We start from the raw sequence: 285,105 nt of genomic DNA, 5'->3' as shown, positions 1-285,105 counted from the left end.
GGAAGTAGCTTAAGTAGCTGGATTTCTCGCTGATATTTGAATGGATGTCGGCTATTTGTGGTTCACTGCGTCCTTAACAAGATCAGGGACATTGAGGCGCGACACCCCCTAAGGATGAGATGCGCACAGGCCGCGTGTCTGCGCGTACGTCGATGCTGCGTGGGTGTGCGTGTGCGTGTACGTGTGCTCGCTCGCTCGCTCGCTCGCACATCTGTCGGCGCTCCCAAACCCCCGGAAGAGAAGGACTCGTCCTCGCCAAACCTCAGCAGCATCCTCGGTGTTTCCGTCGCATTGTCTAATCGCCTCCCGGTTCGCTCGCGTCCTCTCTCTCCCTCCCTCCCTCCCTCCCTCCTTCCCTCACTCTCTCTCTCTCTCTCTCTCTCTCTCTCTCTTCTCCCCTCCCGCGCCCCTTTACCCACCTCTTCTCCCCTCTATTATTTATCGCGGTTTACCCATTTTGCGATATTCGCAATTCTCCCACGCTGCGTCACGCTCGCGCGTGGAACGAAAATAATTTCGCGGCTAAAACGAAGGCAGATCCGGCTGCTGAAAATGTCGCTCTCGTTAAAAGCGTCCGAGATTGTTGGCGGTAGAAAAAAGTCGCTGGATCGCAAATTATCGGACCCCTTTGAAATAGATGTTACCTATTCGGCGGAATCGGATAAATCTCCATCTGCGCTCTCCGTTCTCTCTTTACGGGTTCGCCCCCCCCCCCCCTAACCCCCTTCGACGCGTCGATGTCTTCCTTCACGCATATTGCCTCTTTCAGAGGAGCGTTTCCTCGTCTTCAGACACGATAAATCCGCATTCGAATTCACTGCCGAGTCTGCCGATAGGTATGCGGATTGTGATTCGCTCGCCTGTTACGTAGGGTTGTTCCCAGCCGACGATTAAAGGTCGCGAGTAAGGAAGCGTGTTGAGGGTGAGAGAGAGAGAGAGAGAGAGAGAGAGAGAGAGGAAATTCGTACTCGCTCGGCTCGCACGGGGAACTGTAACTCACACGGTTAACTACATGTTTTTAGCAGGCTTAGATTTTTGTACTTAATGAAGATGATTTACGTGTCACGATACAATTATTTATCTTCAAGAACTGTTTCGAAGAATATTTTACTAACGAGTCGACTGTGTGGTATCGACATCACTTTAGTCTGACGTTTTGATTGACAAACATCATGTATCAACACGTTGAATATCGTAGCGATCACCAGTAGTTGATATTGCGATATGCTATCGAGTCTTATTAAATTACAAAAGTCTAATCGGAAAGTAATTTAATTAGAGAAGGCTGTAGTGATACTCAATTATTATATATGGCCAATTATTCTTATCAGATATTAGATAAGAATAATTCTTACTAGATAATTCTTATTAGATAAGAATAAAGTAAATTTTCGGACTTTACAAGAGAAATCAAAATATCGACGTATCTTTTGGAAATGAAAATTCGTGAAGATTAATCAGATGAAACTGAGAAGAAAAGTCAAGCATCATTTTGGAAAAATCGCAATAGTTATTAATGATTGAAAATGACTACTACATTTAGGAGTTCTTTTAATCGATAACTTGAAAATCTGCGTATTTATTTGCAGAATGGTACAGGACCTTTTTGTTGAGAATGGCCTAACAAAGTTTAATATACTCATATCTATTGCCATTTTGCAAATAAGTACGCAAATTTTCAAGTTATCGATTAAAAGACTCTCTAGATATGGTCATTTTCAATCATTAATGACTTGATAATTCCTGCGATTTTTGCAAAATGGTACATAACTCTTCTTCTCAATTTGATCTGATTGATCTTCACTTAATTTTTCGTTTCCAAAAGTCCCCCGGACAACGTCTGTATATTCTTCGGAAGAGTTATTGAAGATAATTAATTGTATACTGTACCATCACACTTTAGCGATGCTGTATTTTTCCTAATTCAATTATCGATTAGACTTCTGCACGATCAGTGAAAATCAGCTCGGCGGTTAATAACGGAGCGTGAGATATCACGCGCTCTCGGAAGAGGTGAATCGCGTATCCTCGGTGCGAATCCGTTCTCCTGATGACTGTCTCACCGTGGCACGACACGACACCGAAGGTTGCTCGCGGATGAGCGTACTTCACGTTCACGAGCATGCTCGTGCTATCTAGAAAGCTGGGCGACATCCGCGTCGCGCGCTAAAGAGAGCGGAGAAATGGCGGGCAACATGCCAATCTTGCGCGATGCTTTTTATTGCCGCGATAAGCGGCCGTGCTGCTGTCCCTCCCCTCCCCCTATCTCCCGCTGGCAAACGCCGGCGAAATGTTACGAATGTAATCTTTACTTCTGCGCCTTAATGGACATTTTCTCGCCGGCGCCCGCCGGGCGCGCAACACGCGATCCTCGCGCTCGCAACGTTTGACAGAAGGTGCTTTCTTTATGGTCGCGGAGGAAAAGAAACGCGATAAGCTTGTCGACAGGCCCAGGCCTATGCGCGATTGCTGATTACGATGCCGCGCCCGAAATAAATGCGACCTCTCTGTACTCTCTCGCTCGACTATCACGGTAAATCCGCGGATAACTTTGTCGTCCGGTCGTTTAATAATTATCATCAGGACAATGCTTAATAAAGATTAACAAGTTAGGGTCGTCGAAGAAGGGTCGTTGATGAACGTTTGTTTAGTGGCGTGTCTTATTACGTTCGATTCTTCTGATTCGTCGCGTCTTCGTCACACTTTGCGCGTACCACGCTTTTCGCACGTTTGAAGGAAATATGAAAACATATTGAATATGTTTGTTTTTATAATACGATTGTAAATCCGAAGATATATTAATCTGTCAAAGGAGGATTTTCGAGGGAAATGTTCGCCGGGGAGGGTTGTAAGAATTATTGTCCAGTAAAGAGATACGGATTTGGCAGTTTGGAGATGTTGATGCGCCACCAAACGCGGGGGAGTTCGTCATTTCCGAGCGATGTTGCGGTTGATTTTTCGACGTAACGGGCTGTAACGCGATGTTCGAGTAATAAGACGCGGTGAGGCTTGAATTACAAGCGAGGTCTCGCCAGTGTTTCAAGAGACTTAAAAACTTTGATCCATCTCTACCTATAAACCCCGTTCCGGGCGGGACTACAAGTTCCACCGCGAAGATAAAGCGCGGCTTGGCCCGTCAGCCAGCAAAGAATTTAACGAAATTTCAGTCAATCTTACTCAAAGTGTATCTGGCTTTCGTGTTGAGCGAAATTACTTACGAAATAATAGAGATAACGCGAATGTACTGTATGGAAAAAATTGCATTGTTGCATTACGACAAAAGGAGGATTATGCATTCGTCTATACGATTCATTTTATTTTCCTCCCGATTTTCTTCAAACAAATCGAATCGTGCTTCTAATCATGGATTTGTGTTAAAAAAAACACCGATGGATTTCGAGCGAAAGATCACATCGGAACGTTTAGACTGGAGAATTTAGTTGCAGGGATTAGGGAAGTTGGAGCAGGAATTTAATTTTGCGCTACATTGTTACACCTCCAAATTGCCCGATGATTTGAAAAAAACATTTGGCTCTTCGCCGAAAGCGGGACATTCTTAGCTTCCCAACGCAATTTACCCCGCGTCTCTAGGACTTTTCTACGCGAAGTTATTGACGAGCTAAGAATCCTTTGAGGGGGACTTTGAGGGGGACCGAGGCCCGCCGACAATGTTGCGCGTCGCTCTTTGGAGTCGAACGTGCCGCCGAGAGGTGCGAAGTCCGAGGCGCGAACGTACGACAATGCAGTGCGACGTGTCTCAGCGGCACGCTACGCGCATTGTGAAGTTTAAATGCCCGATCCTCCGCGAAAAAGTCGACGTACGAACGTGAAACAAACGCCATTCTTCTCGGCGCGGCGTCTCGCGCTGCGCGCGCTCGTGCTCGTCGCGTATGCGCTCTTGTCACGAATTGTGTTTGGTGTGTGTGTGTATGTGTGTGATTACGACGTGTGACATAGCGCGACATATCGCCGGACGGGCAGACTGGAATATATTTACACGCGGAAATGGAGAGGGTGTCAGGGTAGGGTTGCCAACTGCCCGGTTTTGACCCGGACTGTCAGGTTTTCAGATCAGGTCTTGTTCAATGTCCGGTTAATAAGTCAAACCGGACGTCATATGTCCGGCTTTTAATGTTATATCCAATCAATGGAATGAGAGTTGAGATTTTAGCAACGTTTCTTCGCTTCAAGCGCCTACAAACGATCGAGCGCCACGAAAAGCCATCTAGTAGATGATCTGCCGACTCACCATTCCATATATATTAAAATGGTAATAGTTTATTATTTTATTCAGTCGAATCTTGTCTGTAAAATTGTTTGGAAATTAATATTGTGAATACATTCTTGTCATATTTTGTATTTAACGTAACGTTATGATTATTATTTCTGTCCGGTTTAGTCCGGTTTGGGTTTGTTAGCAAAGAAGAAATGTTCGGTAATTTTAACTGTTGGATTTGGCAACCCCCTATGTCGGGGGGAAGTTTCTATCGTGCAAAATGCAAAACGTGGTGTATTTTGCTTGAAAAGTCCCCCCGTCGGACTTTCGCCGCATCTCTTTTTCAAACGACCCCATCGAATTCTCTTTGATAATTTTGGACCGATATTGCACGGTCAGGATCGAGCGTTACGGAAGAAGCGCAGCGCGTGAGATTAATTGAAGCAAATGCTAATTGCGCGATCGCGTCGGGTCAGATATGCGATCGAACGCGAATTCCCGGCCCCTTTATTTATCGTCGTCGGGCGGCTCGAGTTATAGATGCAAATTAAACCGCTCATTCATCTTATGGTAATTACACGACTGGGATTTGCAAATCCCTTGAACTTTCTTCCAACTTTCTCCTGCCGTCTCGGGCTGCTTGCGGCAAGCTTACACGTCGTCGTAACGTATCGTTGTAAATGAAGGAGCTTGCTTGCGAAATTATTCCGGTAATTTCGTCCGTGTCGCAAAAATGAGGGAAATTTCAATTCCCGAGAGTGTCTGCGCTCTCTCATAGCAGCCGAAATCGTGCTGATAATGGCAATAGTAACGAAATCAATTAGCACCGTTGTCTCGATGATACACATACAGAGACAACGGAGAGAAGGAACGAGGACGAACCGGTAAACGAGATGCAACGAATTCTCGGTCGCGACATCCTCGGTCGCGTCACTTCAGAAATCGCGTTCGCGCGGATCGCGGCGTCGGGGGATGATCTCGCAGGTTTATCTTGCTTAGAATAGAAGGGATTAGATACACCGGCTTCTCTGTCTCAGGCAACAGTTATTTTCAATTATCCTTCCGCCCCCTTCAGAGAGTTGCAGCTCTCCCCGCCCCCTGCCGCCGTCCTCCCCCGGTCCGCTCTCGGGGGGTGTGTAATGTATGCGAGATAAAGGCCGAAGAGGCGCCGTCGTAGACTAAGATATTACAGGGAAATGGTATAAGGTGTGGAACGCGGCGGTCGGAGGTGGTGGCTGGCAGGTTCCCCGCGCGGTGGAGAGGGCAAAGGGGTGCCCATAACTTATCGCAGATTTAAGGCTCTTAGACTTAAGGGACTCTAATAATAATATAGCGCCATTCCGACACCGTTATAAGGAATACGCGCGTATAGCCGGAATTGTGTACTTCGACGGAGTCCCGCCGATCGTGTGTACGTATGCGCGCGTGGGCGTGTGTGTGCCGTTTGTGTCTAACGCACACACACACACACACACGCACACATGCCCAATTATTACGGGCAGAAGCAATTTCGACGACGTTGCTCGTTAAAATCGAGAGTTCATCCGATAATCATCAAGTTAGGAGCGTCATTTCGATGGGGATGTAAAATATGCAAATGACGAAACGCGCGTCAGGATGACCAGGTCCAGGCTGTTTTTAGAGCAACGTCATAGAGCAAATTTCTCGAGTATGTGATATATTATGTTATAATATATACCGCGTATATGCAAATAGTGATGTGTATAAAGCGCACTCGGGCGGTTGAAGGACACACAGAATTCGCTGTCTTTGTTACGGACGGACGTTCCGACTCACAAGTCGCCCGTTTTTTTTCGACAGATCTATTAGATTTCGCGGGCGAAACTGTCGAGTTGCGCTGGATGTGTCTCAGACCTGCTTGCCGGGCGTCTTCTGATAGCCGGCACTTCCGGCGACAGTTGCAGCGGAGAGAGCTACGGCAGCTATACGGCAGATAATGCAAAGAAGGCAGAAGAAGGGCCGCTGGGCAACGAAGGAGATGGCAGAGATTTAAGACGGCGCGGCGGCGTCGCGGTAAACAAAAGCCGCGATAAATTTCGTAAGTCGCCGAATTAATAAAAGATTACACCGCGGTTACTGCGGGCACCCGCGAGATAAGAAGACTCTCGGCGGAGCCTCGAGACCGCAGCTAAATCATCGGATATCTCGCCGCGCGATACATAAACCACCCTTCAGGCTTACTACGTATACGTTGTACACAACCCCCGCGCGTTATCTCCGCCAGGACGGCGGTGCCCCGGCTCTCGGCGCAGTCGATCTCCGGCGAAAAGAAATCCGGACGTCGGGTCGTCTCGCGCGGCGCGTTCTCGCTTCTCGCGCGGGAAATCGCGCCGCACGGCGGCCATCGACGAGAGAGGCCAGTGTCTCTCGTCGGCGGGAAATCTCTCTCGCGCGAAATAACGAGGCGAATCTCTCCGGACGCGTGGTGGACGACGTCGCTGGCGCGAAAGTTTCCGCTCGCAACGTGTAAGATGAGCTGAGTTGGACAATGTAAAGAAGATATGACGGAATTCGCCGCGCGGTGGCGCGACCCAAACTCGCGATATCAACTTTTACGTACTAGGAACGTACTGATTGTTGCGATAATTAACCCTTTGAGGCGTAGCGGTAAGTGTATACTTACCACCTATTTATTCTCACATTTTCATGAAACATTTCATGTTTGAGGGTCTTTCGCGTTTTTTAGCTTCTTGTGTGATATGGGAACATACATGAAAGGTTGAAGTGTTTTGCACAAGTTGTCCATTTATTATAAATAAAGTGTGAAAAATACACATTTTTATAGAGAAAACGAACTATGAGTGAATTTTTGCTCAAAATGAAGATTTGGGGATTTTTTGGGTCGCTGATTACGAATCTGAGGTCCACATTTTAAAATTCATTTTCCAAGATGGCGGATTCTAGATAGCGGATCATGGAATGTACATAAAATTAGCTAAAATTGTTTGCTAAAGTTTTTTTTTTCTTGGCCACCATCTTGAATTTGCTATCTTTAATTTTGAAAATCTGATTACAGATTTGTAATCAACGATCCCAAAAACCCTACGATACCCATTGTCACCGAAATTATCGCGATTTTTCATTTCTGCCATCGTGGATCCTCCATCTTGAATTTCGAAAATCTGAAAACGGATTCGTCATCAGCGACTCCTCGTATATAAATTTTCATGTGACCCGGATTTTCTGAAAAATACGTGCCTCAAAGGGTTAAACGCACGCGACAATCTTTTGTTGTAAAAAGGCTTTTTTAAAATAAATACGAAATATCTGTCTCTTGCCGTCTTTTGTTAATCGACTCGCGGAGTCGTGGTTTCCCGCGACTTTTGCATTAATTTTCGCCGGAGTTCGAGTCAGATAAGACGACTCCCCTGTGCCGTCTCATGCACCGTCGCGACACCGATTGATTCACTCGTGTGTGTGTGTGTGTGTGTGTGTGTGTGTGTATGTGACGAGAGTCGTGGGATCTCTATATTTACTTACTATTACGGGATAAGACGTACGAACTGATGGACAAATATATAGGTCCTTTATTAATTGGCAAGCAGGACACTTTGACAGACAGCTCGGGATGGGCGGAAGACCCGCAGCTTCGCTTTGATGTCGAGGACCGCGGTCCATTTCATACTGCAAAGCTCAATTAATTAATTGGCGAGAGAGAGAGAGAGAGAGAGAGAGAGAGAAAGAGAGAGAGAGAGAGAGAGAGAAAGAGAGAGAGAGAGAGCGTTCGATAGTTCCAAGGAAACGTCCAGTCTTTCACTGGCGAGCGAATTTTTCGACGCCGCGTTTGCATAATTCGCCCAAAGCGGCGCAATGGCGTGGCGGTGTAATAATCGTCGAATAAAGTCTCGAGCATTCTTCCTCGTACGGCGGATCGCTCGATCTTCTAACGTGCCTAAGATCCTAATCTTCCGCTCCGAGCTGGAGACGTTAGATTGCAAAACGGGGATCCGCTGTACCTGTTTGCGCGACTAACTTACGATGATAAATTATTAAGGAAGTCAGCGCGAGAGAAACTCCGGACTTAGCGTGGCAAAAGATATATGCGAAGTTTACACTTCGGCGATAATCTCTTCTCTCTCAAACTGACTGCGCACCGGCAATCTCTCTGTAATTAGATACGTCAAAACGGATGTTTATCAACAATTGGACGTATATTACTGTGAGAGTCAAAAGGACGAGAAGATGGATAAGTAATGTGTGGATTTCTCTCTCCTGACACTCGATGTTAACAAATGTTAAGGGCGCGGTGTTAAGATATCTCATCTTCAAGTGCTTCATAGCCAATGAAAGGAACCGTACAAAGTCTGATAACCTTCTCCTGTAGTCTTATCAGTGAAACTTGGGGAAATTTGTAACTACAAATACACAAACTCTCTCTCTCTCTCTCTCTCTCTCTCTCTCTCTCTCTTCACTTTCGACCCTTTCATTGCATTACCTTTACGCTTCACCCGCCTCCATCTTAGATTCTGTTTCACGCAGACAACTAAATTTACTTGACACACGCGCTTGAAATTTATCATCCGCCCTCTTTCTCGTTCTCTCATTGTTTCTCCACGCTCGATCCCTTTATCGATCGTGCGTCGCCGCACGCGGCCCAGCTCGCGCGACGCTCCATTTTTGACGGGGCTAGGAAGGGGGCCGATCTTCCGCGTGACATCGACCGCGAATGTTCGTTAAGCGTGTTAAGTCCGCGGTATTAAGACGCGGCGGCCGAAAGGCAACGAGAAGGTGGAAGTCGCGCGACCGGCGGCGGCGGCGGCGCCGGTGGCGCAGGAGCCACCGAGGGGCGGGAGTACAACGGTGGAGGAGCGAGAAGACGAAGAAACGAGCTGAAGGCACACAGTGGCGGCCACCAGAGGCGGTGATCTATGATGGGATTACCGGTGGCGGTATTTCTTCATAACCGTTTCTCCGGGTCGCCACTCTCTTTTCTCTTCTTCTTTCCACGGATGGCGCGGCCGCGCGTCCTCGCCGTTCCTTCGGCAACGCTCTCTCTTGGCTGGCCTCTGCGATCCTTCCTCCCTCTCCCTCTCTCTCTCTCTCTGTCTCTCTTCTTTGGAAGAAGCTCCTCGCCTTCTTCGGCACCGCCGCCTATATCTCCCTACGTCGGTAACGTGCACACACCCCGCGCGGGCGCGCGCGTTCAGCTCGCGGGGGGTTGTATCTTAATAACATTCATGAGCTCAGATATACCCGCCAGATTTATTGCTCCGGCACCCGCGGATTCTGCGAACACCCGCCGCCGCCCCTCCTCCCCTCGTCTTTCCGCGTGCCTCCTTTCTTGCGGTCTCCCCCGCCGTCGGTCCTCCTCCGCCTCTTCGTTTTTCCCGTTCTTCACCGGATCACCCCTGGCCTTTCAGCCCGCGCAATCAACCCCCGCGCGACATTCTCTTGCTCCTCTTGCGGATGAACACACTTCGACCTGGGAGGGGGGAGGGGTGAGGTCTCAGGCGCTTTTCAAAGAACCGAGCGGAGGAAGGGTTACAATCGCGAGAGAAAGAGATACAACCCGACATGCGTGTTGCTTCTTTAGCCGCGATGTAAGTCCGTGATAGTGAACGTTGGATTTCAGTTGGCACGTGTGCGATTTTTTTACTTCACTTCCATGCAATTATAATTTTAATCTTGGAGGATGATCTCTGTACGATTGTACGTACGAGCCATCCTGTGTAATATAATGTAACATGTATGATAATCGCGTTTGTTAAATCTTTATTAATTATTAGCTATTATCGATTTATTTATTTCGAACTGCCATACACTTTAATATTTGATCAAGCCCGCGCAAGAGCGCTGAAAACTGTGGCGGCGGCAAAGGGCGCCGGCCACTGCGCGTTCCGCCCTGCGTCGTGTCGATTAAGCGATAAATTTCTAACCGAGTCCTCGATGTCGCTTTTAAATGCCGCCACGCGAGCTTTAATTGGGTCAAACGCGCGCGGATGGAAAGGTACATCGTCTCTCTCTCTCTCTCTCCGCGTGATACGAAACCACTGTGGCTTCGCTTTTATCCGTTTATCAATTGAGTCTCCCTCGTGAGACACCCTTACAACCTACCTACGCCGCCCACCCTCCGCGCCGTGGCCGACGCCGTCGACGGCTCTGTGTTTCGATATTTATGGCTCGCTGTATATTACACATGAAACTCCGCGCTCCCACTGCCGTTGTGTATTCAGCATTAAATGCATAGCATTAACTATTATCGATTCACGATCGACCGGCGCGCGCGAGGAACGAGGACCGTCCCGACGACGATGCGTTTGCTTATTTCCTCCTGCAATTTGCACAACAATCGTCGCGGGAGGAGCCGAAAGCCAAAGCGTTCGTTAACGTATCGCCGTTGCATCTCTCTCTCTCTCTCTCTCTCTCTCTCTCTCTCGTTAATCGCGCGATTGTTATTGCCTCCTCTTCGGCAGCTCTCACGACGATCACAAATCGAGATATTTTTTCTTCTCGAAGAGTAGTCTTAGTCGGCAGTGGCTCCTTTTCCTGAAAATTGAGCGCCGTCATATTATTTCATCGCTTTCAAAATGTCGCGCCGCTGCCTGCTCGCTCGAGGGGAGGGGTGCAGCCCTTTTTCCCGATGAGCTCTCCGTAAGTAAGCCGCTTTATTTGAAGTTTGAAATGACCGATATCTGGGAGAGCAGGGAACTATTTCCGAATTGGGCCGAATCGCGGCATCGACATTTCCTTTTCAGGGGACAAATCTCGACGCGGTTTACATCGTTTCCCTGCGGACGTCGCGCGAGGAAGGAAGCGCGCTCGCGCTCGCGTCCGCTCGCCGCGCGCGTGTGTGTGTGTGTGTGTGTGTGTGTGTGTGTGTGTGTGTGCGTGCGTGCCTCTCCGTGTGTACGTGGGTGTAGTATAAGCTCCTCTCGTGCTGCGCAAGGCAATACAGATTTATGTAAGTATTTAGCACGGGCTCTTTGCTTTATCGCGAGTCGCCCAGCCAAGACGTCCTCGGCGGCGTGTAGTCGTCCCACCGCGGCCTGACCGTCCGAAAATTTTCAATTATTTTTTCTCTCCCGCTTTCTTCGGCTTCCCGCTATCCTCTTCTCGTGGTCCCGCGGGACGACGGGATGCTTGACCGGTGATCATCCGGCCGTCTGGATCGTGAAAAAGAGACCTAAACCGCGCTGATACCGCTGTCCCTCAGATCGTACGATAATCGGCTGCAAAAGGCGCGCTTCGAGGAAAAATTTTGCAGCGATTATTTATTGATTGACGAGACCGGCTGCTGCCTGTAAAAAGGATATATAACGAAGGAGTGGGGAGATTTTGATTTTTTATTTAATTATTTATTCACGGCAACTTCGACGGCTTTCTTAATATTTCCAACTTTAATGTGTAATTAATATCGCCGAGAGGGGAGTTTGCTATCTAATATAATATTGATACATCAAGATAATATACATCAGATGACACATCAGATGATAAGGATACTCTCGACACGTGATGTTGAAGGCCCGGATTTTATCGTATGACGAAATTGGTGAAAAAAAAAAGGAAAGAATCGAGACAGTTTCGTCCGACGATTCGTCCAAGCAAGAATGTATGGTAAATACATAGAAAAGAGTACAGCTTACCGATTATTTCATTTCGAAATATGTTATAAAGGATGAAATTCTGAGTGACTTTTCCTCATACAATTACATGGGGGTCGCTTATAGTTTCCGAGATATTTGATTTTAAAGTTTTGGAATTTTGATTATCCTGGAATTAAATTCCAGATATCATAAGCTGACGTTATTTACAATACAATCCAAACAGTTAATCCAAACATAGTGTATACATAGAAATATAGGAAACAATATGTATAAGCGGGAGAGGAGCTCTGCCCCTCCCCCGCACCCCCTTTCCAAAAAATTCCTAACCTAACCTAACTTATTGCATCTTTATATATTGTTGGGCGATGTTGAAAAGATCTCCTTAAAAGCCACAACACCTAACCTAATTATATTGCAGATATTATAATAAGTTAAGTTGAGCCAGGTGATAGATCTTAAGAGAACTTTTTTCAACAATGTCCAGAAATATATAAAGATGCAATAAGTTAGGTTAGGTTAGGATTTGTTTTGGGAGGGAGCCCCTCTCCCGCTTATATGTACTGTTTCCTATATTCAAAGTGAATGAAAACTGCTTGTCTACTTCAAATATACTTCAACGTACAGTTATAAAACTTTAAAGTCAAATATCTCAGAAACTATGAGCGACCCCCATATAACTGTATTAGGAAAAGTCACTCAGAATTTCATCCTTTATAACATATTTTAAAATGAAAAAAATCGGCGAGGCGTACCCTTTTCTATATATTTACCGAATGTATAAATAAATTTGCTCGCAGTTTGTGTAAAAGTATCGATCCGGGGCAATTGGAAATGTTTTGCGCAAACTGTGGACGTCGGTATTCAGTCGGAGTCCTTGTCGGCGCGCGGCATTGTAGCGCGTCGTGGAGTCGAGCTCGGAAATGATAGCGCGTCGCCTCAACGCGCGTCCTAACTCACGAAAATATAGTCAGATATTACACGTGTAACGTTAAACCCGGCAATAAATAAACACGGGGGTAAGAAAGATAGCTTCGAGTCAGCCGGCGAGGAAATATGTGCGCAATATCCTGATCCTTCCACAGTTAGCTCCAGCCGCGGAGAATACGAGGCTTCCGCGCGAAGGATACGAACGCCGGATCAAAAGGACGCGCGCGCGCGCGCGCGCACGAGCTCTGCTACGAAGGATTCTGTTTGGCCAACCATGAAAAGGCTAAAAGCCATCGGTATCGTATCAACAAGCCCGCCCGTCGAATCCTGATCTCCTTCAGAAGCGGGACTTAAGCCGTATGGCATTTCCCCTGATCCCCGTAAGAGAAGAACTAATCAGTGTCCGCGAATTTATATCGAAAGCCTCGGCGCACGCACACACGCGCGCGCGCTCGTGACGTTGATCTTCGTCCTCTTTCGTGTCCAGTCTGGATCACACGGCGTTCACTGTCGTTCACATCCGAGTTGAGCAGGCATCCCGGCAGGACATCGCGGCCTACGGTCGATGGCGGTGAGATTTTTCACGCGCTTCTCGCAGTCTGTCGCGCGAGGAAAAATTACCCCCCTCGGTAATTCGACCGTTCGATCGACATTAGCCCTCGCAGTTGAGAAACCTGATACTCCAAGAGATACCCCCGTCGCGCGCGTTGCTGGTAACGCACAAATTCCCTCCCCCCCCCCCATTTTCAAAAGAGACTTTCGAGTAACGAGGCAACCACGCGTGCACGCAGCATCCGGAAACGGAATTAAACCGCATCTAAGCTCGCGGGGATCTTCTCAGGCACCTCGTCGGTCCGAGATCGGCCCGAGACAGTTCCCGGTTGGTCCGTACACAAACGTGGTGTCGCGCCCTCCCAAGGAGCGGGGGTAGTGCGCGCGTACTCAAGCCCAGTGCAACACGTTCGCGCGTTGAAGGAGCAACCCGTCCGTGGTGATTCATCCGCCTGCGAAGCGAGCTAATCGCCGGGGCCTCCGCGTAAGCGCTTTCTTACCACGTGCAAATAACGGTCATGCGGATGCAGGGCACCGGTGAGATCCCGCGCGAAGCCGGAGGGCGGCGACGGGGGGTGGGGGAGGGGGCGGCGGATGTGGCGGAGATGTTGGTGCTCGGTCGATCTTAATGCTGTCTTAAGCCCACCGGAGCGCGACATAAATTATGTATCGTCCGGGCGTAAGATGCCGCCAAGATCCCAGGAGCACCTGGTATTCCTGCTTCGGCTCACGGTTTCTCTCCAAGACTACCCACCACCGCCAGCGCTCGCCTCCCTCCCCCTCCTGCAGCCCTTCCACCCTCCGGCGCCCCGCGCGCTGCGCCGGTTTATATACGCGCGCGGCCTTCCCGCGCCTTCGCCCCGTTCGCACGCCACCCCAGCGGGGTCCCTAAATTTTCTCCAAGTCTATAAGGGTTAAGGAATTAACTGCGGCTGGCTGGCTGGCTGGCTGGCTGGCTGGACCGTTCTCGGGCCTACGAGCCTCTGATACCCGGAGCCGGGGTGGGTCGTCTGCCTGGCGGGCTTAATAACCGGGGTGAGGATCGCATCTTGGGGGGGGGGGAGGGGGCGGCGGCGGGGCGAGCGAGGGGTGGCTCCGCTGGAAGGATCTTCGGCGAAGGCCATTACAAGGATTTCTTTTATTTACGGTCGCGAAAGGAGCTCCTGCGTCGAGCGGGCTAAGTGGTATGATCTCCTCTCCTCGGGCTCTACTCCCGCGATAGATCTTGGCCAATGACCGACTAAGCGTCCACTCTCCGAGGCTTAATACCCCGTCCGATCGTGTAACATTCGGCTGTAGATCAATTAAGACGTCGTCGTCGCCGCAGTCCGGAATCACGCTGTTGTACCTCGACCGCGATTTCTCCACGGCCTTCTGAGGCCGCGGCCGGAGGCTTACGTCGAATTAAGACGGTCGCCTCGCTATCGGATCTATTGTTATGCGATCTTTGACGAGCGGCTTTACCGATACGAGCAAGCGAGCGAGCTCGCGATGAAAGAAACCCCGTTTCCTTCAGCAGTTTCTTTCCCGGGGAGGAAGTCGCGCGAGCGTCCGGGGTGCTCCTCGAGGACGCGCCGAGCCCGAATTTCGAGCGCGAGCGTAAAGTTGACGGAGACAATGCCACCACGTGAACTTGTTCCAACTTGTTAGTCGTTAATACGTTAATTGCGAATTGCTCTGGTTTATTTCCCGCAGCCGCAGGCATCCCCCTGTTAGAGCAATGATCGATAATTGACAGCCGGTTGACACACGCAATGTACGCCGATCTGTTTCATTTCCCGCAAAGGAAGACAAACGTTCGCGTCTCGTGTTATTCTTTCCTCACACGCGTGGTCGCGTCGCCCCGGTGGGCGGGAGGGTGGCGCCGATAAATTAACGGGATTAATTATCTCCGGCCATCGGATTACTCGCAGCGGAGAATACGGCCTGCCCCTTGGTGATTTTCCCTCCACGGCTCATTACTTTCAATCGTTGGCCTTCAGCCGCTCGTCCTCCTCGCTACTCGTAATTTTTAGTATAGCCGCGAATGGGGGAGGGTGGGGATTAAAGAATAAGAAGGGGAAACTGGAGTTCGTTTATATGATCTCATCAGCTACCCTCGTGCGGGAAGAGAGAGAGAGAGAGAGAGAGAGAGAGAGAGGGGAAGAAACGGAGGAAGAGAGAAGTAAAAGAGAGGAAAAGAGAGGGAGAAAGAGCGGGGGAGGGGCGGGGAAGGAGAGCAGGACAAGAAGATGGAAGCCGCGTCGCCAAACGTAGCATCCCTCAAGGATTATGAGGCCAATCCTGCGGCTAATTTGCGAGCTCTCGAATTCTCAAACCCCTGCGCTATCTCGTGACTTCATCCGTACCGTTCTCCGGCTTCCCTCTCAACTATTTGATCGTTGTTCCTTTCTCCTGATTTTCGGGGAAGAGGGATCTTTTTTCCTCGTCACGTGCACCCCGGATGCCTCGGGCAAATGTTTTTTTTTTTCTTTCTCCGACGGCGTTCCTCGCAGCATAAATTGCATCGACACATCATCGATTCATACTCGTCATTCATACTTGTCCGCGCCATGCGTGCTGCAAAAATTACGAAGGAAGTTCCGCCGCGGGACAACAAACCTGACTTCGCGATCGCGAAGCAATCAGCAACGGCAGGGACGTTCTTGCGCAGTCAACTCTCGCTACGTCGCTCGTTGCGATCCGATTCAGCGGCAGTGAGGGCATTTTCGGTTCTTATCAATAGCATCCAACAATCTCACCATCCTGGCCAACATTATCTACGGCGAAACGTCCGGCAGCCGCATGGAAACAGAATAGTTAGGCATATCCTAGCTGTGGCTGATAGGAGAACCGCGCAGCTCCCACTCGCTCTCTGTGTCCTCTCCCTCTCACTCTCTATCTTTCTCCTCTTCCTATAATTCTCTCTCTCTCTCTCCCTCTCTCTCTCTCTCTCTCTCTCTCTCTCTCTCTCTCTTCCGCAAGCTCTCCATTATTATTCAGGAACTTTGCTGACAGCTCTCCGGATAGGCAGATAAGAACGTCCTCTGAATGCCAAAGCACACACAATGCTCCTTTAAAGCAACGTGTACCCACGTCTCGCGGCTACTTTTCACGCACACGATCGCGCGCGCGGGAACGCAGGAGCCAATGTCTAGCGCGCGTCGCAGCGCGGTCGCGTCCGGTGATCCTGGATCCTCCTCGAACGCTGGCAATTTGTCGATCATCGGCAAGCAGCTCACCGTTGTCGAATTTACTGGCGCGAATTACCGAGCTGCGTCGACCATTAGCCGTTCCTATCGATGAGCGGCTCCACCAGTTTGGCGGAATGAAATATTTGTCTCGTTGCTTCTCGAATGAAGTGGTCGCGCCGCGCCGGCGAGATAAGCGCGGCTCGATCGGAAAATTCGATCGGCGATCGAAGCGCGCGTCGTCACGTCTGCTTCCTTCGTCGAGCTACGTGATTTTGTGTGCGCGCAGCGCGTCTTCCAGCGTCTTGTGCTGGAGATTCGGTTATCGCAAGTGCCGATGACTAGAGCGGGAAGCCGATCTTAATCAAACCGGCCGTTTCTCACAGCGATTTAGTGGATGGCGCGGTTTAAATTGTCTGCGCGCGCTCTGACAAATTAAGATCAGATAGAGGGATGATCCTCCGGGCTGCTGACTTTCAGATTTTCATAAGACGTTGCCGCCGCCCTTCTCAGCTGCTATCTCACTGTTCCCTTCTTGATTCTTCGCGCTCTTCGGCGCAGCGGCAATTTTCTTATCCGATCGAGCAACCTTGCTCTCTCCTCACGTCCTTCGAATTGGAGGGCTCTCACGGAGAAACGGCATTCCAAAGAATGACAATACTGGAAAATCGATATAGAGACTCGTTTTTCCTAATTCACCCGCCCGGCTCGCAAATTCGGGAAATTATTCGAAGAAATGTTTAAAATGGTTTAAAACGTTGGAAGAAAATATCTCGCTGAATGTGCATCGCACATATATAGGGTGATCCGTTTTAAACGCCTGCCATTTCCAAGAGAAATGTATTGTTCGAAAAAATATTTCCAACAAAAAGTTTGAAGATGAGTCATCTTACATAAAACAAAGTTGACGTTTCAAATCTTTTTTTTAAATAAACTCCTCAAGTCTCGCAATTGGAAGCATGCATGCGTGAAGATTTATATTTACGAATTTAAATGATCGAGTAGCAATGAATCTCACTCGGCACATTTCCAGAGTGCAACTTAGATTTTTCCTCAGGACTTATTAAATCATTCTGCGTAACGCATCGAGAATGACGCGTTTTGTATTTTGATATTGTTGAACAGCGTATTCGTTGCTGTCAGACGAATCGTCAGAGAATCGTCGCTCACAGGTTTTGCGTTTTCTTCGTCGACGCGATGGAGTTTTGGAACGACATCCGCGAATTCCGGCAATTCGCGAAACAAGTTTCATAAATCCCCGTCTGCTTCGCCGTCGCTCTCCAAGTCTCGGCTCAGTTTGGAAGGCGGAGCCCGATAACGATAACGAGAGGGATAACGGTAGGCAGGTACCTGTAGAGCAGCGCGGGGATAAGAAGCGGCTGTTGCGGCAAAGTCTAGATTCGATGTTTTGTGAATGAGCGCCGACCCAGATGGATCCTTGTAAGACGTTTTAATTGGACAAATCCGCCTATCCTCATTAAATCCGGGACGGCCTCGGCGGGCCCGCCAGGACGACACACAGGTCCTGTGTGCGCGTCGTGGATGACAGCGATATCCCCTCGGTATCATCTTTGCACATCTCGCTACGTACTTAAACGCGAAAGTCTTCCATTTCGCGACGCAGCCGAGCTCGTCGCTCTCGAAAATCCGTGCCGCCATGAGGATCCGATCTTACCTTAATCGGTTTGCTCTTCTTGCGCACCACCCACCAGGTGAACGTTCACGTCCTACGCGGCGATGGCGCTCGTTGAGATGTTCGATCAACGAGACGAGGATCCGGTGACGAAGTGCGCGTGTCTTCTTTTTATAACACGTACAAAAAGATTGCGAACGTGTGCAGTAAAAAGAGGGGGAGGGCGGGTTGGGTACTTCCGGGGACACGCTTAATAAATCTCGAGTTAAGTGCGGAGTTACATGAAAGCTTTATCATATAAACGCAGCTTCTCTTTTTGTAACTACTGGACTACTTACTTCTTTAACTATCCCGTTTTCTGGACAACCCTTTTTTAAAACTCGGTTCAGTTCGCTCACGATTTTAAAGTTCTGGACGGTCAACGCATCGCAAATGACAATTTTTTTGCGCCCAATTTTTGGATTTGACTTTAACAATCAACGCTGAGTAAAATCTAATTTCAGATCGAGACTTGTGCGCCACATTTATATCAGCGTCCCTTTCACCACGAATTCGACAGACGCGAATCGGAAATTATTATAAATTGCTTGTCGCGTTGACTCTCATCAGCTCGGTTTTTTTAACGATTGTACGTCAGACTGATTTTTCCGTCAGGAGTAATGGGGCCTTTTTTTTTGAATTTACATAATAACGAACGCACTTTTTGCTTCGTTTTCGTTGGATTTCGTCGCACACGGCGGTCTTACTGTTCCGAAACTCCTGCGAGTGATACGAACGCCCGAGCGGCGTCGAGTAGACAGATAGTGCGCCGCGCTTTTAGAGACAGACTCATTGACTATTGTGACGTTTGAGTTAGGGTTGACTCGATGACAACGTCGCTGTCTTATCTTAGCTGCGAGATTTTGGTCGGGGCGGTTGCTTTGTGCGCCGCTACACTTGGAGACAGTATCGTTGCGCGCGCGCCTGTGTGCACGCACCGACATCCGTTTATGCACAGCTCCTGCGAAACTCGCGAGACACACCGTATACCCCCCCCTACACTCCCCTCCCCCGACCCCGACAATCTATCTCGCACTCACCCTTCGCGAGACGAACGGGCAAACGAGAGCGAGCGCAGTATCGCGTCGCCCTCTTAAGACTCTTACCTCTTCCGCTCTTTTTCTCTCTCTCTCTCTCTCCCTCTCTCTCTCTCTCTCTCGCTTTCAGCTTCGGCCAACAACTGTCACGGACGCATCTACGATGCGAAGAGACTTGTGAGAGAAAAAAAAAATTCGTCTGGCGTCTCCCCGAGGAAGGACATGGCACTTGACACACGACTCTGCTGTGACGTGTGTATAGCTTTTATTCGACATCATCTCGTATTTACACTCATGAAAGTCCATAATAATTATATTAATTATTACGTGATAATTACAATGAATGTGCGGCCCGTTAAAACGTTAAAGCCGCGTATCAACGTAAGGAGTAACAGATTGGTTAACGATTTTCCCTTTATTTCGTCCGACGCGCGCTTGTCCGCTCGCCGCGCTTCGCTCTTCTCGTCTCTAGCGGACGTTACTTAACGAAATCAACTAGTCCGCGTGATATGGATGCTGCTGCGGTGACTCGCCCTCAAACAAAGCCATCTTCAGCCGTTTGTTCTTGGCCCTGCGGTTCTTGAACCAGAATTGCACGTTCTTCGGCTCCAGACGCGGGAACTTCTGACGATAGGGCATCTTGTTCAGCTCCTCCGTGTACGACAGAATGAGCTACGGACCGATCGTAAAATATCTTTCAGACCAACGGACCTTCCCCGTTGTGGGCGCAGATGGGGCATCATACGGTCGGACCTGTCGTCCGACGTCGCGACGAGACGAGACGGTGGCGGGATTTCACGAATTGGGTTCGCGCGTGCGGGGAAACCGCGTCTAGAGCAATCGTGTCTGTGCGTCTAGCCTCTCGAGTAGAAAAATTTATAAAGCTCTGGTAAGGGCCTGATTATTTTTCCTTTAATTAATTAATAAGATTAATCGGGCCCTAGTAGGGATAGAAAGATAAGGCCCTACAAAATAACAAATGTAACAAATGGTTTGACGGTCCTTGTAAGGCAATATTATGAGGGCCTCATAAGGCAATATCAATAGGGCCTTATAAGGAAATATTTTATTATTGTTTGAGTAAAAATACTCGTTCTTTTTATTTCAAGAAATTTAGATTGTAATTTCTCTATTTCTTTATAACCTCGTTAGTATACGAGAATTTTTTATTTTAAAAACATAGCATACTTTACAAATAAAATAGAGCATTCTTTACACATAAAAATCTTGTTACTGTTTTCATTAAAGTTTGCTGCGTTTCAAAACGAAAGCAATATTAGAAAGATCCTTGGAACAGACTAATGAATATGGTGACTAATAAAACTAATAAAATTTGTTTTTAATTACGGTACATTAAGAAATTATTAAGAAATTAAGAAATTTTGGAGAGCACCGGATAGAGAGCGTACCTACTAAAACAATACTAAACTATGACAATTTTATTACATCATTTCAGATCTTATTAATTTTCTACAACAAAACTTGATTTGGTATATCTAAAGCATCTCCTTAAAAGATCCTTTTAAAACTCACATTAATTTTCCATATCAAAGCTTTATTTCGTAAAATCGTAAAATCTAAGGCATCCCTAAAAAGTCCTTCTAAAGCCTTTCTCAGCTTTCCCCGATGGAAGCCTATTATTTCGTAAAATTTAAGGCAACTCTAATAAATCCTTCTAAAGCTCTCATCAATTTTCCTTATCAAAGTCTTATTTCGTAAAATCCAAGGTATCCCTAAAAGATCCATCCCAGGGCCTGATGCGGTAATAATAATGACATCCATTTTCAGGACATCCCTTCAGCCTTATCGGGGCCTTATGCTTCATGTCAGGATGGCCCTGACAATTTTTTGCTCGGGCTCTTGAACGTAGCGTATCTTTAGCGACTAGATGCGCGGCCGTTATTAATCCACCACTGGAATTTGCCGCGTTGCAACGTGCTTAATATAATACCGTCGCCGAAGGAGGGACAAATTAGCGCGATAACGATGCTTAGGCGTCCATCCATACATACCGCGTGGCTCGGGTGAGTGCTGCGCTTGAACCAATACTCCAGTCTCGGCACTTCCGTCACGGGATCGATGAACGTCCGGTTCCTCTTCCTCCTCTCGTCGGCCAGCATGCTGGTGGGACAGCCGGCTGGCCCGCGCGGCGGCAGGTAATGCGACATGTACATTATGCCGTGGCCGAACATGGGGCTGGGCACCAGCGAGAATCCCGGCGGAATGGGGCCCGTGTGTCTCGCCTCGTCATCCTCCGAGCCGGAGGACACCCTCGCGTCCTCCTGCTTCACCGACGAGGGCGTCGAAGACGGCGGCTGTTGGTCCTCCGGTCTCGTGGTCAAGGACAGCGGGCCGACGGGCGGACTGCTCGGAGGGCAGGGTGACCCCGACGTCGACTGAAAGCAGCGGGGTCGACATCTTTACTTCTCTTTAGGGCCCTTTTTTGCGCCGGACACGCGCTTTTCAGAGTTCAAGTGTCAATTTGTGATATTGGCTCGGGCTATGAAAAAGTGTACGTGTGCTGAAGGATCGACGGTACAACGACGGCGAATGAATGAATGAACGAATGATTGCTCGAGTGCGATGAAGTTGAATTTAATTGAGAAATTCGACGGAATTTTTCGACTGACCGAACATCTCTCCTTCATATACGCAAATTCCAAACGCTCCAATCATTCGTCGACATGCAAGCGATTCTTCCTTTGAGCGAACTTCTGAAGATTCTCTGAGAGATATTTCGAGGGGAAAATCATTCGTTCGAGTTTCCAATATTTAAATCCCATTAAAGGCCATGATTATTTTGCAGACACTGCCAGTCGAAGGACCAATCTCTTTAACCCTTTAACGCCCGACTTTTTAATAAGTGTTTTAAGAATAAAATTTGAATTTTTTTGAACTGAGACTATAAGTGGTGATAACCAAAACAAATGTCAGAATTTTATATCTACGAGAAACTATCTTTCCAAGCAGAAACTACTCCCAGAAGCGAAAAATACGCCTGATCGGTTAAATTTTTTTTTATTAATTTCAATAATATCTTATAGATCACCATTTAGATGGTCAATCGTCCCTTCATTTTTCGCCGCATAAAAGGTGCTGTAGGTCATCAGGTTTCACGAAAATAGGTTAATTTCTTGATTTTCGTGCTCACCATATCGGATCCGCCATTTTGAATTTCTGTATTCTTTTAATTTCACATTTTGCATCTGAGAAAGCTTCCAAATGTATAAAATTATAACAGATACCGATCTATTCATTTATAGCGCACTTCTAGATGTCAGTAACAATGCTAACTATGCCTACTTGGAATCTGACGAAACATGTTATCATTAAAACTGAGCTAAAAACAGACTAAATCGAATCTACATACAATCTATACACTGAGAAAAATATCCGAAATATCCGATTGTTAATTTCGTTATCCGATCAAATGTCCGGTGTATTTAATCGGATATTTCATCGGATAACAGAATTAACAATCGGATATTTCTGATATTTTTCTCTGTGTATAGCATTTTTTAGAACAAGAATTCACCTTTACGGTGCAAGTGCAAAGAAAACGAAAGTATCTCCTTTTTTGAATCCAAGTTGTGTGGATTCTCAAATGCGTTTCTGGTAACTATAGTTACCAGTAGGCGTTAAAGGGTTAAAGCCTAGAAGAACTAGGACCACTTTTACAGCACAGGCGCGGATACGACTGGAGTGTTAAGGACATCAAAATCAAACACGTACACGTATTTGTAATTTTATTTGATCGAGAAAAAGCGTCCCCCTCGAATGGAAGGCTGGCCGTTAGTGGGTTGACGTATTTCGAGGCGAAATCCGCAGGGAAATTTCGTGTTCGATCGCTGCAGCGCGTACCTGCTGCCTGATGTCGTCCTCCTCGTCAGTGCAATCCTCGCTGACGATGCTGGCACCTCTCGGGCTGAGTCCAGGCGGGCTGCAGCCGTTCATGCTGGCTCTCTTCTGCGCCGCCCTCGCGTTCTTAAACCAGTACACGACGTTGTTCGCGTCCAACGGCTTTCTGCCCCGGCGCGAGTCCAGTGAGTTCAATTCCGCGACATAGTGCTGGATCTGCTCGCGCGACGGGTGCTGATTCTCGGCGAACCAGCGCTGCAGACGCGGCAGCTCGAGTTCCGAGTCGAAGCTGGTCCTCATCCGGGTCTTGTGCGAATACTGGAGGAGCGCCGGGTGCGGCGGCCCGATCGGGCCGCTACCGGGCGTGATCGAGCCGCCGCTGTCGGGCTGCGGGCTTTGCGTATGGTGATGGTGGTGATTGGTAGTCGGTGCTATCGGGTTTATACCGAGACCTATCTGTTGCTGCTGCAACCACGTCTCAAAGTTCCTCTTCGTCTCCTCCGAGAGGTCATTGCCGCCCCGGCAGAGGGACAGCAGGGTCATCTGCAAGAGAAAAGCGACAGACGTTCTCTTTCAGAGATCCTGTTCCTGCGAGCTAATGTCCCGGTGCTAGTAGCAGTGGTCCTATTTAGAGTGGCTCGCGCTAAATTTTATGTATTATCGGTCGCGACAAGTTTCGCGACAAGAGCCGAATGAAATGAAAAGCCGTGTAATAAACGCTGAGAGAAACGTTACGTTGCTCGCCGCCACCTTAAAAATTGATAATCAACATCGAGTGTTTGTTATTCAGGTCTGCGGAGTTACTCTTTGAATTCTTGAAGACTGAGCTGTCGTGTCACTGAATGGTAATTCAATTTCTGAGACGAAACATTGTGTTACAAATAAATGTACACTCGACACGCTTCTCTACTCTACACGACTGTGGACGTTGGCGGCGCACAATTCACAGTCCCATTGCCAAGACGCGAATAGTTACGTCCGATTGTATTATTGACACGCTTGTGCATCAATCTAGGCTGCTAGAGCGGCCATTTGTCGAGAGAGATTAGCGAGAGCCGTGGTAGTAGCGAGAAGCGCAATCCGGTTCCTCCGGTGTTATCTTCCACGCTATCTGTAAAGTCGAGGCGAGAGAAGAGCGCGAGGGAGTGCCGAGTGCGGAGTCGCGCGAGAAAAATCGCCGAGAGCGATTGATCGCGCGTGAAAATTGAAATTCCCTGCCCGGGCGGATCGGTTCTTCGAGGCTTCGAGGGGCGAGGAGACGCTGCAACGAGGAGAGACGACGAGAACGTTGTTGGTGTCGTTCTCGTCGCCGTCGCCGTCGTCGCCGTCGACGGCGACGGAGGCATTAAGATGACAGATTATGGAAAAGTTTCGCGCCTCAGGAAATGGTGCGTGCACCGCCTTATCTGCGCGGCCGATGATTTATACGAACAAATATCTCCGGGCTAGGAGGATCAGGCGCTCGACGCCACTTTAATAACGCGTTAATCCGTAACGCGCGTATCCGTGGCACCTCGGTAGCGTCAGACGCTGCAAGGCGACAACTATCCGGGAACGCGCAACGCGCAACACGCGCGCGCGCGCGCGCGCGCGACAGCACCTCGAATCCTCATCCGCCTCAGTTTTACGACACCGCACTTAATCACTCCAGGTAGGCAGGCGAGAGACGCGAGTCTGACAGGCGCTCTCGAGATTTCAGAAATCGGTCGGCAAACAGCGGAATGCCGTCGAAAGCGGGACGGCCGGCTTATCTGAGAAGATGTTGCGCCGCGATTCGAGCCTGATTTACACGTATTTATTATTCAAGAGTGACGCGCACGGCAATCGGCTGATCCGTGGCGTGGTGGTAAATCAATCGCGCGATCACAAGACCCTGATCAAACAATCCGCGGGTAACGAGTCCGCGACGATTGCCGACGCACGCTCGTCGCGAGGATCGTCGTTTCGGTGACTTCCTCTCCCCCTCTCTCCTCTCTCTTCTTTTCTCTCTCTCTCTCTCTCTCTCTCTCTCTCTCTCTCTCTCTCTCTCTCTGTCTCTTTCGTACATTTTTCTCTTATTTCAATTCGTGCGTCTTCTTGGAATCGTTTGTCTTTTTTTTCAACTGTTGATTGCTTCCTCCTGTCTTTTCAGGAGGTGTCTTCAAAGGTGTCAGATGAAACAGGTCCGTTCGCGCATCTTAATTTACCTCAACTCTTTATCTCGACGCTTTATCTCGCTTTATCGCAACTTATTTTCTAAATGCGCCTTTCAAACTGCAGAGAAGTGACACAGAATTAAAATTTCGCTCTCGTCTTGCCTAGTCTATGCTGGAGAAATCTTAGTCGCGGCGCGAATTTCATTGCGTCACAGGATGCACACGGATTTAGGCGAATTTAGGCGACTGCGGGAGCAAATCTTTGCAGCTTTTGTTTCGGAAATACATATCCCTGCGGAGCACGTAAATCGGCCGTCGCATCGGCTGCAGCAGAAATGTGCGAAAATATGTAATAGATAGGTCAACGACGCGCGGCGCGGCGCGGCGGCGCCGTTGCGGCGCTGCAAAATACGATTAAACGTTAATCCTGATGCACCGGGTGACGTTTGTTACGTGACTCTTCTATATTTCAAAGCGAACAGGACTCAGAATAGATTCCGCCGCTCTTTATTGTCTGCTGCCGTGTCAACGCGGCTGATTTACGCTGCCGATCCCAATAAACGCGCGCCTCGTTTCAGCCTCGCGAAAGGTATTTATTGCCGTTCCGAAATTTTTCGTCACACACCGTGACGCAAATATGAGCTATCCGTACTTGAGAAATCACGCGTCCTCCGGATGCCTCTCTCTCTCTCTCTCTCTCTCTCTCTTTGTACGAACATCCTCCGTGCGAACGTGTGGCATTCCTTTACCAGACGCGTTAAAATATTCTCCGCAGCTTTGCGCGATAAATTCTCGCTCTGGGAAAAAAGCGCGAGTTCCCGTGCTGTTTCCTCCGCCTTTCCATTTTAAGCAGAGAGCTCGCGTGTAAAATAAAAATGGAATTCCCAGCTGGTCCCCGCACGGGGGATAAACAATTTTGAACGAGAGAAAAGAAATAAAAACCCGGCAATATTCTCTGATCGGAATCTTTGGAATGTTGTGTCTGGGAAAATCTCGGGGAGTTTCTGCTTCTGCGCCGGTTAGCCGGATAAGAAGCAGAAACTCTCTCGTTGAACCTCGTTGAGAGCAACGAATCGCAAAGCGTAGCGAAGAATTCGCGATCATCGGGAATCGTCGCTCTCGTGCCAGAGAGCCTCGTGCGAGCGAGAGGAGCAGGAGAGAGAGAGAGAGAGAGAGAGAGAGAGAGAAGCCCGAGAGAGCGCGGCACGTCTTCGTGCATCATTGTCAGATTAGTCCAAATCTACGCGAGAGACGCCGGTTCTCCATCACAGCGGTTCGCCATTAGCCGACGGGCTACGAAACTCAAGCAGGAAACGTTTGCCGGGGAAAATTGGTAATCATAGACCACCGTGAGCGGCATTAAAGTTCGGGGATGGGCGGGTAGCGGGATCTTCAAAGAGAGTGCACTTAGATAATGCCGGGTCGGAGGAGGCAGGGCACCTCTCCTTCCCCCTCTTGCCCTCTCCCTCTAGCCCCGGTACCGATATCGAGGGGGCTTTTGATGAAGGCTGCGAATTTGGTTGAGTAAAGGGTAATCCTATCATACGCTATGAGATCTTCCGCTGTCGGAAGGGCACGTCTACGCGCGAGCGGGCCGACCCGAAAAATCGGCGGAGCTATTTCAATCTCTTCGGGGGACGAAATCGAGAGAGGATCGCGGGGTCGCTGATAAGTCTCCCTCTCTCTCTCTCTCTCTCTCTCTCTCTCTCTCTCTCTCTCTCTCTCTCTCCCTGTTCCGGAAAGTCATCGCAATAGAAAATTTCGCGTTAGCCCAGACAGTCGGGGGATTACGTTTTGTGATTCCGACAGAGCTCGGGAGAGCAAGCTACTAATTCGCGCGGCGTTAGTGACTTTCCGTCGACGTCAGCTGTAAGTATTCCAAGTGTCGGCGGAATTTGGACATTGCCACGAAAGTTCGCCTTTCTACGGTCACGTGGCGGTCGATATTCATCGCGGCGATTCATCGCGGTCCCGGGACGACCGATGATGTTTATCGTTGCCTCGCGACAGGATTCAATCGTCGGGACGAACTGAAATATCGAGAACGAAAATCTAAGATTTTGCTAATCTGGGAATGACTCTCTCTCTCTCTCTCTCTCTCCTCGGTATTGATCATTATCGCGGTAATTATATATACATGAGCTGAACAAGCGAAGATGTGTTGCGAATGTTGCGCATAAAATTTTGCTCGGGCAAATTGGCAGGAAGTGCACAGCCGGGGGAGAGGGAAATTATCGGTTGAGAAACATTCGGGAGGGAAAACGGCCAGCGCGTTGGCTTCTCGATTGACGACTCGAAACCAAGAAAGCATTTATTCAAGGCGAGGATCAACGAGCCGCGAGCAAGAACCTACCGAAGATTACCAGCGCCGTTCTTGCGAGAGGTACAAGGGTACCGAGGCCGGAGGACTTCTTAATGAGATTAAGTGCCCCGACGACAAACACTCTCTGGCTAGATTTACATTTTATACATTTTTAAGCGGTCGTCTTACCACGAATATTCCCTACTCCGATCTCGCCTTGAATGGTCCTTAAATTCTCTCGGTGCGCCGTTACTTAGTCCTCTAACCTAAATAAACCGCGCCTTTACTGGCAATACTTCCACGCGAGAGAGAGAGAGAGAGAGAGAGAGAGAGAGAGAGAGAGAGAGAGAGAGAGAAACACTTTTCGCTTGAGAGCAGCCTCGAAATCCATCCGGTGAAATGTACGCTGACGTTCCAGACGATTTGAGCACCCTTTTGTTTAGATCTTCTCTCTTTCGAATTTCCTTCGTCGGAGCCGAAAGTTTCGTTCGAGCAAAACGCGTTCGGCTCGCGTTCATCGTCGCGATAATTCAACCAATCTTTTTTCTCCGTACAATTCAACTCGCAGCCGATGATCCGGTGAGAGAACTTGCTCCCGACAAATCCCCGACAAATTAAGTTCTCTCACTCGACTGATCCGCTATCGTTCGGAATTGCATCGCAAAACCGCTGCTCAAACCGTTTTGAAAGTACGTTTTGGTGCATGTTTTAGAGATCACTCGTCTATCCTGTTTCCTCGGACAGGCATTTATTGTGCCGAGAAACGCGGAACTCGAAAGTTAGAGATTAAGAAGGCCGCATACCTCGTCCAAGGGGCATCCTGCGGAGACGAGCAGCGTGTGGCTGTGCAACAGCAGCAGCCTCAGCAATTTATTTCTAACTTCAGCGGCTGGACTCGGGGGTGGTGGCCTGGATCTGTACACCTGAATTTTCAGGGTCGCCACCGACGTCAGCTCGGCCAGGATGTCTCCCACCGTCAGTAGCGGCCCATCGGCGACCTTTTCCATCGGCAAGGGTTTCCAGTTCCGTATGACGATGCTCCCCCTGGCGCTCGGTATCAGGTCGCTGGAATAGCCTAAACGAACCAGCGCTTCGCCCACCAGGTCCTGTCGGCAGAGAGAATCGACTCCTTCAGCAGTTTTGCCAGGAAGGGTTGCATCGAGATGAAGCACGGCAGCTTCGGTGAAAAACAACGTCCAACACGTTGGAGTACTCGAGGTACTCGAGTTCTCTCGCCAAGTCGTGAAATTTGCTCTATTCGCACTAATGTCCAGACCTTTCGGTCCTATCGAGGACTCTTCGCCAGTGTTTTCGCGATATATCTGACGAGGAAGAAAGTATAAGACTTACCTGGAAGGGCATAGCCACCGGAATGATAACGTAAGAGTCCGTCTCCACCTGAGGACTTCGCCATTTTTCGCGACTGTTGCTCACTTGGCTTTCCACAATATTGTGAATCGTCTCCACCACACAATGCACCGGCAGATTTTTCGCTGCAACAGACAAAGGAGTTTGCGTGAAGTAACGCGCCCGGCAATCCTCTTATCGCGGAATTAACAATGGAACATGACGAATTTACGGCGGGTAAATTAGCTAACGATCGCATCCTTTTATTTGCGAATGCACCTCAATTACCCCTTGTTCCTTTTCTTTCCGAGAATTCTACAGTCGCTTTCTGGAACACTGAAAAGCTGGTGCTTTCAAGATGCTGCTGCACCCCTCGCTTTGACCTTGACTGCATATCGTCGTGTATTCGTCGATTTTTCGTTCTTTTTGCTTCGGCATAGTTGCTCAATCTCGAGGCTCGAAGAGTGCTGGAATATTTTACGACCTCTATGGAGTGCGAGCCGTGTTAGCGGCTTTAATTAATTCGGCTCGTAAACCGAGCATACGGAAGACGTCTTCATGCGAGGGGCTCAGTTCATGAGAACCTTAAATCGTCTGGTAGCTTCGACTGAAGCACTATTTCCGTACATCCGGCTGACAATAGGTATAGTCTTTGGCGTTTCGGGATCCAAATTCGAGGGGGCTAGGATGATTCGCGAAGCGCGCATTGAAGATCGCCGAGAGTAGAGAGAAGAAGAGAGAGAGAGAGAGAGGGGAAAGGGTGGGCGGAGAGGGAGAGAGAGAGAGAGAAGTTTAACTCCAGCGCTAAGCATATGCAGATCCACTCGTCTATCCCGAGACAATGGGACCTGTGCGATGGCACAATAGCTGCGATCCTTGTGTAACCCTGACTTAAGTCCGGGAGTCTATCCCACTCCAGGTCATAATCCCAGACTTCTGCGAAACCGAGGAAATGGAGTGCGAGAAGGAAGAGAGGGATGAGAGAGAGAGAGAGAGAGAGAGGGGAGGCGGGTGAGATAGAGATAGAGAAGGAGAGGAAGCTGAAAGAAAGAGCGAGGGGAAGAAAAAGGGAAAATTCCGCCCGTTCAATTTCATTGATTATACAGCGTCATACTTATCCATTTAATAAGATCGTTTAATAACAATCCTTTCATGATTATTGTTCCGTTTCTTTCCGGCGAGATGCCTTGTCTTTCATAACGCTCGGGAGCAGCTATGCCGAAGAGGAGTTGTAATAAATAAATCGCTGAAGAATAAAGTGTTGCGGATACGGAAGAATGTTAACGGAGATTTAATTTGTCTGTAATTATACATACGGCACATGCGCAGTATAAAGAACTAAAAAATATTCCGACGGGGAAGTACAGTAAAGTCCCAGTAATCGGACGTTTAAACGTAGGTCGTCACAAAAAATACAATAATTTAATATCAAGAATAGTTCTGATAGGAATATCTGCATTTATTCGTAAACTTAAAATTCCCTTAAGTAGAGAAAAGTGATTTAAACCAATGTATATATCTATTATTAATTAAATATTTACGCAAGTAATGAAGCGCATTGATGTACCAGTGACCGGGCAATTGAAATTAACATTCGGATATAATTTGTCCCAATATCTGACCGCAATTAGACAATTAGTATACGCTAACGGGAAATAATATAAATATAAAGATGTTACCTCTTAATAAATTTATTAACGATTGACCATTACTTTGCCAAACCACCAGGTGCATACTTATTTAATTAATTTTTACTTTAATATCAAATTGAGTATATTTTTTTTGCAACTAATCGTCAAATATTGGAGTTTTTTTTTAATACAATAATTATTACCTTTATTCATTATTGTTAAAACAAATAGTAAATATTTTTTTTCAAAGTGGCCGGATACTGGGACACGTTCGGCCATTGGGACGTTTGTCTTAGCAAGATTCGTGGTTAAAAGACAAAAGAATGAGACGACGAATTTCTGATTGAATATCTCGTGTAAATTCAGTCCCGAGCTTGAGCGCAATATCGACACTGCAGCTCGCCAGGCATAATAATAAGCTAATCAAAGTGCAATATTAGATTGTAGCGGGATTGATAGATAGGTCTCTTGATGCACGGCGCTAAGACCCCGTCAAAGATGACCAACAAAGGATTTACTGCCGGCGGCATGATATTAGGTATTAATGGCCGAAACTTCCATCTAATACGCCGGACATCATAGAACCCACCCCCGCGTTGCATAAGACAGGTCGTATCTACCGGGCCCGAAGGCTGACCAGCGTCCACCTTAATCTAGGGACGTATAGTTTTCATTAAGGCGTCCCGTCCTTGCGTCGTCTTTGTACCGGGATCAGCTGGTTTAAGGTGGGCTTTTACGCCGCAGGATTTAATCGCGGGGACATCGTATTACGCGCTCTGTTTATTACCGACGCGTCTCCACGCGAATCTGCGCCGCTACACTCGTATCTCGTCGCCGGATCGCGGCAGTGTCCGTCCGCGATATTCGTTGTTGATTATTGGGATCGTCTTCGTAGGTCAAAGTGCTGAATAGCGCCGAATAAGTCGACCTTCTACTGCTATTCGGAGAATAACGAAAGAAAGAACTAACGCCCGGTTTCTTCACACCTCTCCCAATATAGTTATCTTCCAGATAAAGATATCCGTCTGATAATTAGAAATTCGTTTTCTTCGCTGAAACCTTTGGTTACGTCTAACAGGATAGCTATTCTTCATACTACTAATTTTCGACACAAAATATACTAGAAATTTACTACACAATATAATTATCCGACTCAATGGAGAAGGAAGAAAAAGAGGAGCAAATTTTACGAAAAACTGAAATTGATTTGTTCATCGACATTACATTAAGATATAAACATATCGTCGAAAATAAAAGAACCGATGGAACAACGTAGAGAGATGAAAATGAAGCTTGGGAAAAAATTTGCGATGAATTTGATGCTGTTTCGGGAAATTTTCCTCGTCTTCTTTTTACAAACTCTTCACCAACATCATCATCAGATTCATAAATATTAATATCCACACGCAACAAATCCATTATTATGTTTGTGTTTTCATGAAAACAGCAACGATTACGTATTCTTATGATTTTTAGGCTATGAAATCAATATCTGTCAGATATCCGCTACTTCAGGTAGAGAATAAATTTATCTGCCGGATACAAATTTTACAAAGGTGAAGAAAACAGATTCTGAGAGAAATCTCATGGATGGAAGTTATCGACAATTTATCTAGAAGTGAAGAAATTGGGCATAAGGCTATAAATCGCAGAGGAAATAGCGATGGTAAGTTAAATCAGCGATGATAAATTCTTCGGAAGATACAACTTCAAGGTGAGCTTTAATCGAACACATCGTTCGTCGCCGCCGACTTTCGAGCTGCTGATAAACACTTGTCGGGCCAAAAGTAAGTTTGTCGGGAATGTAAAAGAAGAAATGGAAGAGAGAGAAGGAGGGAGAGGGAGAGAGAGAGAGAGAGAGAGAGAGAGAGAGAGAGAGAGAGAAAGAGAGAGAGGTGGCAGCCACTCATCCGCGAAATCTTTAATCTCTGCAACCGCAAAGACATTTCTCATTTCTGGTGCAGGCCCTATCAGGCTTCCGGTTATCTCCCCGCACGACGGAAGCGTCATGCCGCTTCGTCTTTGACAGCTCTCGTCGGAAGATAAGATTCATCCGTGGGGCAACCCTTGAAGAAGCGAAACCAGTTTCTCTCGATGGCTCTTTTTCATTTGCGACGGCTTCATCTCGCGTTTCGCGTTAGCCATTTCTCGTATTGTTAGGCTTTGCCGCGGCAACATCCATTTAATCTTAAATTGACTCACGTCACTCTCCCGTGTTAACATTGCCCGTGATAACATTGCCGGCTAAAGTCCGACGATCGGAGCGTACTTTAATGAGAAAATCGTAAATTTTATTGCAAATTTGAAAATATATAACATTGCGCTTTTGATATTTATCCGGCACAGAACAAGCTGTTTTTTAGCTCGCTTCTGTGCCCGTAAACACTAAAATTTAGCGTCGTTTCACACGTCAGAATCAACCCAATGAGCATGCCAAAAAAGTGTATTCAAGGTGTATTACCCGAGAGAAGTGTGCCGATTGCAGGTTTAATTGTTAAAAATTACCATTTCCTTCTTCCACAAGGGAGTCTTTTTCTCAGCCGAATGCATCAGGCTCGCAAGCGCGGAGTTTTCGACATCGCAAATTAACGGAGCGCCCAGTTCCGCGAGCACTGAGGCGCGTGCTCGTTCAGATACGAGATAAAAAGTTGGAACATATTTTTCGACACCCCGCTATCGCCCGTTCCGCACCGCCGCGATAATAGCTGCGCTCGCCGCGCGAAGTACGATTCGAAGGGGATGCGGCCAGAGAAATCTTCGCCGCGAATATTTCTCTCCGCGTCCTCGACCCTCGTTTCTCCCCGCGCGCGAGATGATTACCGACGCGCCCCGAGATTACCGAGGATCTTTCTAAATCACCAGCGGGAGAGACCCGCGCCATTTAGATCCATCGACAGTGACGTTTCCGCTGTTACGTCGGATGCGCTCGAGCGCGATTCAACACGGCGCGGCGGGGAGAGAAGTGAAATTCATTTCTCTCGGTGTGAGCTAAGATGGACTCGAAGATAATTCCGGCATCGAAAAGAGCCGTACTTGTTCGCTGAAAGTATCGCCGACCGTCGTTAACGCCGTATTACCGAGAAATCAGCCAATTCGAGGAACAGAAAACTTTCGATAATTCGTGCTAACTTTTAATTAACCCTTTGCTGCATAGTGCTACCTATCATCCAAGCTTGGATGATAGGTAGCACTATGCTCCAAGTCGAAAACGCTCCGCGCTTGCGAGCCTGATGCATTCGGCTGAGAAAAAGACTCCTTGGAAGAAGAAATGTAATTAACAATTAAACCTGCATCGCACATTTCTCTCGGGTAATACACCTTGAATACACTTTTTTGGCATGCTCATTGGGTTCTCCAATAATTTAAATGTTTCACATATTTCTTTAGCATATTTGGTATTGTTGGACTAGTAAAATGTTCCTCTAACTAACATAACAGCTTTTAGAGTCATTTCAAATAAGTAATTTGTAGAGATGTGCGAACTATTCGAATTCGAATCGAATCTAATGTAATTCGATTCGGTTCGAATCCGAATCCCTATGATACGAATCCGAATAATTCGAAAGTCTCGAATCGCGAGGATTCAAATACGAATCACATATATTAGCGTTTGTGCGTATCAGCGTATAAAACGGGCCATCTGGGCCTGTATATTTGAACCCTTAACTTATTTTTAATTAATTATTAATTAATAATGTTTAATTGCCGTAATTAACCAAACTTATAATTAATAACTTAATTACAAATTACTATAAATATTTAAATATTTTATTTTAAGATATTTTATTTTAAGATAATATTACAATATTAATATTCCTTTTCATATTAAAATCTTCCATCATTATTTGCACGTTTGATATTCATGTTAAATTTTTTAATGGTTCGATTCGATTTGATTCGAATTCGAGTGAAATTTCATAGATTCGATTCGATTCGAATCCGAATTTAAAAAATGAGATTCGATTCGATTCGATTCGACATAAAAATTCTTGACTCGCACATCTCTAGTAATTTGTTATTAATGAGCACATACTGAACAAAACTGTCGTTTTTAGAGAGTAAATTCATTTATATGAGATTTTTAGTAATAACGTATACTTCCAAATCATTATCTGGAGGTTTCTGGGGTTGCTGAATACAAATCCGGTGTGAAAAATACAAAATTCAAAATGGCGAAGCCAATATGGCGGAGGGAATTTTCAAAATCCGTCGAACTCGCTTGAAACTTGTTACTCGGGGGTTTTTCAAGTCGCTGAATACGAATCCGGTGTGAAAAATACAAAATTCAAAATGACGGACCTCATATGGCGAACATAATTATAGAAATGAAACAATTTACTTTGAACATTGATTGGGCTATCGATCGATTGGGTTTAGCTGACTGCGCTTGAGAACCGGGCAACCTGACCGGTATCGAACCTTGTCGTAAATATCCGTCATAGCTCCGGCACTTCGAATTTTCGATAATTTGAATAATTCGATAACTCGAATTTGTAATTAACAATCTCGAAAACCCTTAAATAACAAATTTCAAGAGAATTCGGCTGATTTTGAAAATTTCGTTTACCACATTGGATCCGCCATTTTGAATTTCGTATTTTTCACACCGGATTTGTATTCAGAGAGGTCCAGAAAACTCCCGAGTAACAAGTTTCACAAAATTATATTCATCATTAGAAAAAAATGTACCAGCAAAGGGTTAAGCGAATTAACAGAATAACACACGAGAATGCAAGCTTAATTAATTTCGGCGAACTTTGAATACGTCATGGAGATCGAAAAATGAGAGAGAGAGAGAGAGAGAGAGAGAGAGAGAGAGAGAGAGAGAGAGAGAGAGAGAGAGAGAGACATTCTCTTCTTTCGACATTTTTGGGAATTGAAGTAATTCTCTTCAACGAAAGAGCTTTCGATGAGATCCATTTTGAGCGAATATCTTCGTCGTGCAGGAGGAAATGTTTCGGACGAGAACTTTTAAGTGCAACACTTTTGGCAGCCAAAGCCCACGGGGAAAGCCGCTGACAGTGACACTTCCACATACTTCCTCGTTAGATCTCGTCGACGTCGTAAGACGCGGCATGTGAAATTGCGCCGCGTGCATCGGCAGCTCGGCTTAATCGAATCGCGCGTTTCATCGGCCGCGTTGCCGGCGAAGATCGAATCGTCGCGTGTCTGACACCTCCATCTAAAATGGACTACGCGGATGAACGCGGCACAACTCCGGACGCGCGCGCGCGCGCGCCGTGCAAGCCCCGTGGTCGTAAAGTTTCCTCTTCGTCTTGGTGGCTCGGTAATCCAAGACGCCACGGTTTAATCTCTCGAAATCAAATCAGGCCACGAGAAAGTCACGTTTCAATCGTCCGAATCGTACTATTTCTCGCGGCCGAGCTCCCGCGAGGGCCGCGTCCCGTGCTCGAGCTCGAACCGGCTCGTCCAATTTGCAATTTGCATGCCTAAAGAGCGACGAAATTGGGACGCACGCGCGCGGGTTATCTAAGTCCAGCTGCGCGCCGGCTGCGGCTGCGGAATTCGCGATCCCCTGGAAGTCGGCCGCTTCCGTCCTCGGAACTTAGCCTAAGCGCGTGTACCAGAAGGAAAGTGTGGGTGGTTTCAGTATCTGAGGCTGATCCGGCGGATGTCGGTCTTTACAGATAAGCTCTTTCGAAGTCTTTATCTGCGACACCACCACCCGTCCTCTCTCCTTCCTTCTCTCTCTCTCTCTCTCTCTCTCTCTCTCTCTCTCCCCCTGCCCCTCCTACCTTCCATGTCACTCTTTTTCCTCGTGTTAACAAGCCGCGTTCTGTCCATCTCGGTTATCTCAATGTTATTGCGTTAGATTAATGACCGTTGAGCTTCGTAAAAAAGCACTCGCTCCGTGCACAATGCACATGTCGCGCTTCGTCTCGTACGGAGAGGAGAACATTGACGCGAGGCATCTGCTGAAGGCAGATCTTCGCACGTCGCAGGTTCTAACGACCGTCTGGTATATTTTGGTACGCGTTGGAAGAGCTATCGAGACATCCGCGGCTCGTGATGTATTCATGACTGATTAAGAAAATAGGATATCGATGGCTTTCAGCATCCCCAGTCTCGCCGGGCGCTCCATATTGCCTGGCGCATGCAAAGGCCGCCAAGTCCGCAAGCTCGCGTGCAATTTAAGCTCTCTCGATGCCGCTAAGCTCACGTCCGCTGAAAACATCGGATAAGACGTAATGAGATAACCTTCCAGCTAGCGCAGCTTATAAGATCACCGGCCACGCGACGAAACCTTCTAAATCTGAGTGTTAGCCGATTCACAGTGACTGGATCACGCACCGTAGCTAACGACGTATCTTAATAGCATCTGAAGTTTCTCTCGCTTGCCATTTGAACGAGAGCCATTTGAGCCGAGCCGAGCGCTTAACAATAACGTTGGCGTGAGCGCGAGCAACGTAATTTCAACGAGAATTATCCGGGCATCGCGCAGCGCTCTTGCGATTTCAATCGCGCCTCGCTGTGGAACTCTTCATCCGTGTCGCTGCCGAAATATCAAGAGAGTCCGCGCGCTCGAGGCGATCGAGGCCGTCGTGGATTCCCGACCAGAAATTTTGATCAGGTACGCCTGTTATTGACGAGGACCTCAGAGGATAGGATGAAGGATAATACTAATTAAGTCAGTCCTTATAAGGTCCTTATAATGACAATTGAGCAAGGAACACCTTTATAAAGTTATAATGATTGAGTCTATATTAAGACCTTAATGTATCAACCCAGTGTGTGGTAATAAGGTTCAGTTGATCGGGTCTGTGTCGAGAATCTTGTTTATTGTACCTAATATGATTTGCATTATCAAGTTTTAACAAAAACCATTTGCAGTTAATTTTATATGTATATAATGTGAATTACAATATGAATATGGAAAAAAATATTATATATTAACTCTCTAACGCCCGACTTTTTTATAAGTGTTTTAAGAATAAAATTTGAGTTTTTTTTTTACCTGAGACTAGTGAAGTAGTAGTGATAACCAAAAAGATATCAGAATTTTATATCTACGAAAAATCTATCTTTCCAAGCAGAAACTACTCCCAGAAACAAAAATTACGCCTGACCGGTTAAATTTTTTCTTAGTTTTAATAATTTTATATCATACCTAACGGTTGGAAAAATTCCTCGAAACATAAAACTCATATTCAGAACTTGATCTTTATTTACCCGGAATGGGATATAATAAATGAGTACATGAAGTTTTCGCTTTTCGTTTTTCGGTTTCGTTAGTTTGGTTTTTTTATCGTTCGTTTCTTGTTTATTGATAAATATGACTTGGATCCTAAAAGCATATACGAAATGAGCAACTTATACAGAGAAAAATGAAGAGTAATCTATACGACATAATTCTGACAGCTTGACATTTTTCAGCTGAAACTTTACTATATTTGTGAATGCAGTTTATCATTCGGAGCGTCAAGCTTACTATTTCAGAAGAATATCTTATAGATCACCATTTAGATGGTCAATCGTCCCTTCATTTTTCGCCGCATAAAAAGTGCTGTAGGTCACCAGGTTTCACGAAAATAGGTTGATTTTTTTATTTTCGTGTCCACCACATTGGTTTCGCCATTTTGAATTTCTGTATTCTTTTAATTTCACATTTTGCATCTGAGCAAGCTCCCAAATGTATAAAATTATAACAGACACCAATCTATTCATTTATAGTGCATTTTTTAGATGTCAGTAACAATGCTAACTGTGCCTACTTGGAATTTGACAAAACATGTTATCATTAAAACTGAGCTAAAAACAGACTAAACCGAATCCACATACAATCTATATAGCATTTTTTAGAAGAAGAATTCACCTTTACAGCGCAGGTGCAAAGAAAACGAAAATATCTCCTTTTTTGACTAAGTTTTGACTAACTGGTTTCTTAAATGCGTTTCCGGTGACTATAGTTACCAGTAAGTGTTAAAGGGTTAAGTATAAAAGTATAAGTATACAAATACTAAGTAATAAGGATTCAGTAAGGTAACTTATTAAGGACCTGACTATGAATCCTTAATGAGGTCCTAATATCCATGCTGCGTTACGTGACTTATTAGGACCCGAGTAGTATTACCTTATTGGGACCTGATGTCCAAATAAGGTCAACCTAATCAAGGTCATGGGATAAATTTTTAGTCGTTTAGGGTTGGAGTGAGATTTTGTCGTCCGTGGGTCCGTGGAACAATCTCTCGGTTCGTGTGACAAAACGAAGGGGTCGGGCGTGGATCCGCGCATTCGTCCGCGTCGTTTCAACTCGGTTCATCGGCGGAACGATGGACCGAGCCGAAACTTCCGGCAGGAATCTTCCTCTCGCCGGAACCCGGCTTACTGTTCTTTCCAGACAATGGAAAATTCCGGCGCGCTCGTTCTCTCCGCGCGGTGTTTGCCGCGAAAATCCGGTCTCGATGCTGACGCACTCCGTATCTCCTTTTCCGTTTTCGCACGGCCGGCGCTCGAATAATCGACAAAAAGTGCGCAACGGCCGGGGTGCGCCTTGTGTGTAGCCCGTGTATATATCCTGTCTGCGCATCCTGCGCGTGGAGAATAGAGAACGGTTATAGAGAGGGAAACAGACACGCTCGACGTCTTCATTCTTCGAGGACGGATTCGGTCGATCCCTTCGCCGACGAGCGCGAGATCGCCGAGATCGCCGCTTCGGCGGCGGGCGAACCGTTGCTCTCGCTGGAAGCAAGGGTGAAAACTTGCCCTAAGATGCTTAGAGGGTAAGCTCTTATACAACGTGGAGAATAAGAGAAGGGTGTAGTTCTCCGATACTTCACAGTGCCGCGTTCTGTCCGCGTTCGCGCGCATACGTACGCACACACACACACACACACACATGCGAGCACGTGTGATCGTTTGATGCGTGTATCGCGTGTACGCACCGTGTGCGAGGCGCGTGTGCGCGGAAGATTAAAATTACTTTGGTAAACTGCCTGGCAAGGCCGAAAGGGGTGGCGCGGGCGCGGGCGGTCGAACGAAGAGGGGGCGAACGTCTCGTAAATTTCTCGGCTAAGGAGCTTAATTTGGATTTTCGGTAACGAGTTATTGTGAGCGCCAACTCATTGGGGGATGATTTAGGTGGCACCAAGGACAGGTTCCGCTCGTCTATTACCGTCGCGCGATAGACGGATTATTCTTCGGATTCTGCGGAGCAATATCTCGAAACTTCTTATCGCCGCGCCGTCGGGAGCGTGAGCGCGCCTGTCACTCTCCGCGGCAAGTTTTCCCGGCTGGGAGTCGCGGCCGCCGCCGCCGCCCGCGCCGGTGAAGGCTCTCGAATATTCACGCCCCGCGTACAGTCGGCCGGTCTATCGGCCGTGTATTCATCGTGAACGAGACTATGAATTATTATTCGGACGCTCGACTCGAGTTTGAGCAGCCGAGGATGCGATAAATCAGCGCGGTTCGCGCGCGCGCGCGATCGACACGTTTCGTCGCCGGCAAATTGAAACGCTGTAACAGTCGGACAGCGCGTGTGAGAGATTGACGTGGAGAAAATCGCGCGGGTGATGCGCGACGATTGTTCCGATCGCGATATTACTCGGCTCTCATTGATTATACGCGGATTTCTAATTAATCTCGTCGATCGATCGAACGGCGCATCATTGCGCACGCTCGCGAGACGGTCGATCAATGCTCGGCTATTGATCAGCCGATTTTCATTAAGGGGACTGGAGGGTTAGATTATTGAAAAATCGTGCTTGTTTTTTGATAATATTTTGTGACGAACTGAATAAATGAATGTGCAATAATGAAAATTTTAGATATATTTATATAACACGTGAAGAGAAAAATTTTGTTTATTAACAAATACTCATGGAGTATAAATATACGTCCCCTTAAATTATAAACGTGTTTTTCTCGAAATTTTATTGCACTGTTATCAACTGTTTGCAGTGATTTCTCCGAAACCGAGTTTCGTATCGATTTGAAATTTTAAAGCAATAATATTTGTTCGTCCGGCTCTCAGAGCTGAACCATGAACAATTACGTCAAAATATTTCACTTCGAGATATTAATTTTTTTATCGTAAAAGAACTGAAAAATTTGAATTTTTTCCTAACAATAGCTGCCATTTTGTTAATTTTGTTCGATTTTTTTTTCTAGTGGTTCACCGGATAATGATAAGCCTCCTCACCGAGAGCCGAGATATTACTGCAAAGACGACAACTTGAAAGTAAAAAGGAGAGTATATTTCAGCTATATATATCGTATATTTATACGAGTACTTGTTAATAAACAAAATTTTTCTACTCTTCATATGTTATTATATAACTATACCTAAAATTTTCATTCTTGCATATTTATTCAGTTCGTCACAAAATATTATCAAAAGAAGCACGATTTTTCAGCAATCTGACTCTCCGATTCCCTTAAGCCGAGCGAGTTAGCCGTCGATTAACGCCGGCCAGTCAACGTGTCGACGCCGCGCGTCGGAGTCGCCATAGTCCGCGTCCGCAGCGACGGACGAGTTGAATAACATCACGCTGCAATTCGCGCTGAGCGATCTACGCGCGGCCCGCGGATAATCCGGAGGAAATCGAGAATCGCGAGAGCGCGACGCAAAATTGAACCTGGATTAAGGCGAGCGCGCTCGTTTCTCGCGATCGTCCCGTCATGCGAGCGCAACAATGTTCGCGCGTGTACGCAATAAGAACAGCGCGGCGCGAGCAATGACTCAGCCTGACAAGCTGATTTAGGAACAGGATGGAGGATGGACTCCTGCGCGAAATCCTCAGAAGGAAGAGAGCTGATCCTTCCGGCGACCGGAGGAGTCCTGCAGAATGACGTAGTAATCCCGGGGGAGAGCCTCGGCCTTAGCCTTAGCTTAAGCCGTGAGGGTTTGCATACACGTGGAATGGGACCGACACTAAGACACCGGCCACGGCACATCCACGATCCCGCGTGCACGCGTCCTTAAAACACGGATATGCGCGCAACGAGCCTGGCGCCGCCTAATCCACGAGGGCTTCAGCAAAACCCGAATTCCCATTGGCCGAGGAATACTACGGATTTGGCTATTCCAGTCGCTCGGACCGATCTGAAATATTTAGCCGGATCGACTGGCCGGGATGGCGCACGGGATGGCCGGGAAGTGAGATCAAACAAGTTCGTGAGCGGAATGCCCGGGACGCGCCGGAGGATTACGGCCGGCGAATTGTATCCCGGGCTGAGTCGCTCGCGCGTTACTCGCGTATTTTTGTCGCGAGGTTAACGAGACGCGTCTCACTACGCCTTTCAATAAGTTGGCTTATCATCGCGCTTTAGATCGCGTTACGGTCAACCGTTCGCCTGCTGATGGCCGAGCCTATCGCGCGCAACGTCGATTTACTGTAATTTGACTCATTGTCTTTCTGTCTCTCTCTCTCTCTCTCTCTCTCTCTCTCTCTCTCTCTCTCTCTCTCTCTCCCATTGAGACTGAAATGAGATTATAGTCAAGTGATATGTGAAAGCAGCCATAAGAGAGTCGGTAAAAGCGACAACCGATTTGCACACGCGGTTAACTTCGCGCCTTCGGGGCGATGGGTTCCGGGGGGGGAGGTTGGAGGGGGGAGTCGGTTCTCGCGAGTTAATTGAAACGCGACACGCCGCGGACGGTTCTTTTAAACAATGACGCTGTTTTAGCGACATTGTGCTAAGGCACGTAATCTTCCGGGGGGGTTTCTCTCGGGGAGTGACTAAGACCGAGGTGAGGAGGCGAGAGTAGGAGAAGAGCGGAGGAAACGGCAGCCGCACGAGCAGAGGATTCGTGATAGAAGGGTGAAGTCTTGGGGAAGGGTAAAAGGGGAGGGTTAAAGGGCTCCTTAGCGGAGATCTTAGGCAAATCCAGCGTGAAATCGCATCAGAACATCCCCTTGCCAAAACCACCACTTACTCCTACCATCTTCGCCCGGTATCTGCGGTAGCCGCCTAAGGAAATTCTTACTTCTTCGGCTCCTGGCCAGATCGGCGCAGGAAGGTCGCGGCGCCGCAGTCCTTTCGGTGCTCGGCTATCGCTCGGACTCGCATCTTCATCGTTCGCGACGGCGGCCATTCGTAACGAAAGCAGGTCTAAGCGCAATCGGGAGATACCCGAGCCAACATTTTCACGACACGGTGATCAAGAAAGCCCGAGTCGATTTGGGATTTTCTTCGTACGTCGACTGTATTTCTCTCTCAGGACGTAACACACCTTCGACGTTTTGAGAATCATCTCAATCGTCTCGATTCAATCCCGACATAAAATCTCGTTGTCGAAGCTGCGATTTTAATCACGAGACTCTCAACAACGGACGGCTTTCGTACAGGCTTCCGTGCCGAGGAAGTTTGCAGGTGATTCTTACAAATGCGTTAATACTGTGGAATTGTAACGATAAGATCGTAACGATAAAATAACGTCAAAGGCGCAAGCAAGTCGCTTCGCGCTTACTCAATTATTTGTCAAGAGTCACGGATTAAAGCAAACTCGCCGTTGTACATCGAGGTCATCGGCCAAGGATGACCCCTGGAAATAATAAACAATTGTTTCGATATTGAACCAAATTTAATGCCACTGATTTTTTAATCTATTCTCTCAGATCTGCGGTTCTTTACAAGGGAGCCGGAGAACGAGGTGGTTTACCTCGAACCGTGTTCACCGCTCTCTCTCTCTCTCTCTCTCTCTCTCTCTCTCTCTCTCTCTCTCTCTCTCTCTCTCTCTGCTTGTCTCTCCCGTTCTCTCAAAGGTATCCAGCTTCTGACGATCTGACAGTTACAAGCCGACAATTACTCAAAGCGCGTTCTCTTCTTCTCGCCTCCCCTCCCGCCTAGCGTATCTCTCATCCTCGCTCCGCTCCCTCTTTTTCCTTCCCGTCGCGCGATCGCGGAACGTTTCCCGGTCTCCGCTCTCTTAATCAAAACACGGAGAGAGAAAAGACATTAAAAGCCGCGGAGAGAGACTCTCTCTCTCTCGCGTATCTCGCCTCGAAATAGAGTTCTAGCCGACCAGGGAAGATAAGGCTCCCCCTCGGCGCGGTTCTCTTTCCGGCGCTCTTATAGGATCGCTCTATATGCGCGCGCGCTCTATTATTACAATACATTCAGACGCGCCCGCGAGAGCGAGAGAGAGAGAGAGAGAGAGAGAGAGAGAGAGAGAGAGTCGCGTGCGATTTCCACGCCCGGTGAGGAGATTATGTCAGACCCCGGTGAAACGGAAAAATGTTTCGGCCCGCGTGATAAACCGTGACAGATCAGGCCGGGGAGAGCGCGGGACGAGAGGAGCCGGCTCCGTCTTTTTACGTAATTTTATCGGAGCGAGCGAACGAACGAACGCTGCACTGTCTTGCGCGTCGATACACACGAGTTCGATTACTCTGTAAATAACATTGTCGTGTATACGCTGACAATCTCGAATAATTCCGCTCGTCGTCGTCGCCCGACGTGTCGTCAAGCCGAATGCATGCATAAATTGCACGTGCAAATGTACATTTGCACGTTTCATGATTTTTCCGTCGACACACGCGCTGGTTCCTCTTTAATTCGCCCGCGATGCGCTCTTTTCGGCTTGCGCCGACATCAAACGTTCATGCGGGATCGACCTCGCAATTAGACCTAACGACAGTTGTAACATATGTTGTTTTCCGCGGTTTTCCGCGGATTAGAAGTGCGCAGAAATACAGAAAGCGCATCGAAATCGTCCCCCCTCTCCACCCCTCCCCCCCCCTCCCTCCGTGAAAAGCCCGTGCCGTGTACGATTTTTATTCGGGAATAAAATGAGGCACATCTCTCTCCCTCTCTCTTTCTGCCACTCTCTCTCTCTCTCTCTCTCTCTCTCTCTCTCCCTCTCTCTCTCTCTCTCTCTCCCACTCAGGAGGCACGCACAGTGTCTTTTACATGCCGAACCAGCTGATGCAAGATTCAGGTGGAAAGTTCAGGCCGGTCGCGACGACCTCGTTTAACGAGCCGAAAATCCCCGCAAATCCCTGCCGCGCGTCCATGCCCGCCCTTGATGATCCAAAATCGGCACGCTCGCAACGCAACGGATCGCTCAGCTGCTGTGACGCGATTGTTAAGCTCCCGACTACGCTCACACGAGAGAGAGAGAGAGAGAGAGAGAGAGAGAGAGAGAAAGAGAGAGAGAGAGAGAGAGAGAGAGACGCGCGTAAGTAACCCTCCCCTCGAGCCGCACTTCTTACACACACGGCGAGGAACTCGAACTAGATATCCATTCGAATACATCCAGGTGAATACATAATGTGTAATCCTCGGGGTATGCGGACTCGGCGTCTTAGGCTAATCTTGTTAGGCCTTGTAAGCCTCCGGCTGACCCTATAGAGCAGACTTTTAATCCCTTAACACGCTACGCGTACGGAGATTTTGCATAAGAAAGAAATAGGATTGTCCTGCCCTCGTCGAAGGCGACGAGGTGCGTCTTCCACTCTCTCTCTCTCTCTCTCACTCTCTCTCTCTCTCTCTCTCTCTCTCTCTCTCTCTCTCCCTCTCTCTCTCTCTCTCTCTCTCTCCGCCTCCCTTTCTCTCTCTCTCTCTCTTCGTCTAACGTCTCACGCGAAGGGTGCGAAAGCAACGCTCTTCGTCGGATTCGCTATCAATCGCTGCGATCTGGACCTTTCTGAACTTTAATCAACATTTTTCCTTTCCACTTCGAAGAGGTCTCGATAGATCTCTTGGTCTCCTCCAGCGATTCTCCATCATTAGATCGCTCGACTTGGTACCGACGATCTGAATTAATAATATCGGCTGCAGAGACTGAGTGAGGGAACTGGCCAAATTCTTTATCGGTCGAATATTATCCTAACAAAAACTTATTGCTGGCTCTAATAAATTGGCCAGTGATAATAAATAATTTTATTATTCGTACGAATAATTTCATTACTCATACGAGTAATAAAATTACTTATTATCGCTGGCCAATTTATTACAGGCATTAATAAATTTCCGCTAGGATAATATTCACTTCTTCGCAATGTCGGCTCGTCGGAGCCGCGCCTTTCCTTCTTTCATCCATCCGTCTGTTGTTTACTACGACTGCAAGAGTTTCAGTTGTTATCCGCTCGACAGCCTGCCTAAATCTTCCTTCCGCGCACATGAGCGATAATCTTTTCTCAGCCGAGCGACGCGGACGTCTTGTTGAAAGTTATGAGACATTCGAACTTGGACTGCCGCATGATAACGCTTTTTGCCGATCGGCATCGGCCTCGTAGGCGGCACGAAGGCGATGCGCGCCTCGCGATCGAGCGCGAAAATGCGCGCGCGATGTTTCTGCGAGTGATTAATGCGCGCCCCGCTACTCTCCATATCGCCATACTTGGAATCCGAAAAAGAAAGCAACAAAAACGACAGCCACGCAGCTGTTGCGAGCGGAAGACAAATGGATTCCCGGACTACCAATCGTCGCCGAGGAAACTTTAAATAATAATTAATGATGATTACGGCGTAATGCGCACGCGGCCGCGCACCCACGGACAATACGACCGATAAATAGCGGTCATTGTCAATATCATTTTAATAGTCGTGCTGCGCTCTCTCTCTCTCTCTCTCTCTTTCTCTCTTCACGGGACGAAAATCACGCGACGTGTCTTAGAAAGGGTCGCGTCGAAGCTGCCACGACTCGTCGGAATTCAATTTATTACACACTCATCTCTTCTAACATTTTGCTTCTTTTTCCGCCTCTTAATGAGACTGAAGTTGACTCCTCTTGAGTCAAGCGCGCCGACGACACAAACTTCATCGTTTATACTTTATATTTTATGATTAATTAATTACGGGTACATTAAGCGCTGACGTGCGCGTGTTTCGACGAATTTCATCGGAGTCTTGAACGCGCGCGGGTGAAAAGCTTTGGTCGAAAACGGTCTGAAAATCACCGCGTGTTCATTGTTGCTCGCTATTGTTAATCACACGACGACGCAATTAATGCTATCGGGAATTGAATTCCCGAGAGCGGCCGCAGGGAACGTCCTTTCAAAGTGGAATCCTGGAGAAGCGACGTGATGACTCCGAGTTTGAGTCTTTCCTTCACGAGTAGCGCGTATATAACGTTGCATTGTCATCTATGTAAAATTTAACGTGTATACATAAACGCTTAATAAATCCTATTAAAAATACATACAGCAATGAGACGCTGCGTCTCCGATAAGATTGTGTGGTGTCGTCGTCGTCGTCGTCGTCGTCGTCGTCGTCGTCGTCGTCGTCGTCGTCATCGTCGTCATCCTCGTCGTCGTCACCGTCGTTGTAGTCGTCGTCACCATTGTCGCTGTGCAACACGAAGGCGCGCCGTGACGCCACCTTATATTTATATTTATAAGAGCCTTAGAACATTAAGGCTCTGCCGGCCATTATGAATGCACAATAAAGTTCGCCGAGTCGCGGCTTCATCCCCGTGATCCTCGCCGGGATAATTAAAAAGGGGGGGGGGATTCGACAATTCGGCTTACGAGGAGCCTCCCTCTTTGCCGGCCGACTTTTCTTCTTGTCTGCAGGATGTATCCTCGAGGTTGCGGAAGTAAGTCGAGCTCGACGGCCAATATATTCCCCTCTTTTTCACTCGTTTGGTCCGCGAGAATCGTCGCGCGAACTTTGCTTATTGTACAGAGATGTGCGAATATTTTCTTTCGCACATCGGAAAGAAGACCTCTCAGTTCGCACAGCTGAACTGCAGAAATGAGATGAAACCTCGGTGAGACGACGAGAAACGATAATGTTCAGAAACGTTATAATTATATTATAACGTTGTAATTATAATTATACGTTATAATTATAATTAACGTTATAATTATAGTTACGATACATCGTCCAGCTGTTTTCGGTCGGTTTATCATGATTCAATAGACTCAAGATTGAGACTAAAGGCACACTTTAGCTTCGAGAGCGGAGGAGAATTCTAGGATTAAAGTTCGTTTGAAATAAAATTCGGTCGCGCCGACAAGGTCGCGAAGCCGATTTCCGCGAAGGGGCTCGAAACGCGCGAATATTCCAAGATATTTTCAGCGCGCCAAAGTCGGCGCGAGACGATCGCGCGTGCGGCGGTCGCATTATTGTTCAAATAACGTCCGTGTTAATAATCATCCGCATTAATTATGGTAATAACGGACATAGTTGAGTGATTATTGCTACGCGCATATAATAAAGAAGCCATTTCTACTACAGCGGGGACATGTAATTGCAATTTCCCGCACCACGTTGAACCGTAATCGGTACAGCGGCATGAATCATATTTAACGGATTTGCCGAGGTGTTTAACACGCGAAATCCGGGTGATCTATCGTATCATTTTTACGATCTGTCGTGCGCGCGTAAGGAGAGAGAGAGAGTAATCCGTGCGCGCCGTGCACGAAATAATTTCGCCGACGTGCACCGCTGTCTATTTATCCGAGCAATTCGCTCGTCGTCGCGTTCACATCAATTACTATCGATATTAAACCGCGAATAAATTCGCCAATTATTTGTCTCGCGCCGTCGCGTCGTCCTCCCTCTCCTTTTTGCGACGAGATACAGACGTTTTAACGATTATTATCGGCCGGCCGAGGAGCCCTCCTCACCTGAACCGACATCACCTGCCCCGGGCTTGAAAGAGGAGAAAGATAAATCGAAAGCAGGATGCAGAGGCGTGGATTTTCGCGGAGGCCGACGTGGCGGCGACGGCGGCGACGGCGGCGGCGGCGGCAGTGAGCGAACGCACACACGTACACACACACACACACGCAGATCTCTCTCGTGCGCGGTAACGCACGAGAGAGAAAGGGAGAAAGAGCGAGGGCAGAAACAGGCGGAAAGAGAGAGAGAGAGAGAGAGAGAGAGAGAGAGAGAGAGAGAGAGAGAGAGAGAGGCTAGGGTGACGAGGGCGGCGGAGCGGGAGGAAAGGTGAGGTCGGTGGGATCGCCGTATACCTACACGCATCGCGATATAACACGGCGGAGTTAATGCCACCAACACATCGCTGCTACCTTCGGGGATTATCCTACGGGGATATTTTTGATCGTGCAATAATCCCTAATACGATTTACACAGCTCGTGCTCGCAGGGACGCACGCATCGCCCCGGCTAGCCGGTAACGATTTGCGGCCCGTTGCACCTGATCGTTATTTCAAGCGCGGCGTTTCGTTTTAATCATTAGAAGCATTAGCGCAAAAAAAAAAAAAAAATACGTAACGCGGACAAATAGACTGCGTCGATTAATTTTCGCGCAGCGAGTCAGCTCTCTCTCTCTCTCTCTCTCTCTCTCTCTCTCTCTCTCTCTCTCTCGCTCAGCGGTGGCAGCGCTCTGCACCGCCGCTCCAAAAAGGAAAGAGAAAGAAAGGCAAGGAGAGGAGAAAAAGAAGGAGGCCTTGTTCGCGCAAACACGAATTTTGCTTTAACTAACTCCGGATCGATCTTTAAAGCGGAGCTCTTTCATGATTCTTTTTCCCACGACGAGATGCAACGTCTCTCCGAGCGGCGCGTCGTCATCGCGTCGTATGGTCGATGATTCAAGGAACGCACGCACGCGAGGGATGCGTTTGAAGAATCGAGTCGTCTAGGAAAAAGCACACGCTCTCGTCGATCATAATTTCCGATTGTTGGCGTGACTGTCTCTCCCCCTGACGCGGAATATTAAATCACACGGACACGGTGCGGTCGTCCGTTCAACTTTAAAGAAGGCGATCTTAAATCACTGCAAATATTACACGCGTCCACTTGCCCTTTCAATTGCAAAGTTGCACACGTCTCTCTCGGCCGCTGCATTCCTGATTTACAAGACTGTTTGCGCGACGAAGCGAGGCGCGTCGGGAAGTATCGCCGCGGTTGCAACGTCTTATTAGCGACACTCCGCGTTGTTTCGCGAATCGTTCATTCGGTGAACTGCGACGAATTGCGCTGGCGGACGTTCACGATTATCGCGAGGCGTGAGACGATCGTCGATGAGAGCTCCGCGGTTTCTTTCATTGCGTTTGCGTGCAGCGGGCAAGCGTGCTGCACTGAATTAATCGTAAAGCTTATCATCGCGCGATGATGCAAATTTGTCGTCGACCGATAAATTTGTCGAAAAATTTCACTCGGATTTCCATCTTACACTTCACACGCGACATGCTGTTTCGAACAAAATCTTCTCCGCGTTTCTTCCCGCACTTCCATACGGAGAGAACACTGCGGTAAAAGTCACATTTTTGTAATCTCGGATATCACACGGAAGTACGACCGAAATTACAATATATTTCTTGAGAAATTTTGTGCACGCTTGGCCTCGCAACAGTTTGTGTATTTATGCTGTTATTTTTACTACACCACGCTACACCAAGAAAAATGTATTGCTGCGTGAACCAAAACTTTGTTGTAACAACAAAATAATTTGGTTAAAATATGCCCGACAAAACTGTTTGGTTCCTGTAAACAAATATCTTGTTTGATTACGGTTTGTTCGTATAACGTAATACTTTGGTTATAGCAACCAAAAAGCTTTAACTGTATGAATTTTGTTAAAAATACTATAATTTTTTCTTAATATATAAAATCTAAATTTTAGTGCAGAGAAAGACAAAATAGTATCCGCTGGACATTATTTTAGTTTGTGTAAAATAATATTTCGTTATTATGTAATTTTTATGGATAAAATAACCAAAATGCTTAGTTTTTATATATGAAGTCTAAGAAAAGAAAATCATTTGGTCCAGAGGACAAGGCAGAAAAATACATTTAGTTGAGACAACTAAATATTTTGTTATATAAAACAAGGTATTTGGTTGCTATTAAAAAATGCCTCGACTAAACTAAAGTTTTGTTAGAGATACTAAATTTTTTTCCCTAGTGTACAACATCGGCATGTCCAGCTTTACAGAAATTTTGCGAGAAGGAATGTCACGTCAACGTAATTTTTACCACAACACTCCTCCGTCTGCCTCGTCAGCCCGCGCGATAAATACAAGCGCCGTATGAACTACAGCGCGAGGCACGCGCGATTCTCTCGCAAATCGACCGATAGAGTCGTCGACAAAGTTACGCGTATCTGTCCTACCTGTGGCTAGCTGACACATCACCAGCGCATCCCGCTCGGCTCTCTCCCGCCGACACAACGCGCCTAATTCGCGAACGGCCGGCTTTCCGGCGGAGGAGCGAGGGACGAAGAGGCGCGAAAAGGCAGAGAGGGTCGTCGCGTGAGAAGATCGAGACGCGGATTCCGTATCGGTTATCATCGGCGATTAAGGCGCGCGCTAATCGCCTACACGTCGTTCGAAACGAAGAAGAGAGAGAGAGAGAGAGAGAGAGAGAGAGAGAGAAAGAACCGGCGCGATAGCAAGCGACACTCGTACGGTCGTTAGAGCGGCGGATAAAGATAAGTGTCGACCCTTCTTCTGCGCGGCGTCTCTCCTTCTTCGTCTTCCTCCTTGGTTGCGGCTGCGGAGATTAAGCCGGCAGCCGTGGGCGCTGACCCGTGAAGATAACCGACGTGTATTCCTCTAAAGCCGTCGATCGGCTGCGCGTGTACATACGTGCCTCTCTCGCGTAAGCCGCGACTTTTTTATCAACCCCCGCGCGTACAGTTCGTTGCATCGTCGCCGTCGTCGTCTTCGTCGTGCTGGACTTTCGGATTTCCAGGCGCCGCGCCGCGCCACGCCGAGCCGCGTTGCGCTGCAGCCGCACGTCGTTCGTTGCACTTTGATCCCTGCAACGCGCGTCCGTTACGACGCGCGAGGAATCACGCCGGAGATAACGCTCGTGCGTACGCGGGACGGATGATCGAGAAGGATGACGGGTAACGATCGCTTCTTGCAGCCGGCAGCACAACAGATTTTCCCTTATCGAGGGAGCGCGCTCATCCGCCGGAGGAGAGCACATGATTCTGTTGTGTGCCTCGCCGCTGATAATTTCGTTGCGCCCGCGATGACCGTGGAGGGGGGCGACGTGAAGGTTCGGTTCATCAGGTTCTTCAGGTCCGCCGAGGTTCAGTCGAGTTCAGTTTTGGAGGGACAGTTTCCCTGCTTTGAATTTTCGACTCGTGTATGTATTATAACGTACATGTTTGATGTGGGAAGTTTTATATTAAGTAAAGCCTGATGCCAAACAGGAACGTCCGAAGTCCATCGGTGCTTTTGCTTTACGCAATCTTCCGTGACTTCGATGCGTCGCGTCGTTGCGGTCGAAATTCGCGGACGCGTTCCGAATCTCGCGAATTTCTCGACGTCGCTCGCGTTCGCCGCGCGCGTCTTTCCGCGCGAAACTCGACGTCGGTTTATGCGCGCGCAGCCAACCGACGGCAATTTTTTACAGCTCGCGCTGGCGCAGAATCATTAAGACAAGCACTAAGAAGACCGCTCGACCGCTCGCTTCGGAAACGCGATAACGCTGCTGCCGCGGCAAACAAGCGCGCGCCGATGATTTGGGGGAGAGAGAAACGAAGAGCCTCCGGCTCTCTCTCTCTCTCTCTCTCGTCTGCGAGACCTCGCTTCGGGAATTATGATAAGCCGCGGATCGTTATCGCGGCGCGCCGGGCGCGCGATAAAAATCCCTCTCTTCCTGCCGATTCCGCTTCGCGATCGCGATCTCTCGCTCCGTAACCGGAGCTGTCCCGACGATCTCGCGGAAAAGAGCGCGAAATTAATTCAACTCGCGCCGCTTTCCCCCCGCGCGCCGATGACAACGGCCACGTCGCGCTCGTATACACACTTTCACGCGCGCACGCACACACACACACACACACACACACGCGCGCGCGCGTAGAACAACCACCACGTAGAGCGCGCCCGTGTGCGCGCGCGATGGTATAGTGTTACGAAAGTGCGCTTTTAATCCCCCCGAGCTAAAAATCAATAGCGTGCCCCCTTGATGGTTAAAACCTCCCCTGGGATAAGCCCGGGCTGGGACCGTAGTTAAATAAATCCTGGATCAAAGGATAAGTCCTACCTCCGTTCTCTTTTTTCATTCGCATATACTTTTTCCCCTTCCCGCGCGCGCGATGTCTCCCCCACCCCTCTGCCTCCCATCCAACACCTATAACACCCCGCGTTGCTCTCATCCTCTTGCCCCATGTATATGTGTGTGTGTGTGTGTGTGTGTATGCATACCCCTCCTTTCCCCCTTCCTCCTCGCCGGTTTCCCGCTCTTTTCCATCCGCCGCGGATTATTGCCAAGATCGTAAATTATGCATCTTAACCAGTTCGACCGAGTGAAATTATTTTCCTAACCCCCTCCCTTCTCCTGTCCCTCTTCTTTCTTCCCCTCGCGCGTCCCGTTCTCTCTCTCTCTCTCTCTCTCTCTGTCTGTCTGTCTGTCTGTCTGTCTGTCTGTCTCCCTTTCTCTCTCGGCGCGGCCCGGTCCCTTTATATTCGGTCGGCTACAACGGCTAAGCAGGAAGATCGAGATTTGTGACGGTCCCCATTCGACGGAATTAAGATCATGTTCCGTCCTTCTTTTTTGCGCCGGGGTGCGCCTTTCTCCCGTCGCTCTTACTCGCCGGAGTTTGCTCGCGCGCGCTTCCCTTTCATCGCCGCCATCGCTCGCGGACCGTGCGAGCTTTAATCTCGGATTATTTCGAGCCACCTCCAGGATCGGGGATTAATTCGAGGAAGAGTTGACTTATTTGCAAACGACGGCGAGACGCGGCGGCGAGCGGGGAACGGCGCTTTTACGAAGAACGCGCGTTTCAGTTCCTCGTGTCTCTCGTCTCTCTCCCCCTCTCCTCTCTCTCTCTCTCTCTCTCTCTCTCTCACTCGGCGACAAAAATTAATTTTTCAGTCTCACGAAAATCGCGCTTACAATCTTCTCAAACATTTTATCCTTACCGGCTCGTGTGTGCTCGTGATCGTTATGTCGGAAAGAGATGAGCGAATTAATAATAATAATAATATTAATAATAATAATAATTTATCGCTCATGTTTTGGCCCGATTGATCGTTGCCCGAGGTAAAAATCAATAAAATCCACCGAAGCAAATTTGGACATAACAAGGCGAGAATCGTCGCCTTGCTGTTTGAACAAATTTTCCTGCGCCTCGTGTGGCCGCAGCGCGCTGCGAATTTCCGAGAAGGGCCACCCCATGCGGAGCGAGCGAGCGAGCGAGAGACAGAGAGGCCGAAAGAGAGCAGACAGATTTTCCAGAGCGAGAGCGAGCTTCGTAAGGATACTCGAGTCCTTAAGTCAGCAGGGGAGCATAAAAGGAATCGAAAGTTTGTACTACGGGGCCGCAGGATTACCGGTCGCTCCGGCGATTTCCGTTGAACTCGAAGGGCTTTCTGTACCAGGGCCGTATAGGGCGGATCAGCGTCGTCTCGGACGGAAGAAACGCGGCGCGAGGATAAGCGCCGAGCGAGCGGCGAGACGTCGCTGATCCTGGGTTTAGACGGAGTTTAGGGGTTTTCATATCAGGAGTTCATGATTACGCACCCGGCGACGGCTGTTGGCGCGTTCGCGCCTAATGGCAGGATAACCCGAAGGATCATTCCGCCGCGCCGGTGCCGCCTGTCTGTCTGCCTGCCTGCCTGCCGGCCTACCCGATGAGAGAAGCACGCGCAACCTTCACCACGTAACGACAACGCGGCTTTCTTAATGGAGGGATTACGGGTCGTTGGAAGCGCGCGTCAGGCTTGACGCTCTAAAATCGCTCGGAGGACGCGAAATCGCCTTGCGATGCAAGGAAACGGCGGACGTCTTTGCTCTGCTCGCCGCCCCTTCCCCTCGCGACTCCCACGGGACGGCAGGACTTGTCCCTCGTCTGGAGCTCGACGGCGGAGTACTCGGCCGGTTTTCAAATCGGTGGCAAATCAAGCCTCGAGATCCTGCGCAAGCACATGCTTTGCTTTGCGCCGCTGCGCAATAATCTTCTCGGAATGATCGATGCAGAACGCGGATTAATATCGGCCGCGGCCGCGCGTAATTGTTTTTGCCGAAAACGCCCCGGGAATTTATGGGCTCGCGTATGATGTAGCGCCCTTTTGCAAACAATGACGTGAAATATTATGGCGTAATCATAAAAAAGGTCCTCGCACATATTTTAATATCGTCCCTCCCTCTCCGTCTCCCCCCCCCTCCCTCTCTCTCTCTCTCTCTCTGCCTGTCGCGCCGCGCGCGCTCGCGAGGCATCGCACGAGGACGCGTCGCGTGCGCCTGCAGCGTCTTCCGGATCGATCCGCGAGGCTCCGGATTAGCGCGAGTTCCTCCATTTCCGGTCGGCGGAGATTTGTCTAGATTTACCGGAGGTTTCGCCACCAGGACCTCATGAGAGATCCTCCGAACTTTTCCGCCTTGGCCGTTCGTTCGCTCGCTCGCTCGCTCGCTCGCTCGCTGGCGCGCCGCGACCGTTCTCAAGGATTCCTGCCGAAGGACTCCTGCCGCCCTGGTATCGGCTCCTACGTATATCCCCTCTAAATCGTCCACGGCTCCGCGCTAGCCTGCGCGAGCCCGGATTTCGCCTCGTCGTCTCCCATATCCTCGCGCCTGTTGCTAGATGACGGCGGGTCATCATCCCCGTCGAAGCTCCCCCACGATATCCCATGAGAATGTGGGTAAGGCCACCGTGTGACCTCTCCGTGCCAGGAGAGCATAACACGGGGGTAGGACGGGGAAGGAGACGACGTGTTGAATGTGGGGGTGTCAAGGATCTTGGAAAAGTCCGGGGGTGACTTCTCGCCGGGGAGCTGCTTCTTCCGCGGCTATTCTTCAGATCGACAGAGGGGTCGCTCCCGTGAGGACGTTGCGCGAGGAACGGAGGCGCCATGAAGAGTGTCCCACTCTGCTGCTCTGCTGGAGACGTTGAAATGAATATTCACAAGACGGGGAGGAGGAGGAGGGGGGTGGGGGAGAGGTGAGAGAAAAGTCGCGCGTATCGGCGCGCTCGCCGGTGGATTACAGTTAATTTAGAATGTTTGCACGAACGCGACGAAACGCGCGCGCCTGATGATCGTTCGTGATGAAAGTACATCAATGGCGTATATATATATATATATATATATATCAGTCTTATTTATGTTAATCCTCAAGGCGTGATGACGCGTCGTGCGGTTTCAGCCGTTCGACGCGAGTAACGCCCGGCCGGAAAGAATTCCGATCGAGTCTGGCCGTGAATTGCGCCTCATTCACACCTCCGGCATTTCAACAACACGTACACGCTAAATTTCCCCGCGTGTAGAAGGATCGCGCCAAGAAGGATCCCCGGGTGAATTGAGAAATAGCCGCGGCGAGGATTAGAGTCTCGTCGCGCGACGTTTAACTCGCGCTCGACGACGACGCGCGAGGCTCGCGTCTCCCGCGGGCGTTCGAGGGGACGACTGAAGGAAGCGGACGGAAATAAAGGGCGGTGCTTTAAAGAGATCAACGTCAGGTGGAGATTCGTCGGCAGACGAAGGGTTGTTTACCGAGGGACTAGGAGAGCATCGCCGAGACAATGTTATTGTTTGTCTGAGCGTCGAGTGCGCGCGGATACAGATGTGCAGCCTCTCTCTTCCCCCTCCCCCACCCCCCTCTCTCTCTCTCTCTCTCTCTCTCTCTCTCTCTCGCGGCGATGTGTCACCACGTCGCGATGATCAGGATTTCATTTTTGGTGCAAGAGGTACAAGCTCGTCCGAGGTTTTCAGAAAGCGCGAGGAGCCGACGCGAGCCGACTCGATCCTTATCGCGTTCTCGTTTCGTCACTTTGTTCTCGACGAGAGTGTCAAGGTGGATGCCGCGCGATACAGAGAAGTGGCAATGTTGCCTCGAATGAGAAGAGCCCGTGTGTGCGACTTTCCCCCCCCTCGTCATTGTTACCTCGTTAGAACTTATACTTGGTTGGAGTTGATCGGAGCGGAGAAAATCCGCCGATCGAGATGCCCGCCAGGATCACATACGCGTTTCGCGTCTAACGAGAGCGAGAGATCTTATCCTTATCACTTATATCGCCGGGTTTTTCCACGCGGATCGGTTTTATTAGCGGCGCGTATCAGCCCGCATGTATCTGTGGCCGTGGATACAACTTGCGTCCACCATCGCTCACGTGTCCGCTGGCTCGAAATATTTAAATATTATCAGGATATCACGCGGACGCGTCGATCCCGACGTCGGGCGCGATTCGCGTCTGCGCAACGTTCCGATCAAATTGCAATTGACATTTGCACGCGGAGCGCCGACAAACGCGCGGCGGATTAATGCGCGATTGCGCGAAGAAATTATTGGGAGAAATATTTCCCTCCGTCCTGCGTCGTCGCGCAAAGTGTCTCCGCCGTAATCCGTAATGAATTAAGCAATCCCCGAGATTACATAACCCCGGCGTTTTGTTTGGCGAGGACGCTTTGAGGATTAGTAAGTTTAAGTCCTAAATGACGGGATTATATAATCCGGCGGGCTGCGCTCACGTTGGGCTTACTCGAAAGATATAAACGCGCGCAATTAATTCGACATCGACGCGAATGTCGCGCGCACTGACTGAGATGCGGTTGGTATTCATGTCTTGCAAGTATTTGTTCTTTCAAAGGCAATCGTCGCATGTTATCCTTATCCTTCAAGCGTCCTTGGATTTCCCGGTGACCGCGTCGTTGGCGCGTCATGCAGGAGAGTCACCCGTGATATTTCCTCGTCGCAAAACACGATCGTACGTCGAATGATATCCAAGGATACGTAAGGATACGTAAGGATACGTATCACTTTTGCGCACGTAATAACCCATTGAGACGCGACAACAGGCAGCGAATGGGGATATTTTTGGGCTTATTTTTACTTGCGCGCCGCGATACATCGTCCTCTCGCGTTAACCGCATTGCCCTCCATTTTTGCCTTCACCGAACTTCAGTCGAACATCACTTATTCGATTTGCCTCGTCAAACAATTCCCCGCCGCCGAGATGACAACGCTGCGCGAACAACAAACGAGAATATAGATATTAAGACGCAAAATTGACACAAGCGTTCAATTTTACATCGTTGGATAACGCTTACGCTGTAAGAAACGATGTGTTAAATTTCACATATTTCATGTGTCTCAAGTCATCCACTCTCATTTATGTGTTAATTTAACATACAGCAAATATGTTAAAATGTGACACATATAATATGTAAAAAATTAACACCAAGATTTAACATTTGGATACCGTCAAGAATCACAGTTTATGTTAAATTGACACACAATGAATGTTACTTCAACATTTGGGAAAAGTAATGATCTATGATTTGATGAAGTGAAAATGTTAGATTGACATAATCCATGTGTTAAAAATTCGATCTTCACATACCAAAAATGACAAAAAACATTATACATTTAACACGTGATAACTGTTATACGAGGAAAATAACACATTTTAGGTACGTTGACATATAAAATATATCATAGCGAGAATTCATGCATTTACATATAAATCGTGTTATTTTAATACTTGGAAATGTCATTTTAACACTCGAAAATAGTTAATCTTAATTTAACACAAGAAAGTCTAGGTCACACAACAACGATATGTTAAATTAAATTAACACACGACTGTATAAAAAATTTAACACTAAACTTTCTACACACAAATAATTTTAACAAAAGTACGAAATGTTTTTAACTATGTATGACTTCCTGTCTTCGCAACGACGCAGGTCTACCTGTTTCCGATTACGAAGGCTGCTGAGGAACCGAGATGAAAGTCGCGAGACAATATAGAGCGATCGTAGTGTCATCAAATATCGTTCACTTATCGCGGCTAATATCAACGCAGAGTGAAAGCTGCGGAGGAATTTAGAACGCAGGACGCGGGCGCAATGCGAGGGCGAAGCGAACTCGCGTTGCGTTGAGACGCCAAATGCATGCTCGCTTGCGACGGAAAGGAAAAACAGCCGCGACCGCTGCGGAATGTCAAAGTTACGATTACTTGTTCGGCCGGAAGACACCGTCGAATGTTGCGCAGGCTCATCCACACGCACATAATTCCCCTCCCCCGAGCGCGGCCGCCGGTTGCTAGGATTTTTTTCACGACTCTCGTGCGTAAACAACTAGCAGGATAGCATACGCCCCCTGCAGGACTCTGCGGTCCTTCGGGAGCGGTGATGCAGTTGGGATGAGGCAGAGGGAGTGAGAAGGAAAGAGAGAGAGAGAGAGAGAGAGAGAGAGAGTGAGAGAGGGGAGATGGAGAGAGGCAACGAGGAAAGTGAGCGCGAGAAGAGGGAAGGGGAGGGGAGGGGAGGGGAGACGCAGCAGACGCGGCGACGGATGCAAAGCCAGGGAGGAGAGCGCGAAGAGGCGCATCGGCACGAGAGGGAGAGCGGAAGCGAGGGGGGGACGCAAGGGTGCGTGTGCGGCACATGCGTAAGAATGCCACGTCCTGGTGTCCTGCTCTCCTGATCGCCGGGGTCCTACAAAAGCCCTTATTTGGGTCACGGGGCATTTCGAGGGTCCGGGACAGGATTCGGGAGACCTTCCTGCCGCTCCTGCTGGCCGGTCAGCGAAAATAAGGCGACAGGTATCGGACAAAGGACCTCATTTGCATATTTTTCGGCAAGACAGAGCCGAGCCTGGGCGCACTAGGCGCACGGCGACGAGCCTAAGAACGAAGAGGATGCGGCTACTCGGCGGCAGGATATGCGCTCCTGGTACGAGAGACGTCTATTAGGCATATAAATTATCAGGCATCGATCGTGCAGTAGCCCGGCCGAAGGTGAGCGAGGCTGATGAGGCGAAGAGGCGTTGGGGCAGGTATAGCCGGCAGCGATTGTCGCACGGAGAGTTGCTGGGATAAGAAGGAAATTAAAAAGAGAAAAGGATAGCGCGAGCTATCCTCCGTGTACATCGCGGGCGGGGAAGGAAGTTTCCTGAGGAACCGCGGATGATAAATAATAATTCGGCCTCCGGAGGGGCGTGATGAGCTCTCTCTCTCTCTCTCTCTCTCTCTCTCTCCCCCTCTCTCTCTCTCCCTCTCTCTCTCTCTCTCTCTCTCTCTCTCGCTCGGCAACTCGGCGCGCATCCTCAATGACCGAAAAACTTTAAGCCGTTGACCTGAATCGATGTTTTTATAAAAAGCGACAAAAAATGCGTACGCTTGACACATGCGCGTGTGGCATTTGAAATGCGTGTGTACGTGTAATATTTAAAGTAGAAAATATCGTTTGAAAGATTGTACCGTCGAAGCGCAATTTATGCTGGAACGTTACGAATTTACGAGATCTCACTCGGCGGGGAGAAGTACGGCGCTCGCGCATACATTGTAATTACGAGACGGCCTCATAAGTCAATGGGTCAAGCCGCGAATGTTCGGATCGTGAAATGGGACACGTAGTTTTAAATTAAAATAGAGAACGGGCCGCGCGCATGTATAGTTGCAAAACTCGTTAAATCCATTATACGCAATTTTGAGGAGAACGGGAAAAGCTGGTTATTTATTTACAAATCGGCAGATTGAAATATTTATGTTATATCAGCGCAAATGTTGCGGCTACATCAGGATTAAAGCTCCTGCGAGATAGAATTTTTAAATACCCCCCAAACATTTTTTCGCTTTTTCGCTCGAATCCTTCGCTCTGGCTCCGCGACTCGTGGTGGCCAGGAAGAAGAAAAGGCAAAAGTAATCCGAGCGTGAAGGTAAACGAAATTGCTGCGATTCTCGAGCGATACAACTTTTCGTTTTCGCCGTCGTTGTAAATTTTTGGTGCGCAAGTTCGCGCGCAGGAGCGCGGCGATGAGTGTCGTAAAACGCCGTCCAACCGAACGTCCTCCCGAGCGTCATCCTGAGAACAACGCGCGTCTAACGGTACAATGTAACGCGATCGATGAGAGAGAACGGACGGGCATTTAGGAAGGTAAAAAAGGGTAGCGGATGACCCTTGAGCATCAGGAACGCAGGACTCCGTCAAAGGACTCGGGCGCGGCTCGGGCGCGCTTTAGGATTCCGGAAGACCGGGAAGCCTAAAAATCCGTGAGGATCAGGCCTTCATATCCTGCGCCGCGAACGTCGCGATGAACGGGGGCGGAAGGTACTTCCGCGGCTCCTGCGAGCCGGATTGCCGCCTCAGCTCCTTATCCCAATTCCCTTGCGCTGGATAACGCCGGTCCAATCCGGGCGTGATCCTTTGCCTAACAGAATCCTCAAGCGGCGACTCATGTGCGCGTCCTTGAACGAGCAGGCGAGTCACGTGTGTATGTATGTAAGTATGTGTGTGTGTGTGTGTGTGTGTCTCTCTCTCTCTCTCTGTGTGTGTGTGTGTGTGTGGCTCCTTCTTTCTTGAGCTCGGATCGGAAAGCAACAGGCTAACGCCGTCTTCTTCGGTGGCACGCATAAAGGATCTTACACGTGGTCCTTCTCGATACTTCCTGCTATCCTGGCCCACGAAACTCGCCGCAATAATCTCCTGGGAAGTTTCTATTCCGACCGGGGGGATGAACGCGTTGACGGGATCGCCCCGCTCCTTGCTTCGAAGGACGAGCAGAGACGAGAGACCGATTTCCGCCACGTATACGCACGTCTGTGCGACTGTCCGAAGAGTTCCTTGCAAACTTGCGTACGCTGCTTCGTCGCGAGGGATACCTCGCGCCTGCAAGACGATATTAATCCTCGCGAGGAGAGCGACATTATTTTAGCACGCGATTAGATTATTAGATTGAGGGAAAATATGTAATTCCGAAGACTACGAAGATTTCGATCGGACGGATAACTCGAGCGCGGTGAGATTCAGAGAGCATCCTCCTCTCAGAGGCGGGATAAGCGTGTGGGGTGCAGGCTTTTTCGCCGTTGCGTAAGAACGGATTTCAATGAATAATTCAATCGAAATATCTTCGGGACACACGCGAGCGCGCACGATGATTAACCGAGCGCGGCGGGTCGCAGAGAAAATTCGGCGTGTACGATATTTTAATAAACGGACTTTCGCGCTCTCGGCGCATAAAACATTTAAATTCTCTCTTCTTCCGTCGGATTATTAATCATTATCATTTCATAACGGTCTCATTGATATGTGTGCGGGCCCTGAATCCCGCGAATCCTGGGCGTAACCCGTTATTTCTCTGTCGGACGCGAGTTTTCGGCTTGTCGTTGCGTCGCGTCGCGTCGCGTCGCGTCGCAGTACGTATAATTTATTTGCCGCTATAGCGTTGCGCGCATAATCCCGGATTAAGCGACAACGGCACGGTGATAATCAGAGTTTTGTTAATAGAACTGCAAAAGGCTCAAAGCCGACGGACCTTGATATTACTCGGCGGCGATAAGGCGCCGAAATCCCGCTGTATCTTTATTACGAGGACCCGCGACGCGCGTGCGGCAGGGAAATGCTGGAGAATCAGGTGACACGCATTACATTTTTCCACGTGTCATTTATTACGGCGCGGCCGCGGATTCGGCATTGCGTAATCCAAGGTCAAAATCCGCAGATTTATCGCCGGAGACGAGCCGCGAGGTTTCAGACTCTTTAATCCCAAGGTGCGCCCCGGAGACAAAATGGCAGGATTATACAAATCCCGTATCGCTTAATCCCGGATTAAGATTATGGTCATAGACCGACGACCTCTTTCTCTCCCCTCTCCGCCCCCCCGCTCGCCCCTCTCTCACTCTCGTTCATATCTCCTGGAATTTTTCTCCCGCGAGGGGAGGAGGAGTCGCGGACTCCTCCGCGGAGGACGCGGCGGAGTTGGCGTGGAGCGCCATACGTGTTGAAATTTTTAAAGACACGTCCCCGACGAAATGTTCCGTAGGCATACATGGGCGAGAGAGAGAGAGAGAGCAGACGCTGAATAAACTATAACGCAAATGTATCGTCGCTGAACGTTTATAGAGGAAGATTTCTGCACAGCGCGACGTCGTGTATTCGGCGAATGCCGAAGTTAAATCGCGCGACCGGTCGCGCCAAGCCTCCGGCGTTTCTGAAAAGCCGCGGAATCTACTTGTACGAGGGCAGTCTGAAAAGTTCTCGGCCTAACGATGAAAGAAAATTTCTTTTGCCATGAAATATATCTTATTTTTCAATATAATCTCCTGAAACTTCAATATATTTGTTCCAACGTTTCTCCAATAATTCCAATACCATCATTAAAGTGTGATTCCGAAAGGTTCTTTTCGCTCTGGTGGCATATAATGGTGGATCCAAGTTTCATCAGCGGTTACGAAACGACGCTTGAAATCTATTTTATTTTGCTTAAAACGATCCAAACACGCTTGAAAGAAATACGCATTCGAATGCGGTTTTGGCCAATTGTTAGCAAATGCGGCACCCATCTTGCACAGAGCTTTTTCAACCGGTGGCTACTACTCGAATGATTTGACAGATCGAACAACAATTTCACATGGGTTTACATCAGGGATGCCACTTTCCCATACAATTATAGCTTGGCAGTTTCTAATGCCATGTATGAGAACTTTTCAGACTGCCTACTCGCGAGCGGTCGATATCTCGCTGCCGATGACAGCCGGTTCCGAAGAAAACCAAGGAGCGAGAGAGAGAGAGAGAGAGAGAGAGAGTGAGAGAGGGGGGAGGAAGAGAAAGAGAGAGAGAGATCATAATTGCGGCCGATCGATCCGCACAAACGGACTCGCCGACCGGCGCGCGAAGAATACCTCGTGACCGTTCCCGCGAAACGGCATATAAACGCGCTGGCGTCGGCCAAAAAATGGCGCATTAGTCACGAGCGCGGGTACTCTCGGCAGGGGCCCCGGGCCCCCGGAGTTCGGCGGGCGAGGCTCTCTGTAAAATCGGCAATTTTTCCGGCGACTTCGCTCCGCTCTCTCGCGATTCGTTCCGCGGTGCTTCACAGACCGGTTCCACCAACGAGTCGAGAGCGGAGCTCTCGCGGCGGTCGCGCGCGCGCGCCGCGTTTTCCCGTCATTCTTCCATCATACGCGCGCGACAAAGCGCTCCTTGTTCCAGATCTCCTTCGCGCCGACCAATATCTCGCCGATACAGCCCGCGCGCGTGCATGCACGCACGCACGCACGCACGCACGCACGCACGCACGCACGCACGCACACACACATATACACACACACACACACACGCGCGCTCGCACTCGTATGCGCACGTACGCACACACACCGCGGCACAATATCTTTCGAATCGTTCGTAGAATTCCCGTCGTATCAGGACGGGATGTAAAGCTTCCTGGGGGATGAGCCGCTTAGCCTCTAAACCTTGTGTGCTCTGCCATAGTCCTCCCGCCGCCGCCCCCGGCAGCCTCTCGACCGCCCTTTTGTACGAACCATCATCCACGCTCGGCGTATGAGTGCGCGCGTACGTGTGCACGCATACGGGACAGAAGCGGGCCGTATACGCGGCCCTGCACGGGGATTATCCGGGCTCTGTATTCGTGGGGATTATCTTTGGGCGCCGCGCGTACGTGTGCCGGCCGCGCGTGTGTCTGCGTGGCCAAATCCTTTAGTGGCTCCGGTCTGGTTCTCTCCCTCTCCTGCCGCCTGATTCTCTCTCTTTCCACATGCGTGTGTGTGTGTGTGTGTGTGCGCGCGTGCGTGTATCCGCTCACACACGTGTGCATGCGTGTGTGTGTGTGTGTGTGTGTGTCAAGCGCAAGGGTGCACCCACTTACACACGCACGCACACACACACGCACGCACGCACGCACACACACGCACACACACACACACACGCGCGCGCACTTGCGTCACCGGGTTTGACCGGACTGCACGTATGCGCTCGCGCTCTTGCCGCGCAAGCCGCGCCGGTGTGCGCGCGCGCTCTCGCGAGTACGTGAGTCCGGGATTAATCCGGGATTATTGGTCGTGTGTGCGCCGCCCGCCGTCCAAATCCAAAATCCAACGCACACAACTCAGCTAATCCCAACCCCCTGCCGCCCTCTTGCCACCACCTCGTCGGCCTCACCCGCTTCCCGCCTCGCTCGGCGTATCCTGTGTGTGCTCCAGCGCCGCTGCGGAGCGTTGTCTACAGGGTGTATCCGAAAGTACGCGTCCGACAGGCCGGCGCTTTTTGCAGTCCGACGGAATCGTCAAACGCTGCTCGGCAGTTGCTATTATCGATTCGCGACCGGCCGCGAGGAGGCCGGCCGCACTCGTCCGATCGCGTCCCGCTCGGATCGTCTCGCCGAGCAGACGGGATCATTCGCTAATTAATCGAAGAGCCGCGCATTTTCGGACTAGAGACGTCGGAGGAGGGAGAAAGGAGAGGCGGGATCGACGCGACGACAACGCGACAGAACGAGACGATAGAATTTCCGCTGGTCAGAGCCGAATTGCAATTCCTTGCTTTCGCAAGGACGGACCGCTTCGTCCTTCCGCTCGCCTCTCCGCGAGAACGCGCTCACGTGCTGCTGCTTTACGCAAATTGCCGCGCTAATTCGCGACAATGTTTCTCCCCTCTCCCCCCCCCCCGCCCTCCCTTCGTTTTCCGCCCGCTCGGAATTGCGGCGAGTTCGTCGCGTCGCGATTGCCGAATCGCGTCGAAATTCAGGACGAATAGCAGCCGGACAGAGGCGCGGCGCGGGCGGCGCCGAGCTTGGTACATTAGCTTTAAAAATCGAAGCTGCGCGAGACTGAAGATCACGAGGATTAGGCAGGGATGAACCGGACGCGATCAGGACATCACGGGACGTCCATTGTTCAGGACGCTGACGACACGACGCGCGAGGCACTCGGCGGCCGTAAGTGACTTTTAAGTGGGTCTTGCAGCTCCGCTGCGTCCGCGCGATTAAAGGCGAGAGACGGTCCGGCGATTCGAGCTGTACCGTGACAAATAGTTTGGCAAATCTCGGCTGAAACGCTCTGGACGCTCGGCGCCGGCCGAGCCTGTTTAAACGGCCCCGAGATTAAGTATGGCGGGCGTCTTCCTCCGGGGAAAGGAGTCAGCGTTGAATCGCGGATCGTTTCAACGGGCGCCGCCGCGCCGTTCGAACTCTCGACTCGAGGCCTGCGACGTTCCGCAGGAGGCTTCGCTTCTCGGGAACGAAAGCGAGGCGAAGGTAAAAATACAACGTGTATAGATACACGCGAGTGTGTACACGCGTGAGGGAGATACTTATATATATATATATATATACACACACACACGTGAGAAATATCCATCCGCAATATGGCCCACGATTGCTCCCCGCGAGTTATGATATCGATTTTGCCTTTGGCTTAACGTGTGGTCAGGTTGAAAGCTAGAACATATACAGGGCGTCCTGTGACTGAGAGGATCGCTACGGAATTGCGAGGAGTGAGAGGGGATAATAGATTCCCCAGCCGATCCGCGCGGGTTATATTGTTTTAGCGTATCGATTAATCGTCTCGCGCTGTGCTCCCACGTGATTAGTAAATCCGTAACGCGCGAACGCCTTGCACGAGCACGACGCTTCTCGCCTCGTATTTTTCCTTTCGTGCCGCGAGCGCGCGCTCGCTCGCTCGCTTTGTCGCTCATCAACCGGCTGAATATCCGATCTCGTTAAGTTTATGCGGATGCGATCCGCTCGTAACAAAAATAACAATGTCGCAGCAAATTCGGCAGCGCGGCAAGCGGTGACAGGTCGCGGTTTGCGCGCGACTTCATTTCTCTCGCTTCTCTCCTCCTCCTCCTCCTCCTCCTCCTCCTCCTCCTTCTCGCGCAACGTCGAGTTTGATGCAAATCGCGAGCGCATTTTCCGGCGTCACATCATATTCGCGGACGCTACATCGAGACTACTTTCGCGCCGCCGCGCGGCAACCTGGACCTTCTGTCCCGACGGCGACGACGGCGGCGAGAACGGGGGGGGAGAATTCAAAGGCAGCTCTCGCCACAAAAGACGTTGTCGCGAGGGGGGGGGAGCGTCGCGTAGGGTTAAATGGCGTAACGAGTCCGATCGTATGGCGCAAGACGCCATGGTAGATGTTCGCAGGTCGCCTAGCCGCATAGCCAGGGATTCGAATTTAATCCGGATTAGTTCGTAAGGGTCACAATACTCTCCCCTCTGACTGCGCCCCGTCCCTGTCGGCCCCGCGCCGTGCACACGGATGCGCGCATATAGACGTCCAGGTAAATCCGGACGGAACACACGCGGACGATTATCCTAATTCCGAGCTGACGCTTACGGCTCGCGGGCTAAAAGGGGACAAACGCTCTCATCTTTCCAGCTCATCTTTCATACACGCCGACGTGAAATCATTTTTTCACATAAGGCAATCCGAAATCGCTCTCGGCGGCGTATCTCCGCGCGTATTCTCTTTCCTTTTCCCGATGATATATTTTTCTGCCCGTTTTTCTTTCTCTCATCAATGAAGAGCCCAAATTAGCGACGAGGCGCGTAGCTGTGATTAATACGTAAATATTACGCAGCGAGAGAGGAAGGCATCGTGATAATTTTTTACTGTCTCTTGTATGTGCGCGCGTGCTGATGTCTTCATCGTTCCTCCCCCCCCCCCCTCCCCCCTCCAGGAATCTTGTCGCGCGCGTTAGCATGTGTGAGTTGGAAATAAATAGATTGCGCTTTTGGAAAATTCGACGGATTAAAAAGAAAAACTTCTATACTCGCCGAGGAAGGTGGAGATAAGAGCCAGGAGCGGCAGAAAAAGAATCCGCGAGCTCCGGGAGGAAGGATTAACTGTGACGCATGGAGATTTAAGGAGGATCCTCGAAATCCGTAGATTTAGGAAGTGCGTGCTTCTGTCCACCCGCATCCCCCATCGCGCCTTCCGCCCGCCCTTGTTTCCCCTCACCTCATAGGTTGGGGAAGAGCCGGAAGAGCAAATATGTGCTCTTGCCGCCTGCACATTCCTGCGTTCTCCCGGATTGTCGCCCGGATCGTCGATCTCTGCAGGAGAACCCACCATTCTTAAGAGAATTCTCAACTCGATTTCTCGTCAAGCCCCGGCCAAGTCAATCGATCCGAGGAGCGGGGACGGGGGCGGGGAAGTGCATTGCGCCTCGACGATTCAACGTGATATATACGGCACAGCCTCTCTCTCTCTCTCTCTCTCTCTCTCTCTCTCTCTCTCTCTCTCTCTCTCTCTCTCTCTCCCTTTCCCGGTTCCATAACAACGACGCGGGAAAAACAAGCGGCGGCAGACTGAAGGGAGAGAAACGCACGCGGATTTAATGGCAAATTTTGCGACAACGTAAATGACAGATTAGGCGCGCGCGTAACCGCGAATTCAATTTTAGTCGTCCCTTCGGCTTTATATACACGTACGGGGCCAGCTTCCCTCTCCGCTTTGTAGCAACTTCGTCCATTTTGCGGGGAAAGCGGGATATGTGGGGAGGGGTGAAAGTATTACCCGCTGTCCGCGGTACAATATAATTATAACTGGTCTGTGCTTAAAAGAAACGTAACCAAACGAAACTATAACAGTATTCTCGCGACGTCTGATCGACTATGAATTTACGATAAAACCTATAATAGAAAAAAAAGTATTTTCTCGAGAGAGAATGAAACACTGCCATATATTATATTATAAGGTGTATATAAGAAAAAGAAAAGTATTTTCGAGAAAATAAAAAATTTCCTTATGTTTTGCTATCGACAATAATCAAGTTGCGCAAATGCTTCTTTCAGCACCTAATGTAGAAAAATATATATCTGGCGCGTTAGATGCTTAATTTTTGACGATAAATTTCGGCTCTTTGACACCTGCTGTCCTAGAGGCTTCACCTCTGTCGCTGGAAGAAAATAAATTGAAAATTTATAATTTTGCCGAATGCGAAAGAGGGAGCTTGCGTACGCGCGTCACGCCTGCGTGTTTATACAGCGTTTAATTCTCGCTGCAAACGGACGCGTGCAAATTGTTTCCACCGCATTATCGAGGATCAAGGAAATACCGCCGATAGTCTATCTCGTTTACGAGCTTTAACGACCCCTCTCGCGCAACTTCCATCGGGTATGTACGTCTTCGTCATTCTTAGCGGAAGCGGACTTCGTGGCGCGACATAACGACTGAGTTTTTGAATTGTCTCGAATGAGAGAGACGACAGCGTTTCCAAGGCAGGGCTCTCTGCAATCCTGTGTTCATCCCTGAACAACGATCTTCTTACAACGGTCATTTTTTTTACTACGGTCGATTTGTCATTACGTTGTAATTATGTTGCAAAAATAATAAACTTCGAGTTCACATTTCCTTTCTGCTTTCGCCATTTCATCCACTGCCGTTTATTTATTTGTCGTTCAATTAGATATCTAACAATGACATTAATGAAATACATTTCTTTTTCTTTTTTTTCTTTCTTCTTTTTCCTTTCTCTCCGCTTTTTTTCCGGTGCTAAGGAAAGAAGCATTTGCGCGATCTTACCTTTCCGAAATTATCAGTTATATTTGATTTGTTGACAAAAGCTATAAAAATGTTATCAGTACTACGGTGATTTGTCATTACGTTGTAATTATGTTGCAAAAATAATAAACTTCGTCGAGTTCACATTTCCTTTCTGCTTTCGCCATTTCATCCACTGCCGTTTATTTATTTGTCGTTCAATTAGATATCTAACAATTGCATTAATGAAATACATTTCTTTTTCTTTTTTTCTATCTTCTTTTTCCTTTCTCTCCGCTTTTTTTCCGGTGCTAAGGAAAGAAACATTTGCGCGACCTTACCTTTCCGAAATTATCAGTTATATTTGATTTGTTGACAAAAGCTATAAAAATGTTATCAGTACTACGGTGATTTGTCATTACGTTGTAATTATGTTGCAAAAATAATAAACTTCGTCGAGTTCACATTTCCTTTCTGCTTTTGCCATTTCATCCACTGCCGTTTATTTATTTGTCGTTCAATTAGATATCTAACAATGACATCAATGAAATACATTTCTTTTTCTTTTTTTTCTTTCTTCTTTTTCCTTTCTCTCCGCTTTTTTTCCGGTGCTAAGGAAAGAAGCATTTGCGCGATCTTACCTTTCCGAAATTATCAGTTATATTTGATTTGTTGACAAAAGCTATAAAAATGTTATCAGTACTACGGTGATTTGTCATTACGTTGTAATTATGTTGCAAAAATAATAAACTTCGTCGAGTTCACATTTCCTTTCTGCTTTCGCCATTTCATCCACTGCCGTTTATTTATTTATCGTTAAATTAGATATCTAATTTCTTTTCTCTTCTTCCTTTTTTTCCGCTTTTCTTCCGGTGCTAAGGAGAAGAGCGTTTGCGCAATCTCACCTTTCTGAAATTATCAGTTATATTTGATTTGTTGACAAAAACAAAAAGAATGTTGTCATCACGCTGCAGTATGCGACAAACACGCAGTGTTGCTCGAGACCGAGAGAAGCGAGGCGTGCGTAGTGTGCATTTTAAATATCCTCTACTCTCTCACTTGCCCTTTTATTCGTATTATACACAAAAGCCACGCCGCCGGCCTTCGTCGGTTGCGAGACGCGACGGCGATTAACGCCGCTTCCGTTCGGCGGAGTGCATTAATGGACGTGACATCGGCGCATCGTTACCGCATTTTCCTTGCCAGCGTCACCGGTAATCCCGACCGAGTTCGCGCTGTAAAGACGCCAAAGCTGTTTTCACACGGCCCTGTCTCTCTCGTAAAAGGTAACTTAATTCGCCCGGCGAATCGAAGATTTACGGCCACGGGGACCCTGCCCAAGCCGTCAAACCCGGGATGCAACCCGAGGTAATGGGGTGTGCATACGTGCGCACTCGTAGGAACGGGCAAGACGGCGAGGAAATGAAAAGAGAGAAAAAAAGAAAAAGAAAACATGGGGTGAACGTTTGATTGTGTACGCGACGAGATCCGTACAAGATCCGTTAAGCTCGGCGATTGAGCGTCGTTTTTGTGTATCACTTACGCGGCATCTTTTTCTCTCTTACATTACGGCGCGCAAAAATTTCACACATTCGTCGAACGACGCGCTAATGAGATAATCATTGAAATTTATACGATCGCTGGAGTTAGCCTGTCTTTCTCCCCCCCCCCCGCCCCCTTTCGCCACCGCTTCCGTGTCGAAGCAGCACATTCATAAATCTCCCATTGCAAATTGAATGTGACGCGACGCTGCGTTTCTTATTTCGCACGCAGCGCCGCCGCGGAGAAATATTAATAATTCAAGAGAGAAGAATAGCAATAGATATATCGCAATGTTATACAACCGCGCGACACATAGCGATTGTGCGCACGCCGATCAGTTTATCAATTCGTTGGATTTACGGTATCGATGCGAGTTCGATAAAAGCGAAGGCGCACGAGAGAGGAAGAATGGAGAAGAACTTACCGGTGCTGGAGGCGGTTTTGCTGAGATCAAAGCCCTCCTGCTTGGGGCTGGCGTTGATTTCTTGCTTCGGGTGCTGATTGTGCGCAGAGAACGGTGTCTGAGGCGCGCTCAGAGGTGTCTGCGACTGCAACGGGTGCACCAGCGTGGGCTGAGGTGTGCTCTGCGGCTGAGACTGCTGGGACTGATGAGACTGAGGACTCCTCGGTAACGAGGACACGCTGCTGGGTCTGGATGGTGGCGAGGCCTTGTGTGTCAACGCCAAAGCTTGGCTCTGCAATCCCGGGAACATATTATTGGCCAATAAGCACGTCTCACGTGTACGCTTCATCTTCGACGATAGGCGCGATTGCGACGAAACATTTAACTTCGGGACCATAAGCGAGAGAGAGAGAGAGAGAGAGAGAGAGAGAGAAAGAGAGAGCGTATCGATGAAGCAACGTGTGAAAAAGTCGCAAGAATTCGGTAGACTTTGCATTCCGCGAGACGGGACATTTGCCGTGGTGCACAAAGAAGAGATTAACCCTTTAACACCTACTGGTAACTATAGTTACCAGAGACGTATTTAAGAATCCATAACTTAGTGAAAAACGGAGATATTTTCGTTTTCTTTGCACCTGCGCTGTAAATGTGAATTCTTCTTCTAAAAAATGCTGTATAGATTGTATGTAGATTCGGTTTAGTCTGTCTTTAGCTCAGTTTTAATGGTAACATGTTTTGTCAAATTCCAAGTAGGCATAGTTAGCATTGTTACTGACTCTCTAGAAGTGCACTATAAATGAATAGATTGGTGTCTGTTATAATTTTATACATTTGGAAGCTTTCTCAGATGCAAAATGTGAAATTAAAAGAATACAGAAATTCAAAATGGCGGATCCGATATGGTGAACACGGAAATCGAGAAATCAAGCTATTTTCGTGAAACCTGGTGACCTACAGCACTTTTTATGCGGCGGTAAAATGAAGGGACGAATATCTTATAGATCACCATCTAAATGGTGATCTATAAGATATTCTTCTGAAATAGTAAGCTCGACGTTCTGGATGATGACGCTCGTCATTCACAAATATAGTAAAGTTTCAGCTGAAAAATGTCAAGCTGACTATCAGAATTATGTCGTATAGATTACCTTTCATTCTTCTCTGTATAGGTTGCTCATTTCGTATATGCTTCTAGGATCCAAGTCATATTTACCGATAAACACATAAAACGAACGATAAAAAAACCAACATAAAATTCTGTTCTATTTTTGTTTTGGTTATCGCTACTTGTAGCCTTAGTTCCAAAAAACTCAAATTTTATTCTGAAAACACTTATAAAAAAATCGGGCGTTAAAGGGTCAATAAGGGGGGACGCGGTTTTAGAGTAGCGTGATTAGTACATTTTTACGTCTGCTGTTTAAATTCACCGGCGGCTTCTGTTTCGTCCCCGGCAAGTTGCCGCGGGCGGAAATATTTTCCTTGCGCGAGAGCGCGTTATGCAAATTATTTTGATGCTTATTTCATCGCTCGTTTGTGAATAATCCCTCGGGAGAGTGCGGTAATCGCCGCGGAGTAATATAAATCCTTCGCTGTCCTTAATCTCTTAATCATTGAAGACAAAATTCCCCGGCGCGTGTAGCGCGCGCTCCTGACATGCGCGCGGGATTTTTTCATTTCACACCGCGGCGCCCGCCGCCGTGAAATTTCCGCAAAGAGGCCGCTCTCGAAACTCTCGCGAGCCTCGCGAGTTTCTCGCACACTCGCGGATATTGCGATCATTAATATCTAAAATTATTGCGTCTGACATATCGTCGTGAGCCAGTGTTATTAGGTGCCCTACTTGTCTCTCTGTTGTCTCAACTGTCGCACGTTTAAAGTGTCGAAGATCAGCCGCGCTAACGCGATTGACAATCGTCATCGAGAATGCCTCGCACCGCCGAGCCTTAACATTAACCCGTGCCCTCGCGGCTTTCCCGCGATTTTCTTTACGCGCTTTACGCGCGCGCGCGCGCGCGAACCGTAAAATCGAGCTTCGCTCGAGCGTTGCAGCGCCGAGGCGACGCGACGTGTCGTGAGAACAACGACGGGCGCGATTCTGACATCATGATATTTCCGATCGAAATGTGACTCTATTAAAAAATTCAATTGGCGAATCGGCTATGCGCGATCCGAGGCGGCGGCTGTCCGTGCGATTAAAAAAGCCTTCGGCGGCAATTCAGCCGTGTGGGAGCGTCGCCTAAACGCGGTCGAATCTGCGACGTTTCGGTCGCAGCCCGAACGAGCCGGATGATCTAAGCGTCGTCGCCGATGAAATCTGAGCACGTGCTCAATTCCGAGCGGCGAGCCAGCTAAGGCATAAGCGCGGACTTAGATTTATGTATGAGTGAACTGAACTTAACACTAACGGCTAAGCCGTCCACGGTGTTAACTGGGGTCAACTGGGCCCAGAATGCGACAATCCTACACCACCGCCGCCGCCGCCGCCGCCGTTGAGATGTGCGAAATGCACCGCGTCTCTCGCGCGCGGTTTTCGTCGTCTGGAAACTGGATCGTCGATGACGCCTTTGTGGAATACGACCGACGACGTGGAGCGCGCAAGCGGCAGAACAACGAGTCGAGATGCGAGCAGACGTTTAACCCTCCGTGATCCTCCGCGACTTCCTGCCGCGCTCGTGCTCTCGCTCTCGCAATCAGCGATTTTTTCGCGGCTACTTAACCTCGTTATTTAATTACAGGATTATAGAATTTAATCGGGCACTAACACAAACGCACACACACACACACACACACACATCGACCAACCGTGACGCGACCTTGAATAATTGACGACCGTTTGCGTTACATTAATTTTCGAGGACTAGCTGACAGTTCCGCGACGCTCGTTCTCGCTCGCTCGTGTTCGCATCGCGAGTTTTGCGCTCGCGTTAATTAACCCCTTTAAGACGATTGAATTTTAGTCCCTCGGTCTCTCTCTCTCTCTCTCTCTCTCACTTTTGCAACATCCGCAACACTTTATTTTCGATATCCCCGGCAGGGGATATTGAAACAAGTGCACGATCGCGTGGAGCTTGAACTGAACTTGGGCGGCTCGACGCGCTTTCTCTCTCTCTCTCTCTCTCTCTCTCTCTCTCTCTCTCTCTTTTTCTCAACCTGCGACCTTCGAAAAGCCATTTCTACGCGTCACCTTGCGCCGATCTAACTGCCGATCGACTGCGAAGAATCGACCGATGATTTTTTCACTTGCCCGGACTGTACCGGGGTACCAGCTACTGTTTCGGGAGCTGCTTCGAGGTATGCACTCGCAAAAAACACGTCAGACCGCTGAAGACCCGGGCCTGGAGCGGGAGTGAGTGAGAGGAAGAGGAAGAGGAAGAAGAAGAAGAAGAAGAAGAAGAAGAAGAAGAAGAAGAAGAAGAAGATGAAGAAGAAGAAGAAGAGGAAGGCGGAGGGCTGAGAGGGGAGCGGGATGCCTGAAGGTGCCGAAGAGAGCGGCAGGGAGGAGGGAGGGAGGGAGGGAGGGAGGGAGGGAGAGGGAGGGAGAGAAAGGCCGGACCAGCCGGCCGGCCGGCCGGAGTCGTTGACGGAAGAGAGATGAGCGGAGCGAAGGGCCCCGGAGGGCCCACGTGGGCCGGAGGAGGACCGACGACGAGTCCGCGGCTCGTTTCCACGCGAGCAAGGAAGACGAACGCGAGGAGCCGAAAGCTGCAGCGTATAAGAAGGGGCAACAGGTGGATGGGGTTAGCGGCTTATCCGGCTAACGCCCCAAGTGATATCGCGGTAACTCCGTCGTGACGCGCGAGGGGTTACGACGGTGTTGTCGTAAAATCAGGAATTTCGATTCGCCCATCGATCCGACCGCCGCCGCCGCGGCCTCGAAAATTCGCCGCGATTTACGTACGAAAGTGCGTACGCCGCCCTCCGAGAGCCACGTTGACGCTCGGGAGCGCCGTGTCTCCCGACAGACCTCGCTTCGCCGAACGATAAGAACGAGGTCTTATCGTCCGAGAGCGGCTCGCGCTCTCTCAGATCTCTCAGGAAAACGCGGTCGTAATTAATTTACGACCGCGTGTCCCAGCGCCCCTCGTGTGTAAGGGCGCATAAGAAGGCGCGAGAATATATCGGAGGGCGTGGACAAAGTTAAGATAAAAAGCTTATCCGGGCTTTAGTCGGCAATCGGAAATGCTCTCGTCGAGCGACCTGGCTTATCCGACCTGCTCTAAAGGAGATCGTTATTTCGTACAGATGCGTTATTATCGCAAACTGATGAAGTCTTTCGAGATTTGGAATATTCCCCGACGAGAGAATAGTTCAACGAGAACCGAGTGAAACGGATCACCTCTGCTAACGACCGAACGCGAGATAAGCTCGCGCTCGTCGTCGAAGGGTAGCGACGTAGCGGAGCGTTCAACGACGGGAGGATCATCAGGCGAGAGTCATCAGCGAAACGCGATACTCGCTCGGCTGATTTTTGCAAATGCGACAAAGGCTCTCACTACATCCGTCAGGCGCGCTGCCCACGCGGGCGGCGCGGCGGCGGTCTCGATGTCGCGGCTGCTTCCGATAGATTTCGAGCGAGAACCGGGCCCGGCCCGGTTTGAGCAAAATAGTCCGCGAATCCGCGCGGTTGCCCCCGGAATGCCGAATGCGGACAGTGTGACAAGGGTAAAAATGGAACGGCGGTAAATAATTAACGGCGCAACGGCCCGCCTGCGATATCGCCGCGCGACCGAGCGGCGACAGTTCGGCAGCGTTTATCGACGGATCAGCTTATCTACCGGGTGTAACGGAGATACGCAGCTACGGTACGGTGTTTCCTGCTAGTGTGTTTCCCGTTAAGGCGATAACCTTAATCGCTGACCGAGCGCGAGATCCTCGGCGCGCGGCGGCGGCGGAGCCGGAGCCCCGCCGGGCTTTCAGAAATTCAGCGCGCGCGATCGGGATCGCCGCGGCAACGAGCTTACGTAAGGCCGAATCGCGATGACAGCCTTTAACGTTCGGCCAATTGAACGGGCGCTTCTTTTCGGCGTATATATCTTACGTCAGCGGCCGCCGCTGTCGCGCAGCTAATTCGAAGAGAAAAAGAATGAATTAACAAGAAAGAATCCGCGACACACTCTGCTCGATCCCTTCGCGTCGTCCCATCCTCCCTCCCTCCCTCCCTCCTTTCCTTTCCTCTCCCTCTTCGCGGCCTCTTCGTCGCGCCCTGACGCGTTCGGTGCGCGTAAATTACCGTGCGCGCGTTCGCCTCGCTCGTCTTTATTAATTCCTCGAACCTCAGCCGCGTTTTAACCCACGAGCTCTTTCTCTCTTCCTCGCGCGCGTCACGAAAATTCGCGCGCCGCCTCGCGCGACTCGCCGCCGGGTCTCTTCGCTTTCGGCAGCACGTTATTCGGACCGGGAAACAATTCGACGGTAACGCTGAGACAGCCGGTCGGGCCGAAATTCCACCAGATCCTGCGGATAGGCCCAGCGGCCTGACTGACAGCTCAGTTCCATTTTGTTTTGCTTGGCGCGAGCGAAATTTCGGGTGCGTGAGTCGTTGACTTCTCCGTGGCATTTTTCCTACGCTTCGCGAGCATCTCGTGGACTCGAGCGAGCATTTCCACTCTCCAGCGAATCGTCGCTCAACGACGCGAAAGATCCTCGCGTCTTTAAAATCATCGCTACATCGTTGCTATCTTTTCCTCTTTGTTCCTGAGAGGTATTAGATAAAAAATGTCAAGTTGCAAATTTTCAAAGTTCACATTATTTGAGCGGTATTGAGCGGTACAAATTACACCAGCAATTTTCGAATACTCCGACAACAGTGACAAGAGAGATGTGTTCTTGCGCGAGCGCCACGCCGTCGTAAATCAGTCGAAAGTATTCTGCGGCCACCTAATTTGCAATTTAACATAATAGCGCGCGTTAGTGTGCGCCGCGCACTACTAATCACAGTTCGTAAATCTGCTTAACAAAATTTAATGCGATCCACTATCTATTTCGCCGCGTGCCGATAATTCGCTATCTTCTGGTGATGATCGCGTCGCGGGACGGAATTAAATGTGGCGCGACCCACATTAATCTGCGACATTCTAATCATGCTTATCGAAATATCAGCTCGCGGCGATATCCGCGAGCGATAATTGGTCCTCTCTTTGTGACAGATAATCCGCGGATTGATGCGTCGACGATCACGTTACGTAAATTGTTGCCGAGCGTAGTGCCAGGTGCCCAGTTCCTAAGTGCAAAATATGGTCGAGCCAAAGATTAGAAAGCAGCAGATACGATCTTGCGTCGGGAATGATCGCCGATTTCGAGGGGTTTACCGGAGAGCGCAGCGAGGTTACGAGTATAATTCGAAAATTACAGCTCGCGGCCGGCGGCACGCGCAAATCCTTTATCCTTTCATGTTAACGCGAGGAAAGCGTTTGCGAATGCGTTCGACGTCGCGTACATGCACACACAATCCGGTACGATCCTTTATACATCGCTCTCCGTAACGAGCAGAATAAACAACGCACCGCGAGCGACTTTTGTCCGCGCGAATTTTCGGCATTTAATCGCTTGTAACTTGAGCCAACGAGAAGTATGCCGCATGAAAAGTCCTGGGGTTGGGAAATAGAAAAGGAAGAATGAAAAAAAAAGAAGCAACACGAATAAGGTAAATGTAACCCAGTAACCGCCGGACCTTTAAGCGTAGGTCGTCACAAAAGATACAGAATATAATATTAAGAATAGTTTTGATATAAATATTTGCGTTCATTCGAAAACTTAAGACTCCCTCAAGTAGAGAAAAATGATTTAAACCAATGTATATATCTATTATTAATGAAATATTTACGCAAGTGATAAAGTGCATTAATGTACCAGTGATTAGACCAGTTGAAATAGATTGTGTTCGGATATAATTGTCTCAGTGTCTGACCGCGATTAGAAAACTAGTACGTGCCGACGGGAAATAATATAAGTATAGATAAGTATAGCTATCTGTTAATGAATTTACTAACTATTGACCATTACTTTGCCGAGCCACAGGTGCACACTTATTTAATTAATTTTTATTTCAATACAAAAAGTATCAAATTGGGTATGTTTTTTCAACTAATCCTCAAATATCGCAGCTCTCTTTTACAATAATTATTACAATAATTATTACCTTCATTCGTCATTATTGTTAAAATAAATAGTAAATAATTTTTTTCAAAGTAGTCAGATATACTGGCACGTTTACCTAACCCGGTAAAAAACCCGGTAAAGTGTTACCGCGGCGATAGGAAGAAAGTCCTTAAGAAGAAAGTTATTCAAAATCAATTAAATTATTAACATTCCACACGCGTCGCCGCCAACGACGCGATCCCTCGGATAGCGTTCTTCGCTCGAAAAGCAAAACTGCACTTGACCGCTGACGGTTTTATTTTCACACGCGCGTAGCGGCGAGGCGGAGGCGACGGCGCTGGCGAATTGCGCGAGACGAGACGAAATTTCCTTCGCGAGAATAATATTCAGCGAGGAAACAAAAGACGCGGTATAAAAGGGACGATGTAAAAGGCCTGGCGGAGAGGACCGCGAGAGCTCTACCTGCGCGTTTGATATATCGGCTTCGGCGGCCGGATAGATGGATTACAATCATTCCGGGAGCTGGGGTGGTCAAATACCGTGACCATGCGTGCTTCAAACGTATCCTCGCGCACGCACACCTATACGTATGGCGCACTTTCGAGTACACACGTGGCGCCCGTGCGTGCAACGCGCGCTGCAAGGACGTATTTTCAAGCGCCAGAACGCAGAAGGTACACGCCGCGGCGGCACGGAACATTTTCAAAATCACGAGCTGCTTCTCCCTCGCCGTGTACGCGCGTACTTTCGGATTTCTCGCGGTCTGCCGGGTGCCGCTCGCGAACTCATCATCGCTTGCGTTTAACTGTGCCCGCGCCGCGGATTGTTATCGCGCTGTTGCAACGTCGATAACAATACGGGAATTTGATTAGCCGCCCGAAACGGCACGTTTATTTTTATCTGTATGTATAATTGTCGTACACTTTCTCACTCTGTTGCTTTGTATCCTCGACGACTTGATTTTAATGATCGCGGTTGATATCGCGGAAAGACTGAGAGAAAAGGGGAGGGGAAGGATACGAAGAATTTTCAATGTCCTCTCTCTCTCTCTCTCTCTCTCTCTCTCTCTCTCTCTCTCGCACGTCGCGTAATTCAGCCGGGAGAGAATACTTTTCATGTTTTGTATATCTCTCTATGGAAACGAACGAACTGCGGGGATGAGTCTTATAATACCGTGGACCAGGGGAAGAGTTAATCTCTCGTATTTCGGAATAACAGTGTTACGGGATTACATTTGGCCTGTGACTTCTTTTCTGGGATACAACTGCGCGCGCGCGCGCGCGGATATGGACAATGCACAGCTCTCGAGGTGTTCCCGTACAAATTGAGCAAACGCCGTTCGATGCTCTTTCACAAGAAAGAGATCGGGATATTTAGCGGCGAGGATATTTAGCGGTGTGGATATTTAGCGAATCGGCCGCAGCGTCCAGCGTTCTTGGAGAAAACATTGGTTAATCTCATTAAAATTGCAGTCATCCTCGACGAGCGACCACAGCCTGTCGTTGGCTCGAACACGAGAGCGACGAGATAGCGATATATGCGCGAGCGAGATGCGTCGTCATTAACAGCGAGGCTCACTGCAAAAACGTGCCGCGTGCTCCTAATAATTCCCGCACTGTGCGATCATCGACACACACGTCATAAGCGTTATTGTTTCAGAGCAGAGCGCACGGCGAGGCGAGGCGAGGCGAGTCGCTCAGCCGAGGTGCAGCAACCTCGCGTCATTTTCGCGCCGGTGAAACTCGCCATCTATCAAACCGCTTATCCCTTCGGCCGACTTAATAATTCCTTTTTATAATGACGAAGGCGCGCGCGGAGTTAGAATGATTGATGGCGAACCGGAGCGTGTCGTATTAACGATGACCTCGCCTCGGCTGCGCTTCGCCGTGGCGAAGCCCCGCGCGCGCGTCAGATGGCCCCTCGCGAATCCTCGTCTCTCATCTTGGCGATATTTTTTTACCGCCGGTAATTTTTCGACTCGGCCGAAGGCGGCCGACGATCGACGAGAGATCGAACGAACGAACGAACGAACGAACGAACGAACGAACGAACGAACGAACGAACGAACGAACGAACGAACGAACGAACGAACGAACGAACGAACGAACGAACGGTCAATGGAGACACGCGGTCTTATTCCGCTGAATGCCAGAACATGAACACGGTCGTGCCACAGGAAGAAGGCAGGGGCACATCCGTATCGTGGTCAGAACCCGTGACCCCCCGATATATACGTGGCCGCGTGTAAACGTACGCGCGTCCGTCCACACAGCACACACGCGAGCCGCGGCTTTGCCAAGGATTATCCCCCACCCCTCGTTGCCCTCGCTTTTCATTGTAAAATCGCGAAGTATCGGATATATACGCAGGTGCTGAATTCGACCCCGAATTTTTCATGCGGCCCGTCGAAGAAAAGTGAACCAGCGAGAGGAGAGGAGAGGCGAGGCGAGGAGAGGAGAGGAGAGGAGAGGAGAGGAGAGGAGAGGCGAGGCGAGTCGCCCGACATCGCGCGGCTGCGCTGCGGCGAGCGTTATTACGCTCGCGCGCGAATAATTATTTCCTTCTCGCATTCAGCCGATCATATCTACGTCAGGCGATCGTGCGTCTTACAAATAACATCGCCTTTTACCTTTCTGTTTTCCTCGTTGTAGACTGCGAGTGCGCGCTCGAATTCATAAAGGAGTCGCTCTCGCCGGCGTATCTCTGTTGTTTTAATTTATAACGACGCGCGTTTTCGCGAGGGAAGAGCGCGCGACGCGACTCCGCGCCGCGTTGAGAGATCTTCGCGGAGATGAAAATGCCGGAGGTGAAAGTGCGAATCTCCGTGATTTTCTTTTGCCCCGTCGCTTCTGCATTCGTTGCGACGCAGAAGCGGAGGGCAGCGCGGCCCGTTTGCTTATTTTGGGTGTCGGGATAATCGCACGCATCACACGTGAAGTGGTCGGCTGCTTTGAGACGCGAAAGAATGTGCCAAATTGATGACGAGGAATTAAGCGGACTGAAAGCGCCCAGGGGTGCAAGAAGCGGTAGGGTAGCCAATTAGCTGTGTAATGCCAGAAAGGGGTTGCTTCTCGCCCCTCGTGCTGCTCTCGCCGGCAACGAATATAAACGCTGCGTTATTTTTATGTGCAAGTTTGGCGGCGGAGGAGGAGGAGGAGGAGGAGGAGGAGGAGGAGGAGAGAGAGAGAGAGAGAGAGAGGGAGAGAGAGAGAGAGAGAGAGAGAGAGAGAGTCCCCGCGAGAACGATGCCACGTTAATCCACCGCGTAAACGTCTTTGTCGGGGAATTTGATATTCCACGTCAAATTAGGCTTTCCGTAAACTCGATTTATGGGGCGAAAGGGTGGAAAGAAAGAGAAGGAGGGGAAGTGCATGGAAATAATATAAAATATGATGCATCGATCGCGCAGTCTCATTTTCCACCTTCCACCGCTCGTATTTATCTGCAAAAATTATTTCTCAAGCGTGGAGAGACGCAAGTCCCCCCCGTGCATTCGGATGTTCGAAACGTCACTCTCTCAGTCCTCTTTGAACTCTTGCTGTTTTTGCGAGCAATTTTTATCAACGGAGTAGCCGCACATTGTGGCCGGCAGCGACCGGCGCTAAAATATCGCCGCGTCTCATTAATTTACGTATGAAACGTAAGCAAGTGCGCGCGACAAATTAAATTTACAGCCGCCACGGAGGCGATGAAACGGGCTCGCGAATATTACATGTACATCGCGAGGCGCGCGTTCATTTAGCGCACTTTTGCCGATTCAAGCTCGAGTCGAGCGTTATATATAAATAATAACGAGCGGAAAATCAGCGCTGCGGTCGACGCGACCTGAATTTCCTCGGAAGAAACGAACGCGATCCCGTCGACAAATTGCCCCGATGTGCGACAACTCCGTCCGGCCTGAAACGAAGGATTACCTGCACTTGGTCCGTCTTAGCAGCCACCCATGCCTCTACGAAAGTGTCCATCGCGCTCTGAAAATCCATTCCCTTGCGGGGCCCCTCAATAGTTTTCCTGAGCCTCGGAAGTCGCAGCCATTCGTGACATGTCACGTAGCTCTTGAATCCTCACAAATTCGCGCTGTCGATACCGTCGATGTGTATGCGCCGTGTGTGTGTGTGTGTGTGTGTGTGTGTGTGTTGTGTGTGTGTATATATGTATGTATCTGTGTGCCCGCGCCCGCGAGCTGACACTTATTAGCCGAGAGTCAGATACAGCAATAAGAAAGACGCCGACAGTGTCTCTTCAAGTGTCAATACATATCTTGTCCCTCGGAACAGTTTTACGTCACACTGCGAGACCACCCGCGCGTGTCGCGACGAATATCGGCGCGATAGCAAGCTTGACATGAAACTTTCTATATTCACGATTGAGATCACAGATGTGTGTGTGTGTGTGTGTGTGTGTGCGCTGGGACGCGCCGCGCCGCGGTCGCGAGAGTGTCCACCTCCGCTTGTCTCTCTCTCTCTCTCTCTCTCTCTCTCTCTCTCTCTCTCTCTCTCTCTCTCTCTCTCTCTCTCTCTTTCTCTCTCTCTCTCTCTCTCTGTATATTCTAACGACTTTTCTACTGTTCTACGTCTTAATTCCTCGCTAACGAATGCGCTCGACGATTAGCGCGTGCTGCCTCTCGGCCAATTTCCTCCCCCCTTTTTTCTCTCCTCTTCTTCCTTTTTCCTGCCCGTTCCTCCGAACCGTGCGAGACCACTCGGACACGCCTACGATCGTATATACTACACGATCTCGCTCCTATATAAGCTCTATTTGGTATAGCGTGAAATATTAAATACGACAGAACGGGCCGCGTACTAGTGACTAGACTGCGGAAAATCACACACGTGCTCGCAACTCATTACGATAAGTATCGTGTCCGGAGCGAAGCTCCTCCCGTTCGAGCGATCTGTGCAGTCCTCCTCCACCGCTCGCTCTCTCGATCGCACCAGTCGTCGCGGCGGCGCGGCGCTCGTGCGTCCAGGACGTCACGTACACGATTTGCTCAACACCGGCGAGTCCGAGTCCCCCGATTATCGATCACCAAGGTCGATCACCTGTCGTCGCTCATCTCCTCCGGGAGAACCACTATTTTTCGGCGCTCACGCGCACCTCGTCACTGCTTATCGGAACCGAACATGTGCGTGCTCCGAAACTCGGCTCTGATCGATCTCTTCAGGGTTCTTCTCCTCCGGGACAGAAAGAGAAAGAGAGACAGTGAGGGAGAAAGAGAGGAACAGGGAGGAAGAAGGAGAGAGGGAGAGAGGGAGAGAGAGAGAGAGAGAGAGAGAGAGAGGGAGAGAAAGAAAGAGAAAAAAAAGAGAGAGAGGGAGAGAAAGAGAGAGAGAGAGAGAGAGAGAGAGAGAGAGAGAGAGAGAAAGAGAGAAAGAGGAAGCCTCCGCGCCGCCGAGGATCCAATCGCGACCGCGTTCACATCGTTCCCGCTCCTCCGTCCAGGATGACTCTCTGGATTTCAGCAACCACGACTGGCGATCGGGCCGGGCACCGGCCAAATGTCATCCGCGACTCGCCGAGGACGAGCACGGGCCACGAGGACAACACGTTCGCAAGCAACGGCGTTCGAGCCGCGACTGTGCGCGTCGAGGCGTCGCGGCGCTCGTTCTGCCCCTACGACGCCCTACCCGCGAGCGCGCGTATCAACCCCACCACCATGTCGCCGCCGCCGCCGCCGCCACTACCACTACCATCACCAGCAGCAGCAGCAGCAGCATCACCACCACCACCACCACCACCACCACCACCACCACCACCATCGCCACGGCACACGGTAGTCGCCGTCTACCGTCTACCGAGAGATCGTGAGAGAGTGTCTCCTCTGGTCCCGCTCCGCTCGGCTCCGGTGCGCTTCACCCTCGCGCTCTCATCGGCTCTCTCTCCTCCGGAACCACCTTCGTCGTCCTCCCGCGATCCCGCCGTCACCGCTCCCTCTTGATCTTCCCCTGATTCCAAGCTCCCGAGAGCGAGGAAGCTCCGGATAAGGCGTCGTCCCTCCCGCGCTTCGCCGCCGCCTCCTTCTTCTCTTCTCTGGCGTCTTCTCGCGGAGGCGAGCCTCTCTCTCTCTCTGTGCCGCTCCGGCTGCGTGTTTACCTGCTTTTGCGCGTATTGTTCCGATGCAGCGTCGCCTCCTCGTGCACACGCACGCTTCTTTCCTCTTGCCGCGAGATCGCGAGGAATCACGCTGATGGATCGTGATAGCGACCGCGAATTTCATCGCGCGCGGAATCGCGTAATCGACGCGCGAGGACGAGGTAACGCTCGCACCGCGAGAACTTTTTTGACTGATTTCCGGAAGGAGGAGGAAGGCACTCCTCGCCTTATCGATCTCTTCGGCGTGCATGAACATTCTCTCACTACCGCTGTCCTTCGTCCGTCGCGCTTCTTTTTTATTCGCCTGTTAATTCTCGTCGCTCTCGCGGCTTTTGAGCGTTTTCGCCCTTTCGCGAAATTGTCTCGTCTTTCTCTTCTTCAGTTTTGCGATACGTCGCACACTGTTTCCCCCTCCCCTCATGAGGTCTCTTGTTTTCTCTTTTTTCAAGCAGTCACGATCATCTCATCGCGCGTGCTTCTGTTTCTTTCTTTTTTTTACGAATGTTGATTTTGGCGTCGTTTCCGCCGCAAGTCGGTCTTGTTTCCATTTTTCTCGACGAATTTGCATCTTCCCTCCTGTCCCGCGCGCGACATTTCTCCGCTTGCCACTCTTCGTCAATTTTCCTCCGCAGGAATTTCCTACTTATTTCCATCTGTATGCTTCTTCTCCTTTGTGCGCTGGCGAATTCGTTCTCTCATCCCGCAGCAATCTCGTTCTCCCGTCTTTTTCCTTTCGGGATCCTTCTTCCATCGCACTCCTATCCTCCCCACTCTCGTGTGCACTTCGGCATCCCCGCCACGGGAGCGTTTCGGGGGTGTGTCTAGAGATAAGGTGCACATACACCGTCGCACCTGTCCGCCTGCAACACGTTCCGTGAGAGCCTCGCGACTGCCGATGACCCGGCTTAAGCGCGGAAGGAGCATCAAGCGCTATCCATATTATCGCATCGATCTTTCTTTTCTTCCTCCTGCGGTCTCGATTGCGAAGCATCCCCGTGCGCACTTGAAATAAGTCCTCGGATGATACATCTGTAAAGGAATTTATGTCATGCGTCTCCGTGCGAGCTGCGACATGTGGAAGCTCTTTGTCGGCGGAGCGTTTAGATTAGCGGATTATATGGTGAAACAAAGACATCGCAGTGTGAGAGCAATTTTTTAATCTTGAGGAATATTTATATCGTTCGGCACATAGTGTAATATATTCCCCGGAGAGAGGGAGAGAGAGAGAGAGAGAGAGAGAGAGAGAGAGAGAGAGAGAGAGAGAGAGAGGGAAGAGTGCTTTTGTATAAAAAATGTTCTTGAATAAGCCGAGTTTGAAATTTTTGATTTTTATGACAAATGTTTATGCCTGATGACTGATCTCAACATGAAAGATTAAATAACGCGAATTTGTATTCGCTTTCGTTTTGCGGCCAGCGTCGCAGTGTAAGTAAAAAAGACAACGGTGCTAAACGTGAGTCTGCGGATACATTGCAATAATAATTAAATGCGCGTGTGGCGTACGATCGTTTAATACCGCGCGATAAGCGGCAGCAGATGCGTATCCGGATTAGAAATTGATTCGATAGAGCCCCATTCCTTGACCTTCGTAATAAAAACAATCAAGATCCGAGAGATCGAGCATTCATCCGCTGATAAGCGGGCAGATTAACAGCGAGCTAATTTCGAAAAATTGTTTTTGTGACCGCTGTGTTTGTAGCGCACACACAATTTGATTTGAACGATTCCAAATGTAGTTCCAAAAATGTAAGTCAAAGGAATGTAGCGCTTATAAACGCAACATCAAATGTCGCAAATTCAATGCAAGTGAAGTCGAGAGGCAACCTTTGAGCAACGAGGCAAAAAAAAGAGATATGAAAAAGACGACAGATCTCACAGATATACATATATACAGGGTGTCCGGGATCTTTTGGAAACGAAAAATTGTGAAGATTAATCAGATGAAAGTGAGAAGAAAAGTCATGCACCATTTTGCAAAAATTGCAATAATTATCAAGTTATTAATGATTGAAAGTGACCACATCTAGAGACTCTTTTAATTGATAACTTGAAAATTTCCATACTTATTTGCAAAATGATCAAGAACTTTCCTTCTCAGTTTGATTCGATTAATCTTCGCAATTTTTCGTTTCCAAAAGATCTCGGACACTCTGTATGTTGTAAATGGAAATTGATAAATTTTTTATATTTTTTATTTATTTCATCAATGAAGCAACGGAAGAGTATTTCCAGGTTAAAATAGCAGTATTTAATGCAGAAATCGCTTCTCCCTCCGATACGGAAACTGCAGTTCTCTCTCTCTCTCTCTCTCTCTCTGTCTCTTTCTCTCTCTCTCTCTCTCTCTCTGTCTCCCTACTCTCTTTCTCTCTTCGACCGTAGCGCTATTAAAATGAATCGCTCAAGCCGGAGAACGTCAAAGGGAATGTGTATACGCGCACGTACGTATTCGCGGTAATGTCTGTAAATGTCACCGTTGGATTAGACGATCTCTGGGAATTAATTTCCACAGACGACGAATAAGTATAGCATCGTCGTTACCGATCCTTACAGTATCCACGAATTTCCGGTGCTTCGCGAGCAGCATCCTTCCTGATTACGTTTCCTTTTGCGTTTGCGTTTGCGTGCATGCGCATACATGTGTATGTGTGTGTGTGTGTTCACACACGCGAGGCTATGTGTGTGCTTCGCGTCGTCGAATGCGACGCGAAATAACCGATGCTTCGGCGCGATCGAATAAAATAAGTGCGTTATTATCGGCTGATAATCCGCTGGGGAATTGGGTGAATTCGCGATTCAGATTCCGTATCGGATATCTGGCCGTTTTCGTATCGGCGGATTAACGGCGAAATGAAGTATTTGCGACGTAACGCGCGAGGGTCTTCAGAAGTTGGGCAGATAACGCGGCGGTTACGTAACGCGGTGACAAAATTTGCCCGATAACTTTTTATCGGCGCCATTATCTGCCTATTGTTGCGCCCGGCGAAAATGCTCGCTCGCTCTCTCTCTCTCTCTCTCTCTCTCTCTCTTGTTTTTTGATTGCGGAGAAGAAAAAAATACGAGTTGGAAGGTGGCAATGTCGTACCGATTGCACGCGTCGATTGCGATATTGCGAACTATCGTTTCCTGTTTCCGGTGGATGATACGCGATAATTATGGCGACCGCGAGAGCGTTCAACGGCAGAATTTTCCTCGTACGAATCCGCCCCCCGTTGCCGCTTGCGAAGAAGATTTTCACGAGCTTGTCGTCGCGCTTGATGTCGTTAGCGCGGCGCAAAAGTCTAAACGAATAAAATCAACTGCCTCGCGCCATCGGTATGGGGATTTATTGAAATGAAGGTAGAAAAATAAAAGGCAGAAAAATACAAACTGCCGCAGCGCTTGCACGGCTTAATTCCGGCCCCGATAGCGCCCGGTTGGCAGACTGGATAATCCCGGGGATTAAACCGAGTGCTCAAAAGTTAATGCCTTATTCACGTGGCGCGTGTTTGTGCCTGTGACGTTTTTACGTAATAAAAGGCCGTTGCGTAAACTTTTATTTGCAGAAATTATTTCATCGTTGACCTCGTGTAGCTGCGCGAGAGACAATTTATGCGAGCCGTCGCCGCCAAGTCGTGCCAAGTAGACGAAACTTACGATTAGCATCTGTCAGTGTGACGGATAATGGCGATTTATAGTTAATACCCCGATCTCTCGTCTTAATCAGTCGAAACTTAACTTTAATTAGCTGCGGCTGTTTTTTATACGAAACGGTCCCTCGTCGATGATGTGTAATAAAAGGAGTTACACGCTCATGTACAAGATGTCTGACGGTAAGTGGGAAAGCGCTCGTGTAGGTTAGGTTAAACTGAGCGAGAAAGTCTCTCCTCGGGCATTTTGCCGAAATGTTACCGCGTTCGAAATTTCGAGTTATCAACCGAAGCAGATTGCTGCTGGATCGATCGCGTGCGCGAGGCGACGCGACGCCTCAATCCTCTAATCTCGCCGATCGGCAACGAGCGAATGGCCGCGATTAATGCTCTTGTCGAGTTTAATCTAATCTACAAGCACACGACGCCAGATGTCGCTCATCTATCGCCCCGCACGTGATCACATTTATCGACCTTCTCTGTGACTAGTGACTCAAAACTGTACGTCTGCAAAATACCAGTAGGCTCTTGTGCTCAGCTCGATTCAATCCACACGAGCGTTGCCCGTCGCTTATCATCGGACACCCTGTATATATCCGTACTATGCACAACACACGTGCCTTCGATGCGTGTCGCATGAGCGTCGGCGCGAAGCCGCGTGCGTGCAAATCTTCCGACAAATTTGCCTCGACAGAGTCTAGCGAGATTTCGTTCGCCGCTACAACGTTTTACACTCGCCAAATCCGATCGCATTATTTCGCGCGGAGAGAGAGAGAGAGAGAGAGAGAGAGAGAGAGAGAGACAGAGAGAGAGACAGAGAGAGAGAGAGAGAGAGAGAGAGAGAGAGAGAGACGGCAAGCAGACACGTCATAAACGCGTCTTATCCCGCGGTGATGTTTCGATCCTCGCCTTGATCCTGAGGGACTGTCGAGCGTTAGAAGAATCGTGAGACATCGGGGAGCCGTTAGTATCCTGCACACTCGACGCGCGGCTTGTTTCATCGACATTATCATCCGGCCTTATCGTCTATAAATTTCATTTCCGACGCTTGCTCGCTTGCGTTCTACACGCAAATTGATGAGACGTGGCAATACTACGGATCACTGCCGACCGCCGCAACAGTGTCAACACGTGTTAACACGAGAACCAGCGGCTAGATCGAGGCGACCTATTTCCACCGGTCGAAACAGGTTTTCGAAGAAAGCACGAAAGAAAATATTCATTTATTCTTTCGATCTTCTTGCCTGACTTCCTGTGGTTTCTTTAGTTTCATTCAGTTTCATACAACGTCTACTAAAAGTGCAAAATGCACACAAATACATACACAATATGTACAAATTCGCACACACACACACACACACACACACACACACACACACACAAGTATCAGTTGTGTGAATTCGAGCGATTTTTAAGCTTAAGAAAAATTGCGAATCGGTCATTTCGATCGTACTGATGCTCTTAATATTAACGCAACAGCGATATGTGCGTCCTCTTTCTTTCTCAAAGATAATTCACTCTAAAGGCTCAATATCTAAAGGCTCTATAGTCAATCCTGCGTCAAAACATTCCTCGGCGCTTTCGCATCGGAAGACCCGCAGTCTCGCCATCCACCGCCTCGCGTCTCGAGCATTTCAATGGAGAAAAAGGCAGAAAAATTCAACGGAGAAGAGATCGACCGACCGATCAGCCTCAACTCGGCATTCTCTCGCCTAATCCGGCGAATACACGGCGTAAACGTGTCGAACAACGGGAATCGGTCTCGCTCGCTAATCCCAAACGAGCTCTGGTCTAATCCCGCGTCTATTCTTAGAGCCGCGCGAGCGCCCGGGGCATGATTCATCGTTATCTACATGTGCATATTAAGCGGCCGGAGAATTCCTCATTCGTCCGGCTCCCATTGAACGTTACTCGCCGATGCACCCGTCGTATATGTAATCCCGCGCCGCTGATTACGGCGTGCCGAAGCCAATAAAGCGTCGTGTCCAAGAGCGAGAGCGCGTCTCAAACTTCCCCGTCGCTGTCCGGCGATACACTCATCGCCTCGCCGTCTCAACTGTAACCTCCCTCACACACACACACACACACACACACATGCAAACGGAGCGCTCGCTCGCTCGCTCGCTCGCCCGCGCGCTGCCGAGGGCGTAAGGCGCGGGGGGGGGGGGGGAAACACGACGACAGTGGGGTAACGATTGCATCCGCGGATGCCTCCGATGCAATCTGTGTGCAAAGCGGTCTGAAGTTGCAACTCCTACGGCGGAGGACCGCGCGCGCGGGGCTGGCTACGCCGTCGGGAAGGCGGGGGTGGAGGCAGAGGTGGAGAAAGGGACGAAAGGAACGCGGGGGGGAGGGGGAGGACGAGAGAGGTCAGAGGGACTCGCGGGGTGGAAGAAGGACCGGTGCGTCCTAGGTCGCGCGTCTGGGGGCGCGAGGGGGTGCACGCGGAGTTACGTTATCGGGCGCGGTGGTGGCCCTTGGCAGGGTGGTTTGCCAGGGTCGACAAAGCGCGGCTGGTTAAAGCTCTGTTCCCTGGGCGTTCCGCGTAGCTTGCAGGCGGAGCTTCCACGGCACGCCTACCTCGGAATGTGTAGCTTTCGCATCGAACCACCGAGTCGACGCGCGCTTGTCCTGCGTCCAGGACGATGTGCCCTGGCTCCCCCCTCCTCGCGCACCCCCTTCCCAATCTGCACGGCACCCGTTCCCTCTCTCTCTCTCTCTCTCTCTCTCTCTCTCTCTCTCTCTCTCTCTCTCTCTCTCTCTCTCTCTCTCTCTCGCTCGGGGGAGGAGGGAGTGCTCTCTCTTTCCTTCCGGAGCTTCTTCGAAGTAAGGACGAGCCACCTTACGACGAGCACACGGACGCCTTACAACCCCCCGCGGACCTGTACGCGTTTATCCGAGGTGTGGGGGCGGCTGGGCGCGAGGGTTGGCAGCGACGAGGATAGGAGACGGAGGGTGGTGGTCGGTCGAGGTGGGCTGGCTGGCTGGCTGGCTGGCTCGCTCGCTCGCTCGCGCTCCTACGAGAAAAGCTGGGTTTTCTCCGAGAGGGGCGATAAAGGAGAGCACAGCGAGAGGGAGGAGAGGACTAAGAAGCGCAGGAGAGGGACAACTAAGGCGAGAGAGTAACGTATGCCCGGAGCTAATTTGCCGGAGCTTACCCGGGAAATTACGAGCATCCCACGCGATGCATCCGAATATCCTCGTCGTCCAATGGACGAGCCGGATGCCCGCGGCGGAAGTGGGCCCACTTAAGGAGCGCGCGCGCCGGGCTTGAAAAATGCACCGACGTGATCTGCCGCGAAGAGGAGCGTTCGCCTTTAAGAGAGACGGGAGAGCCGCGATGTTAAATACATCTGTGTGCAACATGCTCTTGGATCGTCGTCGAGGTGTCAGGGGAGTCTCTGTCGCGACAGCTCTCTCGTTGGAAAACAAACGGGACGTGCTCGCGGAATCGATTGTTCCGCCGATGGCCGGATGGGAGGAACTTCGGTCGGAAGAATTTTTTATCACTCGGACACACTTCATCGTGAACTCGTCGGGATACTGCGCGCTTGTGGACGCACGTGCGTGCCGAGGGATTAGGATCCCGACAGGGTCCAGGACCTCGACCAGGTGTAATCAAATTATATTGGCGTTTGGACTCTCCGCGTGTGTTTCCGCGTGATAATTGATTATATCGCCTGGAATTATAGCTTTTATTGACTCTGCTGGGCGTACGCAGACAGGCTCGGTGAAGCGAGCCGTCTGGCGGGGTACAAATTTCAATTCAGAGTCCCATCGCGCACCCTCCGTGTGTCGGCGCAGCGGCGCCACTGTAAAATACATTCACATCTCGAAATAATTCAGCGAAATAACGCGCGTCACTGCGCAGGGAACATCTCATGATATTTTCCATGCTGGCATTAAGAACGCGTCGCGCTCATACGCACGTTATTGGAAATGGAGGCTCCGAGTGATCGCCTGGAGAATCGGAACGAGGGCTGAAGAAGGAAGAAGAGGAAGAAATATTCTGTGCACCGATTATCACACTAGGCATCGCGTTAGCACAATTAATTAAGCTCGGTGAGCTCGATTGAGATACTTATCGGCAGTATGATTCGCCGTACGAAACTTGTTGCATAATTGTCGGCACTGTTGATTATGAAGGATCGCCGCTCTCAAGAGGATTATCTCGCTCGTATTGTTTATGCGGGCTGCGACTTCGATAAAGCACGAATCTGTGTACGGATGAATAAAGTATGATTTCCTTTAGGAATACGTGACCACCTCTCGACGGGGTAATCTTCTTTCCAAGATAGAGATTATTTCTTTTATCATGACTTGGAATAATTCTATCGTATTTACGCTCTTTTGTAATTGTTGATGTGCACGCATTGTGAAATCAAGCTGGCACCTTAAGTGACCGCAACTGTCACGTGAAGCAGTCGTAAATAATGAAAAAGTCGTTACATGAGACAACAAATAATTTCTATTTCGAGAGTCTTGTAGTCTATATAAGAGGAATCTTATATTTCAACTAAGTAGACTCTCAAGTATTATAAAAAAAAGTGAAATAACATTATATAAGCAAAAGTAAAAGAAATGGAAAGGCACTTTTGTCACAGAAAAGTTTTTGACAAAATTTAGTTTTGTAATTTTTGTTTGGTCTATATATATATATATATATATATATATAAATTGTTTTGTTTCGCAGTCAGTACATATAACAAACCGAATATAATCGTAAGCGGGAAGATACAATTCACGATTGCTCTCTTTAAGGAATTCTTCATCTGTCATTTTTCTGAGGTTTCCAAGAAACCGGAAACAAACTACGGAAAAAAGAAGGGCGAGTAGGAAATTATCGTTCCGCTCGCGTAGAACAGCCGACTTCTTCGACTCGGATAATTTACATCGACAGCGTCTCTTCGCCGCTGCCGATTGATTAGCGCGGCGAAATAAAGTCCGTGCGTCTTGAGACTTCGAATTTCGCCGGGCGGCGCTGCCGTTCGCGAGCAGACGCGTAATAACAGACGCGATCATAAAGAGGATATTTCGCGCGCGCGGGTAAGATATGTACTCTCTTATGCTGGAGAACCGGCGGCGGCAGGGGGTTGAAGGGGGGGGGGAGGGGGCGCGATATCTGTCGCGCGGAATCTGCGCCGAGCATGTGGTCTGGCGGCGTTAAGATACAAATTGAAAACCATTTAGCAAATCTCCCCCGTCGTTCGAAGTGTTAATAAATTCAGGTTTACGAGGGTCGGAGGGTTACGTTATGGATCCGCGCGAGCACGGCGCTTTAACTTGCATAAAAGCGGCCGCGCGCGTACCGCGCTCGCTGTACGCGCTCGCGTGATCCCCGCGGAATATTTCGAGGCATCGGGACGGATCTTTTTATCGCTCGATCGAGCGGAAGCTCGCTCGCTCGCTCGCGGAATATACGGCCGTGCAATTTGCTGAACCGGAGGTAACGTGTGCGCGAACGTTAATAAAGACGCGCGCGAGAGAGACGAAATTCCCTCCTCCGCGCCCTCGCCCTCCCGCCGCCCCCTCGAGAGAGGTAAGGATAGGCGTGCTTTATACGCACACGTCGCGCCGTTCGCCTCGCGCTTCTCGCGCCCTTCTCGCGAGCGAGTGGAGGGAGAGAATCGGGGGTATACTTGTTCGCGGTTGGAAAACTCACGAGAGAGAGAGAGAGAGAGAGAGAGAGAGAGGCAAGACCGGCTAAAAATATCGCTGATACGTGCAGGTTCGGCGTTGCAGGTTGCTCGCTGATGAAAAGGTAGCGAGCCGAGCTGAGTGCGGCTCGGTACCGGGAACTCAGTTTGGGAATTCATGCCTCGGGTTCACCCACGAAGTGGGCGATAAAATAAAAATCCCACAGTCGTGCCGATGTCGAAGTCGCTCGTCGACGTGTTCTCTTCGTCGTTCGCTTTCGCGACGATCGGTTGCTAACTTCGGACGAATCTGCGACAACGCAATTCCCTGGACGGTCTCTCGCTCGAACAATTTCTTCACACAGGCAGAGCGGAGTCAACGTTCGCCGCCGCCTGCCAACGTTGATGCCGATTCGGCACTCGAGAGACAACCGATGCAAGAGAGACGCGCTCGCTTCGCGACGGAGGACAGGCGGGATTTCACGCGAATAGCGGCGCGCGGTCGCACGGAAAAGTCGATCGGCCCGCAATCAGCTTTCCAGCGGCCGGCCGCTGCGCTTGATCCCCCTCGGCTCCGGGAGCCGCGGGCGATATGGAATTTAATACAGCTTCAACGTTCAATAAACTCCGTGCGCGGCGCACACGTCGCGCCGTGTCGCGCTAAATTCTAACTCGTCGTAGGAGAGAGAGTTGCGCGCCCCGTAATCCCCCGCCGACTACTGCCTCGATGTCGAGTCCTTTGAGGGTGAAAACGTTACCGGGTAGAGCGACGGGGGAGGGGGCGGGGGTCGGCCGCGGCGGGCGAGACGGAGAAGAAGGCTATCGGGGACACCGCGCTTGTAGTTTGCGGGAAATCTGTACATATAATACGACGTAATAGGAAAGAGGAGATTTCAGTCGCAGCGGGGAGGGGCAGGGGAGGGCCAGGCAAGAGCGGGCGGGGGCGGGCGAGGGAGGTATTATCTGCGCGATACGTCGCGAGAACGTATGTGCGAGCGGACGTACGAGGGGCGAGGGGGAGGGGGAGGACGACGAGAGGATAGACGAGCGACTCAAAGGCAAATATGAGCTTCGGAAATTTGGATTAGGACCTCCGTAGCAAACGAAGGGACACGCGGAGGCCCGCCGATGTCCCTTTCAGGAGAGAGCACTCGCGGGGCGATCGTCGTCGTGCATGTGAGAGCTGCGTGTGTGGGCGCTGCGCGAGCGAGGCTTTTCCACGTGGCCACTGACATCAAGCTGCTTACACGACGATCGGAAAGCTCGGGCTAATTCGCGAGGATTGCCCGGATCGTTTGGCGGGCTAGTCAAAGTCAACTATCGGCGAGACGAGAGAGAGAGAGAGAGAGAGAGAGAGAGAGAGATTACGCTATATTGCTCGATTTTTCAGCGAGACTCGGGGGGCGCCGTGTCATCGATTCTTTAATTACACAGCGATCGGATGTGCCGCGAGACGCTTCGGATTATTGACAGAAAGCGTGTAGAAATGAAAGCTGAGTGCGTCTCAGGTGGGGATCAGCGATGGAGAAAGCAAACGGGGTCCGCGATCCAAGTCCCTCGCGGAAATTTGGCAGTTTCGGTAGATCGGTATCTCTCAACTGCAACTGCTTCTTGAGGCGTTGAACGCCTCAGATTGCTGTGCTTATTTGTGCATGATAATTGTTTCGGGTGATGTTTTACATCAAGTTAGTCCCTTTTTGCATTTACCCGTTTTTTTTTTTACACACATATTTCGATCCCAAGTACGAACTCAAAATCGGTTCTGTGAGTCGAGATCTCTCATCTTCTATTTTCTAACAACACGTACGTGTAACAGTCCCGAGTCCAGAGTAATAATTTCTCTCGGTAAGTCGCTCGCGTGATCGAAGTCGACGGAGCGAGATAGAAATCTCGAGACGCTCTTTGGGCTCGATGCGTTAACGAGCGTTGGCGTTTCAAATTTATCGGGAAGCGACAAAGAGCGCGAAGAGACAAATAAATCGGCCCGGAGACGATTCCGCGAGACGTGACGATCGCTTATCGCCGCCGCCGAGTAATTCAAATTCGAAAAGATAATGTGCGTCGTGCGGCGCTACGTCGCGAGACGAGATCTATGTACGCGTACATATACCTATATACCTTTCCGCCGCGCAGTTACGTAAGTTGAAGCAGCCACCCCTGTTTCTTCTCTCCCCTCTCCCCTCCCCCCGCCGGCCCCCCCACACCCCCGGGTTTCAGCCGGCGTGGACGTAAGGGCGGTGTAGACGTGGCTTCGCGCGAGCGCCCTGTACACCACTCGACAGTAGGATGCGTTATATATCACGGGAGAAAACTTCCAGCATAGATAACCTACTTGAGGAGTTAGCCCGCGTACATGCAAATTTCTGAATTATTATGCCGCGCCGAGTACATTATGCGAGCTACGTACCCTCCCCCGCATCCCACCACTTTCCAACCCTCTCTTTCCGCGTCGGCTCTCGCGGCGAGATGCTGCAGTTATCTGCCCCACCTGCCCTCTCCTCCCTCCCCCTCCCTCGTCGTCCCCTATCCTAGCCAATTGCACTTTGCAATTAATCTCCGATACCGCACGTGCGCTGGAATAGGGAGGAGCAGGAGGGCGGGAGGGAGAAACGGGCGAACTTCGAGTCGGGAGACGCGGCTTGGCCGCGAAGTCAATTTCCAGAGAAAATAACATCGGCGCTCGCGCGCGAAGAACGGGCCTCCGTTGAATTTGGAGCGAACGGCGAGGCTTCGATTTGTTGCTATTCGAGCGCGATAAGCGGCGATCATGCGATCACCGAGACTCTTGCTCTCTCTCGATTTCGTCGGGATCGGGTCGATTTTTCGGAATCTACGCAGATTCGGATAGGAAGTAGGGACGGGCGATGTTCGAAGATATATCGATGTTTCAAATATCGATTAATAAAAAAAAGTTGAAATGACATCGATTATCTTGTAAAGAAAAGATCGATTTACCGATTGATCGATTAAGGGGACTGGAGGAGAGTCGGATTGCTGAAAAATCGTGCTTGTTTTTGATAACATTTTGTGACGAACTGAATAAATGTGCAAGAATGAAAATTTTAGGTATAGTTATACAACATATGAAGAGTAGAAAAATTTTGTTTATTAATAAATACTCGTAGAAATATACGATATATACCATATATATATATATATATATATATATATGGCTAAAATATACTCTCCTTTTTTTTCTTCAAGTTATCGTTTTTGCAATAATATCTCGGCTCTCGGTGGTCCGATCAGAGTGAATTTTAACTAAAAATCTTGAGGAGGCTTATCATTATCCGGTGAACCACTAGAAAAAAAATCGAACAAAATTAACAAAATGGCAGCTGTTATTAGGGAAAAATTCAAATTTTTCAATTCTTTTACAATAAAAAAATTAATATCTCGAAATGAAATATTTTGATGGAGTTGTCCATCTGGTTGTTCACCTGAGAGCTACATGAACAAATGTTATTGTTTTAAAATTTCAAATCGATACGAAGCTTAGCTTCGGAGAAATCACTGCAAAAAGTTGAACAATAAAATTTCGAGAAAAACATGTTTAAAATTTAAGTGGACGTATATTTATATGAGTGTTTGTTCAAAAACAAAATTTTTTTACTCTTCATATGTTATATAAATATAAAATATATGTTGTATAAATGTAAAATTTTCATTCTTGCACATTTATTCAGTTCGTCACAAAATCATTATCAAAGATAAGCACGATTTTTCAATAATCTGACCCTCCAGTCCTCTTCAGTTTGCAAAGTAAACATTTAAATTGGTTACCATCAGATTGAACACTGTTAGGGCTGCGTTCGGAAACATCACTCGGATGCTCTCCTTCCTTACATGTTGGATGCGTTCTTAAATTCGCAACAGATGTAGGCGGCGTTATTCAATCCTTTATTTTCACTGAGTGTTAAACAAGGATGGAATGACGCCAGCAGCATTCTCAGTATTACTAGAAATCCTCCTAAAGAATCTTGCACACTGGACGCGACTAGCGACGTGCTATGATATCTAATGAGAGTTTTGTTTTAAGAAGAAAGAGCTTTCGTGTTTCTTCTTTAAAACAGAACTCTCTCATTGGATATCGTTTATTGATCGTCGCTAATCGCGTCAGTGTGCGAAGCCTTTAACTCGCATCTCATTTGATGTATTTTCCATGTGATAAAAGAACTAATTTTGGAAAGATAAATGCTGGTATTGGGCCATTCGCGGCAACGTTCCGAAACTTATCAATAAAAACCGGACAACGCTATTGTCCATGACTGTACAACAGAACTGTGGTAAACATTAAACCTTAAGAAATTAACCTATTCCAACCTACTTTTACAAGAATAATTAATTGTGATTGGCCAATTTCTTAAAACTTACTATCCCTATTGTAGATCCGGACTTAAACATTCTTGAATTTCGCTTACCATATCTGAAAGACGATATTACAAAAATCCTCTATTCAAAAAAATAGGAATCGGTTGTCGATGTTGAGAAGAAATCATCAAACATCGATTAATTGAGTAAAAATAAAATCATCTGAAAACATCGATTAATTGAAAACAAACTATCGGTTCTCTTGATTATCGATGAAAATCGCCCATCCTTAGGTAGGCGGAAAGTGCGTGTGATGTTTCGAATATTTGCGCAAGAGCCAAAGTTCCCGTCATATTTTTTCTGGTCTTTATGTTGCAATAGAATGTTACGTTCTTTTATATTTCATTTTAACGTCTAGCACGATTTAACGTCTAACATTTTAACGTCTAACACCATAGTTGGTGTGAAAATGAGATTTCCTGTTTGGTGTCACAAAAATACATAGATATACACTAAGAAAAAATTCTATTAAAATTAAACAAATATTTGTTCGAATATGACTGTGAATACATTTATGTGAATTTAAGTTCAAATTAAGCGACTAATTTCTAAAATGAAATACAGAGGTTCTCTCTCTGAATGTAAACTTCTTTCTTGAATTTTAGAAAATAATTGCTTAATTTAAATAAATATATTCCCAGTCGTATTCGAACAAATATTTGTTTAATTTTAATACAACTTTTTCACGGTGTAGCTGATTGAAGAAAAAAAGCGCGAGTTCCTACACACACTTCTGTTTCGATTTTAGATGGAGAAGTCACGCTTGAGACAAGAATGCGATTCCCGCTTGGTATCGCAATCGAGTAGCCAGTCTTGCGAGAAATTTGGACACTCTCCAGTCTCGAAACCTGCGTTCGGGAAAATCCTGAGAATTTTCTACGCAAGACCTCCGGCTGTGCGCGATTGCTCGCAGGTGAAAGAGAAAAAAACACTGCCACGTCTAATGACGCGTATTGTCGATACCGTCGTTGAAGCGCATCGGGAATAAATGGGGAACAGTGGAAGAGTACATTATTAACGCAATATATCAGCAGTCGCTTATCAAACCACTAACGAGGCTCGCTACGTCGGGCCGGCGCGCGCTTCTCAAGAGAAGACACGTAACTTCATTATAATATTGTACGCCGCCAGGACGGCGCGCGGCTCTCTTCTCTCTCTCTCTCTCTCTCTCTCTCGCGCGCGTGCGAGAAGAGAAGGGAAAAATCCATCCGAGCGCAGTTAATCAAATTCGCCCGGCGCGCACGATCGCCGACGTCGAGCGGAGCTCGAACGGAGGCACGCGGAAATACGCGCTCGCGTCGCCGCGATCGGTGTCTGGGAATAAAAAGAGAGCCGAAGAGAGGACGGCCGGGCGCTGAGCAGCTCGACTTCGGAGGAAAGACTCTCCTGGCGTAACACTTTCTCCGATTAATTGCGTTAATTGTCCCGGGGCAATATCAGGCGGCAATTAAGGCTGCGACGGCTAATTAAGTTCGGAGCGGAGACACACCGGTCCGAGTACTAACTCCCATCCCCTCTCTGTATAACCCTTCCACCCTTTGTGCCTATCCTATCTGCCTGCGTGTCGTTCTCTCGCTCGCCGTCGCGCGCCGTCGCGACAGCGAGATAGCGATAGAGCGTACAAAGCTACTGCGGACTAACTGAATTTTCTTGAGCAGTCAGGCGTCCATCAAAGATCCCGCTGGCGATGGAAGGGCCGTCGTAAGGGAGAGCCGGCGCGCGGCACGGGAAGACCGTAACCCGCTCGCATCCTTTCTGCGACAATCGCACAGACAGCAGGGCCGTAAACGATTCTACGTAGACCACCTCGACTCGTCGATCGATTCCCGAATGCGCTCGGCGAGAGGCGCCGGGAAGAAACCAAGCTAGCACCAAGCGTTTTCCACTTTCCGCTTTCGTGAGAGAGGAAGAGGGAGAGAGAGAGAGAGAGAGCGGGGGCGCATCGAACGTCGACCATCGCGCGACGTTTAGACAACATTCGTTACGCGCGACATCAAAAGACTGTAATGCAATTGTTGGCGAATCGGGCCTCGCCAGCAGCAGGAGGAGGAGGAGGAGGAGGAGGAGGAGGATGTCGCCCGGGCGAAAAAGGGCGGAAAAAGGGCGCGCGCGCCACGCTCATCGGCAGGACATAGGATCGGCCCTGAGTATCCCCACGTACTATAGCTAAACGCATCTAGTCTGTATACTGGGTGTACGCGATAAGTAATTCACTTAGACCTCTATTGAGTTAACCCTTGCTTCTGCCGTGTCTCCATTTAGCCTCTGAAACCCGCTGTTCCGGCGATACCTCCGCTGCTTCTCGCCCTCCCCCCCCCTCCGCCTTCATGCTCCATCGGCCCCCGCGGCCGCCGCGCGCGTCTTGCTGCCGTAGGCTGTCGTTGGGCGTTATTAAAATCATCGGGGGACACACGCGCGGGTGTACTCTTCGCACACCCCTTACACGCGGCTGCGGGCGCGGCACGGAGAAGCGGCGCGCTGCGTCGCGACGGGAAGAGTCCTCGCCATCCGCGTCTTGTGATTGTCTTCCTCGGAAGAAGCTAATTGCGAGGAGTAATAATTTAGCAAATGCAGAGAGAAGCGAGAGCAACCGCGGTGTGGCAAACATCGCGCGGGGGGTAGCGGTCTTCGGGGCTCTTCGGCGCCTCCCCCCCGGCGTCAATAACGAGTGCGGTGTATCTTCGTTTCGCCACGGGCGATTGATAGCGCATGAGATTTGCATTCAGGTTCGGCCGTCGATGATATATATATATATGTATATATACGCGCTGAAATGCTTCCGCGATGTTCCTCGCGAAATTTCACGTGGCTGTTTTCCTCTCCGCCAACGAAGCCACCCCTTTTCTCACCTCAGCCGCGGAGAATTCCATCTCCGTCGCTTGAAGCGAAGGATATTTATTATTGCGGCGTCTAAATTCCCGCGCCATCTGCAGTCCCGTGGAATGCGCAATTTTCAGCTCGTGATATCGTGCGCATTGATAGCCTCGCTCTGGATGAGGGAATAATTGATATCCGCTCGATTATTTGCGGCGGGAGAACACACACACACACAGACCCGGCCGGCTCGGAGACCGATGCGCGGGCAGTCGAGGGTGAGGGAGAGGGGGCAAAAGGTCAGGTCATATTGCGGATAGGCAAAGTAAGTATCTACCTCGTCGAAACGTCGGCATAAGACCACTTAGAGCAAGGGTTCGTCTCTTTGGGCAAGCTTATGGCGGGCCCTCAAAGTGGCCATTACCAGCCGATGGTTGGTTCGTAGATGGTCAGTAAAATCGACGGCTAGCTCTTCTCCACGAGGCGAGCCGCGCCCGCGCCCCTTCGCCTCGCATCGTTCTTCGCTCTTACTCGCTTCCGGTTGGCGTTGGCTCGACGAACTTGTCCAATTAGGTGTGTCAAGGGGTATCGAATAATTACGGCGGTTTACAGCGGCGGTCGCGTCCTCTAGCGCTAGTGGTTGATATTCCGGAAATTGTCCATCTCTGACGGATCCGTTTTCTCGACTTTCGAGCCGATCGCGAGTCCGCCGAGCTGAGCCGCGGCGCGCGGGAGAGATTAAATGGACGCGAGTGAGCGACGCGGCTGGCCTGGAAGTCCGCCGGAAGGCGCCTCGAATTTCACCCTGCCGAGGCCTCGGGACCGGGCGATCGCGCGATTGTAACACGGAGAAATCGGCGCCGGCCGATTTCCCGAGTGTCTGTTCCTCCGCGCGTGCAGGTTCGCAGATAGTTTCGCGATGCGCGAGGTGTTCAATGGCTGACGCGTGTCACTTCTGTCATAGGGTCTAGGTCACAACTCCGTTAACATACGCGAAGGGTTTGATAATTGACCTGTTACCCACGTATGCGAGCATTTGACAGTTACTCGATAGTTCTCGCCCGCTGCTAACGTCCTTCCGGTAAGCCTCGGGGGGTGTTACAGTTGCCTTCGTAGTCGTCGCAATAATAATGTTGTAGTCGCCTGGCTCTGTCATTGTTGTCAGAGTTTCGGTGTAACTGCAAAATTGATGTCGCGGAATTACACTGCCGCGTTGCTTTGGAGAACTCGATGTAACTTCACGCGCGTGGAGCTATCGCTGTCGGGCGCGGCGCGACGCGGCGCGGCGCGGCGGGAAAAATGTTGTCACGTCGATTATTTGTAATTTTGCGCGACGAGTGTCTGTGGTAGCAGATTGATGACTTAATTGTCCGAAATGGCAGAGAGACGCCGAGTATCGAGGAACGCTTTGGAAAGTGTTCGCGCGCGTCACTGAGATCGAGCAATTTCAAATCGCTCGTCAATTCACCCGTTAATTTTGGAGAAAAATATTCCTCGGAGACGAAGGATGTGAAACATCTCGTGTTTATATGTTTGGTCGTTCGAGAGTGCACGAGCGCATCCCTCCTTCATCCTTCCGTCTCCTCAATTATAAAACCGCAGAAGAAAGTCGCAGAATGAAATTAATGCCGCGGGCTCATCGGAGCGGAGTTTTGAAAAGACGCCTGTAACGAGGAAGGGTATCGTTCGCCTGGCGGCGCACAGGACACGTTTAAAGAATTAAAGTATCTAATGCGAAAGAAAGGTCTTCGAAGCCGCCGTTTGAAAGCGAAGCATTGTCTGCTTAAGCCAGGCATTCAGTGACCTTTCTCTCTCTCTCTCTCTCTCTCTCTCTCTCTCTCTCTCTCTCTCTCTCTCTCTCCCTGTCTCTCTTTCTCTCTCTATTTTTCCCTTTCTCAGTATCGCGAGACCCGTCTCTCTCTTCCTCTTCGGATATAAATTACGAAAGGTAGGATAGAACGAGCAGGGATCGGTGGGGAGAGAAATAAGAAATTAAGACAGAGAGTCTTAGGAGAGAATAAAGCTAAGAATTAAGGCGACGGAGAGGCTCGGAGGAGAGAGGAGGGCAACAACGGCGGAGAAAGGTGGACGGAGACGGGCGGGGAGGGGGCGGGCCCGGAAGAAGAAGAGAGAACGAAATGAACTGAAACCACTGCTGGCGCTCGCTTTGGGGCTTAAGTCCTCGGAGGGATTCTTACTCGCGCGTCATTTAACAAAACAATTAGAAGTTAACCCCTTCCTGCGTCCGTCCATTCTTTTCTTGCGAATCTACGTCCACAAAATTAAGGAGATTTTTAACCCCTTGCCGATAGCGCTTTCATTGGTATCAGCTTTACGTCCCTTCGGGGCTCGGCCGTTAATGATTCGTATACGCTGTATCTTTTCGGAATTACTAATCTCTCCCGGCTACGTGCTGCGACAACATTACAACGAGGACTGCTCTCTGGAGCAGCGCGAAGATGAAGTTTTACGTGAACGCCTGCAACGCGCGAACGCTTCGGAGCGGAGTAACATGCTAAGTCGCGCGGCGCGAACTTTACATGAACACACCCCGCGAGAGGCGCATATCATTAACGAGATTTAGCGCCTATTTTCTCAGCTTTAGAGCGTAATCTTCGGCGCGCGATGGCAAAATGTGAAGCGCGAGCGCTTCGTACCGAGGTTACGTAGTCGCCTCTGAGATTTCTTCATGAATCCTACGACATACCCTTCGTCATGTCCACAGCTGCGGATTAGAAAACGCAATTGACCGCAAAAGCGATGATCTGATTTTTCGAGATCAACGAAGGCTATCAACTAGGCGAATTCGATCGGGAAAATGATGGGATATCGATTAGCAGTGTTGGAAAGAGAGAGAAGAGGAGCCACTCCTCCCCCACCGACAAACGTCTGTGTCATTCCGCGAGTTCCGCGTCTCTCTCGCAGGTAGATAAATAAAAATGTAGCGCAAAGCAAAGAGACATCCGCCCCCACCACCTCGGCGCTGCGTGAGACCGCACGGGTGGGAACCACCCTCAATCTCATCGCCGACGGTCTCGTCTCTCTCTCTCCCTCTCTCTCTCTCTCTCTCTCTCTCTCGCGTCTCCCTCGTCACCGTTCTCATCCCTCCGGCTCCTCGTCGAGAACGGCGCTCAGCGTCGAAGAGACAAAATAAATATACCATACCATGTTTTTCCGTCGCGGCCACCGTGAAATGTGCATAATCCTCAAACGAAGACGCAGGAGGGAGAAAGAGGGGGATGAAACGGAGGACAGGGGGCCAGAGGGGTGGAAGAGGGTTTCAGGCTGGTTGGAGGACCGGAGGAATCTTCGGGGATGGAGGTGGGCGAAAAGATTTCTACCAATTATCGACGGCGCGCCTTTTGATCTGCGTACGCCATCGCGACGCGCGTATGTTGATTCTTAAAACTCTTATTTCTATTTGAAAAACCCGCAGAGAGAGGCAAACTCGACTGCCTACCCTCCCCACCACGCACCCCCTGCCCGCCGTCGCACTGCCGATTCGCGGTGGATATTTTGCCGAAGAGTGCTTATTTTCAGCGAGCAGAAGAGAGAGAGAGAGCGAGCGAGAGAGAGAGGGAGAGGGAGAGGGAGAGGGAGAGAGAGGGAGGGAGGGAGGGAGACGATGATGCGCCAAAGCGTAAGATCCTCCAAAAAGTCTTTTCGCATTTGTGTCTCTTTGCCTTTTATCTCGGAAACCTTTCGAACACATTACGAGAGAAGGAAAAAATTAACACTCGTCTTTACAAACTTACACATCGAACACATTCAACACGGATTATACCCATTACGACGGCGATAGAAGCCGATGAGGCGAGTTAACGAGTGTGCGCGCATTGCCAACTGCATTGATTTAGCGCGCAATTGGCGATTCCGACTCGAGTCGAGCATTGAGACAATAATAATCAATGGAAATGGCGGCGCAGTGGTCCACGCGATAATGCGATCCACACGACCTCTTCCTCCTCCTCCTCTTGAGAATTCCACGGAAAAAAGCACGTCGATAAAGATCGCACGAATTAATTTGCCTGTCGCACGACGCGGACGCTGGAAACGAATTTGAAGCAACGATTTCGCATCGACGATGAAACGACCCGCGGGTAATACGGCCGAGCAGCGGGATCGCGCCTACACGCGTAATGCGACTTTTATTAATAACGTCAAAGAGAAGTCGCGCGGAAATCTTAGAAGTCCGCGGAAACGATCACGGACTGAAGGCCGCGCGCAAGGAACGATTCATCAAGATCTGCGATTCATAAAAGACTTCTAATCCCGAATCGCGGCGGCGCTTTGCATCCTGAAGCTGGGGTAGGGGTTGCGGCAACTTGGAGTGGCCATTGTAATGTTAAGCGTCCATCCCCCCTTCCCTCCGCGTGTCTCACCCTCGCTCTTCTTACAACCAGGTCTGTTATCTCGACGGCGCTTTCACGGCGGAAACCTCGCCGCACCCGCGCGCGCGCGCCTCATTTTCCGCAAACGAGAGACTAAAACAATGACGAAGAAACGTAAAGATCGCGCCATTGTTGTTGCGGTTATTAGCGAGTGAATAATTCGCGCGAGCCCATTATCGTCTATTAAGGTCGAATTATATTGCTACGGCGTTCCGCAACTTGCGCGCATCCTCTTAGAGCAGCGGCCGTAATTAGTAGTAATCCTATCGGAAAATACTTAGATACACAATTGCAAACGCCGAAATTCAATTGTGCGCCGAGCGAGAGGTAGATCGCGAATTTTGTTAGTCCTAAGACGAGATCTCTCCTCACAGTTCGCCAATGTTGCGCAATTCTCTCTGGTCGGATAAATAATCGGACGAAGCGTCGGACAATTTTCAGATAAGTGAGCACATGTACATTTTTTGTGTTTTAACTTGGTCGGAAATATATAAAATGTAAGATAAGAGTCCGGGATAGATGATGGGCATAGGGGATGGATAGTGAATTGCTATAATTTTATTAATATATGTTAGGCATCAGCGCTGATCGGTCAGTTGTGAATTGGATGTACCACGAATAGGTGTGTCTCTTCCTAATGCACAGAAACACTATTATTGTAAGAGTAAATAAATGTTTTATGTTTCTATTAACCTCCGGAATGTGCTTCACACGTCGGAAAAATACCTCGCGAACACGGTTTATTCAGAGTTCGATTGATTTTGCAACATTAGACCTGAGCTTAGACGACTAAAAAATCATCGTATTTGCGTATCTCTTTATTACTTAATCTCAAAATTCGTCACTGAGACTACGTTTCACGCATCTTTATGCGAACTCTCCAAACGGGATAGATGGTTCATTCCTTTTTTAGGATTAGATGGGCAGTTTACTCAGCGAGAAATAGCGAGCAATGGACATCGGATCGACGTTTCTTCTAGGTACTTTAGACCTAGATAAAAGACGTCAATCTGATATCTATTCGACTATCATTTTTCCCTGGGTACCTAACATTAAAAACTTCAATACACTTTAAACAGCTTCTTGTTTAAAGATGCTTTTAAAGAATAGATTTTTTTCTCTCTCTAATCAACAATGTTTTCCCATACGGCCTTTTTCTATGTTGCCACTTTCCAATGTTATCCTTGATTTCTATCAGAAACTTGTGGAAATGTTTTATTTTATTAATAATTGATAAAAGGATTAATAAAAAGGCTAATAATTAATAAAAGGATGTAAAATACTAAAAAATAAATAAAGAAAAACAAATTTCTACATTATTATAGGCGTGCCCAATTATCTCTTCATATACGACCATTTAACCCCGACACACCTGACCATCTATCCCTCGCAAGAATATTTTTCATATTTCGTTATTATCGGCGTCCCATGAATTTTCTTTTCCACAAAAATTCTTCTGCAATTATTGTCTTAAATATTGTCCTATATTGAGTGTGTTAATATGTTGTTGATCATTTAACGCAACAATACAATATGTGTTGTTTCCAATTGAGAAAACCATGCCCCCCCGATTCCGGACTTACTTTACATTTTCCCTCTTTTAATTCGCTCAAAAATACATGAAATGCACAGATTATCGAAGAGACACGGGACACAGGAGCACCAACACGTGAAAGCCGCCGTCTAACGCGCAACTCGCAGCAATTCATTCATTTCACTCGCTCGTGACAGTCGCGGCGATCCCTCCGCCCTTGCCGGAATCATTTCAACACGGACGAGTCATTCCACTTGGGGCCTGCCACTTATCCGACCGCAAGGAATAGCATGACAATCACTGTTGCCGAACGGGTCGCGCGGGGCTCGAGGTCAGCGAAGAGGAGACAAACCCCACGCGGCGGACAGTTCATGCGAAAGCCAGCGGGGCTTTTTAATCGACGTCACCCTGGACATACATACGTCCGTCCGGTCCGGTCCAGATTAATTTCATCATGAATGTTAGCCCAACACTCGAGATCCAACCGCGAGCAAACACCCTCCACGCACTCTATTAACAGTTTAAAGCGTATTACAGTCGCGTCGTCGGGCCGCGGCTCGCACGCACGATCAACACCGGTGAGCCACGGCCCGCACTTGGGGATGATGGCTTTACCCCGTCAAAGAAAATTCATACGAAAATGTTTGCGCAGCACAGTTGATCCGTTTGATCGTTTGCAGCCGAGTTGACCGTGCCGCTGCGAAATTTCCGCGAGTTTCATCTTCGCCGAAGCGAGAGGCACGTGCGCCGATTGTCACGAGCCGACGAGCAGAGATCACTCGAACCCGGCGAAACGTCTCTCATCGAAGGCCTCACCGATATAATTTTCCACTTGTGTGTATCATGAAGTGGCGATGAATAGTTTAGGCGCTATTTCGACGCTATTTCGGTGAGATCGCGCGGAGCGCAGCAATGAAGAATCGATATCCGAATGCGACACTCTGCGCGCGAGTGTCGCTTCTGTTGCATCAATCCGACGGAAACAACGACGTCGGCTTAATCGAAGCGTTTGGAGAAAAACGGCACGTTACTAGCTCGCGCAGTCGACCGTGGTAGCCAATTAGGCGTGTCTCGAGGGTGGGAGCCTCGCGCGCGCTAGTAGAACAAACCAGAACCGCGGCAGACGGAGGGGCGAGACCGGGTAACGGGGATAGATAGAGGCATCGAAAGACAAGGAGAAAAATACGAGGCGGAATCCCTCCTTCTTCCTTCCTCGCTTTTTTCGGTGGAAACAAAACTGTTGTATCTACTAATAAAGGCGGAGTCTTGTTTTTAAAAGCGCGCACTTCGCTATCTCTCTCTCTCTCTCTCTCTCTCTCTCTCTCTCTCTTCCTCACCCCCCTCCGTCTGTCCCTCTTTCTCTCTATCTCCCTCTTTCTCTCTTTCTTCTTCTTCGTCCTGCGTTAAAATAGGAGGGATTAGTTCCTATGGTAGCGCGGGGGCTTAAGCATTGATGAGGTTTTTAAATGGGTTCTCCTTTGACGATGGTAAGAGAACGCGAAAGGCGAGTAGGGGTGGCTACGACAACGAGAGCACAAGGGGAGGAGGGGGAGGGGGAAGAGGACGGGCGGGCGATATTTACCGGGAGATTAAAAAATCGAGGGAAAAATTAAGTGTTACGGGGGCACGCCCCCGTCTTGGACTTAATTCTACGTAATCCTCCGCTAAGATCGCCCCCCTCCCCCGCTTTTGTGCTCTCGCTCGTCACTCCACCGCATAATTCCGCTTTCGGGTAAGGTCGATCGAGATTTTCATCTCTCCGCCTCGCGCAAGAATAGGATTTTTTGTCGCTCGCTAATCGTCCAGGATTACATCTTGTTCGGCAAAGCGAAAGGATTTCTCGAAGGAGCTCGCAAGTATACCATCTGAATGTTGAGAGCGAAACGAGACCGGACCCCGAAGCGAGAGACCGCGGAGGGAGTCTCGCTTTGTGTCCGTTTACGCGCTCCCGACTGATAAGAGAGTAAAGATCGAATGTCCCCCCCTCCCCCGGCGGAAACTGAGCGAAATGAAATTTCGCCCGACCGTAGAGTACAGGTTGTACCGCATGAAAGGACTTTTTCCCAGCCGGTCGCGCTCAAATAATAATGAAGCTTAATTACATGAGGCCAAGTCGATATGTTGGCGATACAAATATTTAGAGGGCGGGCGCACGGTGGTCGTGAAACGATGTTATTAGTAAATTAACTGACATCAAAGAAAATGCGAGCGCTGGTCACTTACTCTGCTAATGGAGAGCCTGCATCCTTCTGCGTGCGACAGTTATACAGAGACACACACCTTTATTACATATATATATATATATATATATATACATATATATAATTTTATAATATGTCTGACTATATACTTTCTATAGTTGCAATTTACCAGCACTACTCGCTTCGCGTGACATTTGACAGAAAGATTATAAATGTTCCGTAGACGTTTCAATAGAAACTCGGATGGCTAATAACCAAATAAGCCATCTATCGAGCAGCGTTATAATATTTCGTTGGACTGTTGAATCAATAGAAATCAACTATAGGGATGCTGGTCACAATCCGCCAACACATTGGTCCTGCTCATCTTCAACCACACCGCTCAATTACACCGAGCGGTCGCGCTCGTTTCCCGAAACCGCGGCGTGGTCGTGGTCGTTGACGAACGGACGTTTTGACGATCATCACTACGAGTCCAAATCCCATAGGTTGTCGACGTTTAAGGGGATGACGGCAGGGGGCTTTCCCTGACGGGGAAGCCGGAGGATCCGCGCTACCCTTCGGTCCGTCTTACATCGCAGAGAGATCGGCTGCTCTCCACCGGGTGTCCGTTGCGCAGGGTCTCAAGGGAGATTTTTCTTTTTTTCTCGTTCCTCGGCCTCGCCGGACTAAATTTCGCGCGTTAAGCCCTCGGTGTAATCCCGCCCTTAATATTCAAAAACGTGATCGCCCTGCCAAGCGCGCCGAGGAACTGGTCCATGGCTGGTCCAACGGAGATGCCACCTCGACGGGGGGAGCTTTTCATATGCTAATTGGCATTCGTCATTTTCTTATGGCGCCGACTTAAGTGTGCTTAAGGCTGCTAACTCCTTCCTTGGCGTTAGAGCTGGCTAGGCCTCGCCGGCGTCCTCGTAATTGGACCTCTCGCGACTCGAACCGCGCTCACATGCCAGTGAATACGAAATTCGTCATTCGCAAACGCTTTCGGGAACTCCAATCGGGAGCGCAATGAACCAATCGAGTTATGAGAGATGAGATTTACGCGTATCGGCGGTCTCTCTCGTATAATAATTCGTGTAACACACACGCATATACACATACACATACAGAGACATATAGATATATAGGGTGTCCGGGATCTTTTGGAGACGAAGAATTGTGAAGATCAATCGGATGAAAGTGAGAAGAAAAGTCAAGTGCCATTTTGCAAAAATCGCTATAGTTATTAATGATTGAAAACGACTACATCTAGAGACTCTTTTAATTGATAACTTGAAAATTTGCGCATTTATTTGCAAAAGACTTTTTGTTCAGAATTACCTAAACTATAATTATGTGACAGCTGTTGCGTTTACAATAGATATGAGTATATTGAACATTGAACCCTAAATCTTGAACCTGATAGATTAAGTCATTCTGAGTGAAAAAGTTCTTTGTCATTTTGCAAATTTTCAAGTTATCAATTAAAAGAGAAAGATGCGATCATTTTCAATAATTAATAACTTAACTGTTGCGATTTTTGCGAGATAGTACTTAACTTTTCTTCTCGGTTTGATTTGATTAACCTTTACAATTTTTCGTTTTTCCAAAAGATCCCGAACACCCTGTATAACATATGTAATACATATGTCTACCGCTTAAGGGGACTGGAGGGTCAGCTTGCTGAAAAATCGTGCTTGTTTTTGATAATATTTTGTGACGAACTGAATAAATGTGCAAGAATGAAAGGTTTTAGGTATAGTTATACAACATATGAAGAGTAGAAAAATTTTGTTTATTAACAAATATTCGTATAAATATATGATATATATAGCTGAAATATACTGTCCTTTTTTTTTAATTTATCGTTTTTGCAGTAATATCTCGGCTCTCGGTGAGGAGGCTTAACATTATCCGGTGAACCACTAGGAAAAAAAATCGACCAAAATTAACAAAATGGCAGCTGTTATTAGGAAAAAATTTAAATTTTTCAGTTCTTTTACAGTAAGAAAATTAATGTCTTGAGATGACATATTTTGACGGAGTTGTCTATGGTTCACCCGAGAGCCACATAAACAAATATTATTGCTTTAAAATCTCAAATCGATACGAAGCTCGGTTTCGGAGAAATCACTGCAAACAGTTGAACAATAAAATTTCGAGAAAAGCGCGTTTAAAATTTAAGCGGACGTACATTTATATGAGTATTTGTTTAAAAACAAAATTTTTCTATTCTTCACATGTTATATAAATATATGTAAAATTTTTATTCTTGCACATCTATTTACTTCGTCACAAAATCATTCGTCAAAAGCAAGCACGATTTTTCAGTAATCTGCCCCTCCAGTCCTCTTAATAAACTTAAAAACGTACACGTGATGCAAATATTATAAAATTCCTCATCGATTAGATCGCAAGTTCTTAAGTGTCATAAGTGACTAAAGATGAGCGTTCTTTACTGATAGACTTTCTATTCTTTTTAGCACGATGAGACCGTCGAGAAACACGCATGTACGAATGCATTGACCTCTCGCCGAGGCAAATTTCGGGCAAATGTTAAGGCAAAAATCAGTGGTAACCGACAGATGTTTTTAATCCGAATAGCAGCGGTTGAGATAAAAGGCGTTCCCGATTATCTCCCTTCCGCTCTCGCGCACATTGAATCAGCGCACACCTTCGTGCGATGTATGCGCCGGTGTAATGTTATTCCCATCTCTCTCACATTACACTCTAACTTTATCGAGAGATATCTCGGCGGCATATCTGTATGAAGATAACACGGGTATTCGTCGTCGAACTTGTGCCGCGCCTGTGCGCTCGTATTCTACGCTCGCGTTCCTCTTGCGCAACGAAAGAGGGTTCAACGGAGACATTCCCAGAGGAAGGTGCCGGCCAGAGAGTGAACTCTTTTTCACGCGGGATGTTGAGGCCGCGCGAGTGCGCAGTGGGAAGAGTAAGGCACTGACGCGACGAGACACGACGGATGCGATTTTCGTCACAAAGTGAGCCAGGACGGAGCGAGTCTGAGTAAACGTAAGTACGTGCCCGATGCAACGTGTGCGTGAACAAGGTGCTTTCCACCTTGTAGTCTTATTCGTCCGTTAAATAACGTTCACTCACCATTGTACTCCTCTCATCGTCTCGTTTGAAAAATGTATCGCTCGCTATCGGAGACACCTATGACGCCTCCGCGAATCTGAGGAAGCAGTGACTCATAATGACACATAAGCTGACCCACATCAGAGACACGTGTCGTGAATTCGCGTCTGTCCTCGCGGTGTCATCGAATGTCGCGTATGACAGCTCGAGATTTGTCTCTGTGGAAAAAGATCCCCCAAAGGACTGAGTGAAAAGTCGAAAAAAAAAAAAGATACACGCGAGGTTACGATCGCGATGAAAAGTCGCGTGATCGCGGCGGTACGGAAGAACGATAACAACGCTGTGTGATAACGAAATGTATTTCGTTTCGATGAAGGGCCGTATCGCGCTTCGGGGAGAAATGACGATCCGTCTCCAGGAGGTGGTGAGGTCGGATGTGGAAGGCGGCTTGTCGGGACCAGCGAATCCGATACCAAACCAGTCGATCGATTGCGGCTGCGGACAGATGCAGTGCCCGAAACTGGCGAAATTCGCCACGCGGAAGCTCTTCGTGGGATTAATATGCTGGGTCGGAGTGGTGCAAGCCGCGGCCCACGCCTATTTCTATGTGACAGGCTCCACGATAGCCAGGAGGTTTCAGATCAATCCTTATCTAATGGGTGCGTATCACAAAGTGTTTCGCAGTCGCGCGCCGGCAATCGCGAGAGACAACGGTCACTTGAGATGATGCTCGAAACGAAAGACGGAGAAAAGCATCGCCTAAGGAACTTCTCTCCCGCAGACTGGATCCTCGTCACGGCGGACTTGACGCCGTTTCTCCTCGGACTGATCGTAGCGTACTGGGCCGACAGGATGCACCGAACTTCGTGGATCGGCGCTTTGACTCTGCTGGAAAGCGTCGCGTATTTTGTTCTGATAATACCCCATTTGGCGCATCGTGTTCGCGTGGGCGAAGAAGCGCCAAACGCCACTCACATGTCATTATACGCAGGTCAGTCGTCCGAAACACAAAAGCCCAGTCGGCGTTGCGTCGATTACCTGACGCGAGAGCGGATAGAATTCTTCTTCGCACCAACGAGGCATCTTGAATTTCAGACGACAGTCCGGAGCTGTGTGCTTCCGGAATATCCAAGATCATCGTGAAGGAGGACGAGACCTGTTACTTCACCATGATCGTCCTCATTGTAGTATTGGTCATAAGCGGGGCGGCGAATATCGCGTACTACGCCCTGGGCATCTCCTATCTGGACGACAATACGAAGAAGAAGCACGTGAGCTCATTCATCGGCGTGATCATCGCCGTGCGCATCATCGGCGTCCTCCTCGGCTATCTCTTGGGCTGGGGTTGTCTTCGGTGAGTGTTTCGGCGGAACTTACAGCGACCGTCACGCGACACTTCCCTAGCGATTAAATACGTGTAAGAAAGAAGAGGAGAAGAACGAACGAACGTGTGTAAAAATGTACACATAATTATTTCTTAACGTATCAACTCGCCCAGGATAGATGCGGAAAATCTCAACGTCGTGCGGTCATATCGGGATCACATCGGAGCGTGGTGGCTCGGCTTCCCGATTCTCTCGATATTGTTGGTGGTGCCCGGCCTGTTGCTCGCATGGTTCCCCAGAAGACTACCTTCAGAGGTACAACTCGGTCAACTTATCAGCCGGTATCGTATAAGGCGACATCCTTTAATCCTTTGACGCTCGACTTTGTTATAAGTGTTTTAAGAATAAAATTTGAGCCTTTTTGAACTGAGACTGTAAATAGTGATAACCGAAAAAAATAGAGAATTTTATACCTACGAAAAACTACCTTTCCAATGTAAAGTAATGTAAAGTAAAATGTAAAGTAATAGTCTACTTCTGAGCGAATAAATTTGTATTTTTTTTTTTTGTAAATATAACGGTAAAAATGATGAACATGGACACGTTCAGAGATGGTTATCCAGATGGAAAAACCGTGTAACAATTACACGGAAAATCAGCATCAATCGTTTACTTCTGAACAAACGAGTACATGAAGTTTCCGCTTTTCGTTCGTTGGTTTCGTTAGTTTGGTTTTTTCATCGTTCGTTTTTTGTTTATTGGCGAATATGACTTGGATCCTAAAAGCATATACGAAATGAGCAACCTGTACAGAGAAAAATGAAGGGTAATCTATATGATATAACTCTGATAGTCAGCTTGACATTTTTCAGAAACTTTACTATATTTGTGAATGAAGTTTATCATTCAGAGCGTCAAGCTTACTATTTCAGAAGAATATCTTATAGATCATCACCATTTAGATAGTCATTCGTCCCTTCATTTTTCGCCGCATAAAAAGCACTGTAGATCACCAGGTTTCACGAAAATAAGTTGATTTTTTTATTTTCGTGTCCACCATATTGGTTTCGCCATTTTGAATTTCTGTATTCTTTTAATTTCACATTTTGCATCTGAGCAAGCTCCCAAATGTATAAAATTATAACAGACACCAATCTATTCATTTATAGTGCATTTTTTAGATGTCAGTAACAATGCTAACTGTGCCTACTTGGAATTTGACAAAACATGTTATCATTAAAACTGAGCTAAAAACAGACTAAACCGAATCCACATACAATCTATATAGCATTTTTTAGAAGAAGAGTTCACCTTTACAGTGCAGGTGCAAAGAAAACGAAAATATCTGCTTTCTTCACTAAGTTATGGATTCTTAAATACGTTTCTACGTCAACTATAGTCACCAGTAGGCGTTAAAGGGTTAAACATTAAGCTTCGTTATGTTATCGTTATGTCACACTTACTGTACCATTTTTGTTTCTTTCCTCAAGAATTGAATTTAATTACAACTAACGACGTACTTCAACGCTAGGTTGTCGAGCAAGCAGCCGCCGCGCTGCTCGACCGGTCCGCTGTGTACAACCGAGCACCTCATCGAGCGACCTATCAGGCCGGTAGTCCTGATTTTTGGCCGTCGCTCGCGAGGCTGATCACCAACAGGATTTACATGTGCAACGTGCTGGCGACGGTACTCTGCGCCACTGCGCTGCTAAGTTTCATGACGAGCGAGGACATCTTCTTGGAGTCGAGATTCCACATAGCCAGGCCGACGGGGATGCTCCTTGGGTTTAGCGACCCTCTGCAGTCCAGGCTGGTTATCAGTAAGAGCAGGGGCCACATACCACCCGATAAGGCCGTATAGATAAAAGAAAGGAAATTAACGATTATTTTTACGGGGCGGTATGAAAAAATAGATATTGTGTCACCCCATAAATAACGCGGATTTGTCGACGATTAGCGCGAATCGCGATAGTCCTCTTGCGACCTTTGCGGTAAGGAGAGAAACAGCAAAACGTGATAAATCAAAGTGTGAAGTGTTAACGATCGTTTGAAGTGCACGAACGCAGTCTCAGTGAGATTCAATTTCTGTTTCGCTTCCCTCAACACTCACACAATGTAACACTCACACATCTGATTGCAGATACCTCGAAACCCGTCCTGATTGGCCTGATCGTAATTATCAGCGGCTTAGTGTTAGCCAAGGCAAAGCCGCGCGCGAGATTTATCGTTGGCTACGGTTTCGTCATGGTGCTTCTCACCATAATAATTATGATCCTGCTGATCTTCGTCACCTGCGAAAAGCCGCCTATCGTCGGGATGGACCAAGGCTCGTAAGTTCGCTGGGAGCTAACATTCGTTGATACATGTAACAACAAAATAACAACAACGAAATGATACAAAATGATAACACGTGTCCGTAGTCGCGCAGCAAACATTCGACAGTGGAATCGTACGATCGACTTACCACTTATCAGCTAACCGAATTACACAGTCTATTGGATCTTCTGTGCAGGGACGGGCTGTTGAAATATTGCAACAAGAATTGCCGATGTTCGAGAGACGCCGAATTCCGACCGGTATGCGAAAGCCTGGGGACGTACACGTACTATAATCCTTGCTACGCCGGCTGCACCACGATCATTTACGTCGACAACGTAAAGATCTACAGCGGCTGCAGCTGCGTGAAATATATGACAGGGTGGGATAATGACCAAGCGAAAGATGGGCCATGCGACTCGTCGAGATGTCAGGCCGGTTGGATGCTTTTCCAGGTGAGGTGACACTGTCTCGTCTCTTTATGTCGTATTACAGAAGCATCATTATTCCACCAAATCCCGCCGCAGCCGGAAGATCATAAATTGCCATAGGAAAGATGCTCTCTCTTCCTTTTCAGTTTGGAACTTGCGTGGCGTACGCGCTAGTCGCTTCTACGTTGGTCGGGGATCTACTGATCAATATGAGGTCCGTCTACAAACAAGACAAGGCAATCAGCATTGGTTTCTGGATGGCGTGCGCCGCGATCTTCGTCAACGTCCCCGGCAAGATTCTCTATGAGATCGTGTCGTACCAGGCGTGTCAGTATTGGGGCCAGCGGAGGATAATTTGCCATCTGCACGACGGCGAAAACCTCGGGAGCTACCTGTGCTACCTGACGATACTGTTTCTGTCACTATGTCTCGTCCTCCGAGCTCTTGTCTGGCTTTTCTCTAAGAATTTGCAGCTCTACGGGGATGTCGAAAGTGAGGCCAAGAAAGGTGTCGAGATACAAGAACTGGTGGAGCAAGCGAAGCCACCACTCGAGGAAGCAGAGGTACCGATCAACGATAGTAAGTATCCCATTTCGTTCAGAAATAAGCAAAATTGCGCGTGTGTTTAATCGAAATTGGAAGATTGCCATGTTGACTAATGAGTGCTCCAACACAATTGACATCTTCAACGTGTGTGTCGCCTAACTACTCTCAGGAACTCAGACTATGTGTAGGTTACTTCTTGTTCGAAATTTTGATTTTCTACAATTTTCTACAATTCCTCACATTTTTTCTTGATGTGGCGAAACAAATACACCGATTTTGTTCTTGCAAATCCAATGGGACAAATCTTAATAATAAAATTTTAATAACGGTATCTTTATTTAATAACAATAACAATAATAATAATAATAATAATAATAATAATAATCATGATGATGATAATAATAATAATAATAAGATGTAGATGATACGACGGCACAAGTGGAGGCGATCGTCGAGCCGGAGTCGATATCGTCACCGGAGACAACGTTGCCGGAGGAGAAGCCGTCGCCCGAGGAAGAACACAGCCAGAAGAACGCACCTGTAAAGTTCGGCGATCGTCGAGCGACGAATTCGAATAATCCGGCAAAGAGCAATTCGCAAGGAACGATCCAAAATCTCGACTCCGAGGACGAGCTGTACAGTTCGAGCGACGAGAGCAAGAAAGGATCGAGCCCCCGAGTGGCATACACGCCGCTGGAGCTCGACTCCGACATCGAGAGCGACCTTAGCAGCACAGGACCTAGGTCGAGAAAGCGCGTCCCCAGCAAGGACTACGACCAGACGTCGTACAACGTCCCCGAGGAGGACAGCGCCTCGTCGTCCAAGAACTCGTCTATAAAGCGCCGCTTCCCCAATCCCGATCACTACGAGGATCCGCGTAGGACCAAGAACGCCAAGTTCCGAAATCAGAATGGCTACCAGGACGGCTCGTGCAAGACGAGCAGCTTCGAGTTCTCGGCGAAGGGTCAAGAGAGTGACGTGCTCAATCAAGGGGACTTCAACGAAGTTGGCATACCGATAATGGATCCGTTTCCGGACGGTAAGGGCGACCTCGTCCCCGCCAACACGGACGCGCACTCGAAGGACGTGAAGTCGCTGATCGATCAATACGAGCAGAACGCCAGTCAAGAGGCCATAGACGAGGATCAATTGTCGGCCAAGTCGGCGGAGGTTACGAGGACTCGGCCGGAGAACAAGATCGTGTCCGGCATTCCTCTGGTGGCCATGGTCCCTGCCAGGCAGTCGTCCCGACTACCATCCCCCTCGGGCTCCGGCAGCTTGCCGGATGCCCCGGACAAGGCTGCCGATCATCCTCGCGCGGATACGAAACGCATGACGTCGAGCCCGAAGAGCGCCGCCAAGGGAGATAAACCCTCGTACTGCACCGATCTCTGAAATTGTGGTCGCGGCAAACTGCGCATGACAAGTGACTGCTCGCGCTCACGTGAATATTTATGGAGCGGGACGGGGGGGAGGGAGGGAGGGAGGGAGGGAGGGGATTAGAGCGGCCCCAATAGTGGAAAATCAGGCGCTCAGGTGATGAATTTACAGCTACGGGAGATAAGAGATTCTGACGAGTCTCGAACAGTCATCGTCGTCTTCGGCATCGTCGTCGCCGGCTTTCGTTCCTCGAGAGATAAGAGATGTATGACGGGCTGCATGCGGCGGGTGTCTCTTCAAGTTATCTCTGCTGGCCGTGAGTACTTCGAAAGCGACGCTCTCATCGATCGGTAATCCTTCTGGTTTGTCCACGGCGAGCTGAAGAACGAGCAAATGAACGCTTTGTTTAGTGAAAGAGAGAGGGACGCGTCTTCGCAAGCGCACACGTATTCAATTTTTCTTAATAATTGCTGCGTAAATAACACGTGCGTGATTTTGCACGGCCGAGGGTATACGGGATGTTTCCGGGGGTAGGGGTTGATTTTCTGAACGGCTGAACGTGGGGCTTCCTCGACGGAAAGGTTGGCGCCCGCGGTGGCGATACGCTATTTTCGCATCGATCACAAAGTGTCTCGATCTTAAGTGCAGTTGTCGCTCTAGTTGGCGCGTGAATCCTGATTTACAGGTGATATATATCCATCTTACTACGCTACAACCATCTCGAAGACTTGTTGTTACACACTGGAAATAAAATATCCGCCGAGCTCCGCAGCCATCGTGCGTGACACGAAGCATGCGCGCAATGACATTCTTTGTAACGATTGTCCTTTTGATAATTTATTACACGATTAAAATCCATATCTCGTATAATTTTGTGGACTACTCTCTCTCTCTCTCTCTCTCTCTCTCTCTCTCTCTCTCTCTCTCTCTCTCTCTCTCTCTCTCTCTCTCTCTATCTCTCTCTATCTCTCTCTCTCTCTCTCTCTCTCTCTACCCTCTCTGCGGCAACGGTGACAACCTCTTTACTCGAAAGTAAGCCGACCGCGCTCGACACGAGTCCTGCATATAGATTAAAATTCCATTCCGACGCTCCGGGAAAGGATTCTTTCGAGCGGAGCTCGCAACTCGTTGTCTAAACAACCGATATATACATCATACGTGTAATTGTTATTATGTATGTGTGTGTGTGTGTGTGTGTATGTGTGCACGCGTGCGAGAGTAGATAAATTATAGTTACTTACTATTTATATACTGATTCCACAAGTGTAATCATTGTATGTACAATTATTTGACTTTATAGATGATTTGCGCTAAGACAACGTGCATCATTGCTCTCATCATTAACAGTCTGTAAGCGGCGCGCACGGAGCGCGTACACCTCCGATACACCTCGTATGAGCCATCGGCACAATCGGCGCAATTAAGACCGGCCTTCGTTCTTTGGCGCTCGCTCGCGCTCGAATCCAAAGTAAAGCAAAATATACGTTCCAGCCGCAAACCGCAGGCGCTAATTCGGCAGCCGTCGCGCGGCTGTCGCGATCGAAGCGCGATGGGTCATAATTAGGCCGGGATCGACGAGACCTGGGAAAGGGGTCTCGCGTTGCTCTCGTCTTCGAGTACCGCGGATGATCTACCAATCGATCGACTCTGTCTAGATTACTTAAAATATATCTAAGGGGATGCTTAAGGTACTTGTAAAGTCTTTATTTGTCGGTTCTCGCTCATCGCGGCGTCCTTCGCGGTTGCTCCTTCTTCGCCCTCCCTCCTCGTGATCCCCTCGTGAGGCTCCCTTTCGCGCGACGCACGCCCCGTAGGGGCGCGAGTGAGCTTACTCGAAGTCGATAATTATTCCTTAGAGCGTCTCGCCGGGCTCCTCGGCTATGTCCTCCAGCTCGATCTCCTCGTCGAAGATCTTCACGTCCTTCACGTAATACCAGACACCCACGTCGAATAACGTGCCGATCGTTACGAAACCTGAAACGACAAGGACGGCTGGTGTGAGCGAGACAATTGGAAAACTCGCTCCTCCCGTTTCCGCTCGTTTTCTTCTCGCTTCTTCTCGCTTCATCCATCGGTCTCAGTACAATAGACACTTACTGGCTGCGGTGAAGTTCAGCAGGTACCTCAGGGTCTCGCCGTTGTACAGCCAGCAATTGCCCGTGCCCGAGCACGTTTTGCCCCACACGAGGCAGGTCTTGTCTGCGACAGATAAAATATATTTAATCAGTCTCCAAACAGAGAGAGAGAGAGAGAGAAAGCAACAGCGCGAGATTAATCGTACACGCGTATTCGATAACGATCCCGATCGACCGGTCGTTATGGTATACGCAAGTGGATAAAGATGCAGAGAACGAGAACACTGAGCGATTTGTTCTTACTATTTGCTGATAATGTGCGCGTCAAGCAACCCCCTCCCCCAGCCGCGCTGTCGATCGTCATTGATCGCATGTGTGTACAAATGAAGCGCTCTTATCGCTAACCTAATATGAATCCAAACAGTATAGGCGACGGTATGAAGGCGAAGAGGCTCATGATCGTCAAGCCGAAGCCCATGGCGACCGTCTTGTCCTTCTCGTCGACGCACCGCACGGAAACCAGAAAATTCGACGCTCTCCCGGTCGCCCCGCTAAACTTCAGCAGACACACCACCGTGAGGAAGATGTAGAACTTGTGCATACAGTCGACCGGGCACGAGCCCGGAATAGCCGTTCCCAGAGCTTCGACGAGGGGCTCGGTAGTGTCCAGCGGCGACTCCGTGGAGAACGGGAAGGTGATGTTGGCGTACGAGTGCGTGAGAGAGCGGGACAGCTTCGGCTTCACGCAGCTGCAGTTCGTGTAAACCTTGCTGCCGTTGCTGAAAAGCTGAGGGGAAAAGTCCAATTCAGGGATTCAGGATTGACGTGACGACACACTCGCGTGGACTTGACTTGGCGAAGCATGACGCGTACGCGAAATGCGAAAACCAAACATGAATCGTAATTAACCGCGACTACTCGAGCGGCGACAGATATGAGAATCGAATGTGGGAGAGATTTCGTCCCGCCTCCCACTTTCGACTTTACTTACGGCAAAGTTAACGTCGGCAAGTCGGTCGTTACTTTACTCTTCGCTTCGAGAATCATCTGCCGCTCTCGACATCAGAAGTCAAGACGACCGCGGCGAGTGGTCGAGAGAATGTCGATGCAAAGAAGAGAGAGAGAGAGAGAGAGAGAGAGAGAGAGAGAGAGAAACGAGAGTCGCGAACCTTCATGTTTCGGCAGCCGGCGTGACAAGCCGATATAAACGTCTGCCCGTGCTCGGAGCACACCGGGTTGTAGGTGACGTAGTCGCAGTTGCACTGCTCGTTGCAGGGCAGCTTGGTCTTCAGGGCGCCGCTCGGCTGGATGGCGATCTGGTTGTCGTTCGCCGAGCAGCCGAGGAAGGCGTAGGAGATCATCCCCATGATCGATATGATGCCGATCATGACGTTCCACGCCGCCAGGTACCTGGCCTTCGGCTTGTACTTGGAGATGATCAGACCGGACAGCAGGATCCCGAAGGCGCTGAACACCAGGCCGACCGTGCCGGTGATGAGCGACGAGACGGACGCCGACTGTTTGTATTGGGTCTCGATGTACTTGGGCATGAAGATCCAGTACGGCATGTAGCCCATGAAGTAGAACACCGTCGCCAGGTTGTTGCACATGAGGGTGGTGTTGGTGAGCAGCCGCTTGAATGTCCTCAGCATGTCCGAGATCGAGGCCGGTAGCTCCGATTCTTGCTCGCCCTTGATGCTCGCGGCGGATCGGTTGCGCTCCAAGGCGAGGACCTTGCGCGCGGCCGCCCTCGGCAGGGTCTTCGGGAAGAGGGCGATCACGCTCGCGAAGATGAACAGCAGAATGGCCAAGATGATCCAGCCGAGCCACCAAGCGCCCAGCCACCTGGAATCCCAGAGTCGCGTCGGTCATCGCGAAACGGTCATCTCGACGACGAGTCACCGCGAGTGCCACGTACCTCGGGTCCTGCGTCGTGATGGTGGGAGTTAGGGTCGGGCTGATGTAGAACTTCAAGGCGAACGAGGCCAGCCCGTAGCCAATCGCCGGCCCCAGCATCCTCAGGAAGTAGGAGAAACTGATTAACGCCGGCGTCTTCGACTTCTGTATGTTGTCGTCCATGTACGACACTCCGAGGGTGTAGTAAAGGGAGCCACCCACTCCGGACACTAACTGCGCTATGAAGAGCAGCACCTGAGGCGCAAAGTTCACGTCGTCGACCTCGCAGTCAGTGGTGCGGCTCTCCCTGGCCAGGCAGAGGAATTTCCGGTGCTTCTCGGAAATCACGCTCATGTTCCGCGTGCTCTGCGGCTTCGTCCCGTATTCCTTGGTAAGCGACAGGGCGTCCTCGCCGGGCCCGTAGAGGAAATGCGGCAGCATCGTTAGGCAGCAGAAGAGCACGACCTGGCCAAGATAGAGCGAGAGCGTTTACTCTACGGGAACGCGCTTCTCGCTTGCGCTTAAAAACGCGCGAGATCCCTTTCTCGCGCGACCTCCACAATTTCGTTCTTCCTATCTTTCGCGTTATTTATTATCTCAGAGCGCGTTGATATCGCGCTCCTTTTACAAGAGTAAGAGTACGCAGAGAGACGATCAGTCATCAGCTCGGTGCGAGCAGCGTGCGCTCCGCAAGCGCCTCTTTGCTATTCGAAGAATGGAGCGCTTAGCTAAGCATACGACGGCGAGAGAGTACGATGGTAAGAGAGGCATGAATGAGCGTAGCTACGGTTCCAACGCTTCCTAATTTAATTAAGAGCCGGCCAACCGGTGAGGTATGACGTCTCCCGACTCGCGTTCCTCGCGGGGCGTGTGCCGACAGCTGATTTCATTTCTTCCCGACGCGATTGGAAAGTGTGCCGCTAATGTAATGTTACGACACGTTACGACCGCGCTAATCGCTAATATCGTACGCGCCGATATCCGCGCTGGATGGGCGAAACTTACGGTGTAAATACCGAATGCGATCCATCGAGGCCTGTGACCCCTTCCTGCGTAATACGACAGAACGACGGACACGAAAAGCTGCGAGATGTCGTTTCCCACTGTGATGAGACCTGTGACGAGAAAAAGCGCGAGTAAAGCCGTATTAGACGGGCGTTATTAAGCTGGAAAATGGAGTCAGTTCCGTATCTCTACCAGAGATTTTACTTTGTCCCCTCGAACACAAATATCGGAACATTCAACGTTGTACATATAATTCTCGAAGTGTCGAGAACGTCTCGAGTTGGTATCTCGCTCGATATTAGGACACTTTTAAATTTTCCTCCGAGCGAAATTTCACTCGGATCGTCCAGTGAGTATTTTCACTCTTGCGAGTATATTTCTGTTCTGATCGATTGAAACTCGTTCTTCGTCCGCAGTCAGAACTCACTTTTGCGATTCCGGGTGAGACGGTGTCTCGTCTCGAGTGAAAATATATCGCCACGTTTTGGCAGCACAATACGTAGCGTAAATTTCTGAGGACCGTCTCGATCGTAATCTGATCTGGCGTAACGATCCGTGTCATCCGCACGTGTCGTCGCGCACACACACACACACACACACACACACGCGCAGGTGCGGACCGCCTTTGGGGGGTTCGAAATTTCGTCGTTTCACGCAGTTCGCGCTTCGACCCGAGCGCGACGTTCCAAGTCGCGGTGATTAATGGCCACTAATGGCATCGAGATACAGATGTAGGAAATTATTTCCTCTCTGCTGAACGAATCTCATTCAACACCTCCAATAGGTGAATTCACCGTTCGCGTTACCGTACCGCGCAGGAGGAAAAAGACCAGTTTCACGTGAACGTGGAACTCGCCGAAGGCTCGTTCCGCTCGAAGGGAACAACAGGACTTCTGACTTCGTCAGACTTTCACAGCTCACATAGAGCAGAAAAGTCCTGCTTCCTCCGAGCGAAAGGCATTCGGCTCGTCACGAGCTTGTCACGTCGATTCAACGAATCAGTATCGCCGTCTCCGTTCGATAGATCGACGCAACGCGTATCTCGCACTTACCCGTTGTCTTGGAGGGTATCTTGAATCTCTTCTCGATGGTGGTGATGGTGCCGTTGAAGTAGGCGTAACTGGCGGAGAATATGCAGCCGAGCACACCGTAGAGGAACACGTAGGCCTTCTTGTTGGCGAACCGCTGCAAGATCGGGCCCTTGAAGCACCATATGCCGCAGGAGGTGTCGTCGGTGATCGGCAGCTCCCTGAAGACATCCTCGACACCTCTGGTCGGCGTGGTAGGCGACGAGGGTGTAGCTGGCGGCGTCGTCGGCACCTGCAGCAGCTTCAGGTTCTCCGGCCCGTTCTTCTCGTGATTCGAGTTGCTCGAGTTGTTCTTCATCTTCGCCTCGAGCTAATAGTCGCGACTGCCCGCGACTAGCAAGCAGCACAAGCTGGCGGCTGCGACTTCGCGCGGACCTCTTCAGTGACCTCAATCGCGTATCGCACGAATACGATGTGACTTTGTCTTCCACGCGGCCCTTGGCATCGCTTTTCCGTTCCGATCGGCTTCAACCCCCGCGCTCACTCACGCGGAATCACGCGTTGCTGCTGTTGCTGTTGCTGTTGCTGTTGCTTCTCCTCCTCGTCTTTCCTTCTTCCTCTTATCCTTTCGCTTCTACTAGTAACGCGCCTCGTGTCGTCCCGTCACTTTGTCACGGTCACGTGTTCTCCATGTTTCGGCTCGGTCGCGGTTGGGCCAACACCTACGCCGGGAGATCAGGGGGTTGACTGCTGCAGCTCGTGCGCGCGACCCGCCGATTTATGCGCGGCTGGCTGACGCTCGGAGACGAGCAGGAGGACGATGACGAGCGCCAGCTCGTTCGAACCTTGAATCGAAGAGCCGAAGACGGTATATTTGCACAGCGGTCGCCGACTAGATGTCAATCAATATTATCGGACTACGGCTGTTTGGGAGAGACGATATTATCGGGGCGTAATGTTTGAACGGCTTTGCTGCAAAAGTGGCTAATCGGTCTGTGCTACCGAGCAAACAGAAAGCAACAGAGAAAGGAAAAACACTGGACTTTGTTTCGCGTAAGTGCCGAGCAAGCGCCGGGATATCCTTATCGATAAGTCCGATAAGTTGCAACAATTCGCGTGCGTCTCGCGCGTCTGTGCGCAGATGATGGTCGTTACATCGAGATCGACGGGGTGCGAGGGCGGGGGGGAGGGGGAGGGGGAGGGGGAGAGGGGGAAAGCTACGCGCGTCAAAATCGTTCAGCCTGCATGAGATCGGCGATCTCGAGATTGATAATGCGAGCAATTGTGCGACACGAGGAGCGGCCGGGCCAGCAGCACCTACCGTTGCAGCCTCGGGCGAACAAAGTTCGCCGATCGGATGGAACCGGGCTCGCGACCGGGCGGTGACACGATTCCTCGGTCGGCGGCTCGCAGGCGAGCGTGGCGAAGCAACGTGCAGCTCTCTCCCCGCGAAATATAGATTCGCGTCCGAAAAGCAGGGCTTTTCTTCCGCAACTGAGGTGCCGTAGCGCAACACACAGAGAGCGGCCCGTCTGCCCGGAGGAGCCTGCAGACGATCCCCACCTTCCGCCCCGAGGAACCGATCGTACGAGACAGATCCGCGATGGTGGGTCCCCTTACACATACCTACGGTGTGCCTCATCTACGCGGTCCGCCGCGTGTCGTTATCAAGCGGGTAAATTCTGTCTCCTGCGATCAACCTATTCCCCCACCCCGTCTGTTCTCTCTTTTTCTCTCTCTCTCTCTCTCTCTCTCTCTATCTATCTATCCGTCTCACTCTCTCCACGAGCACCCCTCTTTCCTTCGCCCTCCTAACCGATCACGATTCTTTCGTTCCTACCTCTCTCTGCGACCAGAGACTGGCCGTCCTCGTCGGGAGCGTCGTCAGCGCGACCGTCTCCGTCTCTGATAACCCGTACCTGCAACGAATGACGGCCCAGGGCTGGGGAGTAGGGGCTCTTTTACGGTTTTTGATTTCTAAGCGGAAAAGGAGAGGCAATTAACACCGGGGTAAGCGCCCGGTACAGCTCGCGAAATCAGCCGGTGGAGCCGGTGACGGGGACGAGACACCATCGTCTCCGTTCCCCCGTGACCGTAGTGTTTTATCGAGTCTGTTTGACTATCGCCAGATTCGCGCTAGCCATGACTATCTAAATCCTATCTGCACCCATTTCCGAGTAATTTACGATGCGCGAGGTACGCCTGTTATTTGATGGTGCAACCTACGAGATACCGCGTCGTTGCTGCGCCGATAAGTGGATATCTCTCTCTCTCTCTTTCTCTCTCTCTCTCTCTCTCTCTCTCTCTCTCTTTCTCCTTGAAAAATGATTACTTTATTCCCAAGTTACACCATCGGTTGCCACCGTCGCCTACGCGCAGCTACTCGCGCCGCGTCGCTGCTTCCTCCTCGCCCGTTGGAGAACGAAACGAGCCTTCGCGAATTCGCAAGTTCGATTAATTAATGGAAACGGGAGAAAATACACGCGCGTGTGTCCGTATTGTTCTCTATAATTTTTCCGCGAAAATTACAAATATCGCTGCTACTGCATAAATTTCCATGACCATCCGCGGCGGTTTGCGCCAACTACATAATCTAAGGAGATATTCACGATGATGATACGAAGGAATGTTACGAATAGCGCTAAAGAAAGAGATTCTCCCCGCATCAACGAATTCTTTTCTACGCGACGTTTCCGTCCGGGACGGGAATTTTACTTTCGCAAATTTCCACTTTCCTGGCCGCGTGCACAACGCCCGCAGCGTGTTATCTCGCGACGTAGAGCCGAGAATCACCGCGAGAGCGTCACCGCGAGGCGAGCGTGGACGAGAGATGAAGAGAACAACGGCGACGCGGAAGAAACGTTCTTCCGCGAAAGTGCCTGTTTCTCCACCCTCGCGGTTGCCGCGTTATTGGAGAAACGGGGCGCATCTAGCCCCCTACTCGGGACTGCTCGCGACGCACGGACTACGACGAGGTTTTGGCTTTCATGTCAGTACGGTGTTGTCTAAGCTCGTTTCTAGTCAACCTCCGGGAGCAGAAGCTCACATTGTGGACCCATTATGATTTAATAGAGCCGACGTGATGTACACACGCGCGCGCACACATAGCCGCTCGGCTAACTCTTCCGTCTATTCCCGCGCATTGCTAATGGCACACATCAAACAGCTATGTCGCTAATAGCTGACGGCTAATTGCCCGGAGTTTAATTTTTATATTCGCCGAATGGCCGGCGCGTTCGGAAGGCCGCTGCTGCCAAAGTTCCGCCAGCGGCGTCGCTCGTCTTTTCAGCCGAATCTCCGTTTTTCCGAAAAAGACAGGAAGAAGGCAGCAAGAACTATCTCGCGTCTTGAGCGAGAGCGAGAGAGGAAGACCGCAATTTGCGGAGACCTTGAATACAAGAATGTTTAGCGTCATTATTTTCCTCGCGTTGCAACGCCCTTGGCTCGCGTTTGTCGCGAGATAACGTCGCGCGATACGGCGGATTTGGAAAAAAGAGTCTGCGCTCTATTTTTATCTTTCTCTTTCTCTCTGTTTCCCTCTCTCTCTCTCTCTCTCTCTCTCTCTCTCTCTCTCTCTCTCTCCCACTCGTTCGTATTTTTGAAAATAATCTCGAATAAATAAATTGAGCTAGCTCGCTCTCCCGCGCTCACCTTCGCGCGCGAGCAAACGTAACGAACGATAGCGCGAGATGACGATTGATTCAACTGTTGTTATCACGACGGGCTTTAAAATCCACACATGTGATGATGCATGATTGTGTGCCTAAATGACTGTACAAACTTAAATTCTGAACGTCCGCGCGTGTATATGCGCGACTTACTCAACCTGCAAACATGACATGCGCGAAAGTGATTTCCTCAGTGTGTTACGGGATACAAAATCTAGAGAAAGAGAGAGAGAGAGAGAGAGAGAGAGAGAGAGAGGGGGAGAGAGAGAGAGAGAGAGAGAGAGGGAGGGAGAAAGGAAAACTCGTAGAAAGCCGATAATCGTTAAGAAATCAATAGTCTGATGTTCGTCGTGATTTGCAAGAAATTTCTTCCTACCGCTGTTTGCTCGCAAAGACCCGCCGAGACAAATGAAAATTTACGTCTGAGATAAGAGGGAATCATAAATATACACCGCGTGCACAAATTTCTCGGAATCTTCGATCCGCCGTTCGAGCGAAGATCCGCAAATAGTCGATATTAATTTGTCGCGAATTTGACATTCTTTTCGCCGCGGCGGGCTTATCTCTCTCTCTCTCTCTCTCTCTCTCGTGTCTCTCGCTTCGCCTCGTCGCTTCATCCGTCTCGCCGATTGCACGATTCGCGACTATGGGACGGATGTTCCGCTCCGAAATCTTCGGCCGTGGTGTCCGCGATTATCGCCCACGATAGCGGCGTTAACGCGGCGTATACTCCTCGTTCCCGCTTCCGAGCGGCGTAATTGTCGACGACACTGCGCGCACAAGCGCGAAATACCGTTCAAACGTAGGAAAAGTGTCGCCCGCGGAGCGCGTGACATTAGGTCCATTAAGTTCTTTGCACTTGCAGTCGTCAGATTTACAACGCCCAGACGCGCCGGTGACGTTGACCAGATTCTGAATCGGCGCGCGGGGTAGGGGGGGGGGGTGTGCGGGCGCCTTTCAGGCAGTTCACGAGGAAAAGGAGAAAAAATTCTTCGACAAAATCCGCCGTGATTTATAAACGCGCGCTCTCTGTATTTGCTCGATTTCTCTCGGCGAGATACGCGCGATCTGAAATCTGTATATCATTCCGAAGACCGTCCCGCCTTTTCGAATCAACGCGGTGGAGAGACGGTGGAGGAGCTTCTCCTCGCGCGGCTTCTAATGAATAAACACACGGCGAGCTATCAAAATATCAATTACGATCGATTATCTTATCATTCTGAATCCGTGTAACAAGTGTACATTCTGCAACTCGGCGGCTCGTTCGCGGCCGAGTCCAAGCCGAGCGGATGGAATTTTGTTTGGAAAGCATTTCGACGGAAATAGGTAATCTACTTATTAACAGTAACAATATTCCATTATACGCTGCTCCGAACGCACCGTTCGGAGCGGACGGCCGCAACTCCCGCCGAGATGTATTTCGAGTCGAGGAAAATAAGAGGGCGAAGGAGCTGAAGAGAAAAGGAGCGGAAAGGACACACGATGTTACCGACAACCGACGACCTCACATACGAGAGACTCTCGCAGAGAGACCGCTCCGATTCGCGCGTTACACACTACCTTATGCGTATAATCTATCGAATAATTCACTCGCTCACTCAACGGCGCGTCGGTCCTCGCGACGGATTGAAAATACGTTGTTGTTGCCTGCGCATTTTTTTCTCGATCCGCCGCGATTCGCGCTCGCTCGCGAGGCTCGGCTCTGAGCTCGACGAGTTGTCTCGTCGCAAGGAGAGAACGAGACTACTCCACCGGCGCGTGGACAAATTTCGTCGGACGTTCTAAACGGCACAGCCCACTTACGTTTGTAAATTACGCGGCATTTGTAGAACGGCCAGAAGGTATGCCGGACGAGCTGAATTAGAATCGTTATTATCACGGCGGAGCTAATAGCCAATCTTTCTTTTTCTCTTTCCCGCCCGCCCGCGCGGGCGTATTCCGTCCTCGCGATTAGTTCTTTATGCTCGGCGCGGCGATTTTTTAGCGAGCGAAGAAGGGAAGAAGAAAGAGAAGAGACGGCGTATTTAAACGACACGCATTCGCACGTCGGACGCGCGACGCACGTGCGCTGCCATTCAGAAGCAAGGTGGGCACCGCCGCCGAGCGGGACCGAGGCGCGGCGTGATATCGATAATAAAAGCGGCGCGATCCTTAAGTCCCGAAGTGGTGGAAGGTGAGTAAACCGATTGCTTCCGGTCGTCTACATCACACGCTTCTGTCCCTCTTTAGCGGCCAGTCTCGCTGCTAGTCTAGAGCGGACTGTACCTCGACTTAGAAGACGTTGATGAGGTCTATATGAAAGATGGGTCAGGGTCATGCACAATGCAACTGTGTACACACAACAGCAAAACTTCCTGATGCCGGCCGAGAGGCCGGGCGCAAGAACGACGAGCCGAGCGAGCGAGCTCTGTGCTTCTCTCCACAAATGTTATTATTATTATTAATAAGAACTTGTACTTATTACACAGTTAGTCGCCACCGTTAGTCCTCCAGTGGCCGCGTCGGCCATTCGAAGATTACTTTAATGCAAGCCGGGAATTTCCCTGATTGAAGTTAACATTCGTACACTCTGACGGAGGAGCGTGTTAGCCTGCTCCAGCTACACGATATACCTGTATTGTTTAAAACACTCGGAGGTGGTGTGTATAAAACTATCGCGTGTGCGGTATGAATTTTCATGTTGCAAAGTCGAGAAGATGCCCGTGCAAATTCTATTAATAGATCGTCGCAATGTATAAATTTGTGCTTCGATGCGAATGCATTCTATTCGCGATGCGGTAAGGTATATTATTCAATAAAAGTGTTCTCCGCGAATCAACGACGCCGATTCGCGGGGGAAAAAATGGCGGAATTTCGGACTCCGATGATATTAACATTTTCGTCGGAAAAAGACACATCTCTGCGCGCGTACACACACACACACAAACACACACACGCGCGCGCACATTTACGGTATCCGTGTAAAGTTCTACGTTCATCGTGTAAGAAGAATCGCGTCTCTTGCGAAAATTCTAACGCTCTAGTCGACCTTCGGTGTCGAATGATGCAAGGAAGGACCGATGGGAGATTCTTCGCGAATTTCAGGGCCACATATCGAGATCGGCAACGAGTCCTCGAGGAGGTGCGGACGTCGCTAAGCAGCCCGCGTCCTGATCCTGATTTTCCTTTATTCACGAACGAAGCCTTAAGACGGTACGCGCTTAATCGCAAGGCCGAAACGCATCCTCCAATGGTGTCCCGAAGGATGCGATCAATAGGGACGACCTGACGTCACGGGAACGTCGCGGAATTCATTACACAGGCCAAGCCGCCCGCTTTAGCTGGGTGGGCTTAAAAATTAAAAGGCTCTCAAACAAAAACTCCCTTTTTACTTCCAGCCTCGTGGGATGTAATCCCTCCTCGCCGGCTAGTGGTCCGTGCTCTGCCGACCGCCCCCTCCCCCGCCCACCTTCCTCTACAACCCCGAATTTCGACGGTCGCCTGAAAACAAGCCCCTAAGACTTTGCCACCACCTTCCACCTCGTCTCTTTCTTTCTCTCTCTCTCTCTCTCTCTCAGCGTTCATCCCTTCGCTCCGGAAGCCGAGGAAAGCGGCGGCGGGGTCGACTCGCCGATCCACGGTGTACTTTTTCGTACTTGCCGAGTAGCGAAACCCTTTCTTCCCGCGGCGCATTAAGCTCTGTTTGCGGGAGATTCGGCGAATGATACCGCGGAGGAGGGTGAATGCCCTTAATGGAGCTCTATATCCGTTCTACTTCGATCTGACGCCGTCGCTCGCAAGTTGCGCGATCGGGAACAATTGTTACCAGGCTGCTAAAAAATGTTTATATAGAATTTCCAAATACGTTGAAGAAAGAGACAGAAAGAGAGAGAGAGAGAGAGAGAGAGAGAGAGAGAGAGAGAGAGAGAGAGAGAGAGAGAGACGGACGTTCGCGACGCGGGAAAGACGAGTTCGTTGGTTTTGAAGGTGTTCCTCAATCGCTCTTGCACCGTAAATTTAATTACAAAATATTCGTGTTTACAGCGTTTTCACATTCGGTCACTCTCTCTCTCTCTCTCTCTCTCGCGATAACGCTAATCTGAAAAATGGATACTGTTGAAACCTCGATGAAAGCAAAGACTATCGCAAGGAGGGTCGACGAGAAACACAAAGGAAGCCACGTGTGTATAACAAAAAAAACGTTCGTGATTTATTTACAAAGAGAGATAGGAACAAGCAACGGACAACAAAGGTTTTCGAATAAAAGGCTGAACAACGGGACCGTAACGACAATTCATCTCTCATTCCAGTTGTCCCGAGTGTTATCCCGAGTGTTCGCTGTGGGATTACGCGAACGCGGCGATTACCATGCGACATTGTATCGACGTCATTTGTGCGCAACTAGCTTCTGCCGTTAATAGAGTCATCGGAATGTTTCAGCATCAGTCACGGAAGCCGCGAAATTTCAGGTACCTAGAGAACCCCGCGAGCCCCTACTAGGCCGCAGCGGCAAGCGTTATAAGGGACTATGCTGTATCCTCTGGTTCAAATTCCCGTTGACTTCCTTCTTCGTGTCCGCGCTGCTGTCAGTCTCGGCGTCCTCCTTCACGAACTCGCGCCTCTTGTCGCTCTCCGCCGCGCCGTACAGGTCGAGATTTTTGCCCAGGTACCAAACCGCAGCGTCGAACAGCACTCCCACCACGGTGAATCCTGCAACGCGACGGCGACGAACGATCGGCACTTAGTAGATCGAAGAAAAATAGGAGCGGACACAAAAAGTGGGGCAGATCGAAGCGAAATATCGATTATTAACACGATTACGGACACGCCGCGCTAATTTCCATGCCGGATTATCTCAAAATGCTCGAGTCGCGGTAGACAAATGTGATTCATCTTGCGATTATTATAACTTTACAAAACAATGCACACACACATACACACACACACACACACACGCTACTGATCTGTAATTCCGCGCCATTCTTCGCACACACCAGTGAAATTGCAACGTTACGCCGAAATAGAAATCCGAAAAAAATTGCTTATGTGACACAGTCCGATGTTTTTTAATCGCCGTACACCTTCATGCCCGGTAAAATCCACGCACCGATACCGAGAACTGACAAAGAGTACCGCGGTTACTGGGCTACTTTTATCCTAAATCGGTGTACTATTGCGACAACGTCATCGCCGATCACCGCGCATGTCAGCGACAACTGACGACGATATTTCGAGCACTCGTGATCAGCCCACGAAATATTTTCGTCTAGCAGCCGCTGACGACGCGCCGCTGTCCACTATCTTCCCGTCCCATCGCTTCTGGATTTTTTCCTATTATCTAATCGACCAGATACGAACGATTGATAACGCACGGGTCGTTCAACCTGCGGCGACACTCACCGGCCGCCGAGATGTTGACGAGGTATCGGAAGTTCTCCTGGTGGTGGAACCAGCAGTTGCCCCGAGTGCCGCAGGACTCCTCCCATATCAGGCAGGTCGAGTCAATGATGGCTCCATAGATGATCGGTCCAGGGATCAAGGCGAACAACGAGATGAACATTAGCGTGACGCCCTGGGCGAAGCTCTTGTCTCGCTTCTCGACGCTCCTGTAGTTCACCAGGACGTTGCCGATCTTGCCGGAGCAGGCCAACGAATGCACCAGGCAGGAGATCACCATGAAGAGCAGGTACGGGTGGTTGCAGTCGTTGGTGCACGGGCCCGACCGGACCTTGTCGTACGTCGGCGCCTGCGAGTCCGGCAGGTACACGTGCTGCTCGGGGACGAAGGACCTGCTGGAGCTGGGGTGCTCGAGGTGGCCCAGGACGCGGCTCAGTGGCTCGTCCAACGGCAGGCAGCTGCAGTTGCCGAACTGCTTGTCGTCCAAGATCGTCCGGCATCCAGCGTGGCAGGCGGAGAAGAAGGTCGTCTTCGACGCCTCGTGGCAGACGGGCGAGTACTTGACGCCCGCGCAATTGCAGTCGGTGTTGCAATCGGCCGTCAGATTAATTCTGGGAACAGACGTGCGTCGTACGACGGGAGTTAGGTTGTCTCCTGCTCGGTGGCTCGCGGTGCTTTCGAGCGGGCCGACTCGACGGCGACAACGGAGGAGGATCCCGCGTGAATTTTCCGTCTGAAAGGCGAGGGTCGGTACTCACTGCATGGTCTGCAAGTCTACACCGCGAATTCCGGCGTTCTTACATCCGAGGAATATGAAGGACACCTGCCCGGCGACATAGCAAATGCCGACGAGCACGTTCCAGGCGAGGAGCGGCCTGGAGCTCGGCTTGAACTTGCTGATTATCAGTCCCGACAATAAGAAGCCCAGCACCATGCCTATCAGCGATATTGGACCTGTGGACAACGAAGAGGCGCGCGTCAGAGGCGTCAGAGGCACGAAGCTGGCAGAAATTGCACGGCGTTTCTTTCTTCGAAATTCGTCAGAGCAACTTCTTCATTCGGAGTGGAATTCTCAGAAATGGTAGATGTAGAGGTATCGTTAAGTGTAATCGTCAAATGTATCTTGAAGTGAAGTTTTATTCAGAAGCCAATTGGAGAAGAGAGTTAATTCCGTCTCGTGGCGAAAAGATTTCTGATAACGGGCTCGATTAAACACTATCGCGCGGGATATTACGTAAGGCGTTTCTCTTCCCCTCTCTCTTTCTCCCTCCCTCCCTCCCTCTCTTTCTCTAAGAGTAAGTAATGCGATCGTGTGTGGGATCGACGTGTGTTACCTGCTATCACGGTACCGCCAGCCGCGGACGTACTGTATTGAACTTCAAGATACTTGGCCAGGAACGTGAAGTAGACCGAACCGCCGAGGACGTAAAATACGGAGCTTAAGTTGTTGCAAGTCAACAACCAGTTGGTTAACAGTCGCTTCATGGCTTTGGGAAATTCGCGGATTGTCGGTATGTACTCGGCTTCCAGCGGTATTGGTTCGCTCGGCTCCATGTGTATCACGCACTTCTGCTGAAGCACCACGTCTAGCTTCAGAGGCACTTCACCATCCTGAATCAAAATCTCTTCGTTAATTGACGCAGACACTCGGAGAGGAGGAATCTCTCCGCGAGCCGCTAATTCATTACACGCGAATACGCGCCAAGTAAAATATACATTGAGGAGAAAAATGGCGTGGCGCTTGGTATTGTTATTTATTTACTTATTTAACCCTTTAACGCCTACTAACGGTGATTATAGTTGACGTAGAAACATATTTAAGAATCCATAACTTAGTGAAGAAAGGAGATATTTTCGTTTTCTTTGCACCTGCACTGTAAAGGTGAATTCTTCTTCTAAAAAATGCTATATAGATTGTACGTAGATTCGGTTTAGTCTGCTTTTAGCTCAGTTTTAATGATAACATGTTTTGTCAAATTCCAAGTAGGCACAGTTAGCATTGTTACTGACTCTCTAGAAGTGCACTATAAATGAATAGATTGGTGTCTGTTATAATTTTATACATTTGGAAGCTTGCTCAGATGCAAAATGTGAGATTAAAAGAATACAGAAATTCAAAATGGCGGATCCGATATGGTGAACACGAAAATCAAGAAATTAATCTATTTTCGTGAAACCTGGTGACCTACAGCACTTTTTATGCGGCGAAAAATGAAGGGACGATTGACCATCTAAATGGTGATCTATAAGATATTCTTCCGAAATAGCAAGCTTGACGTTCTGAATGATGACGCTCTTCACTCACAAATATAGTAAAGTTTCAGCTGAAAAATGTCAAGCTGACTATCAAAGTTATGTCGTATAGATTACCCTTCATTTTTCTCTGTACAGGTTGCTCATTTCGTATATGCTTTTAGGATCCAAGTCATATTTGCCAATAAACAAAAAACGAACGATGAAAAAACCAATATAAAATTCTATTTTTTTTTGGTTATCACTACTTATAGTCATAGTTCAAAAAAACTCAAATTTTATTCTTAAAACACTTATAAAAAAATCTGGCGTTAGAGGGTTAAACGAGAAGAATGTCCCTTTGGTGCACAAGATAATAATGAATAACGCGACGCACGGTAAAAGGAGAAGAAGAATGAAAGAGAGGAGAAAAATAAAATGTGAGTGAAAACTCGTAATTACAACTACTATGTACGATGAGATGGAATTGTACGCGTGGACGGAACGATTTTTTCAGCGAGTGTTATCACAGCGCCAATGACGATAATTTCACGTGCATGTTGCTGCTGCTATTCTTGTGTTCCGTTAGGACCGCAAGAAAATATCGTCGACCCCGGAGACCACTGTTGCTTCAATGAGATCAGCCATCTTTTCCTCTCAGTGTATAAAATACGTAAGTGTGTATGTGATAGAGTAGCGTGTCTCTACGCACGACAATAGACCAGAATTAAATACGCGATTAGATTGCGCCGTAATATGCCGAGTGATTAACAACGAATTAATATCGGTCTTTGATCTCGCTTCTCGACGAAAAGTGGGTCTCGATACATTCTGAGTCAGCCCACCGATAATATCCGAATGATCGTTGGTGACGATAATGCTTGGGTTTCATCAGTTTCATCACGCCCGCTGAGGATTACCTTCTTGGGAATGTTTTTCGACGAGGGCAGATCACGTGGGAACATGGCGATTAGAACAGCGAACGTGCCCATCGTGACGCCGAGGATGATCCAACCGAGCCACCACGCGCCTAACCATCGCGGGTCCTTCTTCGTGATAACCGGGTGGAGCTTTGGGTCTATGTATAAGCTCAAGCAAGCATAGCTCAACAGGAATCCAATCGCCGGACCCACAGTTCGTAAAGCGTACGTGAAGCCTTACACATGAAATCGGAGAACGTTAGCGATCGACCGATTTCGACGATTGACGCCGCTATAAAGCGACAATTACCGGTCCGCGAAGAATTGATATAGTGCAAAGGCATTTATGACGTGAATAAAAAAACGGCAACAACTCGAGACTCTCACGTTGACGAATGAAAATGAAAGGAAGAGAACAAAGTTCGGGTTCTGAATGCTGAAACTCGCTCGCGACAATCCGGTAATAACGTTGAAGAAAACACAGGTCAGGTCAGGTATTTCGCGTTTTTCACTCTCAGTGATGAAGCTTTAGCTCTAGACTTATAGCCTTCGCTTTTTGTTTCTATCAAGGCAGGACATGTTCCGGATTTTCACCGACTTCAAGTCCACCGATGTTTCGCAAATGCCGCAAACTTAACGATCGACGCTCACCCAAGAGCATAGGTGTATTTTTCTTCTTCGTGTTATCGTCCAGGTAGGTCTGTCCCAAGCCGTAGTAGAGAGTAGTTCCGATGCCGAGGATAAATTGAGAAACGAAAACCAGCAGCCGAGGCAGAAGGTTGACGCTTATCATGGTTTCGGCGTCGCATTGCTCCAGATTGCCCAGGCGCGGGCAAATGGCGAGGTCCTTCGGCACCGACGTCGTGTTCAGCAAAGTCTGATCCAGGTACTCTTTCGTCAACGCCAGCGCGTCCTTGCCGGGTCCGTATATGAAGTGCGGCAGAGCCATAACGAGGCAGGATAACGCGCTCAAGCCGACACCAACCGCGATCCACCTCGGCCGATGACTAGATCCTCCGTAGTAGGTCAAGATCAAAGACAAGACCTCAGAGACCTCGTTGCCGGAAAGGATGAGCCCTGCGAGACACAGAACCGTGAAACAGAGTAGGGCAACTTAATTATATCGCTTATATAAGCAACGCGCTCTAATTTGCACTACTTATACAGTCCGATCATTACGAATTTACATTTCTAGTTTCACGACAAATTGTTCGATTGCAGATTGCATCTCCTTATTGCCTTTCATCGGCTACCTTCCGTGACAAAATTTAACAGTTCATCAATCAGCCTGTTTCTCAACAAGCAGAATCACATGAAACACAAGTTGTGTTTTTATGATATTTTGATGATTTTGTACATACGTCCACGGAAAACTGTCGGTCGTACAAAATAGATCCCTGAGAAGAAGAGAAACAGGGGAGGAAAAAACAGCGGGCGTATATAAATAAAAAATTGTGTCAAAATTTTACCGTTCCAAAAATGCCTTGCTGTCAGAAATGAAACAAAAAATGCCTCCGTTACATTAGATGAAAATAATTGAAAAAAATTTCATCTCGCCGGACACGTAAGATGAGACATGAAAATTTCTCTTGATACGTTCCACGTGCGAAAGCCAATGTTCTCGGCATCGCGAGAAGAATACCGCGTTATTCCGAGATCAAATTGCGGTAGGTGTGTACATAGGTGTACATCGATCGTTCAAGGTGAATGTTCAATGAAGTCATTTGACTCGTACGTGAAAAAGCGCACACTGTCGCGTCTGTGTGCGACCGTGATAGACGACTTTATCGATCACTCTCGGCGATCCCTTTCATCATTCTGTTAATTACATCGTCAAGCTATGCAAATTTCGTTGTCTTCCGCCTGATCGTGCGTCAGAGAAAGCACATGGTGTGTATCTTGAAATGAAGAAATTAAAGGCACGCACGCACGCACGCACACACACACACGGCGCGCTCCTATAAAACGCGCAACGTCAATACTTCGAGTGCGTGCGTGACTGTAAGGTCGTGTAACGCTCCACCGCGTGTCTTTGCTCCGCGGTGCTCTCGGTGTCCAGCGCTCTCGCAGCTCTAACGACAGATTTGTCACTTCTATGATTGCGACACACTACTTACCTACTAGATAAGTGCACACGGAAACGCGAACCGTGCGTGTGCAAGTACGAGTACTTAAACGCGCGAGTATACCCGCGACGCTCGGTCACTCGGCTTCGCCGGCAATGGAATCCGAAGCTGAGGGCGATTAAGGCGCGGTGACGTTCGAAATCCCGCCGTGGCGAGATAAAAGCCAACATCAGGCCTCGAATAATTTATGCCCTCCGTTACGTCTCAGCACTTTCGACTTGTTTATCGTCCCGCGACAGAGATAATCAATACCCGGGATCGCAATCGCGCGGATGTCGTAAGGAGCGTAACTGCGAACTCGGCGCTCGCGGTAATATTATCGCGAGTCCCGCGCAGAAAAAGTCGCCACAGGCTTCTGCCGAAATTGATCGTACGACGATGCGCGACACCGATCGCGGGGAATTCCATTCTTGCCGCGAGAATGGATAATCTGTGCTTAGAATCGAAAGAGAAATTTTTCTCTCTTCGGTTGCCAACGTCGGGATATTTTCACGGTATCGTTCACGGGGGAATTCCCCCGTTTGCGGTATTTCAACGTTTCGTATTCGATCGAACGAAGAGTGAAGGAAATAAAAATCTAACGTGAAACGAGGAGAGCTGAAAAAAACATCGGCAAAATTTTGGCTTCCATTAGAAAGCGCGCTGCGCTTTCGACTCGAATCCGACGCGAGAGATCGGGATCCCAATTGGATCCTCCGGGAATTTTCTACGCGATATGCAGCATCGCACTTGTCCCGTGTCGCGCAGTTGTGTCGCACGTGATTACGAGAGCGGGACTCACCAGTCGTACGACTGGGTATCTTGAATCTCTTCTCCAACGTCGTCAAGGTGACGACAATGTAGATGAAGGCCATCGCTTGAACGGTGCCCAATAAACCGTACACGGCGATGAAGTTCCTCGGGGTAGCTCGATTCCGTAGCCATCGTGGGTAAATGCCACATATTCCGCAGTCTTTACTCATACCTCCGGTGGCCCTGGAAAAAAGCGATTAGTGGGATCTTCGAGTTCGCCTCGCGGGGGGCGGGGGGGGAGGGGGAGATGGTAAATCGCGTCAACGCGCCTACGACAGCGCGCACTTTTTTGCCCCCGCGTATTATCGCGTTACACGCGACACTCGAGACGCATCGAGTCGTAATCGTATCGAAATCGCGCCAGCCTCAATCCCGACCAGCTCGTGTCGTCCCGAACGAGATTTTCATTTCCATGTGCGTGAGATCCCTCGCACGGAGGAGAGGAGGAGCCTCCTCGCGCGACAAGGGAAACTGTACTTCTCGCGGCGCGCCTCGTGACCCCATTAGTATAACATTGGAATGCAAAATATAAGAGTGAGAGTTAACGGCGTGATAGCGCAGCGAGGGGGGTTGTGGGGGGGGGGGGTTGGGTGGAGGAGGACAAAGCGTCGTTATGTTGACGAGAACCGCCGATGATGACTTGCAGCTTCAATCGCCAACGATCCACGCATCGGCGCACAGGGCGCACGTTATAATCGGACAGTGAAGAAAAAGAAGAGAAACGAAGAAAACAATTAAAAGTTCGCGGTGTCATCCGAGATCCGTCTCGGAGTAGAGCTACTTGTGGTCGATGACTGCCACACTCCTGCGCGACGCGTTCTACTTGCGGCACATGTGTGTGTGTGTATGTGTGTGTGTGTGTGTGTGTGTGTGTGTGTGTGTGTGTGGTGCGCGTGGTTGCAGCGTGGTGTATCGCGGAGGTTTGAAAAACACGAGAGGCTCGCGTGCAACACAGATCGCGATAAGACCGCGCTATCTAATTGCCATAAATCGCATATAATTATTAGCGCCGTTAATTAACGGCGATAAGTCTCTTCGCGCACGTTTTCGCGGGTAATTCAACACACCGCCGAGATGCCGCCGCGATAATGCCACCGTCTTCTCCTCTCCTCCCCCTCCCCCGCTCCTCTCTCTCTCTCTCTCTCTCTCTCTCTCTCTCTTCCTCGAATTCGTGCAAACGCAGAAGTTACGCAACGCTTTGTATTCTCGGCCAGCGGCGCGCGGTCCGATCTCGATCGGATGTTTGCGGGCATCGGTGAAAACCGGTATGAATGAACGCCACGTACGATGACAGCGATTGCGTTCAATTTTCCTCCGTTTTACTTCTCCCCATAAGCAAAAATTGACAAATGACCGATGTTCATTCGGACCGTGCGATCGTGCCGCTCCGAGCGACCGAAATCGCGAGTCCTGGCTCGCCCTTGAGTTCCGAATACTTTTGCAAAAGATATATTTCTACTGTTTCTCCTAAATTTCATCCATCGCGCGCGCGCGCGCGACGACAGCCGACGATTTTTAATAAACGTTTCTGGGATCCGCTAGTCTACTCGTTTCTTTCGCTTCACACTACGTTTCGGCGGGCCGTCGCGTCGACGGTTCTCGTTTCTTTTCAAACCGCTTCACCCACTTATTCACAATTGTCTTTGATTTTCTCATGTACTTGGCAGCCGCTTCCTGCGACATCTTTGGACGTGTGCAAAAGAACGCGACTCCGAAGCGTTTGTTGCATACGCGACACACGTGATCGAAAACGGCCGTCCTGCAAAAAGGCCAAACAACAGTTAAGACTTTGTTTATCACGCGTCGTGCAAGATGTTCGCTCGCGAAATGATCCGTCAAACAGTATCCGGAGCAAAGTTTCGCCGCTCGCGCTCTCTCTCTCTCTCTCTCTCGTTAGACAGACACTGCACTTTAGAACGATTCTTATTTAAATCCCGATATATATGTAGAACGTCTTCATTCCCTCTCTCCCTCCCTCCATCCCTCCATCCATCCGGATTAGAAATGACCGCCCGTTTGAATTGGAAACGTGTAACCGCTAGGAGTCTCCTCGACATTATTTACTCATATCCTCGGACCCGCTCGAGAAGGGAAATCAACTTTGGCAATTATTGCAAACAATAAAACGCCGCACGCGTGCAGAAAACTTGGGATTTTTTATCTCACTCGCCGGTCTAGATATACTCACTCCGCCGCTTGTTTCGTAATTACCTTCGTTGCCTATGTACCTGAGGCACAGAGACTTACGTAATTGTAATTCAACCTTAGTGCAAGTTTCATAGCCGGAGAAGACGCTAATCTGAAGTTTTAGCAGATTATCACTTCCGTTTCGCCGCTTCTGAAGGTACCTCGTAAAAGAGCGCGTTTAAGGCGAATTACGCAATTATGTAGAATTCTATGATCACTTTATCTAAGGGAAGAGATCGCCCGAACGCGTCCAAAGAGGCGTTGCACGCGAGGATTTTCGGCCGCCGTTCGCTCCTCTCTCTCTCTCTCTCTCTCTCTCTCTCTCTCTCTCTTTCCCTTCAGTTCTTTTCTCGTTTCTTTTCCTTTTTTTCTCTTCGACGAGCACACGATCGCGATATATCGCGTCCACTCTATTATTCCGCGACCACAATAGCCCGCGAGAGTACTCATATAATTACGATGATTAAATCCGCGCGCTTCTGCGCGGCGAAAGCGAGTTAAATATTTGTAAAAGATAATGAGCCTCGCTATTAATATCGGCGCGTCGAGGCATCGCGCTATTTTCCGAAAGCATCCTAAGCGCTCATTCACGAGATACGCATCGCATCGATTGTTATCGCAGGATATATCATGCGATTGCACAAGCGATCGTACATCATCATTGCGCACCATGCTCCTGCTCATTTCTAAATGTTTCAATGTCTCTCTCTCTCTCTCTCTCTCTCTCTCTCTCTCTCTCTCGCGCGCGCGGAACACATCGCGACCCGACGTCGATCCTGCGCCGGTCCTCCCGAACGAACGAACGAACGAATGTGGCTTACGAGGCTCTCGCGGCAAGGTGAGTACTTTCTTCGGCTTTGAAAAGAGAAAGAGCGCGTATCAAGGATGCGTTCTCTCACCTTGACCTTAGACCTGGTGGATACAGGAGGGACCTCCGGGCCGCGATTCCTACTGGATCGCGATCCTCGATGGTCGTTCCTTCCTCGCTCGCCGAGACGGCTCTTGTCTACCGGGTAGCTCGGAAATCACTACGCGCTGCGGGCGCTCTAGTTTGTGCGAATAAACGCGGGATAACTGAGCTTGCTCGTATGTCAATGGCAATGCTCCCCTACTATTTCTCTATCAAATCGAATGATAAGCGGAACGTCATTCAAAGGACACCGCCAATGAGACACCGGTGCTGACATCGCATGGCCGGCATCCCAAGTGGCCGCGGCGCGGCCGCGACCGCAAGGTAGCGACGCGCGTGGACCCGGTTGGAATCCGTTCTAAAGCTTCACGAAGAAACGAGGCTGACGCAGCTGCCCCTTCCGACGCGGACGGCACTCGGTCCGCGGGAGAATCCTGCTAGGAATTCGTGTCGCCGTGAAAATCACGCAGCTAGCGTTACCATCAACTGGAACAATCGCGTAAGGATCGATGCCAGGTCACAAACAGAGCGGAACTCTCCTGCTCCTCCCGCGGCGTTCGCGCTCGAGGAAGATACTTCCAGTCACTGAAATGTGTCGCGCGCATTTGCCAACTATTTCTTATCCTTTTTTAGATCTCGAAAAGTCTAGAAAAGTCGGAGACTTCAATTAAGTTCTCCGGTATGTACGATGGAATTTATGGCGTCTCCAGAGACTATTATATATATATTTATTCTTTTATTTATTCTTTTAATATATATATATATATATATTCTTTTAATATATATTTATTCTTTTTCTTTTTATTATTAATACTTTAGTTTCTTTTCTGAAGATTTTCAAATAACCGTGGCATATGCACCGCTGAGCAATGATAGCAAATGAATAAAGCACGTCTTGTGCACGAAGAACGTTGCCATTCAAAATATCGTCTCGCCATTAATCTCGTCGGTTTTATTCAATCGAGAATTAAGATTATGCGATACACACGTAGCCGCGAGCGCGAGGAACGTCGCATCATCCTGTAGTGTCATCAATATAACGGTAGCCTGGTTATTTTTGCATAGTTATGCTCTCGCGATGAGGGCGGCCCTCTTCTTGCTTGTTTTTACGAATCGTCGCGACGATACACGCCCGATCTCGCAAGGCTATTAAATTTATCTTTAGCTGACAAAAACGACGACGACGGCGATGACGACGACGACGACGACGACGGCAGCGGCGACTACAACAGTGACGAAGAAGACGACGAGGACGAGACTAAGACAACGATAATCTCCTCCGTCATGACGAAACGAGGGTCGCAAGATTTCAAGTTTTTTAATACGATCGACAACAATTAACGAATATGCCGATTATCGTGAAAGTCGCGAGTAAACAATTCTTTAAACTTATATTGAGAAAATTTAACAATGAAAACTGGTAATATCCGATGTGACACTAAGGATGTTTTATTTCGATCCAATTTTGAAGAGATACATATGATAAAAATCGATCTTTTTTTAACTGTTTTTTATTTCTGATAGTAATTGATTCTTTCAATAAAGAATCGAGAATCAATTCATCCGTAACAAGATGCGCAAGAAAAATTTTTTTTCCTCTTACATTCTTTCGTTTCATTTCGCAGTTGTGGCTGGACAATACGCATAAACGCGAGCGCAATGAAGGGACAACAAACACGCGAAGGTGTTCTCTTAATGACAATATATTTGTTTCCGATCTTCGTTAATCTATCAGATCTATAGAGCGTATATTAATAATTGGAGATAACAGGCAATATATATTACAACCTATTTATAATTAAGCCTATATACAATATTAATCTTAAAAATATAGGATATCCAGAAAGGTGATAGTACCCGTAATAAAGGGCACGATTCCTTGTGGATTCGTAGCATAGGTTTCACTGTCATCCTCTCTTCGTGTGTTTAGAGGAAGCTTCAACGTGTTTTGTAACAAACATCTTAATCACGTATCCGTTGGATTAAGTACATAAACAATGTTATATAACTAGTAGTAATAATAATTAATAATAATAATAATAATAATAATAATAATGCCAATAATAAAATAATAATGTAATAATAATACGGTAAAAATAATAAAATAATATAGTAATAATTTACTTCACCACTATCATAGTCGTAGAAGAGCTTCGTAGTTGTAATATTTAATCCTAAGGCTCGCTAACCTTTTTTCCTTGCTAACTTTTTACAAAGAGTTTTGGTTTCTTGCCTGCATATTAATTTCTACTTACAAATCTAATAAACCGAGTTGAACTCGCTTAAACTTTGAAAGGGCTTGGGACTAGATGAGGGACAGCCGCGTTCCTCATGACCTGACACCGGTCGATTACATTTTGATATTCCTTTAGCTCCTCGCCCTTTCGTTGAGCCTCACTCCTGTACACGAGTTAGCGCGTCGAGTGTTGCACTAACGAATCGCTGACTAGTTTCTAATCGATGAGACTACTCGACTGTGCTAATTAAGGCACTGGATCACTAAGAGTAGACGAACGTACATCTTTCGTTTAATAACGGTTCGGTTAGACTCCAAGTCTCCGGGAATTGTCTCAGATGAAAATATCGGTGTTCCATGTACGATGATACAATCGTCCTTTTTAAAAACAATTAATTTTTTCGTTAAAAAGGTAAAAAGCGTCAAGTCCGCTTGCTAGGTACACACTCATTCCTTGATTCTCGATGGGTTCGCGTCGCCATAAAATCGGCCGTTGTTGTTTCGTTTCAACAAATTGGTCAATTAACATAACAAGGCCTCGAAAATAAGACACTTCGTTGTCTCGCTGGTGTGCGATTTTAAGGCCACTGCGGTTCGATTACATTATACGCCTAACCGTCATGCGTGCTTCGAGTTTCTTTTTCTTTTTCTTCTTCCGACACGTGTGATTGTATCCTGATAAAACTGTTAACACGTTGAATGTCGTGACGGTTGCCGGTAATCGGTACTACCATGACACTACCACGTTATATCAAGTTTTGTAACATATAAAACGTCATTAATCGTGTTTTGGTCAGCGGCAAAACGTAATAAAAGAGCATGCATTTCCAATTGCATTTATTTAATTAAAATATATATCTTCGGCGAACACATAATCTCTTCAATTCGATTTAATTTAATCTGACCAAATCGAATGGCAACAACAAACTTTTATATAATCAAATCGACGGAAATTAATGCGGCAGTCAACGTGTTAATATCTCGACCAGTAATGAAGCAATAATAGTATGCGTTCAACAGTAATGCTTCACAGCCCGTATAATTAATGATGATCTGTAAAATTACGTTACCGATAAACAACAATGTGCCGAGACAAGCAGTACGCATGAATTGGAATATTGTTGAACTAGTACTTGAGAAGATACATCGAGTAATTATAACGGACTCTGTATGCTCAGAAAATTTATATTGCTGCCCTGATGACGGATCGCGATTCACGACAAAGTGTATTTTGAGCGTTTCCAAAGAGAAAATAGACACAGTCGTACAAACTAATATATACATGGATCATTTATAATTATGCATAATTATATATCACCCTCTATATATAAGTACGAATTTTCTCTTTACTGGGCTGCAGACGTCATCATGTGCAATTACAAATATCCACGCAGAAAAAAATACTGCTGAATACGAAAAAAGAGGAAAGATAAAGATAAAATTGTTATTCAATTAAACGTGAGGTTAATGAGCTGCTACAAATGTAAGCAGTTATTTTAATTATATTTATACAACAACATTTTTTCCTCGTGGATATATATAATGATAATATACGTAATATTATAATTTTTCTTCTTGGGATTTCTCTCAAAATACAACAAACAAAACAACGAAAGCTTACGAGTGGCTCTTCAACATGAATTGAACTACGCTAATTTATTTATTCCTTTTCGATTCTCGTTTTGCATTCTTCAGAAGAACGTCACATGTATATATATATATATATATATATATACACACATATATACATACGTACATACATATATATATATATATATGCATATATACATATATATATATATATATATATATACACACACACACACACACATATACATACATACATATATATATACATATATATATATATGTGTTATATATATATGTTACACACATATACACTTCAATAAAGTCATATCAACCAAGTCTCGACAATAAACGTCAAGTCGGTGTGGAAAAGGAAAGAAAAAACAATTTATAAATTAAAGCGATACTAACATAATAACATTTAATTTATATATCGCATAAGGCTAGGAAGAAAGTAACGACACTTGAACTTTTTATAATATTTACATATAATTAACGGAAGCTTGATATGTATTCTATGTGGATAGTAGTATTTCAAGAAGACCCAAGAGAAAATGATTAAGTATAATTACACGTAATGTACATGTTCCGCGCGAAAAACATGCCATTGTACAAATCCAATTAAAATTAATTGTTTACTCTTGTGGTAACCCACCATGTCGACGATCAACATTTTCGCCACCAGCGTCATACATGTGCAACATAACAATCTTTCAAGAAGAGACCAGTATCGTAACATATGTATGACGGCAACATTTTTTTTTATACCAACATTATTAAATTCTGGCAACAAACGTGTTAATTGAACGAAATCATTTCTTTTTCTCATTCAACAGCATATTTTCCACAAAGACATTTTCTATATCAATCAATAATCATTGTAATTGTATAATTGCGTAATTGTAATTATGTAATTGTAATTGGATAATTGTATTCGTGGCCATATAGAGTCAAAATTTACATGTGTAATTTTATACAATTATATGATCACATGTGATCAATTTTTCTTGGGAAGAGGAAAAGTGCGAACAGGAGAAGAGAAGAATATTTAATATTCTCAATTTTATGGGCACACTTTCCAATCGACGTGATCGACATCGGTAATCGCTGCATGCATGCTAATTTTCTTATTAGGCACAAATTTTCGAATTGTTTGCAGTTAACGTTTTGTAGTTTGATATCTGACGCTTTCACTGTTAGAGCTCGCAGCCGAGAGTGACGCTTGAGATATATCGCAACGAGCTCAATTGAAAAAGAACATTTTATGTTTCTTTTTTTCCACCGACTTGACGTCTATTGTTGGAGCTTGGTTGATATGATTCTATAGAAGAGAGAATTTAAAAAGCAACAAGATACAAATGACATTCAAACAATCTCTAAGCGGGAACATGCAAAACATCTCGGAGAATCGAAAGTGGATAAATAAATTAGCGTACTTTAAGCCATGTTGAAGAGCCACGAAGAGATCAGTCGTAGGCTTTCGAACGTTGTTTTAACATGCGCTGTGATTTTGAAAGAAATCCCGAGAAGAAAAATGATAATACTATGTATATTATCATTATATATGTTCACATGGAAAAAATGTTGCACAGATATAATTAAAATAACTGCTTAATTTGTAGATTAAATATGTAGATTAAATGTTGTTATGTTAATATCGCTAATACCGCTTTAACAACAGAAGATGGGGAGGGAGATTAGATTAATTAGAAAGAGGGGGGAGGCGAGGGAGAGTGCAAGTTAGAAACTAAACGCGAGAAATCAAGAATTACCGAGAGCTTGAAGAGATTGTCTCACTTTGACAAGATTTTTCTCTTTTCTCGCGAAAACAAAGTTTCGATTTTTCGCAGCATGTGCGCTTTTCTTAGCGAAATGGAGACCCCGTCACGCTCCTCCTAATTTTAGAGAATTATAACTCAGGCTCAGTTATTGTTGCTTTTTTTTTTTAAGTGCACGTGAAACGAATGAGCTAACATCGGCATCAGCGAGACAAAATCAGCGACACAAGCGAGGAAGATTGGATTTATTAAAGGGCGGAAAGGAAGAGTCGAGGGGGGAGGGGGGAGGCAAAAAAGAGCAAGGAAGTGTACAAGTTAGAGACTAAACGTGAGAAGTCACAGGTCGCGCCGAGTATGAAGAAATTCAGGCCGGTCATTCATACTCAAATCTTATAATCAAGATCGCTTTGGAGTCACCCTCAAGGGTCATCTTTGCGGCTAATAAAACGACCCGTACATCATTCGAGAGATGAACTTGAGGTGATCTTAGATACAAGATTTGACTATGAATGCCGGCTTTCTCGCCTCTCTTCTCGCGACCCTTCGGAGAATATTTGGAAACACTTGCGACACGTTGCGGTTAAAGAGAGGAACATAAGGCCCATCGAGAGTACCCAACGAGGACGCTGCTGGAGCCAATCACCGAAGACCACTCTCGAGGACCGATTGTCTCATGCTGCCTCAGTGTTCCTTATTTTAATCCCACGATGAAATTAGCTCCGATAAACGTAAAGGTTCTTATCGTTACGTCTTTCATGTTCCCCATGTTGGTAGTTCTATTGTAACCTGGCTTCTTGAGGTGTCGTCTGATAGGGCAAACCTGGGAAAGCTGCGCCAGCTGCCGTTGCCGCCGCCGCCGCTGCTGCCGCCGGCAGGCTCGCAGCTGGCAGTGTGTAGGTGTAAGGTCCTACGTAGCTCGCTGCCGCTGCGTTGGCTGCAAAGAAAACAGAAGGAAGATTGTTTCTCAGCAAGCGAAAAGCGTCCATGACGTTGTGATCGACGTCGATCCGAGACCGCCTTACTTCCTTACTCTTAACGTACGCGACTCAACTAAGGGGGGATGTAATTTTGGGCGAAAGCTTTCCTTTTATTCTCCAAATCTCTACAATACTTGTCATTGACGACGCAATAGCGTTTGTCGCGATTATTTGCGGCTACTTTTTCTTTCTTACACTTTCTTTCTTTACACCACTTTAATTCTTTTAATTCTACGAAAGTCACGAAATTTTGACGCTCACTTCGGAGGGGCATCAACTCGCGACATTAATGTCGTTGAAACGCTATTGCTTCGGCGAATTATTTCCAGAAAAATTATTTCTAGAGAAACGTCGTCGTTATGCTTACTTATCTAATCTTGGCAGGATTTTATTTAAAGACTTACTTATATAAATTTGTTCAAAGGTGCGGATATGTAGAGAGAAAAAAATTAAAAAAGATAACAATTTCGATCTAAAATATAGCTTAATCATAGACTTCTATGTAATTGTGGTTATAAACTCGTATATATTGGCCTGCGAATTTTCTACATGCCAGTCGTATATTCGTATATAAAATACGAGGATAGATTGAAAAGTTTCCAATCTAACCAAGAAAGAGCAAGATTTCGATACTTCAAGTCAAATTTCAATACTTGTCCGATAGATAACACTGAAAGAAACACAAAGAGCTAAGTTTGATGTCATTCCAGCGATTCATTTGCTTCTGACAGACTTTCAAAATTAATCAAAGTTTGTCAAGAATGGAAAAATTAGAGTGACACAATTCCTTCATTTAAAAGGGAAAACTCCTATGGAAATTAAAACTGAATTAGATTCAGTGTACGGAGATACTGCTTCTTCATTTACGACCGTGAAAACCTGGACTGCTGAGTTCAAGCGTGGCAGAACGAGCATTTTCGATGACGAGGAACGTTCTGGATAACCAAAAACCGCAACAACCGCAGACAGATGAAATGGTTTGGGCAGGGTTTTCTTACAATACAGCTTACAATTGTTCAACCTCGAACTTTTCCGATTGATCTAGCCGTTGTTTGTCGTGAACGTCACAGTCACCACTTTTGAATCGTCGAAACCAACAATGTTTCCGATGAAGCAGATTCACCATAAGTTTTCGCAAGTAATCGATGAGCTTCAGCTGCACTTCTTTTCAAATCAAAGTAGTGTGGAAGTACACACCGGAAAAACAATTTACTGCGTATTTTAATGCCTATTTTAATTCGGTTATAGAAAAGCACTTGTGTAAACAAAGGATGGCGTCTGATGACTAAATTTTAGTGGGAAATGTTCACACTTCAAAATAATGACATCTGTCACTGCCCACAGCATACGCAGCTAGAGCCAACTATTTCGATGCAACCTGCTAATACTAAGGGAATGATAGATTTAAAAAACGCTGGACGAAGTGCGTTGAGCTGAAGAGAGATTTTGTTAAGAAGTAAATTTCATTTAGCTGAAAAAAATGTTTTTTTTTCTTAGTCAGGTCGGAAACTATTCAATCTACCCTCGTACGTCCTACGAGGATTGTTTGACCAATTTCGAGCTTAACAATGAAGTACTTATATTTTTGGTTTTATTTTTTAATGTAATCTCTTTTTTTTAGCTCGATGCACTTGGTCCATTTTTTTTCTGGTCTCTGCATTCCATCAGCAAAGTAGATTTGGTCCAGTTTCACGAAATATTTTTACGACGGTAATCATTTGGTCGCAAACTTTTTTCCTTTTAGCCATTTCTTTATGTTCGGGAACTAAAAAAGCCGCAGCGGACTAGATCAGGCAAATAAGAGGGGGAGATTAATTCGTAGAGTAATTCATGCAGTTTGATGATTACGGAGATGTGTGTGCATTGTCCTGGTGAAAAAAGAAACATTTTTTTCTTCTTCACATACGGTCGTTTTCTCGCGATTTTTTCCTTTCAATGTTGCAATAATAGTTTCGTCATAGTTTTTCGTTTTTGAAGACAATCTCTGAGCAATATGTTATGGTTATCCCAAAAAGACAATCGCCATAACTCTTCCGGCCGAATGGGACATCTTCGTCTTCCTCGGAGCAGGCTTGCCTGATGAAGTCCAAGTTTTGACTGTTCCTTGCTCTCAGGTGTATAGTGCTGAATATCCATGTTTCGTCAGCAAACGCGACACCCATCGTGTAGTTAACTTTCTCGTATTCAAATCTTCATGTGACATTTTGAACACGAGTTCAGAAGATATAATTGCTATCTCTCTGACCTTCAATCTCTGATCAGTGCGATCAGTTTGATGTACTTTGTCGACCATTTCCTTAGTCGCGAGTTTGGGCAACTCGGAGGCTCATCAACAAACACACTTGCACGGCCACGCTCAAACTCGGCACCCCAAACTTTAATCGTTGAAAACGAAGGAATAGAGTCACCGTAAACCGAACGCAACTCGGTTCTGATTTCCGTTGGAGTTTTCGCTTTTAGATACAAGTATTTAATCGCGAAGCGATATTCGAGTTTTGCCATCGTTGAAAAATATACCGACAACTCACTGTCAAAACGTGATTGAGTCATCTTTATGTTCAGACTCGGAACTTATCAAACACAATCTACGTACGTTCAATTCGCGTTGAGCACTTTGTGTGAGTAATGTACGGCCGCGAATGTATCGGAGAGATTATTGAGAATCTTTCCAACGTGGGGACACATTTCTTCTCAGAGTTTGGATACTCACATGTATCCTCGTAGATATAAAATATATCCATTTTCACATGAAATTTGACTCACATTTTCATCCAGTTTCAAAATGTCTTGCAATCTAGACTACTCAATGCTCGCAAAAAGCCGCATTCCTTGTCAGCGTACTTCACTCATGCGCTCTAATCTATGCACAAGTTTCGTACATAAAAGTTACGTACATACCACAGGCAGCAGTTCGCAGAGTCCAGTATATTATATAGAAGTCTGTAGGCTTAACAGAGTAAAAAATGTAGTATTTATCGCTGGCAAATGAGACGAATCACAGAGACGTAAAAGCATATTTGAGCGATATACGCATATAACAGGTGTTCCCTCAAGGTGCGCTCGACTTTCCAAATTTTTGTGATACGATCAAGCTCACGATGGTTACATCGACCACCGTTATTGATTTCGAGAGCACCGCCACCATCACCAGAGAGACAGAGAGACAGACAGAGAGAGAGAGATAGATAGAGGAGGGGGGGAGGGGAGAGGAAGAGGGAAGGAGAGAGAGAGAGAGAGAGAGAGAGAGAGAGAGAGAGAGAGGAGAGAGAGAGAGAGAGAGAGAGAGAGGAGGGGGGAGAGGAAGAGGGAAGGAGAGAGAGAGAGAGAGAGAGAGAGAGAGAGAGAGAGAGAGAGAGAGAGAGAGAGAGAGAGAGAGAGAGAGAGAGAGAGAGAGAGAGAGAGAGAGAGAGAGAGAGAGAGAGTGAGTGAGTGAGTGAGTGAGTGAGAGAGAGAGAAAGAAAGAGAGAAAAAGAGAAAGAGCGCATTATACATAACATATTATGTGTTAATTGTATAATAACACAAAGCACGTGTAAACATGCAAGACTTGCTCTCTCGATTGCTCGCTTATCAACCGAACTGCACGGGGAAAGTATTGCAATCGCGTCAATATCATGCTCCTTTCTGTATGTAACGTTTCCAAAACTGAACTCTGCACCGATACGAGTACGAATTAATAATAAATTGCAATGTATAAAGAAACAAAGGAACAATACATCCAAATAATTACAATGTTGTGTAGAGAGCGAAGACATTTTTAAGCGAATATGTATTATAATAACAATTTTGGTCAATCGTGTCTTAGTATAGCTCAAGATTGCAAAGACTTCGTTGTGACTGTCGCTGCAATATTTTCCTCTGTGTAAGCAACGAACACTTGAAGATGTTTCATGTAAAATCGCAATCGTTTACGTGCAGTGAACTCTAATAACGCCCTCCACTTCCGGTCAGGATATTTCGGTTCTCCTCGGAACCGGCAATCCTGACAAGAAAATATGTAAACCCCGAGGAAAAGTGACTTTCTATTACCGCTCGCAGTGCGCGAGGATTTCTCACTTACTCACTCCGGAAGCGCGTCGTTACTCGGTCGGGCGTTATTAAATTAATTACGACAAGGTCGCAAAATGTTCAATGAGCCAAGTCGGAAAGAAGCGATGTATGTGCGCACTATCTCAGATATTTATCAGGCTGGCAAGAAAGTCATGTCGTTTCTTTTTCTATGTAAAGCGATTTTTTCATACAAAGCAAAAATTTTATTCCGTGATATATTGTCCGTTTAATTCGATGATCTTTTGCCATCTGTTTGGTAGCTTTATTTCGGCCTTATAGAACTTCTGACTCTTATCGGCGAAAAACTGATCCAAGTCTGATAGTCTCATCAGAATCAAATTTTCTTCAAGGAACCTTGCAGGGAACGAAATACAGTAAGTGGTAATCTGATGGTGTAAGGTCAGGCGAATATGATGGATACAGTAACACATTCCACCCAAGCTGCAACAATTTCTGGCGGGTGACCAGCGCTATATTAGGAGATTGCCTTGAAAGCCGCTGTTTTTGTGTCTTCTAAGCATTTATTTCAATAACAAAATCTGTGAATACGTGAATCAAAGTACAGTCTGTAAAGTAAGAGCGCGCACGGGTTAATGTGTGGAAAAATTTATTTTTAATGATTTTTACATGGATTTGTTGTACTCCGTGAGAAGAAAAATGCTATACCATTAATAATGAGTCCAGTCACCATCAGGATTGATAATTGCCTGGCATCTCCGAGGCATACTTTCCACTAAGTTGACTGCGTATTCGTTCGGTAAAGACCTCCAAATGAGACAAATTTGTCGTGTCAGCTGCTTCAAAGTGCACACTCTTTTTCCTCAAAGCTTGTGCTTGAGATATATCCACACATTTTCAATGGGATTTGCATCTAGCGACTGCGATGGCCAATCAAGTGTGACGATGCCAGACTGCTCTTTCCACTCGGTGCAAAGCTTGCTCCGGTGTTTTGGGTCGTTGTCTTCCTGTAAGATCCAGTCCTCGTTTTTTTTATGAAGCATCGTTCAGCAGTCGGCAACAAACACTTCTCATAAATTTTAAGCATTAAGGTCGGGTTCCGCTCAAACAAATTCACAATTTTTTTTCCATATTCGGTGTCACTTTGCCTATCAAGCCACGTCCTGGCAAGTCGTCGACATTTTTTATCTTCTTATATTGCTGAACCCACTTAGCGACGAACGATTTTGACTTTCCCATGTATTTAGCAGCCACTGCATATGACATTTTTGGTCCTTTGGGGTGGGAACAAAGAAACACAGCCTCGTAGCGCGATGCTCATGCGGCACTCATGGCGGTTAACGTGTTTCTCAGGTTAGAGTTCGACGCCAACTGACTCTTTTGTGACAAAACATTCACGACAAAGATTTCATCTATCGGCTCACAAAAGAACTAGGACGATATTTGAAGCCAACTGCCATTTATGCCGTGCACGCTCTTACTTTACAGACTGTATTTGTCGTTGGAAGCTGTGACTTTTTCCCAATTTTCTGGCAGAAGTCGAATTCCGCAACGAAAGAACGGTCTGTCTTTTGAGCCAATCCATTCAGCAGCCCAATTTCCGACTTCTCCGTAATTATGGAAATGTGTATCTTCCAGAGCGTGTTGCATCGATCGACGAACAGATGGTAATCACTTGGAACCAGGTCCGGAGAAGATGCTGGATGCGGGATAACCTTCCATTCGAGCTCCATCAGTGTTCGTTTCATAGCTACAGCAACATAGTGTCAAGCGTTATCATGGAAAAGAATCACTTTTCGGCGATTTGATGCAATTGATGGTCATCGATTTGCATCAAGTTACCATTCAACGCTTCAATTGTTGTCAATAACATTCGGCGGTGACTGTTTCGTTTGGTTTCAACAGCTCATAATACACGACATCCTCCATCAAATAGAGAGCATTTTGTTTGTGACTGTGGATATTTAATTTTGGTGTCGACGTTGATGGTTGACCAGGATCAACCCATGATTTCTTGCGTCTCGGGTTATCGAAATAGATCCATTTTTCATTGCCGGTCACGATACGCTAGAATAAACTTTTCTCTCTTATGCCTTGCAAGCAAAGAATCAAGATGTTTAAACAATTAGCAATGGCATTTTCCGTCAATTCATATGGCAGCCATCTCCCTTCTTTCTGAATCTTTCCTATGGCTTGTAAATGTCGTGAAATGGTTGATTTATCGACTTCAAGCTGTTGAGCAAATTCTTTGAATGTTTGAGCATGGTTTTCTTCCAACAGACCTTGCAGTTGTTTTGCATCTTCGAACTTTTCCGACTGACCTGGCCGCTGTTTGTCGTGAACGTCACAATCATCACTTTTGAATCGTCGAAACCAATGTCTACGTACTGTTTCTGATGGAGCAGATTCACCATAAGTTTTCGCAAGCAATCCCATCTATGGGCAAATTCCGGTTTCATATTTACAGACCTGGTACACATCGGTAAAACAATTCATCGCGTTTCATTTTAATTCGGTTACAGAAAAGCAAGTTTTGTGTAAACAAAGTATGGCGTTTGGTGAGTGAAACGTTCGCGTCATTTCAAAATGACATAAAGGACGTCTGTCACTGGCCACAGCGTACGCAGCTCGAGTCATCTACACGTGAACAGCGGCTTTCAACGCAACCTCCTAATTTAAAGGTTACAGGAGATTTGGAGTGAAGTTAGTTGCGTTTAATGACAAGTAAAGCCGTCTATCCGTGAAAAACGACATGACTTTGTTGCCAACCTGATACGTCGGGGTTCTCACAGAAAATCCGTCAAGAAACGACCAAGAGGCCGTCTCTCTCGGACGGCGAAAGATAGGACATGAGCGCGCGGATAGGACATGTGCGGCACGAACGACACCTCATTGCATCCGCATGGTGTCGGAGAGCACCGACACATCCGACGTCGAAATTACCATTCCCCTAAGCGGGTACAACCTGGTATAACCCGATGCGTAGCCGGTAGCTGCACATCGGGTTACACGAGAGAGAGAACGCGCGCTTCCCTTCACCTTATTCCCCATATATCATATCTCACGTATGAAAAGGATCTATGTATATGTGTATGTGTGTGTGTGTATGTGTGTGTGTGTGTGTGTGTGTGTGTGTTACCTGTGCTGTGTGTATGTTACCAGTGTCTGCGTGTGTGGCGTTTATGAGGCGTAGAGTGTAACGTGTTACGCGATGGTGTGTGGTGGTGTATGCCCCGAGAGATACCGGTGTCATACGAAGAAAAAAGGGAGAGAGAGAGAGAGAGAGAGAGAGAGAGAGAGAGAGAGAGAGAGAGATGAGAGAGAGAAAGAGAAAGAAAACGCGCGCGCGCGCGCGCGCTCGAAAGAGAAAGAGGGGAAGAGAGAGAGAGAGAACCGGATCCTGTGAGAACCCCGTCTACGAATGTTGCAAGTAAAAGCGCTACGATCAATCTCGAGGAGGGTGCAATTCTCCCCGTCTCGTCTCTCCTCTCATCCTCTCTTGATCACTGAGAGTTTCTACCGTAGCCACGCAGCACGGACGGCAGAAACTGCGGCAGGAGAGCTTTCTCCAGCTGTTGCTGTGCCAGCGCCGCGGGAGCGTTTTGCTGCTGCTGCTGCTGTTGCTGCTGATGCTGGTGTTGGTGGTGGTGCATCGAGCTGTTGCTACCCTTGCCCGGGACACTATTCAAACACGTACCAGCGGCGGCCGCGCTGGTGTAGGGGTACGCCTCAGCGAAGTTGTACGACGTGCCGGGATAGCTCGCGGCCGCTGCTGCCGCGTTCTGGTACTCGTAGAACTGCGACGCCGCGACGGCGGCTGCATGGCCTAACTGCGTCGCCGGAAGCGGCACCAGGCCACCTGGCGCCGCGGCCGCCAGGTACGGCGACTGGTACACGTAACCCGGTGGTACTCTGCAAAACGAGAAGGTGCGTCAGTTCATGGATGCCGCTGCGGTGTCCCGTGGGAGAGCTCGTGGCCCACCGCGGAGGAGCTCCGAGGTGCGCCGGGATGCGAGTGTTTGTGAATTCATTGCGACGGACCGACGGCGCGAGGCTCCGCCGTCCAGTGTCCAGCGCGGGAGGACGGAGGAGGTGTCGCGTTTCGACCTGAATTGCCTCTCTTTCTCTCTCTCTCTCTCTCTCTCTCTCTCAGGAGGGCCAGCGAGTACACCAATTCATTGACTCAGGAACGTATGAAAAACGTATGGCCATTCATCTCACGAGCGATTAACCTGATCTTAGAGGCATCTTATCAGGGTTCTTTCCACGAGTCAGAGCAAACTTACAAATTCACTTACGAAGGTCACACACAGATGAATCGTGCACACGCCGTCAGGTCCGCGGAACAATAATTTCCAAACAAGTACACCTATCTCGGAGCGACCGACAGCTATCGGACGGATGTTCGATGCACCTGCTTCGGTCGCGCAAGGAGGTGCGCGACGAACGGGTGTCCGCCGACAGGGTGTCGTTCGCTCCGATCGTATACTTCTCCTTGCCTCTTCTTCTTTCGGTGGGAGTCGGTGGGATCGGGAAGGGCCACGAAGGGGGTGACGTAGCGTCTGTGTGTGTCTGTGAATGTACGTGTATGCGCGAAAGTTCTCATCGTGTAACGTCTGTCTCAACGAACGACTCGCGATGTCGATTACAGATCGTCGATTGAAAGATGCGAGTACTCGAGGACTCGACTCTTTCCAGATTGTTCGATGGACGAACACGACGATCGATCCTGAGAATCGACATGGCGGCGACGAATTCGTGTACACGCGTGTCGCCGATTCCTTGGCACTGGCAGAGAGTGGCTACGTTCGGCTGAGAGAAAGCTGCTTTGCAACTGCTTGTAAAGCTCATGAATCTGATTGGTTAGGTGGGTGCTCTTGGATCCGGCCGAATTTAAGAGCACGCGCCAATTAGATTCGCGAATTTTACGAACGGTTGCAAGGCGGTTCTTTCTGCTGTGAACGTAAGCAATGTCGGCCAGTGCCGGGAGCTCGGCGAGAAACAAACTCTCTTGATTGAGCTTCGCGTTACAGGAAGATCCTCGGCTCTTGGACGGTCTTTCGCTCTCGAGCAGCTCTCTACCAACACCAAAAGCACGCAACACCAAACGGCAGAGTGAGCGAGGGACCGAGTTCTCTTCAATCGATCTTCGCGCATACGTGACATACGAGCGATCAGGCGCCGAGGTGCGCTTCTGCGTCTCTCTCGATATCGGTCGGTGCGTGAGCGAGAGTAAGTGTATGCGGTGTTAAAGGTGTTAAGGGGGGGGGGGATTTTTACATGCGGAGCAGGCCGTTTCCAACGCTATTTTTACGAATTTTTTTAACAGAAACGGTGGGATCAATGGACTTGAAATGTTCACCTTCATTAATGCGCAAAGTATAAAATCAATTTGTTATCTATCTATATGAAAAGTACACACAAAACTTTTAAACGCGTTTATCTGGAAACACCATTTTCTTAAACTGTCGGCACGAGTATGCAAAAACTACTGAATCGAATAACTTGAAATTTTTGCACAATATCTCACAACAGTAGACATACCTCGAACACAGTTATATTTTATTTTATTCTTTTTTTTAAACATGATTATATGTTGAAAAAAGTTTCATTTTCGATACTTTTTTTTTTGTACAGTCATTATTTTTCCAAACTTGGCTTCACCGCCTTTATTTTAGTTTTTACGGACTATTATAACGGCAACCGTATATTTAAAAAATCTTTCTCAGTTCTTAGCTTCAGAATAGTGAGAGGCCCGAAATTATGTCGGCAGCAAACATAGAGCTTGCAAACGGATGACTGCATTTGTGTCTATAATTACAACATTGGATCAAATTTGTTCTTGTGATGTAACAAAATTTATTTTATACTTTGAACGTTAATGAATACACTGTGAAAATTTCAAGTTCATTGATCCTACCGTTTCTGTTGCAAAAATTCGTAAAAATAGCCTTAAAAACGTATAATCCGCGTGTAATTCCCCCTTTAAGGTCCTTCTACAATAAGAATAAGGCTGTAAGTGTAAGCAGTAAGAGATAGGGGCCAACTACAGTTGATTATTATAAGAATAATCGCCTGTGGTTGGTCTATTTCTTACTGCTTACAGCTTTATTCTTGCAGCTATTGTAGAGCGACCATTAGATCCTCGAGTTCCGAGATCGCGTAGACCTCGAAGACAGGGCTCACGAAGCTTCGACTTGATCGTGCAATGTCGAGGAAATCGAAATACCATCGTCATGTCCTCGTGTTGTTTTTCCTCTTCGAGGTATGCACGCTTGGAACTCTCGGCGAAACGGCCCGAGAACGTGTATCGAAAGTGTACACTCGCGCTTTCTCTCAGCTATGAATTCCCTTGCCGAATCTAGCAATTTCTAATTGCCGAGATTACGAGCATCTTGCTAATTGAGCCGGGAATTAAAATTCCTTTGGAAGAAACTCCGCCCGCAGCCGGTCGAAATCGAGCAATCAGATGTGTTGCTACTTTCGTAACGGAAATTCGCCAGATTTCGTTAGCTACGGGCAATAAATTATCATATATATAATTACCTTTCCACCGTGATAAGATCAACCCCGTATCCAACGGCAGGTCATCATCCACTGAGAGAAAACTGCGTCTTTCATACTGTACGTGTATGTGTGTGTAGGTATGAGTGTGTCTGGGTATGAGTGTGCATTCTGATCATGCGCCAATTGCGGCGTTAATATCGAGAAGATGATCCAATTAAAGCATTAATTAGCAGGAAACGTGTCACATCGTTTTGAATATTTTCTTCATCTTTTTCCTTTTGTCGTTTTCTTTACATTTTGGCGTTATCGTTATTAGGACGTAAAGACTGAGGAATGTCCAACATTTCAAGGTATGAATCGAATGTATAATAAAAAGTATTAATATTTTATAGATTTTATTATAAAAACCGTATGTATCTTTTCTGTATCACCAACTAGCATCAGTATGCACGCATAAGAGTGAGGGTGTGTGTGTGTGTGTGTGTGTGTGTGTGTGTGTGTGTGTGTGTGTGTGTGTGTGTGTGTGTGTGTGTGTGTGTGTGTGTGTGCGTGCGTGCGTATGTTACGTTGGATACTTGATCAGGACGGAACTTTCGAAGACGGAAAGGAAGGCGGAAGGAAGCAAGTCGGGAGGTGTGAAAACGGTAACGTTGCTCTTATTGTGGTATCAATAATAAGGCGGAAAAAACGTACGCAACAATCCAAGAAAAAATCTTTCACGTGTTGGCAAAACAACAGCAAACCAACGACAAACGTGTATGTAGGTGACTGCACGAAATATAAATACTTCTCGGCACACGGCACACGATTATCTAACACCAACGTTAGTACCTAAATTCACAGATCTAAGGAAACATCGCGAGTTCGCTCTTTCTCTCTTTCTCCCCCTCTCTCTCTCTCTCTCTCTCTCTCTCTCGCTCTCAGATTTCCGCGACCTTTGGATGCGTTGTAGAATAACTCGTAACAAAGAACAGGTATTTCTTTTACGATTACTTCAGCGCAGTTTAGGGGACGAGAACTCGACATTCCGATAACCTTGTCGAACGGGCGCTTCGACACTTCGAAAAGCACGAAAGCTGAAAGATACAAAGATAAATGCTCCGCTATACTTAGGAATGCTCAACGCAACACTATGATGGGGAGCTCTCTGTATTATCATCAAGTACTGACACGTATCGAAAAAGTGCTGGAGTCTTTTTTCTTCAGAATTCATTCGGAGACGAGACACAAGAGAAGAAAAATAAAAAAAAGAAAAACGAAAAGAGAAAAGGAACAATCGATGTCACATTGCGCGCGCTTCCGCGCAACGCGCAAGGTGCACGTGTGTTCGCGCGCCGTGCTATTCAATAAACTTGCTCGTTACGTTTCGCACGTCACTCCAACGACGAGGACAGGCATTGTTGACTGCATGCATTCATGCGTGTGTGCATCATACGTTACGCATTATGTAATGTCGCTTTAATCAGTTATATTCGATCTTAGTCGAACAGGCGGAATTGTCCAAGTTACATCGACGGGCTACCGCGTCGCGTCCCCTAATTCTGCGATCAAGCCAAGGTACACGCGTCACTTGTTCCGCAGACTATCGTAGAACGCGTCGAGAGAGATCCCCGGAGAACGTCTCGATGCGAGACACGTCCTCGAGACGTGTCTTCGTAAGAAAGAAAGAGAAAAACGATTGTACGTCTCGCGGTAGAGTGCCTCTGTCTCTCCCTTACGCTTTGTCTCTTTTACTCGTTGCTTCTCCCAAATCCCCTCAATTAATAACGCGCGGGAGATCCCGACTGTGAGCGGCGAGCGTTCTTCGTTCACCCGCGAAATTCGTTCACCGATTCGCTATTGTCCTCTCTTATCGACCGACGTGTACGTCTGCGAATACATAAAAACACATCGCGCAGATCAGTTCGTTGGCCAAACGCACGCACGTACACCGTTTTGCGGTCGAATCGTCGTATCATTCTTACGGAATACATTCACGGTGCATCATTGTCGCTATTCATTTTTACCGGTCTGAATATTTCATGGTATATTAATTGGCGTTTCTGCTCGTGTTAAGTGCTTAAACACGGAGGCGTAAATTGAAAAGTTGCAGAGATTCAACTCGGTCGACTCTACTGACGAGAATCTCGCCTGAATTCACACACGTGCTAGCAAAAGGGCGAGTATGCGCGAAGTCTTGCAGAAATGATCGCGAAGGTGCAATGAGACCTTAATGATTCCCGAGAATATCGACACGCTGAACTAGTTTTGGAACCGCGCTCGTCAACGTCGTCCGGCTCCAAAAGCACGAGAATAGGTTAGGCTGATCATCGAAATCCATCGGGATTATTACACGAGCGAGCCTTTACCTCGACCGCCATTCTCGGTAAGTAGTTATTAAAATCTCCCGCGGAGATGTTTACAGAGAGCGATTAAACGGCGACGACGACGACGAGCGACTACGAAACACTCCGAAACGCCGAAAGAGCCTGGCCTCTTTCCCAGAGACAGCCCTGAACTTTTTAACGGATCGATAATAGCCAGTGTCCAGTCTGCGAAGGAAATCAATATGTCGTCCTGCGGCTTCGAACGACAGGCTCCTCCGCCGCCACGTCGGATTGGCGGCCGGTGAGCATTATCACACAATCGCAAACAATCGAGAGCGCTCCGACACGCGTGTCCTACGTCACTTATTTCGTATGAGCGAGTCCGGTCGCGTGCTGCAACGGGGAAAGGAAAGGCCGGCCGTGATGGCCGTAGAAATCGACGACCTTGAATCGGAGCTGTCATCCAGGATAGATGAGCGCGCGGTCGATGAACATTACGCGACGTGGCTCGGCGCGGAAATTGATAAAGGTGGAAACACGACGCGTCGCATTGCGGATGGAGAGGAGGTGCTCTCTCTCTCTCTCTATCTCTCTCTCTCTCTCTCTCTCTCTCTCTCTCTTCTTTTTTTAGTCGTCGCTTCCCTCTTTGTTTCGTTTCTGTATCGTTTGATTTGCGTCACTGGTGAAGAAGTTCCGAGCGGGAGAATCCGGTTCTCGCCGATTTGCACGAAGACGGTAAATTGCGTGTTCGCGGGAGGAAACATTGAACGACGTGACAAAGAAGATTATTATTCCAAGTGGGCGTCGTTAACCCCCGACGCTATTACGGTAATATTCCGTCGGCGTGACCGCTCGTTGTGGCTCCTGCGAAAAGGTTCCAAAAAAATGTATTTTGTACGAGGAACGTCGGCGAACTGTCGTCGCGAGAGCGAAAACTGCAATTGTTCCATTAACATTCCCCGCGAGACCCGCTCGCACGGGAGTTACGCAAATTTCAAGCGACTCGATGTACGCGTACTCGCGAAAAGGAGATATCAATCGGCGACCTTGGCGCGGCGAAGGACAGCAGGAGGATCGGGAAACGCAGCGGAAGGAGAAATTTATGCGAAGATGCCGCAAATTTCTTATTTTAGTCCGAGTTGCTTGCGGAGGGCTTGAGCGGATATTCGCGCGCGAGGCGTCATCGAAATACAATATCCAGGGAAGTCGTTCTCGGCGCGGCCGAAGAAACGGCGATTCTTAAGCAAGAAGAATGGCGAGACCGACAGAAACTGATTATGATGGATGAAACGCGACGAAACGTCGCGCGCTGCAATCCGTCTGTGCAAACAAACTCGCGCAGATTGATAGCAGTGTTGGCGTTAAATTTTATTGACATTCAAGATTTTCTTTCTCTCTCTCTCTCTCTCTCTCTCTCTCTCTCTCTCTCTCTCTCGACCAGCTGCTGGACGTTTTCACCGGAGACTGATCGCACAGGTGATCAATTGGACGGACGTTGTAAAATTATCCCGTCTGGCGTCTCGTTCGCACCAGGGATCATCCATTCACTCTGTGAGTTCCCCGACGAATTCCCGCGAACGCGAGTGACAATCGGAACTTGTTCGTCGAGAAAACCTGGTCGCTTTCCGCGCTCGACGAATATACACGCGCGCGACAGCTGTTGCCGCTTAGGCAGTCGCCAGGAACGGCTTCGAGCAGGCGTTTGAGGAAGATACGAGAAGCAGCGCGTGCTAATTTCCCGCGTGACAGAGAGGCGTTTTCGAGCAGGAGCAGCGAGTCGCGCAGGCAAAAACAGCTTGCGCTATACATCGCGAGGTCAGGAGACAAAGAGCCCGATGGATGCGCGCGCGCGCGTGAATTCCCTTCTCCCTTTGTACGGTCGCGCTTTTCCATCGCTTTTTTCTTGTCCCTCCATTTTCCATTCGAATTTATCTGTCGGTCGCATCTCGGCCGAGCTACGTGCATTATGGATGGCTCGCGTGTCCTCAGCCCCACTTTTCCCATTCCGCCTGTCCCATTCTACTCTCCTCTTTCCACGTGTGTCTTTCGCCAGACCGGCGCGCGTCCGTCTCCGTCTGCGACCGGTGATTTCCAATCGCAATCGCCGTTCCGTCGAGAGAGAGAGAGAGAGAGAGAGAGAGAGAGAGAGAGAGAGAGAGAAAGAGAGAGAGTGACATGCGTGCGGCAGAAAATCTCGACGAATCGTCGCGGAATTCCACGCGGAAGGAAAGCGTCGTCTGCGACGATGTGGACGTTTCTCCGTCGTCTCAGTAGGCTTCCCCGAGGGCGAGGGTTCCACCTGATGCGCGTGTATGTGTGTGTGTGTGTTCCGGTGTAATTGTCCGTAATACGTGAGAAAGATCAGGATGCGCGAGCAACTTTTATAGTAATGCCGCTAACAGCGCTACTGTCTGCGAGCGCGGTGCCGAGGGAGCGCTTGTGAATTGTTTATATCGCATTTGTATCGGCCGAGAGAAATACGCCCTTCGTGGCTCCGCGTATCGCACCGCGTTTTTCTGTCGCGAGAACTGGCATAATCGATGGGGGGGACGGAGAAAATGCTCCGATCTCGTCGATAATTATAAACGACGCGGAGGAAGGCTACGTAACTCTGTGCCTGAGAGCATCCTCCGCGCGATCCCATCACGGTTTTCCGATATAAACAATATAGATTTCATATCGCTGTGCGATCTATACGATGCGTAGTCTTTTATCCGCCCTTTCTCCCTTTTTTCATTTTCCCTTTTTCCACGGGGCAAAAGGAAGAGCACGGAAGGAGGAAACGCAAGAAAATAATGCCTGTTTTTCTCTTTCTACTACTTCACTTCAGCCTCCACGAAAAATTTCGGAAATAAGCGAAATAATGCACGAAGAAAAGAGTGAACGCGGCGATTAACGAGCTTAGCGCGTTCTTCTCGAAGGAGCCAGAATTTCTTCCTTATGAACCAAATTCGGTTCCACACCCAAAGAAATATTCTATTTGTAAAGTGATTTTTCCCATAGTCTCATATTCTAAGCGAAGCTTTTTATGGATTCCTCTTTCAATAAAGAGAATAAAGTGAATCATTCGTCTAAAATTTGTTAGATATTATTCTGTTTTCCTTTTATTTCGAGAGGATTTCCTCTTATATCGATTAATTTTCTTCTTATATGAAGAGGAATATATTGATTTGAATGTCGGCTTTTTTGTTCAGTTATGCTCTACCTCCAAATATGAGCGAAAAAATAATCATATGCTCATGGTCAGAAATTTGGAACGCTTTTTATAAAAAATATGGTGTAACATGTAACGAAGATAATTTACCCATATTTGATCAAATACAGTTTATAATCTACTGCAAGAAGTTGAATAATATATTCTTTCTTTTAACTACATTTCACACAATGGGTTATGATGAACATCTTCGTAGCTATGAAGTCCATAATGAAACTGATTGGAAATTTGTTTGTTATGATGATCTTATTTCATTCGTGCCTACTTATTGTAGAACCGGAGCCAGAAGTACATCTATATATATATATATATATATATTACTGTTTGCTATATATATATTACTATATATATTATAATAAATTTTTCGAATTAACTAGTATAACCAGTAAGAATAAAGTACAGTAAGAATAAATAATAATCTTCAAAAAAGATCAAATAATTTGTATATAAGAGGAAATTTATATTAAAATCAATAAAATATGCATTATACGTATAACATATGATCCCTCCAACTTTAAGAATAGTGTGTTTATAATATTTTCCTCTTAATCTTGGAGGAATCCTCTAGAGACCATATAGGAGACCATATATAAGAATAAAATCCTCTAAAATTTAGAGATGATTCCGTTTGTTCCAAAATTACGTTTTTTTTGGGTGCAAGAACCGGAAATTCGATTTTTGTCGACGGAAACACGTTCAGTTCGTTCATTCGACGTTGCTTCGTCCATGTCGTGTTAATTCGACCAAGGGCGCATTCACACCTGAGCAGAAAAGCAGAAAGGCAGCAGCCAATCACAAATGGCGCTGATAGTCTGTCTCTCTCTCTCTCTCTCTCTCTCTCTCTCTCTCTCTCTCTCTCTCTTACCGAGAAAGTTTTTTTCTCTCTGTCACTCTCTTGGCTTGTGCTGTTCTGCTTTCTCCCTTTTTGCCCAGGTATGAATGCGCCCTAATTCTACCCTCCGTGTAACGGTACACGTCGGCTTCGTCGTTGGATGCGCGATCACTTCATCGACAGATTATTGAGATAACGCGGCATATTAATATCGGAGGTACGCATGCTTTTGGGATTTATTGTAATCTGAAGATGTAGAAAAACGCGTTACAAGATTAACGCACGAAAGCAATATATCGGCGCGGCTGATCGGATCGGCTGCGGCGGATAACGCGATATATCGCATGAACCGGCAATTGTCCCAACGAATTTTATCGAACAGCCGTATTCCCCGGCGAGAATGGAGCCAGAGGTGAAAGATAGATCTGCAATTGGTCACGCGAAACACGCTATGATCGATTTTGCTACATTAGCGATAAGGAAAATAACCGAGGCGTAGCGGCAATGCTAATTGCATTCGTATCGGCGATGCGCTCTATACGAGGTGTGTCCTAGAGCCATCGCGCAGTCGTAAATGTTTGAGATCAGAAATTGGAGAAAGAATCGATCGTTTCACAATGCTCAGGCACAAATCACAAACCTAGTAAATAAATAAGCAAGTAGCAAATAAACCAAGTAGACCTAGTTCTTTCGAACCTCGGGAGTTTCCGCCAAGCCAAAGATTGCGCAAGATATCGTGGAACAAGACATCACGATGGAAAAAGAGAAATTATTCCCTCGTCTATCGGCTTCAACGACGAGTTCGCGAAAGAGAACGGAGAAAGAAAAGACAGTCTCGTACAGGGCGAGGGCGAAGTAATGTCCGCGCGAGTAGTGTCACCACCATCGGTCTGTACCTTTCGTCCTTGAGACCTTCGTGCGGAAACGGGGCGGTCGGTTTTAATGGACGCATAATTTCTACGATGAAGAAGCGCTCTGTGACGACGTATCGCGCCCGACAGCGACGCGACCTTTCGCTCGATCGATGCAACGTGCACACGTGCGGCAACGAAAAGTGCACGTAAAAGTGCCTCGTGTTGCGACGGTTCCCGTGAAATTTAGCGCGCGTCACGACAATCTAGGAGAATAGCCCGTTCCTTTTTCTCGCCGATGAACGATCGAATGCGGGTTGAGCGGAGCAACAAGTTCCTCGGGGCTGGACGCGTCTCCATCGCCGCGACACCGCTGCGAGATGGAAAAAATCATCCACGCTCGCAGCGTGAAACGGACGATGACGAAGCGGCTCCTCACGAGGTCGGGAGGAAAACTCGTTTCCAGGTAGGCTTTTCCAGGCGAGACATACCTGCGATTAAGCCCCGATCGCGCGTCCTGGAATTCCGTGCGCGTCTCTCGCTGGAAAAAACGGTAGGCTGAGAGAGGTTGGCAAGGTGAGGGACGTGAAATCGTCGCGCAGTCACGAAGAGGTCCCGGCCCTTCGTGACGGATCTAAGTGACCACCCTCGATTTCCGACGCAAAGTGGCCGCGCGTCGCGATTAGGATCTCTCGACGTTGCCCTACGTGCGCTCGCTACACAAATACCACCGGGGCAGCGCGCGGGAGGGTAAATCGCGCCGACGGGGCTTGTTCAATCAGCCCCATTAATTCGTGCGTGCTACGACCCCCGGTGCCTACGGCCACGATCGTTAACGTGCTGAGGACGCGATGGGGCGCGGAAGTGCGCGTTAGCCGAGCGGAAACCACCGAATCACCTTGCGCGACACGTTACGCGCCGCACAACGGAGAACTTCGCCTGTTCTACTAACCGGAATGTTAGTCCTCCCTTTTCTCCCTTCCTTCAAGCGGCGCCCGATAAATTATCGAGCGCGCGATTGATTCGGGCTCGCGATCCGCGTTGCCTGGGGGATCCGATTATCTCCTCGTGTGCAACAACATTTGGTACGCCCGTACATTACGGGCGAAAGTTACGTTCGAAGAGTGGCGATCGCCGTTACTCGTCGAAAAGTAATTCACCCAAGAGAAGTAATTTCGGAACAAGCGGAATCATCTAAATTTGAGGATTTTATTCTTATACGCGGCCTCAACAGGATTCCTCCAAGAGGAAAATATTATAAATACCTTATTCTAAAAGTTAGAGGGATCGTATGTTATATGTGTAGTGCAAATCATTGATTTTAATATAAATTTCCTCTTATATACAGATTATTTAATTTTTCTTTTTAAGAGAATCATTATTTATTCTTGCTGGTTATATTAGTTAATTTGAAAAAATTATATATAGTGAAAAATAATATATATATATAGATGTACTTCTGGCTTCAGTTCTACAATAAGTAGGCAGTAGAATGAGATGAGATCATCATAACAAATAAATTTCCAATCAGTTTTGTTATGGACTTCATAGCTACAAAAAAGTTCATCATAACCCATTGTATGAGACATAGTTAAAAGGAAGAATATATTATTCAACTTCTTGCAACAGATTATAAATTGTGTTTGGCCAAATATGTGAAAATTATCTTTGTTATATATTACAGCAACACACATATCTTTTTTGAAAAGTGTTCTAAAATATTCTGATCCATGAGCATATGATTACTTTTTCGTTCACGCCCGGAGACAGAGCATGACTGAACAAAAGTAGCCGACATTCAAATCAAGATATTCCTCTTCATATAAGAGGAAAATTAATTGATATAAGAGGAAATCCTCTTGAAATAAGAGGAAGACAGTTAGAATGATATCTAATAAATTTTAGATGAATGATTCACTGTAATCACTTTATCGAAAGAGGAATCTTTTTCCTGTAAAAGGCTTCGCTTAGAATATAAGACTATGGGAAAAATCACTTTACAAATAGAATACTTTCTCCGGATGAATTCGTTATTGTTTCCCTCGCTCGTTCCACCGAGCTGTTGCCGAAGGAAAGTAACGTGTGACTACGTCACACATCACGCGTTCTTCTCAACCCTGACCCCCGTACCGTAGCGAGAAAGCTCGTCTTGTGAATTGTAATGGAGCCAGGGCCCATTAGTCGAGTGTAATCTCCTCTAGTTCGACAGCCTCGGCGAGAAGTGAAGTTCCAAGCGAACGCGATGCAAGTTCCTTCAGTCAAATTTTCCAGCTCAGAGAGCTTCGGTGCCAATGCGACCACAGGGGTGCGCGCACTTGGGGAACAGCTGGTCATGGAATAAAAAGAGAAGAGAAATGCCGAAGGGCAGACCGCCTGCAAGGCGCGTTCGTGCGATATCAATATTTCCGTCTGGCTTGCACGGCGTTAACGCGCGAGCGGAACTCACACATCGCGGCCCGAGCGATCTCGGCGATCTCGCCGACGTCTCCTCTCGTTTATTCGCGAACTGATAAGTGTGTCACGGAATGCGACGCGGTCAGTTTTCACACAGACACACACACACACACACACGCGCACACACACACACACACATGCAGACACGTATGCGCACGAATGCAACGGCACGTGGTGGCCGCGCCGATCGCAGACGATCGTCGCGGCTGTGCGTTTCCGCATGGCGCGCTTGTGACATTTGCACCTACGAGAGCGAGTGAGTGCGCACTTGCGTGTGTGTGGGTGTGTGTGGGTGCGCTCGTCGGCCACCGGATACATCCGTGCCACCTGCTCGACGCACCTACGCGCACGTGTGCGCGAGCGCGGCTGGTATATGTATATGCACGACGAGACGATGCGCAGTGCAAGGATTGTACGGGCGCCGGCGCCGTGGATAATCCAATGGGATGATCTGCCAATCCTTGGAAAGCAGATCAGACCAATGGCGGCTGGAGGGTGGTGCCGCGGCGATTTAATTGTTGCGGGAACGCGTCGGCGGATCCGCCAAAAATAAGCCTCGGCGGGTCTCGCGCAACGCGAAATCGGGCGGGGGGGGGGGGGGCGAAGGGAAAGGAAAAAGCGAGGAGCGCGTCGGAAATTTCGTGCGCCTATTCCATGATTCTGCACGACCAGCGAAAGATGGCGACGGCTCTAGATCGAGGGCTGCTCTAGATGCACGTCCGATAAGGGCGCCCGATAAAGATGATTGATAAAGGCGCGAGCGCGCTGTGTGTCGATTCTTCATTTCTCTCGTCCACCTTCAAACTGGGGACGTATTTCGTATTGACCGGATGGTTAGATCGCGAGATTAAAAATGCGTGTGCGATGAAAATATATCACTTTCGCCGCGTACGTTGTTATTTATGTATAGCGAGATGGGAACGACAGATGTCATGTGACAGTGAGTCATGTCGATGGGGAGAATTTATTTCTTAGGCGTCTCCGCGAAGTCTTGCGTCACTCGAGAAAGAAAGGGAAAAGAGAATAGAAGCGCGGGTAGTTTGCGCGCATTTTGAAAAGAGCGACACTTCTTAGGTTACTGGGCTCCGTCCGAGATGATCTTTCCGAAAGCTCGAAATGCAAGCTTAAATGCGGCCTCAATGTATTTATGTAAATGCGATACAGAACGCTCGCTACCGTCTACGTCTCGTGGCGCGATGTTACGACTTGCGTCAGAAGATCGACGACGACAGATGGATGGAAGCCGCGGCAATGAAAATAGAAATGGACCTTTAAGCGCACTGTACGTGCGCGCGCGCGCGCGCGCGTGTGTGGGTGTGTGTGTGTGTGTGTCACGCGCGCGAGCGCGCGCGTGCGTGCATGTGTGCGTGGCCCGTTTCATCTCTCCGAAAGAAATGACCGTAGACCTTATTCTCGCCAACGGCGTACGGGACGGAAACGAAAACGCTTCTAACGATACTCAACATTTGAATCGGTCGCTGCACAAAGAACGTGACTCAATGCTCATACGAGTGAGTCAGGGGAGCGAGCGATATCTCCCTGAAAAGATATCAAACTGCGCAGAAAAAGAGCAACACGTGCAGCTGGCGATGTTGGACGACTGCAATCTGCGGGGGCTCGATTCCGCACCGGCCATATCCTACCATACACCCGAATTCATTTGCAGAGTCGTGTACGTGTGTGTGTGTGTGTGTGTGTGTGTGTGTGTGCAGAGAGGAAAACAAGGGAAAAGAGGAAAAGAAAAGAGAGAAAGAGGCCGCGAAGCGTTCGCGCAAAACCGCAGAAATCTCCGGAGCGGCCGTCTCACTCTCTTCGCAGAAAGATATTTCCCTACGAGACAGATATGGAAACGTCCTTCAGCCCTTCGAGACCTCCCAACTCATTGTCGATTGCAAACGCAATCGACGCAGGTGGGAACGAGCGGAAATGACGACGGTGCGAGCACGACGGTGCGGCGTAAACGAGCGCTGAACTTTAAAAGCGATATCCGCGACGAAATCGCCCTCGCCGAGAACGGCCATTTAAATCGCGTTAGAATCCTCTCGATAGGGCCCTCGAGCGAACGGTGGCAGCTTACGGGTAGACAAGCTGACACGGGGGACAGGTGGTGCTAAATAAAGACTGGACCGTCGCCAGCGCAGTTCCAACATGGCTGGCCGAGACGCTCTCGACGTCGTCGCTCTTCGTCGTCGCCTCCACCGTCGCCGTCGTCGTCGTCGTCGTCGTCGTCGTCGTCAGCGTTCGCTTACGACGACACAGATTTACCAGCACCGACGGAATCGTCTCTGACGTCTACCACGTCGGCCGGGCCGGTGTTGGATTTCACTTTTCCACCTACGTTTCGCTAATTCGAGGACGCGCGTCGCGGCTCCGCTCATCTACGCCTATGTGTGACGCCGACGCCGACGCCGACGCCGACGCCGCCGCCGCCGACGACGACGACGACGACGACGACGACGACGACGACGCACTTGCCAATAACGCGTGTCGACGCGGCGGGGTAATTTGGTGTCGGAACAAAAAATACCCGAGAGAATGATTGATCTCGTCGGAGAATTTATAATGGACCTCGACCTCGTCGTTTTAGCTTAAAGCTGAATCTCGCTGTCCGCCTAGGCGGCGCATAGTGGTCAAAACGGCCGAAAACGTGGTCAAAACCCATGTTTTTAACATTTTTTTTAATTATTATTATATCATATTTTGTCAATTCTAAGTCTTTTCTAGACTTCTGTAAAGGTGTATTGCAAAATAATTCCATTTATGGGAGTTACGAGTACGACTACGAAATTCATGAAAATCGCAAGTCTCTTATACGATTTTAGGAGGATTTAATCAGATCATTAGACTTTTTCATCGATGTTTAATGTTTTAATGTTTCAATTGAAACTCAGTTCTAACGGAATCTTTTTATTGCACGAATAAAAAATTCTTTTGATCAATTAAAAAATTAATTACCTTGCAATGCAAACAAAAATTTTGTTGAATTAACCTTACTGGATATTTCTAAATAAGATGCAGAGAATATTTTCGATCACAAAAAAAAGTTGTTCAACGTTGTGAAATTTTTATAAATAAATAATTCAGAAGATTATGGTAGAGGTAATATTCTAAACTTCGGCTGAGAATAAAAAATACAGATAAAAAACAATTGGTTAAAAAAATATCGCAGGAAGAATATTTGCTCTTAGTTTTAGCCGAAATTAGTTTCGGCAAATTGCCGAAACTCAATTTCTTCCCAACTTCATGCTGCGATTACAATATTCCGGCGCAGTTTGGCGTAGACAAATTTTTTCTTAGTTATTTCTATGTATCATTACATTTTAAGTTCTGCAAGAGTCATAGCACCGGTTCATAACGGGGACTTTGAATCGCAATTCTTAATTAGAGTTACATTTTACACAACAGCTCCATTTTGCTTTACTCAGGAAGCATATATTTATATTAATTGCAACGAAAATTTAATAAATAACAGTGTTATTAGAAGCATAAATCATACAACTAAACATCGATGAAAAAGTCTAATGATCTGATGTAGTGGCGATCCTGTGAATGGAATCACAATTGTCATACTGATTGTAGCTCCTAAAATCGTATAAGAGACTTGCGATTTTCATGAACTTCGTGTACTCGTAACTCCCATAAATGGAATTATTTTGCAATATATCTTTACAGAAGTCTAGAAAAGACTTAGAATTAACAAAATATGATATAATAATGATTAAAAAAAAGTTTAAAAAGTGGGTTTTGGCCACGTTTTCGGCCGTTTTGACCATTGTGCGGCGGCAGGCGACAGTTCCCTTTATTCCGTCCAAACCGTCGTCGCTTAAACGGATAATGAGAATCAGCCTTTACGCGAGAGTCACTCTCGACCTTTGCATGGGGCCCGCCACTGAATCGCAAAAAAGCGGTAGGCAAAAAAAAAATGAAAAACGGACTCTCTTCGCGCGTTGTTCACATTTCTTTCACGCGATCCATTTCCCCGCGGACGAGGAAAGTGTCGGGACGTCTCCCGCGATCTCCCATTAACGAGCGAGGAGAAAGGGAGGTCTCGGATTTCTTCGTAAGAGAACACCGCCGCTCGAGACGAGCGACTCGGAAAAGAAAAAAAAGAAAAATTAAACCCCGCGAAAGTTTTGCCGTCCATGTTGCGACTGTGCCCTCTCTTCTCTCTCTCTCTCTCTCTCTCTCTCTCTCTCTCTCTCTCTCTCTCTCTCTCCCTCTCTCTCTCTCTTCCACAGTCGCGAACAATAAAGGCGCGAGTAATAATCGCAAGAAGCATCGCACTCTCTTCTTCTTCTTCTGCTTCTTCCTCTTCAGCGGGCGCACCGATAACGGCCGTTATACCTACGCTTGATCATGCTCTGCAAACGACAACTGCCCGCGAGTAATCAATTACAAATAATAAAAAAAAAAAAACGGAAAGAAGAGAGAGGAGATACACCGTGTGTGTTCCATTGTCTCACGACAGAGAGCTACACCGTGTTATTTAAAAGTCCAAAAAAATCACCCACGTACAACACCAAAAAAAAAAAGAAAAAGAAGTAAAAGAAAAAGAAATACAACACCAATAGCGACACCAAGTGTAGTGTAAGCTTTCACCACACACACAAGGTTATTAATATTATATAGTGGTTAGCGGATCCTACGCAGTCTCGACTGGCATCCGTATTCCACGGAAGACACTTCGATCGACCTTTTATCGCATTCCAAGGAGGAACGTATCTATATCACGTCGCGCTCCCGTCCTGCAACTCGGAAACGCGCGATGTGTCAGCCTGCCGGAAATAATTTTGCAAAACCGCCGCTCTTCTCTCTTTCCTATCCGGCCCAACCGCGCGCGATTCCCTTCGTCCGCGGCTCGATTGCACCACAGTCGCTTCGACTGAATTTCTTTCGCCTGCCTGTGCCACAGATAAGACCAGTAATCCAAACGGGAACAGCGAATCAGCGAGAAGGAAATTTCTTTTCTTTTTCTCGAAAAAGACGAGATCGAATCGAGACTCTCTTTCTCTTTCTGCCCCCCTCCCCTCCGCTCCCCCTTTCCCCTTGCTGGTGCAATCAAGTCTATCACGCGTGTCGTCCGTACTCGATGAAATTTTCGTGTAGCATTGCAGAATCTGCCGGGCCAAACGAGGTGAAGCACGATAGAATCGATCGCAGGGTGATGAAAAATTAACGCACACCGTTCGTGTCTCGGTGCCGGTCGATTTCCGGCGGAGAACCCCCTCCCGTGAGGAGGAGAATCTCACGGTCCGCGAAATCGGCCGCGTTCCTTATTATTCGACCGAATTCCAACGCGCGCGCGCGCGCGCGCGCCGCCGCCGCCGCCGCCGCTTCTCATCTCTCTATTCTCTCTGGACCGCCGTATGCTCGTTTCTTGTTCTTGTGGAATCGCGAAAGGCGTCTCACGAAAGGCGAGCGCGCGAACGCGAAGCGTGAAGAGAAGTCTGCATGGTCTACGTACCCCGAAAGACTAAATATTTATAAGCAACGGCCGGACGGTTTGTGCTCGCGGATCTGGATGGATCAGATACGCTTCTTCCTTGGCTTGCGTTAATTTAACGAAGAAATCTCCCCAACTATCCCGGCTTTTTCACGCGGCATTCTCGCGTTTCTTTCTCTTCTACGACGCTTCTCTCTCGTTCTAAACAGTGCAATCGGGACCGATCGGACGCGCGCGGGTGGAGATCAACTTTAGCGCGCAAAAGCCGTCCAATAAAGTATCTCGCTTCGACTAACAGACAAATAACCCCAAGACGCGAGAGGAAGTGACGCGACTCGGAAAGCCGTACCTAAGGTCCGAAAGTCCGAAGGTCTAAAATTGGAAAATGTTATTCTTGCAGCGTTTCAGCGTATTTCCCACCACCAAATGCAAACCAAGACAGCAACATGTAATCAACAGGGTACAATATATACAAATGAGCGTGAAAATAAAGAATCGAATTGCCGAAAGATGCACGACTCTCGAGGGTATGGTGCGAAGTGAAGAAAAAAAAAGAAAAGAAAACATTTTGTATTGTTGACAACTACCTCGGGAAAGGACACCGCTCGTGACGACTTTCTCGCGATAATTTCCAACCGTAATTTACCACAATTCGCGTTATCGATAACCGCGTTAATCGACACTATCTCGTATTTTTCATTTCAATTTGCGCTCAATAAGTAACAGAGGACGATTTACTTGACAGATTTTACGTTTCCTCGGCATTTCGAGATAATACTCGAAGATTTGCAAAGCGCTGCGCGATTTCTCAAGTAGTTTAGTATACCCGATATACGAAATTTTGCGAATCGTGTCACACAGCAATTATTATCTCTCATCTCGCTTTCTGACGTCGCAAACGAGAGGCTGTCGATTTGTTGGCATATATCGACTTTGTCGTGTAAAATCATGTATTGTGCATTTTCAGGCTACTGAGCGGTGGTGCCAAGTCGAAGAGGTAACAGCTCTATCGGTATACTGCGATATTATTATCACTACGATTATCATTATTAATATGATGCTTATTAAGAAAAAAGAGTGTAAAGAGTGTGAAGATATGAAATTAAGAAAAAAAAAAGAAACTAAAAAACCAGTAACAAACAATCGCATCAATCTCTCAGCAACCGCAATCATTGTCATCACTTCACGTCAGTTTCACCAAGAAAAAAAGTAACAAAAAACCACAATCAAAGAAAAGTACATTAGGAGAAGAAGTACAGGCCGATCCCCGGAAGATCTTCGCTATATACTTCACGGAAAGAAATTCGTAGGTACTCATACTGGTTTCTGATACGTGTGCGTGTGCCGCTCTCTCTCTCCCTCTCCCTCTCCCACTCCCTCTTTTTCTTTCTTTACTTCACTGATCACTAATATATTTTTTTCCTTCTCGCTCTTTCTTTCTCTGTCTTTGTCTCTCTTTCGCGTAAATAATGGGGTCCTTAGAACGGCTCTTGGCCCTCTCAAGGATCTCGGAAAGAGGACTCTCTGCTCGTCTCCTTACGCGCGAGCGTCAGGATGCTGAAACGTTATATATATTGTATCTTTAAAAAAAAGGCTCGTTAAACTATTCGACCGTTCGATTCCGTTAAGTGAGTACCTTTTTAGTTTTTCTCTCTTTTTTTTTTTCTTTTTTATTTATCTTTTCAAAACGTTGCGTTATTAATTTTAATCGCATCCCCAACGTTTCCGGGAGATGACTGCGCGGTAGCAAACAAAATATTTCGTGCGCTCGCTGCAAGGATGGCTCAAAAAGTTCCGCAAAACGCGAAAGACTCTCGATTCTCGTTTCCCATCAACGGCGGACGCGTCGATGATCTCGAAATCTTCGAAACTCTGCCAATTAGCAAGTCTTTACAATCCCGTGCAAATATCCGTGCATTGTGTAATTTAGTTTGCTCACGCGGTCATCAAGAACCGAAAGACCGCTCTGGAGAACGAAAAAACGCGCTTGAGGAAGTTTAGTTTTTTTTTCCTTTTTTCTTTTATTTCTTTTATTTGCAGCGAGAGAAAATTTAGTAGCCGATGCAGCTACGAACGAGATCGCGAAGACTCTCTCCTCGACTTAGAGACTATTTTGATCTAACTACCAGTTACGACATGTACGTTCTTAATACCCCTTGACAAAGCACATCAATTGAGTGTGACTTACCCATATTGCCCAGGAAGGACTGCTGGATATCCAGCCCGGATACCTGCAGTGAACGGGAATGCTGGAATCACACAAAAGAGGAAAAAAATTAATGAATTCAAGTTTTCAATAATTAAACCTCACTTTTGCCGCTTCTGTTGCTACAATCGAGCATGCCCGCGGAATTTTTCACCATTTCGCTTTTACGTCGCGCGGCAAATCATTTGTTCGATATCATTTTCCTGGAAATAGTACCGCTTCGCTATTTCCAGAGTGCCAATAACGATTCTCGTTTCTGAGATTAACTATCGTCATATTTCAACACCGTTTTATGGAAAAAGGAAGTCGCAATATATCGCAATGCAATGTAATACAATGAGATCATACCGTGATCGCGTTTTCTCAACATTTTGATCTCTCAACTTCTCAAAGTTGATTTCTCAACTTTTTCATGATTCAATTGCATGCCCCCAATATCTCGGAAATTAGATTTTCCGGATCATGACCTTTCGACTTTCGGCATGTTTTCATTTTTCGGGAATAATTTACCGAAGCGAGAATACACGAATTTGACAGAAATACGAGCACGAATGATAACACGTATTAATAATAACACAGCGGATTTAACAATTCGTTAAAACGTCACGTGCAAAGCGGCATTGTGTCAGATCGAAGTTAACGGGACGAGTGGTCAGACTGGTTCATATTTTTAGTCGAAAATCTGTGTCATCTTCCAGTAAGGCCATGTTTTATTCATTAGTATAATCAATATAGAGCCACAGCGTTCCGTTAAATCCCACCGAATCGATGTGTACGAAATTATCATTTCGAAAATAACGAGTTTGAGATCTTCCGAGCGAATAAGTTGAAAACTTGCATGATTCATGGTGAATACAAAACTTCACCTGCTCCGATCATTCAGCGAATACATAATTGAAAGAGCGAGCAAATATTTGCGTATTTTGTCATTTCCTCTCTTCCTCCCACTACCTCCCTCTCTCGACTCATCCAAGCGTGTTATCGGAATTGTCTGCTTCTTAACGATCACTTAATAATTGTTATACGCTATGCGCTCGTCGTACCGTCAAATAGGAACGGACACGAAGACAGACAGAGGCAGACACGTAGACACACGAACCTACATATTGAGGCACCGATGGCATGCTTGCTATCTCAGAGTGCATTACAGCGTGCAATAAACTCGAAATGGCCATGCAACTGAATATATCACAATAACTCGTCCTTATCGAGAATATGTTTCGCCTTTTACGTCATACTATGATGTGATATATATATATATATATATATATATATATACCATGGTATATATCTGCATGGAAACATTAGCTACTATTGAAACAATTACGCCATAGTCAAGTTTTAATTTTTCAACTTCTGTAAAAATCCTACTTGTGTGCGAAAATATAAAATTTAAATCCCCTCGTATAAGATAATAAATGTAAATCAGGTGAGATATACTTGAGCTCATGAATATATAAATTATTTAACCGTCACACAAAAGTATATATTATATTTATAATTTATAAGCGTTTTCTTAATTATCATTTGCTCGCGTTATTACTGAGAGGAAAAGATATCTAAATGAAGAATATTTATTTGCTGAATACTAGTAACATGTTCACTTGTATCTAAGTAGATCGAACAATTGCTTTCATGAAAAAGATTATGGTTTCAAGACAATGCATATTTTCTCCTTTGAAAACAATCTTTCCCTGTGTAAAAATATCCACACACATAAGTAAATACATATACATATATATATATATCGCTAGTATTCAATATATTTTTATCTTTCAGATATCTTTTTTCTCACAGTGTACAATAATCGTAGATACGTCAGTCCACATTGGCACCCGACGTTTCACTTCAAAAACCCCACTCTCTCACCCGACTCTTGCTAAACTAGAAACAATCCTCGCGCGTCGGTAGAAAGAAAAACGAAGCAAGCCCAGTACTCGGGTTAAGGCAATTTTAGACTTAGGTCTCGAAGCGCCGAGCTATCTTGGCCCGAGGCCACCGAGAGAGTTCGAGAGAGTGACTCAGGGGACACTTCGCGATCTGGCTGATCGTCGTTCCGTCTTTCGCCTTCTTCGTTTCGCGTCCGCGACGCGAATCGAGGTTTCATTACTTGCCTGAATCGGTTGCCTAAACAGCGATTATTTTTCATCTAACTATTTTCGCGTCTGCCTGTTGGACGCAAGCCTCGGGAACAACAATGCGGACTATTCTCATACATCTCGACGTACGAAAATAGAGGATAGAAGTTTGTGCGACACAATATTTTCCACGTAGCGTAGCAATGAACGTCGAGGATCGATTGTCTTGGTTATAACGCGCTTCGTCAGACTTGGACGCGCGCGGTCAATGAATAATGCGACGGAATTATTATCCTCCGCGTGCAAGATGCGCGCGAGAAGATCGCGCGTTCCCGAGGAGAGCTGGCGTTGTGTCAACGACGTAAAGCTCGTGACTGTGACGCGCAAAAATCAAAAACACAAGGACCGGACGAGAGGAAGAGGCAGATCGCGATCCGCTCGCGCGAGTATCGATTCCGATCGTGAGTCCGTCGCGCGATCCGAATAGCTGAGGAAACGCGCTCGAGATTCCGCACGGTCGCACGGCGAAGGGTCAAGCGCGGCCGCAAAATGCCGCCCTGTCAATATCCACTTCATGAAGAATTCAACGTGAATAATCGATTGAATCCGCTATTGAATCGGTTAGTAATGGTTAGATTAAAAATCAGGACATATTTCATGAACCTGTGTTCCACCGGCCCTGTGAGGAATCGCTGCCGAAAATAGAAGACAAAGGTCGCGCAGTACATGCACGTCCCTCTTGCCGGAATAATTCACTCGCCCTGGTAACCGGAATTTAATACGCCATGACGCTTACTCGTATTAATATCCGATTAATATCCGAGTGTCGAACCGCTCAACAGCGATCGTACGTATCTTCCAATCGATAATATGTCGAAAGCGTGAAATATGCGCGTAACGAAGAAACACGACACTTGAATCGACAGATCTAGCCGTTAATATAGCAAGCGATAAAGCGCACTTACTCGCTTGCAAATTACCCCTGGGCTTAGCTCCAAGAATGGCCAAGTTGACGTTTGCTTTTCGCCCGTCGATGATGGGGTTGGGGTCTTTGCATGCTCTCTCCGCTGCTGGTTTGTCTCCCATAATCACCTGCATACAGAATGGTCGATTATTTCCCAATTATTTCCCAGCCGGCAAGAAAATGGTCGGATAGTTGTGTGTGTTTTACGCGTATCGAATTGATCGCCATCGCGTTTATACATTTCCTCGAGAGTGATATAATTAAAAAGCTATAAGGACCAATCACTAAGATTGGAAGAAATTGCTCGCGTTATCAACATTTTTAAGCGACTCTTAATTAATCCGTAGCGATTAAATATCTGAGAGCTTTACGAGACAAATATCATATAATTCAATAAAAATTAACTTTATTCACAAACGGATCAGGGCTGATAGATTTTATAGGACTACTAAAACGCTAAACGCTTATCCAACGGTGTATGTCGATCAATCAACACGAAACGCAGTCCATTGCTTTCCAAATGAGTCAGCTTCTCATTCCAATAAAGATGTTCGATTAACAAATGTTTCGAGTGTCCAATTTCGCGAAATTTCAATGTGAATAGTAGAAAACGCCTCATGTCCTGATGTTAATCTGCCAAGGAATAATACGGCCAACGACTTGCTCATTTCCATATTATCGGCATACGTATGACGCAAGCGTAGGCAGTACAAAGAAGTAGATATGCAGACTCATGGGAAATACGACGTATATGGAGAAAAAAGGGGGCATTATCACAAACGGAAAGAGATCACGTTTGTATGCATGAGTGTGCGTTAAAACAGGTTGAATATCGCGAGCTATTAAGTTATCACCATCAACTCGTCTAATTAGCTAATTGTAATAGCAGCTATCGACTCTCGTACATGGTAGTCTTTCTTATTGATTCCCCGACGAAAATCGCAATAATTACAAGACGGACATTCGCGCGAAACGCAACTTGTACGTGTCGGGTCAAGTAGGGAAATAATCTCCGAAACGAAAACCGTAGATGTTACATTTGTTCTATTAAGTCGATGCAAAAATAGTTGCGGTTCATTTTAAGTTTAACGCCGATTTTTTCTACTTACCGTTATCTTTTCCAGAATTCCATCTTGTAGGAATAAACATGTACTTGTTTCCCGTTGGGAGAAACGTGTGCAGGCCAATGGACTTTATTTTGATTAATAAATATAATTTTTAACTGATATATGCGTCTTTATACTCGATAGGTAAAAAACCGCAATTATTTTTGCACCAACCTAGTACTATTTACTATACATTGTACACGTGTGTATTTGTCGTCACACCAAAAACAAAGAAACACAACTCAACAAGGCTTTTTAGAATTAGAATACTTACGAAACCATAACCCCTGCTTTTGCCGGTCTGCCTGTCCGTGATGACGACTGCCTCCTCGATTTCCCCATAAATGTTGAAATGCTCCCTGAGACTTTTATCAGTAGTGTGATAAGGTAAACCACCGACGAAAAGTTTCGTGAAAGTCGTATCCTTTTGTTGCGGTGTGGTTCCTGCTAAGGCCCCTAGTCCTTGCACGAGGTCGTCGGGTCCTGGGGCCCCTACTGCGCCCACGGCACCAACGGCACTAAGACCCGCTGCACTCGGCATCAGCATTCTCAAAATTTTGGCGAGGTCACCGCCAGGTGGAAGAACGACCTGCTCAATCTTGAAACTTTCTTTGGTACCTCGGTCAACGTTAATTACGCCGCAGGCAGTGCAGCATTTAAACAGGATGCACACACGTTACTGCAAAGAGAAATGAGAAATCCGCGTTAAAGTTAGAAAGAAGAGGCACGTTAATTATATATCAAATAGCGTGAAAATATAGTTTAGTGTTTGGAAAAATGTCATTCGTGCCTCGCGAAGGAAGTACGGTGCAATTCTTGTCGTGCATTCTTACAAGATAAAGTTATAAGATATATTTGTGTGTGTGTGTGTGTGTGTGTATGTGTGTGTCATAAGGGAGGAGATAATCATAAGTGTCGTAGTAAGATTTAGTTAGTAATTAAAAGTTGGGCGCGAATTTTCTAATAGAATGGCGATTGCAAATGTAACGTAACATATATTGCATGATTTGAATCAGACTTGAATCTCCCAGATGAGAAACAAGTTTGAAATGATGAAAATTCATACGCATCAGAGCTCACCATTTAATCCTGATTGCTGTTTCTTGATTAAAGTACATCTATGAATGTTTCCACATTATAACTTTTCAAAATAAACCAAAAGTCACAATACCTTGGATTCCATAAGAACTATTTTATATATATCATATTATTACATCAGGACGAAGAAATGTATAAAAAACACGTCGTGTAAAATAACATGCATGTTTTTTATACATTTCTTCGTCCTAATGTAATAATATGATGTATATAAAATAGTTCTTATGGAATCCAAGGTAACTTTTCGTTTATTTTGAACAGAGTTATAATGCGGAAACATTTGTAGACATACTTTTAATCAAGAAACAGCAATCAGAAGTAAATGGTGCGCTCCGATGCGTATGCATATTCATTATTTGAAACTTGTTTCTCACCTGGGAGATTCAAGTCTGATTCGAATCGTGCAATATATGTCACGTTAGAAAACACTCGACGAAATTGAGATATTGTTCGAGACTCTTGAGCGAGAATTACAGGCAAGATTAAGACATAGTTATGTACGGAAGAGGGATAGAAGAGCCAGGATAACTGTGCGCGTTACATCGAGACGTAAGAGACATTGAGAAAACCCTGCGATAATCGATAGGAAACGATCATTAATGATGCTTCTTGCATTTCTCAAAGTAGCGTGGTTTGTTGCAGGATGATTAATTTGCGTACCGTGTCTCTATCTAACACAACCGCGTCCAATTAGGGGGAGAACACGTGTGCGGTTTAGAAAGCTCCGATGAAAGGGCCTGATTCTCACCCTTGCGAGCGGTGAAAGAACCGCTGCGCCTGACTACGTCATGCAAGGTCGGTGCGTACTGTGTGCGAGTTTCGTGACAATTTCATTTTATCCGTGCGACACATGCGCAGTTAGCGCACGCATTTCAGTGTATAACGTGCGCCAGAGAGATTGTACGCAACGAGTTTTTTTTTTTTATTTAGCGGCAGTAAACAAGGTGTGCTATCACTTTTCTCCCGAGGAATTTTACTTTGCCGATTTGTAAAAGTGCACGCGACTCGCTTCGCGTTAACTTCAGTGAAAGGGGAATCGTAATTGAGTGAAATGAACGCGGAAGTGCTTGTATAAAAAGGAGATATTGCCTCTACTTATACGCCACGTGGAACCTCGTGAAAAAGAAAAATTACCGTAGCGATACGAAAATCGTATTAATTATGTATTTTTGCGATAAATTAGGAATAATGAATAAATAATTTGCGAATATTTGAACTCGCGACGCTTTGAGCGTAAAAATGTAGTCTATCTCTGAAGGTAGGCATACATTTTTAGAAAGATAATATAATTTTCCTTGCAAACAGATCTACAAAAATAGATATGTGCACGTGAGTGGTACGTTATTCGAAGAATAAACAGAAAGAGAACCAAATCTACGTGGCGAATTGGATGATATATGATGAAATAATGAACAAAAAGTATTGAAACAACATTTTATAAAGTTATATGCATTTTACGTGTACGCGTTATATTAAATGCTTTCAGTACAATAACACATTAATTAACACATTAATTCAATATCTTCATTCTTAATAACCCGAATAATACAAGATATACAATACATATAAAAAAAATCAGTAATCGATCATTAGTTTCGAAATAATAAAATATATTATAGAAATGTTATAATATCGAATATTATAAACAAACATCATTAAAATATTACTTGTATTGTTTTAATATTATAAACAAACGTATCACTAAACCTAACCTTAGAACTAACCTAAAATCCCAGCCTTTACCTTCACCTTAACCTTTACTCTCCACAACTTAACTATAACCAATATTTTACAAGTTTTTCCATACTAATAACCGCACTTTTCACATGCACACTTCACACATATTTGTAAAAAATTGATGGTTCTACGAAGGAGATGTTAACCGAAACCGAAATCGAAAATTGTATTTGCGACTTGATGATGTAACACTGCACACGTGCATGTGTGCGCGTTCATCTCATTGTCAAGTTTGCCCGTCCAAAGAACAATGAACAATGAAACATACTATCTATTGCACGTTTTGTATGAAACGTAAAATATCTTCTTCTTCTGCTCCTTTCTGCCTGGTCTTCACTAGTTTTCTTCCTTCCGATCTCTCCGGATGCAACGGGAGTAAAGGCCATCACACGTAGAAAAATTTTAATCGTAACCGTAAGGTTATAAGAAAACTGACCAATCACAGTCGATCTTTTCTCTCGTGACATTATAATAATCGACTGTGATTGGTCAGTTTTCTTACAACCTTACGGTTACGGTTAAAATTTTTCTACGTGTGATGGCCTTAAGGGATGTATTACGATTCTTTTTTAATGTAGAGATAATCTCGAGGAAAATTTGGCGGGAATGAGTAACGGAGAAGGGATAAGAGGCAAGAGAAGGGACCCTGACCTCCATCTAAGATTCTACTTACCTCTCCGCCTGTCTCTCTTTCTTTCCCGCCTCTTCCCCTCTCTCGCTCTTTTTCTTCCTCTCTCGCTCTTTTACTCCTGCCTCCTTCCCCCAACATGCCTGAAAAGGGATCCAGTTTTGCTTGACGCGGCGCAACGGTCGAACCAGGTAGTAGTTTTTCGTATAGCTCGTTTTTCGTGTTTCTGCAATACGTTCATCGCCGATGGGAGAAGAAGGAGAGAAAGGGCCCTTTCTGCCCTTTAGTGTCCCTTTTCCTCTTGCTTCGTCGTTCCCATCGCACTATCGCTTCTCGCTTGAGTGTATTGTATGCGCCGGGCCCTAAGGCCCTGGCGAGGGCAGAGGGGTCTGCCGCCAGAACCCTCCGTTCCTCTTTCCTTTCCTTGCCGTCCCTCCTCACAGTCCGGGCCCTTTCCTACCGGTACTTCGGCGACCGTCGGTTCCCAGTGGGATCCCCCAAAACGACGGCAGCTGCTGCAGAAAACCGGTGCAGCACGCCATATAATCATATTGTTGTATTGCCATCACCGCCGCCTTCTCCTCCTACTCCTTCGCTATCTTTCGGCTTGTCCTAGTAGACACGTTGGTTCACGTTAGATCCGTCGAAACTTTCCGTCGTAGTCTCGATGAAAAATTGAGGAACGTAGTAGTAGATTAACGCAAACTGCGACGCGGTAACCAATATTCCTCGCGTCAACGAGTCGATTCGAAGTTCGAGTTTGTCGCGAGCATCGTTGGAAAAAATTAAAATAATTTAAAACAAATGATGAATTATAATGTACGATGTGACGATAATATATAATGTATAACAATCATGTCATGTGTACACAATATGTAAGAGACAGGAACGTAAATAATATATAATATATATGAGAAATATAATAATACAGGATATATATATATATATAGAGAGTTTGTGGTTGGGCTTGATTTATGCAGATAGTTCGACCAGCAAAAGTCAAGTTTGAAATAAAATGCCGAGGATAAATAGAAACGTGTCAGTCCGATAAACACCGCCGCCGCTATTTGATCGCGGCACTTTGACCGGCGTCACTGAAAAGTTACGACGTATGATCGAAAGCCTGTACACGTAAATAAATATTTCATCCTTGAGTTTTTTTTTATTGCAAAACCATATATACAGATCCGTCCATATAGTATACATACAACTCAACTATCATTTCCTTTTCGATTATCTCTCTTTTCTTCGCACATCTCGCGCTTTTGTCAAGAACGAACAAGCGAGGCCAAGCTAGGCCGAGCAGGAATATTCATTTTGTAATAAAACGATGCAATCATTACGCGCGCTAAAAGTCCGGAGACTCTTAGCGCGATGCGCGTAACATTGAGATTTGCACCTGCCTACGAAAAAAAAAAATGCACTTTCTTCCTCGGCTCTGATCTGGAAGATAAATCTCCGCACGCGCGGTTTCTAGTCGAGACGCGAAGAGAAAATACTCTCGGTCGCGCTTCGTTCTTCATCCTGAGCTCGGCAGGGCCACGAAAACGCGCGCGCGCGGCGGTGTCGGTCAGCGCGCTGCGGTGTTGACAGAAGCAGTTTCAACCCTCCAGGTAATAAGAGGCACGGCGGAGGGTAGAAACAATGGCCGTACACGTAGGCCGGCTGGCTCGTAAGCCGGCGGAAGCATACGGCGCGCGCACGCGGCGGATCCTTCACGATCGCGAAACACGAAGATTTCGACGAATTCTCGATTGTCGACTCGCTGACCGTGTTCCATGGAACATTGCTCCGGCAAAGTGCCGTGTATTCCGCAAAAAGTCCACTTCTATCTCAGAATGACTGAGATCTCTTCCTCTCTTTCTTTCCTTGTCCCTCTCTCTCTCTCTCTCTCTCTCTCTCTCTCTTCTCTCTCGTGCGCGCGCGCACGAAAAGATTGATTTCAGGACACGAAAACTTGGCGAAGCGCGGCCGAAGAACGCGCTCGTGAAGCGCTCTCGTGGAATTCCCGCTCCACGTGAAGTGCTTCTGCTCCGTTCGTGGAACACTCGTTCGTTGAGAACTACTACTTGATACTACTATACACAGTGGTCTACGCGGATTGGACTAGACCAGACTGGACTAGACTACGTGGAAGAAACGTGGAAGAAACGTGGAAGAAACGTGGAAGAAACCGTGTCTCCCAACTGCGCTCGGGTGACAACAATTTCTCCACCGTCCAACGTCGGGGTGTCGGTGCGGTCGTCGATTTCACAGCATGTGGCATGCATTCAACGCTGGCCGATTGCCACGCACCATGAGGACATGCCCTCGCGGGCCGAAAAGCCGCACGGACGGCCAGACTTTCGAAAAACTCCGCAGACACGTGGCACTCGCGTCGGGTTTTGAAGAAGGACGCGTCCCGGGTGTACGCGGGCCAATGTGAACGGCGTGTACGAGAGGAGGCATTAACCCGGCAGAGCTACACCTGCGCTTTTTTTTACGCATCATTACTGAGAATCCTCGCCGTGTTTTCTTTTTGCTACGGAAGTGCAAAGTTGCTCTAAGCATTAAGGCCTGTAGCTCGAAGCGACTATTTTTATTCGCACCTTGTCTCACACGCATACATCTAAATTTAGCCCAGTGTGTCCCGTAAGGTGTCGATTATTTTGTCATCTAAACTCTCTCTCTCTCTCTCTCTCTCTCTCTCTCATTTTTCTTTCTTTTACTGTTTCTCGTAATAACGCCCTTCCTTGCAGCGATGATAAACGCAACCATCTACCTCTCTGACGCATTTACGACCAAAGTGGAGTCTCATTTTTCACCTGATCTCATAATTGATCTCATAATTATTTATTCGACATGCAGACGTTACTCGCGGCCGACTTAACACCAGGACTCGTGTGCCGTCCATCCGTGATCCTTCGCCAGTTAAATGGCGAGAGGACTCCTTCCTCCCGGGGATCGTCAATCGCCGCGCTAATTCGTTCGCGCGTCTTCGCCGCGGTCGGCTGTGCGGTGACGGCAACCGCCTCCGCAACCGATAACGCCGAGTATCGAATTGTTTGCGTCCCATGCAGGAACACTTGTTGAAGCACGATTGACAATAAGCGTGCGGCGCGTCTGCTGAAAGTTTATACCAGCCGACGTCGGCGGCTGGTGTGTGTACACGGCCGTCTGAGGCGCGTTATGCGCTACTTGGTCGCCGACAGCGTGAAAATTGCGCGGCTCGTTTTTCCGCATCGGAGACGCTCCGTGTAGAAAATAGCACATTGTTAATCAGACGTTGGAGAGAAGACGCGAGAGGCAGGAGTACACTCTTATACGTTACATGCTATTAGGTAAATCAACGGCTGCGAGCTGTGCTCTCTCACGGAATTTTCACGTCGCAAACTACCCTCGGCGGGGCGATCAGCTTCTAAAACGGCGCTGAACGACGCCGGCTCCGACAATGATCCGGCTTTCGATAGGCGAGTAAGCGCGAGCGGAGCGATATCTCGTCCGAGACAGGACGGCCGACGTTTCGTCGCTCGCACAATCGGGGCCCATAAAAAGCAAACAGCCTGCGCGCCGAAGAAAGTTCCAAACGGACGGCAGCGCGACGTGCGCGCAGCGCTGCAACTTTTACGACGTTTCGTAAAAGCAGCGCGCGTGCGCGCGCGCGCGCGGAACTTGGCGAACTACCGAAAGAACATCGGGCGTTAAACATAACTCCGGACAGCTAGGCCGTATCCCGTTACACTCGTGATACGGTGAGCAGAAAAATCACGGCGAAACTTCCTCCACGGCTACGTGACTTCCTCGGGCGCTCGCGCGCGCGAGGACTCGTTTCTTTTCGCGCCGCGCGGGATTTCCACGGGCAGAGCCGAGCCCGATTTCTAAGCCGCAGCGGGAGCCGCCGAGGGGTTGTGTATCCTCAGCTCGAGAATAAATACGTTTTTCGTCCAGCCCCTCCAGCCGTTGTCAGCTCGTCTTGGTCCACGAACAAATACTTATCGTCCGTAGGTAAGAAGTAACGGTCGCGTTCTCGCGGCCGTGTCCTCGTCTTTGTGTGGAATCGCAAGCCGAGGGACCTGCGGCTTCCCGAGGTGCTTTCGAAATTTGCCGTGCGCGAATCGATCGCTGTCCGCCGCCGCCGCCGCCGCCGTCGCGCGCGCGCGAGATCAAGCCCCCTTCGGCCCCGTCCCCGAGGCCGGCGCACCGGTGTCACCGTGCGCGGACAATGCGCCTGGGAACGGCAGGGGCCGGCGAGAGGCGCTTTCGAGGCGGTTTTTCAAGCGCGGAGCCGCTATCACCTGCGCCTCGCTTCCTCCAGACGTTCTGCCTCGGCGAAATCGTCGGGCACAGCCGACACGGGCGCGCGTCGAGGTTTATTAATAAACATCGGGGAACACACGTGCCGGTCGCCGCGCGCCGTGGGCAGCCCTTTGTCGCTCGCGAGTCGGCACAGGCCGTTGAACGGGGGTTGAGAGGGGACAGCTGAGAGAAGAAGCAGACGGTTTTACGGCCGGGGCAAGATGGCCACGCGCCATCGCGAGATTCCGCCGGCGGATAAACAGAATTTCCTGCGCGGCCGCGGCAAATCGGACGCGATTTCGCTTCGGGGGGACGACCACGTCCTTCCGTGCCGGCTGACATTATAGATCGCGCATCGGCGGCCGTCCTGGGATCCGAGGACACGCCAGCTCTCGCGGCTGTCGCTCGCGAGTTTCGCGGCGCATCGCGCCGTTTTATCGCGGTATCTCGATGTCGCGAATCGCGCCTCGTCGCCGGGGGATAGCGTCGGCGGGGGGGGAGCAGGGCGGGGGGGGGGGTAAGGAGAGGGCGACGGAGCACTTTTCCCGTAATTGGAAGGAAAGCGTCGTACCTCTCGTCCTGGAACGGCGCAAATGCACAACGCGACGCGACACTCCGTCGCTCGTTATTATTTCATTGAGCGACATGGCGGACTCTCTCTCTTTTCCTCTCTGATTATTTGGCAGAAGAGCGCGCGGTCGTCACAGTCGCGCGTTCGGCGAAACAATCAGACCCGGAGAATCCACACTGTTGTTGACAACAGTAAAATAAGACATGCCGGAGCATCATTCTGAACGCATCCAAAATAGCCGGGAGAACGCCTTACAGGACATCCTGAGCGTATCCAGGATGACTCTGAGATATCTTACGCCGTATAGTTATATACGCGTCTCGCTATTGTTCGGTGGCAGCAACAAAGGAATGTCGTTGGTGCCGAGTAAAAATGACTGTAATTCACGGCGAGATTAAACGTCTCGTTCTTTCAGTGTGCGAAATTGACGTTACTCGCTGCAGATGTGATACGCGGAATTGTCCTTATCGTCTTGCTTCATCAGGCTGCTAAATCGAGTTGTCGATAATGAAATTTCTCCATGCAAGGGCAAAAATGGAGCGTTTCAACGGTGCGCGTGCGCATCTGCGATCGTATCGTGCAAAATCGTGCAATGACATTTTTGGATGAGGAAACTTTTCTCGCTCGACACTCAAAAACTACACACACACACACACGCACACACACATACACACACACACACACATCTCGAACGCGGCATTATGTCGCGCGTCGCAATTTCGTGTCGCGCGCTTGCATAGTTGCAAACGATGCGAGCGCGAGTTAAACGATTCGTCGTGATGATAGCAATTAAGCAACGATGCTATCGACGCTAATGAGCTGCGCGACTCCGAAATTCACGTAACGAGCGCGACAATGAGCGCCTTGTGCAGCATGTGCCGACTGCATAAAATATGACGCGTGCTAACGCCGGCGCAGGAACCGATGATTTTTCTCCTCTGTCGCGGAGCCAGCCGGCGGCGGACGATATGGCTCTCGGGCCGCGCTATTTCCAAAAGAAATAACCGCGGACGCATCGGGCCGATCGGAAATAGACCGATCGAAGAGAAACGAGAAGTGGAGCGCGCCGAAGTTTATAACCCGCAGCTCCCGGTGGCGACCGGGCAGTCGAGCGGCCGGAGAAAACTTGGCGCACCGAGTTTCCTCGAAGATATCGAAATTTCATCGCTGCTAATTCCGTCGCTTCTAACCTCGTCGCGACGATATAAAGCCCGATTCTCCCTGGCCTCTCTCGAGACACCTCTGTCGCGCGTCGTCGATCTTCCGCGAGGAAACGACGCCCGATATATCGACGCGCTATCGTGTCGTTGAAACATACACGCACGTGTGTATGTGTGTGTGTGTGTGTATGTGTGTGTGTGTGTGTGTGTGTGTGTGTGTGCGATGGAGAACGTTTGAGAAAAGGACGCCTTGCCATTACTTACATTCGCTTTTGCCGCGCGGTGTGTGCGTGCGTGCGCGTTCGTCCGCCGCGCCGAGCCCGTCGACCGTGATAATCCCACAATGACGAGAGGTACACAATCAGTAATACACCACTGAAGCTGCGTGCGGGTCCCTCGGAAACAACGGAACGGAGTGGGACCTTATGTGAGATATCCGTGTGTGTATCTCGGGCACGATTCACTGCTACTCGCTAGACGACGACCACGACGACGACAACGATGGCCAACGGCTGTCCCGACTGTCCGACTCGGTAGATACACGCGGAGGAATACCGCGGACACACCGTCGTCTTCTCCCGCGCGTCGTCCTCGAGGGTGGCTCGTGTTCGACGAGACGAGTCACAACGCGCGCTTACGTGCTGGTGAACGGTGCCTTTTCTTGCGTTCGCAAGCGCGCGCGCACACGCAACCGACACCGACTAAGTCCCACGTGCAAGTGTCGAACCACATTTGAGTTGCCGCGACTACCGCGAGGCGCGCCGGTCCGCCAACTGGTCCGCCGTTGGGTGTTCCGATTGGACGGATCCCTACCGCGCGCGCGAAACAGGCTCGTACGCTGGAACCGCGGGCGCTGAAATTCGAAAAGTGGAATTGATTGGGCTGCCGACGAGAGAGAGAGAGAGAGAGAGCCTTGCTGGCGGTGCTCGGTCACGCCGGTTCCGTCGCAAGATGCTGCTCTCGCCGGCCGTAGGGTAATGACTTGTTGTCGGCTGATCGATTGTCCCGTGCGCACGTGTGCGGGTTCACGCTGCGGAGCTTCGCGTCATCGTCGAGCTCACTCTCGTCGCTCGCTCCTCTCGACGCGAGAGCGCTTCACGCTTCTTTCCCTTTTTCTGCGCTTACATGGACGTCCCTCGGAGATCTCCGCGGATCTGCGACGCCTTGCGCAATTGTAGCGGCTATATGGATTACGGTTATGAATCCTTGTAAATATTTCCTGCACCGGTCGGGGCATCAGCTGGGATCTTCGACGGTGATACACTTATTCCGCTGAAAACGGATAAATTTGACGTTCGGAAGCAAAATTGCGATCGCGCAGGCAAAATCATGTAAATTGTGAGAGAGGCGATTGAAAAATGGGTAGATATATAGAAAAGGGTACACCTCACCAATTTTTTTCATTTTGAAATATGAAAAGATGAAGTTCTGAGTGACTTTTCCTAATACAATTATATGGGGATCGCTTATAGTTTCTGAGATATTTGACTTTAAAGTTTTATAATTGTACGTTGAAGTACTAGATATGTAAGTATGAAACCGGAATTTTTGTATAGAAAATACACGTTTATTGTATGAAAGTGATAAAAAATATTTTATTCGAAGTATTGCCCATCGCTAGCTATACATTTTTCCCACCTGTCTGACAATTTGTGGATGCCATAGCAAAAAAACTGGTGCTCTTTTGAGGCAAACCAGTCATCGAGCCATTTTCGTACATTTTCGTAAGAAGTGAAGTGTTGCTCAGCAAGTGCGTGTCCCATCGATGCAAGTAAGTAGTAATCGGACGGAGCCAAGTCTGGTGAGTAAGCCGCATGTGAAAGTATTTCCCAACTAAACGCCTCAATCGTTTCCTTGACCAGTTTTGCTGTGTGTAATGGTGCATTATCATGAAGCAAAATCGCTTTGTGTTGCCTTTTTTGATATTCTGGTCGTTTTTCACGCAAAGCTTGATTCAAATCGATCATTTGTTGTCAGTAGCGTTCAGTATGAACGGTTTCGCCAGGTTTTAGCAGCTCATAATAGAACACACCCTTCTGATCCCACCAAACACAGAGCATCGTCTTCCGTCCATAGCGATTTGGTCTTGCAGTCGATGTCGATGGTTCGTCTGGAGTTACCCATGATCTTTTACGCTTAGGATTCTCAAAATATATTCACTTTTCATCGCCAGTCACAATTCGATGGAGAAATGACTTTCTTTTGTACCTGGCGAGCAACATTTCGCAAGTGGTTTTTCGGTTTTCCTGCTGTCTTTCATTCAGTTCATGTGGAACTCATTTTCTCATCTTCTGGATCTTTCCCATAGCTTTCAAGCGAATGGAGACGGCTTCTCGTGTCACATTTAATTGATCCGCGAGTTGTTTATTGCGTTTGAGCGTCATCCTCATCCAACAATGCTTGCAATTCGCTGTCTTCAAACTTTTTCGGTGGTCTTCCACGTTCTTCGTTTCTCACGTCAAAATCGCCACGTTTGAATTTTTTAAACCACTCACAGCACTGTGATTTACTACCAAGAGCACTACCAAGAGCATGCTCACCGTAAGCTTCGACAAGCATTCGATGCGATTCTGCAGCAGTTTTCTTCAAATGGTAACAGAAAATCAATGCTGTCCGCAAATCATAGCTTCCAGGCACAAAATTCGACATGTTCAACGCTATTACAAGCTATGCTGTTGTATGAAACTTGTATTGTTGTGAGTTGAAAATCTTTGTCAGATGTCAACAAATGGAAATGGCGCCAATGACGCGGTTTGACGGTAACTACATTGACAGCTAGGGCCATCTATGGGCAAATTCCGGTTTCATATTTACAGATCTGGTATATTTGAAGTATACAAGCAGTTTTCATTCACTTTAAATATAGGAAACAGTACATATAAGCGGGAGAGGGGCTTCGTCCCTCTCCAAACAAATCCTAACCTAACATAACTTATTGCTTCTTTATATATTTTTGGACATTTTTGAAAAAAGTTCTCTTAAAATCTATCACCTGGCTCAACTTAACTTATTATAATAACTTATTATATTAACTTATTATAATATCTGCATATAATTAGGTGTTGTGGCTTTTAAGGAGATCTTTTCAACATCGCCCAACAATATATAAAGATGCAATAAGTTAGGTTAGGTTAGGATTCTTTTGGGAAAGGAATGCGAGGGAGGGGCGGGGCCCCTCTCATAAGCCCCGCTTATATGTACTGTTTCCTATATTTCTATGTATACACTATGTTTGGATTAACTATTTGGATTGTACTGTAATTAACGTCAGCTTATGATATTTGGAATTTAACATCAAAATTCCAGAACTTTAAAGTCAAATATCTCGGAAACTATAAGCGACCCCCACATAGTTGTATCAGGAAAAGTCACTCAGAATTTCATCTTTTATAACATATTTCAAAATGAAAAAAGCCGGTGAAGTGTACCTCTTTCTATATATTTACTGAAAAATGTTTCATGCTGTCTCAGATATCGTTTATCAACTGACTCTTTTGCTAAGGGCCGGTTATTCCAACTTCTTGGTAAGTTAACTAATAGTTAAATCATGTGTTTATCTTTGTTTTTTCTTCAATTTAAACGAAGACAGATATACGATTTAACTATCAGTTAACTTACCAAGAAGTTGGAACAACCTGTCCTTAATCTTTTATTGCAGCATGATTTCTCCTCTCAGGATCCGTAGAATATATATTAACAAATTAAGCAACTGCATACTATGATGTGCCATTGTACTATCAAAGTGCTTTGTTGCAATGTGTTAAAAAATATGTTCCAAACAAGACGGACACATGTTGACAACATTTGTCATTGAAACGATCGTTACAAAGAAGAAATTTTGTCGCAGCGAAGCATTGAAAGTAACTTCCTCTGCTATCTCGTAAGAATTCATCTTACACAGATGGATAACAAAGAGATCCTGCAGGATCCGAAGCGAGGCGAGGCGGTGGTCCGCCGAGGAACATCAGCTGTTCGAATTATTATCGTTACAGACGACGGCAGATGTTCGCCGGCCTGAATCGCCCGTTCCCCCGAAAGCATTGTGAACTCGCTGATCTTTTCTTTTTCACGCCGGTGAAAACCTCCCGAGGAAAGCGCACCTTTTCGTCGGCACCTCGCGCGCGGCTCAGACATTAGAATCCTAGATACACGCGGAGAAACGAATAGGTATTTCCTCGGGCTGGAGGATAAAGGACATCCAACATGCCGCAAGTCGTTTTTGTAAAATTACATGAACAAGTATCACGACGAAAACAGTTTCGCGTATCCTCGTGAATATCATGTAAATATAATTTTGAACGCGGGGCCTCCTCGAGACGAAAATCTGCAAACACAATCATCATGCCGTACATCGAGCGCGCCATCGAGAAACAAATAGGATGTACAAGTAGGAAAATAATAGTCACGGTGTGCGAGGTAATAGAAAACGTTGAGAAACAATGAAATTCGCCGTCCGTAATTAGCCCTAAGCTCACTTTACCCGAGTTCGGTTAAGCGCTCAAGTACAACCCACTGTGACCAATAGGAAGCCCAGCGTGAACTGTCGTATTGTTCTCCGTAGTTTGGCCGGGTTTAGCTTCCGTCAATAGAGACCTGTGCGTGTCGCGTTTACGTATTTATGAAAATCTCTCCGAGACAATCTTTTCTCTCTCTCTCTCTCTCTCTCACACACACACACACACACACACACACACACACATACATATACAAAGACACAGGCACACGTCGTATGCGAACGATCATAAATATAGTCGCGAAGATTTTTATTATACAAACTCTTTCTCGACGGCGAGCATCCAGGCGGTGATAATTCGTGGCCCCGCTCTCATCCTGGCAACTCCTGGTATATTCCCTTTGATGCCGAAGATAGAAGACGCTCTGGAACGTCGCATTGTTCGAAACCTGCCGTTAGTTACGTTCCACGGTATATAGGATATCATCGTGGTCCGCGCGCGCACGAGAGAAGGAGAGAGACCCCATAGGTTTGTGGCACGCGCTGCCAGCTGCCCCACAGCTGTCTCTCCTCTGTCGTCCCCTATATACGAGGCCAGGGTTCTTATCCGACCGTGGTGCATTTACCACACCGAACGAACCGTTTCGCTTCTGTGTGCACGCACGTGCGTACCGACAGCCCGGAGCGGCGAGCAGCGCGAACGCCGCGACCCGGCGATATTTTATTGGCATGCACATTGCGACGAGCGCGGAGCCCGCCTTGTCGAGAGAGAAAGAGAGAGAGAGAGAGAGAGAGAGAGAGAGAGAGAGAGAAAATCCTCGCAAGGAGCGAATCTCGAACAATAGCCTGATGACCGGAGACGGATCCGTGAAAACGCTCTGAGGAACGGCCTGGCTACGTCGGCTCGTCATCTCCGTCAGCGCAAAGTCGCGAGGCTGTTTTATCGATGTCGTTATCGATAATTACTCGCTAATGATCGGACGTGTGGAAACCTGCTTCTATGTATGGCAATTCTATGTATTCTCAATTTGCAATTATACCTTCGCGAGCATAAAAGAGTGATTTTATTATTTTTATTTGCAGATGTAGACGTAGACATACATATATAGACATAGTTTGTGTATCACATTTTGCAAATATATAAGTATCATTTATTTACAGATACAGAGATGTAGTTTTATTGTAATTCATATTGTTCATACTTTGTAAAATTTTTACATTCTCGGCGATATCTAAGTTACCAGCAACTTGCTCTGTGTAAACACATCGAGATACGCGCGCGAATGTGCGCACGATTTCATCGCGATAAGATGGACAACTATGGATTTTTATGAGGGAAAATTTAAGAAACAAAATAACAACTATCCTGTAGCGCGAACAAAAAATTGTTTGCATTTTTCCCGTTCTTTTTTTTTTTGCACAGGACATACACGCCGCTGTTGCATACGCGATGCCGTTGGTAGACGGCGTGCACGGGGCTCTACATTTGCGGTTTCCCATCCGGCTCGAGTCGGCGCAAACTCGCAGGAAATAGTCCTGGAGTATCCTAGAGGATACAGGGCTATTGGGTTTCGCGTGGAAAAAAAACGAGGTCGCCGGCGGCGGAAAGAGGGAAGAAGGTGAACGGGATACGAGAAGAGACGTGAGTGCTTGAACGAAAAATAAAAAAAGACCGGCACAGCGAGGGGGGGGGAGGAGGAGCGGCAAGGGCGGGAGGGGGAAGGCGCAAGGGTGTGGGGAGGGAAGAGCGAAGTGCACACGCTAAGGACCGGAAACCCCAGGGCGTTCAACCCTGACACCCGGTATATATTTAGATTTAAAGAGATCCCGATCTAGTCCGATTTCGTAGATACGTACATGGCGATCGATCGGCGCGCGGCCGGTCTTTGAAATAACACCAGACACGCGTATCTCTCGTACACAGCGCGTTTGTAGCAGGCAGTCATAGGCAAGCGCGTCGAAGAGCGTCAAGTAGTCGACCTAGGGAGAGTCGAACCTGTCCGATCGCTCGCCCAGCACTTTGTTAGAGAATGCGCTCGCGCGCGAGCCATGTGCTCCGAGGCGGGATTATTTACGCGCGCGGGAGAAATGGATATTAAATCAGCCGGCCACGTGGCCGGTCTCGACCGGTATCATAACGCTTTTCAAGGAAACTCGCCACTTCCGCGGAGGAAGTCGATCGTGTTTATTGCACGCGATCGCGCACGCAATACGCCGCGCGCGTTTATCTCGTATCGGCTCGCCCACGGAATCGCGTCGACGGTTTCATGCGCGCGCGACGTGTCGCTTTGCATATCGCTCGGCGTACGCACGCGTCACGCCGAGAGTGTGTAACGATCGAGGGAAATTACTGTAATCCCCGGCTGTCGGACTTTCGCGATTGACTCGCTCGCCCGTAAAAAGTCCGTCCTTTGCGCGCCGGCCGAAGGACGAAGGCACGTGCGACTCCTGCTAATCGCGATCGCGCGAAAAGCGAGAGCAATCCGTACGCGCGGTTGACGCGTTCTTGTTTACATTTTTCACCGCGGCTCTTATACTTCTGAATGTCAGTTTCCACTTTGCGAATTTTGACTTCGAGATTATCTTAGTGATTTATTTGGGCATGTCGCGCAGCGTGATTGGAGAAACCGCTTGATTCTTCTTTATGTGTATTTCACCTCGCTCAATTTTCATTGCCTCTGCGACTAGCGATATTGTCTCTTTTATCAATGGAAAATATTTCTATTTATTTAGAATAATAATGATACCCTTATAGAAATTTATTATTGGCTGTAATAAATTGGCCAGTGATAATAAGTAATTTTATTATTGGTAAGAGTAATTTTATCACTCATGATAATCAGCAATGTTATTATTCGTACGAGTAATTTCATTAGTAGTAATAATAATACGAGTAATAAAATTACTTATTGCCACTAGCCAATTTATTACAGCCAGTGATAATTTTCTGTTAGGGTAATCGATATTATTATATTTTAATCGTGATATTTGACGTGATGTTTTCTGCAAGCGATGTTTCCGTGCTCCTGGATATCAATTTTTATTCTTATCTCGAGATCATCTCGAGATTATTTTGATCGCAATGTCTCGCGGTTTGATGCAAAATATGAATGTAACACTTCCGATAAACCTGTACCTGTAGCTTGAAAACACGACTACAGTCGTAGGACCAACGCGCATGCTTCTTGCGCGATCGATGCTCCTTTCGCCTACGGTGCGCCTACGATCAGCTCAAACATTGTCGCCTGATTTAGACGATGAAAATCTGCCGGCTGAAAAATTACGTGCGAAAGCTGCAAAGTACCGGCGTCTTTAGAGACACAATACCGCAGTGGCGGCCTTCTCGAAATAGACGGAGAGCCCGGCCCTCCAAACTCGTCCGAAAATAAAACAGGTTTCTTCCTTGCGGACGACCACGTCCAATTGGACGACTCTGACGGTCATTTATTTATTATCCGACGCGCTTATTTCCGATTGTAGTTATCGTCGTCATTGTCGTCGTCATGCCGCTCTCGCCGATCAACGAGCTCTGGATACCATTAATGGATTTCCGTCTTATTGATCGGTTTACACAAAATCAGCTCGGAACAACTGTACAGCCCGTCGGGCAATTGTCCAAACAAGAAGCTACGTGCACATACAGACGCTCTTGTCACGTATACAAAACACGTTGGATCGAGGGTCCGGGTGCTCTTGATGAAGAAAAAAAGGAGAAAATGAAAGAGAGAAAATAATGTCACGCGCGATTGTCTCGTGCGTGTGTGCCTCGAAACAACATTCTCCGCGGATAGAACCGCGATGCTTTCATAGCGGTTGTCAGTTACGGATTTGAACGCGTCTCGTAGCGTACATCACGTGGTCATGCAATTGAAAAATTTACGAATTCATACGATTGTTTTGAGAAATATTCCCTAGCTGGTGACATCGCTCGGTCGAGTTGCAAAATTTCGCAGTATCGAGAAGAGGGAGGAAGCAAACGTACTGCGAGAGACGGCGCGATGAGACTTTACGAGCTATTCGGAAAACATTGATTTACATCTGTCGTCGACGAAGAGCTCCGTCATTACCCATTCGATGTGTTTCGAGATATGCTTCATTTATTTTAAATAAATTCTTCCGATGAAACAATGAGTTAATTTCTAAGTTGCGTCTGTTTCAATAGAGAGTGCGAGAGATAATTAATAATTTTTAATAATAATAAACAGTTTACAACAATACAAGAAGTTTACAAGAATATATTTCTCAGACACGGTATATTTGCAAACAAAGAATAAAATACATTTGCTTATAAAATATAAATTATTTGTATACAAAATATATAATATGATGACATATAAAAGAAGTGTTTCGCATATATATATATATATATATATATATATATATATATAGAATAATATAGATATATATATGAGATAAGAATAATATATATAGAATAATATAGATAGAAGAAAATACATACAAAATAGGCAGCAAATAATTCAAGTTAATTGAAGTTAAATAAAATTACGTACGGTGTGTATTTAAGTCGATAAGTGTGTATAGTTTAAGTGTATATAGTCGTGTATATTTACTAAAATAAAAACTGTATATTTTCTTCACACTTTGACAAAGGCGTAATAGATCAAAGCGTGGCCAGAAGAATGACACAGTAATATATTTGAATAATTGACAGCACGACTATCGGTTAACGCTTCAAGTATTTTGCGAATAATTGTTTTTTCTTAGGTTGTAAGTACGAATTTTTTTCCTATTTCGTGATTCCTATTTCCTATTCATGAAGCAAGGCACAGATAATCCATATGATACTCATACGATATAACATATAACATAAGTTCATAGGTTATAACATATAATTCATATTCATATATATGATTCATAACATATAATTCAGCAACATCGCATTCATATATTATTCATATAATACTTTATATAAAATTCTCATAAAATAATTATTGTTATTGCAACCGTATACAACTCCAACTTAAAAACGCGTTATGCGTTACACGAAAAATGCCCATTATAAAATATGCTAAGAATTACACATGAAAAATTATATATGAAAAGATAATAAATGAAAGAAAAATAATGTTCTGACCTTCACGTGATAATTAGAAAACAAAATGTTGCGTGGCATGATTGATTCGAATCGAATTAATTATCATCAAATTGCCACAATCGGTTTCATTTTTTAACACGCCGCCAATCGCCGCATTTATAAAAAATGATAATGATAATGGCTTACAGATTTAAAGTAATACATGTAGATTTAAAACAATACATTGCAGATTTAAAATAACACTATAGTAACACAGTCATGTGTAGTAACATAGTTACTGTAATAACACAGTACGTTATTTTAACACGAAATGTCATTTTAAAACGTAGTCTTCGCTCTACATTTTCGACAGCAGGCATTTGTTTTTGTTTATAATTAATTTATATTTTAATTATTTGTTTATGATTTGTTCATAATTAGTTTATATATATATATAGTTTATATATATATATATAATACGAATAGTGGTTTTGTTAATAGTAGTAGTATATAATACTAATAGTAGTTGTTTATAGTGGTAGTTTATAGTAGAAAGTAGTTTCGAGTTTTGGGTCGAAGAAACGATGGATAAAAACAATTTCGTACAATTTTCTTATACGAATTCGAATTTGGTCGTAAAACGATGGAAACGGCGCGCAATATCAATATCGCATTTGAATAAAGAACTATAAACGAGTTTAACATTGGTATGGAAAATTTCGTGAAGAGGATGAAAGTCTTGATGAAGAAGAATGTCGGGGACATTCATCGAGTTGATAACGACTAACTGATAATGACTGATAACTTCTTGAAGAAAATCTTCAATAATCGAAATACCATTGCAAATGTTTTTCAAGAATTCATCAACTCTATGATTCCAGAATTTTACGTTACTGGAGTAACAAAGCTTATTTCTTGTTGGCAAAAATGTGTAAATTTTAATGGTTGTTACTTCAATTAAAAAAGTTATAATTGTTACAAGTTATGTACGTTTAAAGTTGTCACTAAAAAACCGGCATTATTTTTGCACCAACTAAATGAAGCATACAATTAGAATTGTATCTATAGTATTTAGTACTTAGTATTTAGTATTTAGTATTTAGTATATATATTGCAATTATTTTGTGATAAGTATGTAGTAGTAAATATGTAGTAATAAGTATGTAGTAGTAAATATGAAATGTGTATAGAGACTTGTGTATAGAATATAAGACTTATATGGGTTTGAAGCCATTATCATTCGGCGATTGATATCCTGAGGAAGACGCTTGGTCAAAGTCCGTGTTTACGTATCCGTTTACTTGGTTTGATGAGAAGGACCCTGGGAAATACGGAGCGACATGATGATTCGAGCGTACGTCATCGTGATAAAAGTTAGCGGGTCGCTCGTGCGGCAAATTGATCTGACCGTGATCCTGATAATGGTGCGACACGTCCGAACCCGTCGTAAGATCGACATGGCTTATATCCTGCGCATACCCGTCATAATATCCTGGAAAGTACGAATGTATAGTATGAGTGTTGTTGTTCGGATCTGGATGATGATGGTGATGATGATGATAATGATGATGCATTCGGTCGGGCTCTACAGGTGGTGGTGTTGTTATTGTAGTCTTATTTTTATTTTTAGTCATGGTCTGATTCGCGTCAGCGGTCATTTCCGTAGCTCCCGAGCTTGTTGTCGGGCCGTTGGTATTCGCTTCGAGCTCTTTGGACGATCCCTTGAAGGAACTGCTATACTTCCTTTGACCATCCTTGCAGTCATCTAACTCCATCTAATGGCGGAAAGATTAGTCAATAGTATAATCCAGCACACGGTGTTACAAAGAACAATGAACAACCTCGCTTCTTCGAGAAATTGTTTTAATAAAGTATTATACCTTTTTTCATGTGCAATACAAATCTCCGAGATTCCAGCTTAGCGTAAAAAATATGAAATCAACATAAATATTTCTTTGAAAGAGAATTACATCTATTAAAGCTTAACGTGCTATGAACATGAAAGAAAGAGAGAGGGAAGGAGGGAGGGAGGGGAGAGAGAAAAAGAGAGAGATGGAGAGGAGGGGGAGTGCGGAATTTTTGCAATGACGCGATGAAATATGGCGGAGATAAAGTGATGAATGAGATTCTATATTTCAAACAATTTGTGTGTGTCTTGATATAAGGCACTGCTTCATTTAAAAGTCAATACGTTAGCACGTGCGTTATCTTGTCAGGCATTGTTTTACAGCACTAATTGCAAACCGAAATAAAATTACATATACATCAAGCGCCGAAAGTGAGCTTACCAAAGCGACTCGTCAATAGAACGCGAAGTTGCATATGCAAAAGTCTTAATTACCTTATAATCGCACAAAGACCACCGCCGTACAAATTACTACTACGTTTACGACTAACGACAACGAAATAAGACAACGATCCGCAGAGAAATTCGCGTTGGCACTCGACGAAAAATCACTTGCTGCTTTTTCCGTGCAATTAATTCCGTTTCGAGCGATCGGAGCCAAGCTGCCGCGGTGATGCACAAATATTTGCCACGCAACTTTGTCGTGTTACCTGCGCGAGCTTTGTGACCGCCTATTTCCGCTAAAACTGCCGGAATGAGAGACATTTTGGACGAAGGTAACAGGTAACAGGTACAAAAGTATCCTCTCGCCAGGTACAAAAATATCTAAAGCTAGGTTTCTAGAAAAATCCCCTTGCGTGATGATTCGGGGAATATAAGATGTGCCATTGGAGTAATTCTTGCAAGAAATTGAAAAAAAGCCTCACGTCTTGAAACACGATAGATTCTGATGTTAATGTGCCGTTGGAGTAATTCTTGTAAGAAATTGAAAAAAACCTCACGTCTTGAAACACGATTGATTCTGATGTTAATAGGAACAGTAGGAAAAAAAATTTAGTAAACATTTAGTAGCTCTAGTAGTAAAAATCTAGTAGTAAAAATCTAGTAGTAAAAATTTAGTAGCTCTAAAGGCTCGTCTATAATAGCTGCAAGAGTAAGGCTGTAAGGCTGTAACGTAAAGCGTGGTCTACAATGGCCGTAAGCAGTAAGAAGTAAGCGTGAACAGTAAGAAATGGACTAACCACAGTTGATTATTTTTGTCATAATCGACTGTGATTGGTTTATTTCTTACCGCTTACGCTTACTTCTTACTGCTTACTGTCATTATAGACCACGTTTAAGCTGTTAGCGAATGAAAATATTTCATTTCGTGTCTTGCAACCTTACAGCCTTACTCTTACAGCTAATGTAGACGAGCTTTAACAAAACTGTTTAGTTGAGGCATTTTTTTACAGCAACTAAATATCTTGTTTTACATTTATCCTAATGCACAAGGAGACACAATCGCGCTCGATGCGAAGAAGGAACGTCGAGATCGTAACTCTCTTTTCGCGTAATTAATTCCAATTCGATCGCGCGGTCAGTCGAAACTGAGCCGGTGTTTTCGGCCCTCGTGAAAGCGCGAAGTACATCGCCGCTGGCGTGAGATGCGCGCCGAGATAAAACGTCGCGTGGCTTTCTGCTCTGATTTCTATTTGCTCAGCGCGGCGAGCCGAGATCTATTAGATTCTTACCTTTTCTTCCGCGTTCCGATTGGCTACGGCATGTAATTCCGTCCGATAGTTAACCCCATCTTCGCTGTCAGCCATGCTTTTGTCATTGTTGAGATTCTCCGCGTCCGCGTACTCCTCGTTGCTCCCAGCAACATTGTCCGTCTGTTTATTGCTAAATATACTGATCACTTGTGGTGTCAGGTGCGACATCGTCTGAGTTGAAAGATCGCTAGTTGGTACAAGTCCGAACGGAGAGTGATAAAAAAATGGGTACGGAGGCACGAAGGAAAAGGGATTGTAATAGGCGGCGAGGTAAGGTGAGTTTTTCGTAGGACTTAAATTGAATGCGACAGACGTCTGTGGCACCTTAACGAAACTTTTCACTGTGGAAGATGCTGCAGTGGCTAAGCCACCAAAACCAAGGCCAGCCAAAAAAGCTAAACTCCCTAGTAATCTTGCTTTTCTATTTTTTGGTTCGCTATTCGTAGTAGTCACGTTCGTTGCTACATTCCAGTTTCGCGAGTTCCCAATTTTGCGCAGATCCCCTATTTCTTCTTTCCCTATTTCCCACATTTTTATTTGTTGAGATATATCTCTCAAGAAGGGTCCTCGTTGGGGAGATTTGTTCACATGATTGATCTTAAAAAGGACTGTGTCAGCAGGTTTAACGATGCTCGTAGCTGGCGGCATGTCACAACACGTCTCTGCAACAAGAACAAGGAAAATCAAAGGTATCCTCTTCCGGGTTAATCGAAAGTTCACAGAGCGATATAGAAACCGATGTAAAAGTTCGTTTATTCGAATGTCGAATAATGGTTTACCAGTGCAACATACGGCGACGGCCGTCAAAATGATAATGAGGGAGCCCATTGTTACCGTGTCGTGATCGGAACGAAAATGAGGTGACACCGAGGTGACAGTGTAGGTTCTTGGGCGAAATTAAAAAAGCTGCGGGTCGCCCCCATGTCTAGTTTCGAGAAAGTGTGTTTGGCAGATATCGTCATAAGTAAGGCAATTATATCAAATTACGTTCTCTTACTAGTCGTGACAGTTATGTTTGCATAGGAAATGTGGGTCATCATCGCCGGATATCCTCCAGCTTATTTTATTATATATTCAAAATCACTTTTAGAACTTTCGTACCAGAAGAAATTCTTGTATCCAATGTGTATACAGAGTGTAACATCAAAATATATAGGTCAGTATGACAGGTTGCCTATCCTTATTCGGATGATAATGCAGAGATTGCCGAAAAAAATCGTTAAATTGTTAATAATGATATTTGCAGTGCTCCCAGTTGATGAGTGCAATAAACTTTGTGATCATTATGACAATTTATTGACCGTTTATCGACCATTTACGACAGCAATCGAGCCTCATTGAATTAAAAAAATATATTTAAAAAATCATTATGGATTTAAACGGAATAAGTAAGGATAATAGTTAAGGAGATAAATAATACAACACATCCCATACAGCACAGCACCGTTGTAGCAACATTGCAGCAACGTTGTTTTGCAAGATTGCAACATTGCAGAAACGATGCGAAATGTTGCTGCAATCTTGCAGCAAAAGTAAAATGTCCGCTTGCAGCAATATTGCAATGAAATATTGCAGTAACATTGCAGTGTAACATTGCAGTAACATTTGTAATATAATTTGTATGCAATAATGCTTTATATATATATATATATATATATATATATATATGCAGAGTATCCGGAATGTGATCATTAATATTTTGTGTACTGGTAGAACTCGTTAAAACAATTAAAAAAGTCCTGTGCCATTTTACAATTTTTTCAACATTTATTCCGTAATTAATTAAAATGTATAAACGAATGAGCGCACGAGAAAGCGACAGGACGGGCTCTGTATACAAGAAGATGGCTTACCTCGCGCAGCGAGAGGCAACCGTAAGCGACAAGAGGCGTGCGCGCGTGACGAAGAGTGAGCGAGCGCAAACGACAAGTGAGCGAGCGCAAGCGACAAGAGGCGGTCGCCCAACGCTCTCTACGCGCTCATTGGATCACATGTTTCAATTAATAACTCGATAACTATTACTAATTTTACATTATGGTACATGATTTTTCTTCTCGGCTGCACTCAATCTACTAGTACACAAAATATTAATGATCACATTCCGGACACCCTGTATATATGTATGTATATACAGGGTGTCCTATTTTAAAAGACCCACTCAAATATCTCAAAAACACTGCGTTAAATCGAAAAATGTTTCAAACAAAAGTTGTTTGGTTTGGAGGGAGACATAAGACAGCGATAGCATTTTGTTTATAGATGGCGCCACTTTCGAGATATTCACTAATCATCAATTTTCTTAAACAGAAATCCCAATCTTTTATTATATCATCTTTTTTTACCAACTAATTTGAACAACTTTTGTCTGAAACATTTTTTTATTTGCTTAATATTTTTTGAGATATTTAAGAAAAACTTGGTAATTTTTTCACCATTTAACTTATGATATCTCGCTAACTATTCGTCGAAAGAGAAAATAGTATCACTTTCTTATTTTATTTACTATCAAGAACATATTACTATAATAGTGCCCTAACTTTTGTTAACTTATCGACCTTTGGAAATTTCAGAATTATTAAATTAACTTTTGTCTGAAACATTTTTCGATTTAACGCAGTGTTTTTGAGATATTTGAGTAGGTCTTTTAAAATGGGACACCCTGTATATATTGAGTCTCCTGGAAAGTTTTTATTTAATGACGATAGAAGCGAAAGATCGTATGCCAAAAATTGTTTTTGTTATATAGATACATTCCAGAGGATGATATTTGTGATCGATCTAAAAATTTATAAAATATTCTGGACACACTTTCCTCTTATTGTGACAATCAATAATTTTCCATAAAAATTCTGTAACAATAATCATGAGAGATAATATGTTCAACTCAACATTTGTATAAATTTCACTAATTATTTACAGTGAATGATTATCATACAGCAAAAGAAAAGTGTTCAGAACATTTTACAAATTTGTAAAATCGATCATAAGTGTCGTTTTATGGAAATCTCTTATTTTAACGTACATGAAAAAAAAAAGATTAATATACCATTGTTTTCATTTCTGACATCAAACAAGAATAGTCACAGAAAGTTCCCAAGATCTGTAATATTTCAAATAATAAAATGATATCTTAAAAAGACGCTGTTTTATTGACTCAATAGAACGTCAATAAGATTCCACCTTGCTACTTGAAATAATACAGGTCTTAAATACTTGTGGTAACTATTCTTGAATTAATAAGACGTCTAAGTTTGGGATATAAAACTAAATCATTGTAAAACCAAAAATCGTAGTGATTAAATACAATTGGTGATTAAATATGAGAATTAGAGCAATATACAAAGTGTCCCATAATTGCAACATACCAACACCATAGGGGCGTAGAGCTAAGCGAGAGGAACGAAAAAGTGCTCTTCCATTTAGCGATATCTTGTATAATTTTTTAATAATAACCGCAATTTGAAATGTTGCTACAACATTGCAGATATAATAATGCAAAATATTGTTTTTGCAATATCTCTGCAATATTGCACTGCAATGTGCAATGTCGCAACATTGCAGCAATATTGCTGCAATTGTGTATACTGTATGGGATTTTCTTGCTTCACACAATTTCTTAATTTCTTTATCGCGTTGAAAAGTTCGATAGAAATTTGAGATTAGAGAGAACGGTATAAAAATATTTAAAGGTCTTATATACTATATTCCATCCATGTTTCTACAAAAGATCGCTCTGCGTTCTTACAAAGGACTCTGTTTAAATCAGTAATGTTTATTTCTCAGTTTCGCTTTTAGTTGGCCGCCTTAGTTGGCCGGATCATCCTACGATCTTGCCTTAGTTTGCTGGATCATCCTACGATCTTGCCTTAGTTGGCTGGATCATCCTCCGATCTTGCCTTAGTTGGCCGGATCATCCTACGATCTTGCCTTAGTTGGCCGGATCATCCTACGATCTTGCCTTAGTTAGCTGGATCATTTTCCGATCTTGCCTTAGTTGACTAGATATCTTACTTTAAAAAACTCGATAACTTCGGAACAGCTTATTCAAATTGGATAAAACCATAGTGCTTTGAAAAGGTCTGAAGAAAGGCTATAAGAATATGCAATAAAAAATTGGGGGTTCCATTTAAAAAATCCGAAGTGACTTTGTCCTGACCTTGATGACGCCACGCAAGGTCAAATTGTTAAGATCGGTAAATAGATCTTTTTCAACGCTACAACTTTTGTCTGAAACATTTTTTTATAAAGTGTATATTTTTCGAAATTTTCAGGGGTCCCGAGGTTTTTTCTTCACCCAATATTTCTTGTAAAATATCTTGTAAAATATCTTAATGGTATATCTTAATGATGTAGCATATAGAATTTTTGTGATACTAATATTTGAAGAGACTACGAAAATCAGCTAAATAGAAAGAGGTTTCATAAAAAGATGCGCATATACATGTAAAATAATGAAAATATGTTAAAATACAAAAATACTCTAATTTTTATTATGATAATGTAAGAAGGCTGTATTTGAAACGAACAAATTAAATATACAACAACAAATATAAAAATAATTATCTTTTTATTGACTTAATTATATAAAATCTGGACCATTTAAACCTCTAATAATGTATTTGTTTTGCCATAGGACTTCACCTGCAGGAGTTAACAAAGAAGTCGCTATCTCGTTGTTTATATGCTTGTACTGTTGATCTGTAAGCATTAGTTGGTGTAATGCGTTCAACACCTTTTGAATGTTCACTCCTCCATGCCCCTGGTACAATACTACCTTCTGCTTGCTTCATATCAACGAAAGATGGTAGGCAAGATAACATACCTAGCCTTGGATCATTTATCATCTTTAAAAAATTATGTAAATATACTGTCGCCAATACTATTTTATGCATTGTTTTTGGATTCATACATATGGGTTTTTTTAAATACTCTCCATCGTGACATAAGAATACCAAAAGTATTATCGATAACTCTTCTAGCTCGTAACAGTCTGTAATTAAAAATTCTCTTTTTTTATTTCCAAATGTTGACTAGAATATGGCCTCATCCTGTTCGTGGACAATTGGAAAGGTTTATCTCTGACAAAAAAGCATGGTGTTTGTGTGGTACTTTTAGATAAATTAGTTTGTCCTTGTGGTAAATTTAAAATTTGTTTGATCATACTTTGACTAAATAGAGATCTTGAAAATATTCCTGCATCATTATTGCTGCCATATGCTTCACAATTATCTATTGTGAATTTATAGCTACTGTCACATGCTGCCATTAACACTATGCTAAATGTTTTTTTGTAATTATAATATAAACTTCCTGAGTTTGTTTTGGTGGTGTTTGTATTTGCATGTGCTTGCCATCAATTGTACTACAACAATTTGGAAAGTTCCATTCTCTCCAAAATCCTTCACATATTTTTATCCTTGTTCAGCAGGGACACGGAGATATATCGGTGCTAGTATTGTTGTAAGTGATGCACAAGTTTCTTTAATAACTTTACGAGCTGACAATTCTCCTACTAAGCTAATGCAATGAACAATATTTGGTCACCCATGGCAAGATACCTAGTACAATCAAATAAAAAATATCAATATATATTGTAATATAAAACAAATATTTTTCTTTTATGTAGTATATAATATAGTTATTACAATGTATATACCTTAGACTTAAAGCTAGACATTGCTCAGGTACTATACTTGATGACTTTTTCTTATCAGAGAAGGTCTCATTAACTCCAATAGTTGATTGAACATGTTTATGGACATTCTTGTATATCGAAACAACATGTATGGGTCATTTTTCACCTCTTGTAGTAAATGATAGAAGTCTCCTTGGACAGGCCATTTCATATTAATTGGTTGCACTCAATATTGTCGATTAGTCTAACAAAAAGATATTTGATTTTTTAATGTATATATATACCAACTGTTAATATAATCAATATGTGTCAACATTTCCTCCTCATTATCCATTGTCTACAAAAATAAATATTAATACAAAATGTTTAATATTATACATACAAGATGTTAATTTTCAAAAATATAGGTTAACTGTAAAACTCATGTGACGGCGATTTCCAATATTATCTCTATGGTAATTATTTAGAAGTTTGACAACATCTTGGATTTCGCTTAAACTCATCTATTTTGTGTATTTTGACGTGTAGAAACCGAATCTGAAGATTAAAATCGTCGCTCGGTTCTACGAGAGATACGGTTCTTTGTGACACCGGAGGGCCTTCAACTTCTACAAACCTTCTTTATTTATTTGTATTAATAATATTAACGTAAACAAGGGGATCCAGGGGGCGAAGCCCCCGGTAGGGGAGTACGGGAGGGACGAAGACAGAGATCCTGAAAAGATTAGCAAAAGTCCCTACGCAAGATGACATGTACTGTGAGAAAATTATTTATATAAATATTCTTAATTTAAGTATTTTCATGAAGTTGCTGCACTGTACTACATTAGTACACTAAATGCAACTATAACGAACAGATTTTATATTGCGATGACAGGTTTCCTAACCTATCATACTTATCATCTTTAACAATTTATTTCTCGCAAAGTAGAGCCGAGCGATGATTTTAACTTTCAGATTCGGTTTCTATATGTCAAAATACATAAGATAGGTGAGTTTGAGCGAAATCCAAGGTGTTGTCAGACTTTTAAATAATTACCTTTTAACTTTCAGATTTGGCTTCTACACATCAAAATAAACAAGATAGGTGAGTTTGAGCAAAATCCAAGGTGTTGTCAGACTTCTAAATAATTACCCAGAAATATTACTTTTCACTTTTTTACAATTCGCTTTTCATGTGAAATTATAGTGAAAAGTGAAAAATGAAAAAGAACTTCATGTGAAAAATTCATGATTGCTACCCTGATCTTATTGTTTACGACTTATTGCTTACGTCTTACTGCTTACATTTTTCTATGTACCATGACCTTCATACTTCATAACTCTTCTGTCATTTGAGAGTAACATTTTTCACTTTCAGATTTGTGTTTTGCACATTGAAATATTGCAAAGTTTCACGTAAATCAAAAGTAAAGCTCATTTTCTTCATAATTACTAAAATTAAAAAGATGCCTATGACTCCTAGAATCCTAGATGGAGAATTGTTTAAAATAATATCCAATGATTCTCAAAGTAAAAAGGAAAATCTGATGCAAGTAATGGCTGAATGTACATCATGTGGAAAAAGATACAGTGGTGCACTAAATGGAACTGGAAATTTTTATTCACATATTAAGGCAAGTATCTTTTTAAGATAGTAGTATAGAAAATTTAAATACTTAAGGAATTACTAATTAATTAATACGTAAGTAATAATAATTTAATTAATATCTTAAATAGCCAAACGGAAATCTGCAAAACAGATTTTGCACAGGCTCTTGTTAATAGAAAAGACAGAAAGGTAACAGATTGTTGACAGAATTTATTTATCGATCTTTCTGATGGCAAATTGGTAGTATAATGCACACAGGGCATACTGACAAATTTATACTAAAATAGTGCAGTTTATTAACAGACTCTGATGGCAGATCAATAATAGATTTCACACATTCTGCCACCAATCTGCTATTAGACAACATGCGAGAATATTGTAGACACAAATGACTATGGATCTGTCAGTAATCTGATGTCAATGTGTGCCAATAGATTACATATTGGGATAATAGTTTTTAGCCATGTATAGCATTTTGATAGTGGTTTTTTAACTGCGAATATGATTTTATGCAATATATGTTTTGATTTTTCAGTTTAAATTGGGAAGGGAGGAGCTCAATATTATTAGCTAATTAAGATTTTCTTATAACAATTGATACACAAAATAAATAATTGTTGAAATAATGATCTAATAATGAAAGTTTCTCAATGATCCAATAAAATACGTAGTTTTTAGATCAAAATATTTATAAATATTTTGTAAATTCTATATGTTGTCTAAGTTAAAATCTTATTTTAAGCTAAAACGATAGTTAGATAATGTCTTACATATTTATTTTGACATTGTTCTTTTAAATAACTAATATTTATATATATATATATATTTCTTTTGTACAGAGAAAACACTCAACATTATTAGAAAAAGCATTACAAAAAAGAGAAACAAAATACAAAAATGCATCTTTAATATCATGTGGAGCATCCGATCCAATACATGTAAAGCGACTAAAACTGGTGAATCAGAATACATTAGTGAAGGACACTGTCTCAAAAGAACAGGTTTGCAAAATTATATTCAACATAGAATTTTGCAATTATATAAATAAAAATGATTATATTTTTGTTTCTAGGTTATCAAGCTTGTGTTATCTTATATAATCAATGAAATGAGACCACCTGCCACCGTCGAGAAACTTTCATTCAGAAATCTTATATCAGGCATATCAAATGTTGAGCTACCAACACAGGAAACTTTGAAGAAAAAAATTGAAGAACAATTTAAATCGACGATTACTGAAATAAAAACCCGCGTTTCCAAAACGCAGTTTGTCTGTACTACTGCAGACATTTGGAGTTGTACAAATCGAAGTTATATGGGAATTACTTGTCACTATTTCGATGATAACTTAAAAAGAAATTCGTGTGTTCTGGCATGTCGCCGTATGAAATTTGTTCATACGTACATTGAAATAGCGAAAATGCTAAATAATGTTCATCAACAATTCGAATTATCTGTCGATAAAATTGTAGGAACAGTCACGGATAATGCCTCAAATTTTGGAAAAGCATTTCATATATTTTCACTTGACAACGACGAAATTGAAGAAGAACCAGAATATTTACAAAACGACGACATTGTTATATCTGAATTTGAACTTCCAAATAATATTGACGACGATTCAGAAGAATTTTCTTTGCCAACACAATACAAATGTGTGTCACACACATTGAATTTAATTGCAACTAGAGATTCACGTGTAGCTCTATCTGATATCAAATACAAAAAATTATATAATTCTTCATTTTCTAAAGCAAGTACACTCTGGAATATAATACATAAATCAACGAAGGCAGCAGATATTATTGAAGAAATCGCGCATACTAAATTACAGGTTCCTTACCCTACCTGTTGGAATTCAAGTTATGATGCAGTTTGTAAATTGTTATCGATTAAAAATCATTTAAACGAAATTTGCAATCGTTTAGATAAGCCAAGATTCAAAATGATCGAAATTGAATTTTTTGAAGAATATACCATAGTAATGAAAAGTTTAGCATGCATTCTTAATTTGCTACAGGTAGAAAACTATTGTTATTTAGGATATGTTTTGCCAGCTTTGCTGCAACTTAAAATTAATTTGCAGACACTTCACGAATTACCTAATTGTGAACCTTTGAGAAATGCTCTAATAGATGGCATTAACAAAAGATTTGGGAATACTGTATTGAATTTTGACAGTATATGCAGCAAACCTTACATTATTTCATCTGTGACTATTCCTAAACTTAAGTTAAAATGGCTAAACTTGATTTCAGAAGCAGGGATTTTTTCAAAAGCAACCCTGAACCACGAATATTGTAAAAACTTGCTTATTACAGAAGCAAAAAAATATGTGTGTTTAAAAAATGAAACTAGAATATCTTCTGATGATTCTTCAGCATCTTCTGTGGAAGATGAACAATTTTTAAAGTTTTTAATAGACCAAGATAACGTGGGAACAATTGACAATGCCATTGGCATGGAAGTTCTTTCTTATTTGTCAGACGAGCAAAAAGATATCGCATCGATAGCACATTATCCTCATATGAAACATTTATTTTTAAAGTTCAACACGATTATATCATCATCAACACCAGTTGAGCGTTTATTTAGCATTGGAGGTCAAATTTTAATACCACAGCGAAATAGATTAAGTGATGATATGTTTGAGGCATTTTTGATATGTAAGACCATCGATTAATTTGTGTGATTTTAATGTAAATAAACATTAATAAATAATAAAAGATTTATTCAGTATATGTTATACATATCATTACTATGATAAAATATAATTTTTAATATGTTTTTGAACATCGTTTATCCCTAGAATCAAACTTGTGGTTCGTTAATGAGACAACTGATATAACAAGTGGCATTAATTCACGTTATTATGATTATCGATCCGGTTAAAACGTTAAGATGTCTCAATCATGGACCTAAGAATCTATGGACGGAGCGCAAAGTAAGCTTTCAGGCAAAGGGGTTGGGAAATTTGCGATAAGGGGAATGAGAGCACTCTCCTTCTTTATTCGCCTATTGTCTCTTTCTACAATAGGACACCGTCGGCTAATAAACGAATTTGACCGAAGATATCCGAAGCTTAAGATATATAGTCAATAAACATGTCAGAGAAATTCAGTTTCGAAATTTTTTATGAAGCTTATTGTGAATGAAAATAAAGTTCTATGTTTTTTCTTTGACAATGCCGTTCTGCATAATTTCGGGCTGTACTAATCGGACCGATCCGAAAAGAAAAAGAGCCTCGCAGATCGAACTGGAATATTGTAGAAGAATTTCATTTCACAAGTACGTAATATTATTTGATTTTTAACTTTATTTCGTTTATAAACATTGTGAAACGTATTAGTATATATAGTTAAATATTTATATAATATACTTTCTATGCTTAAAATTGTTGCATATTGTTAAGTTAGGTTATATTTTAGATTTCCTCAAGATTCACAAAAACGCCAAATTTGGTTAACACGTCTAGGACTGCATAGCTGGGATAACCATAAAACGGCAACTATTTGTTCTGAACATTATGCAGACAGTGATTTTCAGAATTGGTGCACAAGTAGGCGAACATTAAAGGAATCAGCAGTATCTTTGGTAAATACATGTAATAATTCGATGCAATAGTTTTGCATTGAATGCAAGAACTTGTAGATCTGTGTAATATAAATATTGTTAATAGTGACTAATTATAAATTTATTTTACATGAATAGAAAATACTCTAAATGGTTACATACAAATACTGTTTTGTTTATTTCGAAGTAGCTGTTGTTGGTCATTATATAAGCATGTATATTACCAAAACCTGCAAGTTAGTAATTAGTTTCCTTATCAGCAATTAATTTAAATATTCAGATTAATTTACCATGTGAGAAAAATGCATCATCTGCCGACTTCACAGCTGTGCGAAATGAAGCAAATGTTAAAACACATAAAGAAAATGACACAAGTGTCAACATATCTGCAAACGTTGATGTACCTGCGAATATTTCTGGCAGTGTATCGGAAAATATATATAGGACACCAAAATCTTCAATATTGACAGTAAGTCATGGAGAATTTTTGTTGATCTTATGCAAACATAAAACATTATCTTATCTTGCTTCGCAGAAAATATCAATTTCATATAATTCCAAGAAATGAAAATGTTTATGAAAATAGTATAGCATAGTTGTGAAAAAATGTTACATATTTTTATACTAAAACTAGATATTTTCATCACTAATTATATGTTTTAAATATTTCAATATATTGTATTAAAATTATGTTAAAATATGTTGAAATGTTAGCATAAAAACTTAAAATTTTTATTTTTTAGGTTATGACACCGGTTAGTGTTCCAATTTGTAGTACACTAAAGATAGATGCATCGACCTCCATTACACCAAAAAGATTGTTCAACTCTCCAAATAAGAAGTGGATTCGAGAAATACATAGACAGAAAATACAGTCAATTCGCCGAAAACTATACAAATCTGAAAAACAAAAAACGCGGTACAAAAAAAGAATTAAAACTATAGATAGGGTTTTACGTTCTTTAAAAGGAAAAAATGTTATCATCAGAAGACTTGGAAGTTATTGGAAATTTAAGTGCGCGGAATAAGAATTTACTATATCGACAAATATGCTTGAATAAAAAATTGAAAGTGCCTCGTTTGCATGAGTTCGAATTACGTCGCTTTGCTCTCACGCTACATTACTACTCCTCATGCATATAATTATGTTAGACAAAAATTTAATAATTGCTTGCCGCATGCAAAAACTCTTTCATCATGGTATACTTCGGTGCATGGTGAACCAGGAATAAACTCCGAGTCACTTCAACTAATAAAATGTCACGTCACAAATTCATTTTATCAACTAATTGGAGTATTAATGTTTGATGAGATGGATATATACGTCAGCATGTAGAGTATAGCTCTGGTATTATTTTGGGATATGTTGATTTTGGCAATAATATTGAAAGCGATGGTGTATTGATAGTCAAAAAAGTTCTGGTTTTTTGTGTGGTTTGTTTAAACGAAAATTGGAAAGTGTCTATCGCTTATTACCTAATTAATGGTATTAATGCCGAAAAAAAGCTAATTTAATAAATCAATGCTTGATCGCTTTGCATAAAATTAACTTTCAAATTATATCTATAACGTTTGATGGCACGACAACTAATTTTACTGCATTGAAAACTTTAGGATGTAACTTTGAAATTAATAATTTTAAAACATATTTTCAGCATCCATCAACGAATAAGAAAGTATTTGCTTGTCTTGATGCCAGTCACATGTTAAAATTGATAAGAAATACATTAGGAGCATCTAAAAATTTAATAGGTAATAATGGGGAAGAAATTGAATGGCGGTATTTGGAAGAACTTTATAAGCTACAGACAGTCGAAAGATTTCACTTAAGCAACAAATTAAGTATAAGACATATTGAGTACACAAAATAAAAAATGAAGGTTAAATTAGCAGCGCAGCTTCTGAGTCAATCAATTGCTGATGCGCTTACTTTTTGTAGATTCTTTAAAATTGAAAGCTTCCAAGGTTCCGCTGCCACAATTAAATTTCTTAAAACATTTAATGATTTATTTGACATTTTCAATTCTAAATCTATGAAGCAATATGGATTCTTAAAACCAATTAATTCTGACAATTATGAACAAATCAAACAAAAACTTGGAAACACTTTTGATTATATATACGGTCTACAATTACGGTTCTCTTTAAATAAAGTTATTAAAGTTTTAGATTCGAAAAAAAAACTGGTTTCTTGGCTTTCTAGTTGACATTAAAAGTTTACTCACTTTATTCGAAGAGGTTTCCAAAAAAGAAAACATTTTAACATATATACCAACATATAAATTAAGTCAAGATCACCTCGAAATGTTTTTTGGTGTTATTCGGTCGCATAATGGTTTTAACAACTCTACAGTTAGACAATTTAAATCTGCTTTTAAAAAAATTATTATTCATACAGAAGTATCAGCACCCTCGACAGGAAATTGTATAGCATTGGAAGAAATACCAATTTTAAATGTATCCTCTGCAAAGAAAGCAGTCGATGTTATTAATAACAGTTCACCATTTTCACTACATCATTGGATTGATATACTTCATACAGACGAAAGTCATGATTATTTAGAAAATATATCTTATACCACAGAATTTAGTATTAACGTCATTGTTCATATAGCTGGATTTATCGTGCGAAAAATTCAAAAAACTACAATGTACTGAATGTTTAAAAGTATTATTGACTACGTCGGAAGAGACAACATACCATGCCCTAATACAAAGTAAATCACGTGGGTATCTGTTACATCCATCTGCAGACGTTACATTTATATGCAGAAATACAGAGAAAGTCATCAAAACGCTATTGAAAAATCACGATAAATTGCTAACACATAAATATCAAAATAAAGCATTTGCAAATGATATTATAAAAGAATTTATAGGCAGTAACATTTTTCAACAATTAAATGATCACATGAAAAACCAGGAGCCTCTGGAAAATCATCGCACTTATTTGATAAGGGTAATTGTGGAAACTTATATAAAAACTCGCATTTGTCATTTTCTTAAAGAATATAATATGAAAACAACTGAAAGACAATATTATAATAAGCTTACATTATTTAAGGGACAATAAATATATATATTAATATATACAATAATTATTGTTTTATTAATAAAAGACACCCAAATATGTCCAAATATATCCACGTAATACTACAACAGTATTACTATAATATTGCTGTGATATGCAATATTACGTACTATATATCTTATATATAAGTATTATATATATATATATATTATATATAAGTATTATTATTATATATATTATATATAAGTATTATTATATATATATTATATATAGTATAAGTTATATATCAGTTATATATTAGTATATATATTAGTTATATATAGTCATATATTAGTTATATTTAAAGTAAGTTTAGATGTTTAGTGTATGTTAATGTTAATTATATTAAATATACATCTATATTTCATTAAATTAACGACTAGAAATAATTCAGATTACGTATCTTAATTCCGAAGTTAACGGATATAACATATATAAGTCTTTCGGAAAGAATCGTGTGTGTGGCGGAAACATCCGACGGTGTCCTATTGTAGAAGGAGACAGCGCTATACCCCCTTTACCGCATTTTTCCTAACCGATATGTTTAGCGCTCTATCCATAGATTCTTAGGTCTATGGTCTCAATTCGTAAGAATTCAAATATGGCGGTAACTTTTTCCATTGTGCGGGCAAACTTCTTACTAGCGGAGTCCGACATAAGAGGTCTGTTCTTTTCTTCTGCACCGCTGTACTAATGCAATAAGTTCGAGTGAGACAAATATATACTTGTCTCACTTTAACTTATTGCACTAGTGCAGCGGTGCAGAAGAAAAGAACAGACCAAAGTTCAATATTGTTGCTGCGTTCCGATATTCACTGCTAACGCTGAAATTCTATAGTATACGTGACATAAATTATATATTTTCAGTACTGGCAGTGAATTTCGGAACGCAGCGTGTATACGTTGTATCAGCTGAGAATTCCTTACAACAGAAAATGACCCAACAAGAACATGGTAGTGCAGTTTCCAACGCGAACATGACCAATGTGGGATTTGCGTCTCCAGAGAAGCAGCAGGCCCGTGCGTTTTTACGCGAACGATTCCTGCGCGTTGTCACTGGTATTGTCGGTATGTAAAATTTCATTTAATCTCTTCGCACACTTTGTTCTTTCAAAACCCACGAAATGTTCCAATCAATTCCCGCTATTCTCGTTAACATGAATGCCGATGAAATGAATATCAGAAATACCAAGTTTTTCAAAAGTATCGGACTCCCTCCCCCCTATCTCAGAATCTATGCATTATAGGGAAAAATGATCTAAACCAGTGCCCGGAATTACTTGCACGATCGGGCCGATTTCTGAGAGCTACGCCTCCTTACTTCCTCTTACCGCTCCAGCCCGCACGGCGGACCTAGAAACTGACAGTCGCGAGGCGCTGTCTCAGGCACGTCACATGAGACAGTCACATGAGACGCTTCACAGTTTAACATAGCTGAAATTAATTTATTTATTAAAACAACTCCATAGGCATTTTTTATAGTTTACTAATATAATATAGTCTTAATATTAATATAAATATATATTAATAGAAATATTAATATAAGTAATATTCTTAATATAACTATAATATACACTGTATATTATAGTTATATTAAGAATATTACAGTGTATACAGTGTATATTATAGTTATATTAAGAATATTACTTATATTAATATTTCTATTAATATATATTTATATTAATATTAAAACTATATTATATTAGTAAATTATAAAAAATGCCTATGGAGTTGTTTTAATAAATAAATTAATTTCAGCTATGTTAAACTATGAAGCGTCTCATGTGACTGTCTCATGTGACGTGCCTGAGACAGCGCCTCGCGACTGTCAGTTTCTTGGTCCGCCGTGCGGGCTGGAGCGGTAAGGGGAAGTAAGGAGGCGTAGCTCTCAGAAATCGGCCCGACCGTGCAAGTAATTCCGGGCACTGATCTAAACAAAAGTTTTAGGGTTCATAAAGTTCTGTTTTTTGTGACCTCAAATTTGACCTTGACTTCGACCTTGAAGGTTATTCGAAGGACAACTTGCGTTTCTTAAATGGAAACCTCTATTTTTTATTACACTGTTTTCTTTACCAATTAATTTGAACAACTTTTGTCTAAAATATTTTTTTATTTGCCTAATATTTTTTAAGATATTTGAGGAAAACTTGATTATTTTTTTAATATTTAACTTACGATATCTTGCTAACTATTTGTCGGAAGAAAAAGTGGTACTAGACTTTTCTGCTCTATTTAATCTCAAGAATATATTCAAGAATATATTGTTATAATATACTCAAAAATATACTCAAGAATATATTGTTATAATAGCGCCCTGACTTTTGTTAACTTACCGACTTTTGGAAATTTCAAAATCATCAAATTAACTAAAATCAGGGCACTATTGTAACAATATATTCTTGAGACCAAGTAGAGCAAAAAAGTCTACCACTTTTTCTTCCGACAAATAGTTAGCGAGATATCGTAAGTTAAATATCGAAAAAGTTATCAAATTTTCCTCAAATATCTCAAAAAATATTAGGCAAATAAGAAAATATTTTAGACAAAAGTTGTTCAAATTAATTGGTAGAAAAAAACAGTGTAATAAAAAATAGGGGTTCCCATTTAAAAAACGCAAGTTGTCCTTCGAATAACCTTCAAGGTCGAGGTCAAGGTCAAATTTGAGGTCACAAAAGAGCAGAACTTTATGAACCCTAAAACTTTTGTTCGGGTCATTTTTCCCAATAATGCATAGATCCGGAGATAGGGGGGGGGAGTCCGTTACTTTTGGAAAACTTGGTATATCTTTATGTATTTATTAGAATTTCTTACGATGTTTAAGCGTTACATAACCATACCAACATTATGAAAGTAATCTTAATTGTGACGTTAAAACATTATGACATTTGATAAACGGTATACGGTTTGAAAACGGTTTGAACGGTTGAAATTTTAATGCTTATGTATTTTTTTGAGATCGTTCAAACATGATGCCGATCGAGGGCAAGTCTATATTATGCGCCACAACAAAAAGTTTCAAACATTGTTGCTCATATGAGAAATATCCTCGCGATCATATACGTGCAAATATATATTTAAACTTAAAGTCATTGTTTTCCTTTCTATTGTTGTCCTTGAAAGTTACAATTTTACCGATAATACTAGAGAGATAGTGCTGGAGAAGAATATGTTAACTGTCATTAATATTGATTCGTTGAGTCATTTGTTATATTGTTTACCATTTATCATTAGCAGCTGATAAACCAAATATTTAAATATTACAATAGGCAAGCAAGCAGAATTTCATCTGTACGAAAATACATGTGTGTCGGGTGAATTCAGGGGTTGCGATGTGGAATTTTCCGAGATTCTCGTGAGAAATTTGGAGACGCCAATTGGAAAAGTTCCAGAAGCTATTGTTCGAGGTAGCGATGTTATTCACTTAAACATCGATGACATCAATATCGACCAATGGAAAGTAGAATAAGAGTAACATGACAAAAGGATGAGTATGTATCATAAAATAATTCACCAGAAATATCTTATTTAATTAGTTATACTTTCGGAAACGCTTCTAATATTATTTATACAGAAATAATTTTCAGGTAGTACAAGATATCCTAAGACATTGTTCGAAATATCTTAAATATGTTAAGTGGTTTTGGGATGTCTTGTGCTAAACTGAAATTAGGTACATTTGGTAGCCTCTAAGATCGCCGCATACTCAGCATCGTGTTTATCTCCGAAATAATACGTCGCAGATGGTCAATTATTTCCTTAAGATGCCTATTTTTCAATATTACTTGCTGAAAAGAAAACATTTACTTTTCTATTTGGATTTAATAAGATGATAGTATGGTAGCATACGTAATTGACTTGGCATTCTAACCTCCACAACTTCTTTGCTCTCCTCACAGACAAGTCTGTAAGCTTCCGAAGGCTTCTTTTCATCCGATTTCATAATTTCCAAATCTTCCTTCAATGGAATCAAACTTTCTATATGTGTATACTCCATACCTTGTAGCTGACAATTCTCATTACATTTTTCATATATTAGTCTTAAACGCTTGAATAACATCTTTAACATCCTCAGTTGTTCATAAACCTTGGTTTTCTTTTCATTTGCCATATTTGCCCCTTGTGTTGTACCTGCGAATTTGTAAAAATATTTGTATAATATCTAATAGTTAAATATGACCATTCTTTAAAACAGAAAAAAACTATGTTATCATTGTATCACGCAAAAGTACCATTAGGTGGTTGCACCAGTTTAAGAGTTTGAAAAAGTTCTAAAGTACGGCTGACGATTTCTTGCACTGTTTCTTGTCCAAATCTACATAGACTAGCAGTATTGAATTCCTTATTTTGTTGTGGTTGTGGTGGTGGCTGAGTAGGTGGAACTGGAGTCTGTGGTGTTGTGGCTTGATTGCTGGCCTGACTATTCTGTTGAACCATTGCGGCTTGTTGTTGTTGTTGCAGTTGTAACTGTTGCTGTTGCATCTGCTGCATCTGCTGTTGCATTGCAATGGACTGCTGTTGTTGCTGCTGCTGTGCCAAAACCTGTTGAGAACTGGGCATTCCCATTGTGTTGGAACCAACATTACCAACACCCACCCCAACACCTACTCCCATACCAAATTGTTGAGGATTTACTATGTCTGTAATAAAAATATTTTGTTTCATTTCAAAATTCTTATTTTTATTTGACTCCCAAAACTGTTACGGATATTGTATATATTAGACATATGGTGTATTCAAATGGCACAGATTTTAACCTACCCAGGGTCAATTAATGACATCATAAAGTTCCATTAGCCATTTATAAAGCTTATCCAAAGCTTATATGTTTGCTCCAAGAAACTGGATTTAATCATCTCTGGTTGAATCAAAACTCATGCCACTTGAATATGCCAGTAGACAAATATATTAATCATAAATGTCAATCTAAGAACTGGTCAGTCGAATAATTGATCTATTATAATGTCTGTTCAATATTCCATGATGAATCGAAATTGTTAGTTTTCAAATATTACAGCTGTAATTAGAATAAAATTGTTAAGCGCTCACTTCCTTGCTGTGATCCCATTAAACCAGAAACCATTTGTCCACCACCAAACTGTGTACGCAAAGCTGTTTGCTGTACATTGGGAAAACCAGACAAGAAAGGATGTTGTTGTCCAGCCATGTTGTTTTATTTGAAAATAATTATCTTCAGTTAAATAATATATCTTGCTGAAACAAAAATCAATCAGAATAAATGTTTTAAAACGATCCATTCTATTCACCCATTTTTTGATGAAATTCAAAATTATTTCAAGTAAAATTCTAAATTTTACTTTCCAAGTAAATATTCTGAAATCGATCTAATCAAACTACATGCTTAGAACATATTTACAACTCATGAAAAAAAAATACATTTGGAAGAGACAATGATACAATGTAAAGGATTAAAAATGTTGATGCCAAGTATTTTAAGTATCATTACCAAAAAATATGACGGAACATGGATTATTCTCGAAAGGTATCCACTATTGTACAGGTTAAATATCACATTATATCACGTGAAATTAGACATGTAATTATTTTCATATTTTTATCAACGATAATTTACTATATAATTAAAATCGTAATGTGTGTGCTACCTAATTAAATATCAATGAAAACGATGTATTACTTACGCAAAAAGATTACAGATAAATTCACTCCTCTACATATGCAACATTAAGTAGTCCAAAAAAGAATCACATTTCTCACGCTGGAAAAAGCTATTGTTCACTTTGCTCAGCGCATCTGCACTATACATTCATTGGACTTCGTCGGACTGCACTTCCTATATTTGCATTCATTTTCCTCTCACCTTTTGTAAACAACATTAGAGATCCAGAGCAGTACAGTACAGTCGAGTGCAATGAAATTCTCACTTTAGGTTTGTTTTTTATTGCTGAACTGACTGCATTAACTTGCACTTATTCTCTTCTCCTCTCCCTTTCACTAACTCCTAGATGTATATCTATTTCTTTTTATGTTCCCTGAGTGTATACTAGTTCAGCAATAAAAAACAGACCTTTTAACTTAATGCACCAGTTCAGCAGTGCTATCTGCACTGCGAACGAACAGGCCTAATTTCGAGACACAGCGTAACATATATTCATATTTCAGCATTTTCAACAGATCCGAGTCCGATAGAGACCGAGCGCATCCAGAAGAAACAGCGATCAATGCTGTTTATATATAAATTTATCAATGAAGCCAGCAGCACACGATGCTTGTTTTCGTGCTGGATTGCTTGCTGGAGGAAAATACTGCGTTCTGATTGGTGCATTTTCGAAGATGGATGGAAATGCACCAATCAGAATGCAATATTTTCATCCAGCAAGCAATCCAGCACGAAAACAAGCACCGTGTGCCGCTGGCTTTAAGTTTGTTCTTTCCTGAAGAACTGTTTAAACTGGTGTACACTGGTGTAATAGGTTAAAGTGAGACAAGCATATTTGATTTCATTCTAACTAATTGCACCAATTCTTTTTCGAAAAAGAACAGCACGTATTTCGTTGCACCTGACTCACCTGACTGTACCATCGCTGGCAACACTGTGAGTAGTTCGGAATTATAACAATCTAAAGTTGGCTGCTTTCTAACGCAGTACGATAATCCTTGTGCAGATGACAGCACGTCCATATTTGGTTCGAATATTGACTAATATGATTAGACCGGGTAATAATATAAAATAAATTGTGTTGAGACATTTAAAGGAAGATATAAAGACATAATGAGTGTTTTGAAAATTCGAGTTTCCAATAATGTTGAGAAATTTGTGATTTTGTTCTGACAATACGTTAATGTCACGAATATCAGAATTATCCTGAACATTCCGTGCATCTCAGATTTGAAGTTAGCGCTAATCGGGCAAAGAAACGAATTAGTGTGATTGGTTGGTTCAATTGTCCAATCGCTGCGTTGTTCATATTTGTGATCAGTTACATCGCGGGCTGCGGGATAAAGTGTGTGTGAAGAACGGTTGCCCGTGATTTCCCGTAATTTTGACTCGCCATAATTGAATCACGCGTCTCAATCATCGTTACCGGAAGTGCCGAAAGTGAGTTTCGCTCGTGTGTTACGACGAAATGTCGTTAAACAACCGTGCAGTGAATTGTCGCAGTGCCGAGTAAAGTTCTGCCCGTTCGCTATGTATCTGATCTCGCGTCGCTGAGTTTCACGTTTTCGATTCGCTGACTGTTTTACGTCTTCCAGCCTTATGCGTGAATTACCGTTAGATATTAATATCTAACGCATGACATAATAGCGTTCAATATTTGCTGGAAATGGACATTGTTCGTCGCGAGTGTCCAGTGAAGTTTCGTAAGATTTTTCTGTCATGGTCGACTATTTGAATGCTCGGTTTCGAACGAAACATTGTGATTGGTTAGTGAGCGTTCACCGAGTTACATGCATATTGAAAATTGTGATCGTCGCAATATCAATATAACGGATTACAACGCTTAGTGCATGGATTCGAGAAGTTATTTATACGTTTCTTTTTTAACTGCACTGTTGCACTGGTGCGATAAGCTGGAATGAGAAAAAATGTAGTTGTCTCACTCTATTGCACTGGTTCAGCAATGCAGTTGAAAAGAACAGATTAGTTAAGTAAGCGTCGGAAGTGAATGTTTAGCGGAACCGGATTGTCGAAAGTGTCAAGTGAAGTTTCAACACGTTTGTCGCGTAATAGCAATTCGAAATTAAAATCGTATTCAGTTTTCCGAAAGAGTTTCGAAAAGAGTCTCGAGAGTACGAAACATTGCCGGGAGTATCGAGGTTAAATTTTGTGTCAAGATATGTGACTATGTGAAGTTAAATTTTATGATTAAGTGTTGTGATAAAAGTTTGTGGTATTGGTTTGTGGTACATAGACAAGAGCGCTTATTCATTAAATTTAACACGCTCTCCTGCAAAAACTACTTGTCGGACGCAATTTTGCTAAAGGAAAAAGTTGTTTGTTTTAGCATAAAGTATCGTGTCCTGTACTCCGAATGCAGGAATTTCAGATATGTGGAAAAATGCGATGAAAGGATAGCGTAATCGCATCAGCGCTTATCCGGCAATTGTCTTTACTATATAAATACTATGTAAATATATATACACATATGTGTACCAAAATTCATTAACGTTGATAACGGATGATAACGTTCCCTACATTTTGACGATCGCCTCCACGTTATCGACGCTTTGCAAGTTCGTTGACGACTTCAACATCCCCTTAAGGGGTAAGTTTATTTTATACTCATGTTATAAAAATTTGGAATTGTTTGCACACATCGCAATGTATGTCGCGTGTCATGTTTTTCTACTTTGCCAAAGAAAAATGAGTGGTCATGGTAAAACAACGTATTAAAATCTCATTCGAACATTCTTAAACAATCCATTCAATATCTCTTGATATTTCTATTCCTAATAGTTTACGATATTTTAAACGCACATTTGGTTAACCCACTCTGAACAGTCAGCAGAAATATTACTTTTGACTCAAACACGTCCTTTTCGAAGTTTTTATGTTTCTTTGAACTCATCGCCCATGTAAGGCTTCGTCGTTCTTAAACGGACGCCGTCGGACATAAAGATCTCCGCTCTGTGTATCCATACGCTCTCGGTAGATGGCGCGCGCTTGCACAGCCGACATGATAGCAAACCGCATTCCATTACGAAATTTCCAATTTTTACTTTAGCTATACGAAAAGCTATATTAATTAGGGTTTTAGGAAAATTATTCACATATGGCTTCTATAATACATAGTATAATCATTTATCATAAATATTTTGCTTGCGTTACAATAAGCTATCATTTTTTATCCACTGATTTTTCAAAAAATCCATTGATATTTCAGACTTCACAGTTTTGTAATATGGAACATTAGATTAATGTGGATTTTAATTATTTTAAATCTTGTTTGATATCTTATCATTCATATAACTTGTTAATTTAAATTGGATGATCCACCATTTTCGATTAGTCGATCTTAATTTTTCGACTTTTCTTCATATGTTTTATTATTTATATCCGATAACTTATCGTTTTCGCATCAATCGGTCTCAGCTTTAATTTTTCCATAACTAGAAGACGTACACATCATTGCGGTTTGCGAGGAGCTTAATTATATTTCAGATCTAGATTAATATTAAGACGTTGTCACTCGTATTTTGTTAATTTATAATTGGTGCTCGACTCTGTTGTACATGTCACATGTTTGCTTTCTGTCACATTTTGTGCTAGAAATATTAATCTTCTTCCAACAGTTTTATTTATTAAACTTTATTCTTAACTGCTGTTTCAAATATTGCACTAAAAGTCATACTTATTTAATTTTGTTTCTTAACAAAAAAATAATGATTGATGATGGAATATATTTATGTATTCGTTTTTATACAAAGAAGTGAGACACTTTGAGTTTTACTGTCGATGATATGCCACGAAAAATGCAGATACATTTTCAGTCTTTTGTGTGCGTGAGCGACGCGCAAAGCGAAGATCTGGTCAGTGGACGCAGGAAGTTAAGGTGCACGAAGTATAACATCCCCCCAGACGTCTTGTTTGTGTGTGTGTCCTCACGTTCGCATGAGCTTCCTTCTTTCTTTGTCACAGTCAGTGTCTTCTGCGATGTCGTAGCCGTAACCATTATAAGCTGTGCGCTTCAATTTCTGGCAAAGAGCTAGTGCGAATGTAAAGTACTATTGACACGAGAGATTCTACCGATTGGTCTAAGATGATGTTGAGACATTGGTTAGTGATTCTCTTTCTACTGAAACCATCGAGTTTCGTCTTGGTGCGTAGCCGTGCATTACCGGCGAGTTACGTAGAATATCAACGATGGACAGACAGAGTGATCGATAGCGCGAACATCGGTGCTCAAGAAGAGCTACTCGGATCGTCATTAAATGTCGATGCTGCTGAAGCGTCAATCAAAACTCAAAAGGTTCCTGCCCATTTGGATCATCGAGAAGCGATCGCCAGGAAGCGTCATGGACGTAATATGGGAAAAAGAATGTTCTCCGAGGACTATCGAAAAAGAACACGCATGATCGCTACTCTGTCGAAGATTGCTAATGTTCGAATAGCCGACGAGGGTATCATCGGTGTCGCACGACGTTTGAGAGAAAACAGGATTAACGATACGCGAGGACAATCTACATACTTGCAAAACAGCAGTAATTTTACAAATAATACCGTGGAAACTACGCGAACGACTCCGAACATATCTCTCCAGTTATTTCCTACTAATATTTCGAATCACGCGTCAAACAACAGAAGCAGGCAACGATCTATTCGCTGTGGTACCAAAGGAGATATTTACGTAACGGATATCAAGGAGTACGTTCCTTCATATACGTGTCAGATTGGAAACAATACATTTTTTCTCGCTAGTAAAAGGTTCTGGCGTGATCATAGGAATAGATTGAACGTGAATGTCAACGACAGATTGTTTCTTAAATTGAACAACATTTCCCTTCCTTTTACCGAGAACAATCTACGTATTTTTGAAGTTATTTTAGCTTTAAAACCTGACAGCGAGAACTACGAGATTCGTAATCGACGACGCGAATTGTGAAATATGCAAGATGAGGTCGTTTGCATGAGCAATCAATGAGATAACGAAAGTATCAGGCTATCTTTTTTTTTAATATCTGTTATGTTTAAAAAATTTTATTTCAGCCGTTGTAAATTCAACGACAATCTGTTTTCTCAAACAGATCGGACAAGAAGAATATGTAAAACACGTTTTGTTGCAGGCATATTATAATGACACTATTTAATGCATGTTTTATCCTAGAAACGTTTTATCTTAATAAATGTTCTATATTATGTGTGTAAATATGCTGCTTTATTTGCGTTACTCCCTTGGACAATCTTTATACAACATTAACTGCAATCTGTACTTTTATATTTGGCTACTTATGCTTACTGAAAGATTGAGGTAAGAAAAATACGAAACATAGCAGACGAGTTTTTCCTCATAATCTGCGGCAGCGCTTTATTAGAAACGTTCTAGTAACTTTACACAATGCTTGTCGTATCGTTACTATAATTTACAATGTGTAAACAAACTTTACAAGCACGGAAGCAGTAACAGCCACCAAGGAGACCGTAATGCCCACTGTGCAGTGAAATATATTCTTGGGGATGCCTCAAATAGGTCATCGCGTCATAAATAGTACAAACTAAAACTCGTGGAAAGGCGCGCTTCTTCTTCACGCAGGTGACTCCTCTACCTGGATCTTGTTTCTTTGTAATACACATAATATCCACGACCAATCACATTATTCTCTGGCTATAGGCCTTCCGACGAATTTAGACCAAGTTTTCCCTTCGTGGCAAATTGATAGGAGGTTCTCAATCATATCGTAATTACATGAAAAAATATCAAATTTTGGATAGGTGAACTTAACCACTGTTTAATCTTGCAGATTGAGATATTGCAGTCAAATTGCAGCTTCCCATGAATTTTCCGCTGAGAAAAATCGACTCTGAATTCATCGAACAACTGATGACGAGAGAAAATGCTGATGTTTTCTTTTTCTCTCCGGCCTTGTATCACTACAACAAATAAGTTATAAAAAAGAATTTGACCTAAAGGTGATCGTCTACTCCATCGCAACCTCGTCGTTCGTCTCTGTGGAATTCCTCGTTTTATTTTCTTCGGCTGTACTTTTGTCCGGCAAATCGATGGGCGAAAGTTTCTCTACATTCGACAAAATTGTAGCTGGACGTTGCTCCTTGATAGGTGGTTCCCTTTTGCCAGCTTTAGGTCTAGCATCGGTCTCACTTTTGTCTGGAAGATCAATGAAAGAAGTTTTATCTGCATATGTGTATATGTATGAGTATATATAGCTAGAAGTTATTTTTTACAACGAGCAGTTGCTTCTTTACCTGTTTTGGATGCAGCAACATTGCGATTGTTCGAGGATTTCGAGCGAGCCTCAACTTGAGGGATTTCTGGGAGATCCGTCGAGGATTCGTCGAGTGGATTCTGCACTTTTATCGGTGAGATAAATTTGTGCGCTCTATGTCGATTGCGTGTCGTCGCGTGAGGTAATTCGGAAGACTTGGAACTCGGCACAAAGAGTTCATTTGGTTTAGTCTCCTCTTTCTCGACTTCGATAGCTAACTTTTCCAACTCGTCTCTCTCCGCATCGGACAATGGGCTGACCTGCGAAATGTTTCACGTATACAAGACACCCCTCATTTCACATTATATATAAAAATTATGAAGTACATAACAAGATATATAAAGTGTCCCATTTTAAAAAACGCACCTCGATAATTCTTCAATGAAGCATTTTCAGCAAAACTGTTTCAGACAAAAGTTATATGATTTCAAGAGGGACATAAAACAATTGTACTATTTTGTTTACAAATGGCACCACTTTCGAGATATTCACTAATTATTATTTTTCTTAAATGGAAATCCTAATTTTTTATTACATCGTCTTTTTCTTTCAATTTTTGGAAATTTTAAAATCATCAAATTAACAAAAGTCAGGGCGCTATTGTAACAATATATTCTTAAGATCAAATAGAGCAAAAAATCTAGCACCACTTTTTCTTCCGACAAATAACGAGATATTGTGAGTTAAATATTGAAAAAGTTATCAGGTTTTCTTAAATTTCTAAAAAAATATTAGGCAAATAAAAAAATGTTTCAGACAAAAGTTGTTTAAATTAATTGGTAGAAAAAGACAGTGCAATAAAAATGGGGGTTTCTATTTAAGAAAACTAATAATCAGTAAATATCTAGGAAGTGGTGCCATTTGTAAATAAAATAGTATAGTTGTTTTATATCTCCTTTAAAATCACATAACTTTTATTCGAAACATTTTTGCTGAAAATGTTTCGTTGAAGAATTATCGAGGACTAATGCATTTTTAAAAATGGGACACTCTATATATTTTCCTTTAAACTATCTTGTTCATGTTTATGCATCAATTCTCTTTAATCAATTAAATCGAAAATTTTGCCGGAGGCTGTCACTCACGTTGCGGATCAAAACTAAAAGAGAGAAAGGTTAATGATATAGAAATAAGCATAAATTACAAAACCGCAGAGCCTTAACTCAGCAATAATTCACAAGTTTATCCTTAGCATTTATCTGTGATACACAATTCCAAGAAATTTCAAATCTTTTCTCGAGCATCTTGTAATCGTGAGATAAAGTGACTTTTACAAATGATAACTACATATACGCGTTGGACAAATTTTAAAGAAAAATCGAAATACTTATTTCTATGGTACATTTTATGGAATAGTTTCCTGCTTTAATTTTAACGTGTCCTTTTTGATATTTTTTCATTCGAATCCGCTTGGAATGTAGTCATTGAAAAGAATAATATATTTATATTATATCAAATAGGAAGCCAAACTCTTGTCCACGATGTTAAAAATCGCGGATATCTGAAACCGGTTATTCCTTTAATTTATTAAGATCTTCAAAAATTGCGACGAATAAAGCTGTTTATCATAGGCGCCTGTTTCACGTTTGCCGGGAATAAATTAAGGATGCTTGTTCGTTTACGCATCACGGCGTTACAGTCCATCTTACGAAGCTCAATCATGCGTAGATAGGATCTTTAAGCGCGTCGCCGCGTATCGATGAAGCGACAAACGACGTCAGGTGACTCAGAGATCTCCCTTGTAGATAATACGCGGACGTCAATCGAGATGGATGTGTAGAAATCGAAAATGCAATATATTCAAATTAGTAATACCTCCTCTTCTCGGAATAAAACGGAATAAACGAGTCGTTGTTTGTCGCGCGCGGCGCGCTTTACGCAATAAGCAATCTTTATTTTTAATGGTAAAAGTATTACGAGGTGATGAGGATGCGATTTATAGTGAGTCATCAGGCTGATTTTATATAATCTCTATAGTGCAGGCGAAGAAAGAGAGAGAGAGAGAGAGAGAGAGAGAGAGGGGGGGGGGGGACAAAGAAAGAGAGAGATTAATTGCCCAAATTTATCTTTGAAAATAATAAAAATTATTCCAAAAAATTCCTTCCTAACACATTCGATTCATTTATTTAATTAATATTTTACCTTAACTAAATTTATTTGGGCGAAACTATTTTATTATTCGTCTACTGTTTTATTATTTTATCGTCAACACGCACTCTAATTTATACATTATTATTTATTAAATTATTTAAATTAATTATACGGTTACCTTAATTGCGGGCTCTCTCCTGGTTTTCATCCTGTTTCTGCTTCGATTACGCCTACGATTACGTCTGTTGTCATTGTCATCGGGTAATTCATAGATAGTCAAAAGTTTCGGCTTGTTCGATTGCCTGTCATCGTCAGCAGTAGTAAACGAACGGCTCTCCGTTGCTCTAACGCGTAGCGGATAAGCGTGCTTCCCCGACTCCTCTTCCAATAGCGCGTCTATATCATTGTCCTTAAAGTTGTCGGACACATGAGCGAGCGTGCTGTCTAGCTGTAAAGTTTGGGACATAAAGTTAATAGCTGAGTCGTCGCGATCTCGACACGGCGCACGCTTGTATGATTTTACTTCAGAGAAATCGACGCGTTTCTCTCGCGTTGCAGCGGTTGTTCGCGATTTAAAGCGCGCACTTAGTCGGATCATCAGTACCTTAGCCGAACTCGACGCCTCCCCGAAAGCTTCGGCCAACTCGGGATTTATATCCTCCAACGGCTCATCTCCGTACCTTATATAAACCGGAACGTAGCCCGGGATGCTAGGCAAGTATTGGAGAGGAATCGAATCTAAAAGAAATCGAACAGGCTGGGATGAGAGCGGGCGGTGAGAGAGCCGCCAGTGCTTTATTCAGCACGGATGATTGCGTTGGGAATGCGTACTCGGCAAGGCGAGCTTATTGGCTATGATAGCAACGCGGATATTTAATCGCGTGCATACGCATTAGCTAGATCAAGCGCTCGGTAGGTGATGCGTGATTTAGATCCCACCACGTGTGGATGATGTGCAAGTAGCAACCGGCAATTTCGCTAAATCGCTTTAATCCCCTTCGTCACGCTGTGATCGGCCTATCTCTCTCATTTCGTACCGAATATTGATACAATGCGCGTAACTGTGTGAAATTTCGTCGTGTCGCAAAACGAGTCTGATATATTCTAGAATACGTTCTTCCTCTTCCTCTTCCCATTTTCTTCTTTTTCAATATCTCGAAGTCTTTAGTCTCGAATATCCATGTCCCAAATTTTAATTCAATTTCAATCCGGAAGCAAAGTCCGGCGAAAGGACGATCGTCGTCTACACGTCACCTCGAGAAACTTGATGCAGTAATATCTTTTTTTTTGACACGCTGACCGTCACTGTGGCGTCCGACGGATAAAATATAACGCCAATGAAACGAGCTCCAGCGAACATACGCATCGTGAATCGCGCTGCGATCTACCGCGTTATTGGACGAATAAAACGACGAACGATGGGAATCGGCGCGGCAGTCAACGGCGTCGATCATCACTCGCGCGCGATTGGCAGACGAGGATACTTCGTATCGCGCGAAAAAACACCCTTCAATTTGGCTCGTATTTTTCGCGAGTCTGGAAGGAGGCGACTCGCATGAGATGCTCCGTATCGGGGAAATTCTAGCATTCGCGACGCCGCCCGCTCGGCAGTCGCCGCGCGGAAGTATCCTTGAGAGGTAGCGCACTGAATAGTAATCCCGAATTGCGATCTCACTGCACAACACACTACTGCGATCCTGCACAATGCGACCACACGATCGGCTCCCGCGGGTCTGGGCGGGTGTTTCGAACGTCGTTTCTACTCACAGGCGTAGCCAATGAGAGGTACCAGCAATATCAGAAGAGAGATGGCCCTGGTACCACGTAACGTCCCGGCAGCCTGCATCTTTGAACGGTACTGGGGCCCCGGAGCACGGGGCTCTCTCCTTTATATGTACGGTCCCCTACCCTCCGGCTGATGCTGCGGCGAGTCCCCTCGGGGTTAACGCCGATATTCAGGAACGCCGTTCCGTTAATGTCGAAACAAGAAGTCGAGCCCAGGCTCTCCTCCACTTTGGGCGGCCGGGCCGAACGTCTGCCGGGCCCATCACGATCCTTCCCCCCGTGTGCGCCGATAATGATGATAGGTCTCGCGCGATCGATCTCGCCGCGTGTTTTATACATAAAAAGAAAACGTTGTTCGAACGTTATATTTCGGGTTTTACGCGAGCGGGCAGGTGCTCCGCCGGGATCCGAGCGATTTTTCGCGATTCGGGCGCCGACTAAATGATGATCCTCTGCGTAGATTAGGGCTGTAACTCATATTCGAAGCTTCGAAGCTTCGAATACCGAAGCTCCTCCAAAAAAAATTTAGTCCGGGCGCTGGTGACATCTGAGTATAAAGTTTTAGGTTCGATATCTTCAGGTTTTTGATGCGCTAAAACGAAATTTCTTGGTTACGAAGTCGAAAAACGGTCAGTTTTTTTTTATTATTAACAATTTTAAAAAGTCGCTATTTTATCATTTTTTTCATTATGAAACGTAAATTTAAAGTAAAAGTGAACTTGTAATTCAATTTTATGACAAAAAATATGTAGAAATCATATATAACATATATAGTTTGCTATATTATAATTCTATAAATAATAAGAATATTTATTAAGACGTTGAGTCTGATGATAGTTCGCCTAAAGTGTCTTGCATCTTTACGGTTTTCTTTTGGTGAACTGCGTTTAGTTACTTATGAATTCTTTTTAATTTTCTTACTTTTATTGTACATTTATTATAAAATTATTATCTGTCATACATATTTATTTATAAAATTATATCTAATATTGTTGAAAATCGGATGAGCTATTTTAGCCGATTGTTCCTTCGTTTCTTCGAATCCCTCGAAGCTTCCATCATTCCTTTGATGACTTCGAAGTTTCGAATGTTCGAAAGTTCCTTCATTTCTTCGAATCCTTCAAAACTTCGAATATTCGAAGGTTCCTTCGTATTTTCGAGTCTTTCGAAGCTTCGAATATTCGAAGGTGTTGAAAAGTAACAGTCCTAGCGTAGATCGACAGCTTTCTTTGCGAGGAAAAAAGAAATTCCGCTCGGTTGGCTGATGTTCCATTGTCTGAAGTCCACGTAAGAACCCGACGGAGGTTTCTATTCAGTCGGATGCTCATACTTTTTTACAATCGCGGGTTTCAACACTGCCGGATGTTCGGACGAACGTTCCCGATACCGCGATATCGGAGATCATCGAGTTTTCTCATTCTGTCGCATTAATTAAGACGACTCCAACGCATAAAATGAGTGCCGATAAAATTCGTGGGACGATTTTGTGGGCCGAGAGTGCGGATGAGGAAGTCTCCCGCGTGTAACAGCGCGAACTGTAAACGTAATCGCCTTCATAGAGCTCAAGTTAATAACCCGCAGGTCGCTCTGTAACCTTGGCTCGCTCTCTTCCTGATAGTCATAGTGCAGTCGATCCGCCGCGATCATCGGCGTGTCTCGGGCCGTGATCGAAGGTCGCGATCGATCAGCGCACAATGAGATCTGATAAATGACCGATACTTACCGTGCACGTAGAGAGCGCGCTTTCCTTCACTTCGCGCAAACGCTCCGCGTTTAATTGATGCATCAAACGGCCCGGCATCCCGGCAGTTCGCCGATCGAGACACGTCGCCTCGCGCGTCCGCCAGACACACGTCGGAGAAAGGGCAGAAGTGCTTTCATCACACAAACCAATTACCGGCGACGAGCCTCCGTACTCGTAAAACGACGACATGGACGACGGGCTCGCCTCTTTCCATCCGTCCGGCGATGATGAAGCCCAGCGTTTCGATGGAAATCCGCGTCTCGCGGTGATGAACCGAAAGCGTCGCTCGAAACGAACGTAAGCGATAATTTAGCCAAGCTCGGCGTTGAACGTCGCGAGTCCTTATTCACCTCGCCAGGACTCGGCCTATTAAAGCTCGCTTTAGCGAGCATACCCACTCGGAGTGAGCTACCGTTAACCGTATTGCTTTTTCCCTCTCTCGACAGCGGACTTCGTCTCTCTCTCTCTCTCTCTCTCTCTCTCTCTCTCTCTCTCTCTCTCTTTTCTCTCGGAGTCTCTTGTACTCGCGTGTTACCGCATCGATGCGGTTCGAGTTGATTGGCTCGATTTCAGAATGCCGCGATGGCTGTATCCGCGCGTTTTCTTCTCCTTCTTTCTTCCCTTCCTCTTTTTTCCCTCCACGAGTCGCGCGTTCGTACGTTACGATTCTGATTTTCTTTTTCTGACGTTTTCTTTATCGCCTGTCGTCCGCGTCTTCGCTAGAGAGATCGCGGTTACGTGACCAGTCGTCCCCTCGCGGGGACTCCGATCTTGTCTTACAGAGTAATATAATTAAAGCGCGCGGCGCGCAAATAAGCCGTCACGCGGGCCGGCACGCGTGTCGCATGATATTTCGATGGAAATTGTGTGCCTCGATAAGCGTGAGGTTCGCTGCGGCGTGGAAAAAAAATGTTAATACCGTGTCTAATAAATGACTAAGCCAGGTAAGTGGTAATTCCTGGTTTTATAGCCGCAGATCTGCGATCTGTTCGTGCTTGCTCGCGGGGTCAAGCGGGGAGTGTAATCATTCCTGTGTAAATGCGTTATCGTGAGGAACATAATTCAGATAATATAGCCGTTGCGAGGTGGAAATTAATATGATATACGGCCCGCTATTTATATTACTGCAAAGTTCAACCGCTGATCAACCGTATGCCTCGACGGCCGCTGCGCCGCGCCGCGAGAATATCGCGCGAGCCGCGTGATTTTCTTTTCTAAATCGTCCTACAAAAATGTCGCGCTCCGATCGAGTGAAAAATGTACTTCGTGCGCGGCGAAGATCTCCCGAAGGTTCGCTCGTAGAAAGTTTGCAGATCGCGCAGCATACTGTTGCCGTCGATCTAGACAATGCCACGTGTTCGAGGAAATGATGGCGGCAATTAGGTAATTTTCCGTAATTACGGTCTATCGATAGCCAGAGTGATGATATTTCCACCTCTCTCTTCCCTTTCTCCTTTTCTCTCTCTCTCTCTCTCTCTTTCTCCATTTTAATAAATGTCTTATCGTAACGGACATAAGCCTTGAGAGCATTGACGTATCCTGGAGGAAAGGTCAGGATCACTATTCGACCTCAGTCTCGTGTGTTCGCCGCGGGGAAGCAGCGCCTCGCCGTACTCGGAGGACAGGTGGTGACAGGTGCGAGAGCCGGCTATCGTCTCCTCTTACTCGCGTGACAGCATCCGAGGGAGACTTAAAATTACGTCACTTTCCATTTTACGCCATTTCTACCGGTCTGCCTTGGTGAGCCGCGAAACGAGTCGCTTCGAGTAACGAGTCGTACATTATCCTTCTCTTCCGCTGGATCGAAGGCAGCGTTAATCGCGCATCGATCTCACGGACTGATCCGCAAATGAAAATCTCTATCTCGCTGAGCGATCTTCCGCCGTCGACGGGCCGTCGAATATCTTCATCTTAGTTAAATAACTTCGCTCTCGGCGAAATGTACAACGCGCGGTAGCACGCGCGTTTTCTTCTTCTTTCGTTCCTTCGTCGTGCAATATTGCACTGAGAAAAAAGTGCTCGCTATTTGTGGCTATGATCGCATAGTGAGAGAATTGTGATGGACAATCATTTCTCTATTAAAAAGGTTAACGATAATAATCTTACGTATACGAGGGTAGATTGAAAAATTTCCGACCTGACTAAGAAAAAAGCCTTTTTTGAGCTAAATGAAATTTATTTTTCAACAAAGCCTCCCTTCAGCTCAATACACTCGGTCCAGCGTTTTTCTAGATCTGTCATTCCTTCAATATAATAACTTTTGTCTAAACCCGAAAAATAGTCAACAGTGCTTATCACTTCACATCTGACGACAATTTTTTCCCAGATAGTCATTTGTTAAAATTTGGAAACAGAAAAAAATCGCACGGGGCTAAATATGTAAAGTACAGTGGATGTGAAATTAATTTCGCTATCGCAACTGCTGATTTGTGGGCCGGTACATTTACCTAAAAAAATTATTCTATTTGTAAAGTGATTTTTCCCATAATTTCATATTCTAAGCGAAGCTTTTTACAGAAAAAGGATTCTTCTTACGATAAAATGATTAAAGTGAACCATTCATTTAAAATTTATTAGATATTATTCTATTTTCCTCTTGTTTCAAGAGGATTCCCTTTTATATCAATTAATTTTCCTCTTACCAGGTCTGTAAATATGAAACCGGAATTTGCTCATAGATGGCCCTAGCTGTTAATGTAGTTACAGTCAAACCGCGTCATTGGCGCCATTTCTATTTGTTGACATCTGACAAGGATTTTCAACTCACAACAATACAAGTTTCATACAACAGTATAGCTTGTAATAGCGTTGAACATGTCGAATTTTGTGCCTGGAAGCTATGATTTGCGGACAGCATTGATTTTCTGTTACCATTTGAAGAAAACTGCTGCAGAATCGCATCGAATGCTTGTCGAAGCTTACGGTGAGCATGCTCTTGGTAAATCACAGTGCTTTGAGTGGTTTAAAAAATTCAAACATGGCGATTTTGACGTGAGAAACGAAGAACGTGGAAGACCACCGAAAAAGTTTGAAGACAGCGAATTGCAAGCATTGTTGGATGAGGATGACGCTCAAATGCAACAAACAACTCGCGGATCAATTAAATGTGACACGAGAAGCCGTCTCCATACGCTTGAAAGCTATGGGAAAGATCCAGAAGATGGGAAAATGGGTTCCACATGAACTGAATGAAAGACAGCAGGAAAACCGAAAAACCACTTGCGAAATGTTGCTCGCCAGGTACAAAAGAAAGTCATTTCTCCATCGAATTGTGACTGGCGATGAAAAGTGAATATATTTTGAGAATCCTAAGCGTAAAAGATCATGGGTAACTCCAGGCGAACCATCGACATCGACTGCAAGGCCAAATCGCTATGGACGGAAGACAATGCTCTGTGTTTGGTGGGATCAGAAGGGTGTGTTCTATTATGAGCTGCTAAAACCTGGCGAAACCGTTCATACTGAACGCTACCGACAACAAATGATCGATTTGAATCAAGCTTTGCGTGAAAAACGACCAGAATATCAAAAAAGGTAACACAAAGTGATCTTGCTTTATGATAATGCACCATCACACACAGCAAAACTGGTCAAGGAAACAATTGAGGCGTTTAGTTGGGAAATACTTTCGCATGCGGCTTACTCACCAGACTTGGCTCCGTCCGATTACTACTTACTTGCATCGATGGGACACGCACTTGCTGAGCAACACTTCACTTCTTACGAAAATGTACGAAAATCGCTCGATGACTGGTTTGCCTCAAAAGAGCACCAGTTTTTTTGCTGTGACATCCACAAATTGTCAGACAGATGGGAAAAATGTATAGCTAGCGATGGGTAATACTTCGAATAAAATATTTTTTATCATTTTCATATAGTAAACGTGTATTTTCTATACAAAATTTCCGGTTTCATATTTACATACCTGATATACGATATATGAAGAGGAATATGTTAATTTAATTGTCGGCTTCTTTTGTTCAATCATGCTCTACCTTCAGATATGAATGAAAAAATAATCATACGCTCATGGGTCAGAATATTTGGAACGCTTTTTAAAAGAGGTATGTGTGTTGCTGTAACATATAACGAAAATAATTTACTTATAATTGGTCCATTACAATTTATAATCTATTGCATGAAGTTGAATAATATATTCTTTCTTTTAACTATGTTTCATACAATGGATTATGATGAACCTCTTCGTAGCTATGAAGTCCATAACAAAATTGATTGGAAATTTGTTTGTTATGATGATTTTATTTCATTCGTGCCAACTTATTATAGAACTGGAGCCAAAAGTACATTTATATATGTATATATATATATATATATATTACTTTTCGCTATATATTATGATACTTTTTTCAAATTAATTAGTACAACCAATAAGAATAAAATATAGTAAAAATAAATAATAATCCTCTTAAAAAAAGATTAAATAATCTGTGTATAAGAGGAAATTTATATTAAAATCAATAAGATTTGCATTATATATATATAACATATAATCCCTATAACTTTAAGAATTATATGTTTATAATATAATATTTTTCTCTTAATTTTAGAGGAATTCTTTTGAAGCCATATATAAGAATAAAATCTTCTAAAATTTAGATGAATCCATTTGTTCTGAAATCACTTTTTTAAAAGATTTTTTTTTACCAAATATGGACGTTTATTCTTGATTTCCAAGTCCAAACGTTGTAATAACCCAGCATAATATTTTTCGATGATTATTCTCCCCTTTTCAAATAGTTTCACAAAGATTATCCCATGGCAGTCCCAAAAAACTATGGCCATCATCTTGCCAGCCGACGGAACTGCTGTCGCCTGTTTCGAAATCGGTTCGTCCTTTGTTTTGACTGTTATTTTGTCTCTGGAGTGCAGTGGTGGGCCCAAGTTTCGTTGATAGTAATAAAATGCTGTAAAAAATCCGTCTCATTGCGCTTGAAACGCTCAAGACACGATCGTGAAATGTCCAACTGATGTCGTTTTTTATCAACAGTGAACAAACGCCGCACCCAACGCGCATTCAGCTTTCTCATACTTAATTCTTCATGTAAAATATTGTGCGCTCATTCGTATGTGATAACAGCAGCTTCCGCTATCTCTTTTAAAATTAATCGACGGTCATCCATCACGATTTAATGGACATGATTGATCATTTTATCCGTTGTTGCGGTTTTTGGTCATCCAGAGCGTTCCTCATCGAAAATGCTCGTTCTATCACGCTTGAACTTAGAACTCAGGTTTTCACGGTCGTAACTGAAGGAGCAGCATCTCCATACACTGAATCTAATTCAGCTCTAATTTCCGAGGAGTTTTCCCTTTTAAATAAAGGAATTTTATCAGGACGTGATGCTCCATTGTTGATAAACTTTGAAAGACTGTCGGAAACAAATGAATCGCTAGAATGACATCGAACTTAACTCTTTGTGTTTCTTTCTTGGTTAGGTCGAAGAAACTTTTCAATTCACCCTCGTATAGTATATCGCTACTGTTACTTTTTCGTCGGGACAGCAAGAAGACACGGTCGCCGCTGAAAATAATGATCAGCATTTTTTTTAATTTTCTGCGTCCAGCGGCTGATGCAATGATCAATAAGAAAAGAAGCACGAGCGCGAGAAACGACGAAGATGGAGCGCGCTGCTTGTTAACGAAATCTAATGAGGTGGCTACGTGACTCGACATTACCGGCTAACGCGTTATAATGTGCTCCTAACTAGCCGGGTCGCGTAAATATAACGCGGCCGACCTTGCCGCGTCGTGCATAGCACTTTGCTCCGAGAGCGGACCGTGTCGCTTGAACATATTTGCGAGAGTGATGTTCGCGCATGATGAAGAAATTTAACTTCATTTGCATTCGGTGCCGGTGGAGCAGACGCAGCCGGCCTCCGGAGGAGACACCGGCCGAAACCGAGGAGCCTCGCTGAAAAGCTTACTTTCCGTTTCGCGTTAACGGCGATCGCTCGCTTGTGATTGTCCGCCGTCCCTTTTCCGCTCGATCGAGCCGCGGAAAGGGAAGATGAGCGGTGAAAATAGGCGAGTAAACGAGCTCATGTCACATCGCCGGTGTAGTCTCTCGTCCGTTCGTACGGCTAACATTCTAGTTTACTGGGTCGCGCTGGTATTCGATGTTAGTGTTCCGGCGCGCAGTTGGACTTAGTTATTTTCACCGCTTCGGACAAGATTCGAGCGAGAGAAGCGAAACTTGCGCAATGATCGGCGGACGATCTCTCTGCCTACAGCACGATGTCGATCGTTGCTTGCGAGGAGAAGGCGCGCGTCTAAAGTAGGGCTGTTACTCTTCGGCAGCTTCGAAGTTTCGAAGCTTTGAATGATTCGAAGCTTCGAAGTCAACTTGGAGACTTCGAAGTTTCTTATGCCGAAACTTCGAAAGATGCGGAGAGGTTCTTCCCGCTTTTTGTCTTTGCATGTACGCACTGTTGGGTCATTTCAGTCATATTAGGTAAATCGGAAAGTTCCGTCCATCTAGCGGCAAGTAGCTATAGCTAGAACTGTCGTTAACCTCTAATATCTAAACGAAGCTTAATGGTTTGTTTTGGCATCTGTCAATAACATTCAATACATAAAGATATACGTTTGCATCAATAATATTGTTTTTTACTGCATCGAAAATGTCGAAATTTGAGTCAAATAAGCGTCATTTGAGCGAAGTGTTAATCTTTTGCTTCAATTGGAAGAAAACTGCAGCTGAAGCTCATCGAATGCTTGTAGAAGTTTATGCTGATAATGCTCCTTCCGATGAAACACGCAGAGAATAGTTTCGACGCTTTAAAAGTGGTGATTTTGATGACAAAGAGCGTTCTGGACAGCCAAGAGTATTCGAAGACGAAGAATTGCAGGCATTGGTGGATGAAGACCCATGTCAAACGTAAAAGCAACTTGCAGAAGCATTAAATTACGCTCAATCTGTCATTTCCGACCATTTGAAAGCCTTAGGTAAGGTTTACAAGGAAGAAAAATGGGTCCCATATAAATTGAAGCCAAGAGACATTGAAAGGCAAAAAACCATCTGCGAAATTCTGCTTGCTAGGTAACAAAGAAAGGGGTTTTTACATCGTATCATCACTGGGGATGAAAAATGGATTTATTTTGACAATCCCAAACGAAAAACTATTTGCGATCCCGGCCAACCCTCAACATCGACGCCAAAGCGAAATATCCACGGAAAGAAGGCAATGCTTTGTATTTGGTGGGATCAGAAGTGTGTGCTATACCATGAGTTGTTGAAAAGTGGTCAAACAGTCACAGGAGATCTCTACAGAGAACAAATGATCCGTTTGAGCCGAGCATTGCACGAAAAACGATTAGAATATGAAATGAGATAGCATAAAGTGATTTTGCTTCATGACGACGCTCGGCCTTCGGTCACAAAATCTGTCAAGGAAACGTTAAAAGCACTTCATTGGAAAGTGTTACCCCATGGCTTATTCACCAGACTGTGCCTCTTCCGACTACCACTTGTTTCGGTCAGTGGTACACGCACTTGCTGACGAATGCTTCAATTCTTATGAATTCTTATAAAGACGTCGAAAAATGGGTCTCTGACTGGATAGCCTCCAAAGATGAGTCATTCTTTCGCCGCGGAATTTGTTTGCTGACCGAAAGATGGAAAACAGTCGTCGCTAACGATGGACAATATTTTGATTGATGTACTTTTTCATTTTGTTTCTTAAATAAAGCCATATGTTTTGCAAAAAACGGACGGAACTTTCCGACTGATCTAATATATTCTACATTCTGTGGATAACAAAAATATCGGCTCGTGGTTCAATTTCCGAACATCCTCGAATTCGAAAATTTCGAAGTTCGAGGACTGAAACTTCGAAGGTTCGATGCTTCGCAGCTTCGAAACTTCGAATATTTTGTATCGAAGCTTCGAATACGAAGACCTCGAGGAAAAATTACACCTCTAGTCTGAAGACCGAGACGCTGCGAATTCGCGACGAGTTCTTATTCTCGCAGCGCCGCGGCTGCGAATAATCGGCCGGGCTCCGCTTCGCGGTCGCGCTCGCGATGCTCCTCACGCGGCTCATGCACGCGCCGCGCCGAACGTGGCGCGACTAGATCAATCGCAATTGTCGAGCTCGATTGCAATCTAGGCCGGCCGGGATCACCGGCGAAGGTCAGCGATTCGACATTGTTTGCGTCCACGGATTGATTCCTCCGTACGTCACCTCGCCGACTCATTAAGCGCGCTTTCCCGAGGTCACTTTTCGAACACGTCTGCCTGTTCCCTCGCTCGAAGAGCCTCGCGGCCGCGACGGCCTCGACGCACTTCGCACTTCGTTCTCGACGACGACGGCGAAGCGCGAACCGGACGCGGCTGTTGCTCGTGCCCGATCGGTTAGCACGAAATTCCCGTTTGTATGTGGGTAGAAGAGAGAAGACAGAGAGAGAGAGAGAGAGAGAGAGAGAGAGAGAGAGAGAGAGAGAGAGAGAGAGAGAGAGAGAGAGAGAGAGAGAGAGAAAGAAAGAAATAGGGAGAGGGGAGAGAGAAAATGTTACGCGCTTGCATCGGTTCGCAATCGCGAAGGGAAACGCTCCGTCGAGACGCGAGACGCGAAAAGGAAAAGCTCGAGGTCCCTCGTGCATTGCACCGGGCGATGCGCGCGGGCTTTCCTATGCAAATTCCAGCCGTTCGCAACCGGTTCCCTTTACGATCCTTTACTCCGAGGCTCCCGGGGGATTAAATTAAAGCCTGCTCCTCTCTCTCTCTCTCTCTCTCTCTCTCTCTCTCTCTCTCTCTCTCTCTCTCTCTTTCTCGCGTTGCTCTAATCGTCGGCGATCTTGAGTCACACGGCGTCGAGTCGAGTCGAGTCGTAGAAAACGAGGCGCGACTGTTGCGCGCCGCGCGCAACGATAATATTTCATCCGGTCCAGTTGCTATCTTATCGTTATTACGACTGTTGCCAATGCTGGCCGATGCTAACAGGTGATCGCGCTCCTAAGGGACTGCTGCTGCTGCTGCTGCTGCTGCGAGTGCTCTCGTTAGCGGAGGCACGCATCGCTTGACGTATCCCATATTTTATGTAGATACGCTTGAGCGCATTGCGCGCGCTCAAATAATATCGTTCTCGACATCGTCGCGCGCGATCGCGAGTCCTCTTCACAGCTTCGGCTCGGGCTTCGGCTCGGCTACGACTGTTGTTACACGGTGCCAATTCGGTGAATGAGAGAGATATTATAATTTATGGTAATCGACAGCGGAAAGAACATCGGCTCCGTTCTCGTTCATTTCGTCCGTTCGCGCGATAAATCATGCGTCTTAACGTCTCACGGAGATATCGCCGGAGATAAGACTCGGAGCGCAGACTCGGAGAGACTGGCTTTTATCTCGAAACGAGAGGTGGCTCGCGCTGCTCGCTTCCTCCTCGACGCTCGCCACGCGCCCGTGCGAGTGCTAAGTCCGAAGGATTTAATTGGATTGGAAATTATAATGGAGTCTTTCCCGCGCAAATCTCAGATCCGAGCGGCGTGGCGCCGCACAGTGGAGCCAGATGACATTTTTTGGTTGAAAATTCTCTAGAGACCTGAATTTCCAACCGATTATCGGTTGGAAATGGATGAGGACCAATGGATGAGGTTGGTCCTGAATAAATTCCGAAGAGATCTGTCTTGCCAAAATTAGAAAAAAAATTTTTCTCGAATCACTAGCACCAAAAGAGAAAAAATTATCGTTAAACACGAAAAACTTGCGTGAAATACTCATTATTTGACACTTATTTCTATCTAATAGCGTATTCAGCGGATTGAAACTATGAAACCAATCAACAGACACCTCGAGATTTATCGATCTTGAAGCAGAAACCCATTAACCCAAAAGTCATATGCCCAAAATACAAAAACATCAAATATAGACCCGTTAAGCACAAAACCGAGGGGTTTAATCCTTAATTCTTTCTTAATATGGGTTAAAATGATGAGCTTTGAAATTCTGAGTTTTCTAAAAGGTGATTATAAGTTCCGGGGTCTCGCATTTAGTACTCATAGGCTCGAATCGATTGAGGTCGAACCCAAGACACTGTACTTTAAACGACAAACTTTTAAGACAAACCCTAAACCCATGAGCCCTGAACCGATAATTTTTGCAAAATTTCGACTAGACAGATCTCTTTGGAATTTATTCAGGATCAACCTCATCCATTGGTGTCGATGATCGGTTGGAAATTCAGGTTTCCAGAGAATTTTCAATAAAAAAATGTCATCTAGCTCCATTGTGCGCCGCTCGAGCTTGAGCGCGTCGCAATGCGCGAGCGTGAGGCTTTAATGGCGATTACGCGGCCGCGATACACCTTTGCGCTCTCGCAGCTGCGGCGCGGATATATCGGGAACGCGCGACGAACCCATTCACCTGACGGTAACGCCATTAATTCGCCGATAGCGCGTCGGGCTACGCTCGTATAGTCGCAAAAAGTGAAATAACGGAGCAATGGATTAGGTCGCGTACTACAATCGACGGTGATTAATGCCTCGAGTGATCGGGCATATTCGCCATCCGCGCAGTGCAGCGCAGCGGCGGCCCGGAATGAAAGGAGCAAGAAGGAGCGACCGAAACGTGTCGGCGAGCGCCCGCTTAGCGATGTCTCTTTTTCAGACAGTTTCGCGAGACTTCGACTTCGAGATTCGCACCTGTGTGTGCAGCAGTAATAATAGTAACATGCGTGATTTTCGATGCCAGTAACTTGGCGATTATCGCATCGATGCGCCTTTGAATGGGCGCGCAATCGACCGTCTCCTTCTTGCCGCCGGCCGCTTAATAGCCGTCCGGCTTGTCGTTTACCGACATGATACGGTCGTCTATAAAGCGTTAATTAGCCGCGGCCGCGCGAGTCCGGTTTTAACCAGAATGATTTTCTCATCTCGCGCAGAAACGACTGAATTATACTTATACCCCGGGGGCCGTCATTAATCTGTCACGGGCGCGTATTTAACGCGACCTGACATTTTGACGTTTTAATATAACGGATGCGAGCGATTCGTCGTTGATATCAACGATTAATCAAGTGACAACCTTTTCGTCTTTTTGTCGGTATCCGGCCAGCTAGTTGACATACGCGTCAGATATTCCGCTCTCTCAACGCGCCGGCTGCTTTTCCTCGTTTCTGGTATGCTCGAGTTGAATAAATCTGACAAATGTATCTCGAAGTATGCGCGATTATGAGACGTTTAATCGAGTTCTCGCGCCTCACGTCGTCGTCGTTCTCGGAGCTCTCCAAGATGGAAGTGGCACGCACGTGTAAATTTCTGGAGTGACCGGAGCCGAAGCGAGCGCCTCCGAGAAGTCGAGGGAGGCACCGGAGATACAATTACTCCTCTCGTCTGAGTGAGTTTTTACGATCTGCCCCCCCCCCCCCGGCTCTCCCGCCTAGTTTTTCCCGGCCGCAGAAGCTACTGCCGAGGAGACCGCGAGTTCGCCGTCCGGCGACGGTCAACGACCAGAAAATACGTACGATTGTGCGAACGTAAGAAGAGGACGAAGAAGAGCCGGGTCCTGTTCACGACGGTACATTCGATCGGAGTCAATAGGTATTCAACGACCTGCAGACCTACATTTTCCACACAGGCCGACGTGACGCGTTCCGTCACTTCTGCGACCGAGGACGCGAGTTATTAATCAGAACTAAGCAGCTGCTTCGGCTTTTCCTCTCGGCCCTATGAAATTCCGGAACTGAAAAGGTTCCTTTCTTCTTTGTCTGAAATAAGTCCGTGCTGTATCGACGACGATAGGTCTCGATTCAGGTTTTAACAATAACCTCAGAGTGAAAGAGAAAATGGATTAATCTCACTAAATTTATCATTATATTAATATTAATATTAATCAGGGTTGGGAGGTAACTCGTTACTTGTAACGAAATTACAGTTAGTTATTTTTTTTTTGGAAACTATAACTTAATTTTGTTCTATTTTTTCTATCTATAACTTAACTTAGTTACGTTTATTTGATAACTAGTAACTAATTTAATAATTATTTTAATAGTTACTTTATATATTTCGAACTTAAGATAGATCAGCTTCTGCTAGACCAGCACGATAATGCGACGTGCGATGCTTGATATCCAATAAGCATGCAGTTATTCTGGCTGTATTTGGAAAACGCGTTATTGCGTCATCTATCTTTATCGTTCATTAGATGTAAAATAAGAATAAAATGACACAATAGCGCTGATAGTTTTCTCTCCGAACGTAACCTGTATTTTTTTCAAAAAAATTGTATGCCTATTGGACATTTCCGTCGCGCGTCACCAATCTTTATTTGTTAACATAATTTGCGTTCAGCGTGAAGTGCGCTGCGTAGTTTCAGTTATATAAAAAATTCAAGCAATGGATAAAACATTTCAATCTTCGGAGAGGGATTATAAAATGTTATGACCAGCATATGCCAGAATTATTCAAGTTACAGCAAAAATTCGAAAACAAGAATAACTAGGCATTTCTCTGCAAAATTTCCGCTGGCCAAAAAATTATTCATGCAAGTAGAACTTCAACTGCAAATTTAAGAAAACATATGAATCTTTATTTACAAAATATCAATATATTTTTTAGTGAAAAGATCTAATTTTTAATGTTAAGATTATTTTTAATATTTTAGTATTTATTATCCTTATCAAATTCATTCGCTTTCTTATAATTGTTATTAATAGTCTTAAAGAATAAATATGAATTGTTTATTTAAATTAATAAATCTAATTTGTAAAAATTATATATTGTATACAAATTATATATTATAATAAATTATATTAAATAAAATTATATAAATAAAATTATATATTATATACAATACAATATGAGGAATATAATAATCAACAAACTATTTTTATATAAAATTGAAGGAATTTATACAATTAAAAAATTTAAAATAATAGCACAATTATTGTAAAAAAGAAACTGAAAAGTAACGACTCGTTACTTTCTAAATAACTATAACTGTAACATGTTATTTTTGAAGGTCAATAACTTGTAACTGTAACTAGTTCTGTAACTGTAACTACTTTTTCAGTGAAAAAAACTGCAACTGTAACTAGATACTTTTACAAAGTAACTTTCTCAACCCTGATATTAATGTATATTATAGTTATTAAATTATATAAAATATATGTTATAAATTATAAAATTAAGTCGTTTGATTAATTTTCTTATCGATTATACTGCGAGAAAAAATGATTAATCTCACTAAAACTTAGTCCCTTCTTAAAAAAAAAAGAACAGTACTGGCAATGCGTGTACAAAGTTACTATTTACAGCACTGTAGCAACACTTACTGTGAAAGAATGGCTAATCCCGACGGTAATCCTCTCACTCATGGAATTGCAGTTACGCGAAAATAACGAACATTTTTCTCTCAGCATTTAGCTCTCAAACAAGTGTGCGGTCTCGGCGAATAAAAGCGGCTAGTCATAGGCGAGACACAGATAATGGAAATTCTCAAGAACAAAGAGCACGAAGAGACGCGTATGGCCGTGAAATTAATAGGAGGATAAGAGAGAAAAAAAGATAATGCAAGTTGCTGACGCGCGTAGCAAATGATGAGCGAATACGCGATCGGCGCGCGGCGATTTACCCTCCTCTCCTTGTATTTGCTCACGCGAGCGCGATATTCTCATTTCCAGCGGTTAATTATACCGATGAGGTCGCCGAAGAGGGGATCATCGAGTTCGTCCGACGCGATCACTCGCTCGCGGCCGCTCGCTCAGTGAAGAATCCGCTACCGCGTCTCAAGCCGGCGTTCACGTTTCGGCGGCTGATTTGTTCCGCGCCGGTTTCCTCTTGCCCGACGGATCGATCCTTCTTCCGTTCTGTCGCTGAAAAACCGATCACGAAGCTCGCCCGATGGTTCGACCGAGAGGTCGTTCGCGCTCGAGTAACCACGGCGAATCACGGCTGATTTTTGCTGCCGAACCTGTTTTGTCATTTATCCGCGGCCAGCACATATCATTCAAGTGTGTGTGTATGTTATACAAATAAATAAACGAGAATGTGTTGCGATCGATCTTTTGTTCTTGTTCTTTTTCGCCGCACTACCTCCTGCACCAGTTCTCTTCTTCTTTTCCTCCCAACAAGTCTCACCTAGCGCATAGTTGAAAGGGTCAGTCCATTTTTTCTCCCCGAGTCCCGAAAGCGTTCGCTACTTTTCTCGAGGAGAGAACAGGCCAAGACTACTCAGGGACTACTCGCGCGCGAGGACCGGCTGCTCGCTCGGCGAGGAATCCACTACCGGTGCGCGCCTCGGGCCGGCTTCGCGTTTCGGCGGGTAATTCGTTCCGCGCCGGCTCCCATCCCGCGCTAAGCCGAGCGGCCGCTCGGAAGGACGAGGGAAAAGAATCGAAACTTTACCGTTACACACACCGAGCCTTCGTCCGAGCCGCGCCGGTAATTACTCCCGTGCCACTCCGCTGCTACACGGACACTCTCTCGCATCTCGAGAGCATCGCTGAAATCGTTCCGCGGTGCGCCGCTATCTGTCGTATTTATAGAGCCCGCTCTCGGCAGAAGGTCGTGTGGCGCCTAGATATCCCTGTAGCGATACAGCAGGAGCGCAGGTAGCCGCCGCCGATCGCGGGGAAATCGCTGCCTGAGGATCACGCTCTGCGGTCGCACCCCGTCGCGGCTCCTCCCCCCCCCCCCGTCAATTGCAACGAACTGATAATGCGGAACGGGCTCGGGCGAGCTTGGAAAAATAATACCGTATATCGTCCGTCTTGTATTTCTCCTTTGCGGCTTCGCCGGCGGCGCTCCCTCGGCGCGGCGCCTTCCTTTTTTTGCAGCCTCGATCGCGCTGCCATTCAAGAGATTCTTGAATATCTCTCGCGCGAGCTACCGTTACCGACGTCGGCAAACTGACGCGCGAGTCGCGCACGGCGAAGATTAGCGGAATCGGTGTTTCTCGGGCTTCCCTGTTGCGGCAGGACTTTCCGGTTCTGCGGATTTGCGCGGAGGATTAATCGGGGAAGCGGGAAATAATAATAATAGTAACAATAATGACAATGACAGTGATGGATTGTCTCATTATCGTAAGCGCTGCTTTATCGAGAAACGTGGAGATGAACGAGTCATTAGAGGCACGTGAAATGAAGAGACGCGCAACGTTCCTCGGCTCTAGGTTCTTCCGTTTTGCCGATGAAGAGCCGATCGTGAATCTCGTGATTGTTTCCGAGAAACGTCTCGCGCCCGAATAACACGGCGAATCGTGGTCTTTGCTTGTTGAGCCAAACCTGTTTTGTTAATTACTCACGCATACCATTCCCCGTCTCGTATATTTAACAAACAAATGAATAGTAATTTTGAGTCTTTTGTTAAATTGTTGTTGCATGGTCGTAGTTTTTTCGCTTGTAGCGACTCGTATGTTCGCAGAATCCTCATTCTTTTGTACTCACGTACGTGCGCGCGCATATGTATGTGTATGGAACGTCAAGGCAGCATAAATCGTCGATAGGTCTTCCGCTCATCTTCTCCCGGAATAGAAAGTGACGTATTAATTGGCGGCTGATAGCGAAATTAACTTCTCCCAGATTCGGTATTCATCTGTTGGAAAAACTTGGTGGAAGAAGCTTGCGCCGAATTATAGGTGTGAAATTAAAATACAGGAAAAATCATGATTAATGAGGAATCGAACGTAATAGTGAATATGTCGACGATTACTCGATTATACAGATACCGGCGAATTAAATTCGAATATGAATGAAAATGCTAAATTGAACTCGCGAATAACTTTGGATCTCCCAGAAAAATTCTCGCCGTGTAAGTCATCTCTATGTTCGAGATTACACAAAAATCGAGATGAACATACGCGATTCATTCTACTATTCTATTCTAAAATACGAGGGCAGTCTGAAAAGTTCTCGACCTGACACATAGATGGCATTAGAAACTGTCAAACTATAATTGTATTGGAAAGTGGCATCCCTGATATAAACCTATGTAAAATTTTATTTCGATCTGTCAAGTCATTCGAGTAGTAGCACCAGTTTAATATTGACGTGTCATTGTCTTTTTTAAAATGGAAAAAATTGAATATCGTGCAGTGATTAAATTTTTTGTTGTGGATGGTTTAACACCAACAGAAATTCATCCGAAATTGTTAAAAGTGCATAAGGATGCATCACCTTCACTTTCCACTGTGAAAAAATGGGCTGCTCTTTTTTAATCTTTTTAAATCTGGTCGTATAAGCCTCGAAGATGATCCACGCGAAGGTTGTCCAAAAACTGCTACAACACAAAACATTCAACAGGTCCATGATATGGTGTTAGATGATCGGCGAGTGAAAATGCGTGAAGTAGCTGAGGACATAGGCATCTCAAAAGAACGAATTGGAAATATTTTACATGAAGAATTACATATGAGAAAGCTTTATGCAAGATGAGTGCCGCATTTGCTAACAATTGACCAAAAACGCATTCGAATGCGTATTTCTCAAGCGTGTTTGGATCGTTTTAAACAAAATAAAATTGATTTCAAGCGTCGTTTCATAACTGTTGATGAAACTTGGATCCACCACTATACATCAGAACGAGAAGAACAGTCGAAACAATGGATTGAAGCCGGTGGACGTGCACCAAAGAAGGCAAAGACGGTTCCATCAGCAGGAAAGGTTATGGCAACAGTTTTTTGGGATTACAAAGGTGTTTTGTTGATCGATTATCTTGAGAAAGATAAAACGATTAACTCTGAATATTATTGTAACCTTTTGGATCTATTGGATGCAAAAATTCGTGAGAAAAGACCAGCTTTAAAGAAGAAAAGAATCGTTTCCCATTAAGACAATGCACGTGTTCATACAGGTGATTATGACAATGGCAAAATTCAACGAATTAAAGTACGAATTGCTTGAACATCCAGCGTATTCATCAGATTTGGCTTCCTTTGACTATTATTTGTTTCCAAACCTGAAAAAATTCCTGGCTGGAAAGCGTTTTACATCAAATGACGAAGCTATTGCAGCCGTGGATGGATATTTTGCAGACCTTCCGGAATCACACTTTAATAATGGTATTGAATTATTGGAAAAACGTTGAGATAAATGTATTGAAGTTTCAGGAGATTATATTGAAAAATAAAACATATTTCGCGGCAAAAAAAATTTTCTTTCATTGTTAGGCCGAGAACTTTTCAGACTGCCTACGTAGAACTATTCCAGAATAGAACTTCTATCCTAGATTTTTCTAGGTTCTATTGAATCTAGGAAAATCTAGAGGAAATATTAGCGTGGTCATTGGCGTGCATTCGCGATTCTTGGAAATATGTGTAGTAAATAGCTCATTCTTGCAAAAATTCATGCGACATTTTGACGCAATTACTACATGATTGCTAATGTGACGTTATAGTTACACGTAAACGTGCTTAAGATCTTGTATGAAAATTAAAGACCTCGACGTGTCCCGAAGCTGCCGGGTTACCCTCTCGACTGCAAATTTCTCGGTAACCCTGAAGACTCTCTTTTTCTTTTTCTTTTCTCTGTGAACACATTGACGATGATAAATCATGTCACTGCATACTTTTGCCATTCATTTTATCTCCCGTAGTTTAATTTGCCGAGAGTTGGAAACTTCATGTTCGGCCGTCGATTATTCAACAAAAGTCACGATATTGTAAATATTGTAAATGATATCACGATATTGTGTGAAAAATCAATCTACCGTATCCGCTACTAATAGGAGAATAAGAACCACCGCCGCTATCACTAGAAAAGAAAAAATACCTACCATCTCACCTAGAATAACTATTTTTCCCGCCTTTCCAAATCTCTCAGGATAATAGCCACTTTCTCTTCTGCTAGAAGAATTTCCATAGGCGCTCACACTTCAATCAAAGTCCCCTTTAGACGAGATTTTACTTTATCGTGCTGTTTCGACACCGCTCCTACTATACTCTGTGCTTCCGTCTTTCCTAATTTCATCTTGAGCACTTTCGTCTTGCCATGCTGATCGATCTTGTCGACCTCGTAATTTTGGCCCTGCAACTCTTCAGCGAAATCGTCGAGGTCGATTAGTGGGTGTTGTTTCTCGTCCTCGTCGTTCTCCTCCGCTAGGAGAACGGTGGTCAACGGTTATGTAAAGACGTGATTCTTTTTCGATCGTTTTTCACTTCACGTCATTTCACGCTTGCTACTCATTACAATATTTTTATTTTTAATTTTAATTAAAAAGAAATAAAGAAAATATATTTTGACATTTAGTGTACATAGTTATGGACTTCTAATTTTAAGTTTTTCAGTGGAAGAATTCATTTTTCAATAGAATTTTCCCGCTGAACAAGATGGAGCCGTTTAGAAATTCATATAAAATACGAGTATAACAGACAAGATCTTTCTGTCTACGATCGTGAACACAGACTGTACTTACTCAATACGTTCGCTGTAGTCTCGATAATCTCGTTTTGAAACATTTCCTCCGACTCACTACTGTTTTTCATAACTATAGATTAAGGATGAATATTATTGCATAATGTTCCTTCTCGTATATCGGCGGCGGCTGCAAGTCAGTCGACAAAGTGTGATTCTCGTCTATCATGCGATAAAAATGAACTGATCATTATATGAGAAAAAATATGAAAAGGATACGTCAACTAATGCGAAGTAGTAATCTTAAATTAATCGCGATTGAATTTATTCTGACGCATGAATCCACACGTTTTATTTCCAAGGAAAAACTTGATTTCTTTGCTTGGTTTTTCTCAAGATTTTTCTGCATGACGTTTAAGATTATGACGGATGGAGTTGTTTGTTCAAATAATGAAAATATCGCAAACTTCGAGGCTACTATCGAGATCCATCGAACAATGATAACTCCGTGACGTTAAAAATTCCTTTTCCAAGTATATATCATTTCTGCTAACCAATTATTAGGTGTACAAAAGTTATGTTATTAAAGTGTTTTTGTGTGATACATTTTGTGTTATACTGCTGGTTTATAAATCAGAAATTCTCCCGCGGTTTTGTCACGTGACTGTAACTGACTGTCCAGATAATAAAAACGACGCAGAAGTTGGCTCAGCATTCAAACGTTCTTAAACGTTGGTAGGTGAAAGATGGCAAGCGACAAAGCATTTATTCGTCACTGCATTCGTTACAAATTTCACCAAGGAAAAGTGCTGCAAAAGCAAACTTACCGATTTCTTTTTGTTTCCTAAGCTAAAAAATTCTTTAAAAGGACGCTGTTTTCAGAGTATAGATGAAAGAGTATAGATGAAATAAAAAAAGTTGCTAGAGGAACTCAAGGCCATTCTAGAAATCTACATATCAGAATGCATTCCAACAGTGGAAAAAACGTTGGGAACGGCGTATCAACAGTCAAGGACAATACTTTGAAGGAGATAAATCAGATTAAGTTGTATATTAAGAAAATAAAATGATTTTTAAAAAGTTCGGTTTCTTTTGGGACAGATCTTGTCTCTTATGGTTTATCAATGTTAACTCTTTGAAACGCACATTTTTTTTACTGGACAGTATTTTATGAATATGTATATTTATATATTTTTTGGGCCGCTGATTAAGAATCTGAAGTCCAATTTTAAACATTCAAAATGGCGGATCCAATATGGCGGATAAGATGTTAACCAAAAGTTTCAATTTCGTTCAAATCACGTATATAAAGTTTTTTTTAGGTCGCCGATTACGAATCTTAAGTTCAATTTTTTAAATTTAAAATGGCGGATCCAATATGACCGTTATGCAAGAGTAAAATTATAGAAATATGTATAAAAATTTGGCGTACGGGAAATTCTGTAAAAATATATATTATATTTTGACATATAAAGAATATTCAGTAAAATTTATAATCTTTAATTTTAAATACTTTCCAAGAAATTACATTGTTTTCCTTTCAATTGCTTTTTTCAAAATTTATTTACTTATAAATAATGAAAAATGAACAGCATGATGCACAATAGGATATAAAAACTATGGGAAATTGCTTTTTATAACATGTTTTGTTATTTAGGCACAGTATGTCGACATTACATTGAAAATAGTCAATTTCAAAATTGTGCTATATTTGACATTTTTTTCAATAATGAGCATATGAAAAATTCTCAATAAATTATGTATTGTACAATAAGGTAAGCTCAACATGTGTCTAAATCTGTGGCTTTCTAGTGCTTTTAGTTTATGTATAGCTGAATTAATTTGAGAAAAACTGCTTTTTTTATCTTTAATTATTTATAAACAATAGCGCGACATATAATTAATGAAAATATTAATTAAAAAGTAATAGTTTAGACTCTTGGAAGTTCTAATTATGTAATTCTATTAATATCTAAACGTAACTTTAGCAGAAACATTAAAAAACCGAGTAAGAAAAGGTGGTAAGTATACTTACCACTGCGCCGCAAGGGGTTAATCATGCTCGTATGGATGGATAATGTCAAAGGAATTCATCAAGTCGTAAAACAATTGTAAAACATAAAAGTTGACGCTGCGATGGTCTCGCAAAGTCTTTTAAACGCAGAGTCTTCTCTCAAGAAGGTGCGAGTAGCAAAGTTGCTTGAGCATTCCATAACATCGTCACAATTTTATTTATGGTGCGTTCTTTATTGCGGTCTCATTAAAATTACATTGAACGGCGCAAATGTAAAAAAATGTATTCGACTATATTCGTCCCTGACCGGAGATGCAACTATCTTAAAGTGGGAAAAAACGAGTATTCGACTTGACCGATAATTTTTTCGTGTGCAATTTCCAAACTGCATGTTCGCACACACAAAAAAAGAAAGAAAACATCTTTACAGTGATATCCACCATATCGCGAGTAATAAATATAAACACGTTAATCGCAGCGAAATAGTTAATATTAACGGTAGGATGGCACTATGAAAATCAATCTAGGAATTGATAGCACCGTTAATTAATTATTTTTTTGTCTTCTCGGTGCTTTTTTCGGAGAATGAGAGAACAGGAATATATAATTACAGTGGTGGTAACGTCTCTCCGTTTTTTAAGGCATTATTAAAATCTATTAATAAACGGCTACATCGAGAAAACTTTATGCATTATCCATTTATTTTATTGATAACCCTTAATTCGTATTTTTATTTATTGAAACAATCATTTCAAACCATTATTTATTGTACGTTCTGCGACCGTAAAGATGTTTGTAAGCGCAACAATCTTCTGGGAAATCAAATTTATGGAAGAATATGTATTACTCCCCCGAATCTATCAATAATTAAGTACTGTCGTTACTACGTCTTGATAATATGCAAATTAAGCAAATAGCCGATTAGCTTTAGTATAATCCTTCAGTTGCTATTTAAATCCCAGCATTATCGTAATTAGTCGATAAAAATTAGGTATAAAAGTTATACAACATATTTTTCATCATTAAAACAGTTAATGTAAGAAACGATTGCTCATAATTATCCACACCCAAAATTGTAGACACTAGATATTATTCAAAATAACAGGATGCTTAACATTTTGATAGCCGCACATTTTGTTTGTTGACTGTCACTTGACGCCGGTGTATCTCGCGTAAGTCCTACTCTAACGCCGACATTTTTGCTTAATTTTTTTTAATATTTTATGAAAAAACTGCGCTGAATCCATTTTTATAATTTAAATTTAATTTTTTTTAATTTTTTTTAATCACATGAGCGTGACAGCGGTAACTGATGGGTTTGCAAAATCACGTATACGTGACAAAGTGTTAAGTGTTAAGTACCTGTGATAAAAAATCGCGAGTAATAATTGTAATGGCGACATGTTCACGTGGATACGCACATTTCTTCCACTCATTTTCTCCTGGAAAAGAAAATAACGTATTAATTTGCCGCGAGCATTCGATAACGAAATTAACTGTTCCGTGCTTTCAGTACTCACCAACTGCTAGCAGATACAGAAGATTGTAACAAAGAAGAAACGTGAACTTAGGCGTCATCGCCGCCGACGGACGCCGTTGCTTCTACCTCTATTATGTTCTCCGGCGCCATCAATGGCGCCATGAATGGCGCCACGAGTGGCGGCGTCAGCGCCATCAATGGCGCCACCTGGCCTACAATCATATCGAACTACTCGTTCAACTTGATCACCAACCAGTTTGCTGGTTCGTTGGGAAAGCAACAGAGTCATACTTAATAAGAATTCGAACGTAACAGTAATATAAAGTATGTCGACAATGGTTCGTCGATCATGTAGATATTGGCGGTTACGTTAAGAGCTGTTTGAATATGAATGGAAATGCTAAATTGAACTTGCGAAGATTCCGGATAAAACGCAACTTTTAAGCACGAACAGACCAGCAGGCAAATCGCTGGTTTCAGACGGTTAAAGCAAACGAAAATCTCGCCACCATTAAGAACCTTCCCCTCTCTCTCTTTCCCTATCTTTCTCATTCTCTCATTCTCTTTCTCTCTTTCCCTCTATTTCCCTCTCTTTCCCTGTCTCGTTAAAGTTTCCTCGATGGAAACGATTATGTTTGACGATTAATTGGCAGACGATTGCATGATTTTACGTGTGCGAACCATTGTCACATTCTGAAAGTTTTCCGATAAACAAGACGGACTCGTTCAGAAACTCGTATAAAATATAGCGGATAAAATTTTTCTTCCTATTCCAACATATCGATCCAATATACCATTTGCACTTACCCTTATTTTCCACATCCTCGGTAATTTTGTCTAGAGGCGTTGTTCTCGCCGACGCATAGAAACTAGATGTTAGATATTCCAGATTAAGAGCAAACATGAGTGTTGCAAGGTCTCCCATCTCGTTTAACGACAGTTGCACGTCGCTCGACGATTTGACATTGTCGTCTATTATTGTAATAAAAATGAACCGATCATCATGTGAGAAAAAATGTGAAGTGGTTACGTTGATTAAAATGAAGTTAATAGTAATCTTAAGTTAATCGCCATTGAATTTATTTCGGCGTATGAATTATCACGTCATTATTATTTTCAAAGCGAAACTTGATCTCTTATGTTATTGTATGTTGAAATGAGTAAAAAGAAAAGCGCCAAGTTCACGCATTTCCATTCATTCCCGTTCATTTACTAATATTATAACTAACTAGCTAATATTATAATTGTAAATATACAAAAGCAAATGTTTCTAAAATATATTGTTTTATATGATAACAAATCTAAAAACGTTAACATGAAATATTATTATTCAAATTTTTATTTTTTATTAGGTGTACAAATGAGTAGTCCAATTTTTTCAGCTACATTCAAGGTTTATTTTAAAAGAAAATAAATTAAATTGTTCAATCAAAGTATTCGCCGTTGCTTTCTATAACTTTAAGCCACCTTTCAGGTAGCTGATGGATTCCATCTCGGAAAAATGTTACGTCTTTGGATACGATAAAGTCGTCAAGCCATTTTCGAATCTCATTCACTGATTGGAAGTGCATATCGGACAAGGCGTGTTGCATCGACCGGAACAAGTGATAATCGGATGGAGCAATGTCTGGTGAATACGCCGGGTGCTGCAAGACGTCCTAGCCAAGACTCATCATGGTGTCTTTTGTATTGGAAGCAATGTGTGGCCTGGGGTTGTCATGCAACAATTTCACTGGACCTTCTTTCCGAAGCGATTGGGTTTTGCGACCAATTTTGATGATTCGCCGGGATTTACCCATGACTTTCTGCGTTTCAGATTGTCATAGAGTATCTATTTCTCATCGCCCGTAACGATTTTCCACAAGAAAGACTTTCGACGCTACTTATTGAGAAGAGAAAGGCACGCTGCCACTCGTTGATTTTTGTTGGTTTCAGTGAGTTCATGCGGAACCCATTTTCCTTCTTTCTGGATCTTTCCCATCTAATGTAGGCGTTTGGAAATCGTTTGCTGCGTTACTCTCAACTGTTCTGCAAGCTCTTTTTGTGTTTGTGCCGAATTCTCAGCGAGCAGTTATTCCAAATCATCATTATCGTATTTCGAAGGGCCTCTAGGGTGTTGTTTTTCGATTAGACTGAAATTACCGTTTTTAAACCGCTTAAACCAAAATGCGCACACATCGTACGATACAACACCTTTGCCGAGAAAGAAACAAATCGATTCGCACGCTCTTGCAGCATTTTTTCCTTGTTGGAATTCGTAAAGAATGCAGTGTCGGATATGCACCTTATCTGTTGCCATTTTCAACTGTACTGAACTGAATACTTTTGAAGGTTATGTTGGGCCTTTCGCCAAACTATGTTTTTAATAAAGCTATATGTCAACATTGCATAATCACAAAAGAGCGGGAAAATCTATTCAATTTAAAATTGATTTCATAATTGATTAAAATAATTTAAATTATTCATTTATACACCTAATATAAAAAAAGATATTAAATAGTTTAACCAAATAAAATAAAACAAAATCAAATTATATTATTTTATTTGTATTTTCTACAAAAATAATGATATCACAAAATTTACGTCAAGTATTGTTACAAATTATTATTTTCTTCATTATATTTTGTTATTGTTACTTTAACCAAATAAAATTAAAATATTAAAATAAAATATAGTTATTTAAACTTACATTTCCCACAAAAGACATATAGAAAATTAGGTAGTGTCAATAATTTCTGCAAAAATAAATATACATTAAAATACTGCATCAATTAAAAATGTAAAATAAATAACATATTATAAACAATGTTTTATATATAAAAATTTTGTATATAAAACATTGTTTATAATGTGTTATTTATTTTACGTTTTTAATTGATGCAATATTTTAATGTATATTTATTTTTGCAGAAATTATTGACACTCTACCTAATTTTTTATATCTTCTATGTCTTTTGTGGGAAATATAAATTTAAATAACTATATTTTATTTTAATATTTTTATTTTATTTGGTTAAGGTAACAATAACAGAATATAATGAAGAAAATAATTTGTAACAATACTTGGCGTGAATTTTGTGATATCATTATTTTTGTAGAAAATACAAATAAAATGATATAATTTGATTTAGTTTTATTTTTACTTGGTAAAACTATCTAATATCTTTTTTTATAACAAATAAAAATTTGGATAATAATATTTCATGTTAACGTTTTTAGATTTGTTATCATATAAAAAAATATATTTTAGAAACATTTGCTTTTGTATATTTACAATTATAATATTAGCTAGTTAGTTATAATATTAGTAAATGGAATGGAGAACGGGAATGAATGGGAATGCCTGAACTTGGCGCTTTTTTATTTCTTTAGCGAAAAGGTAGGTTTGTTAGAATATCACATCTTTTTCACCAAAAAACATGTTATATGCTTATTATATACTTAGATTTGACGTAAGATTGATAAAAATAAATATTGTATTACAATTTCACGTATTTTCATAAATACTCGTTGATCAGAAATCTCAATAACGCTTATCTAAAAATTAATTTACTTCCTACAAATAACGCTTTTATATTGTTTCCTTTTTAAACATATACATAATATGGTAGTGCATTTTGTATAGATAAATAAGTGATATGATTATTAATTTACATGAAGACTAATATTTTGCAACTAATCACATGAAATTTTTAAAGTCGTTCTAAGCCCTAGTCTACAATAGAGTTCTAAGGCCGGTATTCATAGTCGGATCTTATATTTCAGATCATCTTAAGTTTATTTTCAGATGCTGTACAAATTACTTCATTGCGTACGGGATATCTGAAAGTGAACTTAAGACGATTTTAAATATAAGACTCGACTATGAATACCGACCTAAGAATTAAGCTTTAAGAAATTAATCAATCACAGTCGATTATTACTGCCGGTTTTTCCAACCTCTTGGTAAAATTAACTAACAGTTAAATTATATAAATTATATGTCTGTCTTTATCTATTTCGAAGGAAAAACAAATACAAATGTATGATTTAACTGTTAGTATTAACCGATGAGTAGGAAAAACCGGCCCTAAAGGTCCATCTCTACGAACGAACACGAAAAGAACATGACGCACTTACGAACGCACCGGCAGCGTTACACACATAGACGTATAATAAATATACCGCGCGTTCAGCGGAGGGGGCGTTCTATATTCGAAAGAGACAACATGCTTTCGTTGGGCAATCTATCACTTTCTAACGACGCGTGGTGGGGGTAAAGCAGCCTTCCATGACAGGGGAAACAGAAATAGGAGAATATAGAGAAAGGAGAATTGTGAAAGGCAAAGAGAAGAAAATACGTCTGATATAAATACACGCATATGGAAAAATGATGAATATGGACATATGACGATGGGTATAATTACATACCGGTGGAAAATAATCTGTTTGTCACTTTTATATGCATTACTGCAGCATACACAACAATATAGACTCATTGTGTTACGATTATACTTTTTGTGTTATGATTATATTATTATGAGTAAATACGTTTTATAATCTTTAATGTCAATCGTCTTGTTTACATACGCTTTGTTTCACGAAAAGAAGGAGAACCGGAGACATAACACTCCACTCTAAACAGGCGGAGGGGCCAAATACCCCACTACGCATCGTTAGAAAGAGACAGACTGCTCTACGAAAGCATGCTACCTCTTTCTAATATTGAACATGTGCAGACAAAGGAAACGTTGCGAATGCGCGGTCTATATATTATATGTCTATGGTTACACATCACTGCTCAAGGTATTTGTCCATCCGTGGCGCCATCTAACGGACAATAGTTCAGTTGGACATTTGTACAACGAAAATCTTGAGATTGAAACTTGGCGATTTCGGACTTTCAACTAAAATATCTCACTCAGCATATAGGACGAAAATAAAGATAGTTTAGTTAAGTAAATCAATCCTAAGGAATCGATTAAGCCCATCCAGAACTTCATCCGTTCAGATGTTATAGTTAAACGAGAGATCTTGTTTGCACTGAACTAGTTGGTCGGTGTAAGTAATACGCGGTCGGTCTCACGTCATGCTTCGCTTCGCGCGTTCACTTGGCGCGAGACGCTGCCGCGTCTCTTGATAACACATACATACGCACACAACCACTAGGACCACAGTTTGGAGTTTTAAAATATGCGACAGGCGACGTGATTCGTGCATCGTTAATTGAATGGTCTATGAATATGTATTTATATGATGTACTTTTAACAGACCGTTTTGTATCCGCGTGATCTCGTGACGCCCTCTAGTAGAAGTAAAGTCAGTCGGACATTTGTTGAACGATTCGTAAATTTCACGATTTCGTACTTTGAGAATAAATTTCTAAGCTCACAGGACATGTAGAGCAAAAATGAAGATAGTTTTCTTATATAATTAGACTCTGCGGAATCGATTGAGCTTATGCAGAACCTAATCGGTTCAGCCGTTATAGCGGTACGAAAATATATCCTATGATCAAGTAGAGGTTTCGCGTAATAATACATGGTTCGGTCTCGCTGCCTCGCTTGGCGCGAGACACTACTGTGTCTCTTGATAATGAAAATATCACAAATTTCGAGGCTATTATACAAATCCATCGAACAATGATAACTCCGTGAAACAGTAAAAATTCCTCTTCCAAGTATATATCATTTCTGCTAACCAATTATTATCGACGAGAGATTACGGAATGCATATGTGGTAATACTATAAATTCACGTGTCTTCTGAGTCATCTGAATGTTAATATTATGTAAATAAATGCTAGTCGTTTTTAGTACTCAACTACGTTGAAATGGTAATGCGATAAGAGTTATCGCAAAATATTCACTGACGACGATTTAATTTACTGAAGGATATTATACACAAGGTATCTGTAGAAGTCGCTTGTATGTAGGCAAAACAGACTAAATTAAGTAAAAAAACTTTTTTATCATTTTTGAAACAATCATGTAAGATTTCGAATTATTATCATGATTTATTGATCTTCTTTTGTTGATAACATCGACATTTACATGGTTTTTTAAAAAATAGTAAAAGACGTTTTTATTTAATTTAATTCGTCTTATTTACACACGAGCGATGAGTCGCATTTCTTCAAATAACTTGTATCAGCAACTTTGGTTATTTTGCAATGTCACTATTATTATTATTAGCTATAATAGTTAATTGTTTCCGAAGAAGTTATGAACATAGCTCAGAGCAATATATAAAATTGAAATATTCTCCAGCTCTTTTGCGGTTTTGAGGTGTTGACAGTTAACTTTTCGAAATGATATATGATTTGGCGTTTGACGCATATAATTTCAAATAATCAATAGTGTTCACGAGAATCATCAAAGGGCATATTCGATATGCAATGCATCCCGCATTTCATTTAAATAAAAACGCTTTCGAAGCAGCGAAAATGATTCGTGATGCTTACGCTGAAAATGCTGTAACAGTGCAACCGATCGCAAACTGATTTGAACCGAAACTGCCGAAACTGATTTGAACGTTATCGAAGTGATGATTTTAATGTTCATGACCAACCACGTGCCGGTCAGCCAAAAAATTTAAAGACGAGGAGTTACAAAATTTATTGAATAAAACTACGGCACAAAAAGAACAAGAACTTGCGGAAAAATAGGGAGTAAGCCAAAAAGCTCTTTGGTATCGTTTACATCCTATGGAAAAGATACAGAAAGAAGAAAAATAGGTGCAATACGAGTTAATCATTGACAACAAAAATCGCCGATTGACCATATGTGGTGTTACCTTGTTCACTAGACAACGAAAAAAGATTTTAGCACAAAATCAACATTAGTGATGAAAAATAGATTACGTATGAAAATCTTAAACTCAAAAAATCATGAGTAGATCCTGGTCAATCGACAACGTCAACAGCGAAACCCAAACGTTTCGGAAAAAAAGTTCTATGTACATGGTGGGATCAGAAGAACGTGTTGAACTACAAGCTCTTAGAACCGCGTCAAACTATTAAAGCAAAGATTTGCCGAGAAAAATTAATATGTTTGAGCAATGCAATTGAGAAAAAAGATCACTTATAGACAAGACAGCCGTAAAGTCATTCTGTTATATGACAATGCTAAATCTCATATAGGAGAAACCACAAAGGAAATCATTTTACATTTGGGCTGGGAAGTTCTCCCACACGCAACGCATTCTTCAGACCTAGCTAAATTAGATTTTCATTTCCGGTCGGTGCAACACCCACACACTCTGGGCGCGTTCCTTTATTTACTGCGGATACTGTCAGCATTACCAATAGTGTTCCGATATGAGTTGTAGTACACTGCGAAAGCGCTTCTATAAGTGCATGACGTCATTAATTTCGGTGTCATTTTTTGCTACTGTAGCTAGCGAGGTAAAGCAGCCACTGTACAAAATGGCTGCTTACATAGATTTAAACTTGATTGAGGCTAGGGAGATTAACAAAAAGTACACAATAGTTGTAAAAATTTAATATGTATTAAATTATTAATACAAATACACTCTTCAAATACACAGTTCAAAAGACAATTCAGTAGGCCATATTATAAATATGAATTAATACAAGAAATATGGTTGTACTTTTTCTTAGTATACGATTAAGTTTTTAACTTTGTGCTTAATAATTTACCGAAAATGCATTTTAAATTTCACACTAGAATATGCTAATATAATATTTTTCACATAATTTTTGGATTTTACTTATGGTATCCGAGATTGTGCAACTAGCTGTTATACTATTTCTATGTCTAAATTGCTTTCGCTCTATTCCTCATCTGTGTTTTGTTTTATTATAGTTGCAATTAATGCGATTATAGTTACATTGGTATTTGAGATTTCATCTATGTTTGTAAACAGATGCACTGGTAACAAACCATAAACACAAGCTTCACGAAGCGTACTGCGGTACGTTCCGATTTGTAACGTTGCAACACTTCGACAGCTCTCAAAGTTAAAACGGAATGCTACTAGTAGTAGCTTTCATAACGTCATAACGTCAGTACTTGCAGTAAATAAAGGAACGCACTCTCTGATACATATTTTTCGACAGTTGACGACATATGAAATTTCATTATGATTTTCATTTTATGACTTTATAGACTCAAAGCTTCTATCGTTGTAGGATTCGGCAATTGCCCAGTCAATGGCGTAAGGACATCGATAACAATGGAGAATATTTCATTGATTAATCTCATTTTATTGACTTTTGAATGAAAACTGAAAATGGTCGAAAATCGGAATGAATTAACTACTACATCTTATGATATATTTCCATCATAGTTCTCTTTGAAAATTACAAATTGTTTGCGGTAATTCAATGCAAAAGCTTTGTCCATACAATGCAGTAGTTTTTTGTGTGAGAAATTTTCTTTTTATATAGATACATATACGTCGAATTTATAATGACGATTAAATTACTAGCTCACCTATAATCAAGATAAAGAGATTAAAATTGATTTAACGACCTAAAGTTATTTTTTCTTAAACCGGTCGGTGAAAGAAACAATATCTTTTACCATGAAAATGAGATATAATGTACGGAAAGAATTTTACGAAATACGATTGCAACAACTTTCCACCATATTTTCTTTGCGGTGTTTCCTTGGTTTCATACTACGAATAGTTACTTACTTGCAGTAAGTGGCAGCCCTGAGAGGACCGTCATGAATGAAAACAGGAGCACTACGTTAACAACGGAAATGGCCATTGTGGGGTTGTTCGGTGTTCAAGAATAGTCAGGATGCACTGGTTAGCGGTCCTTTTACCTCACTCTTTGAATAGTCAGTGTCTCTGTGCGCGAATTATATAACGCGAAGCTACCTCCATACGATATTCCACGTTGCACGTTATCTTCTAGGTGCATTTTTTGAAGAATAAAAAACGTCGGGAATATATAATTACAGTGGTGATAACGTCTTTCTGTTTTTTATAGAATTACTAAAATCTAGTAATAAATGGCTACACCGAGAAAACTTTATGCATTATTCATTTATTGATAAGGCTTATCGTGTATTTTTATTTGTTGAAACAAACATTTCAAACCATTATTTATTGCACGCTCTGCGATCGTAAAGATGTTTGTAAGAGCAACATTGTCCTGGGAAATCAAATTTATGAAAGGATATGTATTACTTTCCCGAATCTATTGATGGTTAATTACTGTCGTCGCTAGGTTTTGATGATATGCGAGTGAAACTAATAGCCGATTAGCTTTAGTATAATCCGTCAGATGCTATTTAAATGCCAGTATTATCGTAATTAGTCGAAAAAGTTACGAACAAGTTACGCAACATGTTTTTATCATTAAAATAGTTAATGCATGAAATGATTGCTCATGATTATCCACACTAAAAATTATAAGCCCTAATCGGATATTATCCAAAATAACAGCGTACTTAAATACCCGCGACAAAAAATCATGAGTAATAATCGTATACGATGGCAACATGTTCACGTGGTTACGCGCACTTTTCGCGCTCATTTCCCCTGAAAAAGAAATTGACGTATTAATCTGCCGTGAGCGTCTGATAGTGTCCGAAATTAATTAATTCAGTTCAGCGGTTTCGGTACTCACTAACTGCCGCAGGAAGCTTGCATCGTAACAGAGGACTGTGCATAGTTGCCACCGCTGCCACCGCCGCTTCATTGGGAAAGTAACAAAGTCATGATTAATGATAAGAGTTATCGCAAAATATTATTGGATTTTGTCTATTGAGGTTCTGACCTCGGATTCGGATTCAGCGGAACAAAATACATAAGAATATATTTGTCCGGTTTTAGGCAACGACTTTTTTTTTTGTGGGGCTGTGTTATTAGCTCATCTATAATTAAGGTGCAGAAATCAAAATAGATTTAATGTACTAAAGTTGTTTTTTCTTAAACCAGTCGGTGAAAAAAGCAATAGCTTTTACTATGAAAATAAGGTGTAATACGTACAGAGAGAATTTTATGAAATACAATTGCAACTACTTTTCACTATATCTTCATCACGGTATCTTTTTGGTTTCATACTACGAACAGAATAACCACTTACCTGAAATAATATGTGGCAGTCCTGAGAGGACTGTTAGGAATGAAAATAGGAGCACTACGGTAACAGCATAAACAACCATTTTGAGGCTGTTCAGTGTTGTCAGAATGCACTGGATACCGATTATTTTACTTCATTCTTTAAATAGTCAGTGACTCGATACACGTGTGATACTAACGTAATTATATAACGCGAAGCCATCGCCACACGGTTTCTCACGTTGCACGTTATCTTCTCGGTGCTTTTCTTAGAGAATAAAAAAACGTCGGTAATATATAATTACAGTGGTAATAACATCTCTCTGTTTTTTAAGGAATTACTAAAATCTAGTAAACGGCTACACCGAAAAAACTTTATGCATTATTCATTTATTGATAAGTCTTATCGTGTATTTTTATTTCTTGAAACAAACATTTCAAACCATTATTTATTGCACGCTCTGCGATCGTAAAGATATTTGTAAGCGCAACATTGTTCTGGGAAATTAAATCTATGAAAGGGTATGTATTAATCTTCCGAATCTATCGATGATTAATTACTGTCGTCACTACATCTTGATGATATGCGAATGAAGCAAATAGACGATTAGCTTTACTATAATCCTTTACTATAATAAATTGCTGCTTAAATCCCAATATTATTGTAATTAGTTGAAAAACAAGTTACATAACATATTTTTTCATCATTAAAATAGTTAATGCATGAAACGGTTGCTCCTGATTATTCATACTCAAAATTGTAGACACTAGTGGAGTATTATCCAAAATGACACTTAAATACCCGCGATAAAAAAGTTGCGAGTAATAATCATATATGATGGCAACATGTTCACGTGGTTACGCGTGCTTCTCTCGCTCATTTCCCTCCCCTGGAAGAGAAAGTGACGTATTAATTTGTTGCGAGCGTTCGATAGCGTACAAAATTAATCTTCTGCAGTTTCGGTACTGCAGTTTTGGTACTCACCAACCGCTGGAGGAAGATTGCGCCGAAGCCTGCGCAGAGGACTGGGAATAGCTGCCGCCGCCGCCGCCGCCGTAACCGCCGCCGCCGCCGCTGGTTTATTGGGAAAGCAACAATGTCATGATTAATGAGAATTCGAACGTAACAGTATAACGTAACAATATAAAGTACGTCGACGATGGCTTAACCATGCAGATAATGGCGGATATTTTAAGAGTTGTTTGAATATAAATGAAAATACTAAATTGAATTCGCTAAGATTCTGGATAAAACGCAATTTTCATGCGCGAATAAACCAGCAGGCAAATCTCTGGTTTCAGACGGTTAAAGCAAACGAAAGTATCGCGACCGTTAAACACCTCTCTCTCTCTCTCTCTCTCTCTCTCTCTCTCTCTGCCTGTCTCGTTAAAGTTTCTTGGATGGAAACTATTGTGTTCGGCGATAATTGGCAGACGATTGCATGAGTTCACGTGCGCGATCCATCGTCACGTTCTGTGAGTAGTATCGTGTTGAAAGTACATACCCGCAACTGTTGCAGCCGCCGCCTGGATAACCACCGCCACCGCTTGGATAACCACCGCCACCGCTTGGATAACCACCGCCACCGCCTCCATGTCCTCTTCTATGTCCATGTCCATGTCCAGTTCCAATGGGTACAATTACAATTGGTATTTGTAGTCCTGAACAAAGCGTGTCCCTGTTAGAACGCAGTTACGATCGGCTCCAGCAAAAAATGGCGTATGTATTAGGTGTGTGAATTAATTCGGTCCGTTTTTTCTTCCAAAGAAGACTTTAGTATGAAGAAACATGAAAAAATACACTAATGAAAGTATTTGCCATCGCTTGCTATTATTTTTTCCCATCTGTCTGGCAGTTGTTGCATTTCGTGACGGGAAAACGACTCGTCCTTCGAAGCGATCCATTTATTGAGCCATTTCTCTATTTCTTCATAATTGTTGAAATGCTGGTCCGAAAGCCCGTGTTCCATCCATCTGAACAAGTGATAATCAGATGGAGCAATGTCTGGTGAATATAGCGGGTGAGGTAAAATGTCTCAGCCAAGTGCTTCCAAGGTGGCCTTTACAATCTTTTCAACATGTGACCGAGCGTTATCGTGCTGGAAGATCACTTTGTCTGTTTGCATATTCCGGCCGCTTATTCTTCAATACGTTGTTTAAACGGATCAATTGTTGTTAGTAGAGTTCGGCAATGATGGTTCGGCTCTATTTTAATAGTTCATGATACACTATACCCTTCTGGTTCCACTATATACAGAACATTACTCTCTTGCCGTGAATATTCCGCTTTGGTATCGATGTGGATGGTTTTCTTGGATCGCTAATGGATTTCCTTCGTTTGGGATTTTCGAAATATATCCACTTTTCGTTTCCAGTTACAATATGATGCAAAAAACTTTTTCTTTTTTGCCTGACAAGCAAAATTTCAGACATGGTTCTTCGCCTCTCGATGTCTCTTTCTTTCAATTCTTTCGTATGACACCCATCTTCCTTCTTTGTAAATCTTTCCCATGGCTGTCAAACGCACAGAAATTGTTGATCGATCAACATTCAACAATTGTGCGAGCTTATGTTGCGATTGACATGGATCTTCATTGATTAGCGCCTGCAATTCTTCGTCCTCAAACTTCTTCGGCTGACCTGGACGAGGTTTGTCATCGACACTGAAATCATCCCTTTTGACACGTCGAAACCATTCTCTGCATGATTTATCGGTGGAAGTACTTTCACTATAACCTTCTACAAGCATTCGATGAGCTTCAGCGGCTGTTTTCTTCAAATGAAAATAGAAAATGAGAATAGGAAATGATGCTTTTTTGGCTCGAATTTTGACATTTTCGAATCAGATAAACACTATGTTATTGTTACAAACCCAAACGTTTATCAATTGAATATTATTGCCAGATATCAAAACTAAAAAATAAAGCTTTTGGCAGACATTAGAGGTTAGAAAATTATATAGTACAGCAATTGACCGCCAGATGGACCGAATTAATTCATACACCTAATAGTATTAGTGTCCTGTTAAGGTGTGACGTTAAGTATGGTGTTATGACCTGCAAGTTTTGGCAAAACGCTCCGACATTAGTTACCGAGGAGAGCCAAGCGAGTAAAAAAATTTGTGTTATTGTTTCAATCAAAATTAAAATTATTCGGTTAAAATTAGCTCATTAAAATTGTCCAGTATTTTATCAGTGTTGTTAGTATCTCTCTTACGTGTAAAGTTTCACCAATGTTACATTTCCGTAATTAGCAAGTAAGGTACTTTACATGCAATTGTCGTGGTTTCTACACATCATTTTGTATCGAAAAATCATTCGGCAACTCGATGGAATAAGATCATACCTCAAATCGTTTCATTAGTATTCAATTGTTATCATCGTATTTGTTTTTCTTTTTCTTCTCTTTTTCTCTATAAAATGATATATGCATGATTGTGCAAGAGTGAGCGAAGAAAACTTTTATCACATAATATATCATATTGTCGCGCAATCGCGACATATTCATATCGAAGACCAAATTTATATATTATAACAATCAAATAATTGTTTGTTCGGATATCTTCCTAGCTTTATAGCGTGAATATATCCAGTTAAACTAGTGCAACACTTTCTCAGCATACGAATGTCAACATTTCCCAGAAAAATTCTTTTCGTGTAAGTCATTAAATTCTTTTGGTGTAAGTCATTTCTAGATATAAGATTATGCGAGAATCAAGAATCATCCGTGATTCACTTTACTGAAACTAGGAAAGTCTTGAGAAAATATTAGCGCGGTCATCGGTGTGCATCTCGATTCTTAGAAATATATATAGTAAACAACTCACTCTCGCCAACCAATTCACGCGATATTCTGACGCAATTATTAGGCGATTGCTTACATGACATTACAGTTACACGCAAACGTGCTCAAGAACCTGCACGTATATTAAAGACATGCCCCGAAGCTACCGGGTTATTCTCTCGATCGCAAATCTCTCGGCAACCCTGAAGACTGTCTTTTTCTTTTTCTTTTCTCAGTAAACACACGAATCACATCACTGTATAATTTTGTCAACCATTTTCGAGATATCGCATAGTTTAATGCACTGAGAACCAGGAACTTCATCGTTGATCATTGTTTATTTTAAAAGTCAAATATACTAGAATACTGCACGTATCAATCTACGTATACTTACCATATCCGCCACCACCGCTAGGAGGATAATTGCCGCCACCGCCAGAAGGATAACCGCCGCCACATGTGCGACAGTAACCACCCATATCATACCCACCCCTGTATCCACCTCCTCCTCCGCCACCACCACACTTTAAACAAATGGTTCTCTTTTCACGGGGTTTCATGTCATCGTGCGGCTTTGAAGCCGCTTCCACCATATTCTGCGCCTCTTCTTTACTCAATTTCAACTTGAGCATCTTCGTCTTGCCGTTATGATTGACCTTATCGACCTTGTAACCTTCGCCCTGCAACTGCCCAGCGAAATCGTCGAGGTCAACCAGTAGATGTTCTTTTTCCTCCTCATCGTTCTCAACCACTAGAAGAACGATGGCCAATGGCTCTGCGAAGATATGATTTTTCTCCAATCACTGATTCGTTTTTATTCTATTTACGCTTACCATTTATTATATTCCTCTTTTTAATTTTAATTAAGAAGAAATACGGTGAAGGATGGATATAATATTTCATGTGTCGCTTCATGTCGTGATTTTGAGTTCGTCGTAGATTTTCAATTTCAAGTTTTTTAGGAAGAATTGACTTTCAATAGAATTATCCCAGTGAACAAGATGGAGTCTCGTACAGAAATTCATATAAAATATAACGGACAAGATCTTTCTATCTACGGTCGTGCACACAGTCTGTACTTACCCAGTATGTCTGGTACAGCCTCGATAATTTCATTCTGAAACATTTCCTCCGGCTTATTGCTACTACTGTTTTTTACGGCGTATAGATTAAGGACGAACACTGTTGTATGATGTTCCTTCTCTATTGGAGGCGGTTGCAAGTCGGTCGGCAATGTGTGATTCTCGTCTATTACTGTGATAAAAATGAGCCGGTCATTATGTGAGAAAAAATATGAAGAGGTTACGTCAACTAACGTGAAGTAATAATTTTAAATTAATTGCGATTGAATTTATTCCGGCGCGTAAATCCACGTCACTGTTATTTTCAAAGAAAAACTTGATCTTTCTCACGTTATTATACAATACATGTTGAAACGGCCACGAAATCTCTGCTTGGTTTTTCTCGAAATTTTTCTACATGACGTTTAAAATTATAACGAATGGAGTTGTTGAAATAATGAAAATATCGCAAAGTGCGAAGCTATTACTATCGAGATCCGTCGAGCAATGGTAATTCTGTGAAACGTTAAAAATTTCTGCTCCAAGTATATATCATCATTGTAAATTCGCGTGTCCTCTGAGTTATCTGAATGTTAATATTATGTAAATAAATGCTAGCTGCACGCAAGTATAAATGCAAGTATATATCATTCCCGTTAAACAATTATTATCGACAAAAGATTACGGAATGCACACGTGGTAACACCTTAAATTTGCGTGACCTCTGAGTTATCTGAATGTTAATATTATGTAAATAAATGCTAGTTGTTTTTAGTACTAAACCGCGTTGAACTGTTAGAGCGACAAGAATTGTCGCAAAATATTCAGTGACAGTTTAATTTACTGAAGAGTAACACACGTGCAAGGTATTGCACGTATTTTGAAGAAGTCGCACTTGCGCGGATAGAACAGATTACGTTAAATAGAAAAGTCCTCTACCATTTTTGAAACATGCAGAGTTTCGAATGATTATGACGATTTACCAATCTTCTTTTGCTAATGACTTAAAATTTTCCATAATTATTTAGGAAATGCTAAAGGACTTTTTTTCCTTAAACCAATCGATGAATCTTCTTGGTTTCACGCTACTAATAGTCTAATAACTTACCTGGAATGACAGTTGGCAACCCTAAGAGGGCCGTCACGAATGAAAATAAGAACACTAGGTTAAAAGCGCGAACAGCCATCGTGTTCGGTATTGCCAGGATGTACTGCATGCAGATCCTCTTATCTCGGTGCTTTTATAGTCATCGATTCGACGTGTGTGCGATCCTGATGTAATTATGTAAGATGAAGCCACCTCCATGCCGCTTTCCGCGCTGCATGCCGCATTGCGCTGGATCGGACGCAGATTTTTGAATTTTCCGGGGGAATCCCCTTCGCTATAAACATGTGTCTTGGGACGTCTCGCCGAAAGACAAACGTGCAATTGGAATAATGAGTACGAGTTCGTAGTAAACGCGAAGTAAAATTATATGGAAGGGAACGAGACAGACTTCGTGACTCGATAGTGAAAAAGAGAGAAGAAGCGCGGCGCGAAATCTTCATGCGCAAATATCTTATGGTTTACCAGCGTTAATCATGCTCATGCGTATAAATGATATCGAAGATATTCAAGATGTAAAACATGAATAAGTTGACACCGCGATGATCTCGCAAAATTTCTTAAACGCAGTGTCTTCTCTCGTGAAGATGCGAGCAGCAAAGTTGCTCGGACACTGCGTAACATCGTCGCAATTTTATTTTTAGCACTGCGTTCCTCACTACGGTCTCATTAAAAACATCGACCGGCAGGCTTTTGAGCAAACGTGAAAAATGTGTTCGGCTGAGTCCGTCTTTAAACCGCGGAGACTCGACTATTTGAAAGGGGGAATACCGTGCGCGCACACACAGGAAACAAGTACTCGATGTGACCAATAATTTCTTCGTACATAATTTCCAGAGTGCACGTTCGCGTGCACGCGCGCGCGCGTAAAGGAAAAAAGAAAAAAGGAGAGAAAACATCTTTATAGCAGTAGAATAGCTAGGCCGGTTCTAACTTAGGAGTGCTGAGGGGGACGCGGGGAAGCGGGGAACCCAGGGCGTATGACGTCGCACGGGGAAGGGGAACTCAGAGTGGGGTATGACGTCACGCTAGCAAGGTGAATGCTGCGACGTCACGCATATGTCAGTTATACTTTTTATTACAATTTTTAAATACTGCAATGTAATGACACTGGGTACTACAATATCACATTTTGACGAAAAAACATTCTTGTCAATCATCGGCGTTAGACTGCTGATACCAAATCGTAGGCTGATACCAAACCTATTGTTATATCAGATAAAGAAAAATGGTATGCACGTCACGTATATGTCGAAAGGCGACGTCACGCATACGTCAGAGAAAAAAATACATGCCGGGATGTTGCTTGACTCGAACTTAAGCCCTCGTGGCTAGTATACAACGCTCCAACCTCCTAAATCACCGTCGCCTATTGATAGTAGATATCTAGTTAAGGTTTCCAACGTGTGTATGATGACGTCATGCATATGTACAGAGAAAAATATGCCGAGAGATGTTATATTAATTTTAAAAAGTTAATTAATACATTTAATTAAAATATTAAAAAGTTCATTATCAGCTCAACCCATTATCTATCATGCATGCAGTTCCAGTCAAAGAGGCTCGACCTACACAATCTAAGGTTTGAACCTATACAGTAGTTGGTATATTTTTGTCGAAGAAAGGATGTGGTCTAAAGTAAAAAAAATACATATATCATATAACAAAATAAATTATTTCTCAGAATAAACATTTTATTTGTTCACAACTTCGTAATACATGATATTTTTCAAAGCGCATGCCAACAGCTCACAATCAACAAGTGACTCACAGTCAAAGCCGGCGCTTTCACGTATCGCTTTTACCACATAACACATTTCGGTAATATTTTTCTCTCGAAGAATATTTACAAAAGTTTGAAATTTTGAACTAACGAGATGCGTATTTTCGGACAACCACATATACATATGATTAATACAATGTTCATAAGTAAATGACATGTTCGTGATAGCAGGTTTCAAATACAAACACTTAGGAGACAGCGTTAATTTTACAATTTTTGAATCATTTATCTTACACAATTCCACTATTAAATCTCGAATCCGTAGCGGAAAGTACTATGGCTTGTTCGTTTCCAGAAGTCATTATATAACAACATGATTTCCCATCCGTTTTCTCCAAGTTTTTGTATGTAATATTAGTTGATTACCGCGATTATTACCGAGGACTATTTCCATAGATTGTACAGTGATTCCAATCTCCAAATACTTATGTGACGTCAAAGCGTATCTGCGACCAGGATACGAGTAGCATGACGTGGCTCAGGAATGCTATAAAAATATAATAAATGTATACATTTAAGAATTCAACCGGGAAAGTGCACACAAAGTACCAAATTCACATTGATACTCACTTCTCACGTTTTCTCTTGCATGGTGGAGCCTCGATGCATTCGTCGTACTTTTGTTCCCACGCGAGGTCATCCTCATGTTGAACAGGCATGTAATAATTTGCTTATTTAGCGTTCACTTCGACACTGTACATTTTGGCTTTACTGTATGTGGAAGCTACTGCCGAACCTTGTGTTTACAAAGCGACTGATGAAACAATATGCAGGAGCTCCTTTTAATACAGGCAAATTTCCCCCGCCAATGTTGTATCCCCTCCTTCGTTTTCTTCAGAGTTATCAATATTTGTAATGCACCTATCAATATATTTTCCGAAACTAGATAATAATTCTCTGGCACAGCGTTGTTGCCAATCAATTAAACAGTCATATGTCGATGATATAATTAGGAAATTGAACGAACTTACGGTGAAGTTCGATTGTAATTTATGCTTTTTCGTCTGGATGAATATATGTAGTCGCGCTTCGTCGCGCTTCCCTAACAGGATATTTAAAAGGCAAAGAATAAACGCATCTTGTCGTCTAACAAGCGTGCATCTCGCCTTGGCTACTCCGTCAACAACGTCGCTGCTCGCGCTTGCGCCATTATTTAAACAATGCCAAATCTGGTAAAGGGAATGGAAGGGTGGGAGTGTCCATCCGGGCGAGAAAGTATAATTACAACTGAACTTTACCGTAAGTTCGTTCAATTTCCTAATTAAGCAAGTTCTCGTCCGGATGGATATATGTAGATGTTTAACCCACAGATTTGGCAGAAGAGTACAGTAAAGATAGACAAGAAGACTGTGTTGAGAATGTTAAGAGTTATACAATTGAGACTTTACATAGTAAGAATGGTAGATTGGAAAATAGAATCCGAAACAACTGGTCTATTATAAAAACGAGCAAAAACATCGGAGGATTTACTCCAACCGGCAGTACGACGAATCTTGTTTATATTAATGCCTCTGCTGGCGGCAAGCGAAGTAGAGGCATGGCAAGTAGAATGCGCAGAAAAAATTGAAACGTCTATACCTGACGTCCTGGCTTCCAGTACGGATTTAACCCACCGATCTATTGTCTGAGAAGAGACCGAGAAATAAGGTTTACAATATGAAATAAAAAACGCGTCACAATTAAGGCGACGAAGGTCCGCGGTACGCTCCAGATAAAGATGTAAAGGGTGTCCCAAAATTCACGCAAGATTTGAATTTTGTGCCATTTGTGCGGTAAAGTGTTGCCAACGAAAAAAAAAGACAGCGTGACAGCTGACAGTTTAGAGTTTTTAAACTGACCATGCACAGCGTGGAAAGTTCGTTGAATGGGTTATGGAACAACAACAAGTGGATGCTGATTTTTCGAACAAAATCATCTTCAGCGATGAAGCTCATTTTCATCTTGATGGCTTGGTTAATCGGCAAAATTGTCGCATTTGGGGTTCAGAAAATCCGCGAGTGATTGTTGAGAAACAAATGCATCCACAACGTGTCACTGTTTGGTGCGGATTTTGGGCTGGAGGCATCATCGGACCATTCTTCTTCGAAAATGCGGCTGGTCAGGCAATAACAGTTAATGGTGCTCGCTATCGCGATGATAATCCAGTTTTTTGTGTCTAAATTGCAAGATATGGATGTGGACGACATGTGGTTTCAACAAGACGATGCCACATGCCATACAGCCCGAGAAACAATTCAATTACTGCATGAGTCATTTCCTGGTCGTGTAATTTCCCGTTTTGGTGATCAGATTTGGCCGCCCAGATCATGCGATTTAACGCCGTTGAGCTTTTTTTCGGGAGGTTTTTGAAGTCTAAGGTTTATGCCAACAAGCCCATGACCATCTACGCCTTGAAGGAGGAAATTGAGCGCTGTATCAACGAAATTCAGCCACATTTATGCAAAACGGTCATGGAAAATTTCAACAAAAGAGTGCATTTGTGCCAGCAAAGCCGTGGAGGCCATTTACCCGATATGTTATTCCATACCAAACCCTATACTATATACTTTATGAATCAATAAAAAATTTACAATTTTTAATTATAAACCTGTGTTTTCTATCAAAATTACTTCTTGCGTGAATTTTGGGACACCTTTTATAAGAGAAAAAAGACAGAGTTCCGGCTTTTCTAAGAAAGGTTTAAAAACGAGCATGGGCTGAGCGCGTCCGATCCCTGAAGTTTTAAGACGAGTAGGGATGCGAATGATTAGAGAATCCGTGATAACAATATTTGAACGCTGAATGGCGGTGAGAGTCTGCATGTGTTGAGCAGTTGTAAAGGCGAAAAGAGTAACTAATTTCTTAGATATAAGTTCAAGAGATAAAGTAGAATATGGATACAACCCAGCTAGGTAAACAATAATAGGAGATGGATCCCAAGTAAAATCATAACGTGGACGCGATGGTTTTAAGGCGGCCACATCCTTAAAAAAATGCTTAATTAAGAGATGGGATCCAATATCGGCGGAAGAAATAAGAGAGATTGCAGAATGGTAAATGTTTAACGATGAGTAGGATCCTGTATTCGCAAGACACGAAGACAAGAAATCCAAAACGGAAACAGTAGACGGAGAAAAACTATCCTCACGGTTCTGTTGAAAAAACTGCCACCAGAGCTTCAGTGGTCTAGACTCTAGAGTACTGGGAAAAGGTGGAAGGTGTGAGTGATGCGAGCATGATGTCAACTGCTGAAACCGGTGTTCTCTTCTTCAGGAATGCTTGGCGGATAACCTCGCGACCGCCAGGGAAAGGTAAGACTATGCTGGATGAAACTCGTTGAAAGGGGAGGATAACATGCTAATATTAGAACTAAAATGAAGAAGCTGACCGATGAGAAGCTGATTAAATAAAGGAAACTAGGGTTGTGTAGGCCATCAAGGAACTACCAACACCCTTTCCGCCTTGTCAGAGATAATTTTGCGAAGGACTCGCAAAATCAAAATAAACGGAGGGAAAGCGAAGAAATAAAATTTACTCCAATCGAGGGAAAATGCGTCTATGGAGTGTGCTAATGGATCGGGAAGCCAGGAAACGAAACAAGGACATTTAGTATAGATTGAGGAAGCAAATAAGTCGATGTCAAAAGGGTCAAATCCCGATTCGATGCGATGAAAATAGTCGCATGAAAGAGACCACTCAGTTTCGGTAGAAACGATATGGGATTGAGCATCTGTCTCCACGTTCTGCGTCGAAGGAACGTACGCGGCGTAGAGAAATAAATCGCGATTCGCATACCGAGACCAAACCTGACGAGCCACGGCAGACAAATGTGGAAATGAAATCGAGCCCATGCAATGAATGTAAGATAGAGCGGTAGAATTGTCGATGCATAAGAGAAGATCACAATTGCGCAAATGAAAAGCAAACCAACGTAAACCGTGGAAAATAGCCAAAAGTTTAAGATAATTTGCATCAAATCACTGATTTTTGGACATAATATATAGTTATTCTTCACTACCTAAAAGTTTGATTTTTCGTAAAATTTACAAAACTATGTGTTCTAGACAACATTACATATCAAAGTGTGCGATTTTTTTACATGTAGCATGAACCTTCTTCTTTAAAACAAGCTAAGATAGAAGTCGATAGAACTATCTGTTTAAAATTTATTATTTTTTTTCGTAAGTGCAACATATAGGGTGTTTCGACTTGATATAACTCTGGCATTCCTTTAGAATAGGTCATTTTGGACCAAAAAGTTTACCATTTTGCAAACAACCACGCAAAATTTTAAATTATAAATTATTGAAAATGGCCCTATTTAGAGACTTTCTTAATTAACAACTTGAAACTTTGCATATTTATTTGCAAAATAATAAAGGGCTATTTTGTTCAGACTGATTTAATCTACAATTATATTATGGCTATTATGTCCAGCGATAGATATCAATATATTGAATTGTGAACCTTGAATCTTGAACCTGTCGCTAGACAAAATAGCCGTAATATAATTGTAGATTAGATCATTCTGAACAAAAAAGTCTTTTATCATTTTGTAAATAAATACACAAATTTTCAAGTCATTAATTAAAAAAGTCTCTAAATATGGCCATTTTCAATAATTAATAATTTAAAATTTTGCGTGGTTGTTTGCAAAATGGACTTTTTGGTCCAAAATGACCTAATCTAAAGGAATTCCAGAATTATATCGTAAGTCGAAACACTCTGTATATGCTCCAGAGGTAGGAAAAAGTTAAATTGCGTATAACTTTTGAACTAAGAGGGGATAAACGAAAATTCCAAAGAGGCATTCGTGAGCAAACGATGAGTAAACGAATGCAAAAAGCAAAAATTCGATTTTTTAATATTGGGGGGCCAGCTTCACACGGGTTACGCATATTCTGATACACATTTTTCGTCAGTTGACGATATACGAAATTTTATTATGACTTCGATTTCATTTGACTTTATAACCTCAAAGCTACCAAGTTTCTACCATGATAGGATTCGGCAACTGCCCAATGAATGGCATAAGCCCATAAGGACATCGATAACAACGGACAATGTTTCATTCATTAATTTTGTTCTTGACTTTTAAATAAAGATTAAAAATTGTCGAAAATCAGAAAAAATCAACTACTAGACGTTATAATATATTTCCATTACAGTTCTCTTTGCAAATTACAAATTGTTCGCGGTATAAATTCAATGTAAAACGTTGTCCATGTAATTGAATAGTTTTCTGTCTGGGGAATTTATAATTTTTTTTATCGACACATATACGTCGCATTTTTAACGCATTTTTAATTTTTAATGATCAAATTATTAGCTCATCTATAATTAAGGTGAGGAGGTCAAAATAAATTGAATGAACTAAAGTTGTTTTTTCTTAAACCAGTCGGTGAAAAAAGCAATATCTTTTACCATGAAAACAAGGTATAACACGAACAGAGAGAATTTTATGAAATACGATTGCAACAACTTTTCACTATATCTTCTTCACGGTGTCTTTTTGGTTTCATACTACGAACAGAATAACCACTTACCTGAAATAATATGTGGCAGCCTTGAGAGGACTGTTACGAATGAAAATAGGAGCATTACGGTAACAATATAAACGGCTATTTTGAAGCTGTTCAGTGTTGTCAGGGTGCACTGGATATCGATTCTTTTACCTCACGCCTTAAATAGTCAGCGACTCGATGTGTGTGTGTTACTAACGTAATTATATAACGCGAAGCCACCTCTACACGGTTTTTCACGTTGCACGTTATCTTCTCGGTGCTTTTCTTGGAGAATATGAAAACGTCGGAAATATATAATTATAGTGGTGATAACGTCTTTCTGTTTTTTAAGGAATTACTGAAATCTAGATATAAACGGCTACACAGAGAAAATTTTGTGCATTATTCATTTATTGAGAAGCTTTATCGTGTATTTTTATTTGTTGAAACAAACATTTCAAATCATTATTTATTGCACGCTCTGCGATCGTAAAGATGTTTGTAAGCGCAACATTGTTTTGGGAAATTAAATTTATGAAAGGGTATGTATTACTCTGCCGTATCTATCGATGATTAGTTACTGTCGTCACTCCTATCTTGATGATATGCGAATGAAGCAAGTAGACGATTAGCTTTATTATAATCCGTAAATTGCTGCTTAAATCCCAGTATTATTGTAATTAGTTGGAAAACAAACAGTTACATAACATATTTCTTGATCATTAAAATAGTTAATGCTTGGAACGATTGCTCATGATTATTCATACTCAAAATTGTAGACACTGGTGGGGTATTATCCAAAATGACACCTAAATGATGACACCCGCGATAAAAAAGTCGCGAGTAATAATCATATATGATGGCAACATGTTCACGTGGATACGCGTACTTTTCCTGCTCATTTCCTTCCCTTTCCCCTGTAAAAGAAAGTGACGTATTAATCTGTCGCGAGCGTTCGATAGCTTCCGAAATTAATTGTTCAGCAGTTTCGGTACTGCAGTTTCGGTACTCACCAACTGCCGGAGGAAGATTGCGCCGAAGCTGAGGACTGGGAATAGCTGCCGCTGCCGCCGCCGCCGCCGCCACCGCCACTGATTCATTGGGAAAGCAACAAAGTCATGATTAATGAGAATTTGAACGTAACTGTAATATAAAGTACGTCGACGATGGCTCAACCATGTATATATTGGCGGATATTTTAAGGGTTGTTTGAATATAAATGAAAATACTAAATTGAATTCGCTAAGATTCCGGATAGAACGCAATTTTCATGCGCGAACAAACCAGCAGGCAAATCTCTGGTTCCAGAGGTTAAAGCAAACGAAAATAGCGCTACCATTAAAAACCTCTATCTCTCTCTTTGCCTATCTCGTTAAAGTTTCCTGGATGGAAACGATTGTGTTCGGCAATAATTGGTAGACGATTGCATGAGTTCACGTGTGCGATCCATCGTCACGTTCTGTGAGTAGTATCGTGTTGAAAGTACATACCCGCAACTGCTGCAGCCGCCGCCTGGATAACCACCGCCACCGCCTGGATAACCACCGCCACCGCCTCCTGCAATTTCAATAGATAGGATTGCAATTGGTATAAAACCTATTTGTGGCCTGAACAAAGTGTGCCCTTGATAGATCGCAGTTACGATCGGCTCCAGCAAAAAATGGCGTATGTAGTGTTAGTGTTCTTTTAAGGTGTGACGTTAAGTATGGTATTATGACCCGCAAGTTTTGGCAAAACGCTCTGATATTAGTTGCCGAGGAGAGCCAAGCGAGTAAAAAAATATTGTTTCAATCAAGATTAAAATTATTCGGTTAAAATTAGTCGATTAAAATTGTCCAATACTTCATCAGTGTTGTTAGTATATCTCTTACGCATAAAGTTTCACTAATGTTACATTCCCGTAATTAGTAAATAAGGTGCTTTACATGCAATTGTCGTGGTCTCTACATATCATTTTGTATCGAAAAATCATTCGGCAACTCGATGGAATAAGATCATACCTCAAATCGTTTCATTAGTATTCAATTGTTATCATCGTATTTGTTTTTTTATTTTTTCTCTTTTTCTCTATAAAATGATATATGCATGCTTGTGCAAGACTGTGCGAAGAAAACTTTTATCGAATAATATATCATATTATCGCGTAACCGCGATATATTCATATCGAAGACAAAATTTATATATTATAACAATCAAATAATTGTTTGTTCGGATATCTTCCTAGCTTTACAGCGTGTATATATCTAGTTAAACTAGCGCGGCACTTTCTCAGCATACGAATGTCAACATTACCCAGAAAAATTCTTTTCGTGTAAGTCATTTTTAGATATAAGATTATGCGATCAAATCAAGAACCATCCGTGATTCACTTTACTGAAACTAGGAAAGTCTTGAGAAAATATTAGCGTGGTCATCGATGTGCATCTCGATTCTTAGAAATATATATAGTAAATAACTCACTCTGGCCAACCAATTCATGCGATATTCTGACGCAATTATTAGGCGATTGCTTACATAACGTTACAGTTACACGCAAACTTGCACGAAAATTAAAGATATGCACCGAAGCTACCGGGTTATCCTCTCGATCGCAAATCTCTCGGAAATCTCCCTGAAAACTGTCTTTTTCTTTTTCTTTTTTTCAATGAACACACCGATGGCGAATCACGTCACTGTATAATTTTGTCATCCATTTTCCCTCGTATAGTTTAATGCGAACCAGAACCAGAAACTTCATCGTTGATCATTGTTTATCCGATAAAAGTCACATATACCACGATACTGCACGTATCAACCTACACATATTCACCAAAACTGCCACCACCGCCAGAAATATAATTGCCGCCACAGGTGGAACAGTAATACCTACCCCAATGTCCACCTCCACCTCCGCCACCACCACACTTGGAACAAATGGTCCTCTTTTGACGGGGTTTCATGTCATCATGCGGCTTTGAAGCCGCTTCCACCATATTCTGCGCCTCTTCTTTACTCAATCTCAACTTGAGCACTTTCGTCATGCCGTTATGATTGATCTTATCGACTTTGTAACCTTCGCCCTGCAACTGCTCAGCGAAATCGTCGAGGTCAACCAGTAGATGTTCCTTTTCCTCCTCGTCGTTCTCCACCACTAGAAGGACGGTGGCCAATGGCTCTGCGAAGATATGATTTTTCTCCAATCACTGATTCGTTTTTACTCTATTCACGCTTATCATTTATTATATTCCTCTTCTTAATTTTAATTAAGAAGAAATATGGTGAAGGATGGATATAATATTTCATGTATCGCTTTATGTCGTGATTTTCAGTTCGTCGTGGATTTTCAATTTCAAGTTTTTCAGAAAGAATTGACTTTCAATAGAATTTTCCCGGTGAACATGATGGAGTCGTTCAGAAATTCATGTAAAATATAACGGACAAGATCTTTCTATCTACGGTCGTGCACACAGTCTGTACTTACCCAGTATGTCTGGTACAGCCTCGATAATTTCATTCTGATACATTTCCTCCGGCTCATTGCTACTACCGTTTTTCACGGCGTATAGATTAAGGACGAACACTGTTGCATGATGTTCCTTCTCGTCTATTGGCGGCGGTTGCAAGTCGGTCGGTAATGTGTGATTCTCGTCTATTAATGCGATGAAAATGAGCCGATCATTATGTGAGAAAAAATATGAAGAGGTTACGTCAACTAACGCAAAGTAGTAATCTTAAGTTAATCGCGATTAAATTTATTCCGGCGTGTGAATCCACACGTCATTGTTATTTTCAAAGAAAAACTTGATCTTTCTCACGTTATTATATGTCGAAACGACTACGAAATCTCTGCTTAGTTTTTCTCGAGATTTTTCTGACGTTTAAAATTATAACAAATGAAGTTGTTGAAATAATGAAAATATCGCAAACTGCGAGGCTACTGCTATCGAGATCCGTCGAGCAATGATAATTCTGTGTAACGTTAAAAATTTCTGCTCCAAGTATATATCATTCCTGCTAAACAATTATTATCGGCGAAAGATTACGGAATGCATAGGTGGTAACATTGTACATTCGCGTGTCCTCTAAGTTATCTGGATGTTAATATTATGTAAATAAATGCTAGTTGCGTGCAATTATAAATGCAAGTATATATCATTCCTGCTAAACAATTATTATCGACAACAGATTACGGAATGCAAACATGGTAATATCGTAAATTCGCGTGACCTCTGAGTTATCTGAATGTTAATATTATGTAAGTAAATTCTAGTTGTTTTTAGTACTAAACCGCGTTGAACTGTTAGAGCGATAAGAATTGTCGCAAAATACTCATTGCGACAGTTTAATTTACTGAAGAGTAACGTACGTGCAAAGTATTGCACGTACACAGAGAGAACAATTTAGTTGAATTTAACAAATGCTTATTTTGAATAGTCCAAATAAATTTTTTGTTTCGATCGAACGAAGTTTTGTTTGACGCATCAAAAATATTTTGTTGCAGCTTGTTCCAACGAAATGTTTTTGTTGCGTCAAACAAAATTTTGTTCGATCAATCAAAAAATCTATTTCGACTATTCCAAATAAGCATTTGTTAAATTCAACTAAATCGTTCTCTCTGTGTATTTTGAAGAAATCGCACGTGCGCGCATAGAACAGATTATGTTAAGTAGAAAAGTCCTCTACCATTTTTTAAACACGTAGAATTTTGAATGATTCTAACGATTTACCAATCTTCTTTTGCTAATGACTTAAAATTTTCCATAATTATTTAGGAAATGCTAAAGGACTTTTTTTTCCTCAAACCAATCGATGAATCTTCTTGGTTTCACGCTACCAACAGTCTAATCACTCACCTGGAATGACAGTTGGCAACCCTAAGAGGGCCGTCACGAGTGAAAATAAGAACACTAGGTTAAAAGCGCGAACAGCCATTGTGTTCGGTATTGCCAGGATGCACTGCATGCAGATCCTTTTATCTCGCCGCTTTTATAGTCGTCGATTCGACGCTTGTGTGATCCTGATGTAATTATGTAAGATGAAGCCACCTCCATGTCGCTTTCCGCGCTGCACGCCGCATCGCACTGGATCGGACGAAGATTTTTGAATTTTCCGGGGAAATCCCTCTCAGTGTAAGTATGTGCGCTCGCTTTGGGATGTCTTGCCGAAAGACAAACGTGCAGTTGGAATAATGAGTACAAGTTCATAGTAAATGCAAAATAAAATTACATGGAAGGGAACGAGACGGACTTCGTGATTCGATAGTGAAAGAGAGAGAAGAAGCGCGGCACGAAATCTTCATGCGCGAATATCTTACGGTTTACCAGCGTTAATCATGCTCATGCGCATAAATGATATCGAAGATATTCATCAAGATGTAAAACATGAACAAGTTGACACCGCGATGATCTCGCAAAATTTCTTAAACGCAGTGTCTTCTCTCGTGAAGATGCAAGCAGCAAAGTTGCTCGGACACTGCGTAACATTGTCGCAATTTTATTTTTAGCACTGAGTTCCTCACTATGGTCTCATTAAAAACATCGATCGGCAGGCACTTGAGCAAACGTGAAAAATGTGTTCGGCTGAGTCCATCTTTAAACCGGAGGCGCGACTACTTGAAAAGGGGAATACCGTGCGCGCACACACAGGAAATAAATACTCGACGTGATGAATAATTTCTTCGTAGATAATTTCCAGAGTGCACGTTCGCACGCGTAAAGGAAAAAAGAAAAAAGGAGAGAAAACATCTTTATAGCAGTAGAATAGTTAGGCCGGTTCTAACTTAGGAGTGCTGAGGGGGACGCGGGGAAGCGGGGAACCCAGTGCGCGGAGTATGACGTCGCGCGAGGAAGGGGAACTCAGGGTGGGGATATGACGTTATGCTAGCAAGATGGATGCAGCGACGTCACGCATACGTCAGTTATACAATATAACAAGTCACATCAATAACTCTATGATAAATATTTAGAAGTACCATAATCAGCTCCGATTTTAATGAGATTAGGCTCATTCGACGCGTTTTTGCACGAGAAACAAATTTTTCCTTTGGCAAAATCGTCGCTCAGTTCCGCGAAGCGAGATATGAAGTGTTAAAGCAGATCATAATTCAGAAGTTTACAGGA

At 44.7% G+C, this 285,105-nt stretch overlaps 13 protein-coding genes and 2 long non-coding RNA genes across 25 annotated transcripts; 3 read left to right on the top strand and 12 right to left on the bottom strand.

Moving 5' to 3' along the window:
* Nucleotides 1-19,387: 19,387 nt before the first annotated feature.
* dve (SATB1_N and homeodomain domain-containing protein dve) lies at nucleotides 19,388-81,997 on the bottom strand. Its single transcript, XM_011148730.2, has 7 exons — nucleotides 81,423-81,997; nucleotides 70,432-70,702; nucleotides 28,785-28,927; nucleotides 28,238-28,540; nucleotides 23,001-23,540; nucleotides 21,152-21,535; nucleotides 19,388-19,811 (listed from the first exon to the last, which is right to left on the bottom strand). The coding sequence occupies exons 1-7, from the start codon at nucleotides 81,489-81,491 to the stop codon at nucleotides 19,635-19,637; spliced, it is 1,887 nt and encodes a 628-aa protein (XP_011147032.1). The 5' UTR covers nucleotides 81,492-81,997; the 3' UTR covers nucleotides 19,388-19,634.
* Nucleotides 81,998-110,954: 28,957 nt separating this feature from the next.
* Nucleotides 110,955-118,159, top strand: LOC105187745 (solute carrier organic anion transporter family member 1A5). Its single transcript, XM_025305454.1, has 10 exons — nucleotides 110,955-111,186; nucleotides 111,629-111,911; nucleotides 112,034-112,243; nucleotides 112,348-112,606; nucleotides 112,751-112,892; nucleotides 114,109-114,397; nucleotides 114,718-114,907; nucleotides 115,090-115,348; nucleotides 115,471-115,903; nucleotides 116,286-118,159. Exons 2-10 carry the CDS (start codon nucleotides 111,653-111,655, stop codon nucleotides 117,263-117,265), a joined length of 3,021 nt encoding a protein of 1,006 aa, XP_025161239.1. The 5' UTR covers nucleotides 110,955-111,186; nucleotides 111,629-111,652; the 3' UTR covers nucleotides 117,266-118,159.
* A 72-nt stretch (nucleotides 118,160-118,231) lies between these two features.
* Nucleotides 118,232-128,668, bottom strand: Oatp58Dc (Organic anion transporting polypeptide 58Dc). Of its 3 annotated transcripts, none has more exons than XM_025305441.1 (8): nucleotides 128,483-128,668; nucleotides 123,279-124,099; nucleotides 122,227-122,336; nucleotides 121,244-121,686; nucleotides 120,495-121,170; nucleotides 119,731-120,112; nucleotides 119,348-119,449; nucleotides 118,232-119,224 (listed from the first exon to the last, which is right to left on the bottom strand). In XM_025305441.1, exons 2-8 carry the CDS (start codon nucleotides 123,610-123,612, stop codon nucleotides 119,103-119,105), a joined length of 2,169 nt encoding a protein of 722 aa, XP_025161226.1. In that variant the 5' UTR covers nucleotides 123,613-124,099; nucleotides 128,483-128,668; the 3' UTR covers nucleotides 118,232-119,102. The 3 variants fall into 3 exon arrangements, with proteins under 3 accessions (XP_025161226.1, XP_025161227.1, XP_011147030.1); XM_025305442.1 differs by having other exon boundaries at nucleotides 128,521-128,668; XM_011148728.3 differs by lacking the exon at nucleotides 128,483-128,668 and adding an exon at nucleotides 124,576-124,981.
* Nucleotides 128,669-131,087: 2,419 nt separating this feature from the next.
* Oatp33Ea (Organic anion transporting polypeptide 33Ea) lies at nucleotides 131,088-141,646 on the bottom strand. 3 transcript variants are annotated; one of them, XM_011148723.3, is made up of 9 exons: nucleotides 141,455-141,646; nucleotides 139,996-140,127; nucleotides 138,358-138,551; nucleotides 136,102-136,527; nucleotides 135,451-135,686; nucleotides 133,633-133,909; nucleotides 133,057-133,252; nucleotides 132,302-132,909; nucleotides 131,088-131,611 (listed from the first exon to the last, which is right to left on the bottom strand). In XM_011148723.3, exons 2-9 carry the CDS (start codon nucleotides 140,049-140,051, stop codon nucleotides 131,418-131,420), a joined length of 2,187 nt encoding a protein of 728 aa, XP_011147025.1. In that variant the 5' UTR covers nucleotides 140,052-140,127; nucleotides 141,455-141,646; the 3' UTR covers nucleotides 131,088-131,417. The 3 variants fall into 3 exon arrangements, with proteins under 3 accessions (XP_011147025.1, XP_025161225.1, XP_011147026.1); XM_025305440.1 differs by having other exon boundaries at nucleotides 140,029-140,127; XM_011148724.3 differs by lacking the exon at nucleotides 139,996-140,127 and having other exon boundaries at nucleotides 141,455-141,645.
* A 4,280-nt stretch (nucleotides 141,647-145,926) lies between these two features.
* Nucleotides 145,927-190,283, bottom strand: LOC105187741 (RNA-binding protein 24). Of its 2 annotated transcripts, none has more exons than XM_011148719.3 (6): nucleotides 189,746-190,283; nucleotides 180,287-180,691; nucleotides 178,908-179,034; nucleotides 175,847-175,907; nucleotides 155,572-155,963; nucleotides 145,927-148,000 (listed from the first exon to the last, which is right to left on the bottom strand). In XM_011148719.3, exons 2-6 carry the CDS (start codon nucleotides 180,557-180,559, stop codon nucleotides 147,843-147,845), a joined length of 1,011 nt encoding a protein of 336 aa, XP_011147021.1. In that variant the 5' UTR covers nucleotides 180,560-180,691; nucleotides 189,746-190,283; the 3' UTR covers nucleotides 145,927-147,842. The 2 variants fall into 2 exon arrangements, with proteins under 2 accessions (XP_011147021.1, XP_011147024.1); XM_011148722.3 differs by having other exon boundaries at nucleotides 155,749-155,963; nucleotides 189,746-190,270.
* Nucleotides 190,284-200,110: 9,827 nt separating this feature from the next.
* Nucleotides 200,111-204,162, bottom strand: LOC105187764 (probable serine/threonine-protein kinase DDB_G0282963). 2 transcript variants are annotated; one of them, XM_025305457.1, is made up of 3 exons: nucleotides 203,349-204,162; nucleotides 202,549-203,231; nucleotides 200,111-200,744 (listed from the first exon to the last, which is right to left on the bottom strand). In XM_025305457.1, the coding sequence occupies exons 1-3, from the start codon at nucleotides 203,395-203,397 to the stop codon at nucleotides 200,184-200,186; spliced, it is 1,293 nt and encodes a 430-aa protein (XP_025161242.1). In that variant the 5' UTR covers nucleotides 203,398-204,162; the 3' UTR covers nucleotides 200,111-200,183. The 2 variants fall into 2 exon arrangements, with proteins under 2 accessions (XP_025161242.1, XP_025161241.1); XM_025305456.1 differs by having other exon boundaries at nucleotides 202,549-204,162.
* A 3,614-nt stretch (nucleotides 204,163-207,776) lies between these two features.
* LOC109504260 (uncharacterized) lies at nucleotides 207,777-208,776 on the bottom strand. Its single transcript, XR_002162954.2, has 3 exons — nucleotides 208,587-208,776; nucleotides 208,226-208,448; nucleotides 207,777-208,127 (listed from the first exon to the last, which is right to left on the bottom strand). It is a non-coding gene; the product is annotated as an uncharacterized LOC109504260 (long non-coding RNA).
* Nucleotides 208,777-212,660: 3,884 nt separating this feature from the next.
* LOC105187763 (THAP domain-containing protein 8) lies at nucleotides 212,661-216,431 on the top strand. The gene is made up of 4 exons (XM_025305453.1): nucleotides 212,661-213,083; nucleotides 213,224-213,389; nucleotides 213,649-213,837; nucleotides 214,112-216,431. The coding sequence occupies exons 1-4, from the start codon at nucleotides 212,947-212,949 to the stop codon at nucleotides 214,394-214,396; spliced, it is 777 nt and encodes a 258-aa protein (XP_025161238.1). The 5' UTR covers nucleotides 212,661-212,946; the 3' UTR covers nucleotides 214,397-216,431.
* Nucleotides 216,432-216,998: 567 nt separating this feature from the next.
* LOC105187739 (uncharacterized) lies at nucleotides 216,999-221,107 on the top strand. Its single transcript, XM_011148716.2, has 4 exons — nucleotides 216,999-217,100; nucleotides 217,306-217,506; nucleotides 219,705-219,926; nucleotides 220,897-221,107. Exons 1-3 carry the CDS (start codon nucleotides 217,013-217,015, stop codon nucleotides 219,902-219,904), a joined length of 489 nt encoding a protein of 162 aa, XP_011147018.2. The 5' UTR covers nucleotides 216,999-217,012; the 3' UTR covers nucleotides 219,905-219,926; nucleotides 220,897-221,107.
* Nucleotides 219,958-222,622, bottom strand: LOC105187740 (Mediator complex subunit 30). Of its 2 annotated transcripts, none has more exons than XM_011148718.3 (5): nucleotides 222,096-222,622; nucleotides 221,485-221,649; nucleotides 220,668-221,075; nucleotides 220,307-220,566; nucleotides 219,958-220,223 (listed from the first exon to the last, which is right to left on the bottom strand). In XM_011148718.3, the coding sequence occupies exons 2-5, from the start codon at nucleotides 221,600-221,602 to the stop codon at nucleotides 220,125-220,127; spliced, it is 885 nt and encodes a 294-aa protein (XP_011147020.1). In that variant the 5' UTR covers nucleotides 221,603-221,649; nucleotides 222,096-222,622; the 3' UTR covers nucleotides 219,958-220,124. The 2 variants fall into 2 exon arrangements, with proteins under 2 accessions (XP_011147020.1, XP_025161233.1); XM_025305448.1 differs by lacking the exon at nucleotides 222,096-222,622 and adding an exon at nucleotides 221,197-221,317 and having other exon boundaries at nucleotides 221,485-221,543.
* Nucleotides 222,623-227,414: 4,792 nt separating this feature from the next.
* On the bottom strand, nucleotides 227,415-232,329 carry LOC105187738 (uncharacterized). The gene is made up of 5 exons (XM_011148715.2): nucleotides 232,216-232,329; nucleotides 231,053-231,186; nucleotides 230,627-230,896; nucleotides 228,338-228,617; nucleotides 227,415-228,239 (listed from the first exon to the last, which is right to left on the bottom strand). Exons 1-5 carry the CDS (start codon nucleotides 232,292-232,294, stop codon nucleotides 228,052-228,054), a joined length of 951 nt encoding a protein of 316 aa, XP_011147017.2. The 5' UTR covers nucleotides 232,295-232,329; the 3' UTR covers nucleotides 227,415-228,051.
* Nucleotides 232,330-248,800: 16,471 nt separating this feature from the next.
* On the bottom strand, nucleotides 248,801-252,322 carry LOC105187737 (uncharacterized). Of its 2 annotated transcripts, none has more exons than XR_002162955.2 (2): nucleotides 251,705-252,322; nucleotides 248,801-249,526 (listed from the first exon to the last, which is right to left on the bottom strand). It is a non-coding gene; the product is annotated as an uncharacterized LOC105187737 (long non-coding RNA). The 2 variants fall into 2 exon arrangements; XR_002162956.2 differs by having other exon boundaries at nucleotides 251,713-252,322.
* A 2,201-nt stretch (nucleotides 252,323-254,523) lies between these two features.
* On the bottom strand, nucleotides 254,524-264,653 carry LOC105187735 (uncharacterized). 2 transcript variants are annotated; one of them, XM_011148713.3, is made up of 4 exons: nucleotides 264,416-264,649; nucleotides 256,584-256,748; nucleotides 255,817-255,988; nucleotides 254,524-255,738 (listed from the first exon to the last, which is right to left on the bottom strand). In XM_011148713.3, the coding sequence occupies exons 1-3, from the start codon at nucleotides 264,489-264,491 to the stop codon at nucleotides 255,864-255,866; spliced, it is 366 nt and encodes a 121-aa protein (XP_011147015.1). In that variant the 5' UTR covers nucleotides 264,492-264,649; the 3' UTR covers nucleotides 254,524-255,738; nucleotides 255,817-255,863. The 2 variants fall into 2 exon arrangements, with proteins under 2 accessions (XP_011147015.1, XP_011147016.1); XM_011148714.3 differs by lacking the exon at nucleotides 254,524-255,738 and having other exon boundaries at nucleotides 255,816-255,988; nucleotides 264,416-264,653.
* A 1,508-nt stretch (nucleotides 264,654-266,161) lies between these two features.
* Nucleotides 266,162-271,920, bottom strand: LOC105187762 (keratin, type II cytoskeletal 1). 2 transcript variants are annotated; one of them, XM_011148759.3, is made up of 6 exons: nucleotides 271,745-271,920; nucleotides 270,659-270,829; nucleotides 269,970-270,350; nucleotides 267,298-267,454; nucleotides 266,778-266,867; nucleotides 266,162-266,682 (listed from the first exon to the last, which is right to left on the bottom strand). In XM_011148759.3, exons 1-6 carry the CDS (start codon nucleotides 271,851-271,853, stop codon nucleotides 266,670-266,672), a joined length of 921 nt encoding a protein of 306 aa, XP_011147061.3. In that variant the 5' UTR covers nucleotides 271,854-271,920; the 3' UTR covers nucleotides 266,162-266,669. The 2 variants fall into 2 exon arrangements, with proteins under 2 accessions (XP_011147061.3, XP_025161234.1); XM_025305449.1 differs by having other exon boundaries at nucleotides 270,659-270,823; nucleotides 271,745-271,915.
* A 7,480-nt stretch (nucleotides 271,921-279,400) lies between these two features.
* LOC105187761 (keratin, type II cytoskeletal 1) lies at nucleotides 279,401-284,096 on the bottom strand. Its single transcript, XM_011148758.3, has 6 exons — nucleotides 283,840-284,096; nucleotides 282,468-282,635; nucleotides 281,877-282,161; nucleotides 280,498-280,564; nucleotides 280,021-280,098; nucleotides 279,401-279,924 (listed from the first exon to the last, which is right to left on the bottom strand). The coding sequence occupies exons 1-6, from the start codon at nucleotides 283,946-283,948 to the stop codon at nucleotides 279,906-279,908; spliced, it is 726 nt and encodes a 241-aa protein (XP_011147060.2). The 5' UTR covers nucleotides 283,949-284,096; the 3' UTR covers nucleotides 279,401-279,905.
* Between the last annotated feature and the right edge of the window lie 1,009 nt (nucleotides 284,097-285,105).

This window comes from Harpegnathos saltator, unplaced genomic scaffold (assembly GCF_003227715.2).
Source record: "Harpegnathos saltator strain DR-91 unplaced genomic scaffold, Hsal_v8.6 scaffold696, whole genome shotgun sequence".
Taxonomy (NCBI): domain Eukaryota; kingdom Metazoa; phylum Arthropoda; class Insecta; order Hymenoptera; family Formicidae; genus Harpegnathos; species Harpegnathos saltator.
This window is presented reverse-complemented; position numbering and strand designations above follow the sequence as displayed.

Excerpts from the sequence above, each read along its gene's own strand:
- dve (XM_011148730.2), bottom strand. The coding sequence starts at position 81,491 with ATGGATTTTCAGAGCGCGATGGACACTTTCGTAGAGGCATGGGTGGCT. Across the intron at positions 28,928-70,431 it reads CAAAACCGCCTCCAGCACCG|CGAAAAATCTGCCGGTGCAT; the intron begins GTAAGTTCTTCT and ends TGTCTGTTGCAG. Across the intron at positions 19,812-21,151 it reads GCACTCACCCGAGCCACGCG|CTCATTCTGTCGTACACGGA; the intron begins GTATGTATGGAT and ends ATCGGTCCGTAG.
- LOC105187745 (XM_025305454.1), top strand. The coding sequence starts at position 111,653 with ATGACGATCCGTCTCCAGGAGGTGGTGAGGTCGGATGTGGAAGGCGGC. Across the intron at positions 112,244-112,347 it reads TCACATGTCATTATACGCAG|ACGACAGTCCGGAGCTGTGT; the intron begins GTCAGTCGTCCG and ends CTTGAATTTCAG. Across the intron at positions 114,398-114,717 it reads GCAGTCCAGGCTGGTTATCA|ATACCTCGAAACCCGTCCTG; the intron begins GTAAGAGCAGGG and ends ATCTGATTGCAG.
- Oatp58Dc (XM_025305441.1), bottom strand. The coding sequence starts at position 123,612 with ATGAAGAACAACTCGAGCAACTCGAATCACGAGAAGAACGGGCCGGAG. Across the intron at positions 121,171-121,243 it reads ATCACGACGCAGGACCCGAG|GTGGCTGGGCGCTTGGTGGC; the intron begins GTACGTGGCACT and ends CTGGGATTCCAG. Across the intron at positions 119,450-119,730 it reads ACTGTTTGGATTCATATTAG|ACAAGACCTGCCTCGTGTGG; the intron begins GTTAGCGATAAG and ends TATCTGTCGCAG.
- Oatp33Ea (XM_011148723.3), bottom strand. The coding sequence starts at position 140,051 with ATGTCGCAGGAAGCGGCTGCCAAGTACATGAGAAAATCAAAGACAATT. Across the intron at positions 135,687-136,101 it reads AAATACACCTATGCTCTTGG|GCTTCACGTACGCTTTACGA; the intron begins GTGAGCGTCGAT and ends TTCATGTGTAAG. Across the intron at positions 131,612-132,301 it reads CGTCAACATCTCGGCGGCCG|GATTCACCGTGGTGGGAGTG; the intron begins GTGAGTGTCGCC and ends GTCGCGTTGCAG.
- LOC105187741 (XM_011148719.3), bottom strand. The coding sequence starts at position 180,559 with ATGCTGATGCCGAGTGCAGCGGGTCTTAGTGCCGTTGGTGCCGTGGGC. Across the intron at positions 155,964-175,846 it reads GTCCTTCCTGGGCAATATGG|AGTACCACCGGGTTACGTGT; the intron begins GTAAGTCACACT and ends CTCGTTTTGCAG. Across the intron at positions 148,001-155,571 it reads GTCCGTGCTGCGTGGCTACG|CCAACGCAGCGGCAGCGAGC; the intron begins GTAGAAACTCTC and ends TTTTCTTTGCAG.
- LOC105187764 (XM_025305456.1), bottom strand. The coding sequence starts at position 203,397 with ATGGGCTCCCTCATTATCATTTTGACGGCCGTCGCCGTATGTTGCACT. Across the intron at positions 200,745-202,548 it reads ATCGGAACGCGGAAGAAAAG|ATGGAGTTAGATGACTGCAA; the intron begins GTAAGAATCTAA and ends TTCCGCCATTAG.
- LOC105187763 (XM_025305453.1), top strand. The coding sequence starts at position 212,947 with ATGAAAATAAAGTTCTATGTTTTTTCTTTGACAATGCCGTTCTGCATA. Across the intron at positions 213,084-213,223 it reads AGAAGAATTTCATTTCACAA|ATTTCCTCAAGATTCACAAA; the intron begins GTACGTAATATT and ends GTTATATTTTAG. Across the intron at positions 213,390-213,648 it reads AGGAATCAGCAGTATCTTTG|ATTAATTTACCATGTGAGAA; the intron begins GTAAATACATGT and ends TTAAATATTCAG.
- LOC105187739 (XM_011148716.2), top strand. The coding sequence starts at position 217,013 with ATGGTCTCAATTCGTAAGAATTCAAATATGGCGGTAACTTTTTCCATT. Across the intron at positions 217,101-217,305 it reads AGCGGAGTCCGACATAAGAG|TACTGGCAGTGAATTTCGGA; the intron begins GTCTGTTCTTTT and ends ATATATTTTCAG. Across the intron at positions 217,507-219,704 it reads CGTTGTCACTGGTATTGTCG|GCAAGCAAGCAGAATTTCAT; the intron begins GTATGTAAAATT and ends ATATTACAATAG.
- LOC105187740 (XM_011148718.3), bottom strand. The coding sequence starts at position 221,602 with ATGGCTGGACAACAACATCCTTTCTTGTCTGGTTTTCCCAATGTACAG. Across the intron at positions 221,076-221,484 it reads AATGGGATCACAGCAAGGAA|ACATAGTAAATCCTCAACAA; the intron begins GTGAGCGCTTAA and ends TTTTTATTACAG. Across the intron at positions 220,567-220,667 it reads ACTGGTGCAACCACCTAATG|GTACAACACAAGGGGCAAAT; the intron begins GTACTTTTGCGT and ends ACAAATTCGCAG.
- LOC105187738 (XM_011148715.2), bottom strand. The coding sequence starts at position 232,294 with ATGCAGGCTGCCGGGACGTTACGTGGTACCAGGGCCATCTCTCTTCTG. Across the intron at positions 230,897-231,052 it reads AGGCGTCGAGTTCGGCTAAG|CTAGACAGCACGCTCGCTCA; the intron begins GTACTGATGATC and ends CAAACTTTACAG. Across the intron at positions 228,240-228,337 it reads TGTTGCTGCATCCAAAACAG|ACAAAAGTGAGACCGATGCT; the intron begins GTAAAGAAGCAA and ends TTGATCTTCCAG.
- LOC105187735 (XM_011148714.3), bottom strand. The coding sequence starts at position 264,491 with ATGGCCATTTCCGTTGTTAACGTAGTGCTCCTGTTTTCATTCATGACG. Across the intron at positions 256,749-264,415 it reads AGGGCTGCCACTTACTGCAA|ACGACAATGTCAAATCGTCG; the intron begins GTAAGTAACTAT and ends TTACAATAATAG. Across the intron at positions 255,989-256,583 it reads CGAGGATGTGGAAAATAAGG|GCCAGGTGGCGCCATTGATG; the intron begins GTAAGTGCAAAT and ends ATATGATTGTAG.
- LOC105187762 (XM_011148759.3), bottom strand. The coding sequence starts at position 271,853 with ATGCAGTACATCCTGGCAATACCGAACACGATGGCTGTTCGCGCTTTT. Across the intron at positions 267,455-269,969 it reads TAGCGGTGGTGGCGGATATG|GACTACAAATACCAATTGTA; the intron begins GTAAGTATACGT and ends CGCTTTGTTCAG. Across the intron at positions 266,868-267,297 it reads GGCGGCTGCAACAGTTGCGG|CGGCGGCGGCGGCGGTTACG; the intron begins GTATGTACTTTC and ends CCAATAAACCAG.
- LOC105187761 (XM_011148758.3), bottom strand. The coding sequence starts at position 283,948 with ATGCAGTGCATCCTGGCAATACCGAACACAATGGCTGTTCGCGCTTTT. Across the intron at positions 282,636-283,839 it reads GTTGCCAACTGTCATTCCAG|ACGAGAATCACACATTACCG; the intron begins GTGAGTGATTAG and ends TCGCATTAATAG. Across the intron at positions 280,565-281,876 it reads AGGTGGAGGTGGACATTGGG|GAGGCGGTGGCGGTGGTTAT; the intron begins GTAGGTATTACT and ends TTGAAATTGCAG.